This window comes from Balaenoptera acutorostrata, chromosome 20 (genome assembly GCF_949987535.1).
Source record: "Balaenoptera acutorostrata chromosome 20, mBalAcu1.1, whole genome shotgun sequence".
Lineage (NCBI taxonomy): Eukaryota > Metazoa > Chordata > Mammalia > Artiodactyla > Balaenopteridae > Balaenoptera > Balaenoptera acutorostrata.
In genome coordinates this window covers 22,865,595-23,109,387 of record NC_080083.1, presented here as the reverse complement: position 1 = coordinate 23,109,387, position 243,793 = coordinate 22,865,595, and the positions used below count along the sequence as shown (strand labels likewise).

General features: G+C 49.7%; 7 protein-coding genes, 1 long non-coding RNA gene, 1 other non-coding gene and 1 pseudogene across 30 annotated transcripts; 7 read left to right on the top strand and 3 right to left on the bottom strand.

Moving 5' to 3' along the window:
• Positions 1-1,107: 1,107 nt before the first annotated feature.
• On the bottom strand, positions 1,108-10,717 carry CA4 (carbonic anhydrase 4). Of its 2 annotated transcripts, none has more exons than XM_057535895.1 (8): positions 10,196-10,717; positions 4,831-4,884; positions 3,692-3,847; positions 2,627-2,772; positions 2,409-2,507; positions 2,092-2,155; positions 1,797-1,963; positions 1,108-1,424 (listed from the first exon to the last, which is right to left on the bottom strand). In XM_057535895.1, exons 1-8 carry the CDS (start codon positions 10,284-10,286, stop codon positions 1,230-1,232), a joined length of 972 nt encoding a protein of 323 aa, XP_057391878.1. In that variant the 5' UTR covers positions 10,287-10,717; the 3' UTR covers positions 1,108-1,229. The 2 variants fall into 2 exon arrangements, with proteins under 2 accessions (XP_057391878.1, XP_057391879.1); XM_057535896.1 differs by lacking the exon at positions 10,196-10,717 and adding an exon at positions 9,871-10,030.
• On the top strand, positions 9,187-52,507 carry ZNHIT3 (zinc finger HIT-type containing 3). 4 transcript variants are annotated; one of them, XM_057535899.1, is made up of 7 exons: positions 9,300-9,587; positions 41,604-41,711; positions 43,528-43,756; positions 43,856-43,887; positions 49,067-49,153; positions 50,100-50,183; positions 52,004-52,507. In XM_057535899.1, the coding sequence occupies exons 3-7, from the start codon at positions 43,671-43,673 to the stop codon at positions 52,183-52,185; spliced, it is 471 nt and encodes a 156-aa protein (XP_057391882.1). In that variant the 5' UTR covers positions 9,300-9,587; positions 41,604-41,711; positions 43,528-43,670; the 3' UTR covers positions 52,186-52,507. The 4 variants fall into 4 exon arrangements, with proteins under 4 accessions (XP_057391883.1, XP_057391882.1, XP_057391880.1 ...); XM_057535897.1 differs by having other exon boundaries at positions 41,604-41,839; XM_057535898.1 differs by lacking the exon at positions 9,300-9,587 and adding an exon at positions 9,978-10,060 and having other exon boundaries at positions 41,604-41,839.
• On the top strand, positions 21,266-21,934 carry LOC103016381 (60S ribosomal protein L31-like; annotated as a pseudogene).
• Positions 52,508-52,603: 96 nt separating the features above from the next.
• On the bottom strand, positions 52,604-88,375 carry MYO19 (myosin XIX). Of its 6 annotated transcripts, none has more exons than XM_057535883.1 (26): positions 88,200-88,374; positions 87,371-87,527; positions 85,992-86,145; positions 82,467-82,674; positions 81,985-82,216; positions 79,546-79,659; positions 71,801-71,933; positions 71,087-71,156; positions 70,433-70,550; positions 69,688-69,784; positions 69,473-69,549; positions 67,714-67,804; positions 67,079-67,250; positions 64,995-65,068; positions 64,173-64,294; positions 63,863-63,976; positions 63,440-63,616; positions 62,951-63,103; positions 61,862-61,969; positions 60,896-60,966; positions 59,167-59,270; positions 56,584-56,732; positions 56,332-56,461; positions 55,637-55,722; positions 54,100-54,402; positions 52,604-53,142 (listed from the first exon to the last, which is right to left on the bottom strand). In XM_057535883.1, the coding sequence occupies exons 5-26, from the start codon at positions 82,177-82,179 to the stop codon at positions 53,014-53,016; spliced, it is 2,787 nt and encodes a 928-aa protein (XP_057391866.1). In that variant the 5' UTR covers positions 82,180-82,216; positions 82,467-82,674; positions 85,992-86,145; positions 87,371-87,527; positions 88,200-88,374; the 3' UTR covers positions 52,604-53,013. The 6 variants fall into 6 exon arrangements, with proteins under 6 accessions (XP_057391866.1, XP_057391864.1, XP_028024315.2 ...); XM_057535881.1 differs by having other exon boundaries at positions 81,985-82,133; positions 82,467-82,605; positions 88,200-88,371; XM_028168514.2 differs by having other exon boundaries at positions 70,433-70,535; positions 81,985-82,133; positions 82,467-82,605; positions 88,200-88,370.
• LOC114238867 (small nucleolar RNA SNORA11) lies at positions 54,587-54,716 on the top strand. The gene has a single exon (XR_003624126.1). It is a non-coding gene; the product is annotated as a small nucleolar RNA SNORA11 (small nucleolar RNA).
• A 5-nt stretch (positions 88,376-88,380) lies between the features above and the next one.
• On the top strand, positions 88,381-91,587 carry PIGW (phosphatidylinositol glycan anchor biosynthesis class W). 2 transcript variants are annotated; one of them, XM_007190261.2, is made up of 2 exons: positions 88,381-88,520; positions 89,989-91,587. In XM_007190261.2, exon 2 carries the CDS (start codon positions 90,001-90,003, stop codon positions 91,510-91,512), a length of 1,512 nt encoding a protein of 503 aa, XP_007190323.1. In that variant the 5' UTR covers positions 88,381-88,520; positions 89,989-90,000; the 3' UTR covers positions 91,513-91,587. The 2 variants fall into 2 exon arrangements, with proteins under 2 accessions (XP_007190323.1, XP_007190322.1); XM_007190260.2 differs by lacking the exon at positions 88,381-88,520 and adding an exon at positions 88,797-88,996.
• Positions 91,588-91,680: 93 nt separating this feature from the next.
• Positions 91,681-96,421, bottom strand: LOC103013400 (uncharacterized). Its single transcript, XR_003624105.2, has 3 exons — positions 96,143-96,421; positions 95,706-95,904; positions 91,681-92,128 (listed from the first exon to the last, which is right to left on the bottom strand). It is a non-coding gene; the product is annotated as an uncharacterized LOC103013400 (long non-coding RNA).
• A 91-nt stretch (positions 96,422-96,512) lies between these two features.
• GGNBP2 (gametogenetin binding protein 2) lies at positions 96,513-128,199 on the top strand. 9 transcript variants are annotated; one of them, XM_057535887.1, is made up of 15 exons: positions 96,513-96,640; positions 97,214-97,400; positions 104,744-104,824; positions 106,385-106,638; positions 108,669-108,767; positions 113,093-113,218; positions 113,308-113,421; positions 120,135-120,344; positions 121,376-121,550; positions 122,707-122,901; positions 124,864-125,011; positions 125,378-125,503; positions 125,586-125,734; positions 126,269-126,517; positions 127,552-128,199. In XM_057535887.1, exons 2-15 carry the CDS (start codon positions 97,308-97,310, stop codon positions 127,753-127,755), a joined length of 2,223 nt encoding a protein of 740 aa, XP_057391870.1. In that variant the 5' UTR covers positions 96,513-96,640; positions 97,214-97,307; the 3' UTR covers positions 127,756-128,199. The 9 variants fall into 9 exon arrangements, with proteins under 9 accessions (XP_057391870.1, XP_057391871.1, XP_057391874.1 ...); XM_057535888.1 differs by having other exon boundaries at positions 96,520-96,676; positions 120,135-120,338; XM_057535891.1 differs by having other exon boundaries at positions 96,520-96,676; positions 122,707-122,841.
• Positions 128,200-130,329: 2,130 nt separating this feature from the next.
• DHRS11 (dehydrogenase/reductase 11) lies at positions 130,330-138,655 on the top strand. Of its 2 annotated transcripts, none has more exons than XM_007190247.3 (7): positions 130,330-130,663; positions 133,446-133,655; positions 136,015-136,109; positions 136,747-136,876; positions 137,514-137,606; positions 137,805-137,870; positions 137,995-138,653. In XM_007190247.3, the coding sequence occupies exons 1-7, from the start codon at positions 130,532-130,534 to the stop codon at positions 138,034-138,036; spliced, it is 768 nt and encodes a 255-aa protein (XP_007190309.3). In that variant the 5' UTR covers positions 130,330-130,531; the 3' UTR covers positions 138,037-138,653. The 2 variants fall into 2 exon arrangements, with proteins under 2 accessions (XP_007190309.3, XP_057392921.1); XM_057536938.1 differs by having other exon boundaries at positions 130,530-130,663; positions 133,502-133,655; positions 135,898-136,109; positions 137,460-137,606; positions 137,995-138,655.
• Positions 138,656-139,479: 824 nt separating this feature from the next.
• On the top strand, positions 139,480-158,329 carry MRM1 (mitochondrial rRNA methyltransferase 1). 3 transcript variants are annotated; one of them, XM_057536847.1, is made up of 6 exons: positions 139,480-140,254; positions 140,456-140,549; positions 142,394-142,526; positions 142,629-142,748; positions 142,953-143,140; positions 157,912-158,329. In XM_057536847.1, exons 1-5 carry the CDS (start codon positions 139,692-139,694, stop codon positions 143,096-143,098), a joined length of 1,056 nt encoding a protein of 351 aa, XP_057392830.1. In that variant the 5' UTR covers positions 139,480-139,691; the 3' UTR covers positions 143,099-143,140; positions 157,912-158,329. The 3 variants fall into 3 exon arrangements, with proteins under 3 accessions (XP_057392830.1, XP_057392829.1, XP_007190307.2); XM_057536846.1 differs by lacking the exon at positions 157,912-158,329 and adding an exon at positions 143,383-143,662; XM_007190245.2 differs by lacking the exon at positions 157,912-158,329 and having other exon boundaries at positions 142,953-143,662.
• The last annotated feature ends 85,464 nt before the right edge of the window (positions 158,330-243,793 follow it).

Here is a 243,793-nt window from a genome sequence, read left to right as displayed (position 1 = left end):
AAATCCATCTCACGCTCCTCCAAAACTCCAGCCCTGCCCTGGATGACGAGGTACCAGAGCCTGAGGCCCCTCAACCCCTGGCCCCCGGGGCCCAGCCTGGCCTGGGACCCAACTGTGGGGCCCTTATTTCTTTCCCCCTGTTTCCTGGACCCTCCTCTCTGCACCTGCTGCCTCCTAGTCTCACTCCCTTCTTGGGCCCCAGAACGGAAAAAGCCATTAGAGACACAATCTTGGGGGGGTGGGAGGGGTGCCTTCATTGACAGCTCCTAAGTTCAAGGGCCAAAGACCCTTGGATTCACCTGTGACCCAGTAGCTCCTGGATGAGGCATCAGGCTCCTAACTGCTCCCCTACTCCTCACCCCTGCAGCCCCTGCACCACAGCCCCCACTCCCCTCTCCCCCTTCCCCCTCCCCACCCTCCTCTCTCGCCCACTGTCTCTCTCCCCCTCCCTCCCTCCCTCTCCTCCACGAATGAACACTTGCTGGCCTCCAGGTGGCCTCCCCCACTGCCTCCTGCAAGTCTTCTGATGGATGTCCCTTCCCGCTGATTGACCACAGCCGTCTGATACGGTGTACAATGTGTCTCTTTATTTATAGTGTCTCCTGCTAGACTGTGAACTCCAGGAGGACAGGCATTTTGTCTGTCTCATTCCCTGCCATAACCCCAGTGCCTAGAACAAAGATGCTCAAGAAACACTGGGGCAAATAAATGAACCCCACCACCCACCCCGCCTAGGCTGTGCCCACACAGGACCTGCACTCTCCACCCCTAGTACAGGGCGGAAGGTGCTGGCTGGCTCTCAGCTGGCTCTGCCGTGGCCTCACTATGTGGCCTCCACCCAGCCTCCTTTCCTTTCTGGGCCTCAGCTTCCCCCATTATATAATGAAAGGCTGGATTGGAACTTCTCCAGCTGTGGCTGTGTTGGAGCTCTGAGGTCCCTTCGGCATCTCTCCAAATGGGGTGTCAACGGGGAATTCACAAAGGTGGGAGGGGTGCCTGCTCAGAAGAAATCTCCAGGCCCTAAGGCCCCTACCCTGGCACGCTGGGGTGGGTTGAGGGGAACAGGGCAGCAGTAGTCGTGGGAACTAAAAACAGACGTGAGAGAGGTTTCTCCAAAAACATGTCCATATTTTAATCATCACCGAAGTCCAACCCGGGAAGCCTGAGGAAGAGAGGCTCAAGCCCTCTTAAGGGCTGAGACCAGAGGTCAAGCGTGCAAACATGAGTCGTCATCGGAGGAAGCCTGCTGTCAGGCAGGCGAGCGCGAGGGTCAGCAGGGTGGGCAGCGGCAAGGGCAGCAGCCGTCCCGGGGCCTGGGACCTGAAAACCTGGCGCTCCCCCCGGGGCTGCAGGGGCCTGACATTGTCTGTCATTTGCAGCTTCTTCTCGTTGTCATAATACAGCTTCTGAGAGAATGCCAGGATCTGTGGAAGGCACAGGGCTCAGCAGGGAGGGATGAAGCTGGTGGAGCTGCACTCCTCACTGTGTGACCTCAGGCCAGTCGCCTGGCCTCTCTGAGCCCTCTCTGGTTCTTGTGCAGAGGAAAAGCATCAGGGATGTAAAGTGCTTTGCATCCATGGGGGCTCAGCTCCCATGAGTTTCCTAAGCAGAGGGGACTCACAGCTCTGGGCTTTGAGGGCCTGTGATTGCTATTACTGTCATCACCGTTACCAGAGAACAGTGGTTCTCAAGCTTGAGCTTGCATTAGCCTCACCTGGGGGCTTGGTGAGCCCCAGACTGCCTGGGGCCTCCCGCAAAGGGACAGTTTCCAGGAGCTGAGCCAGGGCCCCGTGTACCTGGTCCTCGTGGAGCTGAATGGGCTCCTGGAACACGGTCCAGACCACCTTCTCATCGCAGCCTGGTGTGGTGAGCGAGCCCAGGTAGCGGAAGTAGTGCCTCAGTTTCTCCTTCTTGGGGAGCAGGTCGAAGAGGCTGATGTCTTCTTTCAGCGTGGTGTTCATATCTGGGGAGACTCGCACGCCTCACTCTGAGAGTACAGGCTCCTCCACCATCCAGACCGTCTTTTGTAGGAAGATGTCTTCTCCCCTCCCCCAGCCCCCACCCCCGCCTCCCCTCACCATCCTGACTCACTGGGACTGGGGATGTCAGACAGCGCCTGCACCAGGGGCTGGAAGTTAACATTCTCGGATCCGGCCTGGAACAGGAGGGAAAGGGGCTTGAGAGAGGCTTGTGGGGAGCCGGTGGTGACCCAGTCTGGGGTGGAGCGGGCACGCAGCTTCTGGGACTGAGGCCCTCAAAGGCCCTGGGCTCCCCACATGGGGATGTACAAGTCACTGAGAAACAGAGGGGAAGTCGGGGCTTCTCCAGCCCCCTCCTGCCTTGCTGGGATCCCAGGTCTCTGGATCCTAAGAAGCAGCCCCTCGAACCCTGAGGGATGGCAGCCCCACCTTCACCATGAAGGCCAGCACTGCGATCTCATCTTTGGGGTCCTGGTTCTTGTTCGTGTTCCTCGATGTCCCCTTTTCTTTCTCATGTACCATGTGTATCTGGTAAGGGGTGAGAGGGATGGAGAGAGAACCCGTCAGGGTGCTGGACCCTCCTTCTTGCCCAAGGCAAGTATACCCAGAGCCCAGCCAAGGCATCCACCTGGGAAGAGGTCCCTCACCTCCATGGCAAAGCGATCCCCGTCGAAGCTATGCTCCGAGCCCCAATCCATCACCTTGGACCAGTGTAGGTGCAGCTGCTTGGCCCGGTACCGGGCGGTCAGTCCTCCTCCAGCAATCGAGGCCTCGTCCCCCAGCAACACCATCACTGGAGGGCACAGGAGGGGGCAGAGTCCTCGCACCCACCTCCCCCAGCCTCTCCCAGCCCCTCATCCCAGCTCCACCCAAGCAGGACCTTCTCTCCTACCTCTCACCCTTCACGGGCTACGGTCCTGGGCCTGAAGGGACAGGAACAGTGGTACAGCCTGGACCTTCCCCTGGCCCCCTCATTGGCCTCCCTGTCTGCCTCTCCCTCTGTACACCCCTCACTGCCCAAACGTGCAACTCAGCCCGGTCCTGCCCCTGCTTCAACCCCCTCCACGCGCGGTGCCCCAATGTTCCCAGGGCCACGTCCAGACTCCTCAGCCCTGGGCGACCTGCCCCAGGCCCGGCTGGACTGACCCTGGGCTGGCTCTGGCCGCTCCGGGCTTCGCTCTGTCCTCCATGCACGTGGGGCCACATGCAGCCCTTTGAACACCCCAAGCTGTTTCACGCCTCTGTGCCTTTGCACATGCTATTCCCTCTTCCTAGAACCTGTCCCCTCCCCCACTACAGATTGCTCTGATACAGGATTGAAAATACTGATACAATGTTCCCTCCTTTCCAAAGTCCACCCTGTACAATGTGTCTCTTTATTTATAGTGTCTCCTGCTAGACTGTGAACTCCAGGAGGACAGGCATTTTGTCTGTCTCATTCCCCGCCATAGCCCCAGTGCCTAGAACATAGATGCTCAAGAAACACTGGGGCAAATAAATGAACCCCACCACCCACCCCGCCTAGGCTGTGTCCACACAGGACCCGCACTCTACCCCCCCCCCCAGGGCTTTTCAGCCTCTCCTCAGCAGAAGTGGACCCCCCGGTGTGCCCTCCCAGGAGGAGCCCGACCCTCCAGTCCTTGGGAAACTTGGGTCCCAGGATCCCGCGCCCCTGCTGTCCGGGGCCTGCATCCAGCCCATCTGAGACCTACCTGAGTGGCCATTGTTTTGCACAGCCCACTTTTGCTTCTTGTCGTAGCCGGAGAAGGAGAAGGGTCCCAGGTTTGGGTTCAGTGGTGTCTTGGCAGTGACGATGTTGATGGGAGACTGGCGGTCATTCTGGCAGCTATCGCCCCACTGGTCCGGCCCTGAGCAGGGAGGGAGGGTGGGCCGGGAGTCAGGGGCGCCTGGCACCGAGGTGTGGCGTCCTCCACCTGACTCGGGTCAGGTCCAGCTCAAGGCAGCAAGGTCTTTGGATGGCTGGCAGGCTGTGCTGGGGGGATGCCCGGCACAGAACTCCGCCCTCACCCTTCTCCCTCCTCAGACACACACTCACACTCACACAAGACCAGCAAGGCGTGGTGTTGGACAGGGTGGGACTAGGGTGTGAGCTCTGGGGTAGGGGACCACCTCAGATGCTGGGCTGGGAAAGGAAAGCTCCGTGATAACCTGCTTCCTAGGGGTTCCGAAGTTCAAAGGAGGTGGATGGGAGAGTGCGTGGAAGCGGTGGCGTCCCCTGGAAGGGCCGCTTGTGAAAGGACCCCGTGACTTGACACTAAGCCTTATCTGAGCACTGGGAGGCAGGGAAAGAGCCCCAGGGGAGCCCAGCCCCCTGCACCCGGGACCTCCCACACCAGTGAGCGGGGCGGGGGTTGGGGAGCACTGCCCAGTCACCAAAACAGCAACGGTGGGAGGAAAGCAGATTGCAGGAGACCGGGCAGCGCTTGAAAAAGTACAAAGAACCGCCACCCAGGCCCACATGCAGGGGTGTCACTGGAACAGAATCAACTCTCCATTCTGTTATGAGAGGAGCAAACTGAATTTCTCCCTTTGATGCTGCTCCTGATTTATTTCAGAGGACCAGAGGGCTGACTCTCTTGGTGTCAGAGATGATGACAGGAGGTCCCAGTAAAAACTCAGGTCACTCTACGTTCCCTGTGCCCTGAGCACCGGGAGAGAGAGAGAGAGAGAGAGAGAGAGAGAGAGAGAGAGAGAGAGTGTGTGTGTGTGTGTGTGTGTGTGTGTTAGGAGCTGATATCTGACTGGGGCCACCATCACCTCATCCTTCCCACCTTCCCTGGGTCTCCATTTCAACCTGGAGGGTCCCTACCACAAGACTCGCTGCACTTACCCAAGCAGGTGTAGTTGGAGGGCTTGACTTGATTCTGGTAGCACCAGTGTGACCCTGGAACAGAGAGAGGAAGGATGTGAGGCCTGTGCAGAAGCATGTCAGTGTATCTGTGTACACACATGTCTGTCTCTATGAGTGCCGGTGAACTGTGTGCACACAAGCAACTCTGTGTGTGTGTTTGTGTGTGTGTGTGTGTGTGTGTGTGTGTGTGTGTGTGTGTACACAGTGGGTCAGAGGCTGGGAATATCCCTGGAGTCAGAACCTGGCCTGGGATGGGATAGAGCATTCCTGGGGTGCCATCCTGGGGGGCAGAGGGCCCAGGGGAAGGAGCCTTAAGAAGAAAATGTAGGGATGGAGAAGGAGGCGCTCGAAACCGCCAGGCTCCAGGTGTCCCTGACCCACAGCCAATCCACTGGTCCTCTTGCCCAGGGCACTGTCCTCAGACAATGCAGACCAGACAGCCAGCAGCCCTCGAGGGGCCCTCCAAGGCGGGTCAGCTCTCCCCAGGGGCTAGCCTGGACACTACCTGTTGCTCATCGGCCTCCCCCTCCCTCCTTGCATCCCCGCCCTCAAACCTGGAAGGGAGGCTGGTGAGAGGGGAAGAGGAGGCCCCCCAGGACAATACCACCACGTTCAGCTTGGCTGCTTTCCCAGAGTTGATGGGATGATGAGGGAGATTAGGCTAGTCCCTCCCTGGAACACACCCTCTTGTGCTATTAAGACCCATTCTTGCCTAAACTCTCACAGTCCTGCAGGGAGGAAGGCAGCTAGGTCTTTTCCCCTGTCCCTCCAACCTGCAGTCCTGGTGTTTGGGACCAGACAGACTTGCCTTCCAATCCCCCACTCTGCCTCCAGACAGGAGAACCAACATCTCTGAAAAGAAGGCTGCATCACGAACGTAGCTCACTAATGCAAGATGTTGACAACAGGGCAAACTGTGCACATGGGAACCCTCTCCTCTGTGCTCTCTGCTTGATGTTTCTGTAAACCTGAAACTGCTCTAAAATTAGTCTATTGATTTTTTTTTTTTTTTAATAAATTTATTTATTTATTTATTTATTTTTAGCTGTGTTGGGTCTTCGTTTCTGTGCGAGGGCTTTCTCCAGTTGCGGCAAGCGGGGGCCACTCTTCATCGCGGTGCGCGGGCCTCTCACTATCGCGGCCTCTCTTGTTGGGAGCACAGGCTCCAGACGCGCAGGCTCAGTAGTTGTGGCTCACGGGCCTAGTCGCTCCGTGGCATGTGGGATCTTCCCAGACCAGGGCTCGAACCCGTGTCCCCTGCATTGGCAGGCAGATTCTCAACCACTGCGCCACCAGGGAAGCCCCAGTCTATTGATTTTTAAAAGAAAGTCTGTGCCAGCAGGGTGGACAAAGCATTTGATAAGAGCTGGAATTCTAGCTGGGCCACTTCGGAGCTGTGGGTTTAGGGACAAGTCACTTAATCTCTCTGAGCCTTAGTTTTGCTGTCTGTAAAATGGAACAAATACCATCCACCTCATAGGACTGTGGGGAGGATTAAATGAGAGATGGTAGAGAGTGTTCCAGGCAATTGGAATTTAGTCAAGTCCCTGACGGGTCCTTCCCTTCTCCTTGGCTCCCTCCCTCCCTCCCCTCCTCAACCTCCTGTCAGGGCACAGATGGCCAAAGTCAAGGAGGGGTGGAGAGGAGAGAAATGAAGTGAGCTGGAAAGAACTCAGGGATGAGGAAATTCCTAAGAAAAGCAGAGCTGGGGCTTCCCTGGTGGCGCAGTGGTTGAGAATCTGCCTGCTAATGCAGGAGACACGGGTTCGAGCCCTGGTCTGGGAGGATCCCACATGCCACGGAGCAGCTGGGCCCGTGAGCCACAGCTGCTGAGCCTGCGCGTCTGGAGCCTGTGCCCCGCAACGGGAGGGGCCGCGATAGTGAGAGGCCCGCGCACCGCGATGAAGAGCGGTCCCCGCACCGCGATGAAGAGTGGCCCCCACTTGCCGCAACTAGAGAAAGCCCTCGCACGAACCGAAGACCCAGCACAGCCAAAAATAAATAAATAAATAAATAAATAAATAAATAAATAAAAATTAAAAAAAAAAAAAAGTATAAAAAAAAAAAAAAAAAAAGAAAAGCAGAGCTTCCTGCTCAGCCTGAGCTAAGGCCTCTGAGCACATCCATCCCCACCCAAGCCCACCTCCTCTGGGGTCCCTGCAATGGGCATGGGGTGGAGAGGGGGGGCAGGTTCTCAGTAGGGAGTGGGAGGAAGGCCAGGAGACTGAGCATCTATAGGAAATTGGCCACCCCCATACTCTGGGCCCTTCAGAGCCACCTGGGGTTTCCCAGTCTCCCAGGTCTGGATCAAATGCTGTGCCTACTTTGCTGGCACAGCCTCTTTCAGAGATGGACAGTACCTGCAGTGTCTTCCCCTGGCCAGTCCACCCCCTGCCCGGGACAGGGCTCTGCTGACCCTGGGACTTGCTGCATCTAGGGAAGCCTGACGAGAGTCAGCTCTGCAAAGGGCAGTGGCCACTTCCCATCCCGGCCCGTCTCTGCATGTTGGCAGAGCTCTGATGCCGGAGCCCATCACCCGGCCTCCAGTCCTGGCTATGACTCTTGCTTATTCTCTGCAGGAGAGTTCATTAACTTTTCTGAGCCCACTTTCTTACTTGCTTCCTCAGGCAGAAGGAGCTGCCACTGATCTCCCAGAGTCAGTGTCTAAGGACACACTGGATGGGAGGTCATTTGCATCCGTGAAAGGCTTCCTGTTACGATTCTCCTGGGTCTCCACCTCTCAGAGGTCCTGAAGGCAGAAGGTGCCTCTGAGGTCGAGCTGGCCCCTCCTGGTGACTGATACCCGGGGGGAAGCTGTTTCAGGGGAAGCCTGGCTTGAGCCGGAATCCTCAGGAGCCAGCTCTGATGGGTGGAACCCCTGTCAGCCTCCCTGGAGCCCATCTGGTCCAGGCTGAGCTTTTCTTAGGAATTTGCTCTTCCCTGCTTCTGGCTACAGCTCCTAGGGTTGTCATGGTGACCTCTGATCCACTGTCTTAATCACAGAGACTTTTGACCTGCTTGGTTGAATGCTCTTGAAACTACCCTCTTTAGGAAGCAGAAGCCAGGAAAACATGATGTTGATGAGGCCAAGGCTGGGGGTCAGGTCTATATCCAAAGGCTGAAGGTAGGGGCTGCTTTTTAGGCAAGTGGTAGCAGGGTCACAAACCAGCTCAGGTTCCTGTACTGGTTCATGAGGGAGCGGCGCTTACAGATAATTACCAGCCAGTTCTCTCAGGCCACTTCCTAGAGGGCCTGGGAAGGAAAGGAGCTACCCACAGGTCTTGGCTCCAAGCTCAGGATGCTGCCTAGTCCGTCTGCCCTGACCAGAGATGGAGTGAGAGAACTAACAACCATCGCCAGTCACCCAGCCGCTGTCCCCCACCCTTGACGTGCCCACCACCCCAGCCCCCTGCTTTAGAGCTGATTGAAGAAGTTCTCTCGGGTGGACCTTGCTCACCCCACCCTCCCACTTCAGGGGGAGGGAGGAATCCTGAAAACCAGCTCAGCGAAACCCGAAGACGTCCTGGGCAAAGTCTCAGCAGCTCCTGGCTAGGTCTGGGACTCTGAAGGGGCCTATGACCCTCTCCCCTCCTCTCTCCCTGGCAGCAGATGGTCTGAGGACGTCGATGTACAGCCTGGTCACTCTCCAGCCTCAGGTTCCCTAGGAGATGAAATGGGGGAGGAAGGCAGGACCCTCGGCAGCTCCCAGTCAGAAAGCCCCAGTGCTTAAGGGGAGCACAGCTTGTGAGAGGGGGCGGCTGAGAGAGATTCCTGGCTGGCAGGGCCCAGGCCATGTGGCTATGGAGTGCCTGCTATGCGCCACACAGGCAGGGCACTAAGCACCTACGCCCACTATCTTATTTGACTCCTTAGAACAATACCTGAGTCAGATTACTCTCTGTTTTGTAAGCGAGGAAACTGACTTACCCAAGGAGGAAACTGACTTACCAAGGAGGGAAGTGACCCAAAGCTACACAGCTACAAAGCAGCCACATTAATTGCAAAACATTTCTCTTCTACAAGCCCAGCAGCTTAAGTAGGTTTCAAACCTCCAACCCTACATATAAAAATGTTCCCATCCCGCCTTTTCTGTTTCCTCCTCTCCTAGGAAGAGGCCGGGAGCTGCTGCAAGATGCCCCTCATACCCCACCATGGGCCAGCTAAGGGTCTCCTTCTCCGCTGCTGAGGGCACCCTCAGCCCGCACCCGTGACTCCAAGAGAGGAGCATCTAGCTTTACAGAGGAGATTCGGCCAGGTGGACCCCAAGGATCATCCGAGGGGTAGCTGAGATGGGGACTGGCAGATGGGTACCTCCTTCCGAGGAGATGGCTCCCCGTGGGGTCGCAGAGAAGGTGCCAGATTGGATCCCTGTGCCCAGACGCTGGAGGCGCCTTCAACTCCTTATCAAATATTAACACCCCTCTCCTGCCACCTTCCACCTAGGCGAATAATTAAGAGCTCGGCCTCACCATTAATCTTTAAAGGAAAATCACCCCGGCCGGAAAGACCGGCTTGGCTCGGGTCTCCGGATGTCCCCCTCCAGGCTCCCTACACAGTTCTGGAGGTGAAGGATGCTGGCAGCGTCCGGGGACAAGGCACCCAGGGTGGGAAGCGGGGATGACCGGGCCCCACCGCACCCAATTTGTTGTCCTTGCCCCGGGCCGGGGGCAGCCACCAAGCACTGAGCCCCCGCGGGACGGACAGCGACCCACGCAGACGGAGGAACACCAGAAAGGGTGAGAAACGGAGGCGTGCGCCGCGGCGGCTCAGAGACGCATTCTTGCCCCGGACCCGCACGGCGCCCGGCCGAGGGCCGCGGGCCCCGCACACCGCAGTCGCGCACACGCTCTGCACCCGCTGCCCCGCGCCCGCCGCGCCCGGCCGCCCGCGCCTCTCCGCTCCCGCCGCCCGCGCCGCCCCATCGCCCCGGGCGCAGCCTCGGCGGGGTGCGCGGGGCCCGAGCGCCGAGGGGCCACGGAAGGGCCACCGAGGGGTCCCGGGGCCGAAGCCCTCGTTCACCTGCGCGGGCCCAGGGCCAGGCGGCGGCGAGGACCAGGAGCGCCGGTAGCAGCCGCATCCTGCGCAGGAGTGGCGACGCCGCCGAGCCGGGGACCGCGCGCTGAGGAGGCCGCCGGGCGGGCCGCGGTCCCCCCGACCCAGGTTTTATAGCGGAGCCGCGACGGGAGGGAGCCCCGACAGCAGGACGCGGGTAGCGGCTCCTCCCCCTGGCGGGTCCTCCCCTCACCTGTCCCTGATCTGAGAGCCTCCACCCCCCACTTGCGCTCCGCACCCACCCCCACCGCCTGGTCACCTTCCGACCGGTGCGCGAGGGCCCCTCACCCACCCGTGTCCTTCAGCGCAGAGGCGGCGTCCTCCTGACTCGCTCCTCCCCCATCCCACACCTGGTCTCTGGTTTGGGACCAGCGTAGCGACATCGCAAGGTACTCGATCCACACAAGGGTGGGGACCCCGGATTCCTGCCTTGGATCGTTTTGGCGCGGACCGGTGCGCAGCCATCTCGCCTCGGAAGCAGCCTGCGGGGGCCTTGGAATGGGCTAGGGCTGGAGGCTCGCGGAATGGAGATAGCGTCGGAGGGATGACGGAGTTGAGGGATGTGCGACGGTGTTTCTTGAATCCGGTGTCCCCAGAAAGAGGGCTTGCTTTTCTCTCTCAGGCAGTGACAGCTGATTCTCTGGGTCTTATCTCTTTTTCTGTTCCCTCCCAAGCTGCTCCAAACTTAATTTCTAAGCAACCCAGGTACTCCCGCGGTGGTCCAATGGCTAAGACTCTGTGCTCCCAATTCAGGGGGCCCGGGTTCGACCCCTGGTCAGGGAACTAGATCTCACATGCCGTAACTAAAGATCCCGTATGCCGCAACTAAGACGCGGCGCAGTCAAATAAATATTTGAATTTTATTTAAAAAAAAAAGAAAAAAGCAACCCAAAGACTGTTCTTCTAACACAGAGTGAGGACACCTATGAATTTCTGTGCGAGTGTGTATGTGATGGCCAGCGCTGGGGATGCTGAGGGGGCGGAACTGAGTAATGGATTGCAAAGAGGCTCAGTGAGAGAGGAACTAACGGGGTCAGAGGAGAGGGGCTGGTCCTGTTGAGCCCACCCCCCTCCCACCCCCAGACTCCAGAGATAAGATGGAAAGAGAAGAGACTGGGGTCTGAATGGACCTCTCCTTTTCTCATCTGCCAGAATCTTCAGAGGAGTTCAGGGAAAGGAAACTTTCCTGGGAGGAGGCCCTAGCATTTAGGGAAATGGGGCGGGGGGCCTCCACGAGAGGAAGCTGCCTCTTGTCTCAGGAGGGACGCCCCCTCTCCTGGACTTGGCTCCCCTCTATAGACACCTCCATGGCTCTAGGCACTGTGTGTCCCACATGGGGTGGGGACTTCCGTGGCAGTTTGAGAAGCTCACTCAGACTTGAGTGGGGAAGATGGACTTGGGTGGGCCTGGGCCCCCTCCTTCAACAGGAAGCCCCAGTTTTCTGGTCTAGTCACTTCCCCATCCTCTGCCAACCTCTCAGCGCCCACAGGGCTTTGAACTTAGGCAAGAGACCTCTGAGGAGGGATTGCCTCCTCCAGAACTCTCTGGGCAAAGGGGCTTCCTCCAAGGTTAGAGTCCTAGCTGACTGCCCCCCCCCCACCTTCTGGCCCAGGGTCACACAGCCTCAAGGAGCAGCTTTGATCCTCCAGACAGGAGGGGGGCGGTATCCACATCAGGCTTAAGGTCCTATCGTCTGCGCTGCGTTAGAATTTCATCACCAGCCTGGGACTTGGACAGTCAGGGGAGGGATTCCACACCCCGGGATCTTTTCTGGGGGAGTGGATTTGTGTTCACAAGGCTGTAAAAATATATCTTTTAGGACTGGGGAATGGAGTGGGGAGGAAGCCCACTCCTGGGAATGAAGTCTACTTCAGGGGTCCCTGTAACCCCAAGCCAGCCCCCCTTACAGGCAGGAGAGAGACTTAGAAACCTTTGGTGGGGTTAAGGGGCTATTGACTGGTGACCTTAGAGTCACTTCAAAGTCCCTTTGGGAAGAGGAAGAGGAAGAGGAAGCTGATTTCTAAGTAATCCTCTCCCTTCCCATCAGCGCACCCCCTACTATGTTTTGGGCCAATGAGCTGGGGGAGGAGAACCATGCCCCTGTGTGGTGTTCCTGCCGAGGCATGGGGAGGGGGAGGAGGTTAAGAATGGGCACTTCCTCAAGGATGGGTCTTAATCACGGGTACCACTGAGACCGCACATTTGCGATGCGGGAGGTCAAGGGGGGTGGCTCCTGCTCTATCCATCATCTCTGACTCCAAGGTTACACAAGGCAGGTTACTCTGTGTTACCAAGGTCACCCAGCCTTATCTCCCAGCCTGGACCCCTGTCCTGCCTGCCGTAAACTTGTCACCTGTCACCATCTAGGTCACCCTGGGCCTAGTTTCCCTGGAGGGGACATGACCCCTCGTTACAACAGGGATCATTAGACCAGGGATGGGCCCTGCCATGTCTTGATGACTTATAGGGCCCATATAGCTGCCAGCCCAGGCCCAGCTGTCCCAGCCCTGCTACAGCCTCCTTCCTCTTACTCCACACAGGGTCCCCGAGCATCCTGCGTTCAAGTCCCTGCTCTTCCTTTGACTCAGGGATGACCTTGGGCAACTTTCTTACTCCTCTCTGATTGCAACTTCCCCATCTATAAAGTGGGGATGATAAACCTGCCCTGCTGACCTCTGCCAATAAACAGTTATTGGGCCAGAGCCTGCCCAGCCCAGACTTTCACAAACAGTCCCCTGGCGCCTTGGGTGTAGCCACTGGCCCATTGCGGATGCAGAAATGAATCACAATTCTCATCCTCTGGGGATTTTCACGCCATGGCCCTGTCTGGAACAGGAGGGAGGCACTGGGGGAGCTACAGGTCTTTGAGGTCAGACAACCCTGGATCACTTCTGGCTCTACCCACTTGCTTTGTGACATCAGCCAAGCCTTGGTTTTCTTCATCTGTGAAATAAAAATCATACCCCTAACTTCCTCATATGTTTCTTTCTTTTCTTTTTGACATGGACCATTTTTAAAGTCTTCATTGAATTTATTACAATATTGCTTCTGTTTTATATTTTGGTTTTTTGGCTGCGAGGCACATGGGATCTTAGTTCCCCAACCAAGGATCGAACCCGCACCCCCTGCATTGGAAGGCAAAGTCTTAACCACTGGACCACCAGGGAAGTCCCCCTTATAGGTTTCTGATTCTCATAATTCATTGTGAGAACTCAAGTGACTAAAGCCTGAGGAGGGCTGACCAGGGGCCTGGGTACATTAGCACACTTCACCATGACCTCTATCTAAGTGGACGTCCTTTCACCTGGATTGAACATGACCCTAGGCAGGCATGGATGTGACATTGAGTGGAAGCGGACACTGAGCTAGGCCCAGGGAGGGGTGAGGAAGGCTGAGGGACAAGGAGAGAAGCCCCAACTGCAGGGACCCAAAAAAGGTGAGATTCGGATTCAGCCTCTCCTGGGACTCTGATGGGCATGGGGTGGAGACACAGGGGAGCAAGACGCTGCACTCCTGGTGTTCATAGGTCAGAGGAAGGCCTAGGACATATCCCTTAACAGGAGACTACCAGGTCTGTGATCGGGGGGTGAGGTGGGCAGATGGAGTGGAAGGCAGAAGCTTAGAATAGGTTTTGGAGCAACACTGCCCTGGATTCACATCCCCACCTCACACTCACCCTTCCCTCCTTCAAGCTCAGTGTCCTGATGGGGAAAATGGGGATGAAGACAGCGCCTCCCTCACATGTATGGTTAGGATTCAACTAGATAATGCTGGGTAAAGGGCCTGGTGGAGGTCCAGGCACTTAGCAAGCGCTCAATAAACCTCAGCTGTTAAGCATAACTGTTACGGGTAGGAATAGCAGATGCCCATGAGGTTACAGGAGCCCAGAGGACTGGCACCTGGCCCAGCCAGTGGGTGGGGAGCCGGGGCAGGGTAGGGGGGAGGCTTCCTGGAGAAAATGAGACTCAAGCTGAGTATTGGAAGACACACAGATGTTAACACGAAAAGGGAAGGGAAATCCAGGCAAAGGAAACACACTGAGAGAAGGCATAGAGGTGGAGTGAGAGAGAGTGCTCAGGGATGAGGCTGGAGAGGTATTTGGCCCCAGAGAGACCAGACTTGTTTGTTGGGATTAGAAAGTTGGACTGATCTTTCCTTTTTTTTTTAAACAAATTTATTTATTTTTGGCTGCATTGGGTCTTCGTTGCTGCGCGCGGGCTTTCTCTAGTTGTGGTGAGCGGAGGCTACTCTTCGCTGCGGTGCACAGGCTTATTTCAGTGGCTTCTCTTGTTGCGGAGCATGGGCTCTCGGCACGCGGGCTTCAGTAGTTGTGGTGCACAGGCTTACTAGTTGTGGCTCGCGGGCTAAGAGTGCAGGCTTAGTAGTTGTGGCGCACGGGCTTAGTTGCTCTGCAGCATGTGGGATCTTCCCGGACCAGGGCTCGAACATGTCCCCTGCATTGGCAGGTGGATTCTTAACCACTGCGCCACCAGGGAAGTCCCCTGATCTTTCCTTTGATAAGGGGTAGATATCAAGATCCTGATTTTATAGGCCAGGAAATATTCTCAGAGTCACTCGGCCGTAGAAAGAGACAGGGATCCTCAGCTACTTCTTTGAGTTACAGAAGAGGGAGCTGAGGCTCAGAGAGCGTAGTGACTCACCCATGTTGCCCAGCAAGGACAGAGCAGAGCTGGGATTGGAACCCTAGTCTCCTGCCCCACCCCCATTCTCTTTCCATGCCATCTCATCCCCCCAACACACACACCTCCCTCCCATTGGAGCCCCCAGCCTCCATCTCCCCTTGCTTCCTGCACCTGCAGAGTCCCCTTCAATTAACAGGGAAACGTTTGCAGAGACTCCAGCTTTCGTGTCACTGGATATTGAGATTAAACCTACATGCAAAGGGAGCACATGCAGGGGCTTCCCTGGTGGCGCAGTGGTTAGGAATCCACCTGCCAATGCAGGGGACACGGGTTAGATCCCTGGTCCTGGAAGATCCCACATGCCGCGGAGCAACTAAGCCCGTGTGCCACAACTACTGAGCCTGTGGTCTAGAGCCCTTTCTCTGCAGCAAGAGTAGCCACCGCAATGAGAAGCCCGCGCACTGCAACGAAGAGTAGCCCCTGCTCGCCACAACTAGAGAAAGCCCATGCACAGCAACGAAGACCCAACGCAGCCAAAAATAAATAAATAAAATAAATAAATTTAAAAAAAAAAAAAGGGAGCACATGCAAAGTGGGCTCTGCCATTCTGGAACCTGGATCTCTGCCATGATCTAGCAGAAACAAGAAAGCGCCTCTCCAGCCAGCATCTGTGGAAGATGCAGTCCCTCTTCCCTGGTCTTCACACCCACCCTATTTCTCTGGTCTGTAGAGAGAACCCCGGGGGAGCAGGAAGGGGGGAACAGAGAGGAGCTATCACGGGGGCAGGATTGGGGCCTCTTTAGTAGAGAGGTTTGTGGAAACTTCTGCCCCTGAAAATTTTGAAATAATAGTAGCAGCAAGAAGCATGGAATAATCCAGCAATGGAGATGCCATATGTCTGTTCCTGCCCCGTAGAGAGTTCAGGAAAACTCCCCCACGGCTGTCCCTCCCCTCTCAGCCACAGGAGCCGGATCATACCAGCAGGAGGCCGGGGTCAGGGTTTCTTTGGATTTTCCAATGTAGTATTCATATATATTCTGGTTTGTGGTGGAAGGAGCTCTAAAGAGGGGGATGAGGGTGGGACCAGGTGGGGAGAAAAGGCAAGAGCCACATAGGCTGCCTTGGGGGGCGGGGGCGAAAGGGATCATTCCCTCCTCAGTTAAATGGTATGACAACACGGAGAGAACAGGCTCTTTTAGGGGTGTGTGTGTGTGTCTGTTAACTTCTTTTTCTCTGGTCATCCAGATAATACCTACTCATTGTAGAATATTTGGAAAGAAGCAGGGGAAAAAATTGCAGATAACCTTATCTCCCAGAGGTAACCATTTTACAGTTTAACATATTTTTTAAAATTTATTTATTTTATTTATTTATTTTTGGCTGTGTTGGGTCTTCGTTGCTGTGCACGGGCTTTCTCTAGTTTCGACGAGCAGGGGCTACTCTTCATTGCGGTGCACGGGCTTCTCATTGCGGTGGCTTATCTTGTTGCGGAGCATGGGCTCTAGGCGCGCGGGCTTCAGTAGTTGTGGCACAAGGGCTCAGTTGTTGTGGCTCCCAGGCTCTAGAGCGCAGGCTCAGTAGTTGTGGCGCACGGGCTTAGTTGTTCTGGGGCATGTGGGATCTTCCCCGACCAGGGCTCGAACCTGTGTCCCCTGCATTGGCAGGCGGATTCTTAACCACTGTGCCACCAGGGAAGCCCATTTTAATGTTTTGCTTTTTGTTTTTTTTTTTAATTAATAGACTTTTACTTTTTTTTTAAAGTATTTGTTTATTTATTTATTTATGGCTGTGTTGGGTCTTCGTTTCTGTGCTAGGGCTTTCTCTAGTTGCAGCAAGCGGGGGCCACTCTTCATCGCGGTGCGCGGGCCTCTCACTATCGCGGCCTCTCTTGTTGCGGAGCACAGGCTCCAGACACGCAGGCTCAGTAATTGTGGCTCGTGGGCCCAGCTGCTCCGCGGCATGTGGGATCTTCCCAGACCAGGGCTCGAACACGTGTCCCCTGCATTGGCAGGCAGACTCTCAACCGCTGCGCCACCAGGGAAGCCCAAATGTATTTTTAAGAAAAAAATATTTTAAAGAGAATAGTCATCCACCCCCACCTTAATCCATCTGTTTCATTTTTCCAACTTCCCTTTCAAATTTAATCTATATGCAAAACAATGCTGACATAGTCCTGCTTTCTAACCTTCACCTTCCAGTGTCAACATGAGTCCATGTTACCTCACAGCCTCTGCAACTGTCATTTTGTGGTTCCACAATGTACACGGCTTGTGTCATCAGCTTACTTTCCATTGTAAATAACACTGAAGAGAATATCTCCCCGCTGGAGAGTCAGGGCCACAGACTGGGGAAAGAAACCAGGGGTCCCAGATCCTTTCCCCAGCTCCTCATTGAGAAAAACTACCTTCAGTTTATGAAAATAGTTTGGAGGTGGGGTAAGTGTCCAAGGGACCCCCAGAGGCCAGTTAAAGAATCTGAGTCAGGAGTTCTAACTGATCTCTGAAGTACCTGTAAGATAGGGAATATGGGGGGCAGGGTTCAGGGGGTAAGGAGCGTGTTTCTGTGTAGATTTGCAGGGTAGAGACGGTGTGAGAAAAAGTGTGTGCCTGCGGGCGCCTCCTCTTACGGGTGTGTCTGCACAGCAGCGCCCTCTGCTGTCCCTGCTCCCCCAACAGTTCTGTACCGTTTACGGTTTGAAAGTCCTTCCCCCTAACTTTAGTCTGTCTTTCCCCATATTTCTTTTTCAGTTGTGCGGAGCACAATAAAATAGCATTCAAAGAGTTGAAAAACAATTCTTTAGGTCCACCCTATACCCATTGCCCAGACCTTTAGCCCTGATAAAAAAACCATATTCACCTGAGTAAATTTTAAAGATCTTATTGGCTTTATTCAATGATTCATGAATTGGGCAGCATCCAACCTAGCAGATGGAAAGGAGCTGTACAAAATGAAAGACTTGTATAGGCAGAGGGAGTGGGAACAAGGAAGTTATACTAGACAAAAAAAGCAGATTGGCTGTGGAAAGGTCACTTTCCTTTAGAGAACAGTAGGGATCGTTCAGAATGACGCAGATTACTTAACTAGTGCTGGTTAGGCAATTCCTGACTGATTTAAGATTCCATTTTGGGGAGAGATGAATCTAAGTTAAGTCTCAGTTGGGTGATGTGGGGCAAAGCATAAGTGATTCCATTTGTCTTGTTTTTAACAGCCCTCTTCAGGAGACTTCCAGGACACTACTATCATGTGCAACCTCATTTAATGTGAACTACTCTTAGGTGTCATAGGGAAACGGAGACAAGAAATTGAGAATGTGTCAGCAAGTCCCCTAAAGACCCCACCCTAGCCACTTCCTTCAGGAAGTGACTCCCTGGCCCTGGCTCACCCATGCCCTGGGAACAGACGAGGGTGTCAGAGCTACAGGTAGAAGCTGAGATTTAGCAAGGCTGCATAGATAGCTCACCTCCCCACCTCTGATAACGGCTCCACATGGATACCTGTGGGATGGTTAGATCAATCTGCCCTGACTCTTCTCTTATTGTGGCAACAGAGGATGGGGGTGGCCGTGGTTCTGCTATAGTAAGTAACCCCAAAGTTAACCTTGAAGGGTACAGTTTATTTAATGACTCCCTTGTGGGATGGGTAGGGGCAGGGCCGCCTTCAAGGGCATGGGACTTGTATAGTTGCACAGGGGCTGCACTTGGTGTAATGTTCTGCTGTCGCCGTCTTGAAATTCTTAATTTTTGAACAAGAGGCTCTGCATTTTCATTCTGTAGCAGATCAGAGTTGGGGGCGGTAACGTGCAAGTCTCCTCACTGGATCTCCACACTCCCAGAGCTGGCCGGGAAGCAGCTGCGCAATGGCGCCTCGGAGAACCTGTGGACCAGCGGCCGCTTGTGGAGTCCTCGGCTGGCTTCGGTTCTGCTTTCTCGCAGGAAACGTTCCACACTCGCTTGCCCGAAACCCACGGCGCCGCGCTGCTGCGGCCCCTGCCCTCGAAGCCGGCAGTTCTACGTGCCGGTTCGCGCCTAGGTCTCCGGAGCGCTGCCGGCTCGGTGCAGAGCTGCGTGACTCTGAGGCGCGCGCCACTCCCAGCCCGAGCGCCGGCAACCCGGGTCAGCCTCCGCTGGGAGGTAGTGCCGGGCGCTTTCCGCAGGCTCGGCTCTCCTGGAACGTGCTGGACAGCACCAGCAGGCCCTGCGCTGCAGACTTCTGCCTCCACTATCTGGTTTCACACCGTGCCCGGGGCTGACGATCAGAAGGTGCAAGAAGGCTCCGAGCTGCGTGCGGTCCTGGAAGACCGTGCAGGGGCACAGCGGAAACGCAGGTGCGGCGGGACCCTCCCAGGGCTCGGTGGAGTGCACGAGCCCGGCGTGCTGGCTCTTCATTGTACCTTCTGAGCCCTCATTTCTGAACTAGCCCCAGCTTCTTCGGGCTTCCCAGAATTACTACCATTGCGATCTACACCCTCAGGGCAAAAACTCTGGACCGGGAGTTACGGTACTCTACATTGGGAACAGCTGGCACCTTCCTCCTTGCCCAGTCTTTGGGAGGCACGGAATGGGGACGCCCACACGAGCCGGGGGTCACCCAGAGTCGAAGGAGGGCATATTCACTGTGTGAAAGGTACATACGAGGAATTCTAGGGATTTTTCTCTCCTGCCTTGCAGGCAGCAGAGTCTGCACAGCTTGGATGCTTGTAAGGGGGTTGAGTCCGTGAAAACTGAGGGAGCATTCCCAGTCTCACCAAACAATTCACAAGACAGGTTTGGAGTGGGCAGGGACTATGTCCATAATGTGTGAGCTCCTACCAGCCCCAGGACAGAGTATGAGATTCGAGTTTTGCCCACCTCTCCCGCGGTCCCTGGGTCTGGTCCCGTCATGGACATTCTCTCAGGCAAGCTCGGAGCTCCTGCGTGCCTCCAGTTCAAACCGGTGATGGTCTGAATTGTTGAGGCAGACGATGACCCATGCGGGTTATTGGACCAGTGTGAACATGCCCTGGAGTTCGGAGCGGATCCTGAGCAGGGGACGCGTCGTCTCCTAGGGGGCGGAGGCCTTGGGGAACTTCAGCACCATGGGATGGACAGCACCCTGGAGGTGCAGGCCTAAGCCCAGCAGGGGCTGTGAGCGCCCAACTTCCCCACGGCGAGCTTTAGGGTGGGAAGCCAGGCGGAGGGACGGTCCGGACGGGGCCGAGCTCCCGGACCCGGGCCTCAAGCCCCAGAGGCTGTGTGGGGCTTGGGGCCAGTGCTCAGAGGATAGGGCCCGAGTTTGAGGTCCCTGATGAGGGGGAAGGAGGCGGGGAGGGAGCCAGAGCCGAGCTAGCCTGGGAAAGCTGGTGTTCCAGAACCGCGGAGCCGACGGCTGAAGGCGAGTCCTGGTCAACCCCCCTTGAGCCTCCATCCGGTTCGCTTGGAATTCCAGTGTAGACGCTGACTCTGGTGTTCTTTGCGACAGATCTCTGGCATTCGCAGGCCCAGGTATGCAGCCTCCACTACCCGCCCCCGATTAAAAAGAAAGATAAGGGCATCCCTTGAAGGGAAATGGAGGTGTGGGAGGGCTACTCCAGGGGAGGGAGGCAGAGCACTCGGCAGAGCTGACCTGGTGACCGCGAGGAAAGTTACAGACTTCGAGGAACTGTATAAATGACCCTTCATAGGGTTCAGATTACACGCCTCACGGGAGCAGAGCCGCCTCCCTGAAGCCGAACCGACCCCAGCGCCTCCGTGGCCCGGTCGTAGGGCGTCCCTGTCGGACTGCAGCCCCCGGACTGAGCGGACAAAGGCGGAGGGGGCGGCGCTTGGGATGGGCGGCAACTTGTGGCTCTGGGAGGGCGAGCGCGCAGGTGGCGCGGCAAACCTGACAGGTGCCCCCCTCCCCACCCCGGGGCCAGGATGAAGCCCAGGGCTCCCACTAAACATGACTCCACCTAGACACAACGCCCATCCCCTGAACTTGCATTTAAGGCACCTGTCACACCCCACTAACTCATCTCTGGCCACATCCACTCCGCAGGCAGTCCCAGGGTTCCACCTCCTCGCTATTTCGGCCTCCTCGAATTTCTGATTCCACCCACCCGGAACACCCTTCCTAGTCAGGCTTGAAGATCCCCTCTCTCCTGAAATGTCCTAGTTCCAACACCTCCAACCGGGCAGCATGTGCCGGGTCCTCTCCTCTGCCCAGGCTCCCTGCTCTTGTGGCAGATGTCACTCTGCGGGTCTCTCCTCTCTACCCTGGTCAGTCTCTCTCAACCCCAAGGCCCTGAGTTTTCTCAGGTCAGGAACCGGCTTGGCTTCTCCTACAGCAGCACTTCAGAGTAGGAGCTCCACAAATGTTTGTCAGTGAAGGAGGCTTGTCTTGCTTTACTCAGCGTGGGTAGCATGGACTGAGGAAAGGTGGGCTCCTGAGGGCCAGTGGCTCAGGATCGCCCCGGGGAGAGTCTCGGTGAAATGACTGCCCCCCGATCCAGCCGCTGGTCCCAATCTGGGTTTATCCAGTTGTAGGACGTATTGGCAGTGTTATGAAAATGACATGACGGGGGAGAACCTTAGGGTCTCGGGCGTTCTGAATTTATTTTACAGATAGGGCTACAGGCCCAGAGACAGGGCTGTAATTTGTCCCAGGTCACATAGCAAGGAAAGGGAGGGCCAATGTCAGAGGTTTTTTAACGATGAACAGATGGGGGAAATCAATTTCCAGCCCCAGAAAACTGAACTGGGGAAAACCTGGCTGCAGTGTGTGTTATTGCTCAAAAAGCTTCAGCTTTCCAACCCTGGCCTGGCAGGATGGCTCCTGCAAAGAAGGGTGGTGAGAAGAAGGGCTGGTCCGCCATCAACTAGGTGGTGGCCAGAGAATACGCTATCAACATTCACAAGCACATCCATGGAGCAGGTTTCAAGAAGCGTGCCCCTCAGGCACTCAAAGAAATCCGGAAATTTGCCATGAAGGAGATGGGGACTCCAGATGTACGCATTGACACTAGGCTCAACAAAGCTGTCTGGGCCAAAGGAATAAGGAAGGTCCCATACTATCTCTGTGTGTGGTTGTCCAGAAAACATAATGAAGATGAAGATTCACCAAACAAGCTCTATACGTTGGTTACTTATGTACCTGTTACCACTTTCAAAAATCTACAGGCAGTTAATGTGGGTGAGAACTTACTGCTGATTGTCCAATCAAGTTATAGACACCCCCCCCCCAAAAAAAAGCTTCAGATGTCCCTGGCCAGGGTGAGACCACTGACATCATCCAGAAACACACAGGCGCTGATCCCGGGTTTGCTGGGCCAGGATAAACGAGGGACTGTAGAGACCGTTTTTGTCCCACTCATTCATTTTATAAGACCCGGAGAGAATAGATCACCGGCCCCAAGCCACACCGCGAGGTAGGGAGAGGGCCTGGGATAGTGTTCTTCTCGGACCTGAACTGTTCATGGACAATTTCCTTCCACGCGAAGGAACCTCGCCCTCCCAGACACGCATGAGGCAACCACCTAGCAAGGTCCTCCAACTTAGCAAGGTCTCTGCCTCGGCCCAGGGACCTGCCACCGATCGAGTGCACGACGCTCTACTTCTAGTCTTGAGTAAAAAGCAGGAGCAATCGATTGGTTTCCCTGCCCGGCGTCGCCGAGCACTGATTGGCTCTGGTTTGGAATGGGGAGCAAGGCGGGGGAGGAGCGGTGGGAGGGGCTTGGCGCCGAGCCTGAAGGTTCTGGAGCAGTAGGAGAGCAGTCCTGTGCAACAGGTACTCGGAGCCCAGAAGCGCTGTCCCGTCTCCAGGTGCTCAGTAAGTGCAGGAGGCCGGGCAGGGGCCGGGGGTCCCGTTCCTCTTCACCGCCATGGGGTCTAAGTCCCGTCCAGTCCGCCTTTTAAATCGCCCTCAATCTGGCGCCTCCTTGCCGCGCTCAGAGGCCCTTCCGAGGCTCGCAGGCTCTATTGGCTCCGTCGCTAAAATTCACCCATCTTATAACCGCTCCTTCAGTCTCGATTTTAAAGTAGTTGTTTTCGAAAGAAGTCATTTGCAAGCGGCCCTCCCGTGCTGAAAGCAGGGCTGTGGGTCTAGGTTCGCGAACCCCTCTCTACACCCCTGGCCTCTGGGGTTCTGCCTTCAAGCACATTCCCGTTCTTTCTTGGTTGCCCGTAATACACAGAACGGTGGCCTTGGAACATTTACTCACCTGGTCACCATTTCCTCAGCTGGAAAGGGAGACAAGTTAGAGTAATAAGATTTGGAATAACAGCGACAACAAAAATCACAACAGCAAAAAAATGTTACTAAATGCAATGCCATTTGAGAGAACAAGCTGTCAACAAAAAACACTCAATTCTCAGGAGGGGGGGGTGGGGAGGGGGAAGGAAGGTGACTCTGGAAAATTCCTAGATGTACTGATACAAATAATCCAAACCTAGATCCAAGAAGTGCAGGCCCAGCCGGTTTAGGGACAGCCGTTTTCCGAGCTTCCCCTGGGGATTCCTGGGCTTTGCTGCCTGCCCTTTACAGTGGAGTCACGATCACACACAAGCTCCCTGAGGCAGTGCTCTGATGGATGTGACCCCCGCCCAGCTGTGTCCTACCATCTGGATAGTGTAATCACTGAGGCTGCCCCAGGGAAGCTGGAAGCAGGCCAGAAGCATCAGTTTCCTCTGAAGGCCCCTCGTATTCATGGAGGTGTGGTCCAGGGCCAGCCCCAGAGGCCAGAGGCAGATTATTGCCCCCAGGAGCCTGGTCTGCACTGGGGGCAGTGGCAAGGACCTCACGGAACAGAGGGCCTGGAAGAAGGGATTCTCCTTCACTCCTTCAGTCCTTTGACCTTAAAAAAAATTCTCTATACTCCAATAAAAGTTTTAAAAAATTCTCTATAACTTTAGATTTTCCAGCCCTCTAAATAGAAACTTGGAGGCAAAACTCTGTTTTAACATTTTCCAGCACCTGACTACAAACAGCTGGAGTCCTTTAACTGGACTGGCTCAGTGTGACTGCACTGGCCTTGTATTACCCCTGTCACTTTTTCACTCTTACAACCTTGCAGTGTGGGTGGAATCACCCCATTTTATACACGAGGAATGCAAGGTTCAGAGAGGTTCAGCTGAGAAGCCACTCAGCTAGCAGTGGCAGAGCCAGTATTCTGACTCAGGTCTGTCTGATGTCAAAGTCTCTCTGTTGCCCCCCCGCTCCCTTCCCAGGCCAGACAGTTAGATGCTCACTTTCCGCGTCCAGCCTCTGGTGTGTTTCTAAGTTAACCAGGAACCAGTGGCTAATAATTTCCTCCTGAAACTGAAAAGGTGGAACAATGAAAGTATCATTAGAGCAATCACTGTTGCTGCATTGATGCTGCAGCTTTGCTTAAAAGTTTGAAATGTAGGAGTTCCCTGGCAGTCCAGTGGTTAGGACCCGGCACATTCACTGCCGAGGGTGTGGGTTCAATCTTTGGTCAGGGAACTAAGATCCCACAAGCTGTGCGGCACGGTGAAAGTTTGAAATGTATTTTACTTTTTTATGAGAGCTGTATCATGCTTTTTCATAAAGGTTAAGTTCTACACTCAGAACAAATAAAAAAGTTGTTTAAAAAAAATCCCTCAAACTGCCCTCAAGCTTGGAGAAATACCTACACTTTGAAGAGGCAGATGGGAGCTGAGACTTGCTGAGGGGCTGAGGGCCCAGCAGAGTCATGCCTCCCGCCTCAAGCTCAGTCCTGGAGAGGAAAGGAGTGAACTACCTGCACCTTTTGAAATGCTTTCTTTCTCGTTTATTTTATTTTTTAAAAATTTATTTATTTGTTTTTATTTGTGGCTGCTTTGGTCTTTGTTGCTGCGCGCAGACTTTCTCTAGTTGCGGCGAGCGGGGGCTGCTCTTCGTTGTGGTGCGTGGGCTTCTCATTGCAGTGGCTTCTCTTGTTGCGGAGCACGGGCTGTAGGTGCGCGGGCTTCAGTAGTTGCGGCACGCGGGCTCAGTAGTTGTGGCTCGCGGGCTCTAGAGCACAGGCTCAGTAGTTGTGGCACACAGGCTTAGTTGCTCCACGGCGTGTGGGATCTTCCGGGACCAGGGATCGAACCCGTGTCCCCTGCATTGGCAGGCGGATTTTTAACCACTGCGCCACCAGGGAAGTCCAAAATTAGTTCATTCTTAGAAGTAGAATTACTGGGGTCCAAGTTATGAAGATTAAGCTTCTTGGTGCATACTGCCACAGAAGTAATAGGAGAGATTATGCCCAATATATATACACGCCCCAGTCAAGTTGACATATAAAATTAGGCATTGCAGGGGTGAATTACTGATACATGCTACAACATGTATGAAACTTGAAAACATTATGCTAAGTGAAAGAAGACAGTCACAAAGGACCACATATTGTATGTTTCCATTTATATGAAATGTCCAGAATAGGCAAATCTATATAGATAGAAAGTCTCTGTAGTGGTTTCCTAGGGCAAGGAGGATGGATGGATTTGGAGGTGATGACTGAGGGGTGTAGGGTTTCTTTCTGGGGCAATGGGAATGTTCTAAATTTACCATGGTGGCGTTTGCACAGCTCTGTGAGTATAATTAAAGGCATTGAATAGTACACTTTAAATGGATGAATTGTATGTTATGTGAATTATATCTCAATAAAGCTGCTAAAAATATAGCAGTCATTCATTTTAGCCAAAAGAGGGGTATGCTTGATATTTTATGGGTGGCAGCACAGTGACCTTATTTTTGTCTGTGCTTAGACAAAATTATGAAGGAGCCTTATTTTGTCTCATTTTATCATGGTCTCAGAATAACCTTGACTGAGGTTGGTATTCTGTGATTGTTTATGTCTGACAGAAAGAGAAAATGACCTGGCTCTGAGTGTCTGAGGTCTAATTGTGAACGTCAGATCAGTTCTGGATGTCAGGGGCTGCTTTTTCTTTTCCTCAGCAGACACTGGGAACCTCAGCTGGTCCCCCAGGGGCCCACAGGAATGTGAATAAACATACTTGGAAGGTCCACAGAAGCTCTGGTCCCAGCCTCCTGCTGGTGTGAGCCTGGGCTCTCGTGCCTGGGATCTGGGAGGTGGGGACACCAGGCCTGAAGAGAACATGTGTCACCTGATTTTTTGTGCTTGTTATGTTTGTTGCTATTGCAAAATATTTAAAGGCAGAAGTTTCCTCCACTGGCTCTGCCAAGGAGGCCCCCCAACATATTCCAGTGACCATGTCCAGCTCCCTCCCTGCTCTGTTTCCTCCCCCAGGACTCCCTCAGTAGCTCAGGGAGGACTTGTAGGGTGGGGGTGAAGGGGATGGGAGAGGGGCTGCAGCTTTTTCAGGCTTGGCAAGAAAGGGACTTTTCCTGTCTCTGCCTGCTCTCCGTTGCAGAGATCCGGACTGAGAGTTCAGGCTATTGATTAAACTTTATTTGTGTTGGGTTTATCTCAACAGACACCAAGGGGTATCCGGAGTCCCTGCAGACCCTTGCTGGTATCAGCTGCCCATCAGAGGACGTAGAGGACAGGATCCAGTAGGGGCTGGGTTCCCACTGAGAAGGCGGCAGCGGAATGGCATGGAAGGAGCACTAGCAGGGGGCAGAAGCCTAGGGTTTGAATTCCAGCCCTACTCCCTTCCTGCAGGAGACGGAAGGGCTTATTCCTAAGGAGAGCCACTCTTGTCTGGGCTTTCTCTCCTATTAACTCAAAGAGGTGGTTGAGCTCCATCGTTTAGGGTCCAGTGACCCCTAACCTGTTTCCTCCCCTATAAAATCAGTGATCCCAACAAATAAGCTCACCCCTCTGGCTCCACGGACCTCCTCTCCAGTCTCACCTCTCAATGTTCCAGCCTCTCACCAGATGCTCTGTACACCCTACCTCTGTGCCTTCTCTCATTCTGTTCCCTGTGCTTGGATTGCCCTTCTTTCCTTCTTTGGTTAAAGTCTGCTCATTTCGAAAGACTGAGGTCAGTCGTCACCTCCTCCAGGAAGCCTTCCCCAATCTCCTGCCTACTGGCTGCGTTAGAAGCCTGATTGATACTCTTCTGCTCAGTACCTCTGGGCCTAAGGTTCTGCTTTGGGGTGTGTGTTGTTGGCCCTTCCCTGAGCTGTCAGGACCAAGAGTGTGGGCCTCACTCCCCTGTGTTTCTTCCCCATGTCCAGTATGGGTCCAGGCAGAAATGAATTTAAATCTTACATTATCTGGGGCGGGGGAGGGATAAATTAGGAACTTGGGGTTAACATATACATGCTATTATATGTAAAACAGATAAACAGCAAGGCCCTACTGTATAGCACAGGGAAATATATTCAATGCCTTTTTTTTTGTGGCCAAGCTGCGTGGCTTGCGGGATCTTAGTTCCCCAACCAGGGATTGAACCCAGGCCCTGGCAGTGAATGTGCCGAATCCTAACCAGTGGACTACCAGGAATTCCCTCAAGATCTTTCATAACTCATAATGGAAAAGAATCTGAAAAAGAATATGTATATATTATATATATAACTGAATCACTTTGCTGTACACCTAAAACACTATAAATCAACCATACTTCAATTTTAAAAAATCTTACATTACCTGGTCTGTATATATCCTCCCCATTGTAACCTTCCTCTCACTGCTTCCCACTCCCATTACTGGGTCTTGGTGGTCCAGGAATACCCTGCCCTGTACCTGGGGCCCCAGGGACAACAGGGTGATTGAACTCTTGTATTGGGGACCACACAGACCGACTATCCCCTACTGAGTCAACCCAAGGGCTCTTTTCTAGAAATGCTGGGTCCCTGCCCAGGAGGGGCAGGTTTCTGACTTGAGGTTGTGAGTTAACACCTGGGTTTGGCCCAAGGCATAGTGCAGGAGACAGAGCCTGGCACACCTACCCTGAGGCCCAAGCCTTCGGTGACCTCTCTGTACAATGGCCTCTGAGCAGGTTGAAAAGCCAGTGCACATAAAGCGCTTGGTGCCGTGCCTGACACGTGCTCAGGGCGCCCCGGAAGTTAGCTGGATTACCTGTGGGAAGGGGTTTACTGCGGCAGCTGCCTGCCCCTCACTGGCATCACTGGCATCCGTTCCCACAGGGGCAGGGGCAGTGTTGAAGACCGGCAGGGGGAGGACAGAGGCCCCTGGGGTGGCCACAGGGCCACTGAGTGGCAGCGCCACAGCTGGTACAAGAACATATTGTAGAAGCCTGATGAAGAGTGGCAAACTGGTCAAAGGGAACCACCTGCCGGGGCCTCACTTGTGACTTAGCACGTTTACTTTCATAAGACCTTCTTTGTCCGTGAACCCAGGCTGCCAACATCCATGCCTAAGAGCGTTGAGCTCCTGTAGTGTGCCAGCCCTGGGCCAGGCACTGGAGGTGGGAGGGTGGGGGAGAGCGATGAACAGTGCATCTTTCAGGCCTTCTGGGGGCTCTCAGTCCCCTGGAAGAGACAGTCAAAGAGACAGATGGGGACGGGAGGGTGAGAAGTGCCGTGACTGAGGGCAGTGCTGGGGGTGGTGGGGACAGAGGGGGGATGCCAAGCACGGGAAACAGGAGAGTGCATCCCTGAGATCTGTGTCAAGCAGTGGAGTGGCCCAGGCCTCCGCTCCTGGACAAAGCCTGAACTTCCCCAGAGTGCAGAGCACGTGGGCTGTGCAGACTGTGATCACCTCCCACCATCCGCTCACCAGACCAGGGCTGGACTTGGCCAGAGGCCCACACAGCTAGTTTCAGTGGCTCTCTGGTGGTTTTAAGTTTATTTGAGGAATTCCCTGACAGTCCAGTGGTTAGGACTCTGCCCTTTCATTGCCAAGGGCACGGGTTCAATCCCTAGTCAGGGAACTAAGATCCCACAAGCCCCCTATGGCACAGTGAAAAAAAAAAACAACTTTGTTTGTGTCTAAGTAATACAGGCAGGTGGTTGAAAAGAAAAAGAGTACTGTGAGGCTTATAACAGTGTCCTCCTCCCACATGTTCCAGGGCAGTTCCCTACTTTGAGAGGCAGCTGCTTTCGGATTGTTCTGTGGCTTTTGGAGCATGTATGTCCATATCTTTAAATCATATGCTTCTGTTGTTACTCACTGAGTTTAAAATTTTAGACATCTGTTCACTTCCTACTTTGATGAGGATTTAGCCTTTACTTTCTTTCCCTACAGTCTCGATATTATTTTATCACAATTTCTGATTAAGTTAATTTGCAATGTCTTTATTATTATTATTATAATTATATTATTATTATTATTATTATTATTTTGGCTGTGCCATGCGGCTTGCAGGATCTTAGTTCCCTGACCAGGGATCAAACCTGGGTCCCAGCAGTGAGCGCCAAGTCCTAACCACTGGACCACCAGGGAATTCCCTTCATTATTATGATCATGTAAATGTTGTTCACAGCAGAGTCTCATAATGCAATAGAACTGAATTTCCTATGTTGTAAAATGTTTTGTTTTTTCCTGTAGTTAATAGTTAACTTATTTTTCACTTAGTTTCTTTTATAGCTCATACGTTTTATGTCATATTTAAGAACTCTTTCCCAAACGCTTTATCACCCCTTTGTTTTCTTCTAGAATTTTATAGTTTACCTTCTTACGTTTATTTTTATTTATTTATATTTTAATATTTATTTATTTATTTTTGGCTGCGCTGGGTCTTAGTTGCGGCACACGGGATCTTTGCTGCGACATGCGTGATCTTTTAGTTACAGCATGCGAGCTCATAGTTGTGGCATGCAGGCTTCTTATTTACAGCATGCGGACTTCTTAGTTTCGGCATGTGGACTCTTAGTTGCGGCATGCATGCGAGATCTATTTCCCCAACCAGGGATTGAACCCGGGACCCCTGCATTGGGAGTGCAGAGTCTTACCCACTGGACTACCAGGGAAGTCCCCCTCCTTACATTTAGGTCCATGATCCATTTTGAGTTAATTTTTCTATGTAGCATAAGATTGTAGTTGAATTTTTTTTTTTTTAGTGCATATGTCAATTTGTTGAAAAGCTTGTTCTTCCCCCCTATTGAATTGCTTTGGCACATTTGTCAAAAATCAGTTGACTGGGAATTCTCTGGTGGTCCAGTGGTTCAGACTCCATGCTTCCACTGCAGGGGGCATGGGTTCGACCCCTGGTCGAGGAATGAAGATCTGCAAGCCGCATGGTGTGGCCGATAAAAAAAAAGGAAAAAATCAGCTGACCATATGGTATAGGCCTATTTCTGGATTCTCTATTCTGTTTCTATACACCTATTATTAATTCATTCCCGACCTGACCACAAGAGCCAGCAAACATCCACTGATCATGCTGGCAATCACGGCACGTCCCTCCAGCTCCCTTTCCCCTACAGACATCCTGGAGACTCTCAGACCTCATGCTCCTGTTTGGATTGGGAGCTGCCTAGTGCTGCTGTCACGAAACTGTCACCCAAGAGCATCTCTACGCCTTCGTCTGGGGAGCCCCAGGCCCCTCTCCTATAACAGGTCCTCTTTTTCTGGATCTGGATCCCATGGCTTCCTCATCCTTTTTTTTTTTAGATCTTTTGGCCAGGACACGGTTATTTCCCAACCAGGGATCGAACCCGTGCCTCCTGCATTGGAACCGCGGAGTCTTAACCACTGGACTACCAGGGAAGTCCCGGCTTCCTCATTCTTAGTTCACTTCTTTGTGTTTGTTGTGGAGCATATTCTCTGGCAGTTTCCTGGTAGAGTCACATGGAAGGTACATTTTTGAGACCTTGAACATCTCATGATATTTTCTTTCTACCTTCACGTTTGGTTGATATTTGAATGGATAGATAATTCTATGTTGGAGGTAATTTTCCCTCCAAAGTTTGAAGTTTTCTTCTGTATTCTTCTAGTGTGCTGTAACAATTCATAGTCCCTAGCGTGTGACTACTTTTTTTGCAGAAAGTTTTCGGATCTCTTTATCTGTAAGTACTGTTAAAATTGCCAGTGCTGTGCCTTGTGTGATATTTCTCATCCATTGTGTGGGTATGTGGTCTGAGTCCCTTCACCCTGTCAACTCATGCTCTTCCGTTATGGGGATTAAAAAAATAGTTCTAAAAATTTCCTCCCTACCCTTTTCTCTTTCTAGAACTCCTACTAATATGAAGTTTAATCATCTTAGTTTCTTATCTGTTTTTTAAAAATCCATTCTGTAACTCTCTGGGAAATTTTTCTCAACCTTAGCCTCCGATTCTGCCTGTTTTGAGGGGATGAGAGTATACAGAATTGGGGATGGGGGCAGAAGAGGGGACGGGGACCACCCTGGAGATGTGTATGGGGCGTTCTTACTGCTCTGTACACTGCCCGGTGTGATGTTCCCAACCTCGCCCCCGGTAATCCAGGCTGTGGAATTCTAGTTCACGTGGATGCCCAATCATTCAATTCGGCAGGATCCCTGCCACACTGGCCTTTAGAGAAACTCTTTCTTGGTGGTCCCCTGCAGTGGCCCCTCCGCTGCCCGCACTCTGCCAGGCCTGCTGGATGTGTTTGGACTCACATTCTTCCCCAGCAAGAGCCTGGCACAGCTGTGGCTCTCCTACTGCAATGAGAAGCTTAGGCAGCACTTCTGGCTCACCACCTGAGGGCCCAGCACGTGCGGGAGGTGTCAGCACTTCCACCAGGCCCCCTACCCTTCTCCCAGAGTTTGCCCAGCAGCCCCCTTCCTTCTTTGGATGCTGTTCATGTCCTTGCAATGGCTGTGGGGCCAGCCAAGGTCGGGCATGTTGACCCTCAGGCCACAGGAGCCCTCCTCACGTCCTCCTAGGATTCTGTTGTTGAGAGTCTGGGGTGGTCGTTTGTTACTGTGGTAACCAGAGCTGTTTGGCTTTGACGGAGGGGACCGCCATTAGCATCGGCTCCTTGCCAGGTGAAGTGGAGATCACGTGACAGGAAGGAGGGTGTTGCAATAAGCTGAACATCAGAAAGTTGGGGGAATTACCTAGCAGACCAGTGGTTAGGACTCGGAGCTTACACTGCCATGGCTCCAGGTTCAAGCCCTGATCAGGGGAGCTAGATCCAAAAAAAAAAAGTTGGACTTTCTCTGGGGCTTTGGTGACTGTCCCATGCCTTCTCTGCCCCTATTTTCCCATCTGCCTAATGGGTTTGCTAATATCCACTTTGCTCTCTTGGGGTCACTATGATGCCCAGGGCAACATTAGTTATTAGTCCATTGCCATGGGGGCTACAGTATGGGGCCCATGTGTTGGGGGATGGGGTTAGACCTTCTCATTCTGTGGTTGACTGTCCACTGCCGTCCCACACAGGTATGTCCCTTCAAGGGGCTAAGCGGCACTGGCCATCTTCAGGCACTCATCCAGGGTGCACCAGCAGGCACCCTGAATAAGGAGAGGGGTCAAGCAACTTGATTCACCATGCAGCACAATTTTAAGAATCCTCGTTCTGGGATGATTCAACAATCCTGAGGCTGCCGCCTGCTCTTCCTCACGGTGTGAACTCAACCCTGCCACCGTGCATTGTCCCCTGGGGCTCTTTGAGCCACATCCAGCCAGAATGCACTATATACCGCGGAGAACCTTAAACTGGAGTTGCGTGGCAGTTGTGGGCACTGAACTTGGGTACTTTCACGCATCTGAGGAGACCAGGGCATGATATTTGCTTTTGCCAAATGAGTGCTGGCCACAGAGTCAGCTCCTCTGGAGTACCCTTTTAAAACTCTCTAGCCTAGACTTGTACTTCTCTCTCCCAGCCTGAACTGAGGCTTGGCTGACGCTAAGGAGGTACGACTGGGTCCTGGGCTGCCACGATAGCTCTGTGGGGTGCTGGGGTGAGCCAGAACATGGTAGGTCCAGTGTGGGCTTGGTCCTGGACACCAGTGGCTACTCCTTCTGGCATCTTACCAGCCCTCTTTTCTGGACTAATTTCTGCCCTGTACCCAGCTTCTTCATGCTGCCCAGTATCACTGCCATCACAATTATGCTCAAGTCACTGGGCAACCGTGTCATTTACTCCTTCGAGGGCAAGATTCTAGACTCCAAGTTGCAGAGCCCTTCACTGGGGACACCTGATCTCCCCTGCCTGCCTGGACGTTGGGTTGGGGGGAGGGGTTGTGAACATCCACGGAAGTTGAGGGTCATCCAGAATGGAGGGAGAGGCATCTTCACTACAGGGAATGTGTATGGGAGGAATTCCTGGGATTGTCTCACCCCACCCCCTTCAGGTAGCAGGGCTTGCTGGGTTTGGATGCAAGTGGGAAGAATTGAGCTCCTGGAAAGTAAACGGACCCTCCTCTGGGCCCAGTCTCCCCATATGACTCATAGGACAAGTCAGGAGGGGTCAGTGGAGATGCCCATAGTTTTACTGGTTCCAGGATGGAGCACAGGAATTGACTACTGTCCACTCTCCCTGGGCCTCCTCACGGACAAACTTGCTCTCCCTGGGCCTCCTCATGAAAGCTCGGGCCCCCGAGGCGATTCCAGTTTAAACCCGCTAGGCAGACAAGGATCCTTGTGGATTATTAGGGCAGTATGGACGAGACCTGGAGCCTGCCAGGTTGGGAAGGATCTCTGTTCTCAGTTGTCAGGGCGCGGGACGCTTCAGCACCGTGGGCTGGACAGCGCCTTCGGTGCAGGCGAGCGGCGCCCTACGGGAATGACTGTCAACTCTTTGCCAGAACTTCTCACCGAGGGGACAGGGCGGAGTTTCTGGGGCGGGCCCTGAGGGGGGAGGAGGAGGGAGGGGGCAAGGCATCCTTGACCGCGCGCGGGCCCAGGATTTGACCAAAGAAGGGAAGGCAAAGAGGGTGGCGAATTAAGGCTCTGGAAGGGCGAGCGCCACGTGGCATGAGAAACCCTAACAGGCTGGGATCCCCTCTGGGGCTGAGATGAGGTGCAGGGCTCCTGTTAAAGCGCGATTCAGTGTATACGTAACGCCCAGTCTCCTGAGCCTGGCTGCTCTAGGCCGGTCACAACCCGCCTGCAGGGACTAATTTCTGACCAGTCCACGCCCGAAGGCTCCTGGACCCAGAACTTCCTGGGCTAGGTCTGCCCGGCTGGGGCCCCTCATCCTGGACTTCACTCCCTTGGTGCAGAGGTCACGGGGCAGGTCACTGGTTTGCTCCCTGCTCAGTCTCCCCACCCCATCCCCACCCCCAGGAAAGGCACCCGATCGGCTTCTGCCCACGGCCCCAGTGCCCGCTCCGTGCCGGGCAGAAAGTAAAAGCAACTCCATAATTATTTGTCAGGGGACGAGCCTCACCTTTCTTCGGCGAGGATGGCGGGGGCTGGAAAACAAGCCCGAAGCGCAGATTCCTGCGAAACCTTGTGGCGGCGCTGTGAAGCATGTCACCTGACCCAGCCAGAGTCGCAGGGTCGCCTTAAGCCGGTGCCGGGACTGGTTATGCAAATGACGTGGGCGGGGAGAACCCGGCCCCGCGGGCACGCGTGCTGCCTGTTGCCCCAGCCGCAAGGTCTTACGTACCGCAGGGTGTACAGTCGGGCTACTGGCCCAGAGAGGGTCTGCGAACCGTTCCAAGCCACACAGCGAGGCAGGGGAGGGGCAGCACTGGGTAGGACCTGCAGCACTGGGGAAATGTCATTCCAACTCAGGTCTATGCAGGAAAACCGCCGAACAGCAGCTCCGAACTTAGCCTCTCGCTCTGGACTTGTGGACCCTCAGTCTGCGTGACCACTTCTCGCCTTTGTCAAGGCGACACATACAGCTGTGCTAGATACTCCAGACAAGCTCTCAAGGTCCTGGCAGCATTAAGTGGTTTTTTTTTTTTTGTAATTTAAATTTATTTATTTATTTATTTATTTATTTATTTATTTATTTATTTATTTATATTTTTGGCTGCATTGGGTCTTCCTTGCTGCGCGGGGCTTTCTCTAGTTGCCACAAGCGGGGGCTACTCTTCGTTGCCGTGCGCGGGCTTCTCATTGCAGTGGCTTCTCTTGGTGCAGAGCAGGGGCTCTAGGCTCGTCGGCTTCAGTAGGTGCGGCGCATGGGCTCTTAGAGCACAGGCTCAGTAGTTGTGGGTTATGGGGCTCGAACCCGTGTCCCCTACATTGGCAGGCGGATTCTTAACCACTGCGCCACCGGGGAAGTCCCAGCCTTGCGTTTTGGACACTGTTCTGGGGTTTGTTGCGGCTGTGAGGCAGTGGGACTGGTTCTCAGGCCACAGCTGTCCCCTCCAGTCCCCGTAAGTGGAGAATGTGACTGAAGGAGCGCTCACTTGCCAGCTGCCAGGAGAACCAGAGCTGTTTGGATCTAACTGGGAAGACGAAGTGCAGATATCAGCTGTCTCCAGGTGTTCTCTTGAAGAAGAGCAATCAGGTAGAGGTGGATGGTACTGCGCCATCAGAAAAGGCCTATGAGCAGCATGGCTCCAGCATGTTTGTATGATAAAGAGAGATCCAGGGGAGACCCCGATGCAGGAGAGGGCACTTTTTTAAAGCTATGTTCATTTTTAAACTTCTTACTTTGAAATACTGCTTTGAAATGTACAGAAGAAGGTGGTACAAAGAACTTCAGTAAACCCATCGCTCATTTAATTATCCTTAATATTTTGCCAACTTTTCACGATTCTCTGCTTCCTCTCTCTCTCTCTGTCTCTCTCTCACTCTCTCGCTGTCTTTGTCTCTCTAGCAGACACACACATTTGTTATTATCACTATTGTTTTCGAACCATTTGTAAATAAGTTGTATATTTCTTACCCACAAGGGGTCTTTGTGAAGGAGCCAGGTCTTTGGGCATTGCTGGGAGCTACAGCCCAGTGGGGAATCAGCCTAAGCGGGATGAAGAGACTTAGGAGGGGGTAGGTGGGGATCTAGGTAGAGTGGTAAGTTCAGTGGGGACACTGAGGGAGCCTGAATCTCATGCTGCATCCCTCAAAAGGAGGCAGGCAAGGTCCCAGCCTCTGTCAGGGGAAGTGCCCAACCAGGGGAGGAAGCCAATTCTAGTCCCTAAATCGGTGTGCAAGCTCCCATTGCGGGGCTGGAGTTGGGGAGGGGACTGAATTATCCCCCTACCACTTCCTGACCACCATCTACCATATTCAGCTATGTGCCCTCCCTTTAGTGGGACCAGAATCTTGGTGGGAGAGGGCAGGTGGGGCATTGGGAATAGGAAATGGGTCCTGTCTAAATAGAGTGGGACACCCATACAGCCTTACCTGGGGCCCAGTGGGCCCTGTTGAGACAGTTCTGCTCTGTTTTCCTCCTGTCTTGGGCACAGCTTTGTCACTTTCCTTTCACTCTCTCTTCTTCCCTCTCCCCCCCGTCTCTCCACAGTGTGCTCTCCTGTTCTGTGTCTCTTGCCCAAAGTCCCCTGGCCCCTGGTTGATCTTGCTGCTGTTTCTCACCTGCTGTGTGTCCAGGGAGGCACTGGGCAGCTAAAGGTGGTCAGAGCTGTCAGGTAAATTCCAAGTCCACGGGAGTGGGCCCCATGAATGCAGGAGGACAGGCAGTGGGACCCACTCGGCCTTCACAGTGCTGGGAGGTCTCGTCTACCTTTTACTCCTGCGCACGGGGTGGTGAGAGGACTGGGCTGGGCTGCCCTCCTAGGCACTCACTGGGAGGCTTGGGACTGCAGGTTGGAAGGAGTCACCCTGCTGGCCACCAAGCAGTCTTTGCCCCCTGCCCAGGGAGCCCCACAGGAATAGAGGTCACAGGCCAGTCCAGGGCACAGCCTCAAGTGAGATTACAAGACTCCTCGGAATGGCCGGATCCCTGAACTCAGAAAACTGGGAGCCACCTCTGGCTTTCCCCTTCCCAAAGGGACAGACAGGGAAATTAGAGGCAGGAACGGCAGGAGAGGCCGGTGGAGTGTTGAGGGGGCAGAGCCATCCTTGGGGCTGGGGACGGGGATGCAGACAGCAGTGCACTGAGGGGCTCTAGTCTCTTGCCCTTGGGGTGGCCCCCAAGTCCCAAGGGTGTCAAGCTGCAACCTCTCTTCCAGAACATTCTCTAACTAGAGCAGTAGCCACACCTGCCACCCAGATGAAACCACTCCTGCCCCAGTGCAGTGTGACACCACCCGGGAGTTCACCAGTGTCTGTGTGGGAAATGTCTGAGTCACCCGGGAAGCAGAGGGGCGTGAGGACAGCTGCGGGCTCAGGCACAGCACTCCCGGGGCGCGGGGATGGGGACGGGCTCACGGGGCTGTGGGGCTGTGGCCCCTGGGGGTGCTGCGTTGCTGCTCGCTGGGGCCACGAGAGGTTATGGACAAACTCAACCGGGGGCTTTGAAAGTAAAGAGAAACAAAGAAGAAATGGGGGAAGAGAGACAGAGAGAAGGAAAGAGAGACAGAGACTGAAGAAGGAATTTCAAAAGGCGCAGGTAAATCGGACTCCCTGACTCGCTTCTGCTCCCTGAGTGAGTGTCCTGAATGGAGACTGAGAGGGGCTGGGGCCTCAGACAGTCCCAGCTCCCGCTGCCTCTTAAAAACTTAGGGATTTCTCCAAGCTATGGGTTGTTCCAGGGTTGTTCTTACAAGTAATTTCTGACTTTTGTGCTGACTTTAGGACCTAACCTTTATGAAGGAGTCTAATATATTCAAACCTTTACAGTAATGCTGGCATCCCTGCAGGAACAGGTTGCTAATAGCTCTAATGACACTTTTGTTTTTCTCCTTTTTCTGTTTGAGGCTGAAATTATTAGCAACTAGTTCTTGGTCAGCTCAGAAACATACCCGGAGGCTGCAGGTAACTGCTTCCCTCACCAAGCGCGCTTGGCGGAGCGGGGAGTGTCTGACTGTCCGGCCTGAGGGGGCGAGGAGGGCAGAGGAGGGTGACCAGGCACCAGACAGAGCTGGGTTGGAAGGCTGGCTCTGCCGCTGCTGCATGGGTGGCTTGGGCAAGTCATGCAACGCTTTTGGGCCTCGGGTTCCTCGTGTGTGAGGTGCAGGTGACACCACCCACAGTGCAGCTTTCCCTCTGGGACGTATCTCAGGCCCTGGTGCTCCCAGACCAGAGCTAAGGCTGCATCTCTTTCTTCCTAGCCTCTGTCCATTATAGGACATGTCCACATGTTCACCCACATTGTCCCTGAGCCCAAGGCTTAAGGTGTGGCTGGATTTACTCAAATCAAATCCTGCTTGTAAAACACAGGCCCATTCAACCATGATCCCTCCTAGCCAAAGACTTCTTATCAGGGCATTTAAATTAGAATTTCTGGGACTTCCCCGGTGGCACAGTGGTTAAGAATCCACCTGACAATTCAGGGGACACGGGTTCGAGCCCTGGTCTGGGAAGATCCCACATGCCTCGGAGCAACTAAGCCCATGTGCCGCGACTACTGAGCCTGCGCTCTAGAGCCCGCGAGCCACAACTACTGAGCCCATGCACCACATCTACTGAAGCCCATGCACCTAGAGCCCGTGCTTCGCAACAAGAGAAGCCACCGCAATGAGAAGCCCGCGCACTGCAACAAAGAGTAGCCCCTGCTCGCTGCAACTAGAGAAAGCCCACGCGCAGCAACGAAGACCCAATGCAGCCAAAAATAAAAAAATAAAATAAAGCAACAATTAAAAAAAATAAATTAGAATTTCCTTGAATGTTTAGATGAATTAGGGGATAACTAGCGTTTTTAGCACAGAAGATTAGCATTCCGTTACTTAGGTTCGCTTTAAAGTTTTTCTAATTGTTGTATAACTTCCTCCACAACATTGTATGATAGCGTTTTTATGGATTCCCCATGAGCACTTTGGAAGAGAAGGGTATGACTACCCAGGCAAAGTCAGAACGAAATGTGGCTGGAAATTTTGGCCGAAGGAGGAGGAAGTAAGGATTTGTAGCAGATGCATCCCTATGTTCATTGCAGTTTAAGTCAACCAACCCGTGTTTGTTTTCCACAGGCTGTTTTGAAGAATAGTGCCTGGTTTCTACAGAGAGGGCTGATCCAAACAATTCTCCTGATCAGATGGTTGCTTGGCCACACCGTTAGTGTTTTCATTTTTTTCAATATGCATAGGCTGAGAATCTTTAAGTTCTGCTCTTTTTTGCTTAGCAATTCCTCCTTTAAGTCATTTCTCTCTTCTCACATTTTATCGGATGCAGTCAAGAGGAGCCAAGCCAGACCTTCAAACGCCTTGCTTAGAAATTTCAGCTAAACATCCAGTGTCATCACTTGCAAGATCGGCCTTCCACAGAACTCTGAAACAGGAACATAGTTCAGCCAAGTTCTTTGCCACTTTATACTAAGGATCACCTTTCCTCCAACTTCCAATGTTCTTTAGTTCCTTCTGAGACCTCATCAGAACGGCCTTTACCATCTGTATTTCTACCAACATTCTGTTCACCACCACTTAGGTATTTGCTAAGATATAGCTCTCCTCCTCTTCTGAGCCTTCACTCAAATCACCTTTGAAGGTCCCTTCATGGCAATGTAGGCTTTTTCTAGCATGCATCTCAAAACTCTTCTGGCCTCTACCCATTATGCGGTTCCAAAGCCACTTTCACATTTTTAGGTTTATTACAGCAGTACCCTACTTCTTGGTACCAATTTCTGTCTTAGTGCACTTGGGCTGCTGTAACAAGAATACTATAAAATGGGTGACTTAAACAACAAACATTTTTTTCTCACAGTTCTGGAGGCTGGGAAGTCCAAGATCACAGTGCCAGCAGATTTGGTGTCTGGTGAGAACCCGCTTCCTGCTTCACAGACTGTCATCTTCACACTGTCTTCACATGGTGGAAGGAGGGCACGAGAACTCTCTGGGGTATCTTTTATAAGGGCACTAGTACCATTCACAAGGGTTCCATCCTCATGACCTTATCACCTCCCACAGGCCCCACCTCCTAATACTATCACATTGGGGGTTAGGATTTCAATGTATGAATTTTGAGGGGACACAAACATCCAGTTCATAGCAGCCTCCTCGCAGGCACTTGGTATTGCCAGTGTTTGTAATTTCAGTTATTCTAGTAGGTGTGTGGTGTTATATTGTGATTTTAATTTCCATCTGGTATCATTTTCCTACTGCCTGAATAACTTTCTTGTGCGGATCTGCTGATGAAGAATTCTCATGGCTTTTATTTGTCTGAAAAGTTGTTATTTTGTATTTAGTTTTAAAAGATGGGGAAGGAAACGGGATCTTACTTCCTTTTCCATGCTCCCCACTGAGCAGAGTTCCTATGCATTTCTGTGTTGGGACCCAGAGGAGGCCACCGCAAAATGTGCCTCAATGGTATATTGATTATTTTGCAATAAAGTTGCTTAAGAAATGGCCAATGCAAGAGGGATGCTCTGACCCTCCTTGCTGTCTCCTTGAAAGCAGGGAAAAAAACCTCTCATGTGAAAGATGCACTCCCCGCATCTGGAGGTAGAAGGACCCCCTTATTGCCAAAGATAGGGAATTCGGGCCGAGAAGCCTATATAAACAAGCCTTGTTACTTCAATTTACTATCCCAAGCCCAAACTCTGTTCTAATTCTTCACTAGTTGGGCACCCAAAATCTGTTTCTTTGTCTTGTCAATTCCTCACAAATTTATTGTTTCTTTGTCTAGAAAGTATAAAAGCTGCCTGCTTTGGCCTATTCTTAGGTTTCATTTCTATGGGACCTCCATGGGTATGCGTTAAATTTTGTTTCTTTTTCTCTTGTCTTGTGTCAGTTTTATTATTAGTGGACTAATTACTATTAGCGCACTATTTATTATTAGCGGCAACCACAAGAACTCAAGAAGCATAGAGGGGGAAATTCTCCCTCTCTGACATCTGCCGTGTGGGAGATAGAGGTGAGTTAGGAGGTTTGTGCAAGCCCCACTCCCACTCCACATGGGACCTTTAGAGGTTTCGTGGAGAATCTGTCTGGGAAGTCCTGATTCCTTTGACCTCTGTCCTAGGGAATGTACGATGGGAGATATATGTTGATTTGCAAGTGGGAGAGGGTGGGAGAAGAGTGTGGGGTTGTGGGCAGTACGGTGTATTCATGAAACAATGGTGACCTTTAAGGTCTGTGCTCTCCCATCAGTTCTGCTGTAGATAATGAAATTATTTTTCTTTTGTTGTTTGGAAGTTCTCCTTGGAGTCTAACTGAAGGTCAGACTGTCATTGTCTAGAGCTGGGTAATGAATGTCATTTCAAGATAAAATAACATGCAGAGAATTGGAAATGGATGACTTGGAAACCACAACAGCAGAACCTCAGGCTTCCTTTATTTGATTCGCACCAGCAACCTCACCCCCTTTAACATCTGAACTACTCTCTTAGACACCAGAGAGTAAGTGGAGGGGAGGAGATGAGAACCGGGCAGTATAGGTCCTCTAAAGATACCATCCTAGACACTTCTCTTGCTGCCGCCAAGAGGGCGGAGGGATAGAGATGTTAGGGCTGCAGAAAGAAGCTGAGATTTAGCTACACAGAGAGCCCAGCCTTATCAACATCTGGCCTCAGATAAGGGCAACACGCAGCCCGCGTGCCTGCCCCATCATGGCATCAGGGAAGGTGCAGGGCAGTGGTGCACCCTAGTTAGTAACCTGAAAACTCCCGAAGTACTATTAAGCTTTCACCAGGCCAATGTGGGGTGGCCAGCTTCCAGCTGGATCTCCACCCCAGGGGTTGCCGAGAAACGCGGGGCGATGGGCACTGCGGGAACTGCCCCTGGACAGCCAGGCGCATTTGGAGCCCTCGGCTGGCCTTGCGTGGGCCTTACTTTCATGGAAGAGACACCGCTGCCCATCCGGTCGCCTGCTTCAGCACCGCACTCTCGACCCTCTCTCCCGCCGTTTGGCGATGATCGAGGCGCCAGGCAGGCCTGTATTTACTCGTCCCTGAATGGCGAGACAGTATGGCCTCCCACGCAAGGTCGGTGCGAGCGGTGCTCCAGTCCAGCTCAGGCTACGCCAGGGCCGATCTCGATCTGGAGCGCCCTCTGGCGGTGCTGAGTGCCGGGCCTGGGACTCCACGCGCGTCTCCAGACTTTGGTGTTGGCGCCGGGCTCAGCCCGCCTGGAATGTGCTGGACAGCGCCTGCCAAGCAGCGGAGCTCTGGAAACAGTTCTGCCTCGATTATTACCTCGCGTCTCTCCAGGTCTGGCCCTGCTCCTCGGCTGACGCTGAGAAGGCGTGAGGCAGCCTTAGACAGCCGCTAGGAGGGCGTGATGGGGGACCAGGGAGAGCCAGGCCACATCAGTGTGGACATCTAGTTGCTGGGCCCAGAGTCATACCCGTCTTTCTTCTCTGAACTAGCCATTGCCCAGAGGAGCTGTACCCGGCGTCCTTCACTTCTTGGTGTTCCCCAACCTCATCACCATCAGAGATGAGCCACCTTCTTTCCTGGATATTGGAGCAGGAAGGGTACGTCTTTCCAGGGAAGCTGGAGGTCACCCAGAGTAGAGGAAGAGGTATTTTTACTGAATGCAACGTGCATGAGAGGAATTCCAGGAATTTTCTTTTTGCTGGAGTCACCATCTCTGGACCCAAAGGTAGGAGAGTCAGCATGGTATGGGTGTGGGTGGGGTCAGGCTGAGCCCCTGAAAATTGTGGAGACTCTCCATGGCCTCAGCCTGCAAACACAACTCACAGGAAGAGTCTGGGTGGGCAGTGGTGAAGTACCTAGTAGGAGAATTTGTGCCGGTGCCAGACAGGGCATGGGGTTCAAATGTGGCCTGGACAAGTCACTGACCTCTGGCCTTCCCTGTTAAGCATGGACTCTCTGGAATACTTCTGGGTCAAACCAGCAGTGGTCACAACTGTTGAGGAAGACAAGGAACGCTGCAGATTATTAGGTCAGTGTGGAAATGTTGGATTTTGGCCTGAGTTCTGTTTGGAGGCTGGAGGCAGGGGCAGCTGCATGCTGGGGCAGGTAGGCAACCGGAGGGGCCGGTGCCACTTCAGCACTGAGGACTGGACAGCGCCCTCAGGACAGTCTGGCAAAGCCAAAGGAGTGATGGATAGTCACTCAAGCCCAACCCCAGCATGGCTCACCGAGGCTGACAGTGAAACCCTTTTAGAGGGGCCTGAGGTCCAGGAACCTCGGCTCCAGGGACTTGGGGCCTGGAGCCCACGCTCATGGGGTAGGGACCAGGGCTCCAGGAGAGTTGCAGACTCTTCCTAGATATCACATAAACAACCTTTTGTAGCACTTCAGATCACAAACCTTTCTACAGTCTCCTCTCTGCCTTAAATAGCTCAGGAAAGTAGGCCTGAACATCCATTCTAATAGATGTAGGGTAGACAATTGTCCAAGTCACACAGCCAGAAAGGGGTTGGAGCTAAGACTTGAATGACTGCTTTGGTTGTAGCAGATTCATCCCCACAGACTGTGACAGTGGTTCGGGGCCTTTATAATAGTGAGATCCTGAGGGCTGATGGACCAACACAAAGGGGAGGCTCTTGGGGGTGAGGGTGACTTATGGCCCTAAGAGGGCACCCCACACGTGTGGGCTGGGAACCCTGGTTAGGCTGGACAATGCTCAGGGCTTTGAGGAGGAGCAGGGCTCCCAATAAAATGTGACTTTGTCTATTCCTAAAGCCTGAGGTGGCATTCAAGGCCCATCACAGTTCACCTCTCTGGACCAGGATCCCCACCTTTGGGCCAAAGGTAACTCATCTGTTCCCTGGCTAATCAATCCCACCCAGGGATTCTCCCTCCTGCCTTCACTCTAAGCCTTAAGGTCCCAGAGACCGTGCCTGCTAATCCCTGGGTGTCCCCAGCCCAGCGTCTGGGCAGTGCGAGGCTCACAGTTGGAGCTCAATAAACATCTATCAGCGGCCAAGCCTCATCTTCCTTTCCTGTGCGAAAGATGGCTGGGAAGGGCACATGTGTGTCATGTGATTTAACGGCCAGTGTGTGGACTTCTCATTTGCTAAAAAAAGCAAATGAGGTGTGCGGGGAGAACCCAATGCCCGTGCAAGACTGAGAAAGTCCAAGCCAGAAGGTAAAGGACATTTAATCCCACGTATTCTTTTTACATACATACAGAGCAACAGAGCTGGAGAGTGACAGTGACTTGCTGCAAGTCACAGGGCCGCGTAGGGACAGGGACAGGGCTACATAACAAGTTCTTCGACGCCGTGACCTAATCAGAGAGAACCTCTGATGGGGGTACTGGTTGCGCATCGAGTGCATCGACTTTCTACTTCTCAGGCCTGAAACAATCCATTGTTTCAGCTGGATCAATCCATTGCTTTTGACTGCCAATAAGTGCTGCGCGCTGATTGGTCCTGGTTAAGGAAACGGAAGAAAAGGCGTGCACGTGGGACCTGCGGCGAGAGGTCTGAGCGCTGGGGAGGGAGCGCGTCCCGGGAGAGACCATGGCGTCGCTCAATTGCAGCACCGCTGTCTGCGTTATCTGTTTGGAGAAACCCAAATACCGCTGCCCCGCCTGCCGCGTGCCCTAGTGAGTACCGGGGGTTGTGGGGAGCGGACGGGTGGCGGGGTGGCGAGAGGGTCCGCCCGGCCTTCGGTGTTGACGCGGCCTGTGGCTTTGTTTTTACAGCTGCTCGTTGACCTGCTTCCGGGAGCACAAAGGTAAGGCCCCCTCCTCGTGCACGGCAGCCCCCACGTCCCTCCGCCGTCCCCTGTTCCCTCCCGCCTTGCAACGCCTGATCCTGTGGGAGCTCCCCCTCCCGGGCGCGGTGGGGGCGGATACCTCTACCTGCGAATGTCTCTCCACATTTTGGACAATCAAAACCCTTTCTTCTGCCCTGCTTTTCCTTCTACGTACCATTCTCTCTCTCTCTCTTTTTTTTTTTTGCATGTGCTGCGTGGTATGTGGGATCCTAGTTCCCTGACTAGGGAAGGAACCCCTGCCCACTGCATTGGAAGCGCAAAGTCTTAACCACTGAACCGCAAGGGAAGTCTCCTAACCTCTTTTTCTTCTTTAAAAATAGTCGACCACTTTTGCTGCAGAAGTCTCCCTTAGCTGTTCCTTCCTCTTAGTGTTCTGACGCAGCTCCGCATCATTTGCTGCGCTGGCTGAGGTTAACGACATTTTCTTTCTTTCTTTCTTTTTTTTTTTTTTAAAGAAAGTGAGTTTTCTTTTATTTATTTATTTATTTATGGCTGTGTTGGGTCTTCGTTTCTGTGCGAGGGCTCTCTCTAGTTGTGGCAAGCGGGGGCCACTCTTCATCGCGGTGCGCGGGCCTCTTCACTATCGCGGCCTCTCTTGTTGCGGAGCACAGGCTCCAGACGCGCAGGCTCAGCAATTGTGGCTCACGGGCCTAGTCGCTCCGTGGCATGTGGGATCTTCCCTGACCAGGGCTCGAACCCGTGTACCCTGCATTGGCAGGCAGATTCTCAACCACTGCGCCACCAGGGAAGCCCCGTTTTCTTTCTTTTAAATAATATCTTGATAGAAACGTGGAGGTAGACCAGTTTACAATAAGGAGCAAGGTCTTTGTCAAGTCTACATTTTTTAAGTCTCTTCAATCCGCGCCTCTTCTTAGTCCTTAGGGACTTTCCCACGACCTCTCTCTCAGTGACTGTTCGGTTAAAGTTCCTCATTGGTGGTTTGCCTCTAGTTTCATCCCCTCCAGTCTCTAATTTACAGCTGTGTGTTTCAAGCACCACCCTCTCCGCCTCCCCCCCCCCGCCCCCCCCGCTTTTTTTTCTTAACCCTAATGTCTCTGGAGCATTTTCAAAAGAAACCTTTCAGCTCAAGATAGGAAAGAAGTAGAAATGCTTTGCTGAAACAGGGTTGGGGAGCTGGGTGTGGAACGCTTCCCTCTGGTCCTGCAGCCCTGTGAGGCCTTACCAAGACCCCCTAGGGCAATCTGGAGCTCTTAACTATGAGACCTGGCAGCTGCCTGGGTAGTTTTTCTGAAATGCAGATTTGAGTAATTCACTCCCTTGGTGAACACTCCAAGTCTCTCTGGCCGTAGTTTTTTTGTTTTTTTTTGTTTTTTAAAGTGAAGTATAGTTGATTTACAGTGTTTCAGGTGTACAGCAAAGTGATTCAGTGATATATATATATATATATGTATATATATATATTCCTTTTTCATTTTTTTCCATTATAAGTTATTACAAGATAATGAATATAGTTCCTTATGCTATACAGTAGATCTGTATTGTTTATTTTATATATGTGTTTCTGTTAATCCCAAATTCCTAATTTATTCCTCCCCCACCCCTTCCCCTTTAGTAACCATAAATTTGTTTTCTATGTCAGTCTGTTTCTGTTTTGTAAATAAATTCACTTGTATCATTTTTTTTAGATTCCACATATAAGAGGTTTCATGATATTTGTCTTTCTCTGACCTACTTCACTCAGTACGATAATCTCTCGGTCCATCCATGTTGCTGCAAATGGCATTATTTCATTCTTTTTTTATTGGCTGAGTAGTATTCCATTGTGTATATATACCTCATATTCTTTATCCATTCATCTGTCTGTGGATATTTAGGTCGCTTCCATGTCTTGGCTATTGTAAATAGTGCTGCTATGAACATTGGGGTGTATGTATCTTTTTGAATTAAGAGTTTTCTCTGGATATATGTCCAGGAGTGGGATTACTGGATCATATGGCAACTCTATTTTTAGTGTTTTAAGGAACCTCCATACTGTTCACCATAGTGGTTGTGCCAGTTTACATTCCCACCAGCAATGGTAGGAGGGTTCCCTTTTCTCCACACCATCTCCAGCATTTATTATTTGTAGACTTTTTTTTTTTTTTTGGCTTACTGAATTATTTATTACAAGGCAAACACCACCCAGATGAAGAAAATAGAACTTTGCCATCCACTCCGGGAACCCCTCCACATGACCTGTCCCGATCCAGTGCCCTCGCTTCCTATAACTAACCACTCTCCTGGGACTTCCCTGGCGGTCCAGTAGTTAAGACTTCGCCTTCCAATGCAGGGGGTGCAGGTTCAATCCCTGGTCGGGGAGCTACGATCCCACATGCCTAGGGGCCAAAAAACCAAAACATAAAACAGAAGCAATATTGTAACATATTCAATAAAGACTTCAAAAAACGGTTCACATCAGAAAAATAAAATCTTTAAAAAAAAAAAAAGTAACCACTGTCCTGACTTTTATAGTAATCACTTCTGTGCTTTTTAAATTTTATTATGTAAATACGTGTCCTGAAAGCATATCATTTAGTTTTGCCCATTAAAAAAAAGGTGATATTTCTTTCTTTTTTTGTTGTTGTTTTTGGGCCATGCTGCTCAGCTTGCAGGATCTCAGTTCCCTGAGATCCAGGGATCGGGATTGAACCCTGGCCCCAGCAGTGAAAGTGCCGAGTCCTAACCACTGGACCACCAGGGAATTCCCCAAAAATGTGATATTTCTTCTTTTTTTTTAAAAAAATTTATTTATTTAATTTATTTATTTTTGGCTGCATTGGGTCTTCGTTGCTGCGCGTGAGCTTTCTCTAGGTGCGGAGAGTGTGGGCTACTCTTAGTTGCAGTGCGCGGGCTTCTCATTTGCGGTGGCTTCTCTTGTTGTGGAGCACGGGCTCTAGGCACGCGGGCTCAGTAGTTGTGGCACACTGGCTGTAGAGCGCAGGCTTAGTAGTTGTGGAGCACAGGCTTAGTTGCTCCGTGGCATGTGGGATCCTCCTGGACCACGGCTTGAACCCATGTCCCGTACATTGGCAGGCAGATTCTTAACCACTGCACCACCAGGGAAGCCCCTGATACTTCTTTTAAGTCTCTTTTAATCTGTAAATTCCTCCTCCATCCTTTTTTTTTTGTTCTTTTTTCTTAACAATTTCTCTGTTGAAGAATTCAAGCCATTTGACTTGTACAGTTCCCCACAGTCTGGGCTTTGCTGATTGCAAGCTCATGGTGCAGTTAGGCATACTCCTCAGTCCTCTATTTCTTACAAATTGACAGATCAGAGACTGGATCAGAGCTCAGGGTCAGTCTCTCCGGCAAAACTACAGGTGGTCTTAGGCATGACTATAGAAGGTGCATAATGTCTGGTGGTCTTTATCTTTTTTTTTTAATTGAAGTATAGTTGACTTACAATGTGTTAACTTCTGCTGTACAGCAAAGTGATTCAGTTATACACATATATATGTATATATAAAATTCTTTTTTCTTTATATTCTTTTCCATTATGGTTTATCACAGGATATTGAATATAATTCTCTGTGCTATGCAGTAGGACCTTGTTGTTTATCCGTTCTATATATAAAAGCTTACATCTGCTAACCCCAACCTCCCACTCCATCCCTCCCCCAACCCGCTCCTCCTTGGCAACCGCAAGTCTGTTCTCTGTGTCCGTGAGTCTGTTTCTGTTTTGCAGATAGGTTCATTTGTGCCATATTTTAGATTCCACATATAAGTGGTATCATATGGTATTTGTCTTTCTGACTTACTTCACTTAGTATGATAATCTCTGGTTGCATCCATGTTGCTGCAAATGGCATAATTTCATTCTTTTTAATGGCTGAGTAGTATTCCGTTGTGTATATATACCACATCTTCTTTATTCATTCATCTGTCGATGGACATTTAGGTTGTTTCCATGTCTTGGCTATTGTGAATAGTGCTGCTGTGAACATAGGGGTGCGTGTATCTTTTTGAATTATAGTTTTCTCTGGATATATGCCCAGGAGTGGGATTGCTGGATCATATGGTAATTCTATTTTTAGTTTTCTGAGGAACCTCCATAGTGTTTTCCATAGTGACTGCACCAACTTACATTCCTACCAACAGTGTAGAAGGATTCCCTTTTCTCCACACCCTCTACAGCATTTGTTATTTGTAGACTTTTTGATGATAGCCATTCTGACCAGTGAGAGGTGATACTTTGTTGTGGTTTTGACTTGCATTTCTCTAATAATTATCGATGTTGAGCATCTTCTCGTGTGCCTGTTGCCCATCTGTATGTCTTCTTTGGAGCACTGTCTGTTTAGGTCTTCTGGCAGTGGTTCTTAACCTGGGTATTGCTCTCCCTAGAGACACGTGGTCACAGTGTTTTTGTTCTCACAGTAGCGGAGGCGATGGTGGTACTTCTGGTAACTGGTGTTGACTCACAGAAACAGCCTGGGGTGTGTGAGGTTATCCCACACCATTAAAGATCTCTCCAACCTGAGTACAGTAGCGCCCTCTCTGAGAGACACTGGTCTGGGGAAGACAGACAGACCAGTGTGTGGCATTCTTTTGCTCGGCTTCCTCCTCTTGTGCCCCGGCCACGTGCCCGGCCTGCCCCGCCCATCAGCTGCCAGTTGCTCATCACCATCTCCTTGCATCTGCCTACTCTTTCAAGAGTCCGGTCCAGCCATGGACCTTTCCCTCTGCCCCCCATGCTCTTTCCACCTGGCAGCACCTTCCCCTCTCATCTCCCCGCCCTCTCAGCTGACTTGGATCAGACTCTCCTTATCTTGTCCATATCTCTGTCATCTGTGCGACTAAACCCCTCCGAGGGCGTGATGGCTTTCATCTGTGTGTTCCCAGCGGCATGTGGTACATGCAAATTTGGTTTCGGAAACTGCTGAGAACACAGTTTGATGCTGATTGAAGTCAGTGTGCTACTGAATCGTGGTGAAAGCCCTGTGCGATTCGGCCAGGCTGGGAGGTTGGAGACAGGCCCTAGGGGGTGCACGAGGCTTGCTTCCTCAGCCCTTCTGCCAGGCTCACTACGTCCCTTACCCCGTACATATTGCTTCCCCCTAGAGGCTGGCTTGTTGGTGGCGTGTGCGGCCTTGTCACTCAAGTGGAGGCGATGTGCACCTGAGATTTGTGTCTTTTTCAGAGCAGTGCAACCCTGAAACTCGTCCCGTCGAGAAAGAAATAAGATCGCATCTTACTGCAAAAACTAAAAAGCCTGTGGAAAACACAGGTGGGTTGATTGACTCCAAACAAACAAACCGAGAGAAGGGTTTCAAATAGAATATGCTGAAAGGAGAGAGGAGAGGAGACTGGGCTGGAGCCCTGAGCACTGGGGCTGGGGGCACACGTCATCATGGGTGATGTTACAGAGCAGCCTGACGGTTCAAGAGAAGAAAGGTGGGCGCAGGAGGCAGAGGAGGAGAAAGGCCATCGCCATGGTTTGGGGGTGAGTGGTGGACACTGCTGGCGGGAGCCTCCTCCAGTCACGGCTTTGGGTCCCCCTCCCTGGGCCTGGCTGGGGCTGTAGGTTCACCTGAGCTGGGCCTAAGCGGGGTGCTGCCTTTGGTCTCGCTGCCGCTGGGGCCCTCACAGCTCACAGCAGGAGTGGGCTGTCATCCTCTCCATCCATCTAGCCTTTCTTTGATGTCTCCTGGGGGCGATGCACCATGCCAGGCTCTGGAAGCAGCCCCTCCCAGCGCCACCAAAGAGGTATTGAACATTCACAGCCAGGGGATGGCCCATTTCTGCCCTTTGAGAAACTGTTGTTGGGTTCAGAAATTTCTGCCCATGCTGAAAACACAGGGGAATCATGTCAGTGGGTTTTTACAGAGCACCTCATCTTTTGGCCATGACAGGGCTGGAGCCGCCATGGTGAGGGGAGATGGGGTGGCAAGAACTGGAAAATAAGGCCCTAAAGCCCACAGACCACAGGGAAACACAGTAAGCGTGTGAACACTAGGATGCATTTGTTAGTCACCAGTTCTTCGCTTTCCTAAAAGGAGTGTTGGTTTAGTCACAAATTCCAGATAAGAGGTTACTTTTCTCTCTACCCACTTGTATATCTGTTCCTGTCACGTGTGTGCACATATATTTTTTATCCATTGGAGGAGTTATTAAAACCTGGCACCTAGGTTTCCTTTTCAGTCATAAGCAGTTGATTGTGTTATATTTCTCAGATGATGATGATGACTCTGTAGCTGATTTTCTCAGTAGTGATGAGGAAGAGGACAGAGTTTCTTTGCAGAATTTAAAGAATTTAGGTAAGTCTGTGCTGTGCTTGTTTACTTCTTTGTCAACCATTGAGATACACTGGATTGTACAGAATGATTTTTAAAAATAAATTTATTCATTTATTTATTTTTGGTTGCATTGGGTCTTCGTTGCTGCGCGCAGGCTTTCTCTAGTTGTGGCGAGCGGGCTTCTCATTGCGGTGGCTTCTCTTGTTGCTGAGCACGGGCTCTAGGCGCGCGGGCTTCAGCAGTTGTGGCTCGCGGGCTCAGTAGTTGTGGCTCCCAGGTTCTAGAGCGCAGGCTCAGTAGTTATGGCGCATGGGCTTAGTTGCGCCGCAGCATGTGGGATCTTCCCAGACAAGGGCTCAAACCCCTATCCCCTGCATTATCAGGTGGATTCTTAACCACTGTGCCACCAGGGAAGTCCAGAATGTGATTTTGTAAAGCTATTAAACGCTTTTAGTATGGCAGGCAGAGAGCCCTTCCTCCAGCCACGTGATTCTGTAGGCACACAGGGCTTCTACACCTCCCAGCCTGCCTATAAGGCCTTCCTCTGGCCTGGAATCCTACTGACTTTGTGGGTTGGCAAAAATTCTGCTGCTCTTTTTTTTTAAAATAAATTTATTTATTTATTTTTGGCTGCATTGGGTCTTCATTGCTGTGCACGGGCTTTCTCTAGTTGCGGCGAGCAGGGGCTACTCTTTGTTGCAGTGCGTGGGCTTCCCTTGTCGGGAGCATGGGCTCTAGGCGTGCGGGCTTCAGTAGTTGCAGCATGCGGGCTCAGTAGTTGTGGCTCACGGGCTCTAGAGCACAGGCTCAGTATTTGTGGTGCACGAGCTTTGTTGCTCTGTGGCCTGTGGGATCTTCCCGGACCAGGGCTCGAACCCGTGTACCCTGCATTGGCAGGCGGATTCTCTACCACTGCACCACCAGGGAAGCCCAATTCTACTCCTCTTTCAAGGCTTGGTTCAAATTTCCTTTCCTCAGCTAAACTTTTCCTGACCTTTTGTCTTACTCTCAGAATTAGGTACATTTTCAGCTTCCCATGGTGCCCTGTAATAGACCACCCCCCACGTTTTGTAGTAGTTTGTCTCTCTCACACCAATCAGGGGCCTCCGTTTATTCCCGTTCCCAGTGCTTGCTTTACAGTCCAGTCATTCATGCAGACTGGGTCATCCCAGGATTTGATTTTTCAGAGGGACGCGGTGTTAATAATGCCCAGCATTTTTGTAGGACTGCCATTTCTGTTATGTGTATAATTAACTGGCCAGTGTAATTCCTAAAAGTGGTGTTATTTTCATTTTCCCCATTTCACAGAGGTGGTGCTTTGTACCCAGTCCCATGGGAGTGATTAGTTAGACTGAGGTAGGAGCTGAGCTGGGTATAGGTGTGAATGATTTTGTAAACTGTAAAGCACCATCCACGTTAGTGTCAGTTCACTGCTATTCATCCTGCTTTATGCTGGATCAAGCGCAGACTTAAACATCATTCAGAGATTTGGTGTAACTGTCCTTGTCGCTGAGAACCTTAATGCTTATAGAGAGAAAACATGCCAACATGCTGCTATTCTTTGTATTTGTGCTGGTAAAATAATGCCATTTCAGCCAAGAAAAATTAAGTTAAAATATTTACAGAGATATAAAGAATAAGAATCTAATAGCGTTTAACTTGGAAATCATCTGATACGCTGATCTCACCTTATGTGAAGTGCTGGGTTAATTTGTGGGTTTAAAGGGTAAGGGGATGCCACATCCTTGGTATTTATTACATTTGAAACATTTGGCTTTCAGCTATCTCTGCCTATTCCCACTTGAACTCAGCTTGGCTCTCTTTCCCTGTTCATTTTTAAGGGGAGTCTGCAGCGCTGAGAAGCTTACTGCTCAGTCCACACCTTAGACAGTTGATGGTCAACCTCGATCAGGCAGACGACAAGGCAAAGCTCATGCGAGCCTGCATGCAGGAGCCTTTGTTTTTGGAGTTTGCTGACTGCTGTTTAAGGATCGTGGAACCATCCCCGAACGAGGATTCTTAAGGTGGATTATTGTGCTGCCTGCTGCTCCCAGGAGGCCAGCTCGCGTGGGGCCCTAAGCAGGGGCGGCGCTTTCCAGGACGTTGAGCGGCTGACGTCGGGTAGGTCCTGCACATCCTTACGTCCATTGCCGCAGGCTGGGGCGCAGGTGGACGGAGGTACTCCAGGTGGCAAAACCCTTTATGGAGAGAGAACTTGACATTCAGATGGTTGCTTTTAAATGTTTTATTTTCGGTACAATTAAGACATAAATGATATGGCTTTCACACCCATTTGAGTTAAAACTTGCTCAGTGTTTCAAAATAAAATTAAAGTGTGGTGGTTCTGTGGTGCATTGCATTGCTCAAATTCTTGATTTATAATCTAGTTGCTTGAAATTACATTAAACAACAAATATTTAAATAGTAAGGCTTTGTTCCTTTTAAAGGAACTAAAGTCAAAATTTCTGCCAGCCAAAATTTTAGAGCTCATTTCAAGCTGACTTTGCCTGTGTGGTTGGAGGAGTGGGGTGCCTGCTGTCCAGCACCACCGAGTGGGGTCTGTGAAGGCCCTGAAGTTTCTTAATCCAGGTTTGGTAGCTACCAGCCCTCACACCCATCAGGGCTGGAGGCGTAGATCGGTGTCCCGGGCCACTGGTGCAGCTGCCGCCCCGGCCTGGCCTGCAGACTGGAGCCCTGGCTCCCCGACGTGTGCTCCGAGTCGCTGTGGGAGTTGTTTGGCAGCTGTGTGTTGATTAGATGTCTTTGGCAAGGCAGCTGGCAGGAAAAGGCCTTGGAGAAACAAAGGCACCAGGGAGGGCCCGGCCAGGTGAGGATGGAACGTGAGGAGAGATCACACGTGGCCCAGCCTGTGTCTTTCCAGCAGGATCTGATTAAAGCCAGTAACAGTGTCGGGCGAAGGTTCAGGGCAGATGTCAGCATAGCGCAGTGGAGACTTTCTGCAGTGAAACTTTATCGAACCCTGGGAAAAGAGATGCAGCTTAACCCCAGCTCCCAGGAGTGCCAGGGCCAAAGGTACCTCACGGGGTGAACGCTAGAAATGCAGGGAGGCGGGGACATGTAAGTAAGTACCCAAGTGAGAGTCACAGCAGTAGCAGGATTGAGTTAGTCAATGTTGTTTTCTCCTTATTCTAAAACAGTGGCAAAGTCCAAAACGGTATTAAAATATAAAATTTCACATCCATTCAATGCAAGACAGATGAGGAAACACTAGGAGGGAGCTTCCCCCCTACTAGGAGTATGGCCTGTCACATTCTTATGCCTGCTTAAAGCTGGAAGATCAAAGAACTGCACTTCTGTTTACACTCTGGCTGGCCTGTGTGTTGTCATGGAGATTTTATCTAGATTATGTCCTATAGGAATTCCTCTGGCAGGAAATTCAGTGTTTCCTTCCTTCTGCCTTGTCAGTGTCACCTAATCCTTGTAAAAGGTCGATATTAGCCCTTTTCTGTGCTGGCTGGCTCTTTCCCTGGCTGCTCATAATATAAATTCTTGCAGCACTGACTCACGTGCTTGTCATTTCCTCGGCTGGAATAGGGTAAACCAAAGACTACAACTTGGGGAGAACATGGTGCCGAATCCAGCGCCATTGGAGGGAAGAAAGCTGCTGTCATCACGACCACAATTTTTTGGAAGTTGGGCTAATTTAAAGGCGATTCAGAGGAGACGCTAGAACACTTAGAAGCAGCTTTTAAAAAGTGAAAGGGCTCTGGAAAACTCGTAACGATGCAAACAATCCAACCTGCAGCCGCTTGGGACGTGCAGGCGTCTGGTTTCCTCAGCAGGGTCACGAGGCTCTGCTCGCAGCCCCAGTCCTGCTCCTGCTGTGACCCCTGGGCTCTGCCCCCTGCCCTCCACGGTGGGGCGTGAGGGATCTGGAGGCATCCTGGCAGGACGGCCAGCCCGTCACACGGCTCACCTGAGGCAGCGCTCGGATGGACGTGACTCCAGCTTGTTCTTGTGCTGTCTGGACAGTGTAGCTGCTGAGGCTGCCCACGGGGAGTGGGAGGCAGGCGAAGACCACCAGCCTCCTCCGGAAGCCGCGAGCACCCACAGCGGCGTTGGCAAGGACCAGTCCCAGGGGCCAGAAGCGGGTTACTGCCCCCAGGAGCCTGGTCTGTGCCTGGGGCAGTGGAAAGGAGCTCGGGGAACAGGTGACTTGAGACGAGTGTTGTTCTTCCACACCATCCAGTTCTTTAGAAGCGAGGAAGGCCATTCTGATCTTAAAAAGAGAACACCACTTTATAGCTTTCTCTTAATGCAGAACAGAAACCAAGTGTCTGTCTAATAATTCAGCTTAACAAGGTGAACCGAAGGGCACCGGGTTTGATGTGGCACAACTTTATACCCAAGGCAGCTGTGCTGAGGCCTTACATGCGCTGCTTTAAAAACAATAACAGCCTGTGGGGGTGTGCTCAGAGCAGGGGGTCTGAAGAAGTGGCTCGTCTGTTTACAACACACCCGACAGGAATCAGGGTTCATTGTGACAAGGGGCACAAAACTTGTGGCCTTCCTGTGAACATATACCCAACACGTGTCCCCCGTTCACCTCCACGTGGCCGCTGGGCAGGACCAGTGGGACGGGGCTCAGTACTGGAAGGAAAGCTACAGTATTTAGTGGGGTTGTTTGCCACCTGGAGCCTGTCCGGTCCACGTGTGGCTGGGCCATGAGTGGTGTTACAGGCATAAAGGCTTTGAACCCCTCTCTTCAAGGAAAAAAGAAAAATAGATTCCGTCTATATGCCATTCTGGAAAAGGCAAAACAATGGAGACAATAAAAAGATCAGTGGTTGCCAGGAGTTTGGGGGGGGAGGGGAGATGAATACATAGAATACAGAAGTTTTTATGAGCGGTGAAAATACTTTGTATGACATTATAATGATTTTACGTCGTCATACTTTTGTCCAAACCTATAGAACATGCAACACTACTCACTTCATAAAGCGAACCCTAAGATGAACTAGGGACTTTGGTGATTATGTGTCAGTGCAGTTCAGCCTTAGTTAAAAAAAAAAGTCTTAAAAAGAATTAACACTCAGGGTAGACGTTATTGGCAAAACCTTTGTTTCACTTTTATATATGTATACACATTATATATGTGTGTGTTTGTTGGACTGTGATGTAAAATGTGATTTTTAGAATAAAAAAGTTTGCAGGTTACTGTAGTTATACTGGCAAATAAAAGCAAATTAATCTAAAAAGAAAATAATAGCCTTATTGAGATCTAATTGAAATACCATAAGATTCATGCTTTTAAAGTGTACAGTTCCATGGTTTTTAGCATATTCCCAAAGTTGTTTGTGCCACTCCACCGTGTCATAGCCGTCCTGCAGTGTAGGCGGTGTCGTGTCCACTTCATTCATGAGGACACGAGGCCGCCCGCTTTGCAGTGGCGGGGCCAGCACTCCAGCCTGGGTCCATCATGGCCCACCCTGACTTCTCGGGTCAGTACTCACTCTCCACTCCTGCCACGCACGTTTGATGACCGTGGCAGCTGCGTGCAGCCTCTGGATGTGCTTCCGAGTCAACCAGGAACGAACAGCTGAGGGGTTTGTCCAGAAACAGGAAATAAGAGTAAATGTTCGTCAGAGCTCTCGGTAACCAGGCTGCAGCACCACCAGAGCAGCTGTCAGATATTTGGGTTTCTCGTATTTTTGTTTTTCAAAATGAGGCTGCTGTGTCATGGTTCATACATTGCTTCCTTAATCAGATCTTCTCAGTTTTTACCTTCTCCTTAATTAAACTCAGCACGCCCGGGAGTGCAGGTAATGATAAGAGTTGTCATAAAGGGAAAAAAAGGTGGCATAAACAGCTGTCTAGGACTGGGAAAGGGGAATTAAAGGCAACTTTGGAGCCTCTACCACCTACAAAGCACCCTTAGTTGTGGTGTGGCCTGGTCTGCACTGAACTGGAGATGCTCTGGGTGAACTGGACAGGGAATTCGAATCCCAGCGCACCACAGGGACATGCAGTTAACCTCTTGAGGCTGGGACACAGTCAGCTTTGGTCTGTGGGGACTCTAGCAGCAGCATTTCGAAAGAAACAGGTATCCTGTGGGCTGGATCGTGCGCAGCTGCAGACAGTGGCCGCATCTAGGCCCACCTGCTGGCCAGGAGCAAGGATTGCCAGCCCAGGGCCCCACCTCTCCTACCTGCCTGGAGGAGCACGGCGGCCCGCCGCTGCCTCTCCTGCTTGCGGCCCCGGTGTCGCCTCCAGCCACCCTGAATGCAGCGGGCACACTGCTCCAGCACCTGGGCACGCCCGCGTTCCAGAAGCTCCAGCTGGGAGAAGGGGCATGCACTGAGGTCCTCAGCCTCTCCTCCCCCTGCCCTCAGGAGGGCCCAGACCCTGTCCTGCTAAGGACAGCACATGGCTGGCCACTCCTCATCCCAAACCAGCTTACCGTGGAGTCCGTCATGAACACCTTGGTCCTGCCACAGTGCACTGGGGCCGGCGTGGCCTCAGCTGGTGCCCGAGCCAGGGCTGGCAGAGTGTGGAGGATGTCCTGGAGGAGGGCTTGCAGCGTGGCCTGCTCGGAGTGTGGAGACCATTCTGGGGGACGGAGACAGAGGTCCCATCAGTGCTTCATCGTCTGCACTCTTCTGTGGCCTTAAGAAACTGGTCTGGTCTCCCTAACGTTCCACAGGATTCTTTCCTGCTGTTCTTGCCTCTAACCATTTCTACCTCCTTCCTTTTGGGAGGAGGCCAGGGGTGGCCTCCCAGTGTTCCTCAGGTCCCTGACTGTTCTGAGGAATCTCGAAATCCCACTTGAGGCTGTGCCCTGGACTGGCCTGCAGCCTCCATTCCCGTGGGTCCCTTTGGGCAGAGTGGCAGAGGGCACCGGGTGCCTTGACTCCCACATGGACTCCCAGGGTGCTTAGCCGGCATCTGTTTCTACGGCCCCAAACATGCTGAGGGCCAAACAGAGCAGCCGGGCCACCCCCTCTGCCCCTGAGCCCTCCCGCCACTGATGGGAAAAGGGGGAACAAACCCCAGTCCATGGAGGCCCACCGGTCCCCCTGCCTGCCCTCCCACACCTGGCAGGGCCGGCTCCTGTAGAAGGAGGATTTACCTGAGGGCTCTGACCACCTTTAGCTGCCCAGTGCCTCTCTGGAGGCTGCCAAAGGAAACGCCGCAGACGAGAAACAGCAGCAAGATCAGCCAGAGGCCAGGGGGCTTTGGGCAAGAGACAGAACAGGAGAGCACACCATGGAGAGAGGGGGAGAGAGGGTGGGGAGAAAGGATGAAAGGAAAGTGACAAAATCGTGCCCAAGAGAGGGCAATACACAGCAGTACTGTGCCTGGGCTCTGCCGGGCCCCTGGGTGTGGGGTGGTGGTGGGTGTGTGTGTGTGTGTGTTTTTCCTGTCCTCGGCCTCTTCTCCGTGTGTGTGTGTGTGTTTCCTGTCCTCGGCCTCTTCTGTGTGTGGGTGTGTGTGTCCTGTCCTTGGCCTCTTCTCCCTCCGTGTGGGTGTGTGTGTGTGGGTGTGTGTGTGTGTGTCCTGTCCTCGGCCTCTTCTCCCTCCGTGTGTGTGTGTCCTGTCCTTGGCCTCTTCTCCCTCCGTGTGGGTGTGTGGGTGTGTGTGTGCGTGTCCTGTCCTCGGCCTCTTCTCCCTCCGTGTGTGTGTGTGTGTGTGTGTGTGTGTGTCCTGTCCTTGGCCTCTTCTCCCTCCGTGTGTGTGTCTGTGTGTTGTGTGTGTGTCCGTCCTGTCCTTGGCCTCTTCTCCCTGTGTGTGTGTGTGTCCTGTCCTTGGCCTCTTCTCCCTCCCTGTGTGTGTGTGTGTGTGTGTGTGTGTGTGTGTCCTGTCCTTGGCCTCTTCTCCCTCCCTGTGTGTGTGTGTGTCCTGTCCTTGGCCTCTTATCCCTCCCTGTGTTTGTGTGTCCTGACCTTGGCCTCTTCTCCCTCCGTGTGGGTGTGTGTGTGGGTGTGTCCTGTCCTTGGCCTCTTCTCCCTCCGTGTGGGTGTGTGTGTGTGTGTGTCCTGTCCTTGGCCTCTTCTCCCTCCCTGTGTGTGTGTGTGTGTCCTGTCCTTGGCCTCTTCTCCCTCCCTGTGTGTATGTGTGTGTGTGTGTGTGTGTCCTGTCCTTGGCCTCTTCTCCCTCCGTGTGTGTGTGTGTGTGTGTGTGTGTGTGTGTGTGTGTGTGTGTCCGTCCTGTCCTTGGCCTCTTCTCCCTCCACCTGTGCCCAGGCCTTCTCACCGACTCCCACAGCCTCAGTGACGCCACATGCAACAACCCCAGCAGACCAGGCCTTTCCGCTGAGGTGGGAGCTGGCCAGTACCTTGCGGATGTCTCCACTGGCTGGGCAGGGCTCGGCAGCCTCCCCAGACCTCTCTTCCCCACCGGCCGGGCGTGGCTAATTCTCTCCTCTCCTCTCCTTGTACATCGAATCACATGCTTGCCAAGTCTGGCCAATTTCTTCCCAACATTTCCCGGCTGTGCCCACATCTCTAGCTTCCTCCCCTCTGGCCAACCACGGGGCCCCCCACGGTGGCCTCCAGAAAGCATGAGGCTGACGCCACTCGCTTCCTGCCCCGAAGTGCCTCCCATCTGCCTGGAGGAGAAGGTCCAGCTTCTGCGAGTGGGCCTGCCTGTCCCCCAGCCTCACCGCCTACTGTTCTCTGTCCTTACGAGCCAACAACACTGAACAGCCGGGAGCTCCTCGCACACACAGTGCTGTCCCCTGCCTGTGGAATGCCCCTCACCTGGCTAATCCCATCTAGCCTCAGACACCACCTCCTTCAGGAAGCCTTCCCGATTCATACCCCTCCTAGCACCATCCACAGCATCCTGTTCCTAACTCTGTGTCGCCACATTCCCCGTTGTTTAATTGTCTTCTTTTAGTCTGTTTCCCCGCACTGAGCCAAGAGCCACGAGGGCAGGGCTGTGTTTTATTCATCTCTGAAGCCCCAGCCCCTCACCCTGAGATGGCCCAGGTAGGTGCTCGGGAAACTGGGTGAACAAGTGACTGGCAAATGGGCGCCCTCACCTGAGCGCCCTTCATCTAGAGGTGGGCCATGGGGGCTGGGGGCTACGCCAGGACAGAGCCTTCTCAGTAACTCATACCGCTCCAGGAAGTTCCGGTGAGAGACCCTGGAAGCCAAAGCAGGCGGAAGGAGAGATGAAGTGACTTTGGCCGTGAGCCAGGAGTCACTGTTTAATCTGCTCAGCCACCAGCGAGGTGCTGCCCTGACTGTGCCCACTAAGCGGATGACGTTACTAGGGCCCCTTGGCGGGAAGCCAGTGGAGACCACTTTATGCTGGGCCTCCTGCTCCTGCAGCCTTGGTCCTACCCAGACAGAGCCTTGCTCTTTTAGGAGGGGATTTGCAGCCTGCCTCCTCCCAAAGGGGCTCGCCAGCCTCTCCCCAGACACCTGGGTCGTTCCTGCCGTGCACAGGGGCTCAGCACGTCTCCCCTCTGACGCCACGGCCTCCTCCACTGCCTCCCGGGGTCTCGGCTCCCCGTCACGGCAGCGCTTCTCTACACAGCGGTACTTCCTCCTCCTGAGTCTGGCTTCTGCCCCCAAAACTGCACCAGCGTGGCCACCAACTCCAGGGGTCAGTGCTCTGACCAGCCTCTAGGCAGCAGGTGCCCAGCTGACCCCTCTCCCTTGTAGAGCTCGCTCGCTCTCAGCCTCCAGGACACCCACGGTCCTGGCTTCCTCCTTCACCCCGACCCCCTCCAAGTTGTTGCTGGTTTCTCATCATCCACCCTCTCTAAACGTGAGCGTTCCTCAGGGAATGGCCTCAGACCTCCCTCTCCCCCTGTGATCTCCTTCTTGCTCATGGTGTTACGAGTCACTGAGGACAGACCCTCACGTGCCCCTCCATTTCAAACCGGACTCTCCCCTCCCCTCTCCCCCAGACCATCCTGTGTCCCGATTCATCCACTTGCCTCAGATGGAAGCCTGGAAGTCGCTTCTGCAGCCTGGAAGTCGACAGCTCCCCTGCCCCGTACCCCACGGTCTACCCATTCACGGTCCCACTTCTACGGCAAGCCACACTCCACTTTTACCCACTTCTCTCCATGTGTCACTGGGCCACCATCCCACCCGTCATACCTGTAACGGCCGCCCGCTCATCCCCTCCCTCCTCTCCTGACCCCGGGGCAGCCTCCGCACAGCAGCCACGGAACAGGAGCGAGCGCGCAGCACACCCTGCTTACAACGCCCAGCGGCTCCCACGGCTCTCAGGAAGACCGCGGCCTTCACGTGGCCTGGAGCCTCCCCCCTTGCCCCTGTCTGCTGTGTGTGCTCCGGTCACCTTAGCATCTCTCAGGTCCTAACCTGGGAGCTTTGGGGTTGCTGTTCCCTGGGTCTCGAATACTCTCCCCTCCTCCACGTCTTCCCAGGCTGGCCCCTTGGCTTTGCTTCCCTAGGCCTGAGCTGCTCAGAGGGCCCCTCCCTGAGCAGCCCTGACCCCTTCCCCGTTAGTCCACCTAACGGCACTTTTTGTTCCTTTCCACAGCAATGTACACCCCAGGAGGGCAAGACTCACCTTTCTTATTCACTGATACACACCAGACACGGTGCCTCCACAAAACGGGCCACAGAAAGTGAGCGCAGCCCTAGAGCTCCAGGCCGACTTCTGTGGACCTGCCTCTTTCTCTTCATCTCCACATCCTGCTCTGGGCTGGTCAGGCTCTCGTCTGACCTGCGCCCTGAGCTCCACCCTGGCATTGGCCCTGCCCCCTGCACTGGACGGACCGGCCCACTCACCGGATGGGGAAGCCGGCGGCACTGATGTGGATGGTCTCCACGAGGCCACAGGCCTCCAGCTGGCTCAGGACCTGCAGGGGTGGGGAGACAGGGCTGCAGCATGGGGCCAGCAGGCCCCAAATGCCACCCTTCCCGTGGCCCTGCTGGTGTGGATCTGCAGGCTCTCCTGATGGGCAGACAGTCTTTGGGGCAGTGAGAAATCAAGGGGCCTTGAGAAAATCTCCCTGTTAGAAAGGGTCCTGGGGGCCCCAGGTCCCCTTACCTGAAGCCTGGCTTCTGGTACAACTGAGGCCAATGCTAGTCCTGGCTGTCTCACCGCTCCCGTCTTTGCCTCACAATGCAGCCCAATCCAATTCCTCTTTTTTATTTATTTTATATTCTGCAGTCGATAGAGTGAGTCACAGCTAAGAAGCAGGGGAGGTTATACTGTGAAGATGCTTCCGGGACCCAACCAAGGTCTTTACCACAGAGCAGTGGTCCTATGAATCCTAAGGTCATATCTGCCAGTCGACTGTGGGACACTCTCCAGCACTGTCCAGCTCTCATACCTCTTCCACATCCCTCCAAAGGGCAAAGGGCAGCTGCTGGCCACAGAGTGCTTTTGTGCAAATTTTAGAAACTATCCTTCCATCAGAAACAGTGCACTGTGTCTGGTCTGTAAGGTGACACAGACTTTCAGCTAATCACAAAAGACACCCATTCCTCTGGGCAGCCTCAGTCTCTTGTCAGGGCACATGGCTTGGTGAACAGAGAGCAAGATGCACTGTAGCCCCTACTTGCCTCCTGTGGTTGGGCCACCGTGCATTACACAGACCACACAACTGTACATGACCGTCCTGCCAGAGCTGGGGAGATAAGCCCTCCCTAATGTCACTCCATTTGGAGCAGACATCCTGCCCTTTACCCCTCCAGGGTCTTGGCCGAATGGGACCCTCCACAAAGCAGCTCTGGCCCAGTGTGAATTACCTCCTCCTGGTGGAACATCTGCGCCCGGCCCTGGCTGTTGGGCTTGATGCAGCGAATGTAGTGGGGTGTGGTGCTATGCAGGACCTGCAGAAGCTGCTCCAGGGAGGCCTGCAGAGGGGAGAGGCCGTGGGTCAGGCTGCTGGGGGGGCACCAGCTGGGCCCTGGCTAGTGACACGTCCAAGCAGCCCTCCCAGCCCCGAGACCTGGATCCTCACACACCCTGAATGACTCCTGGCGGCTCTCACTGGGTGTGCCCAAAGCACACGCCACTCCTCACCTCCGCCTCCAGGGACCCTTCTTGACCTGTGACCCTCCCCACCTGGTTGGTCTCCCTGCATCTGGTCTCAGCCGCGCCCCCCCCCACCCAGAGCAACCTTTCCAGAAAAGAAGCATCTCAGAACCCCCTGCCATTTGTTCAGGCGACAGTTGTTCGGGCGACTAAGCCCGTCCTATGTGCTGGAAGCCTTGCCAGGGCTACGACATGGCCGTCTGCCGTCGTCTCACAGCTCAGGGCCTAACGGGCCTTGCAGACGTGGGATGGGCTCTCTCAGTGGTGTCTGAGGCTGGGCAGGAAAGGGCTAACCAAACCTGGGCTCCCCTGGTTGCCTCCTCTGGGAGGTGATGAGAAGGCTGCGGTTGGAAGGAGGACAAGGAATAAACTAAGAGAAGTGGCATGAAGGGCGGGAGTGAGGGTGGAGCTGAGGGGCGGTGGAGCAGAACGTGCAAGGGCTGAGAGACGGCAGGAGGGGACAAGTCTGCACTGGCCGAGGACAGAGTTTGAGCAGGAAGCTAGGGAACTGGGAGTGGGCCAGTCACAGAGGTTCAGGTAACTACTGCTCTTCCATGATCACCCTATCAGTAGTGGGCGAAAGGCCGCACTGCCACCCATGAGCCCCTAGGCTTCCTGTCACGTCAACTACACACACAGTCCCTCTGTCAGTTTCCGGTCTCTGTCTTCCGTGGACCAGGACCACGGCTCCCTGACTCCTCAGTGCTCCCAGCACACAGCACTGATCCCGGGAGGTGCTTGGTAAGCACTGGAGATTGATGAGTGAACCAAGCACATCCCATCAGCACCACCAGACCCACCTTGAACTTGGACACCACGGTCAACACAGGGGCCCTGCTCTGGCCAGAGGGCTCCTCCTGGGACTTCTCTTCAGGGTCAGCAGGAAACAGCACCTTGAGCAGGGGGTCCTGGGATTGCTGCAGGAGCCTGGTCAGCTCAGGGGGGATGGGGTCCTATGGGGAAAGGACAAGGACAACGGTGAGAGCAGGCGTGGTGCTGCCCACGGGCTGCCAGCCCTGCTCACCCAGGCCCCAGAAGAAGGGCAGTGCCTGAGCCCAGGAGACTCAGAGCTGGTCTACTGGGTGCCTAGAAACCAAGAAATGCAGTCATTTCTGGGCAGGTCGTGCCTGAGGAGCACAGACCTCAGACAGGTGGGCCCAAGAGGCGACCCTGGATTCGGGAGGATGTTCAGGAGGGAAGGGTGCACGATAGAAGCTTCCACACACACGCAGCAATGACTCGGCATCTCATTTCACGCAGGGGCCCACAGGCCACGGCCCAGCCCTCACCTTGTTCTTCTCCACCAGGCCTGCGGTGTGGTACCGCACAGACCCCGCATAATGCACCACGATGAAGCTGGGCTCCCGGCTGAGCTTGTTGTGGCCCAGGCAGGGGCTGCCTGCCAGGGAACTCTCAATGCGTGTCTGGAGCTGGGCTGCACTGCTTGGCCGATTAAGGCGGCATTCCTGTGTGGGCCGGGATGGGACAGGCGGTCAGCCACAAAGTGAGAGGGGCTCACAACCCTCAGAGTCCCCACCCCGTGGACCCATGGGAGCATCATAGTGACCCTGAAAAGGAGGGGTTATAGGGCTAGCACACCCATTATGCACATGGAGAGAAAGAGGGACACAGAGGGCACAGGATGGTCTTCAAGGTCCCAGAGAAGCCCAAAGCCCCACTCGGGTGTTCTGCACACGAGCTGACCCCCCCACCTCGTTTATGAGGGAGCAGATGCTGATGGGGCTCCCCTCGATGAGATCCAAACAGGTCTGGTTGTCCTGGTAGCTGACAGTCGACCACTCCAGGCCCTCAGCTGTGTACTCCTCCTGGGGGCAGAGGCGGGAGTGGGGTGGCAGAAGGCAACTGCGGTCTGCGGTCCAGGTGGCCATCCCACGCTGGCCTCAGCACCACAGCCCGTTCCAGAGCAGTGTCAAAGAAGGAACCGAAGACGTCTGGTCAGATCCAGGGATGGGGCTGGGGGCCAGGGAGAAAGAGAGGACGCAGGACCACCCTACCCCTCACCTGCTGGGCCCTGAGGTAGTGAGCCACGAAGTGCTGCTGCAGCTTCTCGTTGGCGTAGTTGATGCACAACTGTTCCAGACTGTTGGTGGGGAAGGACTCAAACCCGTACACATCCAGCAGGCCTGGCAGGAAGGGGAGATCCCGTGGGGCCAGTGCAGGAGGCGGCGGGGCCCGCGGGACGACAGGAGCCCAGGGTAAAGCCTCATGCTTGGCAGCCCGGAGCTGAGGCGGAGCGAGCACGATACCCAGCGGTGAGCAGAGCACCTCCCACCCCAGCGTGGTTCCCAGGGCAGCCTCCTGTCCCCTCAGAGCTCAGAGCAGGAAGAGGCCGAACGAGGTGTCAGGGGACCAGGTCCCGGGGAACGCTGTGTGTCCAACCCGGTTTGGACGGCCTGAGTCTCACGCGCTCAGTTGGTGCCTAGAATTCCACCATTCTGTGAGCAAACTTCACCGACGCTTCTGAGCTTCACTTCCTCCCCTAGCAGGTTCCCATGATGTTACCATGTCCCCCATGTCCCTTCTAATCTAGCTCCTTCACCACCCCCACTACTCTCCTGAGACCGGAGCTGGGTCTCCGGGGAGAGAAGGGGCCCCTCGTGGCCCGGCCGCCAGCTGAGCCTGCCTGGAGAGCTAGGGACGGTCAGATGCGGGCACCGGAGAGCAGAGACCTCGCCCACACACTGGCGGAGGGTGAGGAGACGGCTGCAGAGGAGGGAAAGGAGCTGCCCAGAGTCCCGCAGTAGACCCAGGGCTCTGCTCTCTGTGCGGGGCACTCCTGTCCTTTTTCTGAAGGAGGGTTCCTGGAGGGTGAGCCCCTGCTACCTATGAACGTGGTCCAGGAGTCGGGGTCCGCACAGATGCTGCTGTTGATCACCGATACCAGCCAGTCAAACAGCCTGTTGGGGCGGGGTGGGGGGAGTGGGCTCTGGTGAGAGGCGTCAGGCTGAGCCTGAGGGGTGGCAGGACTGTCCCTGCAGCCTGGGTGCCACACCTTGGAGGGCCTGTCTTCTGAGCCTGGCAGGTCAAGGGCTAAACACTCTCCTCTCGTGTCCTGCCCATCCTGTCTTGACCCACTACACACGCAGGCTGTGGTCATGCGTGTTTCCGGGCATACGAAGACCTGGCCTATCCGCGAGCAAGACTGAGCACGGGACCAACTGCAGGCATATCCCTTTTTATTGTGCTTTGCTTTATTGCGTGTTTTACAAATTGAAGGTCTGTGGCAACCCTGCATCGAGCACGTCTATCAGCGCCATTTTCCCAACAGCGTTATTTTAAAATTAAGTTATGCACATTGTTCTTTTGGACATAAAGCTATTGCACACGTAATAGTCTACAGTATGGTGTAAATATAACATTGCTATGCACCACGAAACCAAGAAATTCGTGTGACTCACTTTGTTGTGGTGGTCTGGAACTGAACCTGTGCTACCACTGAGGTCTGGTATAGCCTCTGGGGCTAGACGGGGAGTGGGTCGGCCTCAGTCCCCTGGCTGGACACCCAGCTGCATCTTGATGAGAAGGGGCTGACAGGCAGCTCTGGGTGGGACGGTGAAGAACTGACTTCACTGGACTCCCCTGCAAACCTCGGCCTGCGGAGGCCAGAGCTCAAGGCCCCACCACATCCCCCACTCCGTCCTGCACGAGGGCCCGAGTCACCCGAGGCGGACAGTGGCATCCTGCGCTCTGGAGCCACCGCCCCTGAGATGACGGGGTGGTTGCCGCTCAACGTGGTGACACACAGGACACTGCGTAAGGGTTTCTTCCCCACCGTTTGTTTAAGTGATTGCTCTGCAACGTTTTCTCAATTCAGTAAATGATTCCTGTTTTTGCAACAAGGGCTTCAAATACCCATTTGCGGTACTAAAACTGAGTGGCCTAGTGATACAATGACCTGTTTGCTGTGTGTAAACTGATCCATGATTAGAGACTCACTGTGTCTGTGATCATCACACTTTACCTGCTCATTTTGCAGTGATTTGACACAAAAGCTTCAAAAATCTTTGGCCTCAAATTCTGACCTGAAATTCGCTTCTAGGGAGTGAGAACAGAGTACCTTGCTGAACTGGGTTCAGTCTGGGCCCAGCTGCCCTGGGCCATTTTCACTCAGAGGATCTTATTCCCTTAGCAGAGCTTCTCAGTCTCTTAGCTCTTGAGAAGTTCGTGAAAGCAGGGGGACCCTCTCCACAGGTACCCAAGTTCCTATAAGCACATGCACACACACATACACACATATGTGTTCTGTCCCATAATTTCAGAGGATCCTGGGCCCCCAGACACTCTCAATGGCACCCCAAAGGGTCTCAGAACCCAGAGTAACAAATCACTCCTTAACCACATGGCCAAAGGGTAGAGATGCCCACAGAACCAAGAGGAAAAGGCCAGGACCCCCGCCTTCCCCCTGTTCTGGGCTCCACTTGCTGCATAGTGTTGCTCAAGACTGTGGGCAAAGCTTCTGGCTCTACCACCATCTATCAAATTCCCCAGGTGACTACCAAGAGTACAAGGGCACACAGAGACAGAAGAGCCTATTCACCCATGGGTCTGCACCTGGACCTGGGAGGGACCCACATCACCTCTGGGGCCGGCCTTGCCAGCAGGCAGGCAGGCAGGCCTTCCTCACCTATCACCAAGGTCAAGGCAAGCTCCTGTACTTTAATAACATGCTGAATCTAGGCCAGGTGGCAACTTCTCCACGCAGAGTAGTCCGGAATCAAGCCAAGGGCCTTGCTTGGGGAAAGCCCAGGAGCCACTCCCTCCTGCCCCCCAGGGTCTGGGGAGCAGGGCAGGGAACCCGTCTGCTTTATCTGGCAGCCCTCACCCTGGGCCCAGCCGTACTGCCTGAGGGGTCTGTTCCAACTCCAGATGGGGGGGCCTGGGAGGAGGGCAGGGCCCAGAGCACTCACCGTGCATAGACCAGTTTGGCCAGACAGTCTCTGCGGGTGTCACACTCGGCCCGGGAGCAGGGCTTCCGGAACACCTGCTGCCACCTGCCTGCCCTGATGGTCCGAATCCGCAGTGTCTCCAGCAGAGCGTCTTCTGGGAGCCGCAGCAGTGAGGCCGATGTCCTGACAGAGCCTGGGAGGCACAAACACCCTCCATCCAAACATCCCTCTGCACAAGGCCCCGTGAAGTCATCACAGTGGAAACACGACCCACCCAATGGGGCAGAGTGAACCCAGGTGCAGGTGGGTGAGGAGGCTTGGCCAAGGCAGAGGCAGGACTTGAACCCAGGGCTTCTGTGTGCCAGTCCACACGGCCATGAGTGGGATAAACCACTTTATAAACCCTCCAGCTCTCGTTTTCTCATCTGTAAGATGTGGGTGATGCTATCTGCTGCAGCAGAGATGGGGTGAGGAGTAACTTCTCCAGGGCAGGGCCCTATAGCTTATGGCTTCAAGGGCACTGATTCCAAATTTCACCTTCTGGCCTCCCTCCCACCCAATCCCACCAAATGCTGCCTCTTTTCCGGCAGGGCCTGCCTTGCTCCCTGGGTGTGTGACCAGAGCCTGAGGTGCAGGCCCCCCATCCTTGCACTCACACTCAGCATCGTCCATCAGTGGGCAGGGCTGGGCTTCGTTCTCGGAGTCAGCAAACCGGGTGTTGCCGAGGTGCAGCAGTCCAGCTAGGGCCTGAGGGGGCAGGAGAGGACACGAAGTGGGCCCCTTCTCAAGGGCTAGAGCCCAGCCTGGGAAGGGTCTCTCTCCTGCTGAATATGAAGATTATGATAACAGAATAATAACAGCTCTCAATTACTGCCCACTTACTCCATGACTCGGCCAGGCACAATTCTACACAAGTTACATGCATCATTTCATGTAATCTTTTCAACAACCAATGAGGCACGTGCTATGGTGGTGCCCATGACAGAGATGAGATGGGGAGAGGTTAAATCACAAGCCCGAGGCCACATGCTTGGTAAAGGAGAAAGGCAGGATGAGAACACAGGCAATCGGACTTCAGATCCCTCCCGGGGCAGCCGCTGGGGCCGCCATGTCACCCCCAGTCTGTCCCCCTGCCCCCCGACTCCAAGAGCATACTGTGTGGGAAGGCCGCTCCTGTTCCTCGTGGACTGGCCCTACCTCTGTGTGGCTGGTGGGGGCCTGGCTCTGGCTCCTTCTGGCTCTTTCTCAGCACTGCTGGGCTTCTGACAGCCCAGCCTAGGGCAGGATCTGTGATCTTGGTCTCTGTCCAGTGGGTGCTCCCTTGCCTTCGCACTCAATGACCCGCATGGATGAGCCCCCAGGGGCTGTAGAAAGGGGACCCCTGGGTCCAGCAACTTGGAAACCTTTGGGCCTGGTATCGGTAGAGCAGGGCCTCTCCCACCATCCCTGTCTGGTCCCAGAGAGGGTGTGTCCACATGCTACTGGCTTTCAGGCCACAACCCACCTCAGGAGAAGACTACTGTGCTGATGGGCAGTGTGGCTGGGACAGAAGGTCATGCCACCCTCAAGCCAGCACTCCTGTCCAGACTCCTAGTGTCGTCCACTTGTCCTGGGCTTGTCCTATGTGCTGTCCCTCTGGCCAAGCTCTTGCCTGGCGGTGCCCATACGGGCTGTGATCTCCCCCTACAGCCTGAGCAGCCCCCTTCTGGAGGTGGAGGTCTCTTCCCACTGCATGGCCATCTCCCTGCAGCGGCATCCCTGCCTCTGCTGCCAGCCAATCCTACAGATCCCCTCCCGCCGCTCTGCAGGAGTGAGGAGAAAGATGGGAGAAGGGAGACCACCAGTGGGGATGAGCGGGGCCCAGTTCCTCTGGGTGAGCACTGTGTCCCAGGAGGAAGAGGAAGAGGGTGGGAAAGCGGAATTACTACGTCCGGTACAAACCCTATCTGCACCACCACTTAGTGCTGTCTGGCCGTGGGCAGGTCTCTAGTTTTCTCAAGCATAAAATGGGAATAATCTCCATACCCATGGTCTGTTGAAAAAGACCAAGTGAGCTAAGAGGTGTGAACATGATTTAAAAACTAACACACTAGACAAACACGTGGCAGCATCGTTTCTCTATTCTGTTTAATGGAGCCATAACTGACCCAGGCACTTTGCCCTCCGTGGGTCACTGTGCTGGCCTATTCAATAGCACTATGTGCCCTGCCACTGTCCTCTCTTCCCCCATCCACCCTGACCCCCAGTCTCCAGGCTCAGCCTCACAGAGAGGCGGTCGACTCCTTGGAGATTGTGCAGTGGGGCCTAACGTCCTAGACCCTCAAGAAGAGAGTCTCACACGTTGAGAGAAGGGCCCTATAAAAGGGGCTGCCCATCACCGCTGCCACATGTCAGTGGTGTGGCTTTTCCTCTGACCTGAAAGATGTTGTTCTGGGTGGGGGCATCGATGCCCAAAAGAAGCATGGCCTCCCTGGTCACCTCGAAACAATCCTCTGAAAAGGAATCCAAGTCACAGCCCAGTGTCAGGACCAGAGGTCAGCAGGGGCAGCGAGGGGTGAGGGAGGCGGGCCCTGTCGGGATGGGTGGGTGCTGCCGGGCCGGCCCAGGGTGCTGGGTAAGACTCCCCCTACCTTCCAAGGTCCTCTCTGGGTTGGGCAGCCAGGAGAAGGCGGCTCCCTCAGGGAGGTGCCACTGGAGCCTCTCGTCCGCACTGGCTCCTTTGCAGATCTGTGGGGATGGGGACGGGGGCTGAGCTGGGGGTGCTGGGGAAGCCTAGGCCTGCGTAAGCCCGGGGTTGGGAAGAGAGCAGTGAGAAACGGCAGCAACGTCACAAGGCTGAGGTTCCCGTAGAGCCCAGGGCAGGCAGGGGGGCAAAAGCAGCAGCAAGCAGTTCTGGGCGTCTCCACCCGATGCAAAAAAACTCACTGAGGGGGTCTGCAGTATGACGAAGAAAGCAAAACCCCACCTGGGGAGCCCCCAGTCCCAATCTGAGAGCAGGGAGACGTACTACCCATGCCTTGGGGGTCCCCCAGTCTGACAGAGGAGGCACAGTCTAGGGAAGTCCTTGTTCCCAGTTGCCGTTTGAGGACAAGCCTCTGTCTGAGAGTGAGAGTTTCCATTGCGGAGACAGTCCCAGCCTCAAGGACCTTCTGATCTGACAGAGAAGGCAAGCACGTTCCCATGCCAAAACCATCCCGGGAGCCAAGATCCAGTGTGTGGCAGAAGTGTTACATAAAGTTTGCAGGAATAAGTGGTGGCATCGCTGAAACCAGGTGAATAGGCAGGCATGAAGCAAGGCAGGGAGGGGAAGGTTTAGGGGCACAGACCCATCTCCGCCCTGCATCTGGGCAGCTGTGGGCCCCACCTGGTACAGACCTGATAGAAGATGTGGAAGTTCCTCTCACTGGAGGCCTGGCAGGCCACTCGAGTTTTCTCTAGCAAGTAGGTCTGAACTGCAGCTCCAGTCATCTGCTGGGCCCTGGGCACAAGCAGGCTGGAGCCCATTAGTTGCCTGTTCATTCCATAGACACTTATTGGGCACTTACTGTGTGCCAGACTGCAACCTCCCCCAACTCTTCCACTTAGGCAATGGGGGTTGTGAGGACTAGGGACCACTCAGCAGGTCCTTGGTTGGGGGTCTGGGACATTGCCCTCCAACCAGCTCAGGGGCAGGACCAAGGTCTCTGTACATTATTTGGCCCCATCCCGAGGCAGGAACAGAGCCCCAGCTTCAAGCTCAGAGGTGTGGCCAAGAGGTGGCAGTTTAGCTAGAAGTCTCTGAGCAAGGGTAGAAGCTGGAACACATGGGCTGCACAAGCACACTGCCCCAGGGTCCCTCAGGCTGGAGTAGTTAAGATTTCTCCAGGTTCAAAGATCACCCTCAGGTTCACTTATCACACAGAAAAACATACCAGGAGGAGCTGAGTTCTGCCCACACGGGTGGCCCAGGCTGGGCACTGCCCCAGCCACTTTCACACTCCCCCCGCCCCCAGCAGCCAGACTGGCACAGAGACTGGCAGCAGAGGTTACCTGTTCAGCTGAAGCTGGATGAACTTCCCAAAGCGGCTACTGTTGTTATTCCTCAGCGTGCACGCGTTCCCTACAGATCACACCTTATGTTTACAGAGTCCCCACGGGCTAAGGTGGCCTCAGGTCTGCTGGGGCCAGGTCTCTATCCTCAAGTCACCTAAAGGCCCCTTTGTTGGTTTCCATGTCACAAGGGACAGGACTAGGGACTGGGCACTCGGGCTTTAGCAAATGCGATTCAGCTGAGTTAGAACTTCCTGGTAATGAAGTGGAAAGAGACAATCTAGGCAGTCAGGGACTGGTTTCTTTGAAGGAGAAGAAGGATCAAAAACAAGCTGTTACTGTTGAGGCAGACGGTAAGGCACAACATCTAGAGTGCCAACATGGACACGAATTGTTGTGCATCCTTAGACAAGTCCCCTTCCCTGAACCATCAGGAAGCTGTTCGGAAGGATGGGGTTTGGACTGGGCAAGCCAGAAGGTCCTCTCCAGCACCACTGCTACACCTGCTTAGGCTAGAGGGAGGGGACGACAGAGTGACGTCACCTCTACTGGAAGGAGGCTGAGGGTACCTGGGAGGAAGTTGGGGATCCATGGCAGTGAATGATAAACTACCCTCCACCCCTCTCCTAAAGAGAACACTGCTCCTTTCCCTGGAAGGTGGCAAATCCCAGAGGAAATGGGACTGAGGTACTGTGCCGAGGACACCAAGCTCACCAAAAGCTTCCATGACAGGGTTGGAGTTCAAGATTCGCTGTTCGATCCTCTCTGCAATCTTGTGGTTTTCCCAGGATGTGGGTGAGGCGGCCACCACAGCGTAGAACTTCATCAGGCAGCGGGACGTCCATGTCTGTGGCAGAAACAGCCCTGTGGGAGCTGTGTCCATGTTCCCTCCTGCTTCTGAGCCTCCCTGCTACAGCCATCTTTTCCACCATGTATGTTGCTGACCAAAGGGTGAATGCTGAGTTCAGCTGTATCCTTGGGCAAGGCACTTCCCCGTCTGTGAAATGGGGACACTTACTTCTGCTTCTCCTAGCTCCTGAGGATGCATTTAAGAAATAAGGGGGGCTGGGGTAGAGGAGGACAGCCCACCCTGACCTGAGCAGGCTACTGACCTAAGGAGACTTTCCATGCATTTTCTTACCAACCCTACAGATGCAGATGCAATTACATACTACCTGTTTTCAAAATGATGAAACTCAGGCATAGAAAAAATTTAAATTTTATTGAAGAGTACATATCTAGTAAATGATAGGGCTCTGATTTATACCCAGGCAATCTAGTTACAAAATTCTCACCGTTTTATTTTTAATCACCTGAGATGAGGTCTATTTTCATTTTAATTTCCATTTGTTCATTGCTAGGACATAGAAACAATAGATTTTAATATACTGACTGTATCCTGTCACCTTGATAAACTCCCTACACCTCACTTCAAGTTTTTAGCTTTGTTTTTGTTTGGTTTTGGGTCTTTTTGGTAGCTTTTTTGGTAAATTCTTTTAGGTCTCCCTCTGAGGTGGGAGGTGCTCCCTCTCTGCTATTTTCTGAAAGAATTTGTATAGAACTGGTAACATTAATTCCTTAAATACTTGGTAGAATCCATAAAGTGAAGGCACCTGGGCCTGGAGCTTTCTATGAGGAAAGATTTTTTTTTTTTTGAAGACTCAGGGCCCCCTGCATATCCACACTGTGTCACTTCTCACTCCTCATGTCTCTCCTGTTCCCTTTGTGTTTTTGTCTTATTCCCTTAGTTCTTTTTTTCTTTAATTAATTAATTAATTAATTAATTAATTTTTGGCTGCGTTGGCTCTTCGCTGCTGCACGTGGGCTTTCTCTAGTTGCGGCAAGCGGGGGCTACTCTTCGTTGCGGTGCGCGGGCTCCCATTGTGGTGGCTTCTCTTGTTGCGGAGCAGGGGCTCTAGGCTCGCGGGCTCTAGAGCGCACGCTCAGTAGTTGTGGTGCACGGGCTTAGTTGCTCTGCAGCATGTGGAATCTTCCCAGACCAGGGCTCGAATCCATGTCCCCTGCATTGGCAGGCGGGTTCTTAACCACTGCGCCACCAGGGAAGCCCTGAGGAAAGATTTTTTTTTTTTTAATTTATTTATGGCTGTGTTGGGTCTTCGTTTCTGTGCAAGGGCTTTCTCTAGTTGTGGCAAGTGGGGGCCACTCCTCATCGTGGTGCGCGGGCCTCTCACCGTTGCGGGCCTCTCTTGTTGCGGAGCACAGGCTCCAGACACGCAGGCTCAGTAGTTGTGGCTCACGGGCCCAGCTGCTCTGCGGCATGTGGGATCTTCCCAGACCAGGGCTCGAACCTGTGTCCCCTGCATTGGCAGGCAGATTCTCAACCACTGCGCCACCAGGGAAGCCCTGAGGAAAGATTTTTAACGATGACTTAAATTTGTCTCATAGATTTAGATATTCAGGTTATATGTTTCTTCTTATGTGAGCTTCAGCAGTTTGTGTATTTCAAAATATTTCTCCATTTTATTAAATTGTAGAATTTATTGTAATAAAGTTAATAAAAATCTCTTATCTGTAGGATCTTTAGTTATGTCTATTCTTTCATTTCTGACATTTATAATTTGTCTTTCTAAGTTTGACTAGATTTTATTAATCTTTTCAAAGAAATAACCATTGATCTCACTTGCTTTATTATTTTTGTTTCTATTTTACTGGGTTTTTTTAAACTTTATTTCCTTCTTCTGCTTACTTTGGGTTTACTTTATTCTTTTTCCCTTAGTTTAAGGTAGAGGCTCAGGTCAATTATTTGAGTTTATTCTTTTTGAATATACGCATTCAACGTTACAACAAATTTCCTACTAAGAACTGCTTTTTTTTTTAAGCACAAATTTTGATATGTTTTGCTTTAATTTTCATTCAGTTCAAAGTGTTTTCTAATATCCCTTGTGATTACTTCTTTGAACCAAAGGATATTTAGAAAGGTATTAATTTCCAAACGCTTTGAGATTTTCTAGATATCTTTGTTATTTACTTCTAGTTCAATTCTACCCAGGGCAGAGAACAGTCTGTATTTTAATCTTTTCAAATTGAGATTTGTTTTGTGGTTCAGAAGATAGCCCATATCAGTTCCATGTGTACTTGAAAAGAATGCACAAATATCAAACTATTAATTTTGACTTTATTTCTTTCAATTGTTTTTGCTTTGTGTGTTAATATAATTACTTCAGCTTTCCTTTGATTAGTGTTGGAATGGTATATCTTTTCCTATTCTTTTACTTTGAACCTATCTATACCTTTATAGTGGGTTTCTTTTTTTTTTTTTAAAGGAATTCCTTTATTTTTATTTATTTATTTTTGGCTGTGTTGGGTCTTCGTTTCTGTGCGAGGGCTTTCCCTAGTTGCGGCAAGCGGGGGCCACTCTTCATCGCGGTGTGCGGGCCTCTCACTGTCGCGGCCTCTCTTGTTGCGGAGCGCAAGCTCCAGACGCACAGGCTCAGTAGTTGTGGCTCACAGCCACTAGTTGCTCCGCGGCACGTGGGATCTTCCCAGACCAGGGCTCAAACCTGCGTCCCCTGCATTGGCAGGCAGATTCTCAACCACTGCGCCACCAAGGAAGCCCGTGGGTTTCTTTAAGACATCATATAATTTGAGTCTTGCCTTTTTAAAGAAAGCCACTCTGACATTCTCTGTCTTTAATTGAAGAGTTTAGTCCACTTACATTTAATTTAATAATCGCTATGGTTGGGTTTAAATCTACCATCTTATTTCTTTTTGAGTTGTTCCATGTGATCTTTGTTACTTTTTTCTCCTTTTATCGCTTCTGGTTGAATTGAGTACTTTTATGATTCCATTGTACCTCCACAATAAATTGTTACTATCCTCATCTTAGAATGAATGATTTTTTTTAAATCAATCATTATTTCTTTTTTTTTAAAAATTATTTATTTATTTATTTGGTTGCACCGGGTCTTATTTATTTATTTATTTTTATATTTATTTTTGGCTGTGTTGGGTCTTCGTTTCTGTGCGAGGGCTTTCTCCAGTTGCGGCAAGCGGGGGCCACTCTTCATCGCGGTGCGCGGGCCTCTTCACTATCGCGGCCTCTCTTGTTGCGGAGCACAAGCTCCAGACGCGCAGGCTCAGTAACTGTGGCTCATGGGCCTAGTTGCTCCGCGGCATGTGGGATCTTCCCAGACCAGGGCTCGAACCCGCGTCCCCTGCATTAGCAGGCAGACTCTCAACCACTGCGCCACCAGGGAAGCCCAGAATGAATGATTTTTTAAAAAATTTATTTATTCATTCATTCATTCATATTTTGGGCTGCATTGGGTCTTCATTGCTGCGCGCGGGCTTTCTCTAGTTGCGGCGAGCAGGGGCTACTCTTTGTTGCCGTGAGTGGGCTTCTCATTGCGGTGGCTTCTTGTTGCGGAGCTTGGGCTCTAGGTGCGCAGGCTTCAGTAGTTGTGGCTCATGGGCTCAGCAGTTGTGGCTCGTGGGCTCTAGAGCACAGGCTCAGTAGTTGTGGTGCACGGGCTTAGTTGCTCCGCAGCATGTGGGATTTTCTGGGTCCAGGGCTCAAACCCGTGTCCCCTGCATTGGCAGGCAGATTCTTAACCACTGCGCCACCAGGGAAGTCCCTATCATTCTTTTTTTTTTTTTTTTTTTCACTGTATTATCGTTTTTTTTTTTTGTTTTAAACATCTTTATTGAAGTATAATTGCGTCCCTATCATTCTTATCTTTGTTCCTCTTTATGCATATTTTCCTGCTTCCTTGAAGATTTTTTCCTTATGTTTGGTTTCAGCACTTTGACTATAATGTGCCTAGGTGTGTCTTCTTTGCATGCATCCTACTTAGTGTTTCCTGAGCTTCTAGGATCTGTACTTGTTATCTTTTGCTAATTTTCTAAGATATTACTTCTGACCCACATTCTCTCTCTTCTCCTGGGACATCAATTACAAGTATGGTAAACCATTTGATATTGTACCAAAGCTCCTGAATGTGCTTTTCTTTTTGTTTTTCAATTTTCTCTTTTTTGTTTTGTTTTGGCCACAACATGTGGCACGTGGGATCTTAGTTCCCCAGCCAGGGATCAAACCCGTGCCCTCTGCAGTGGAAGCACGGGCCCTAACCACTGGACCACCAGGGAATTCCCCAAGTTTCTCTTTATTTTTTGATTTCTATTGACTCACTCTCAAGTTCACTGATGTATTCTTCTGCATGTCTAGTCTGCTGATAAGAGTTGTTCATTGGGCTTCCCTGGTGGCGCAGTGGTTGAGAATCTGCCTGCTAATGCAGGGGACACGGGTTCGAGCCCTGGTCTGGGAAGATCCCACATGCCGCGGAGCAACTAGGCCCGTGAGCCACAACTACTGAGCCTGCGCATCTGGAGCCTGTGCTCCGTAACAAAAGAGGCCACGATAGTGAGAGGCCTGCGCACCGCGATGAAGAGTGGCCCCCGCTTGCCGCAACTAGAGAAAGCCCTTGCACAGAAACGAAGACCCAACACAGCCAAAAATAAAAACAAATAAAAAAATAATTAATTAAAAAAAAAAAAGAGTTGTTCATGCTTTTATCATTTCCTCTTAACTATAGTTTCCACCTCTCTCATGAAGAGATTGGAAGAATCTTTTCTGGAGATACTGACAAGCTCGTGAGACAAGTTATGAACATTCAGGGTTCCACCAGTTTAGAAAGCTATCCATAGTGAGGCCTCCTGTCCATAAACATAAGAGATTCTAATCAGTTGCTTAATGCCTTATTCTGAAGTATGAACAGAAATTCAAGGATCATTAACTATTTGGTAAACTTCTTTTACATGAATGACAAATATCACAACAAAGGACGAAAAGGAACTAGAAGGAAATAGAAATGAATTTTGGAAATAGAAATGAAAGGAACAGAAGACAAGTAAAAATCATGAAATATCCTCAAAGATAAGAGAAGAAATAAGACCAGGATGCTGGGGGGAGAATAATATTCAGAGAACAAGAAAGAACTCTTAGAATTAAAATTTTTAATAAAAATTCAAAACTCAAAAGGATTGAAGGGTAGAGAATATCTCCAAGAAGACAGGACAAAATACTAAGAGATAGAAGAATAGATGAGAAAAACAGGATATTAGACAATTTATCAAACTTCCTACTAATACGAATTCCAGAAAGGGAAAACAAGGGGAGTAAATTATTAAATTATTATCAACAGATATAGTATTTTTCCAAACTAAGGGACATGAGTTTCAAGGTTAAAAAGACCCACACAAAGTACCCAGAAAAGCAAGTGAGAAAAGACATGCCACTGTGAATTTCAATACCTATGGATAAAAAAGACGACCCTAAAAACTTTTGGAAAGAAAACACAAATCACCATTTATGGATTGGGACTTTCAACAGCCACACTCAAAAGAACATATAAGAAAATAACTTATAAATTCAGAAAGAAAATGATTTCCAATTTGAAATTATAATATCCAGCCAACATGTCAAATTAAGGCAGAATAAACATTTGCAGATGTGCAACAACTCAAAAATATGCCCTCCAAGTAACCTTTGTCGGGAAGCTACTAAAGAATATGCTCCATAAAAACAAGGCAGTAAAGGATGAAGAGGAAGCCACTGGGCTCCAACAAGAGATTTATCATAGAACAGAGGACAATCTGGATCCCCAGAGTGAGGCAGACAGCTCCCAGGTAATAGCTGTGTGGCAGCAGCCCTTGGCAGCCACCAGTCCGGATGGGAGTAGGAGACATGAGAACTCTAGGAAGGGCATCGCCAAGAAAAAAAAGCACCTGAGGGAATTCCCTGGCGGTCCAGTGGTAAGCGGTGTGGTTAAAAAAAAAATTTTAAAAAGCACCTGTTGGGTAGGTGTTTTCCAGTTTTGGTGACAAGTTTGATAATGAATTAATAATAGGTATATAGAAACTAAACAAGTAAAAAAGTGGGGGCAATTATTAAGTAGAGGGAAAGTAAAAATTATACAAGAAAAGAAATATAATCATAGTATGTTACAGGGCTCTGCTGGGAACAATACACACATACTTGTAATGTAAATACTATATATTAACTTACCCAGAAATCGTGATATAATTACGTATGTATTTGGGGGCAGGGAAACAGGGCTAAATCCTCATCAAAGTAGTAAATGAACAGATAAGGTCAAAACTGAAAAATCAATAACTAATAATATAAGCATATTGTTTAGAAATATGGATGGAGACACCCAAACAAACTGCTAAAAGATGTGAAAGCACAGGGTTGCTGTTTTTTTATGTAAGCCTTGTAGTATTGCTTGATTTTTGAGCTATGTCACTATGTTTCTACTTATCAAAAATAAATTAAAATTGAAAAAGATACCAGGCCCAGCCCATGACCACAGTGGCTGTTCAATAAAGGGTTACTGAGCTCTGGTTGCATGGGTCTAGGGCCAGGTCCAGCCTCAGCTGCCCAGAGCAATTCTGGAGGACAATGGGCTCATCCAGGAGCTGGGCATCAGCCACTTCACCGGCGACCTTGATATAGCTCTCAAAGATCCCCTCTTCACCCAAGTCCTAGCCCTCATCCCTACAGTTTGCTGTCTCCATCTGTTTCCTTGTCTGTCTTTCCCAGTGAGCTAAGAGCCCCCTGAAAGCCAGATGTTGCATTTTTCCTCTCTGTTCCTCCCCCTGCCACTCCTTACTGGCTAGCCCAGAGCCTAGAACCTGGCAGGTGCTCAGTGCTCAGCAATGCTTTCACATATGAGTGTAGGCAGAGGGGGTTTATGGTCCAAAGAATCCCTTGTGAAGGTAATGTTGAGGAAAGGGTGGGGTGGCTGGTGAGGCTTGACAAGAAGGTGGCGAGGCCTGGGCCAGTACCCTCCTCTGACCGGCCGTGCAACTCCTCACTCATCCTTGTACAACATTCTGTCTCACCTATTAAGATTTTGCCACCTAGGGACCACATGACCACATCAGGAGATTCTGTCCTTCCCCACAGCTGGCCCAATGCACTGCCCTTGCCATCAAGGGCAACCCAGAGATGCAGGTGGACTACTTCCTTATTGGAACGCTAACTACTTTTGGAGGAGTGCTGCCACAAGCCCAGCATGCCACCAAGTGCCTTATGTGCCCTAGTTCATTTAACTCTCACAGAAGTCCCATGAGTTACGTGTTGGTCTTTCCCTCCCTGCCATCTTACACGTGAAAGAAATGAGGTTTGCAAAAGCTAAATATCTTTCTGATGTGCTCTTAAGCACTATGCTGGAACCCCCAACAGCTGACTTTTGTTTCCAATGGTGTCAGAGCTGAGAGAGTCCTTCAGTGAGAAAATGAAGGCTCAGAGAAAAAAGAATCTCACCCAGGGTGACAGCAGAGCTGCTGGAAGAGCCTGGACTAGAGCCCTGCCTCTTGACTTCCTGCCCAGCTCCTGCCCACTGCTGCACACCGAATCCAAGAGGAGCGACCTCCTCTGCCTCTCTGCCCGTCCAGCCAGTCACGAAGTTGACAGGGTGGGAAAGAGGCCCTCTTACCTTTCCAGCACCACTCTCTCCACTGACGACAACAGACTGGTTGACTGGCTCGATCAGGCTCTTGACACTCCTGTAGGTCTGTTCACCCACAGTGAAGATGTGGGGCTTCAGTTTCTGAAACATCAAGGGGTGAAAGGTCATGTGAGCAAACACCTGTCTTCAAGGAGTGGTTGATCCAATGACGGCTGAGATGGGGAGCCTGCCCACTGCAGTGGCAGAGGCTTTGTCTAGAAAAATTTCCTGGAAGTAACAATGTTAGGCCCAACTGTGGGCTTTACTCATTCATCTTCTCTCAGTTTGGAAGCAGTGCTGGCCTTGACCAGTCTATGACATTAACACTTTATCCTCCCATCTCATCTTACCTCAACAGTCTTATTCTGCTATTTATTATTTTATGTTATTGTACTTTGCAATTTGCAAGAACTTTCTTACAAGGTATTGCCTAAGAAGTCTGTACATTAGTTGGATAGCTAACCATATTTTATAGATGAGAAATCTGAGGTTCAGACAGGTTAAATAACCTTCTCAAGTCCACACAGCAAATAAGTGCATCCATGTGATTTGAATTCCAAAGTCACTGTTCTCCTTTTCATCAACGAGTATTAATTGCCCTCAATGTGCTGGGCACTGAGGAAACAGAGGGGGCCAGGACATGGCTTTGCCTTTGAGGAAGCAGAGAGTCGGTAAGATACGGGCTCTCTGGCCAGGCCTCCCCTGGCTTCCACTCGGACACTAACCACGCGTGAGCCAGGCCACCTGCACAATGCACAGCCCGCACAGCACCACCTGGCCAGGAATGATTGCTTACCTACAGCTTCTTGAAGGGATAGGGCATCACTCTGGATGGTGTCAGAACCATCCCTCTCTCCCCCTGCCCTCACCCCATCCACCTCCCACCTGGACCGTTACAAAGCCTCCAACTGTTCTCTGTCTCCTGTCTCACCTTCCTGAACCCAACTCCCCCAACTTCCAAGGTAATTATCCCCACAGTCGGCTCTGTTCACAGCCCCACCCCCATGCCTGATGAAGAACCTCTGTGGACACGCTGCCTGCTGTGGTGCATCAGACCCTTCAACAGTCCCGGCTTATCTCACCTCCTGCCTCTGTCTGCAATACCTCCCTCTGGCCCGCAAGTCTGCTCTTGCTTCTGCCTGCACTTTAACATCAACTGGTCTATTCCCTGCCTGCACCAGCTCCATCCTCACCCCCACAAGAAGTTACTTGGCGGACTTCCCTGGTGGCGCAGTGGTTAAGAATCCGCCTGCCAAGGCAAGGGACACGGGTTCGAGCCCTGGCCCGGGAAGAACCCACATGCCGCGGAGCAACTAAGCCCGTGCACCACAACTACTGAGCCTGTGCTCTAGAGCTCGCGAGCCACAGCTACTGAGCCCCCGCGCCTAGAGCCTGTGCTCCGCAACAAGAGAAGCCACCGCAATGAGAAGCTCGCGCACCGCAGCGAAGAGTAGCCCCCACTCGCTGCAACTAGAGAAAGCCTGCGCACAGCAACGAAGACCCAACACAGCCAAAAATAAATAAATAAAATAAAATAAATAAATTTATAAAAAAAAGAAGTTACTTGGCATTCCAATCAGTGGAGATGAACATGTGCTGAATTTTCTAGGGCAATCCTTATCACATGTAATTTTACCCTTTTCCCAAAAAAGTGGTTTGTTAAATATACAAATGTACCCTTGTAAATTCTTTCCTACTAATAAATTCACAAAGAAAATAAAAATCACCTGTCCTATGTCCCAGTTTTTTAAATTTTTTTTTTTTAATTTTTATTTATTTATTTATTTATTTATGGCTGTGTTGGGTCTTCGTTTCTGTGCGAGGGCTTTCTCTAGTTGTGGCAAGCGGGGGCCACTCTTCATCGCGGTGCGCGGGCCTCTCACTATCGCGGCCTCTCTTGTTGCGGAGCACAGGCTCCACATGCGCAAGCTCAGTAATTGTGGCTCACGGGCCCAGCTGCTCTGCGGCATGTGGGATCTTCCCAGACCAGGGCTTGAACCCGTGTCCCCTGCATTGGCAGGCAGATTCTCAACCACTGCGCCACCAGGGAAGCCCTGTCCCAGTTTTAAGTTCCAAAATCAGTTGAACAAATATTTATCTCCAACTTTACAGCTACTGGTGTATGTCCAAACTTCTGTGAGCTACTGGTATATGTCCAAACTTCTGTGAGCTATTGGTATGTGTCCAAACTTCTGTGAGCTACTGGTATATGTCCAAACTTCTGTGAGCTACTGGTATATGTCCAAACTTCTGTGAGCTACTGGTATATGTCCAAACTTCTGTGAGCTACTGGTGGGCAGGGCCATGGCGCCAGTAGACTCTGAATGACTACATGGCTGGTGACTACATGGATAAGGACAGGGAAGCCACAAGGTAGCCGAGGGGAGGAGGGGGGGCCCTGAGGCCACAGGCAGCAGTCAGTCTTACCTGGGGCTGAGGAGCAGCGTGGTACTCTTGCATCAGCTCTGGTGAATAGAGCTGAGGGATGGGCTTGAAGGGGTTCAGAGCCACCAGGGTGCAGCCAGCGTTGGTGTAGAACGTGTCTGCTGTGTACCGGGCCTGCAGACACCTCAGGACTGAGGCAGAGGTGCCTTTAGCAAACTCTGGCTCAAATGGAGACATAACTGCACGTACAAACACCCGCCTTACAGCGCTCCCTCTGCAATTAGCCAAGAGGCATTAGATCCCAGCAGCTCCCTGAAGAGTAGGTACAAGATCTAATTAAGCTGAGCCCCACACCTGGAGCAAAGGCTGCACTGGGGAGCCCGGGGGCAGCTGCCAGGCGGAGGTCTGGCTCCAGGTCAGGAGTCCTGCCTGCCTCGGTCTGGCCAGGGGCAGCAGTGCTGAACACCCTCATCACACCTCCACCCACTGGAGACAGCACACTCGAGGAGAGGGGGCGCCCATACCTGTCTCCAGCGTCACAGGATTCACCTTGGTGAGGTCATCCAGCTGGTGCAGCGGGGCCTCCCCCCCCAGGAACTCCTGCAGGTCTTCTCTGAGGGATTCCCCGCCATGGGCATCAGAGCCTGAACTGTGGCCATTAACCTGGGAGGGAGTAACAGGGCCAGGAGAGCTGGGACTCAGACCAGCTGGCAGCTACATGAGGGTGGGGGCCTGTATAGTAGAAAGAGAACAGGCCTCTAGTATCATAGCCTGGTTGTTCAAACTTCAGCTCTGCCACTTACTAGGCCTGTGAGACTCGGTAAGTTACTTAACCTCTCTGAGCCACAGCTTCTTTATTTGTAAATTAGGAAAAATAAAATCAACTCACAGGGCTATTTGGAAGAAAAATAAGAAGACATATACAAAACACTTAGTCAAGTGCCTGGCACATAACATGTACTCAGTAAATCAATAAATGCTATCCCCTCTCCTCTGCCATGAGTTCCAGCTTCTGGCCGGGCCAGCTACCAGCCTTACTGGGCTGGCAGGGGTGGGGCCCAAGGTGGGGGGTTGCTACAGGAGAACCGCAAAGGAAAAGAACCATGGTTTGGACCTTTTTTGAAAGAGACCATTCAGCTTGAGATGAAAAATCAGCTGTGAGGTAGCCCCACGCCTTCATCACCCGCCTCTTGGGGCTTAAATTTAGCCTGGTTAATTAATTAGCTCCTGCTGCCCTGGTCTACTTGAGAAGAAGCCTGGCTCATAAGTCAGATGAGGTCAAGAATGAGCACCAAGGGGAAGTGGCCCTTTCTCCCTCTCCCTTGCCCATCCTCGATGCCAACACTTTCCACATGTTTCCTCTCCCCATTTTCCTCCTATGATCCCACTGCTCCTCTTTTCTCCCTGGCGGCTGCAGGAAAGATGGTGTGGGTAATAGAAGAAGAGAGTAACTTGGCTGAAATCTGCTTTTGGAGGAAGGGGTCCGTGATATAACATGTGTGGGTTTCTAATGAGACTACTTAACCTTAGAGTTCAAACCCTCAAGCCAAGGAGGCAAGTGTCATTTGAGAGGCCCAGTAATAAGTTTCTTTCCAAAGATGTTGCCTGTTCTCTGAACTTGGACCCATGATGATGCATGTACAAAGCAGGCTCTTGGCCTCCAGGATAACTGCCAAGGTCAGAGCATGACTGGGTCCATGCGAATCCTTCTGCTCTAGGGAAAAAAAGAAAATCACTCACAAACCCATCCATAATTTTTTTTTTTTTTTGCTTTTTTTTTTTGGCTGCGCTGGGCCTTTGTTGCTGCGCGCAGCCTTTCTCTAGTTGTGGTGAGTGGGGGCTACTCTTCGTTGCGGTGCACGGACTTCTCACTGCGGTGGCTTCTCTTGTTGCGGAGCACGGGCTCTAGGCGCGTGGGCTTCAGTAGTTGCAGCACGCAGGCTCAGTAGTTGTGGCGCACGGGCTTAGTTGCTCCACGGCATGTGGGATCTTCCTGGACCAGGGATCGAACCCATGCCCCTGCATTGGCAGGCGGATTCTTAACCACTGTGCCACCAGGGAAGTCCCCCATCCATTATTTATGAACAGCTCTTATCCTACCAGAGAGGCAGCTGAGTATCATGGTCCTTGACTTGGACTTGAAAGCTAGATTGCCTGGGTTTGAATACTGATTCTACCACTTCCTAGTTGTATAATCTTGTGTTAAGTTTCTTAATCTCTTTGTGCCTCAATTTTCCTCATCTGTAAAATGGGAATGGTGGTAGTATCTACCTCATAGATGCTAACAAGCACATAAAGTATTTAGAAAAGGCATCTGGTCTCTTCCACCAAAAATTAGCTATTATAATATAGTTTTGTTAAAAGCAGTTCTTCTAATTAGGCAATGATATATTAAAGGCCTTAAAACTACGTATGTCCCTTAAGCCTGCAATTCTTCTTCTAGAACATGATCCTATGTAAAGGTCATAAAAATGTTCAGTATATATAGAAACACTTACAATTGCAAAACAATTGAAAATAACCCAAATGTCCAAACAGTAGCTTAAATTATAGTACATCCTTATAATGGAATAAAGCAGATTACAAAGAGAATGATACCTTTAAATACTTTAAAAATACATATTTAGGGAAAAAAATCTAGGATATTCTCTGAAACGTCGGTTATCTCTGGGCAGTACAATTATGGGTAACTTTAATGTTCTTTTTGCTTATCTATATTTCCCACATTGCTTATAATGAACTTGACCTTGAATAAGTCACTTAACTGCTCTAAGCCTTATCTCCAAAATGGGGATATAATAGCACTATATATATAATATGGTATCTTTCTCAAGGACTAAACAAAACTATATGTGTAAAATGCTTAGTATAGTGCCTACTATATAGCAAGGGCTCAACACAGAGCAGCTGCTAGTACAGTTATGATAAATGTTACTGCTTTTTAAACAAGAAATAAGTCAAAAATGGACAATAAAAAAAGCCCAGAGTAGATGACTGTCCTGCCTGCTTCTCTCCAGCCTTCAAGCCTGTTTCATGAGCCAAAAGGCTGGGAGAAGGTCAAGCAGCAGAGTCTACCATGACTCCCTTGAGGCTGGCTGACCTCACTCTCGGTTATCCTGCCTTACCTGCCTAGGACTCCACTAGACCGTGATCTCCTGAAGGGCAGGAATGATCTGCCTCAGGCCAGTGGCAACACTCAGTAAATAAAAATTCAGCAAATATCTACTGGCATTGTCTTTGGACCAAGAGGTGCATGTGAAGGATGATACGGGTATAAGATAGGGCTCCACAGTGAAGGGCAGGACTGGGGCCATAGGAGCCTTTCAGAGGCAGAGGCCTGGAGTAAGGGCAGGTTTCAAGTCCCTACAGCAACCCACCGTGGACCCCATGATCCATTCATCAGAATTCTTGTATATTTCCACATAGGTCATCTTCTCTCACATTTTCGCACAGGCTGACCTCTTGGCCTGGACTGCTTATTTTCCTTCTCCACCTGGCTAATTCCTACTTTTTTTTTTTGCCACACTGCGTGTCACGCAGGACCTTAGTTCCCCAACCAGGGATTGAACCCGTGCCCCCTGCAGTGGGAGGGCGGAGTCTTAACCACTGGACTGCCAGGGAAGTCCCAATTCCTACTTATTCTTTAAGGCTCAGCTTCAAGGAACACCTCCTCTTGGAGGCCACAGCCTTCCACTTGCCTTAATAACTCAGGCTGTGAGGGACATCTCTCAGGACTCCCTCACTGGTTCAGGCTTGTAAGGTCACCAAAATGCCCTAAGGATTCCCTCACCCAGCCCATCTTACCCATCCCAGGGAAAAGAGCTAAAAACCACAACAGGGGAGATTCAAATTAGGTATCAGGAAGAGCTTCTTGGAAACAGGTGAAAGGCACTGGAATGACTATCTGAAGACAGAAAAGAAGAAAGACCTTTAAGGGGTCTTTCCCATCCTTCCAGGTCAGAGCAGTGGAAGCTTCATTCAGGTAAATGAAAGATGCGGAGGTGCCTCAGGTGCTTGAGGGCCAGGGTTATCGAAGGGTGAGGGTTTACCTGCTGGAGCATCCTGCTTCAATGTGGTCAGCCAGGGTTCTGGGTCGCAGGCACAAGGAGTGCTATCCACCTGGTCATGGGGGCACAGGCTGGGGCATGAGTCCTGCAAAGGGCTCAGTTCTTGAGGAATCTCTGAGACGAATCACCCTAGAGCCTGTGGCATGAGAGAGAAGACAAGGGGCACACACAGGTGAGGGCTTCTCCAGGGTGACTCACTCCTGCTCCTCCCACCAAGCAGGAGGAACCAAAATGAGAACCAGGGTGAGCCTGGGCAGAGAGGGAGAGTCTGTCCCGCCCCCTGCCAATGAGGGAACAAGGGGAAACTTACAGGAGCCTCCAGAGGCGCCCTGGGCTCCTTCAGGGCCAGTTTTACTACGGGGTTTGAGGGGGGGCTGCAAATCTTCTGGGTCAGCGTGCCATGCAGGATGAGGACACCGGAAGACAGAGATGCCTCGTGCCCTATCCTCTCCAGCACACAGAAATGTCCTATCTTAGTACAGCCAGGAGTCAGCGGGGCAGGGAGGCTGGAGTCAACTTTTGATGTTCCAGGAAAGCTGCTGTGTGGGACGGAAGCCACAGCTCAGTCCTTCACTAGTAAGCCGTCACACCTTCCCCACCCACCTTCATTCCTCATCTTGTCTACCTCACAAGGAGTGGCTGTGAAGGGCAACCAGGTGAAAGCACCCTACAAAGTACAAATCTGAATATTCATTCAGTGGAGAAATATTGTTAGTACTAAGGATGGATGATCCATTTGGGAGCACTAATCAGGTGGAACAGTTCAGTGTCAACTTTAAGAAGGTGAAGATTTCAGAGGAGGGGAACCCGTTCGAGAGAGGGGTGTTGTGAAGCTGGGCTTAGGCCAATCTCTGAAAAACTGTAAGTGACTCACAGACTTGGAATTTCCCAGGCTTCACATCTCCCCAGCAAGGAAGGATGAGGATGAGAATGAGGGGTGTCAGCAATGAATTGACCTTGGTGGAGACTTTCTTGAGGCCCTGAATACATCTAGCCTTTGAAAGAACTCAGGGATAGGGGCTCCCATGGAAACTGGAAAAACGACAATTCAGGCAGAGGAGGGCATCAGGACTGTGGTGGACACATTCACCCTGGACACTGACGGTACCCCATCCAGGGCACAGCCATGCAGAGGGCTCCAGAGACTCAAGGCCAACAAAGTTCCCTCAACTAGAAGCTCATCTTAAGAGAGAGGATCAGAGGGGAACACAACAGGTTGTAGGGTTAGAATCCAAAGCCCACAACCCCTCAAAAGCAGTTCACAAGACCCCTCTAAGCCTTATTCCGTTCCCTCATTTGCAAAAAGGACTACTAATACCCAGACCTCACAATGCTGAGTTAAGGATCAAATGGGATAGTACCTCTGAGACCGCTTTGCAAATGTTGGTTATTACAATGCAGGGTCCACTTCTTGCCAGAATCAAGTCAGATTAGAGCGGTTTTCTCCAGCTCTCCCAGCTCTTGCTCCCTGTCGGCTTCGCGATTACCAGCCAAGAGTTTCTGGTAAGGGTGTGACCACTGTGGGCAGGAGGGAGACGGTAATGAATAGATGAAAACCCCTAGTCAGGGCAGGCGGCAACCTGAACATCAGCTCTCCCCCTCCCTCCTCCCCTCCAGCCTCTGGTTCTTCCTCGGCTCAGACGACAGTGGGAGGGCAGACGAGAAAAGCAGGGTAAGGGTCCTGGGAGCCCCGCCCCCAGGTTCCCGGCGGGAACGGGCACTCCTTGTCCCCGCGAGGTGCCCGCCGGGCCCAGGGCTGGGATGCCGCTCCGGAAGCACCTGGCACGGGGACAGTATGTCCTTCCTGGGAAGGTGGACGTGACCCCGGCCAAGGGCGCGGCTGCCCCGACGCCTCCCCGGGCCAGCCGCCCCCTCCCAGGTCCCTAGGCAAGGAGAGGAGAGAGGAGAGGAGCAGGAGCGGGACCTTTCCCCCACCCCGGGCCGCCCCCTGCCGGCTCGGTGGTGAGTGACTATGAAAGGTCCTTGTTCTGGAAAAAGGCAAAGAGCTGGGCTACCTCCTCCTGGGATACGAGAGGGTCAAAAAGAAAAGAGCAAAGGGAGGGGAAACGGCGCTTTGGAAAGGGGAGGGAGAGACGCCCCCTTCTCCCCCAGCGCCGCGGGGGCCCACCGGACTCCCCGGTCCCTTCGGGCACGCAAAGGGCTTCGGGCCCGTCTTGGGGTGGCACTCACCGGTCCCACGGCCTGAGCCGCCGAGCGTGCGGCCCCCGCCGGCCAGACTGGAAAGGCAGACGGGCGGGCCGGGTGAGGCGGCGGGAAAAGCCCGGGGAGGAAGGGCGGAGGCGGGGGCAGGAGACAGCCGGAGAGGAGGGAAAGCTGGGAACGCCGGGTCGCAGCCGCGGGCTACAGTTGGGGCCAAGTGGCCGGGAACCGGCACGCTCCTCCCTCGGGGCGGGGCGCGCACTCGCGGCGCGGGGCGCACGTGGCCCGTCCGGGTCGCCGGCATCCGGAGTTGGGGGCTCGCTCCGGGACAAAATATTCTGAGAGCCTGGGGTAAGATGCGGGGGAGAAGGGAGGGAGGGCTTCAGGGCCTCCGGGCCCTCACGGGGCTGTGGGTCTCTCCGTAGGGAGACCAGGCGCCCTGGCCACCCCCACCCCCCACTGACGAGGCCTCGCCGTGGGGTCTGAGGGCCAGTGGTGAGGTGCGGGAAGCGCCTTTCCCGCCCGACCTCCTCTGACCGACCTGCCCGAGGCCAAGGCCCGAGAGCACCTGGGCTAGGCAAGCCCTTGACAGGGAAGGACGCGCATGGGGAGCCTGCGGGGCGTGGGAAACGAGCACTCCCGTGGGCGGGGACGCGCGCGGGGGGCCGGCCCAGAAGCGCAGGCCGTCCGGCGTCGGCCGGAAGCGCTGTTCGGGAGGCGGAAGCGGCTGGCTCGCGCGTGTCCTGCCCTTGCGGGGGTACCCCGCCCCCCAGCTCTCTTACGGGACCCTCTACCTCTGGGCGCAGAGACCACCAGGAACACGTGAGGTAACGGCCGGCGCGGCCAGGGAGCATGTCTGTCGGGAAAAGGGCTCTTTTATTTTTAAAGGCCAGCAGGTTCGGATCGATTTGTTCTCGGGAGGTAATGCTGCTGGGCCCAGATAGGCCATCACGTATGCATGCATTCTTTTATTCAATATGGTTCTTGTTTGGCCAACAAATGTGTTCTTCCCAGGTGCCACTTTTCAGACATGGATATGTGGCAGAGAGGTGTTTTATATCCCTTTAAAACAATTAACACTAGTGTGTACTTTACGGACCCCTACTCCTCCTCCACGATTAGCATCCATTCTACCTACCTACACCTTAACCTGTAAATGAGGTAAGGAGCAGCCTGGGGCTCAGGAGATCACTGGAGGATTCGTATTTTGTACTAGAAGCAGGAGGTTCAGAGAGGCTCAGGACAGAAACCAAGGCCCCCAACTCCAAAGTGTACTTAAATACCTTCTCTTTCCCTGTCCCTCTTCTCCTCCCGTCTCAGATTTGACTCTAAATCATTAGTGAGGTGTATTCAATTTTCATTATATTATCTTCATGACCTTTACATGCTTTGTAGTAGGAATTTCTATCCTACTGTGAGTCCACTCTCAGGTTTTGTATCTCACATTCACTTTCTTTGTGAGTCTGCCTTATACTGAGAATAGCTAAAGCTTTTTAACCAGTTATTTCATACTATCAGTATGACATCCTTATCCTCATATATTAGTGTTAGGCTTCTTCCAGCAATCCTTGTAAAGGGAATCGCAAGTCCTGGGTTCTGCTCCGAAACTCAGGAATAAGAGTAAAATCAAGTCAGGTGCATCTTTATGTAAATTACCAAGTCACGTACATATATATGCCAGTTCCACAGGAACGTTGCTTTCCACAAATGCATCTTAGTTCTCCTGCCAGGGATCGAATCCGTGCCCCCTGCAGTGGAAGCAGAGTCTTAACTACTGGACCGCCAGATTAGCCCCATCCCTTTGCTCTTGTTTTCACAGGAAGAAGAAAAAATGTCTCAGAAGCAGATGAAGGAAGCTTTTGTCAGTAACCACAATGGAACGAGCGTGCTGGAAATCACCGAGGGCTTGTGCTTGCCTGCACTCTGTATCCTGTGTAGAGGGCTCCTGATCATTCTCTCACAGCACTTATGTTCTTCTTCACATACCTGGAGAACTCGATTCTTCATTGACTTTGCTTTCCTAATAGTTCCCCTGGTGACCACTTTGACCATTTTCGCTTCATTTGTCCTCCTTGAGTATCTCGTCGTAATTATCTTTGGGGCAGTGCTGCTCTATGAAACATACTGCAGGAGAACTTGCTATGCCAGAATGCCTGTCGGGAAAATCCTTGAAAAATTCTTGAAAATCAGTCTAGAATCAGAATACATTCCAGCCATCTCCTGTTTCCGTGTAATTAACAGTGCATTTACTGCTGTTGCCATTTTGGCTGTGGACTTCCCTCTTTTTCCCAGAAGATTTGCCAAAACCGAGCTCTATGGGACAGGAGCAATGGATTTTGGAGTAGGAGCCTTTATTTTTGGGACTGCAATGGTTTGTCCAGAGGTTAGGAGAAAATATACAAAAGGGTCCAGACTTTGTTATCTTACAAAGTCATTGTACTCTGTTTGGCCGTTAGTCTTCCTAGGAATGGGACGATTAGTCATTATAAAATCCATAGGCTATCAGGAACATTTAACTGAGTATGGAGTTCACTGGAATTTTTTCTTTACCTTAATAGTTGTGAAATTGATAACATCACCGCTTTTGATTATTTTTCCCCTAAATAAATCCTGGATTGTGGCTATCAGCATTACTGTATTCTACCAGCTAGCCCTTGATTTTACCCCACTGAAAAGGTTAGTTTTGTATGGCAGTGATGGCAGTGGCACAAGGGTTGGTTTATTAAATGCCAACCGAGAAGGAATAATCTCTACCTTGGGGTATGTGGCAATACACATGGCTGGTGTTCAAACAGGATCATATGTACTTAAAAAAAGATCACATATCAAAGACTGGATAAAAGTAGCATGTTATATTCTATTGACAGCTATTGGCTTCTTCATCTCTCTTTACATAGTTCAGGTAAATGTAGAAGTAGCATCTCGAAGAATGGCCAATTTAGCCTTTTGTATTTGGATAGTTGCTTCTTGCCTGATCCTTCTTAGTAGTTTATTACTGGGTGATATAATTTTGAATTTTGCCAAATTTCTAATTAAAGGGGCAACAGTACCATGTTCTTGGAAACTTATCCAGTCACCTGCTGCAAATAGAAAGCATTCAGAATCTCTAGTCTCTGAAGCTGAAAGAAAGGAACCCACTCTTTGTTTAATCACAGCAATGAACAGAAACCAGTTAATTTTTTTCTTGCTGTCAAATGTAACAACTGGCCTAGTCAACCTGTTGGTAGATACATTACACAGCAGTACCTTGTGGGCCTTATTTGTACTCAATCTCTACATGTTTACCAACTGCTTAGTTATATATGTGCTGCACTTGCAAGATAAGACGGTAAAATTTTGGTGATCAGTACAGGTAGTATATATTTTGAGCAATATTATTTTAATGAGAAAGAATAAATATAAAATGGGCTTTTGGCAACTCAGTGTTGTGTATTTTATTATAAAATTTTCATTCCTACTCTAACAGTAGTGATGCTTAATATTTTAAATGTATCTCAACACCATGTAAAACAAACCAATACAGAAGAAACAAAGCCTTTTGACTTGTTAGAATATTTATAAATTTCAGTATTTTACAGAAATTGTTGTGTTTACAGTTGTGATACTGGAAGATTGGAGGGTGAGGAGGAGGATTTTTACTTTCCATTTTTTTTTTTTTATAAATTTATTTATTTATTTTATTTTTGGCTGTGTTGGGTCTTCATTGCTGCACGCGGGCTTTCTCTAGTTGCGGTGAGCGGGGGCTACTCTTCGTTGTGGTGTGCAGGCTTCTCATTGTGATGGCTTCCCTCGTTGCGGAGCACGGGCTCTAGGTGCACAGGCTTCAGTAGTTGTGGCTCACGGGCTCAGTAGTTGTGGCACGCAGGTTCTAGAGCGCAGGCTCAGTAGTTGTGGCGCACGGGCTTAGTTGCTCCACGGCATGTGGGATCTTCCCGGACCAGGGCTTGAACCCGTGTCCCCTGCATTGGCAGGCGGATTCTTAACCACTGCGCCACCAGGGAAGCCCCTACTTTCCATCTTATATCACCTATTATTCTGTATTTTTTATTGTATGTATTTTATAACATTTACATTAAAATATCTCAGTTGTGGAACTGTCAACACTACTGCTCAATTTTAGTCTTTTTAAGAAACCTCAGTATAAGAAAGCAAATGTTTAAAATCAAATACTTATAAAGTCAGAAAACAGTTAAATGCTCCATAAATAGACTGAATTATTTGTTGTGGTTTATATACTTAATAATTATGGACAATAGTTTTGCCTTGAGACAAAACTGTTGTCTCAAGGCAAAGCTATTCATTTTTTTAGCCTACTCTCTCTCTGCTAGGGATGATAAGCAAAAATTTCCTGATATCTTGGAGCCTGCAATCTAATGGGGGAAACACATGAAACAACTGTTATAAACTGTGGTAAGTCATGAAGTATAGGTTGCCAAGAGTGTCAAATCAAGAATTGACTTTACAGTAGAGTCAAGAAAGTTCTCCCCGCAGATGGTATTTTTTGAGCTAGAGCTGATGGTTGGGATGAGGAGTTAGTGTTTGTGTGTCTGCAGAGTAGAGGGGCATATGCTGGTAAGAGAGGGGGTAAACAGCAAATATGACTATTATACTAATTAGTTTACTCCTATTTGTTATATTGATGATGGCTAATTTGGTATTTATGTGGCATTTTATCCTTGCTAACTACAATCAGTTATATTTGGAGGTAATCTATTATTGAAAGAAGTTTCCCCCTAAGAAAATCAGTCTATTGAATAGTTATATAGCTATAAAAACAAAAGTCAAATTTTATTTTCAATTGAAAAGGAAGACTTGAGGGACTTCCCTGGAGGTCCGGTGGTTAAGCCTTCGACTTTCAATGCAGTGGGTGTGGGTTCAATCCCTGGTCGGGGAGTTAGGATCCCACATGCCTCAGGGCCAAAAGAACAAAAATGTAAAACAGAAGCAATAGTGTAACAAATTCAATAAAGACTGAAAAAAAAAAAAAGACTTCAAATTTAACCAATAAGATTATAGTATGTAAATTAAGCATGACTAGGAAAGGTGATTGGTTTTCCTGCTGTCACAGTGCTAATACCCTACAACTTACCTGTTCAAAGCATTCATAGGAGGCTGAGAGGCTCTAACCATATTGTCCTCTCATTAAAAAAATAGTAATTTAAAGTATTTGATGACTTAATGAGCATGTGTCTAATTGGTCTGCTGCTTCTTGTCCTAGGTCTTAAATATCTCTCAGTAAGTTTGTCTCCCAGTTATAGACATTGAATCATAACTAAGAACGAGATGTACTGTGTGTTTATTCCACCTCCAATTAGGAAAGTCAGGTAAGAGAAAGCTAATGAAATTGCATAAATAAAAAGAGAAATTAATTTAAAAAAAGAGACCATTCTGACTTTAGTTTATAGAAGAGAAAGAGATCATTCAATAAAGGTTTATTGAGTTCCAGTGTGCCAGATATAGGTCCCGGGGGAAACAACGGAAAATAAGACCCAGCCCTCAAGGAGCTTACATTTTAACTTGTGGATCTTATTCTTCCTTTAAAATTTTTTTAGTGGGGAAAATGTACCTCTGTTTTTGACAGATAGAACACAACTTCCCACTGTCAGGTCATGAAAAAGAAAACCCAATTCACAGATACTCAGATCTGGACAACTGTGGCAATTTAAATAACATCCTGCTGTTGATTTTGCTACCACATAAAACAATGTGGTTATTATAGTGAAAACAATCGTATGTATTCTAATGAATTTTCAACTATCAATTTTGAGGACAGAGACGGGAGGGGGAAAGAGAAGAAAGGAAGAATATAATCTAGTCTAGGACCTTATCCTATGACCTTCAGAAAGTGACTCATTCCCATGCCTTTAATTTTACACAGTTAGAAACTGGGGATGTCTACCACATATATATTAATAGCTTTGTGTTCAGAAGGTGACAATTTTATTTTTATTGAGCACCTTGTCCAATAGGTTGTATAAATTATACAAAAACATACTTTGCTCCCTAGGAATTTGTGTATAGTCTATGAAGATAGGAGTATAAGGAACAAATCAATATTCTGCATTTCTTTTAAACCCAGGTAGCTTGGAGACTAGTCATATCTCATTTATGTCTGAGTTCTGCGCTTGCCTTCTCACACATTGTGGACCTCCCAGAGAAGAAAAAGAATGGTATTTTGCTGATAATTTACCACATCTCCATCACACCAACTGTTCTTTATGAGGTACCAGCAAAATGTCTTCTGCTGTTGACTGCCCGCTCTTTCTTGGCCTTTAAAATTCTTTAGCCTTGCCCTTCACATTGCCAATATTGAAATTTAAAAAAGGCAACAACTGGCTTTTCTATGCAGTCATTTATTTTGTCAATTAAAGGTAGGCTCTCTGAGGCAGATACTTAGTCATGAAATATTTGCTGCAGCACTAAATATTATATTTGCTTAGTTGAAGATAGATCAATAGCGAAAAAGAGTGCCTGCTCTAAAATGAAGATGCATAGTTAAAATGTCTAAAAATTGTTTTACAGGGAAATAATTTCCTAGTCATTTTCCCCTGAAATGGTTTTATCACATTTGTAGCGCCCAGGCTACCTCCTTGAGAAAGAGCAATTTATCAAGCAAAATTAGCTTTTTAGCCTTACAGTAAGTACTTACTAAATACCTATAGTATGTGAAACATTGTCCAAAGATACTAAGCAGTGTGCTCAGTGGATCTAAAAGACAAATCCAAATCAGGGAAAGTAATCTCAGATGGAAGGAGACTGTTGTGGTCTCCTCGTTTTGTTACTTTTTATATCTGGGTTTTAATGCCTTTTCTAACTTAGATTTAAACTCCCAGGGTGAATACTCTTTCTTTGCTAGTACCCAATGTGTACTCAGTAATGAAAGTTATTAAAGTTAGCACCTATATATTGAACTTGTCATTTTCAATGTCCTTTACCAACCGGGTCATCCAAAGGAAGTTTAAAAGGTATAAAGTAGGCACATTAACTGACATAGTCTTTATAGGAGCACCTACAGATCTTAAAAGCCACAGTATTCTTTTTTTCCTTAGGAGCGTTTTACATAGAACACAAGATTCTCTAAAAATGTGCAGATTTTGGCTATGTAGTCTAACTTGTCAGAATCTACATGCACATCCTATATGCCTATTGAAATTAAGCTAAGGACCATACACTGTTCTGCTCTCCTAACATGGCCAAAGACATAAATACTTACTGGATAATCACACCTTTGGGACTGAACAATGGTTCTTCCAGTTTATTATGTCACCTAACCTAACAGTGACCAATGTCATAAGTCAACGTGGCTATGGGGTTGCACGCACTATGGGGTTTTTTGTTGCGAATCTCTACGGTTTCATGTGGTGTCCAAAATACTTTTTAAAGATCAGTATCACAGCTCTAGCCTATTCTACCAGGATTAGTTAGTTGTAAGAGCAGCAAATGTATTGATCCTTAAAATCATGAAGACTTTCATAGGCACAATACTTTCCAACAACTATATTGGCCTCCAAAGCCTTCAGGGTAGGAACCGAGTACCTGATGGCACGCAGTGTCTTGACAGCAGCTCTGCTTCTCATGAGAGGGTCAGAGGGAAGGGCCTTTGGCCAGCACCAGCACTTTGCCCAAGGGAATCGGTGTCCTTTCTGAGCCTCTTATTAATATTAACCCAGTCCAAGAAGTTTCTCTGCCCAGGACGCATACACAAGCCACTCTCCACATAGTCTTCTATTTGTCTCTAGTGTAACAACGACAACAAAAAGCTGTCAGCACTTAAATATTTTCTGTCCCCTCGGCGGGATCGCGACTTGAGTCTGGGAAGCAGTAATGCGGAAGGCTCCTGGTAGATCAGGGGGTCAGGGAAAACGGCGTCAAGGACCCAGTTTGTCCCTTAGCCCCCAGATGCACGTCTCCCCTCCCTCACTCCCACCTTTTGCTCTCACTGATTTGGAAAGCCTCAGCTCCTCCCCACTTACCCAAGTCCTCACTTGGCCCCGACCCTCGGATCGGCCCTGAGTCACCTCGGCTCCGCTCCCTTCGCCCTTCGACCCTCGGGACAGCGGTTTCCAGCCCCGCGCAGCGGAAGACTGAGTTTAGGCCTACTCATCCCTCCTAGCAGCCCTATTTCGTATTTGTCTGAGTAGCTAGGCTCAGTGGAGGGTGCCGGTCACGCGTTGGAGACAGCCGAGGGAGCACCCCAGGGGAGCACCCCACCTCCCCACCCCCTCCGCTAGGTCTTCGAAAAAGGCGACACAGGACCGTGGGTCTGGAGTCTCGCGAGAGGAGGCGCCCCCCCCCGCCCGGCGCTCTCGGCCCCTCCCTGCCCCACCCTCCCCACGTCCCCCGCCTTCCCTCCCCAACTCCCCGTGGCGCCGGCGGCTGACTGAACCTGGAGAGGAAACGGCATTCGGAGCCGCGCTCCCGCCCAGGCCGGCCCTGACGCGGGCCTTGTCAGGCGGTAACGGGGAGCCGAGGTGGGGGTCAGGGAGGCGACCACGAAAACGGTGCAGGTCAGAACCGAGAGGCCTCCTCCGAGAAGGGCTAGGAAAGGGTCTGAGCCTCCCACCTCAGACTCCGCAGAGCTAAGGCGGGGTCGACCCCTCCCAGGGGCGGGGTCGCGCTGGGCAACTGCAGCCCAGGGGACTCACTGGGCGGGGCGCGCCCTTAAAGGGGGAGAAGGGGTCAGCTGGGGGCTGAGGGCACCCGGGCAGCGGGCTGCGGGCAGTGGAGCGGAGGCCGGGATGGGGTTCTAGAGCCGGGACTCCGCTGACGGGCTAGGGAAGCCCTGGGGCCGGCGGGTCCCCTTCGCCTCTCCTTTGGACCCTGACTGGAGGCCGGCGGGGTGGGGGTGGGGGGTGGGGAGGGAGAGCGGCGCGAGGGGGCGGGTCCCGGCGCTGCTCGGCGCTGATTGGCTGAGCGTGTGTGGAATCGGGTGATGGGAAACGCAGCTCAGATCTCCCGTCCCCTCCTGCTCCTCTCCCTCCCCCCCGTGGCGAATGTGCTGCGCGGCGGCGGGTGCTTACGCTCGCGGGGTTTGGCTGTTGCAGGCAGGAGCTGGGAGGAGGCTGCAGCGGCAGGAGCGGCGGCGGCGGCAGCAGCTGGGAGGAGGTGGTGACGGTGGCAACGGCAGCGTCGGGGACGATGGCGCGACTGGTGGCAGTGTGCAGGGACGGGGAGGAGGAGTTCCCCTTCGAGAGGAGGCAGATTCCCCTCTACATAGACGACACCCTCACGGTGAGCGGGCCGGGCCGGGCCAGGCTCGCCGCTCCCCTGGCAGCTGTTTCCCCTCCTCCCCCTCCCCCAGGCCGAGCGCTGCGCACTGGAGAAAGAGTGTGTTGCAACTCCTAGGCGAGGCCTCTCCGGCAGGCCCCGCAAACTCGCCTTTGCAGTGGGTCGCTCGCTAACCTTTGCGGGGCCCCAGGCTAGCGCTCCGTACGCACTTTGAGCCCCTCTCCCCAGCTCTTCCTTCTTTTTTCAACCCTCCAGCTTCACCCTTTCCCTTTAGCAGGCGGTGCTTTTGCCAAAGCACGCGCCTCGGAGACGGGTTGAAGGATCTTGGGCGTCAAGGGCCTATCCCTTACAGAAACCACCTACCCTCGGGGAGGCTTAATTATCTGGAAATGTCGCAGCTGCACTGCTACCTGTCTGTTTTCTGTCTTAATACTACAGCTCTTCATAAGCATAATTACTGAGGGCAGAGTGACATGCTCTTGCACAGTAAAGATTCCACTAAAATGATCTGATTTCGATATAGTCTCAGTATGCCCGTACGTTAAAAGTCTTCGAAATGATTGTATTGCTAGGCCATGACTCTTCAAAATGGGCTTTCTTGTCATTAGTTATTCTTTACAGGTAGCCTTTTCTAAGGAAGCAAAGTGATTGAATGTGTAAGAGCATTATAAAAAGCTGATTGCTCATCTTGAATGTCAAAACCCAGTTCTGAGTAGTTTTCCTTTTTAGCGTGGTACAGCATTACAGACCCTCTGCCCTGTGTTGCTGTAGTATTTCCTTTAAAAGGAAATGGTAGAAATTTGAATTGACTCTGAACAGGAAATGAGTGCAGTTGCTTGCCACAATTTCTTAAGAAATGAAATGAACCTTTTCTGAATATCTTGAAATCTGCGTTTTGATGATGCTGAAGCTTTGGATTATACATTTGCCTGCTTTGATAAGGTGTTAAGTGTCTTCATCGTAACACTTTTGGCTTTTTTCCTTTTCAAAGGCAGTTGATCTGTTTTGTTCCTGAATTTCTTTTTTGCAAATATCTACTGAACTTTTTTCAAATTTTGTATAAAATGCAAGTCATTGTAGAGATGCCAGTCTATGCCTTTCTGTTTGCCAGTCTCAGTTAAGACTTGATTGAGCTGCAGCACCTTTAAAAGGATTAGAAGAGCTATTGAATGACTTAATTTGTTAGAACTTTTTAAGTGAAAGCATCTATAATTATCCAAGTGCATTTTTTTTTCGTGGAAAAAGGTAGAATGATTTGGGCTGATACAAGGTAAATAGAATTTGTGTTGATGAAGTAGAAAGTGTACTTGTATGCCTTGGTCATGATTTCTGCACTTTTTGCATTAAAAGTATAATGGACTTGTATTTTAATTAGTTTTTTAAAAAACTAACACTGATCAAATTAAATGATGCATTTCTCAGTTTGAAAACTAATATGAGTTCATGTGTTGATATTTTCTTTCTTCTCTCTCCCTCCAACACAGACACTTTTCTAGAGCACGTAGTTTGGTATCAACCTTTTATGTTTATTGTCCCAGAAAGCCTTTGAAGTTAAAAAAAAAAGAGTTCTGTGTGTTTGGACATAAGATTACTATTGAGTGTATACTATCAAAACAGGAAATCAAACATAAGTTTGAGTATTTACAAAAATTTAAAAGACACTGATTCTCCTTATGCTCACATAATCACCTTTAATGTGAATGTAGCATTGATACATCCATCATCTAGTGCTTTAAAATAGTCAACTTTGGGGGTTTTATACTGTATTCTCTGTACAATGATGAATTTCCAAAATTTTCCATAGAAAAAGGTAACCTGCCCTGTGATTTTTTTATTGTACTTATTTCTCTAGAGAAGTTGGGATTGGACTACCTGGTGGTTGAGTTTTGTTTTTATTGTATTGTGGACTTGTGACCCAGGCAAATAAAATTTAGGCTTACTCAACTATCTTAAAATACCATTTTATTTAGGAAAAGGTGCAGTTTTTCTTTACTGTGGAAGGGTTTTTATCACTAGGGAATGAGTGGGACTATTTATTGCGTTGTTATGGAACTTATGCATGGTCATTGAATGCTGGTTAGTGAAAAATCTTGTCAAGAATGCATCATATTTAGGGAAACAAGTTTCAGAACCATTCTACCAAACACTACTTAAAGGAATAATGTAGAGCAAACACCTGTTGGGGAAGAGGGAGGGGAGAAGCCTGCAGCAGAGGGTTATGCACGGGTCCATTGTTAGTTTGATGGCATTGTCATCCTGAAGTTAACTTTTGGTTTGGTCTTTGTTCCTAGGGTCCGTAGGTAATACACTGAGGAAACATTGTGTGATCATTATTTCAAGTAGTCTTAGAATTTTGTTAGCTTCTAGATGTTAAGTCTAGTTGTAATGTTTACAATCAGTTACAAATATTTATCGTTTTAGTAGCAGAAGCTGAAACCTCTAGCCTTAGGTAAACTGGGCGATTTTAAGTTGGATTTGTAAAATGAAATTAACAAGCTTGTATGTGAGGAAGTAGCCTCCTCTTTTATGTGGTATGTTGTAGCCACATTTAAAAGACTCATATGGCAGTTTAGTGGGTTTGAATACTTGAGTACAGTGCTGGTGTAGGTGTATTTCAGGAAATCTCAAATAAGTAAACTGGTGGAATATTCAGGAAAGTGTTATGCTATGTAGCCAAAATGCTTTTCAGTGTTATTAGAATTATAGAATAGCAGATGGACAGAATACAGATTTTATTTTAAAGACATCTTTGAAGAATTAAGATTTTTAAAGTATTTTTAAAGGAATTAATAGTCAAAATATATACTCCTTATAAAATAATCTTGAAAAATAATTGCAAAACAAATAAAACAAATTATCCTTAACACTACTTCCCAGAGATAGCTAAGAATATAGCAGCATTTGGTGTAGTTCCCATCATAGACACACACAGATGCAGAGTTGAGATGTATCGTTTTCTGTAACACTTTATAACTTGCTTTTTTCTCACTAAATGTAATATTGAGAACATTTTCTGTTGTCATTCTTAAACAGCTTTAGTGGCCATGTAATACTTTGTTGTGTGACATTCCATAATGTAATCATTCTCCCTTTGTTGGACATAGAGGTGGTTCTAGTTTTTACTATGAATAATACTCTAAGAATATAAATAATGCATAAATCTTTGCATTAACAATTTTTTTCAGGGTTTTGGAGGAAAATTACTGTATCAAAGGATAAAAACCTTTCATAAAATTCTTGATGCATACTGTCAGATTGCTACAATATTTCTGGAACACAGTTTACCCTTCTAATTCAAACCAATCTAAAAGGGACTAGAAACTCTGATAAGGGTTTTTGATTGAGACTTTAAAAAGATTTAAAAATGTAGCATATCCTCTTGGGGATTAGGTATTTAGCATCAGTTAGAAGTTTAGTATTTATTGTTTGCTTTCAACTCTTGATTAAATATTTAACTAATTTACCAAAGGTGATAGATGTTGCAGGTGGCTGTGAGGATAAGGAAGTAAAAAAGTAAAACTAAAGGGACAATGATTTTTAATAAATACAAGCTTAGTATTGTTGGGTTAGAGCTTGTGAGAATGTGCTAAGAACAGATTATTTGTGGTCAGGTGAAACCAGGACAGATACTTAAGAGTGAAAGTGGGTAATGGATTCAATAAACTTTATAAAGCAGTAATTGCAGGACAATGACTTGTTCTATCTTTGGCTAGCTAGGGATAGGCAACTTCATCATGAAGCCAAACACTAGTGATTCCTCTGTGAGACCACACCTGAAATACTTTACATGACTGTTCCTTTAGGTAACCTGGAACCTGAAGACTAAGTCAAGGAAGTGGTTTTAAAGAATGGGGAAAAATAGTGCTGCTATCCTCTATCTTCTTCTTTTTCTTTTTTCCCTTTTTCTTATTGTGGTGTCATCATTGAAGAGCATATAGTGATTGGCCAGTAAACAGCAAGGTAAAAAGCCATTGTCCTAAGTGAAAGGCAAGGACAGTAATTACTTAGTGTGAGTGCAGAGTTTCTAACCCGGTGGTATTGAGTATGTACAAGAGAAAATTTAGTATTATCCAAGCCAGGGAAACCCAGGAAAGATGCAGTAATAGACCTGATCTTGACATTTGTCTGTACTAGTTAGGTGAAAATGAAATGGTTGGAAATGAGGGTTTTTTTGGTTTTTTTTAAGTTTTAACCCTGTTTAGAGACTTTTTAAAAAGGATTCCTAAAGTAAGTATTATCCATTAAATTTTATATACTTATATATTTTAAAAGTCAGCTGGTAGGTCTCAATATGTTAGGTGTATTCTTTGACCTCTGCTTTAATTTTTTTTTCTATAAATTTATTTATTTATTTATTTTTGGCTGTGTTGGGTCTTCGTTGCTGTGCGCAGGCTTTCTCTAGTTGCGGTGAGCGGGGGCTACTCTTTGTTGTGGTGTGCGGGCTTCTCATTGAGGTGGCTTCTCTTTGTTGCGGAGCACGGGCTCTAGGTGCGCAGGCTTCAGTAGTTGTGGCAAGTGGGCTCAGTAGTTGTGGCTCGCGGGCTCTAGAGCTCAGGCTCAGTAGTTGTGGTGCACTGGCTTAGTTGCTCCGTGGCATGTGGGATCTTCCTGGACCAGGGCTCGAACCTGTGTCCCTTGCATTGGCAGGCAGATTCTTTTTTTTTTTTTTTTTAAATTTTTATTTATTATTTATTTATTATGTTTATTTTTGGCTGTGTTGGGTCTTCGTTTCTGTGTGAGGGCTTTCTCCATTTGCGGCGAGTGGGGGCCACTCTTCATCGCGGTGCGCGGGCCTGTCACTATCGCGGCCTCTCTTGTTGCGGAGCAGAGGCTCCAGACGCTCAGGCTCAGTAGTTGTGGCTCACGGGCCCAGTTGCTCCGCGGCATGTGGGATCTTCCCAGACCAGGGCTCGAACCCATGTCCCCTGCATTGGCAGGCAGATTCTCAACCACTGCGCCACCAGGGAAGCCCGGCAGGCAGATTCTTAACCACTGCGCCAACAGGGAAGCCCCTGCTTTAATTATTAAAACAATAAAATATAGTTGATCAGAATAAAAATAATTCACTTACACAGAGTCAATTTAGGACTTCACCTATGAACTGGACTGGGGAGACCTTGATTTGGTAAATTGAGTAGCTTTGATCTTAAAGTAGTATAGGTAATTGTCTCAGTTTTTTTTTATGGTGGCAATTAATATGTGGTGAAATGGTGTATATTTATATCAAGCAAGTGGAAATCCAAATCAAGGTATTAGTTGCTTAAATGGTAGATGTGGAGTGCCTTGCAGTGTTCTGTTGAGCTGTGTGGCTTTAAAAGTTTATCCTATACCTTTTTTATGACTTGACAGTTAATTTCTTTGTGTTTTAAACCATGTGGTGATTCCAGAAAACATAATGTGAGTTAATTGCACTATTCTTTTTTCAGTCTTCATGGGCCAGGATTTCTAATACCAGGATTATTAAGATGACTAGATTACCAGTTTTACTTTGTACTGTTGGCAAAGTTAATATATGACAGTGTTTAGATCAATGGCTAGTATGCATAAAGCTACATTAAATGTCTTTATTATTACCACCACCACTCTTTGGAGATAAGACAACTCTGAGAGGGAAAACTGGAGAGAAGTTGATTAACCTGAAAACTGGATAATTGATCCTAAAATTGTGAGATAAGGACATGTAGTCTGTATGTATGGAAGAAGAAACTTCCAGAATAGTAAAAGCTATTGAAATGGAAGCATGTCTCTGAACATGGTATAATGAATATAGAATTGTAAACAAGGAACAGTAGCTCTTTCCCCGGTAATAAGTGGTATATGTGTATTATAATACACTTGGGAAAGATAGGAACATGTAAAGAAAAAAGTCATCTGTCTTTTCACTGCCTAGAGATAGCCACATCTAATATATTATGTATTTTCTTTTTCTGTAAGAAAATATACACGTAAAAATTTGAATCATATTGTACATGCAGTTTTTGAGTCTGTGAAATACACTGAAGTCCTCTGGATTCTTGAATCGGTGTTTGCATCATTGACCATCCTTAGTATCCACTTGTCTTTCTAGTTCACATATCCAGTAGTCCCTTCTTAATAAATCAAGAAAAGGTCTTATATCTGTTGCTTACATTTGCCTTAGTTGTTTAGTCCTCAGTTTACTGCTAGAACAAGCATGTTTTTAGGCTCTAATTTCTAACGTGGAGGGGAAAGAATGGTCACTTGATTAAAGAAGCAGGTCTTTGTGGTGCTGGTTGGTGAAGGGAGGAATCTTTTTAAGATCACATTCGGGTGGGTGGGGTTTTTTAGTTTTTTGTTTTTGCCTCAAATGGGCTCTTTATCCTGACTTCACTCTTTGGGTGTGTAGGAGTTTGTGGCCCTTGTCATCTGGAAATAGAAGTTTGTTCTAGCACAGTATGTTTGATACGTTTAACAATGTTTTAGTTAAGATACAAATGTGTTACTTTATTTCATTGTTTTGAAGGCATACTTTTTTTTCACATTTAACATCTCTGAAATTGGTATGCTGCTTTCGTTTGGTGACATCTTCCAGTTATAATGGCTCTTTCCTAGTGGTACATAACTAAGGTACTTCAGTGGTGTCACAAATCAGTGAAATGTGCTGATTACTAATTCCCATTATCTGACATCCTGAGACATCCATAAGCTTTATGTATCCCTCTTCCTCTGGTAGTGAATTTTGATAACTGAATAAATATCTCAGTGTATTTTTTTCTGTTCATGATTAGAGCAAACATTTACTATGTGCTGGGTATTATTCTGAGTGTGTGTGTGTGTGTGTGTGTGTGTGTGTGTGTGTGTGTATAGTGAAGTCATTATATATATAGTCATTTACATGGTAAGATTTATTATATTCTGTAGTTGAATAACTGAAAATATCAGGATATTTAATGTAAGATATCAGGTTATTTCACTTATTAAGTGCTATTATTAGCCACTGCAACAAACACTTTAAAATATAATTTAATCCTCACAACCCATTTGATGAGATATGAAAAATTATTATTTAATCTCATTTTACAAATGAGGAAGCTGAAAATCAGGTTAAATAACTTACCCAGAATTATGACATAAATTGTAAGTGATAGAGCTGGGATTTGAATTCAAGTCTGCCTGACTTCAGTGCCCTTGCTTCTAATGACTATACCATTTCTAGCTTTAGGAACTGTAAGTTGGATTTTTTTTTTTTTTTTTAACTTTTTGATGGAGGTGGGAGGAAGCAAATCGGGCTTTAGGGGTCTCTTTCTATCCTAGGAGACTATAAAATAGTCTGTATCATGTACTCAAAGAGGATAAAATAATTGATTTTTATTCTTTTGCATATTAAGATGGTGATGGAATTTCCTGACAATGTGTTAAATCTCGATGGGCATCAAAATAATGGTGCACAACTAAAGCAGTTCATTCAGGTAATAGTTTTAAAAATTAATGTTTTAAATGGTGTGTGTGTGTGCGTGTGCGCATGTGTGTGTATGTATGTATGTGTGTTTTAAAGAGTCATTTAAAATTTTACCTGTAAGTATTAATTTTGTTTTACCTAGGACTCTTTAGGTCTTAAGATTGCAGTGAGGTTACTTTCTTTTACTATTGCTCCAGGTATATTTACATACCTGTGATGTGAAAGATTTGGTGGTGGTGTGTTATCATTTTACATGTCTGTAAGGCTTTAATTTCACCAGTTTAAATTTAGTTTAAATTTAATTTTCCTGTTTTTAGAAGGTAGGGCAGACAACTTTTCATTGAGAACTTCGTTTTTTTCTGTAGTAATTGTTTTGTTCAGTAAAAATAATCTTGTATAGTGAATTTTCTGATTTTTATTTAATTGTTTTTTAATTTAATTTTTTACTGAAGTATAGTTGATTTACAGTGTTGTGCTAATTTCTGCTGTACAGCACAGTGACTCAGTTATACACAATATATGTTCTTTATATTCTTTTGCATTATGGTTTATCCCAGGAGATTGGATATAGTTCCCTGTGCTATACAGTAGGACCTTGTTGTTTATCCATTCTAAATGTAGTAGTTTGCATCTACTAACCCAAAACTCCCAGTCTTTTTTAATTCTTAAACACTGTGTTACTTTGTAAATACACTATGTATGATCAAGATAAAGGAAGATAAATGGTTACTTTATTTCAAAATTCTATTTCAACTTTTGGAGAAAACTTTGAATTAAAGGTTAATAGTAAATGTGAGAATATCCTTTCTGGGAGTTATCTTTCTCATCTGTTTTTTTTTGGTAAACTGGAGGTATTACTTGTAGTGTGACTATAACTCCATCTAAGTAGAAGTTATTTATGAGTTTTGCCCATTTCTCTACAGCTATGGTTCTCAGTCATTTCTCTTCCTTGTCATAACCAACAGATAACATTCATATGCACCAGCATTTTAGTTACTCACTGCAGGCTCCTACATAGGTAAGATAGGCCTTGTTCTCTCCCACTAATCCATGACACACCTGCCCATACCTCCAGGTTGAGAATTGCTGCTCTACATGATCACTATCCTAACTTGACTTGTGTAGCTAAACATAGTGTGTTGCTAAAGGTTGAGAAAAAGACATGGTAAAGCTGCTTTGTGTCTTTATTCTTTTCTCTCTTCTTTCTTTCCTTTCTAAAATGTTTTATTTTAAGTGAGAGTACTAAGCTTAATGCACATTTGACAGGCACTAAATTTCCACATGCAGGGCTTCTTTTTGCTATGCTGGGTCACATACTGCATAGCCCTGGCATCCTAAGTGGAGTTTTTTATACCCTAGATTCTAGAACAGGGGGATTTGTGGAGCAAACTCAGTACAGCACGGACAAGGCTGACTGCCTTGCCTTACTGACTCAGTTGCAGATAGAGATGGCAAGCCCTGCCCAGGCTGTACTCACTGCACAAGGGTAGGAACCAGAAAGAGTGGTGAAAGAGTCATTTCATGTCTTTCTTACGAACTCTTCTTTATTTTTCTTTCCCTCTTCTCTCAGCGACATAGTATGCTTAAGCAGCAAGATCTAAGTATTGCCATGGTGGTGACATCACGTGAAGTCTTGAGCGCACTTTCTCAGCTTGTCCCATGTGTTGGTTGTCGTCGAAGTGTGGAGCGCCTCTTTTCCCAGCTTGTAGAGTCTGGAAATCCTGCCCTTGAACCCCTGACAGTGGGGTCCAAGGGAGTCCTATCTGTAACCCGAAGCTGCATGACTGATGCAAAGAAGCTTTATACATTATTTTATGTACATGGGTAAGTATAATCAATTAGGAAACAATGAGTTTGTTAAATATTTAAACTTGGTGACAGTGGTAGCTTTTTTTCTAAATTTGGTTGGGGCAAAGCTTGAGTCCAGATTCAACACTTTTATTGAGTAACTTCTATGTGCCAGTGACTGTAAAGTTTCTTTTCTCATGTGGGGAGAGGCAGGCAGTAAACAAATACGTAATTTGTCAAGGATGTTAAGTTACAAAGACAAACCAGTAAGGGAGATAGACAATGAGTGGGTAGAATTCTTATGGAGAGTGGTCAGGGAAGGCCTCTCTGATAAAATGACATTGAATATAGACTTGAATGAAGTGAGTGAGTGAACCATGTAGATATCTGGGGGAAGGCAAAGAAGGAGCAGCAAGTGTAAAGGTTCAGAGGTTGGAGTTTTCCTGGAATGTTTGAAGAACAACAAGGGAGCCATTGCGGCTGGAGCCAGATGAATGAAGGGAATGGTAATAAAAGATGAGGTCACAGGAGTACTAAAAGGCCTAATTATGGAGTGCCATCTTGAGGTCTTTTTTTTTTTTAACTCTGAGATGGGAAGATTTGGGAAGGTTTTGAGCAGAGGAATACATGGTCTCCCTTGAAGTTTTGCTTACTGTCACCTCTGTGTTGAGAATAAGTAGAAGGGTCATGGAACGGTGGAGAAACAGGCTTGTTTAATAGTCCATGCAAGAAATAATAGTGACCAGTATAGTGGCCACGGAGATAATGAGAAATGGTTGGATCCTGGTTATATTTTGAGGAATGAGCCAACAGGATTTTTGGGTAGATTGGATGTGGAGGAGGGCATCAAGGATGATTCCCAGATTTGGGGTCTGAAGAGCAGGACAGGTGGTTTCCATTGACTGAGGTGGGTAGGACTGGAGGAGGGAGGAGCAGTTTTGCAGAACTCACTTTTGGATGTGTTCATTTGGGATAGCAGCTGGGCGTCCAGGTAGAGTTCAGAGAGTTGTGGCCTAGAGATACAAATTTGTGTCATCAACATATATACAGTATTTATATGTATATTTAAACCCATGAGATGAGATGTGATCACCAAAGGGTAAGTGTAAATAGGAAAAGAGAAGAGGTCTGAAGGCCAAACCTACTTAGAGGTGGTGGTAAAGACTTTGGATTTTTACTCTGCCTGAGAAAAGAAGCCTTGGAGGGTTTTTGAATAGAGAAATAACATAATGTGATTTTTGTTTTGAAAAGATGACTAGCTGCTAAGTGAAACTTAGTGTGTAAAGGCAAACTGTAGAAGCAAAGAGACCACTTGGGAAGCCAGCTGTTGCAGTGGACTAAGCTAGAGAGGCGAGTTGGACAAGGGTGGTAATGGTGGAGGTGATGAGAAGTGATTTGATTCTGAATATATTTAAAAGTTAGAGTTGACAAGCTTTGCTGATTGGATGGATGCAGGGTTTGGATAGTTAGCCTTATGTATTTCTATATTTGCATAAAATTTCTGTTGAAGGCTCCTCATCAAGGATAGTGTATGTTTATTTTATTTTATCTTTTATTGTTTCCTTTTTTTTTTTTTTTGGCCGCACTACGTGGCTTGTGGGATTTTATAATAGTTCCTCGACCAGGGATTGAACCCGGGCTCTCAGCAGTGAGAGCACGGAGTCCTAACCACTGGACCGCCAGGGAATTCCCAAGGATAGTGTATGTTTAGATATCTAATGTTTGGACAATGGAGTATGGCTGAGAGTCAGGTAGTAATCAGTCATAAAATATTTGAGTGCCAGGCACACTGCTAGATACAATGCAGATGCAGGGATGAATGAGACAGATGTAGTCTAGGGGCAAGAGTATGTTGAATAGGGCAGGTCTTCAACGTTTCGATAGGCTGGGAATGGAAAGGGAATATAAATGTACCGACTCTTGGGTTAGAGTTTGATGAGAAATTTTCAAAGTAAGTGATGTGTCTAATACTTTAAATATACTTCTCACTAAAAGGCATAGAGATTTTGAAAATTCTAAAGAAAAGTTAATATTAATCAAACCTTTAATGGTTTATTTTTAATTAGGTCCAAACTAAATGACATGATAGATGCTATTCCAAAAAGTAAAAAGAACAAGAGATGTCAGTTGCACTCCTTAGATACGCACAAACCAAAACCTTTGGGGTAAGTAGAATTGATTATCAGGATACTTTGTCAGTGTTAAGATTATAAATGTTGATCGCATTTGGTAAAAAGAAAAGAAACCCTGCTAGTTTTATTTCATTAATTGTTTACACTGTAACGTAAAAACCATATAATTGGTCAAAATAAATATGTCTCCTGGTTCTGTAGGCCTTTTTGCATTGGGACTATATAGGTTTGATTTTTTTTTTTTAAGTTTTTTTTTTTCCTTGTATTAAATATGTTTCAGAGAAAGGAGGTTGAGATCTTTGTGGAAATTTATGTAGCCAATATTAAATTTTTCAAAGTAGTGGTATCGTTTTTTTAATCTATGTAATAGTCATAATGTATAAATTATTTTTCTTGTCTTTCTTGTCTCTAGGTCTCCCTAGTAATTTATCAAGGATTTAAAAAAAAATCTTGAATCAGTTATAGCAATGTGAATTTATGTAACTAACTTGCAGTTTTCTTCTTGGTTAGGAGCTACAGTGTCCATGGCTGCTTCTGCCCCCCATCTCCTAGCACAGTGTCACAGTTGCCCCTTCAAAATTGCTTGGGGTTGGGGGTGGTAAGGAGAAGCAGTGGAATTTGAAGGGAGTTTCTAAGAAGTAACTTTTGTTTGGGGGGAGAATGGGATGATGTAAAACTATACTTCTGAATTAATTTTAAAAATTAGTTTTTTTGGATATATCATTAGTAGTGTTGACACCATTGTTAAATTGATATTTTCCTCTCTGGTAAAAAGACCTAGATGACCAGGTGGTGGTGTGTTAATAGTTAATAATCTTTTTTTTTTTCTATACTCAGGAACAAAAAAGTTTTTAAACTTTTATTATGAAAACTGTCAAACACATAGAAAAGTAGAGAGACTATACAAGGACCCTCTTACCCCCAAATACCTTCACCCAGACTCCATAGTTATCAAGATTTGCCACATTTATTTCATTTGTTCACCTTTTCCTTTGCTGAAGTATTTTAAAGCAAGTTCCAGGCATCATGTTATTTTACTACTACATATTTCCACATTCATCTCTAAATACAGTGACATTTTCCTTCATGACAGTGCCATTGTAACACCTAACAAAACTTTTAACTATAATAATCGAATACCCAGTTCATATTCAGATTTCCCCAGCTCTCTCTAAAAGTGTCTTCTTACACTGATTTGTTAGAATCAAGATCTAAACAAGAACCACACATTATATGATTTCTAAATGTGAGAGCTCTGAACCCAGTAAAGCTCTACACAACCTAAAGTGCTTATCTAAGGATAATTATTTCATATACCTGATTTACCAATATCTTTAAAGAATTCCTGACTTTCTGAATGCAGAATCCATTCTAATTTTCTCATTAGACAGTAACCTTTTCTGAATAACCTGTTGACTAAAGCCACAGCGTAGTATGATATAATACAAAGGCTGCCTTCTATGTTTTTGTTATGAATATTCTTCATTGAGGAGCTGAAAAGCAACAGCTACCCCAACATCTTAAACATCTATCCTCATTGCCACCTTCCTTCAAAGACCAGTCCTTCCACTTTTGCTCCGGATTCCAGCTCTTCTCTTTTTCTCCCTGACTTTGCTTCGTCAATTATCTACTTTTATTAAATTGACATACAGCTATGTTTTCCTATATTTCAGCTTAAAAACAAAAAACAAACCTCCACAGACTTCACATCCTGCTTCAGCTCTAGCGCCACCACATGGGAAGACAAATGTTTTGGAAGGCTGTTTGCTGAGTTATGCAGTCAGTGTGAACGGAGTTAGTTAAGCAACACCTCCTAAGGTAGCTTCAGTTATTCCCACATGCCGTGTGGATAGCCAGCCGGAGAGTATAGTCTGCTTAGCCAAGACTTCTCCTCCGCTTTGGGTGGTCACTGCCATTCTGTGCTACTATGACTTTTCTTTTTATATTTTCCTTGTGTTGTTCCCCCCTTTCTCTCTTTAGATTTTCTTCAGGGGAAAGTGTAATACAGTTAATTAGCTTTTAGCCTAATCAGTAGTAACAATCTAGTTCAGTCTTCCTGAGAGTATTCTCACATTCATGCAAGTAAACCCAAGTTATTGTCTGTCTGGGAGTAAGTGTGAGGTCTGAAAGAAAGGTCTAGGCCAGAGCTGTAGGCCTGTAGCTGATGAATGATATACGGTTGACTCTTTTTTTTTTTAATTAATTAATTTATTTGGCTGCGTCAGGTCTTGGTTGCGGCGCGTGGGATCTTCTTTGGGGCATGTGGGATCTTTTGTTGGGGCATGCGGGATCTTCGTTGCAGCATGCAGGCTTCAGAGCGCCTGGGCTCAGCAGTTGTGGTGCGCAGGCTTAGTTGTCTTGTGGCATGTGGGAATCTTAGTTCTCCAACCAGGGATCGAACCCACATCCCCTGCATTGGAAAGCAGATTCTTTAACCACTGGACCACCAGGGAAGTCCCTACAGTTGACTCTTGAACAGTGCAGGGGTTAGGAGCACCGACCCTCCACGCAATGGAAAATTTGAGTGTAACTTCTAGTTGGCCCTTTGTATACATGGTTCCTTCGTATCCTCAGATTCCACGAACTGCAAATTGTGTAGTACTGTGGTATTTACTACTGAAAAAAATCCGTGCATAAGTGGACCTGCGCAATTCAGCCTCATGTTGTTCAACTGAATAAGATCACCTAGAGGAAGAGTAGAGTAGTAGAAAGGAATGCTGAGGAATTCAGTTTAATGGTAGAAAGAATAAGCCTAAAGAAACTCGAGAAAGAATTGCCAGAGAGGTAGGAGGAAGCCAAGGGAAAAGAGTATGGGGCGGGGAGGTGGGGGGCGGTGGTTGGTAAGCTGTGTTGAAGGTTGCTGAGTTATCAAGGACCCAAAAGTGTCTGTTGGTTATAGCAACACTGAGATAATTGTTGATCTTGATGAGCAGATCTGTGGTTGAATGGAAACAATCTAGATCAGCATGGGTAGAAAAGTGCATGCAATGCAGGGTTGTAATGGGTTGAACTGTGAGTGGAAGGTGTGGGAGTAGAACAAGGAAGTGAAAAGACTTCCTTTTTTAGAGAGCTTGATCTTGAAAGGAAGGAGTGATATAAAGACATTTGGTCTGTAGAGATTATGGATAAAATCTTGATTTGAGCTGTAGAATTTTTTTTCAAGCTTTTTCTAGAATAATGCTTTCACATTCTGATGGTATAATAATCATTCCCCGGCTCTGATTTCATGGACCTTTTCCTCAATAATGAGAACTTGAGTTTGAGAGTTACTCAGTTTTAGATTATGGATCACTCAGGCATAGAAAATTGCAAATTTGGGAGATGAGGATAGAAGGATATAACATGCAAGGCAGAGCAGGAGTTGAGGTTTTTGTTTCAAAAATAAGGGACGTTGATCCTTGGCCCGAGCCCTTGTGAGATGGGAGTAGGGAGCTGAATTGTACGTATGACCTTATAGGGTGGGCAGGGGGTTGAGAAATACTTATTTAGCTATATAGAGTAGGTTAAGTAAAGATTCAGAAGTTTTTCCATCTCAAGCATCCCAGGTAATGAATTTCTAGGACTGTAGTGAGACCCTGCAGAAGAACAGGCAGGAGCCAGTTGTTCAGAATCATGAAAAATCAAGAAGACTATCATTGAACGGAATATAGAAACATATTTCTCTTGGAATGCACATCTGCAACAAAGCAAAATGCATGACCAGCACCACATTGCAACCTGTGGGGGAGGGAGAGTCTGGGAAGTTTTTAGTAAGTTTTTAAAAAATTATTTGTATAGGACTTACTACTAATTTAGGCTGTGTAAAGTGTTCATCTTAGTATGCTATCTTTATTTTAGTAAATATAAAAATTTATTTACCATAATTAGATTAATCTGTGACTTTCCCAGTTACTTGTAAATGTGAAGATAGATAAGAATTTTGTTGCCATGGGCTAGCTATAAAATCACATTAAGTAGATCAGCACTTGTTAGTATTTTCAGTTTGTGGAAGATTGATCCATGTTTATAGGTGGAAATATTTTATCATTTTTTTCAGCCCTTTTGACTTTAAAACATTCCAAGTAGATTTGCTCATAAAATGCTTAGTATGTTAACCAGTTACTATCTTGATAAGTGTAAATGTTGTTAAATTATATCAGGTAAACTTAATAGTTGAGCAGAAGTTTTTGTATAAAGATATGAGCACCTGTCTAAGTAACATTTTAATATGGTTAAATATGTAATTATATACAAATTTGCAGACTTATCCTACTAATATCTTAATGTATTAAAGAGTTGATGATTTTAATTTAGACTATAGAAATTACTCCTTCAGATTATCTCAGTGTCACTAAGCTTTGTACTGTGCTGTACTACAGTGAAGGGAGCAGTAGCAGTGTCAGTTCAGAGAAGTTAAGTACAGATAAGAGAAGTAGTGAAGACCACAGGAAGGACAGCAAGTGTAGGATCATTTTCCATTATGGACCTTTCCAGGGAACAGCCAGGTAAAATCAAGCAATCCTTTACTCACCTTTTTTAAATGTTTTACCCTTGTATATTCCTTCTTCTCACTAAGATTTGTTTCTTTCTGCAGAGGTTGTTGGATGGACGTATGGGAACTAATGTCCCAAGAATGCAGGGATGAAGTAGTTTTAATTGACTCTAGTTGTCTTTTAGAAACACTAGAAACGTATCTGCGAAAACACAGGTAAGTCCAAAGATCATCATGGTGTAGTTGGAAGGTGCCTTAGCTGTCAGTCATCCAGAGTGACCTGTCACTGACCTTCTTCACATAATAGTACTCCAGCCTTCCCGTTAATACCTGACATGAGGCGGAGTTTAATGTTAGGGTAGGCAGTTCCTTTATAGGATGACTCTCAGTGTTGGCCGTCTTGTGTTAGGCCAGCATTTCCATTTTTTGTAATTTCTACCTGTTAGTTCCAGGCCAGCCGTTCAAGAAATGCAAAATAACTGTAAGTCAAGTAAAGTGTACTTAATCACTGTGGAAATTCTAGTACTCCTTGTTTTTATGATAGAAGCATTTCATGTCATTTTTCAAAATTAAAGTTAAAATAGCAGCTTTTACTTAGTAATATTTTGAATTATTTTTTCTTTAATTGTCAAGACCTAAAAATAGAGTTGGAATTCATGTGCTTCCTGTACTATAAAAGTAACTTCAGATTTTTCTTTTTAGAATACTACTTTACAAAGGAATTTTCTAAGTGTCATTAACATTTGGAAATTCGTAGGGAGGGAGAGTGCAGTAGGAAAGGAAACTGGTAAGGGAGCCATCTAGAGATGGCGTTCTTGGGGGGGAGTTGTACTGTTTTCATATAAATTTGTCACATGTTGGGTTTGTGGTTGTGTGTTCTTTGACTTTGGGAGAGATATACACAATTACTTTGGGGACACTTCTAGAAAGCATATGTAAATAATAAAAACTGGCATTATCAAGATTGGTGTTTATATGGCAATGAGCTAATGACTTTACCTGCATACTAAGTTTATTAAGTGTTTTTTTTTTTAGAATTACAAACTTTCTTGTTTTTTGCCTTAGTTGATTATACCCAAGAGAGTAGAGAATATCTTTCTTGTTTTTTGCCTTAGTTGATTATACCCAAGAGAGTAGAGAATATGTCAATTATTTGGAGTTTGGGAGGGGGATTTTTAACCGTAAAACATAAATGTATAGGTCCGTTATAGATTCTTTTCTCTTTCAATATGAATTGATCCTTGTATTCAATATGAATTGGTCCCCAAAAGATAGCTTTTTTTGGGTGATAAATTACTAGTTACTATAGCTAATGTTTAGGAATTTCCTATATTGTTTTTAGATATTTCCTGTGTTTAGGGGGCAGTAATTTATAAGAAAGGTGGAGTCCTTTTTTTTTTTTTTTTTTTAATTTATTTATGGCTGTGTTGGGTCTTCGTTTCTGCGCGAGGGCTTTCTCCAGTTGCGGCAAGCGGGGGCCACTCTTCATCGCGGTGCGCGGGCCTCTCACTATCGCGGCCTCTCTTGTTGCGGAGCACAGGCTCCAGACGTGCAGGCTCAGTAATTGTGGCTCACGGGCCTAGTTGCTCCGCGGCATATGGGATCTTCCCAGACCAGGGCTCAAACCCGTGTCCCCTGCATTGGCAGGCAGATTCTCAACCACTGCGCCACCAGGGAAGCCCCTGGAGTCCATTTTATAAATATGTTAAGGATGAGGGGAGAAGTACAATTAAGAGAGCAATTAAGGGAGGTTGCATTGAATCTGGGTTCTACTGATTATAACTTTGTACAAGTTACTTTTCTGTGCATCAGTGTTTTTCTTCTTTAAGACAAAAATAATGATAGAAATGGTCTTAATAGGATTTATTATAAGATTAAATTTGTCGTGAGGATTGATGATACATAATAAGACTTAACTTAGAACAATATCTGGCACACAGTAAGCACATCCCTGAACCTTTGCATGCCAGATTTGCAAGTCCTTGTTAATCTTGTGTATCTGGTTCTTGTTTTAGGTACAGGTTGAGTTTTTGAGGTACAGTCAGTTGAAAATGATTTCTAAACGTCTGAATAATGGACCCTCTTGGCACTTCTACTTTATTTAGGGGACTTTTCTGAGCACTGAATAATAAAGATTTTATAACACTATTTAGCCAGTTAAATATTATGGTAGTACATTATTAGAAATGAGGTGTTAGGAAACTGAAACCTCTGAATTAAGAAAAATTTTTAAATTTGTGTGGAAGGTTACTTTTGAAAACAGAAAAATCACTTTCATTCTTGAGGCTTACATATAAATTTTTAAATTGCTGTTTACTTATGCTTATGTTACTTATGATTACGTACAAACATATTAGACTGAGGATTTAAAGCAGTAAGATATGGGGAAAATATTTCAAGTTTCATTTTGGTACTGTATGACATTTAACCATTTATTTACTCAAAAATCTAAACTTACCATTATAGCCTGAAAACGTGGAAGTATTTTTATTTCTGTGTCCGTGACCATTTCTCCCACCAAGGGGAAGATTTTTTTTAATTGTGATAAAAAAACATAACTTACACTTGCCCTCTTAACAGTTTTTAAGTGTTCAGTACAGTATTGTTAACTATTTGCTCATTATTGTACAGTGGATCTCTAGAATTTTTTCATGTAGCATGACTGAAGCTATACCACATCCATTGAACAATAACTCCTCCTTTACCCCTCCCCTCACCCACTGCAAGCCACCATTCTCTTTTTTGTTACTTTCAGTTCAGTTACTTTATATAACTCACGTGAGTGGAATCATGCAGTATTTTATCTTTTTGTGTCTGACTTATTTAACTTAGCATAATGTCCATGAGGTTCATCCATGTTGTAACTGATGACAGAATTTTCTTCTTTTTTGAGGATGAATAATGTCCCATTGTATGTATACACCACATTCACCTGTCAGTGGACATTTAGGTTGTTCCCACATCTTGGCTATTGTGAACAATGCTGCAGTGAACCATGAGTGTGTGCAAAAAGCTCTTCGAGATCCTGTTTTTAATTCTTTTGTATATATTCCCAGAACTGGGATTGCTGGATTATATGATAGTTCTGTGTTTAATTTTTTGAAGAAATGCTATGCTATTGGATTGGCCAAAAAGTTCATTCTGGTTTTTCTGTACGATGTCATGGAAAAACCCAAACGAACTTTTTGGCCAACCCAATATAATATTTGCCATGCTGGCAGCACCATTTTACAATCCCATCAACAGTGTGCAAGGGTTCCAGTTTCTCCAGATCCTTGCCAACACTTGTTATTTTCTAATTTTTTGATAGTGGCCACACAGTGGGTTTGAGGTGATATTGTGTGGTTTTGATTTGCATTTCCCTGATGATTAGTGATGTTGAGCATTTTGTCATATGCTTATTAGTTATTTGTATATCTTCTTTGGGGAAATGTCTGTTCATGTCCTTTGTCCATTTTTTAATCAGGTTTTTTTGTTTGTTTTGTTGTTGAGTTGTAAGAGTTCTTTTTTTTTTTTTTAATGCTCCCTCTATTTTTTTTTTAAATTTATTTTATTTAATTTATTTTATTTTTGGCTGTGTTAGGTCTTTGTTGCTGCGCGCGGGCTTTCTCTAGTTGTGGCGAGTGGGGGCTACTCTTCCTCGTGGTGTGCGGGCTTCTCATCGCGGTGGCTTCTCTTGTTGCAGAGCACGGGCTCTAGATGCGCGGGCTTCAGTAGTTGTGGCATGTGGGCTCAGTAGTTGTGGCTCACGGCTCTAGAGCACAGGCTCAGTAGTTGTGGCGCACGGGCTTAGTTGCTCCGCGGCATGTGGGATCTTCCCGGACCAGAGCTCGAACCCGTGTCCCCTGCATTGGCAGGCGGGTTCTTAACCACTGCGCCACCAGGGAAGCCCAAGAGTTCTTTATTTATTCTGGATGTTAACCCCTTATTCCAGTATATGGTTTGTAAATATTTTCTCCATTCCATAGGTTGTCCTTCACTCTGTTCATTGTTTCCTTTGCTACACAGAAGTTTTTACGTTTGATATAGTCTCATTTATCTTATTTTTTCTTTTGTTCCCTGTGCTTTTGATGCCATATCCAAGAAATCATCATCTATTCCATTATTATGTTTTCTTCTAGGAGTTTTATAGTTTCAGGTCTCAATGTTTAGGTCTTTAACCCATTTTGAGTTAATTTTTGTATATTTCTGTGTCTATTTTTTAAACATTAGTGAAACATAATGATTTAACTTTACTTGTCAACATTATTGCCTCTGTTTACAAAATGGGATTAGAGCTTCTGTTTTAACATATATTCATTTCATTTCACGTCCATCCTTAAAGAAGCCTTCTGCAATTCCCATAACTAGAATTCAACTTTCGTGTGTGCGTGCACACATACACACACACGCACGCACACACACAGTGGACTACTACTCAGCCATAGAAAAGAATGAAATAATGCCATTTGCAGCAACATGGATGGACCTAGAGATTATCATACTAAGTGAAGTAAATCAGAAAGACAAATACCATATGATATCACTTGTATGTGGAATCTAAAATATGATACAATGAAACATTTACAAAACAGAAACAGGCTCACAGACGTAGAAAACAAATCTGTGGTTACCGAAGTGTGAAGGGAATAGAGGAGGGATAAATTAGGAGTTTGGGATTAGCAGATACAAACTACTATATAGAAAATAGATAAACACAAGGTCCTACTGTCTAGCACAGGGAACAATATTCAATATTCTGTAATAAACCATAATGGAAAAGAATATGAAAAGGAACATATATATATTTATATATCTGAATCACTTTGCTGTATACCAGAAGCTAACACAACATTGTAAGTCAACTATACTTCAATTAAAAAAAAAAAATGTAGTCCATTATATATCTGGTGTGTATAGGGGGGCGGGGTAGAGTAGGGGAACCATGAAGGGAGAGGTGAATCTTGGGAAATAAGGCTGGATATAGTAGATTGGGTAAGAGAAGTCACTGAAGGCCTTAATGGGTTTGAACTTTATTCATAGACAGTGGGGAGGTTTTTAAGCTGAGAGTGAGGTAATGAGATTTGTTTAAAAAAATTATTTTGGTATGAGAGATGCATTAGAGCTAGTAAGAGTGGAAGCAGGGAAACCTGTTAAGAAGCATTTTTAAAAATTGTCTAGGCAATTGAAAAGAATTGACCTTCAAGAGAATTTTAGAAAGAATTGATACCAATTGGCTCCACCCCTAAAAGCAGGACCTAAGGAGGAGTTAGAATTAACTGAGGTTTCATTCTGGGTGACTGTGTGAATGGTGATTTCTTTCTTTTTTATTTCATTTTATTTTATTTTATTTATTTATTTTTTAACATCTTTATTGGAGTATAATTGCTTTACAATGGTGTGTTAGTTTCTGCTTTATAACAAAGTGAATCAGCTATACGTATACATACATCCCCATATTGAATGGTGATTTCTTTTTTCTTTTTTTTTTTTTTTATTCTTGTAGGTCTAGCTTTTTTTTTTTTTCCACACACACACACTCACTGTCTTTTATTTTTACAAGAGATAAATAGACTGACACCAAGCATTGTACATGGATGACCACAACAAAAGCAACAATGATTGCAATTACCAAACATGAAACTGAATGGTGATTTCTTAACACAGATGGAAGGGAACATAGGAAGGGAACTGTGTTGCCCTTGGTTTTGGACAACAAATTTAATGTGTTGCCTTTTGGACATCTGTGTTGCCGCCCATTTTTTCTGTATGGGTCTGACCCTCAGGCAAGGACAGAGACTTGAGCAGAGCTGTAGAGTCAAGAGTCAGACGTGTTGACTGAAGCTATGGGAATAGATGAGCTCATCTGGGTAGATGAATCTAAATCAAAGAGAGCAAAATTTCCTCATTCCACCACAGCTGATCTTCTCAGAGTTATGAATATTGTGAGCCTGGCTTTTTCGCCAGACCGAATTCTTCCTTATTTCAGGAATTCAAAAATAAAGAAACGAGGCTTTATTCTTTTTTCTTTTCTGATTGAATAGTGAATTATATGTATATGATATGTTACTGTTGATTTTATTTGCATTTCTTTGATTACTATTGATGCTGTTTATAGTGGAATATTTTGCCCACCACCTTAAGTTACTTCTCTGTAAATTGCTCGGTCGTAGTCATAATTCTATTATTTGTGAGTTATTTTCAATTGTTTATAAAGTTGTGTTTAAAAAAAATGGTTTCTAAAAGAAAACTTTTCTACATCCTTCTACATTTACATGCTCTTCTGTACTTTTACCACATTATGTACAGTTAAGTTTAAACCACATTTCTACATATATGTTGTCTATATTATGACTGAGTGTTGAGAAACATGCATTTTCTTTTGGAGGAAAGAATTTGACATTTTGGAAATTACCAGTAAAGTAAAAATTACATGTACCACTTTCCCATTCTTCTTGCCCTTCCCACCCCACATGCTTAGCTAGTGATGTATTAAAATGTAAAAATTTGAATCAAGGTTTACTGGCTGAAGATACCAACTATCTTCAGAGGCTGAAAGGAGAGGGATCCTAGAGTCATTGGTTGGTAGCCTCTGTTGTTTTATTTTCTGACCTGCACAAATAGCTCTTGAAGTGAAGATATGCTAGTCCTTGGCAACTAATATTTTCTGGCCATGTATTTTATGCACTAACAGGTATTTATCTGCCTCATTCTTTTAGGCCCATGTGTTTCTCTAGTTTAAAAAGCATTTGCAAATGGAGATCTGGCTATACCCATGTAATCCCTAAATGTGTATTTACCTTATATGTGTATGTTTTCAATGTGTGTATGGAGGCTTTTTTTTAATGCTCTATATGGGAGGGGAGTGTCATTGTCTAGTACACTGTTAACATACCTCATGAAATAATTACACAGCCAGTTCTTAATTTTGAGGTTCTTCTTTTCAACAGGTTTTGCACTGATTGCAAAAATAAAGTCCTCCGAGCATACAATATCCTTATTGGTGAACTTGATTGCAGCAAAGAGAAGGGCTATTGTGCTGCACTTTATGAAGGCTTGCGGTGCTGTCCACATGAGCGACACATACATGTTTGCTGTGAGACAGACTTCATTGCACATCTTTTGGGTCGTGCTGAGCCAGAGTTCGCAGGAGGGTATGAGTATGTAATTTGCTAGAATGGGCTATCTAGCGCTTTGCTTCATTTTATCCTTCTGCCTCAGTACATATGATATATGTATAAATTAAAGTGTGCCTGTAAAGATTTTGCTTTCTTTAAAATATGCATTTAGTTGACTGAGTATAAAAAGGGAGAAAATGTCGATCAGTTGTCCGCTCCTTGTTGCTTGAAGTAGGCAGGCTTTTTTTGGCTTTCATTATTATAGCTTATCATTTTCATTTGAAAATGATTAGAAGGGATTTTTTTCCCCCTCCATCCATGCGTTTCCATGTTTATATTTTGTTTATAATGATGGTTTTTGCATAGGAGGTGAGATCTTTGCAGCAGGGGGTTAAGAAATACTTTATTGAATGTAATTCATGAACTGTGTATATTATTATTAAATTATATAGGAAGCTAAAATTTTATCTCTGGCTTTGTTGTAAAAAGAAAACCAAAAAAGTTGTTCACAATAAATTGAACCTACCTCCCCTTGTGTTTTGTGTATCAGCTCTCATTTGAGTGCCTACTTTCTGCTAGGCATTCAGAATACAAACACTTCTTTTATCACTGAAGTTCATGAACACTTCTACTGAAGACTGACCTAGAGGGCTTTTGCCCATGATTGAATCACTTTGGTATTGTCTTTCTCCTCAAAAAAAAGAACAAAAACCAAACAGGCATTTGCTGTAATTGGAAGGTGAACTGTCATGCCTACTTGAGCTGGACACTTAACATATGATGACTTCTCTGTGCTCCAAAAAACATCTCTTTAGGGCCAGTTCCTGAATTACCTGATGTTTAGCAATATTAAGGCTGAGTTCTACCTGCATGTGTATTTCTCATTGGTTTTATACATGTGTGCTCGTGTATTTATATATACATTGAGTTTGAATATATAACTGTCTTGTTATTAGTTTGTTACTAGGCATGCAGACTGTGTTTAAAACCTGAACTTGCACAGGTGTTATCCATCTTTTACTGTTTCAGCTTAAGGGTTTTAGGAAATATGTATGATTTATTCTCCTTTATAGGAGAAGAGAAAGGCATGCTAAGACAATAGATATAGCTCAAGAAGAAGTTCTGACCTGCTTGGGAATTCATCTTTATGAAAGACTGCATCGAATCTGGCAAAAACTACGGGCAGAAGAGCAGACGTGGCAGATGCTTTTCTATCTTGGTGTTGATGCATTACGCAAGAGTTTTGAGGTAAGAACAGTGGACTGCTTCAGTGTCCAGATTGCTTAGTTAAGTTATTGGACTGAATCTTAATGTTAATCACCACTCTTACCTTGCCTTAGCTGTGATCTACTGGTCATGGCTTTTGGGGGTTAGGAGAGGAGTTTGCTGGGGAACTGAAATTTAGAAGTTGTTTATGGATTTTTTCTTTGTTTTTTAATCCCGTTACTCTGCCAGCCTTGATTTTTAGACATTCTGAGAGTAGAAAACTGAAATTGATGATTATTTAATGAGAAGCTGCTATGAAACATAACTGTTGACAAGTTAAAAGCAACCCAAAAATAAGCATCAAAATTAGAAACATTTAATGAGTCCCAGTTTGCCTGCTTCTTTCCAATCGTTTGGAGTAAATGGTGTCTGAATGCCGTGATATAAGAGCTACTTTTTAGAAGCACACTGAAGGAAGGCTCTTTACAATGCTGGTATTGGGTTTCATGCTTGTGATTTGGTAACATTATTTTCAGTTGTACTCTGTAGAACATAAATTTTTGGCTAGTGAATATTTTGTTATATTCTAGGGCATGGTTGTAACTCTTCAACTGGTCACCAGTCCTTTTTGAAAATGGTACGAAAGCTATAAACCCTTTTTTCAAAAGCCCATCCATGAACTTTAAACACTGTTCTGGGGAGTCTGAGGAGATTTGTGCTAGTTTTTGCTGAACAGATGTCTTACTCCTTTTCTCTTTGAATGTTTGTGTCTTCAGAAACTAGATCATTTAATCAGGCTAGTCTTCTCATTGTATGAAGAAATAGAAGAATATTTACTTTGCTGTGTTAAAATTCTGAAATTTGAAACTAGAATATTTCTGGTTTGAAATTGGAGTATGTGTAAGTCTACCTTTCCCATAGGAATTAGTTGTATATTCATTTCCTGAGTAGATTTTAAGACTGTCATCATTTAAGGTATTAAAATTTAAAATTCTTTGTGGGGACTGCCTGACAAAACACAGCAAAGTAAATATTCATCCACTTCTTCATACAATGAGAAGACTGACCTGACAAAATTGCAGCATGAAATACCAGTTTCTGTGTGTGTGATATCATTTAAAATTAACAAGTGAGAATTTCCATGGAAAATAAAGGGAAGTTTGGGCCAGTATTCAGTCTCAGCTTTGTTTTATAATAGATGACTGTGGAAAAAGTGCAGGGTATCAGTCGATTGGAACAACTTTGTGAAGAATTTTCAGAGGAGGAACGAGTAAGAGAACTCAAGCAAGAAAAGAAGCGCCAAAAACGGAAGAATAGACGAAAAAATAAATGTGTATGTGATATTCCTACTCCCTTACAAACAGCAGATGAAAAGGAAGTAAGCCAAGAGAAGGTAGTATTTCTTGATATTGACTCATAAATATATAGCTTTTTTCTAGATTTCAGCACTTTTACTGTGCTTTCCCAGAATGTGGCTCCTTTGGCTTCTTTATTGGCTTTTTTTCTTACTCTAATCTGTATAAGCCAAAATCTTTAATGTCGTGTGTTTGTTTTCTAGAGACAATGTTGGCTAGTTAACTTATTACGTGACCTTAGTATTCTGCAAGATCATGGTCCAAATGTGAAAAGTTAACTCCATGCATGACCTAGAGCAGTTCTCAACTTTCAGTCTCAGAACGCCTTTGCATTTTTCTGTTTTGTTTTGTTTTTGCTTTTTGGCCGTGCCGCGCAGCATGCGGGATCCTAATTCCCCGACCAGGGATCGAACCCATGCCCCCTGCATTGGAAGTGTGGAGTCCCAACCACCAGACCACCAGGGAATTCCCTCCTTTGCATTCTTAAAAATTAGGGAGCCCAGTGAGCTTTTGTTTTTGTGGATTATACTTATCAGCATTTACTGTATTAGAAATTAAAATGGGCAAATTTGAAGTTATTTATTATTCTTTTAAAAATAATAAGCCCACTATATGTTAAAGTGAATAACATTTTTTGAAAAATAACTAGAAAAAATTGAGAAGGGTGGCATTAATTTATATTTTTGCAAATCTCTTTAATATTTGGCTTAAAAGGAATCAGGTAAATTCTCAGTCTGTTTGCATATGTTGCTTGGTTATAGCATGTGAAGAAAGTCTGACTTCACCCAGATGTATATAGTAGGAAAAGGGAGGAGTATTTTAATATAAACCTTTTCAGATAGTTGTGGATATTCTTCTGTGGCATTATAACTTGACAGGTGGTAGTTTCTTAAAGATTAGTTGCAATGTGGAACCTGACACCTTATCAGTGACCTTTTCATACTTTTAAATTAAAACCCATCGGTCTATCTTGGCACTTTGAATAGATTTTATTTATGCATGATTCTGTAACATCATGCATTGGTCATTTGAAAGATAATGGTTCACTGAGTTATGCAGATCTTTCCAGATTTTGACATTCATTATATAATATCATATAATCATGTTAAAACCACTACTCATCAGAAAGGTCTTTTAAGTATCGGGAAGCTTCAAGCTCCTTGTGCTTGTGTATGCAAGTTTTCAAAATTCTGATTGTAGTTTGAAAGTTTGAATTTTATCAATGACTGTCCATTTTTTTCCTTGAAGAGATGGGCTGACTTCATTTTTGAGAAAATGTCTTTTAAATATCCAAGTCTGAATAACCATAATTTGTCTCTTATTCTTTCTTTCAAGTGAAATTGATGTTCCAGGAAAAAGCAGCTAGTTTAGCTTGCAACTTAAACAGTTGCACAAGTACTTTTACTTGAGACAACCATTATACATTGGTATGCATCAAAAGTGCTTTAAGCATTCTTCCCATTTATCACAGAGTAATAAAAAGACCTCTATGCCATGAGTTCGTATTTAATAAAATTAGTATTTTTACTGCTTCATCAAAGACATTCATAAGTGAAATATCGTTTTATGTATTTATTTCCTGATGAGAGTACTTGACAAGTGAAGAATACAGTGACTGTTAGTACACGCTTTGGTTGCCTCTGCCTTGGTTTGTGCTAAAGAAACTTTTCCCACCATTGCTTTTATATTATCAATGTAAGTGTCAAGACAATGAAAAAGGCAAATCACATCTCAGTGTTATGATGAAAATGGTTTTGACCTAGGGAACCCCTGGGGTCAGCAGACTGCGCTTTGAGAATAGCTATCCTAGACTTCCCTGATACCATTAAGTCTTAACTTACTTTTGTTGGTTCTTGGTCTTGAAATGAATTAGTAATTTTTCATGAGAATAATTTTTTTCAATTTTTAACCTTGTAACTCCTATCTTAGGTTTAGGAAATTAAAATATAGCCATTATGGAGGTAAAGCTTTTTACAATCTCTTAATATTGATCCTGAAAGGAAACAGACTTCATAGAAAACAGCTGCAAAGCCTGTGGCAGCACTGAAGATGGTAATAGTTGTGTAGAAGTAATTGTTACCAATGAAAATACATCATGTACCTGTCCTAGCAGTGGCAATCTTTTGGGGTCTCCTAAAATAAAGAAAGGTAAGTAAATAGTTTTAAAAAATTAACTCTTAAGTTTATTCTTTTTTTTTTTTTTTTTTTAAATATAAGAGCTTTTAGAGATCCTGTAACCTAGAATTTAGGAACTGCTTTACAGCCCTAACTAAGAATATCATAAAATTTAGTCAGACACTTGGTATTTCCTTTTTCTTTATGGTGTTTGATTTGTTAAATAATAACAAAATCAAAAATTGTAAAGCTCCAATCATATTTTCATTATTTAATGCACTTTTTACTTTCAGTAAGCCATCAATTTTGAAATTTTTCTGTGGTCCCCAGTTGGTTCATTCTTTGTCGTAATGTATTTATTGGCATGTTAATTGTAACTCTCACTTGATTTATTCTCAGGCTTATCGCCACACTGTAATGGTAGTGATTGTGGATATTCATCTAGCATGGAAGGGAGTGAAACTGGTTCTCGGGAGGGTTCGGACGTTGCTTGCACTGAAGGCATTTGTAATCATGACGAACACGGTAGGTTCAGATTAAGCTTCCCAATTATTTCTGCTACATGGCTGATTTAAACACCCAAATAAGAGACTATTGATTTCTGCAGGTGATGACTCCTGTGTTCATCACTGTGAAGACAAAGAGGATGATGGTGACAGTTGTGTTGAATGTTGGGCAAATTCTGAAGAGAACACCACCAAAGGAAAAAATAAAAAGAAGAAAAAGAAAAGCAAGATGTTGAAATGTGATGAACATGTAAGTGTCATATAACTTGGAATCCTTAAACCTTTGTTCTTTTCCTTGGAGTGGCAAATGTGCAGCTTAGCTGCTAGGATTTTTTTTTTTTTTTTTTTTTTTTTTTAAGAATGAGTACCTATGCAGTTCCATTGGTTGCTCATCTTGTGAATTTATATGCATGTGTGTGCCTGATGTGGTCATTTGTCCAACAGTCGATGTGAGTCATAAATCCAATTCATTCTTTTCATAATAGCTTTTAATCTTTTAGCTCTGTAATCTTGAGCAGTTTGCTTGATCTGTTTTCCCATCTGTGAAATGTAGATAATAGTCCCTGGCAGATTAGGTTCTGTGAAGATGAAATGAAATTATATTGGTGGGTTAGCATAGTGTTTGGTGTGCAGTAAATGCCTAGTAACTGCCAGCTGTTGCTGTTATTCAGTATTCCTGCTAAAATCTTAACACACTGTCAGGGCATTTTTTTTTCTTTAAAAAATAGTAATTGCTATTATTCCCTGCCTTTTTACCTGAGAAACCCTTTTGCTGTGGTTTCAGATCCAAAAGCTTGGAAGCTGTATTACAGATCCAGGTAATCGAGAAGCCTCAGGAAATACCGTGCACACAGTGTTTCACCGTGACAAGACCAAAGATACACATCCTGAAAGCTGTTGCAGCTCTGAAAAGGGTGGGCAGCCACTGCCTTGGTTTGAGCATAGGAAAAATGTACCACAGTTTGCAGAACCTACAGAAGCGTCATTTGGTCCTGATTCCGGAAAAGGTGCCAAGAGCTTAGTTGAACTCCTTGTAAGTAAGCCATGATTATCTTTTTGTGGATAACTGATTGTTCACGGGGTAGATGTGGGAGGGAACGTATTTGAGGGTTTAACGTTGGGAATGGGAGGAGGCTTATAAGCAGTTAAGGGCAGTATTTCATTATTTTTTGGTCACTTCATTCCTGCTCTTACACTTAACTACTCTGGAGTACATGTCCTCGTCTTCCTTTGTCTCAAAGGTAGAAAAGATTAGTTGGGAGACGGGGATAGAGTTAGCATTATGTCCAGGAGTCTGACTCCTTGACAAGGGTTATTATAAGCAAACTGCCTTTCTGAGTGGCAATTTACGGTAGCCACCCTTCCAGACCAGGAAAGAATATAGAATCTGAACTAGAGCCCACTTTCTAGGTTACTTCCTTTAGGTGTCATGTAGGATAAAAGCATATAACTGAACTTGGAAAATCTTTTATTACTGACTCCAATTCTTGATACTTTAGATGAATTATAGCTGATTCCAAGCAACCCAGTGCATAGTTTGTGTGGGACTTGGAGGAGGGACAAAGAAGGAGAAGGGTGGGATCTTTTCTGTAGTCATTATGGGATCCCAAGGGAACCAAATCCCTTAGAATATTAGCTTTTTTCTTTTTTATATGGTTGTAAAGTTTAACGGGTGATGCTGTGTATTTCGTAAGTTTAAAAAAGGTTATATTTTACTTAATGTGTAGAGATAAAAGTTTCAACATAGAACCAGCCAGAGATAAGTCAGGTTATTTAAAATTTGGTAGCTATTTGTAACCATCCCTAATCACTTTTGAAGGCTGAAGTGTGTTGGGAGTCTGCTTGTAGGCTTCTAGGACAAATTACAGATCCAGAGTTTTAAACCAAGTTGAGTTGCCTTTTATTCTTACTTAGTACTTTCTAAGACAGAATGACATTATGCCTATCCTGTAAACATTCCAATTAAACTAAAGGTTAGACTGCTTTAATTTTTCTCTGTCCTCCATCACCGTAGCATTTTGCATTCTTAATTTAAGTCATAGTCTTAACTACTGCTTTAATTTGCAGGATGAGTCTGAATGTACTTCAGATGAGGAAATCTTTATCTCACAAGATGAAATACAGTCATTTATGGCTAATAACCAGTCTTTCTACAGCAATAGAGAACAATACCGACAGCACCTGAAGGAGAAATTTAATAAATACTGCCGCTTAAATGATCACAAGAGCCCCATTTGTAGTGGCTGGTTGACAACGGCTGGAGCAAATTAAATAAATAAAATAGCTCTGTCTTTCAATGAAACACTGAAGATGACTACTGCGCCTTCTCTTTCAAAACAAACTCTTAATTTAGTGACTTATGGCAAAATTTTATCTTAAATCAATGTGATTCTTTCTTGTTTTGGGAGACGGTGGAGGTAACCTCCTTAGTTTGTTCTTTCTTCAGGCTTGTGTCTTTACTTGTGTGGCTGCGCAGGCCTGCCGTATGATTTAAGCCATCCCTTTTCATTAAATGTTTCTCTTCCTGTGAGACTTACTAAAAAGCAACTTAGTGGCAAAAAGTAATGTTGTACTTATACTTCTGTACAGAAATGACAATGAGCTGAATATATGGTTTTACAAAGTAGACATCCACTTGCGAAATGTTTGGATGTAATGTTAAAGCGCAATGTGCAAAATTTAAAATAAAGAATATTTATTAATACGCATAGTAAAATTTGGTGTACATGTTTCTGCTTAATGTGTGGCAGTATTTTAATTTGCCACCTGTGGTCTTGGTACTTGGCCAGTGTTGATGTTAGACAGGATGAAGAGCAAATGAGGAGAGAGAGACAGATTGCTGAAGACAAAATTCTTCCCTTCATCAGAGTTGACAACCGAGAAAAGCAGTTTCCAGTCTTCTGTTTTGAAAGAATAAGTTTGCTGCGATACCGTTAAATACTGGCTAGCATCTTACTTCCTCATGAGACTTTTAATTGCTGTTATTAATAAAGTTCCCTGATACATAACACAAAGCACCTTAAATTCAGAGGTTCATATTGAACTAGAAGAATGAGAACAAAACTTGGCAGAATTTCAGCCAAACGTTTCCTGCTAAGTAATTACTCAGCACGTAGAGAACTGGGAGCAGCAGGCTGCACTGAGAGCTAACCGCCCTGCAGCCTGTGTGAGTGCCTGTTCCGTACCTGGTTTCCAACAATAAGGTCACCATGGCATTACAGTTTACTGCTTTCACAAGCTGTCTGTGAGGACTGAAGACGGAGCGATTCCCCTAGGAGTAGCATTTGGCTGCCATTTAAAAGGTTGAGTCAGTAATTCAGTAAACTCATGTGCTTAGAGCTTTGTGTCTACAGGTTGATAATACTTGGTGGGCAGCAGACAAATAGTGGGACGGTCATTACCTCTGTGCGGTGGGGATGGAGTGAATTTTATAGGCTTTCTACCACTTCATCAGACTTCTAATCAGATTTCAAATGGGCAACAGCAGAAGCTTAGTGAGATTTAACTTTTGTAGTTGGTGGCATTTTTCTGATCCACCCCTGAGTTGTCTTTTCAAATCAAAGTGTTGTATAGGGATTGGGGCAGAGATAAAGTGAGTCATTCCTTTCTGACTCTTGTTTGCTTTCATCCTGGAATCCATAAAAAATGACTAAGGGTCTCCCACAGCCCTTGGCTCTGAGCCCAAACCCCTCTCCACCACCTGTCACAGTCAGGTTCTCTCCAGATCCCTAAATTAAGCAAGGGCTGGTTTTGTTTTGTTTTAATCTTTGCCCCTGGGGCCAAACACAGGAGTGCTTGTTGAGTGAATAAACCAGCCACATTGACTGCTTATTCCATTGCTTGCAGTAGCAGGATTCCAGTAGTTATGCAGAGGTAAGTTTTCTCTTTGGAAGGATGGCTATATAAAGAATGCAGAAGTGAGGCAGTTTTCATGCTTTGATGGAATATCCTTAGTGGTCAGAAAAGTGAGTTCTACTTTGGACAGAACCAACAACCTAAGAAGAGACAAAGGAGAATGGAGTGAAGGCAGTTTAGGAGCACATCCCCTGGCCTAATCCTGGACTGCTTGCCATCCAAGCCAGGCTTCACATTTGTCTCAGTATAGTCTATAAAATGAAAGTGTTAATAGGTACTATCTCATATGGCTCTTGGGGATATTAATATATTTAAAGTGCTTATAAAAGTGCCTGTCACACAGTAAGCGCTCAATAAATGTTAGCTATTGCTTTACTCTCTTACATACACCGTGATACATTTGCTCCAATGGGAGTGGGAGGGCTTAGGAAAGTTGTAGACTGTAGGCCATTAGGGATACAATCCCCCCAATACACGTGTACTTCGGGGTCTTTGCATTTTTAACCATCAGTTCTCCTTGGTTAGTAAGGCCAAGGGATCAGGTAGGGTTGAAAGCCCCTCCCAAGGTCACCCAGCGTTGACAGCTGAGACACTCAGCCCTTTCTGAGCTGAATCCTTCCCATCAGCCACCGGCTGGTTTAAGAAGGCGTTGGTGTCACCTTAAGTGCCCTTAATTTCTCTTCCTGGCCTTAGGGGTCAGGAACAGGGAAGGCAGACCGAGCAGGAGTCAGGAGTACGTGCGTTCTCGGGCCTGGTGCAAGCCCCCGCCAAACTTCGTTTTCCTCCCCGAAGGGTAGGAGCTCACCAGGAAAACTGGACCGCGAACTCCCAGCACCATCCGGCCCTGTCCCGCGAGGAGCGGTTTCCTCCCGGCGCAGACTGGGCGGGGCCGGAGGGGGGCGGGGCCGTGCCCGCGCTGCAGGCCCAGGGGGCGGGGTGGCCAGGCCGCTGCTGGTCCTCCGGCGGGATGTGGCCATTTGCGGAGCAGCGGAGGGTGGAGCCGGGGGCGGAGGCAGGCCAGAGTGGAAGCAGGTCCAGGCGCAGCTCTGACTGGGGCAGGTCGGCGGCGGTTGCCGCGGTGGTGACAAGAGAGTGGCCGGACCCCTACGACCCGGGGCGGAACTCTGCGATCCAAGTGCTCGGCTCCCCAAGCGAGGTGGGCGGGCGGCTCGGGACCCTGGCCAGGGCCGGCATGGAGCGGTGGCGTGACCGGCTGGCACTGGTGACGGGAGCCTCGGGGGGCGTCGGCGCGGCCGTGGCCCGAGCCCTGGTCCAGCAGGGACTGAAGGTGGTGGGTTGTGCCCGCACCGTGGGCAACATCGAGGTAAGGCCCTGCTGGGGAACGGGTCGCTCTGGGTGGCGTCGTTTTCTGCCGGGCTAGGGTCCAGGTGGGGGAGGGGGAGTGGTCGGAGCCAAGCTGTCACGCTGCCCTCACTTGCCCGCCACCCCAGGGTCACTTGCAGCAGGCTCAGGGGCAAGAGAGACGGATGCCTAGGCGGAGGGGAGGCTGCTTTTGGACCCCTCAGGGCAGGACTCCACCTTCGCTTTTCAAAGTCCAGTCTTTTAAGGAGCCTTTTCTCCTGACAGCCTCTACTCCAGTATACCAAATCTCTGACTCACTGGCATCTTTCTCCTTCTCCCCGACCTGCGTGCCCGGGTTGGCTGAGGAAGGGAGAAGCCAGAGATCAGGGGCTAAGCCAGAGAGAAGGAAGGAAAGCTTTCCCAACTCAGTGGCTAAGTGGGCTACTGGATTGCTTCCTCTGGTCCCCAGACCTAGCCCACAAAAGCCAAGCAAAGTGAGCAGGAGCTAGAGGTTTTGATCGTGATCATTTTCACCCAGGACTGCGAGTGGGATTGGGGTGGGAGTGGAACTTTTCTGAAGAGGCTCAGCTCCATCTTCCCCCGAAATGTGAGGGTTAGCTCCTACCCGATGGACATAAGGGATGAATGGGATATATAGGTAGACCTTTCTTCAATCTCACTGTCCCAGGTGGGACTGACTAGGTGAAATAGGGCATTGAACATGTGAGCCCTGGGGGACAAAGCATTGTGGAACTGAACCTCCTGGTTTTTCTCTTAACGCGGGTTGGGAGCCCCAAGAGTTGTAAGCAATAAATGCTCAGAGAAAACCGAAATGAAGTTGGCTATGTTGGAGCAGGGAGGAAGGATACAAGAAACTTCCGTCATAGGATCACTTTGGATTTGCCCCTGGCAAGACCCCTCTCAGGGACTGGGCTAGTGCTTAGCTTTATCTCCACCCTTGCTCAAAGTCCCTGGGTGGGGAGAGGGTGAGGAGGCCTTGGGTGGGGGCAGAGTGGGAAGGTGTACCGGAAGGAGGACGGTCCCCCCCCACCCTTGCTGCTGACCAAAGGTGCACTTTATAGCCTCCTAGATAGTCCCAAGGTCACCTGGCTATACTGTTGCCCCACTCTGCCCCTCCCTTTCTCCTATCCTGAGGTGCTCAGGGCCCAGCCCGCACTTTGGAGCCTAGAGGATCAGACCAGGGATTAGACCACTTGATTCCCTACTTCTAAAGCCACTCTTGCCTTCTCTTCTTACCACCTCCCGACCCCCAACCAGCCAGGAAAGGGGTCCCTGAGCCCAAAGGAGATCCCCAGGCTGATCACTCAGCCCCAGGGTATCTCCTGTAATGAGGGAAGAATGGCTCTGCTGTGACGGGACTGACATGGTTTCAGGTCATTTTTGAGGATAGATGAAGACAGGTAGGGCAGAGAAGGCAGTGACAGGGAGTCCCTCCATTCTGGCTTTCCTGCAGGGCTTTGAGTCTGGAGGAGGAAGGGAGAAGTTGCATGCCAGGGGAGGGGAGAATTCCAGGCTTCTTTGTCCACAGTCTGCTTTTATGGATTGGTTGATTCACTCATTCATCGATACTAAAACAGAATTTGAGTTCTGGCCTCCTACAACAAGAAGCCCTATTTCCTGAGGTGGTCGTGAGTAGGTGAAATCAGGTGAAAGGGGACTTCTGGGTCCCTGAGGACTGTACCTCTTAAACTCTTGGAAAGTTAAAGCAGAAAAGAATTTCCTAGGTCACCTGACCCAGCCCTTTATTCTCAGCTTGGTCTGGGGAAAGGAAGGTGTTCCAGGGCAGCTGGCCAAGCCGGCCTTCCTCTAGGGCGCCCTGCACCCGCCAACCCTCTCCCTCCCACACATGTACATAGTCACCTTCACGAGGCTCAGGTGCCCGGTCACTCACTGGCCTCCAAGGCTACCACATAGCTTGTTTTCTTCCTGATTCTGAATGGCAGCTTCCCTCATAGCCATCTCTCAATGGCCCGTCTTTCTCAGATCTTTCTCTCTCAGGGATCCTTAGTGTCTTGAGGACCCTGGCAATGCACAGGGGTACCCAATATCACCTGCCACCTGGCTTGGCTCATAGTGTCCAGAGAAACTTTGGGGTGGAGGGTGGTGCACCGTGGGTCAGAGAGAAAGAATCTGTCCTGACTTCCTGACCCTTTCTATAGGCGGAGTGAGGGGAGACTGGCAGTTGGGCTCAACTGAAACGTATGTGTGAGGACTCTGAGCCGACTGGCTGCCGTTTATGGAGGGAGGGCTATAGTTTAGATATAAGCCCTTCTGGGAGGGACTGGATGGAGTGATGGGAGAGAAGAGAATCGAGGCCCTGGTGTAACCAGCTCAGTGACTTGGCTCTGGCAGAAGAAGCAGGGGGTTGGGGGAGGCTTGCATCTCCCCTACCAGCGGAGGTGTGTTCCTATTGGGAGAGAGTCAGAAAAGAGATATCACTCCATTCCCAGGATCCCTGAGCCCCTTCTCTGACTCGCTCACCGCCCCAGCCCTTCTCCCCTTTTAGACCTGAAGACTCGAGTTTATCCCTCAGGTTCCTCCGTTCATGATCTCAGCCTCCCCCTCCCTCCCTCAGGGAGTGCTCTCACCCCGCCCCCCCACCCCGGGACTTTGACCAAAGAGGACACGCTTTGGGGATGGGCAGTCCTAACATCTCTGTGGCTGCAAGGTGGCCGCCAGAGGCGAGAGTTCTGTGAGCAGTGACACCGGTGGGAGGTTATCTCTGGGTGGGGAGGCGTGGAGTGAGCAGCTCACCCCAGTTAGACCCCTGTTGGGTTTCATAGGAGCTGGCTGCCGAATGTAAGAGTGCAGGCTACCCCGGGACTTTGATCCCCTACAGATGTGACCTGTCAAATGAGGAGGACATCCTCTCCATGTTCTCGGCGGTCCGCTCTCAGCACAGCGGTGTGGACATCTGTATCAACAACGCTGGCTTGGCCCGGCCTGACACCCTGCTCTCAGGCAGCACCAGCGGCTGGAAGGACATGTTCAATGTAAGGGCTGCAGGCCTGCGGCTGGGGGTGACAGGGATGGGGGAGAGGCTGGGAGAAGAGCGGGGAGCCAGGAGCCAGAGAGCTGCTGGGGATAGACGTCTACTGAGAGGGGCCTTCAGTTTCCTACCTGGGGCACTCTCCCCTGCTTCTCCTCCCCCGAAGGAGAGAGAGTGGATGAATGGCCATATCTTTTTCATTCTTCTTTCCTTTGAGCCCCTGGGGGCAGTTCTTAAAGTCTAGGCTGATTTCCTTCTCTTGGAAGAGATATGGATAGGGGAGAGAACTGCTGTCGGTTGAACGTCCCCAAGTGTCAGCACTGTGCTGAGTGCTTGGGACCATGGTCTTATGGGAAGAAAAGGGACCAAGAGACAGGAGATGAAGAAGATGATGATCTCGCTCAGCCCCGCCAGTAACTATGTGGCTTCACGCTCTCTGAGCTTCAGTCTTGTCACATTTAATTGGGATGAAACACACCTAGACCATCAATATCTGGGGTCACAAACTCCAGTGTCCGCTGGGGCTGGGTAGGTACGTAAAGGAGGGAGGCGGCTCATATGGGAAAGCACATGGATGTCGGGGGGTCGCTGCGCTGCAGTCTGGGCAGTGCGGCCAGATCCTATGACTTCTCTGAGAGCAGAGGGGACCTAGATTTTCATGTGGAACCTCACCCCTCCCATTCACCGAAACCTCAGCTCCAGGAGGGCAAGGAGTTTTGTCTATTTTACTCTCTGTTATAGCCTCAGCCTGCAAACACTCCACAGATATTTTTTGAATATATGAAACCTTCCAATACATATTGGAAGTGAATTTTTAAATGTTTCAAAACCATGTGTGGACCAAACACAGGCTTCAGGACATGGGTTTTCAACTTCTAGACTGTACTGTGAGGCAATATTGGGGTATGAAAATATTCTGAGAAGTTGAAAGCATTGTGTAAATGGGATGCTTCTTTCCCCTCACAATCCTTTTCACATGTGCTCACAATAGATTTAGCACCTAACAAGTGCTTGGGCCCAGAAATATGCAATGAAAGTGGAAACAATAAACGGGAAATGAAGCACTGCCTTCGCCCTCAGGGAGCCTTCTGGAAGATCCGAGTTGTGGTCCTCACCTGCAGTAAGGGAGTCTTTAAACCTGGACCTCAGCTTACCCATCTGTAAAGTGAGGCACATATATTAAATCCCTAAGACCCCTTTCAGCTTGAACACTATGTAATTCTCTTAGGATCGTCTTATGAGGCATCTCCCAATAGAACCACATCATTGAACACACAGGGAACCCCTGACCCCTATACCTAGGAGAATCCACTCCCCTGGCCCAAGGGGATCTGTTTCTCTTACTCCATCCATCCGTCCTCAGGAGCTGAGTTCTCTGCCCCAGAAACCCAGCTTGTTAAGAGGACCAGAAGCAGGGCTGGAAACCTCTTATGTCCTGCCGTGAATGCTGGGGCAGGTTTACACCGAGAGTATTTGTCCTGATGCCTGGCTCTGACACCCGATAAAGAGAAACATCTAATCTCCCGGCTTTCCCCAGAGGAGAGAGCGAAGACCTGCTGAAAGCTTTATCGCTGCTTGTCCTCGTGGGTGAGGCTAAAGGGGTGGGGCTGGGCAGGAGCTTTAGAGCAGCGACACTTCTTCAGGCCTCTGTTCCAGGAAGGGCGGGGATCTGGGGTCACCTCTGCCAGAGGAGCAGGAGTGGGAGGGGGCCAAGGAAGGCAGGAAGCCCCCATGCCCTTGGGACGTCCCTTGCTATCCTGTGACAAGTTACCCCACCCTCTGAAGAGTCTCTGTGCCTTGTCTTCCAGATGGAACAGAGGTTAAAGGAAGGCGTGGAATGAAGGAGGATCAGGCCTTCTCCTCTCCACTGTAGTCTCAAGGGAGGGACAGGAAAGGCACAGAGAGTAGTGGGTAAGGTGGGGAGAGGCTAAGATCTGTCCTGAGGAGAGAGACTTTTAAAGTCATTTTAGGAAGGATTTTAGGCTGTTTAGGAGAGAGGCGAGCCAGTGACTCTGTCCCAGAGAAGAGTAGGGTATTTGGAGAAGAAAGGAGATGATTCCCTAAGGTAGAGGTCCTGCTGTTTGCACAGGAGACGGCCAAGACAGGGAGGGTTCCTGGGTCATGGGTGCATGTGGGGGGCATCGTCCAGGGAGAGGTGCTGCCTCTGCTGTCAGCTGGGGCTGGTGGCTTGAGGGGGAGGGGAACCTAAAGCCAGGTGCCCTGTCGCCTTCATTGGTCTCTGGTAGGACCCGGACTCTGTTTTGGATGCCCCCCCGCGCCCCCGCCCCAGGGTGCTCTGTGGCTCCGTCACCTGCTCAGATGGGCCCAAGCTGGAGACACCCCATTGCCCCTCTGGCCTGCAGGTGAACGTGCTGGGCCTCAGCATCTGCACACGGGAAGCCTACCAGTCCATGAGGGAGCGGAAGGTGGATGACGGGCACATCATTAACATCAACAGGTGAGGCCGGTGGCCGAGGGCTAGAGCTCAGATCACCACGCACCCTCCAAGCTGGGTGATCTGCTGCGGCTCATTTGACCTCTTTGGACCTCCGTTTCCTGGGTGGTAAAACAGGGATTTAACACCCAGTTAATACCCAAATGGCACGACTGTGGTGAGGGGAAGAATAGTATGTGTCAAATGCCAGCCCCTAGTTGGCTGGAAGGGGTAGCTCAGCCCCTTTGCAGCTGAAGCCTGGGGGCTCTCCTGGGACTGAGGTTCTCCAGTCCTCAGGCCGCGGCATGAACCTCACCTCGTGGCACAAAGACTGCACAGTCTCTGTCACTGGGGAGTCCCCGGAGACGTGGCCTCTGTCCCACAGATCTCCCAATAGAACCACATCAGTGAACACACAGATGAAATGGAGAGGGTTTTGACAACCTGCGTGGACTGGAGGGTGAATGCTGTGGTCGACGTAGGGAGGACTTCTAGGCAGAGTGGGGCTCACAGGAGCTGCTTGAATTACAGAAGCTGGGCCAGTGGCCGTGAGGATGGCCTCTGGAGGCCCCGTTTAGACGGCGTCCAGGGGGTGGGCTTGGCTGGTACAGCAGGGGGCACTGCTTCACTCTCTCCTTTCCCCTTCCCTCCCTCCACCCAGCATGTCTGGCCACCAAGTGCCACCCCAGTCCGTGGCCCATTTCTACAGTGCTACCAAGTACGCTGTCACTGCGCTGACAGAGGGGCTGAGGCAAGAGCTTCGGGAGGCCCAGACCCACATCCGAGCCACGGTGAGGGGTGGCCTGGCCCTGGTTGGGGGGGGGGAGGCACCCGCCCGCTCACCCCACACACTCGCGGCCCGGGGCCCATGTCCTGGCTGTGCTGCTTAGAGCTCCCGGGTCTGTACTGGGCCCACATCTACTGGGCTCTGCTGCTACTTGCGTGGCCCTGCTCACTACTTGAGTTCCCGCATTTCTCGGACTTTGAGGTGGGAGGCGGGTGACCTGAAGGGAACATGGTGGGGTGAGACTGAGGGAAAGCAAGGGATTGTGGGAAACCACGGCTGGAAAGTGGGACTCTGGGCTCTTCCCTTGAAGGCTGTATGACCTTGGGTGACTCGCTCAACCTCCCCAAGCCTCAGTCTTCTCATCTGTAAAATGGAGATGATAATACCTCTCAGGTTATGAGGTTTTAAGGGACACCACTTTGTAAAACTGACCTGGCTTATAGTAATGGCTCTGTAGCTGGTAGGAATCATTCTGATAATCCCCAGTGGCAGCTTTGGAGGGAGGAGGTGGCTGCTGGACATCGGGCAGCCATCACTGTGAAGCTGGGGCCCTTTGGCTTCCATCCCTTCTCTGCAACCTCCCCAAGGCCTGGCCTCTGACTGGGGCTCAGCTCCTGAGCAGGCTGTCTCTGTTGGCCCAGTGCATCTCTCCAGGAGTGGTGGAGACACAATTCGCCTTCAAACTCCATGACAAGGACCCCGAGAAGGCAGCTGCCACCTATGAACACATGAAGGTGGGGCCCAGGGAAGCCATTCACTTCCTAAATGAAGGCAGAGGGAACCCTGGCCTTTAGACCTCACCCTTCTAGCCAGCCTGTCGCCCCTCCTGCAGGGTGGGGGTGGGAATGGGGATGCTGGAGAGGACCTCAGTGGTGGGAGGGAACTTGGATCCATCCTGCCCTCATCTCACCCCTTTCCCCTGGTGCTCTCAGTGTCTTAAACCTGAGGATGTGGCCAAGGCTGTCATCTATGTCCTCAGCACCCCGCCACACGTCCAGGTGAGTCTGGCCTTGGATGTCCATCCCCTGGAGGAGCCCAACCGTCCCCAGAGGAGACGAGCAGGGAGGCTTTAAGGGGGTGGGGAGAGCGTCCTGGCTTCCTCAAGCCTTGTGCCTTCCGCAGGTCGGAGATATCCAGATGAGGCCCACGGAGCAGGTGACCTAGTTTCCTGTGGGGAGCTCCTCCTTCCCTCCCTGCCCCTCAAGGCTTGGCACCTGCCTCTGGATTTGGGGTGTTGATTTCTGGACCCTTGGATTCCACTTCCTTTCCCCACCCCCACCAGGGGCTGGAAAACTTGTTTGAGGTTTCATATAATCTTGTCAAATTGTTTCCACTGAATTTGAAAAATGGGCAGGGGAGAGGAGGTGGTGTCCCTGATTGTTTTACCTGCTGATTCATTCTTGGTCTCCGTTTTGGGCTCTTTGGCCTTTGTTTGCTGTCCTTGGTCTCTTCCCTTTGACCTGGGAAAGGGACTGTGGCCAAAAGTGGGGCTTTCCCCTATCTTCTTGCACCCCACCCCTGTCCCTTCAGGATGAGGAGGCAGAGGGAAGCCCTCACCTTCCATCTGAATGGCTTTCGGGGCTCTGGGCTTCTTCCTTTCCCTGCATCCCACCCCCCACCCCATCTATTCCCCGTCCCAGTTCTCCAGCCCCACTGTGGCTTCTCAGCCCCCGGTGGGGTCCTCACTCCACTCTATGGCAGCAGAGTACCAGGGCCTGCCTCCCATGTGGGTTTCACTGTGATCATTAAAAAAGAAAAACTGCGACAACCTACCTTGGCTTCAGAAGTGTCTTTCAGGTCTTCCTCCTTCCTGTGATCAGGAATGGCTGTGTCTCAGGGTTTCTTCCAGGAGAGTGGGAAGGTGGGTGGATTGGGGGCATCACTTCTGGAGTGTGGATTACCTTTGGGCTGGTCTTGAAAATGGGTAGGAGTTTGCCTGCCAGAAAAGAAGACAACACGGCTTGCAAGGCTGGGAGGCCCAGAAGAGCATGCAGCGTTGTGGGAACAGCACAGAACTTAGTGCAGGAGTGAGGTGGGGCTGAAAAGGTAGCTCCTTGCCTGGATCCCCCTGGGGTCCGAGTGCTGAGCAAGGAGTCTGGCCATTACCTGTGGGCCAAGGGCATCGGTTGGTTTGTCAGCAGGTGCAGGTCAGGCACAGAGCTGTCACTTAGAGAATCAGCGCCATGGCACAGGAAGTTATTGGTGGGGTCCTGCTGACTGGTGCCGACGGTTTGACAGGCAATGGAGGTGTAGAGGAGGGGCTGGATGTAGGAGAATCTTCTGAGGAAAGTCACCAGCGCCCGGTGGAGGACGGGATGTGGGGAGGGAGTCACCACGACTAACCAGGTTGAACAGGAAAGCCAACACATCCCCTTAAAGTGTCCTTTGCTGGTACCAGGGTGAGTGAGGTCCTCCAGTCTCCTGGGACCTTGAAGGGTGCAGAACGCAGCCCACGGTAGGGTCAGCTCAGCGGCGAGCACCCCTCGGGCCAGTGACTGGGCGGCGGAGGTCGTCGCTCAGCCGGCCCTGCAGGGGGCGCTGTGGGAACGACCTGGCCGCCGGGCATGCGCCGTGTGGCTCCGGGCCGGGGGCGGGGCCGTCCGAACGCGGAAGCGGAGTGGCTCACGTGGGGGCCGGGAGGGCCCTAACTAGGTTCCACGGCCGGGTTCTGGCCAGTACCCGACTGGGAATCCTGGCCTTTCCTGTATCTGAGGGGGTGGGCCGGGGGCAGCCTTCGGGTCCCCTTCACCCGCTTTGGGGGCCTGGAGCGGGCCCCGGCGGGGTTGACCACTCTTGAGGACGCAGCTGGGGCATCGACCATGGCACTGCTCTCGGCCGTCGGCGGCGCGACCTGGCATTGCTGCGGTCGCCTCCTCACGCGTCCTTTCTCCCAAGCGGCGGGGCGTGGGGAGCGGCCCGGCGGGGAGGAGCTAAGCCGCCTGCTCCTGGATGACCTGGCGCCGACTCCGCGGCCGGCCGTGGGGCTGGAGCTTCTGTTTGGCCTGTCCCCGTGTCTCCTGGCTCTGCGGGCCGCCCGCCGCCGCGTGGCCCGGCTCCTGCTCCAGGCCGGTAGGTCCGGGCTGCAGGGGGAGCGGGCCGAGCTGCTGCGCGCGGCTGAGGCGCGGGACATCCCGGTTCTGCGGCCCAGACGGCGGAAGCTGGACGTCCTGTGCCGCTACCAGGTCCACCAGGGCGTCTGCATGGAAGTGAGCCCGCTGCGGCCCCGGCCCTGGGCTGAGGCCGGGCAGGCTCGGCCAGGAGACGACCCCCAACAGCTGTGGCTCGTCCTCGAGGGGCTACAGGATCCCCGGAATCTTGGCGCCGTGCTGCGCTCCGCTCATTTTCTCGGAGTGGATAAAGTCATCACCAGCCGGAGAAATAGGCATGGTCTCCCCTTATTCCCCGTGTCCCCCAATTTGGAGGCGCAGCCGAGTTCCTAAGCACCTTGACCCTTGGGTGGTCCCTCAGCCAGGCCTCCCCAACGCCAAAATTCTCACCCCTAACTCTTGGGGGCTGGGGGGAGGGCACGGCACCGGGCTTGAGATTACCCAGCCTCATACGGTGGCATGGGGAAATCTTGCAGCTGCCCGCTCAGTCCTGTAGTCAGCAAGGCCAGCGCCGGGGCTATGGAGGTGATGGACGTGTTCTCCACTGATGACCTGGCCGGTTTTTTACAGGTAATGGCGCGGAGAAGGAGGTGGGGGGCGGGGTGTCAGTAAAGGAGAAGAAATGAGCCAAGTTCAGTCTCTCCAAGGGCCCCCAGCTAGCAGCTGATGGACGAAAGGGAGAGAAGGGGGCGTGTTGGTATCGCTTCCTACGTCCTTCTAAATCCCTCTAGGAAGAGAAAGATCCGGAGTTTTAAAAACCACACATGGTGGGACTTCCCTGGCAGTTCAGTGGTTAAGACTCCGCGCTTCAAATGCAGGGGGCGCGGGTTCCATCCGCGGTCGGGGACTAAGATCCCACATGCCCCGCGGCGCGGCCAAAAAAAAAAAAAGGAAAGCGCACACGCACGGAGCAGAATCTGATGTTAGGGACTTTTACTGCACTCCCTTCCGTGGCGTACATCTTTGCTCCTCCTGCGGGTTTACACAGTGCCTCACTGCCCAGTAAGTAGGTATTCAGTAAATGCTCAGCTGTGAGGAGCAGGTGGCTCCTGGTTCCTCCAGTAGGGGCGCGGCTTGAAAGGCAACCTGAACAGGGACTAGTCTATGCCTTTCCCCTCGTCCCTCCCACAAACGAAGAAACAAAGCAACAAAAGAAACCCTCAAAACCACCACCACCACCACCAAAAAAACCACTTTGATGTCTAAGAAGGAAGGGGCAAACCTAAGTATTAATAAAACCCCTCTTCTGGTCCATACACATTTTTCTTCAGCTGTGCTTCCCTTGCTGGACACAAGAGGGCAGTACTGCCCTGTATTTAGCAGCTTCCCTGACCATCCTCTCCCAGGGCTCCCAAGTCACAGTCCTTGGATCTCTTTTCTGTATATATTCATTTCTTGTTGGTCGCATCCAATCTGATGGCTTTAAACGCCATCTATATTCGAATGCCTCCCAGACTTGTATCCCTCCTGGATCTTGCTCCTGAACCTCAGATTTACATATGTAGTTGCCTGCTCAACAGCTCTTTTTTTCTGTCTGATGGGCATTTCAAACAAGATTTCCAAATGTTGTTCCTGTTCCTTTTTCAGACTTAACCAGCTCAATTGATGGCAACTCCTCCATCCCTTCAGTTGTTTAGGCCCCAAAACCTTGGCACCCTCCTTGATTCTTCCTACTCTTACTCCCCATGTCCCACCTGTTGGCATATCCTTTTGTTTTTACCTTGATGTTATTTCCACATTCTCACCATTTCTCACCATTTCTCACCATCTCCACTGTTACCACTCTGGTCCAAGCCACCATCATCTCTGGCCTGTATCAGTGCAGAAACCTAACTGGTCTGCTTGTTTCTGCTCGTGGCTCTCAACATAGGCAGAGTGATTTCTGTAGAGACATAAGTCAGACCATGTTACTAGTCCTCTGCTCAAAAACCTTTCAAAGCCTTTGCATCTCTCAGAGTAAAAACCAAAGGCCTTCCAGTGGCCTCTGAGGTCCTACCTCACGTGGCCCTTTGTTTCCTCTCCTGTCTCAGTGGCTCCCTTTCCACTGGCCACCTTGTTCTGCTGCTCCTCATGCATGCCAGGTAAGCACCCGCCTCTGGGCCTTTGCACTTACTGATCTCTGCCTAGAATATTCCTCCCCCAGATGTCTACGTGGTGCTCCCTCACCTTCAGGTCTGCATTCAAATGTCACTTCAGTGAGGCCTTCCCTGACCAACCCTTCTACGAGGCTAGGATTTGGGCCTGTTTTGTTCATTGCCTTATGCAAGTGCCTAGAACAGAGCCTGCCCGTTCTAGGTGCTTAATAACTATTGACTGAATCTGGTGGCTCAACGAGGGAATGAATATATGGGCAAGGCCGGGGCTCTGATGAAGGTTTGGTGAGCTAGAGCATGATTTCTTCTTCCCTGTTTCAGGCCAAAGCCCGGCAGGGCTGGCTCGTGGCTGGCACGGTGGGCTGCCCGGGGCCTGAGATCTCCCTGTCTTCCGAGATCCCCATCACTAGTTGCTTGGAGTTCCTCTGGGACCGGCCTACTCTTCTAGTGCTGGGTAGGTAGATGCCCCTGCTTTTCTGTGCTCAGACATGCATTTTCTGAGTGCCTGTGTGAACAGCTGGGGCCTCCCTAACCCTCTGGCCCCCGTACCCTGCAGGGAACGAGGGCTCTGGTCTGTCCCCGGAGGTGCAGGCCTCCTGCCAGCTTCTCCTTAGCATCCGGCCCGGCCGGCAGCTGCCTCCTGGACTCGAATCCTTAAATGTCTCCGTGGCTGCAGGTGAGTCCCCACTCCCCTTACTTCTCTCCCTTTAATCACACATGTACAGCTGGTTCATCCTAAACAAGTTTCTCAGTCTTTCTGTGTCTCTGTTGCTTTATGTGCCAAATGAGGAAAATACCTACATCCTCTTGAGGATTAAGTGAGGGAGTGGCTGGCACATGGTCCTCTTCTCCATCCTTGTCCTTCCATCTGTCTGTGCAGGAATTCTTCTTCACTCCATTTGCAGCCAGAGGAAGGGTTTCCTGGTGGACGGGAAGAGAGAGCAACCTCTTCAAGACCCCCAAGATCCCTCGGCCTTGTCTGAAGTGCCCAGAGTGGCTCAGCACCCAGGGCTGTCCTCGGGATGAGAAAAGGAGAGGCAAGACGGGGGCTGACTTGGACTGTCCGAGGTGTGTGTGTGCTGGGGGGGGGCACACACATCCACACGCTCAAATGTGCAGGGGTCTCTTGCCTTCTTGCCTGAGTGTGTGCACCCAGGCCCGTGTTTATAAACTGCTCTCCCAGGGCTGGGAGCTTTGTGGTGGAGACCAGAGGAAGTTCAGTTTCCCGTTTTGGCTTTGGACTTGCAATTGGAGATGGCAGCTTGTTAATTTCCAGGCTGTGCTGGGACAGAGGGTCTCTTTCTTTCCAGGCCCTGCCTGGAAGTCAAGGGGAAGTTCAGACATCAGAAGGGACTCAAGCGGCCCAGTCCAGGGGTCCTCTTCCGCTTGGACCAGCGTGAGAATGTAGAGGGAAGCCCGGGGCTCTCTTGTGGGCCAGACAGGTGCAAATCCAGGCTCAAACCCTGCCCTACTGGGGCCTTGTGCACATGGCTTCATCTTTTTGTGTCTCGGGGCCCTTGTCTCCACCTCTCTCGCAGGGCTGTTGTGAGAATCCAATAAAACATCACCTGGTATCCAGCAGGACCTCAACCAGTGGGCCATTATATCTGATTTCTCCATTAGGTGGCAGCCTCGCTCTTTGGTCCATAGTCTTCAGGAAGCTTTCACAGCCACCTGGGGAGATTCCTGGCTGTGGCCCACCCCCACCCCCCCACCCCAGAGGGGCAGGGGAACGATTAGCAAATACCTCCCACCCTACTGGCTCACCAATAACCCCCATGGGTGAGTCATCAGTCAGTCTGCCTCTGTGGACCGACCCGCTGAACCAGAGCCTTGGCCTTTGATTCTGGGAGGTGGTGAGGACCTCGCAGCATTGCTGTTTATTGTACAACCCAGACAACTTTGGTACTCCTCCCCCAGGGTCCCACAAGTGGAGCAGAGGCCACTAGGATAAGTAACTTAGAGCAGTGTTGGCTGCACATTGGAACCACCTGGCAAGCTTTAAAAAACAAGTGACACTGGGGACCCACCCCTCCCAGCCTGATGTAATTGGTCAGTGTGCAACATGAACATCTGAATTTTTAAAGCTTCCCACATGGGTTTCATGTGCAGCCCAGACTGGGAACCACTAGTTTTCTCAGCCTCGGCAATACTGACATCCTGGGCTGGATAACTGTTGTGAAGGCCTGTCCTGTGCATTGTAGGACGTTTAGCAGTATCTCTGGCCCCTGCCCACAAGATGCTGGTAGCACCCTTCTCCCCCTAGTTGTGACAACCAGAAATGTCTCCAGACACTGCCACGTGTCCCCTGGGGGACAGAGTCGCTCCTAGTTGAGAACCAGTGCTCTGGAGCATGGATCTGGAGGACAGCAGCCCTAGCTGCAGATCCCGATGCTGTGTGACCTTGGCCATTTCCTTACCCACCTGCGCCTCAGCCCCCTTCTCGGTCAGAGGGGGATAATCCTACCTTCTTGGGTGGCCGGGAGGATATAGAGGGTGATAGGAACTCAGTGCCTTACACATCATAGGTGCTTGGTAAGTAGTACTGCCCTTTTCTCTGTGGAATGGATTTATCTTGGAATTCTAATGGTGATGCCAGTTTAGAAAGACATTTGAATTTGTTTTAAAAATGCCTAAGATGGCTTTAAATTCAAAGTTATTCCTCTCAAGAAGGAGGAAGAAATCCCTTCATAAACGCCATAGATCTCCATTGCCCGGGTCCCCCCTTGAGCTCTGTCCCTGACTGCCACACAGGCTGTGACCTCTGCTGGCACGTGTCCATCTTGGGTGTACTGCACCACCTCCCATATCCCTGCTGCACTCTTGACCAAGAGCCTAGTGTGGTTTTTAACTGTGGCTGTGCCTTAGTGTTCTGGGATCAGGGAGTGGGTGGGTGGGGGCATCACTTTAGTAGTCCAGGTGCCCAGAGGCACAAGGCTGATTGGATTGGCATCTCTGGGGAAAGAGCCAGGCACCAGCATTTCTTAGGAGTTCCCCAGCTGATGCCAGCGTGCAACCAGTACGAGAATCACTGGCTCTCAAGCCACCTGCAGGTGTCCAGCTGCTTCCAAATCATTCACACCTATGCTTTTGAGTGCATGCCTGAAAGTTTGGGCCAAGCAACCTTTTACCTGTCCCCAAAGTTCTTCAGAAGATGCTGGATCCAGCCCTGACTCTGTGGCTTCCTATCTGGGTGGTGTCTTGGTCTCCTCATCTGTAAAATGGGGATAGTGCCATCGCTGCCAGCTCCAGCTACCCCCTCCCCAATAGGGAGGTTGTAAAAATAAAAAGTATTCTGTAAACTACAGGGCTGTGCACCCCAGGACTGGCACATGATAATACAAACCTGGATGTGAGGGTTCAGTTTATGTGTCAACCTGACTGGGCCATGGGGTGACCGGATAGTTGGTCAAACATTATTCTCGGTGGTTCTCTGACGGTGTGTTTGGATGAGATTAGCATTTAAATTGGTAGACTGAGTAAAGCAGATTGCCCTCCCCAGTGTGATGGGCCTTATCCAATCAGTTGAAGATCCGAATAGAACAAAAAGGCTGACCCTTCTGCAAGTAAGAGAATTCTCCCTGCTTTTTGGAACTGAAACATGGCCTCTTCCTGGGTCTCGAGCCTGGCTGGCCTTCAGATGGGGACTACATCGTCAGCTCTCCTGGGTGTCTAGCCCCCACCCTGCAGACTTGGGGCTTATCAGCCTCTGTAATCACATGACCCAATTCCTTATAACATACATAGTGTGTATCTGGATGTGGATGTGTATATATGTATATCCTATTGGTTCTGTTTCTGTGGAGAACCCAGACTAATAGACCTGATGAAAACAAACTGAGGTGCCCTGGTGCTCCCCTGCATGTGCAGGTACAGAATTCAGTTCTGCTCTCTAGAGCTAAACCCAGCATGGAACCTAGAAGTTGGGCTTTGGTGTCTTTGGGGTCCAGAGCCCCCTCCTTCCCACAGACTCCTCCGTGGTGTCTGGAACCCTATCTAACCTGCCTTGGGCCTGCTGTTCATCAGCTTTCTGATTCCCAGTGGTCTGGGCCACCTAGAGGGCCACTCCCCTGGGCAAACAGCCAGGCCCAGGCGGCTCCTCCCTGCTTCGCCCCCTGGGCAGCAGGCTGGCTGTCCTCCAGCAAGACAAGTTCACTTGGACCAAAGGGAACTGAGCCCGTAATTACCTGCCAGGTACACACAGGTGTGTAGTTATGTCATGCAGACCAGGCACTCCCAAAACGAAGAAAATGCACCTGAGGTCCTAAGGCCGAGGATGAGGCCTGATTCTCTTTGCACGTGGCCTCGGGTGCTGGCTTCATAGAGGCTGCTCAGCTCAGCAAGTGCGGTTAGAAGCCCAGGAGCTGGGGTGGCTGTGGCCGTGGGTATGAAGGGCGGCAGGGTCGGGATGCAGCCAGAGGAGAGCACAGCGGTGGCTGAGAACATGACCTTGGCTGTTCAGCAGTGTTTGCTTTGAGTTCCAAGTCTGACACTTGCTAGTGGTGTAAATGTGGACATGTCCTTTAACTTTTCCAAGCCTTGGTTTTCCTCATCTGTAAATGGGGACAATAGTGTCCACTTTGGAGGATCGTGGTATGGATCATTACGAGATTGTGCACGTAAAGCCCTCAGCCCCATGCCCTCAGACTTCAAGGTGTTCTCACAGCGCCTGGGGGCCAACCTAGAGGTCAGGGCACTGGGCTCTGCCCTCCTACCAACCTGGCCTCAATTTCCCCATAGGCTCTAGGGCCCCTTTCAGCTGCAATACACAATGGTCTACTGCCAAGAACAGAGGGAGTTGGGGGAGGGGCGGGGGTTGAAATGACATTTGCAGGACCCTCCTTTGTCAGGGTCCCCCAGCCAAGAGGGGACAGGTCTCAGAAGGTTGGTGTTCCCAGAGCAGCTCAATTGTGGCCAGCGCCCCTGCCCCCTCCAGGGCTGGCATCTTTTTCTTTTTCTGGCAGGAGGTTAAATTGCCAATACCCTCCCCCAGGCTGGGGTCCTAAACTCGACCCCCCTCCCCACTCCAGCAGGGCCAGGCGCCAGGGAGCCCCACAGTTTGTAATCAACCTTGAGGTCTCTGGCTTCCACAGGTGCAGTTAGCATGCCCATCTGCTAATCCCTGATTAATGATGTTTACAAACATGGGACTCCACTCTCAGAGCTGCTCAGCCCTTCCCCAGGCAGTGAGCAGAGCTGGAGGTCCTTCCTTGGAGCCCCCTGGCCCAACTCTTATTGCACACAGATGGAAAGGAGACCCAGCGAGAGCACCCAGGGAGACCGGAGGCTGGGAGGCCTGGGATCCTGCTCTTCTTTCTTCCCAGTTCTGGAACTTCAGGACACACGGTGTTACCGTTACTCACCAGGCCGGCTCTAGCCCCGGGGCCACACACACATACCTCCCTTCGTGGAGGTGTGGGCCCATCCCCAGTGCCCCAAGGATTGGGCTCCCCGGCCTCTCCCCAGACACCCCTCCCACCTTCCTGCTGAGGACTGTGTGGGTCTGGTCAGAGGCCCAGCAGCGAAAGCGTTAGGAGCCCACTTCTCAGGGAACTATGTTCAGTGTCCTGGGATAGTCCGTAATGGAAAAGAATATGGGGAAGAATTTGCTGTGCAGCAGAAATTAACACAACATCATAAATCAACTCTACATCAATTTTAAAAAAAGACAAAAAAAAAAACCACACACTTCTGAATCAGACAGTCCTGGGTCCAAATATTGGGTCTGCCTCAGGCCAATCACTTAACCTGATTGAACCGCAGTTTCTTCATCTGTGAAATGGAGATAGGAACAGTACCTATCATAGAGGTCATTGTGAGCATTAACGATTGGATGTATAAAAAGGACTTAGCGCAGTGCCGGCGACACAGTAGGTGCTCAATAAATGTGAGCTTTTTTATGGCAGTGAAAGTAATGACAATAATAAGAATAATGATGATGATGATCAAAGGAGGCATCAGAAGCTACAGAGATGCCCAAGGAGTCCCCCTCTCTGGGGAGAAGGGCAGGTCCCAGCTCATTACTGGTGGGGGCTGGGTGGAGGTGTCAGATTGGAATCACTCCTGGGTCTATTCGCAGCTTCTCTGTTTCATTAACACCTCCCTGGTGGTCTTCAGCTCATCCTGCTGGGGGAGGTGCCTCCTAGAGCAGCTCCCTGCTCCCCACTCCTGGGTCTGTGTTCAGACCCACATACAGAGAGTTTTATGTGGGAGAGAGGTGTCCACTGGCTGGGAGGCTGTCACTCTCCCCTCCCCCCAAGGTCCTGGGGGCCTGGTCAGGGGGTGTAGCACCTGAGGCTGTCCCTTCCTCTCCCCTCCCCCATCAACCTCATCCCCACTGCATCCCAGCCTGGCCGCTTCTTCCTTCCTTTCGAATCTCCCCTGACTCGGTGTGAACAGGGTTTGATCTTGGGTTCTCATCCTGACCCACCTCTTCCTAGCTTGATGACCTAAGGCAAGTCGCCGTCCTCTAGGACATTTATTCAGTTCTGTAAAATGGGGACACGATACTCACAGCCTGGTAAATTGTTAAACTCTCTACAATGGCAGCCGTTGTTGTTATTTTACAGGGAACAACAACTGCTCTCAGAATTATCATTTTAAACTGCAGGACTTTGTTTAGCCAACCGGGGTAGGGGAGCAGGGCCAGAGCCCTGAGGACCACTAGGTTCAAAGAAGCAGGAAAGGGCGTGAACTTTGCCCCAGTTAATTGTCCCAGTTTCCTCCCCAGACTGGGAAAGGGAGTGGGGCCGTTCATTGAATTGGGACCAGGAGATTTATACCTCGGGCTCTGGGAAGGCTGCTTCTAAACAAGGTTCCCCTCCACTACACTCCAAGAAGGATTCTTATGGAAATGCCTGTCCTTCGCCCCCTGCGTGCCCTCTCTGTCACAATATTCCATTTCAGAGGACACCCTTCCCCAGCTGCGGTGGGCCGGGAGGAGGGGCTGGGCCCGGGCTTCCCGCCCCACCGCCCCCAAACCCAGCAGTCTGGCTGAACTTGGCCCCTTCTGCGTTCTCCTGCCACCTCTGCGCCCCTACCCCCGTCCCCCTCAGACACCCTGCTTTTTGCTGAGGTTTGTGGGTGTCAGAAGGGAGACTCTAAAAAGTGGTACCTTTTGTGGTTTATCTGTCACCTCAAAAAAACGTCAGTGGGCTGAACAGTTTCCTTCAGAAAGAAGAAAACGAGACACAAGTCAGCAAACGAGGGAGACAGTAAGACAGTGGGCTTGGTCCCCTCTTGCAAGCAGCCTTACAGGCCTCCTCTGTCCCTTGGTCCCCACAGGCCTCTGCAGACACTACGCCCCTCCCACTGCCTAGGTACACCCACTCCCCTCCTTTAGACTATGGGGCAGGAGTTAGTTAGCTTTACTCCTTTCATATTCCCCGGTCCCAGCACAGGACCAGGCACATGCTGGGGGTTTAAAAACCATGAACGAACAAGCACATGGGTCCTGAGATGGGAGACTAATTGCCTCCCCCTCCTCTTCTCTATGGTGGGGTGGGGGGCAAATCTCTCAGCATGTTTCCAGCTGGCCCTGACCTTTCACCTTTCAGAGGAGGCAAGATGCAAATGATCCCCCAGCCACAGCTGCTCTTGATTCTCTGAAACAAAGAAGCTAATCGAGGGCTGAGGGGATGCTCTGTAGAGCCCCTCAGCCCTCAGCCCTGCTGAGACCCATCTGCATCCAGGCCTTGCACAGATGCCCCTCCCATAGATGGGGGTACTAGCTGCAGGTCAGGCACTGCCAGGGGCTGGATCTTGTTTAAGTCAGAGCCCTGAGACCAATACACGTACACGACAGTCTCGCCATGGTGAGTATGGGACCCGCAAGCCGTGCGCTGGCAGCAGGGTGATGATGATGATCGTGATAATGATGATGATGACGGTGGCGATGGGACGAGTGTTTATTATGTATGTGCCATGTGCTAGCAGGTTTACATGCCTCGTCTCCTTTAATCGTTATGATGCTTTCGGGTGGGCACTGTTACTACCTTTGGTTTAGAGACAGGAAGTAGACCCTGAGGGGTTGAGTAACTGGCCCAAGGTCATGATGCGGCAGTCCGAAGGGTTTGGGAGGGAGGGAAGGAGGGAAGGGTGGGGAGCTGGGGTTGGCAGGAGAGGACCTGCAGCCCAAGCGTCCGCTAGGAGGCTGCTGCTCAGGAGGCCAAGCCACATCTGCGCACAGCCACCCTCCCTCCCCCCAACACCAAGCCCCTCCCCCACGCAGCACCCCACCCTGTCTCCCCACTCCACCGCTCCCCAGCCATCGCGACAAGCTCTAAGTGGGTCATCCCAGTGTGGGAGCACCTCCACCAGCTCCCGGCTCAGTTGTGGGTGTTCTGCTCAGGCTGGGAGGCCAGAGTGACAGCTCAGGGCTACTGTGGGTGGCATTTGGCCTAGAGACACCCAGACTTGGGTTTAAATCCTGGCTCTGCTCCCACATCTAAAGGCTCAGGCCTTAGCCGAGTTTCTGAACCTCTCAGCTTAGTTTCCTCCCTGTAAAATGGTGCCCAAACTGGCTTTCTCCCAGGGTTGTGCTGGGGCTTGAGAGAAAATGCCCTGGGCACAAGGTAGGCCTTCAGAACTCTTCCTTGCCCCCCTCTTCTGTCTCTCTTGGGGGCCTCCCTCTGTGTCAGCCTCTTTACCCTTCTTAGCTCAGGGTCTGGTTCTTCCTCTCCTTCTCAGCTCTGCCTGTTTTCTGATGATCTCCATCCTGTCTGCCTGTCACTGGGGGTCCCTGTTGCTGCTCCCTGTCTGGGGCTGTGTCTCCACATCCTGTATGTTCCTCTCTTTTCCTCTCCTCTGGCTCTACCCTGTAGGGCAGATCGATGGCAGCCGCTAGTTATCGATTGGGGTGGGCATCCAAGTGTGGCTGCCGGAGGCCAACATTGACGGACAGGATCGGTGCCCAGGCTGATGGAGTGGCAGTTGGAGAACCCGGGGCTGCAAGGCAAGAAGGGCTCCCACCTCTCCTGCCAGGACCTGGGAGTGGGAGTCCTTAAAGCTGCAGACCCTGCCGCTAGGATGGGAGTAGAGGGCGGGGCAGAGGGCCTCTGAGGACAGACAGCCAAGGCTTAGCTCATGCTGTCATTTAACAAGTATTTATTGAGCATCTACTATATGCCAGCTGGGGATACAGCAGTGAGTGAGTCAGCAAAAAATCAATAAGTAAAATTATATAGTGTGTTATGCAAGAAATAGAGCAGGGAAAGGGGGATGGAAGTACAGTTTGGGGGAAGGCTCCGTTTTGAATACTGTAGTTAGGGATAGGCCCCCTTGAAAAGGTGACCTTTACGCAAAGACCTGAAGAAAGAGAAGGGGTGAGCCCTCTGAGAGCATTCTGGGCAGTGGAAACAACAAGTACGAGCAGAGACCCTCTGGTGGGGGCAGGCTTGGTGTGCTCTAGGCTCCCAAGGAGGTTGGTGGTGGAGTGAGGAATAAGGAGAGCAGGAGGAAATGGGTGGGAGGGAGAATGGTGGGGGGAGGGGTAGGCACGTGCATGGCTGGCGGTGGACAGTCAGTCCAGGGCTGTCAGCTGCCCCAGCTCCAATCTGAGAGGCCCGAGCAGCTCCCACACGAGGGTAGCTTCTAGAATATGATTCTGATGCTCCAGCCATGCCCGGAGGTTTTGTTTGTTTGGTTTGAGGGTTTTTTTTTGTTCTTTTTTGTTTATGTTTCGGTTTTTTGTTTTGGTTTTTAACTGAAGTATAATTGGTTTACAACATTGCGTTAGTTTCAGGGGTACAGCGCAGTGGTTCAGTGATACATGTATATGTGTGTGTATATATATATTCTTTTCCCTTATAAGTTATTACAAAATATTGAGTATAGTTCTCTGTGCTATACAGTAGGTCCTTGTTATCTAGTTTATATATAGTAGTGTGTATATGTTAATCCAGTCCTCCTAATTTATCCCTCCAACAGTGACCACGTTCGAGGTCCTTCACTGGCTTTGTCAATGAGATAATGCTCACAGCAACCCTCTTAGTAAGGATCTCTCAGTCCTTGTTGAGTTGAGGAGACTGAGGCTCAGAGACATTTGGCAACTTGCCCCGGGTCATGCAGCTAGGAAACGGCGGAGCTGGGACTCAAACCCAGTTTTATCTAATTACAAAATCTTTGCTTTTTCCTTCTTTTTTGCTAACCATCTTAACCATTTTTAAGTGTACAGTTCAGTAGTTAAGTATATTCACATTGTTGTGCAACAGATCTGCGGATCTTTCCATCTCACAGAATTGAAACTCTACACCCATTAAACAACAACTCCCCATTCCTCTCCCCACCACCATTCTATTTTCTGTTTCTGTGAATTTGACAACTTCAGTTACTCATATATGTGGAATCATAGAGTATTTTTTTTTATGACTGGCTTATTTCATTTGGCATAATGTCTTCAAGTTTCATCCATGTAGCATGTGATAGGATTTCCTTCCTTTTTAAAGACTGAATAATATTCCATAGTATGTATATACCACCTTTTGTTTATCCATTCATCGGTTGATGGACACTTGGTTTGCTTCCATCTCTTGGCTGTTGTTGAATAGTTCTGCCATGAACACGAAGAGTGTGCAAATCTCTTTGAGGTTCTGTTTTTTTTTTTTTTAAACATCTTTATTGAATGAGGTTCTGTTTTTAATTCTTATGGATACACTCCTAGAAGTGTGATTGCTCGATTATTTGGTAGTTCTGTTTTTAATTTTTAAAGAAACCATCATACTGTTTTCCAAAGTGGCCGCACCATTTTACAATCCCCCCGACAATGCATGAGGGTTCCGGTTTCTCCAGATCCTCACCAACACTTGTTATTTTCTGTTTGTTTGTTTGTTTTTGATAGTAGCTGTTCTGATGGGTGTGAGGTGATATCCCACTGTGGGTTTGATTTGTGTTTCCCTAATGATTAGTGATGTTGAGCATCTTTTTTTTTTGGCCGCACCAGGCGGCATGTGAGATCTTAGTTCCCTGACCAGGGATCGAACCCGCACCCCCTGCATTGGAAGCACAGAGTCTTAACCACTGGACCGCCAGGGAAGTCCCTGAGCGTCTTTTCATATGCTTGTTGGCCATTTGTAAATCATCTTTGGGGAAATGTTTATTCAAGTCCTTTGCCCGATTTTTAACTGTGTTATTTTTTTGTTGATGTTGTTGTTGAGTTGTAGTTCTTCATATATTTTGAATATTAATCCCTCATCAGATAGTGATTTGCAAATATTTTCTCCCATTCTGTAGGTTGCTTTTCACTCTATTGATTGTGTCCTCTGATGCACAGAAGTTTTACATTAAAAAAATTTTTTTTAATGTTATTTTTATACAATTTTTAAAGGTTACTTTCCTTTTAGAGTATTACAAAATAGTGGCTATATTCCCTGTGTTGTACAATACATCCTTGAGCCTATTTTACACCCTGTAGTTTGTACCTCCCTCTCCCCCATTCCTAGACTGCCCTCTCCCCCCACTGGTAACCACTAGTTTGTTCTCTATATCTGAGTCTGCTTCTTTTATGCAATATTCACTAGTTTGTTATAGAAGGTTTAAATTTTGATGTAGTCTCATTCATCTATTTTTTCTTTTATTGCCTGTGCTTTTGGTGTCATATCCAAGAATCCATTGCCACTCCTCTCTGCAGTCAACAGTTCTGCTGACACCTTTGGGTGGGTGGGTGGGAGGGAATGGGGGAGGACAGTTTGCAACAGTTGAGGGAATGAGGAAGTGTTTAGCCAGGAGAGCGGAAGCATGTGGGTGGTAGTAGTAGGAGCAGTGGCCATGGTATTCAAATTACAGAAGTGCTTTCATGGAGCAGAGCAGTGACCCAGAGGGCAGGATTGGGCCCAGTAGGAGGCTCAGGGAGTCAGATAGCAGCTCAGTCTAACAGGATTCCAGAGGTTGAATGGGGTACTTTGGAGGTAGTGAGCTCCCTGTCACTGGAGGAGTGCAAGCATTCAGATGACCACTCAGGCGGGATGTGGCACAGGGGCTTCAGGCACATGATATTAAGGCTGGGTTGATGGCCTCTGATCCCTTCTATGATTCAGTAAGGAAGGAGGGAACTTCAGCCTGTGGGGTGGGGTAGACAGGATTCCACCTGACAAGTGTCCTCTTTTCTGTGTCCGGGGAAGTCTTGTAATTTGGGCTTGAGCTGTGGAGGAGATTCCCTGAGTTCCCGTCACCCTGGAGCCTGAACCCAAGCTCTGACCTGGATGGCCCAGGGATCCTGGAGCCCTGGGCTGGAAGAGGAGAAGAGAGGTGACGATGTGGCACTTCATCGCCTGCGAGGCGCTGCTTGCGAGCAGAATGAATGGAGGGAACACAGACTTCAGGGCCTGGCAGACCTTGGTCAGGTGCTGCCTTGGGCACTTGCCGCCTGGGTGGCTGTGGGCAATTTCTTTAACTTCTCTGATCCTCACTTTCCTCAGCTGAGCAAGGGGCCATGGCCTCTCTCGCAGGGTTTTCTGCAGAATGGCAATAACAAGTGCCTGGAGGCTGGCTGGTGCTCAATCATTGCCTTTCACCACCTCCAAAGCCAATGACCTTGAGTGGGCTGTACAACCACCACCCTCCGGTGCCGCTTCCCACTGTTCTTGGCCTTGGCCAGCCCCTCTGACCCGGGTGGACCTCGGTCCCTCGTTCCTTCTGAGGCTGGGAATCCAGACTGCTGGATCCAGATCCAGAACCCAGCCTGGCTATTGCAGACCCCCAAGCCGGCCCAGGGGCCCTCTCGGCCTGGTTGGGTGGGGCTGGATGGCAGCCTCATCTCCTCTCTGTTGGTCCTCTGTCAGTGCCTGTCCTGATGGCTACTGGCCCTGGAGCCTCCTCAGTGCTGGTTGCCCAGTCCCTCCCAGCCCTGCAAGCTGTGTCTGGGCCCATCTCCTTGTATGTTGCACCCAGAGATCCCCCACGTAACCCCCAGCCCAGCACCCCCCATTGGGGCAAAAAATCAAATCTCATTAAAGGCCATTGATTTTCCTCCAAATTTGCTGCCGGTACGCTTTGAGGATTCTTAAGAGGGTGAGAGGACTGGAGAGCTGCCTGCCAGAGCCCCCAGCCCGCTCTCGCCCTTCAGCGCAGCAAGGTTCTGGATATGCCACTGATTTCTGGGCAGTGAGTATTTCTCTGTCTGGCTGCCCCCATCTTCCTACAAGGCTGGGGCAGAGGGGTATGTGTTTCTGTTTGTGTATGTCTGTCTTTGTGTGTCAGTGTGTGATTTTGGGTGTCTGTGTGTGTCCCTGGGTGTCGGTGGTATGTCTCTGTGTCCATTTGTCTCTGTATCTGTGTGTATATCTAAATGTGTGTGTGTGTGTGTTTGCATGACTGCAGCAGCGGATATGACGCTTGGCTGGCAGTTGAAGTCTTGATGCTCTGCTGCCCATGAACCAGCCAGCCTGGGGAAGGGACTTGACTTGGGGTAAACCCAGGATATGGATCTAGATCCTCCAAGGGGCCAAGGGCTGGGAGGGCTCTGGAGCGGGCATAGGCTTCTCTGCCCTCTCCTACCTACCCCTGCTGCCCCTTTGTCATCTTGGAAATGGGACACCTTGCTGGCTTTGTTGGGGTGTTAGATTTGCGGTTTGGGGGGCTGGTAGAAAAGATTCACAGCCTGATGTTAGGGGGCGGTGCATGAATTCCTCCCTCCCCTCCCTTCCCCCTGAACTAAGAGCCCCAGGTAAATGTTTAGAGTTGAATGGACATATATTCACCTGGTGAGTCTGGAGAGAGTGGATTAGGAGAGAAGGTTGGGCAGGGAGGGCGCCAGGGAAAGGGTGGGCACAGAGGGCATTCCTGTCTGCTGGGGCCGTGTTCGTAGCGCAACATCCAACATCAAGGATGGCCTCAATGGGGATAAAGGTCACACAGGGCCCCTTTGGCCTTCATGGGGTGAAGTGGCTTATGGCCTGACTATAGGCTGGGCCATTGGCCTCTAGCCCACCTGCCAGGGGCAGAGGTCAGCTGTGGTGCTGGACTGGCCTTCTAAGCCCTGGGACATAGCTGAGGTGCCCCAGTGAGCAGCCTCGATGGGGCCTCCTACACATTTGGGGGTGGAATGGGCCCTGGGTGTGTGCCCTCAATGAAGCCTCGCCCGCCACCCTCTGCCCCAGCCCTGCACGGGCATGTCATGTGAATTCGCGTACATGCATGTGTGTTCTCACCACGGCCTCTGCCGGGAGAGCTGGGAGCGGCTCTCCGGGTTCCGGGGACAGGCCAGATTTATGGTGCTGGGAGAAATATTTAGGCCCAAGACAGTTTGGTTGTGTTAATTATGGAAATCTAAAGATAATCTATATTTAATGCTGAATTTTGTCAAATTTGCTAAAGAATTAGGGGAGCATGTGCAAACAGTGACACTTCAATGAAGAACAAGGTGCAATTAAACTCTGAAATTTACAGTGGAATAATTGGAGAGCATGACAAATATAGTTATCAGCAGCAACTAATTAGGGGTGTGCTCGAGGTTTCTGGGCTTGATTAATCTCACCTAGATGCTAATATGTTATGCTGGGCAGCTGATACCCTTTGTCGCCTACTTTCCACCCTCTCTCCAGAGCACTTGGCGGGGCGGGAATGTGGTCTCCATCCCTGGTACAGCCTGGCCTGAAGGGAACCATGGGGGCACTGGAGCTCCTCTGCTGAGACCTCTCTCCTCAGCTAAGGATGACCTGAATGCTTTGAGCCTCCCCTGCTCAGGCATCCTGGGGTCTCACTGGTTGGTAAGTTCTTCTTGGTGTCTCACTTGAGGCTTGCTGAGATCGAGGGAGAGAGGTATTGGAGGCTGGATATTAGGGTCTGACTGAGCCTCAGTGGGTCAGATTTGTTCCCTCACTGTTGACATAGTCTGCCTCTCACCTCTGCCTCCTACTCCATGCCTTGTGGGAAGGGGTGCTGAACCCCCTTCCCCCCAGATAGATTCCATGTGCACCCTCCTTCTTCCCTCCCAGGTCTCTACTAATCTTCCTTGCTGCTGACTGTGGCCAAGGCTTAGATCCATTGATTAAAATTTAGGCCCGAGCTGGCGCTCTTACCCGGCTGGAGTGTGGCCAGCGCCCTGGGCATTGCTGCCAGGCTCAGCTATGAACTAGAATTGTCTGCTTCCTCTCTGCCTCTCACCCTGCCTCTGGGTCTGTTTCCTGCCCAGATGCCTCTCTGAGACCTGCTGTCCTTGTCCCCCTTCAGGGGCCCACCCTTTGCTCAGAAGCTCTCCTGTCTGCCAGGTCCCCTACTCGGGGTCCCCCAGGGCTGGTGGGGCATGGACCCCATCCTGGGCGGCCCCTCTGCTCTTTCCTGCCTTTACTCAATGTCATCTGGCACAGGACAGGGGCTCCGATCGGTAGCCTCAGATGAGGTTGGCGCATCTAAACTGGGAAGTTGGGTGAACTGTGACAGTCTTTGTGAATGTCTTCGATACACCAGAACTCAGCATGAGTGTGTGTGGGCGTGTGTCCATGGGAGGCTGGGATCCCGACGTGGCTGGTGGAGAGACTGATGGAAGGTGGGGCAGGAGGGGGACAGGGGTCTTGAGAATGCCTCCCCGTGGTAGCTGGGCCAGAGTGGTCCTCCTTCCGGGAGGAGGGGGCCTTGCTTCCTTGAGGCCTTGGTTTCTCTTCCTGCTTGTGGTCTGAGGAACTTTGAGGTCAGACCCACCTGGGCTTGTGTCCCGGCCCTGGGGGTCCTGGGCTGTTCCTAACTAGGACAGGTCTTGGTTTCCTTCTTTGGAACAGAGATAATGACTTCAGGGCACTTGCCCCACGGTCACGAGGACCTGGGGTAAAAGGTGAGGAGCTGAGCAGACCCTCAGTAAAGGGCGCCCCCTCCCTGCCCCCCTTCCGACAACCCCCTTCATCTTTCAGGGGACTTACATACCTCTTCAGTCAATGCTGGGGCCCCGACTGAAGGAGGCCGGAGTGGGAAGCAGATCCTGGAGCTTCACCCTCCCCAGCATCTGCCTCCAGGCAGGGAACCCACGCAGCTTGAGGCCTGTGTGCAGTGGTTAAAAAAGGGCTTGTGGGCTTCCCTGGTGGCACAGTGGTTAAGAATCTGCCTGCCAATGCAGGGGACACGGGTTCAAGCCCTGGTCCGGGAAGATCCCACATGCCACGGAGCAACTAAGCCCGTGAGCCACAGCTACTGAGCCTGTGCTCTAAGAGAGCCCACGAGCCACAACTACTGAGCCCACGTGCCGCTTCACTGAAGCCCCAGCGCTCTAGAGCCCATGCTCCGCAGCAAGAGAAGCCACCAGAATGAGAAGCCCGTGCACCGCAAAGAAGACCCAACACAGCCAAAAATAATAAATTAATTAAAATAAATAAATTTTAAAAAAAAATGGCTTGTAAGTTCTCCAGTCAGGCCATGAGGTATTAACTTTTGTTCATGGAAGGAGGTGGCTTCCATAGCCTTCTCGCCTCCACTTCGTCTCCAAATGATAAGCCTAAAATGCAAATCAGATCTTTCCTGTCCTGGCTCAGAAACCTTCAATGGCTCCTCGTTGCCTCCAGGATAAAGTGCAGACTTCCTAGCCTCAAGGTCAAAGCTATCCACAATCTGCCCCAGTCAGGTTCCTACGTCCTCTTGGGCTCCTTGAAGTCCCTTTGCTCTACCCCTTCCCCCTACCCAAATCCTCTTCCCCAAACCCCCCTGGCACCTGACAGTCTGAAGGCTTTTACTGCGGGCAGTTTCCACTACCTGAAATGTCTTCCTTCCTGCCCTGTGTCCACCTTCCGGGAGACCCAGCTCAAGTCTCACTGCCCCGGCCTCCCCAAATCCTGCCCAGATGCTCCCTTTGAACCTGTCTGTCCCTTCCCCACCCCCGTCTGAATTCCTTCTGGTTGCAGAGTTGTCCCTTGTAGCTGTGTCACACTCCTCCACCAGGGGGCAATAGACGCTGTGGGCACAAGCCAAATGGACCCCCGCCCCCAGCCCTGGCTGCACCCCTCCTTGGACCTACCTCTCCTGTGCTGTCTCCTGGACTTCAGGGCTGGAGGATTTGGGGGCAGGGCGTGTTTTGTGCCCTTCTCTGCAGAGCTAACACCTTTTGAGATTTGGATGAAAATGACAGAACTAGCTTCTTAATTTGTACACTGGGGCAAGTTTACCAGGCACCACTGACATCCTGGGTCCCCAGGGCAGGCCTTTGTTGGCCCATTTTACAGATGGGGAAACATGTCTTGGTCATTGCTTAATCTTTCAGAGTCTGACAAGTCACAGATGCAGAACGCATTGGATAAACCGAGGCTCAGAGCAAATTTGCTGAGGGTAATGTAACCTGTGAGGGGGGGAACTGGGACTCAAACCCAGGTGTCTTTGATTTTTAGGTTAGCAACTTTTCCTCCACACCAGTTTTTCCGATCATTCAAGACTCTGGTCCAATCCCTCGCTGTCAATGTCACAGCCCCTGTCTCTGAGGCAACTGCAAATGGTGCCTCAGGCTTCTGACTCCAGCCCCCAAATCCTCAAGTGCTGTGTGTCTTTGGACAAGTCACTAGCCTCTCTGATCCACAGCGATCTGTGAAATGGTCAGGCGATGCTTAGTCACTTCTTTGCAGGGTTATTATGGGATGCAAAGAGATGATGGACGCAGAGGCCCCCTCCCCTAGGATGGACCCCCCACGAACCTGCGCTGGGACATTCTCCCAGGGACTCTTGGTTTGTCACTGGAGCTGGGAGGGGGAACAGCAGACACCTGCATGTCTCGTTCAGCCCTTCTCTGGGGGGAGAAGAGAAGTCTGGGGGGATCCTTCCTCAGGAACCTCCAGCCCTTGCAGCTGCTGGAAGTGATAGGGCTCCGTTGCCATGGCAACTCGGGCCAGCCGCCGTTGACCTCACTTAGGATGATTACCTTTCAGCAAATAAAATAATTGTGTTAATAAAGAGGCTGTTCGCCCCCTCGTCCCCCACCCTGCTTTGGCCCATTCCCCATTCCCAGCCTGGGGGAAAGAGAGGCCTCCCGGACCCAGTTACCCCCGGCCTGTGGGATGCCTTATTTGTAGATAAGTTGTTGGCCCAGACCCTGACTGGGTTTTAATTTTTGCCTGTTTTAAGCATCTCTCACCCTCCCTAGCTTACCCTCAGCCTCCTTGCCCCGATGTCTCTGTTGCAGAATTGAGATGACATTGCTCTTGCTGTTTTCCTTCGACGTAGCTTTGAACACCAGCCGGGCCTCCCAACTATCAGCATAATAAATTCTACTTATGGAGGGCCTGCTGGGTGTTACACGCTTTACAAGTACCTCCAAATATGTCCTCTTTATTCCCTATCACAACTGTGCAAGTCAGGAGCTTCAGTACCACTTCACAGGGGAGAAGACTGAGGCCCTGGGAGAGGAAATGTTTGTTTGGACAGGGCTGAAAATCTGGGTTGGTCTTGCCTCTGGACCGGAGAATGGGCTGTCCTCACAGGTGTGGCCGTTTGGCCTGGGGACATTCAGTTCAGCTGCTGGTCGATACACACCATTGGCTTGGCACCGGGCTGCAGAGATGGACACATCCACAGAAAACAGAGATGCAAGATGCATGTGACACATGCTCTGAGACCAAGAAAATGGCGGGGACCCAGCTCGAGGTGCTGTGAGTCCCCGTGGGAGATGAGGAAGACGAGACTGGCCAGTATTGAGCCTCTGGTAAGTGGCTGACGCTGCCGAATGCCTCAGGTTTGTCATCTCACATGATGCCCATTACAACCCCATTTCACAGGTGAGAAGAGTAAGGCTCAGAAAGTTTAAGTGAATTTTTCAAGGTCACACAGCTGGTATGGAGCAAGGCTTCAAACCCAGATTTGCCTGACCTCCCTCCCACGCTCAGTGCTCATTTGACTTTATCAGCTAGAGAGAGAGAGACAGAGACAGAGAGACAGAGAGACAGAGAGACAAAGAGAGAGAGAGAGATGGAACACAGTTTCCATACACTGTTCATTATTTGAGGCTCTTGTTCAAAATAAAGAGTGGTTACCAATATGGTGGCTAGTACTTTTCACCAATGAACACAAAATAATGCAACGTGATTAGGCTATTGGAAAGCTCATTTAAAGCCTTACGGTAATTATTAAATCACGGCTTTGTGGGCAGTGCTGTTCTGTGATGGGGCAAAGCTTTCAAGTTGCTAGGGGGACCATCCTCACTAGGTTCTGGGGTCTCTCTGTGACTGGAGGAATAGTGTCACAGGACAGAATGTCAGCAGGCTGGATTTGAGGCCCTTGGGAAATGAGTCCCAGGGTAGAGACCCTTCCTGGTCTTCACCCCTGCCCCCATGAGAGGTCCTGCTCCAGACAAAGTGAACAGACAGGGCAGGGCCAGGCCGGGGCCGGGGCGCCCGCCGGGCACACTAGGTGGCGCTCTGACATCGGCCAATCCTCGGAGCTCCTGGCTGCGCTGTGGCCTGAGGGCCTGGCAGGAGTGACTTTGAGGGGGAAACAGGTCACACTGGACCTGACGCCGGGGTTAGGGCTAGGCGAGGGGCACTGGAGAAGTCAGAAGCCAGGCTCGGGGTCAGGAGCATTGTCCCTCCCACTCGTGACTCCTGGTCATCCACGGGGCCCCAAGCGGTGGGGACTGGAACAGTGGCAGTGGGAGGGACAGAGAGACCAGAGGTGCTGTGTGGGGATGGAGGTCAGGGGGTGAGGCCGGAGGAGCCCAGCCGTGTAGGGGTGACCCTGAGCTGGGTGTCCTGTCATTGGCCACTAAAGCCCAGGATTCTAAACCCAGGGCCCACCTGGAGGTGGGGTTGGCCCACCTTACCTGCCGTTGGAGCCCAGGGCAGGTAAGAGGCTGGGGAGGAAGCGGTATGTTTAAGGCCTCTAGCCTCTATGAAAGGAAACCTTGAGAGGACTTCCCTGGTGGCGCAGTGGTTGAGAATCTGCCTGCCAATGCAGGGGACACGGGTTCAATCCCTGGTCCGGGAAGATCCCACATGCTGCAGAGAAGCTAAGCCCGTGCGCCACAACTACTGAGCCCGTGCGCTGCAACTACTGAAGACTGTGCGCCTAGAGCCCGTGCTCTGCAGCAAGAGAAGCCACTGCGATGAGAAGCCCGCGCACTGCAATGAAGAGTAGCCCCCTCTCTCTGCAACTAGAGAAAGCCCATGAGCAGCAGCGAAGACCCAACACAGCCATAAATAAATAAATAATTTTATATTTAAAAAAAAAAGGAAGCCTTGAGAGATGTTGGCGAGGGAACAGGTTTGCTCCCAGGGCAAGATGCAGGCACAAGACCACAGGCCTTGAATTCAAAGGTCTCTGTTTAGCTGTGTCCTAGCCATGGGACTAGGGGCCGGCCACTGAGACCTCTGCTTCATTCTTTGTGAAATGGGCATGATTCTCAGAGTTCTTAGGAAGCTTAAACGAGATTGTGCACACAGAGGCGCTCAGTGTGCCCAGGTGAGGTGTCCTTCTTGGCTGTCGGTTTGCAGGAGTGGCATCTTGCATCCTTTCCTTGTCTGAAGGCCCAGTAAATTCTCAGTGATGTTGGTTGATTAACGCCTGGGGTTGGAGGCTGCTGGAGGCGGCAGTGTTCCAAAGGGGCCTTCAAACCTTACCCCACGGGGGACCATCCCTGAGAGACCCCTGCCCGCAGATTTTAGCGTCTTGCCTGTTTAGGAATGCACACCTTAGAGCTGGGCCTGACTGCTGCACATCCCTGTCCTGTGTCTCTCCCCTTGCAGGCCCCTCACTGCGTGTCTGGGGCTCTGTGGGATCTAGAGAGAAACGGGATCCCCAGCACCCCCTTGGGGTAGAAGGAAGTAAAGGGGCCTCCTTTCTGGTAGTCTGGTTGCCTCCTTTCCTCAGCTCTGGCACAGGTGGGGAAACTGAGGCAAGGGGGGAGCCATTGGATCAAAGCACAAATCCCTGAAAGCTGGTAGGTGTGGAGAGGGAGGTGGCGGATTAACTTCCCAGCCGCCTTGGGGGGCCTGTGGATTCTGTGACCCTGAACTCCTGGGGGAGATGTGTCACAGTCTGGCTGGAGCCGTGCAAGGAGCCAGGAGAGAGAGGGCAGGAATGTTCCTGGAGGAGAAGCCAAGGGCAAGGGCAGTGGGGGCAGACTTATTCAGTCAATAAACATGCTGCAAATGTTCAGTGGCCCTTAGTGGGCCACGCACTGTCACAGGTGCTGGGGATTCAGGGGACCCACCCCGGGGAGGGTCCATGGAGTCAGGCGGCTTGGGGCTTGGCTCCTAGTGGCTTCCCCAAAACGCGTAACATCTCTAAGTGCCTGTTTCATCATCTGTGAAATGGGGAGATGGGGATAATAATAACATCTCCCCCATGGGACTGTGTGAACGTCAGATGCCTGGAAAGTGCTGAGCACCAGGCCGGGCACTGAATGAATGCGAACGACTGTGGGATTGTCAGTATTATCATGGTCACTAGCTCTGGAGAGTGTGACCTGGATTCAATTGCTTACCTTCCCTGAGCCTTCCTCATCTAAGAAATGGGTTCAAAACATCTGCCCTGCCCACCTCCCAGGACCCTGTTGTGAGGTTTAAACCAATTAAGATAATGCATGGGGAAGGGTCAGTTTATTTATTTATTTATTTATTTATTTATTTATTTATTTATTTATTTATTTATTTATTTATGGCTGCATTGGGTCTTCGTTGCTGCGCGCGGGCTTTCTCTAGTTTTAGCAAGCAGGGGCTACTCTTCATTGTGGTGCGCGGGCTTCTCATTGCGGTGGCTTCTCTTGCTGAGGAGCACGGGCTCTAGGCGCATGGGCTTCAGTAATTGTGGCGCATGGGCTCAGTAGTTGTGGCTCGTGGGCTCTAGAGCGCAGGCTCAGTAGTTGTGGCGCACGGCCTTAGTTCCTCCGCGGTGTGTGGGACCTTCCTGGACCAGGGCTCAAACCTGTCTCCCCTGCATTGGCAGGCGGATTCTTAACCACTGTGCCACCAGGGAAGCCCGTAAGGGTCAGTTTAAACTGTGTGTGTGTGTGTGTGTGTGTGTGTGTGTGTGTGTGTGTGTGTGTATGTGGGTGGGGATATCAGAGACCTTAGCATTTGTGCTCTATGTATCCTTCAGGCCACCGGAGCTCAGGTGAGCCATCAGATGGCTGCGTGGTACCTGGCAGTTCGTGTCAGGACGTCTGTTCCTGGAGCCTTGGGGCTGGGACTGAGGTGCGGGTGGAGACGTGGAGATGAGGGCCAGGCTGAGAATTGCAGCATTTTCCCAAAGGCCTAGGGAAGTCAAGAGAGAAATCTCAGAGACTGAGTTAGGATGAACCCCTCTCCCCGCCCCGGCTCTGGGCTGGGGCCTGGCGGGCCTGTCTGCCGAGGTCAGCGGGTCCTCTCCCCACTCTGTGACCATCCTCTTCTGAGTGAACCGCCCCCTCCGCCCACTAACTTCTCCCTCCAGGCCTAATCCTTGCTGCCAAACTATAGAATGACCCAGGGGTACATATCAATAGTACAGTGGGGCTCTATCCCAGAGGTTTTTGATGTTTGCACCTCCCAGCTCCTTGTGCCGATGAGAAGGTGCCTGGTCACTTCCATCAGTGCTGTAAGTGCTCGGGGCTCCCGAACCCCCGCCCACCCGGCCTGCCCAACAGCTGTCTGAGCGGTGGAGTTGGTCAGGGTTCAGCTTGGATGGGGCCGAAGAAGCAAAGAACCGGAACAGGAGTCTCCCATCTGAGAGAATTAGGATTGGGGGCAGCTCCCTCTCCCCCAGGAAATGAGCTGTAAGAGGCGGTGTGGTAGAGTAGGAAGAACATGGGTCTTGGGGTCAGCCAGCCCGGGTTCCAATCCTTTACCTGCTGGGCAAGGTGGGATGGCAGTAGGATCTACTCCGTAGGGTGGAGATGCAACCTTCAGGGGGTAACCTGTGCGACGTGCCTTAGACTGTGAATCCAGGCTTCGCTGATGGGGTCACTTAACTGGGATTTGGGCAATTTTGTGGCTTCCCATCCCCCTGCCCCAATTACTTTCCTTAGTTCATTGATTGATTGATTAGGTGAAAGGCATCATGGGGAATGAGCAAGATGCCATTCAGTTGGGGGATCGGGTGTGAGCAGCAGAATATCCCAGAGTGTATTTCCTTTCTGAGACGGCAGAGAAGAAAAAGAGCTTTTCTGGTTGGGAGATTACCTGGCCTTGTGAAGGAGGGAGTGCTATGAAACTCCAGCTGGTGGAGAAGGAAGGGGTGCCTGGCAGAGGGAATTAGCGTGGGCAGAGGCCTAGAGGTTGAAAATCTGGGGACACATCCACCCGACTGCAAATAGGCTGCTTTCCTAGGGCAGAGGGCTAGTGAGATGAAGCTGAAAGGGCGTTGTCCCCAGTTCCCGGATTATTAAAACAGAAGTGGAATGCTTTGGGAAGAGAGTAGGAGGCTGAATTATTCGGATACTTACTAAACTGTTCTGTCAAATCCCTGCATTTGAGGAAGCTGCTCCGTCAAGGTGACCCACCTCTTTTTTTTCCCCTTTCCCTCCAGAATGGAGGCTTAAAACACAACAGTGAAGGAACATGTCTCCCAAAGAACACCCGTTTCCCTTCTTTGTCCTCCTCTCCTTCAGCTTCACATTGTGTCTTTAACCCCATTCCCACTCCTTGAAGAAAGAAGGTGGTGCAGGAGGAAGATGGGGGGGGAGGAACAGGTGGTCCCCAAGCTGTCCTTGGGGATAATAAGGAGGGACAACCTAGCACTGGAGGTGGCTGGGGCCACATTTCTTCCTTGGGCCCCCAGGGCAGATACACATCAGGGAGAAACCGGTTCTCTACCAGAAATACTCAGGTCGAGTGATTTACCTTAAACCAGGCTCACTATCCTCTTCGTTCTTCAAACGGATACCCAAGGAAGGAGATGGTGTTTGGGCAGCAGAGATGGAAGAAGGAGGGGGAGGAGGAGGAGGAGGAGGAGGCGGCGGCCAGCTGGCAGAGCTGCTTTTTTATTTCTTGTTCTGGAGCGGGCTGGCAGAGCCTGTCCCTAACCAACAGCAGGCAGGAGGCAGAACGCGGGCTACCGGAGGACGCACTGGGCCCTTTTCCCTCCCTGCTTCCGGCTCTAGCTCCCTCCCTCTCTCTGCCTCTCTCTCCCCTTCGTCTCCCAGGTGGCTCCTTAGGCTCCTTGGTGCTTCCTGAGAGCTGCACGGGGTGGAGATGATTTTTTTGTTCCTTCTCATTTTAGACGGAGCTTGGGATATCTCACGCCCAGCCACTGAGTGTGGCTTTGGTCCTCTTTGGGGGCCCAGGGGGTGGGTGGGGAGCCCACACGTCTCTCTCCCTCCTTTATTCCAGAACCCAGCCCATCCGTCATGGGCCTCCAGTCCCCCACAGGGAATCTGCAAAGCTCCAGAGCCCCTCCTCCCAAACCATGTCCTGTCTTTTTTTTCTGTGTTTTTTCTTAAATGGACTTACTCCAAAAAAGGATCTAAAGAAAGTTAATTTTATTTATTTTTTAAAAATTTATTTATTTATTTATTTTTGTCTGTGTTGGGTCTTCGTTTCTGTGCGAGGGCTTTCTCTAGTTGCGGCAAGCGGGGGCCACTCTTCATCGCGGTGCGCGGGCCTCTCACTATCGCGGCCTCTCTTGTTGCGGAGCACGGGCTCCAGACGCGCTGGCTCAGTAGTTGTGGCGCACGGACCTAGTTGCTCCGCGGCATGTGGGATCTTCCCAGACCAGGGCTCGAACCCGTGTCCCCTGCATTGGCAGGCAGATTCTCAACCACTGCGCCACCAGGGAAGGACAATTTTTTTTTTTTTTGGCCACGCTGTGAGGCTTGTGGGATCTTAGTTCCCCAGCCAGGGACCAGGGATTGAACCTGGGCCCTAGGCAGTGAGAATGCAGAGTCCTAACTACTGGACCACCAGGGAATTCCAAGAACTTTAATTGCTAAACGTTCACATTCTGGTCAGTTCTTTCTGGATTTTTACTGCCTTCGGGGGTGTTTTTTGTTACCTGAAAGGTCTGGAGGTTTGGGACCTGATTTAACCCTCCCACGACACCGCGAGCAGGGGCGCTGATCACCTTTTACAAATGGAACAACCCAGGCTCATGAACAGCATTAACCGATGAGGTCGGATTTGAACAGAGTTCTCCCCTGCGCTGGTGCAGGGCTCACTCCCCGGGGGCTGCATGACCTCTGGATTTCCTGCTTTCACCTAACATCCACTCATGCAGACATTTTCAGGGTGGCAGAGCCCCACTGTCTTGTCATTTTAATGACCACATGGTGTCCCATCATGTTGATGGATCGCCACCTGGTTTGGTCACTCCCTCGTTTGTTGGGTATGTGAAGGATGTCAAATTTCTTACTGTAATAAATGCAGCTGCCGCGAGTATTTTGCTCAAATTACTTGCACTGCCGTCTTCATCCTCAGTACGTTCCATGACTAGGTTCAGGTGGGGCACCCGGGCTCTGCCTCCGGGCTGGGGTCACACTGATTGTCAGTCCTTGGTGTTTTGACTCAGAGCATGATCGATGCAGAGAAGGATCCAAGCACCTCTTGTGGTGGATTTAGATTCACCTCCACCCAGAAGAGGTTACACCACCCCTTTGGGAGCCGGTATACTGGTGCAGTGTACGTGCCGTGTGTGCACACGTGGCACGGTTTGGATCACTTCACCACTACATAGCCACCACCACATCAAAAACCAAGAGCTGAAGTGACCCGGAGAATACATCTGCCTCAAACACTGGCCGGGGAATTGAATGTTAGCCAAACAGCCAAGGTCATCAATAACCGGATTAACACGGAACTGCTAATGCATTTCCCCAAACCGGTAGTGAGATTTAGAGCCTGAGCATGGGTAAGTGGTAGAACCATAAAGTTCATGCTTTAGCTGTAACACGTCTGCACGTTTGGGGTAGAGCATACACTTTATGAACAAAGTAGGTAGTATGAGAAAGTGGAATCAGCTGCAGGAAGAGACCCTTATTTCAGTTCCAGCGGAAGGGAGGTCGATGGTTCAGGTGGTGAATGGGTTTGGGAACTTAGATGGCCCTCCCAGGGTGTGAGGCTCTTATGAGCTGGCAAAGGAGGGAAGCAGAGGGCATTGGTCACTGCTGAGGGATGAGGAAGGGGCAGATCATCCCAATTCAGTGGGAGGTGAAGGCACAGAGCAGGAAGGGACGTGCCTGGGGTCAGGATTGGACTCCTGTGGAGTTCCAAGCCTCCGAGCCAAGCTGCCTCCTGGTTTTGCAAAGCATGGATATTAATAAGGGTGATTAGTAATCATGACGTGTGAATAATAAGGGATGGTTAATTGTCCTGGTTATGATGAACAGCAGTCACTGGGAGAGGGTGGGGGAGTTGGGACCCCCGAACACACACACACATACACACACGTGATTTGTTCTTGGTTGCTGCTTATGAGACCACAGAGCCAGCAAGCTTAGGAGGTATCAATATTTTAAAAAATTGAAGCTAATAAGGCAGATTTCAAAATTCACTTAACACATGTTCTCAGCAGAAAATTTGGAAAATACAGAAATATTAAGGAAGGAAACAAAAGCACTATAAATATTTCGGTGTACATCCTCCCAGTCTTCTATGTGTGCACAAATATAGCCATAAGCTACATGGAAAACAAGACATAAATAGGATTATACTCTGCACAATATTTGATAACTTGATTTTTTTTTTAACTTACAAATACTTCTCGTGAAATTTCCATGCTGTCAAATAGTCTTTGAGAGTATGCTTTTTTTCATGAGGGAAAAATATTTTGGGCAAGGGGGAGCCCATTAGACAAGAAGCCCATCCTTTCCAGCCTCCTCCAGTTGGAGAGGCTGGGGTTCTTCAGAGCTACAGGAGGGTGGTACAGGGGTGGGGCAGGGTCACTCAGTGGGCCCAATGGATGGGGAAGTGGGGCAAGGTGGGGCAGGGCTGCTTCAGAACCTGAGCTTGATGGAGGAAAGTATCTTCTGAAAACCTATTTTTCTTTCATACTGAGTTGAGGATAGACAACAGCCAGAATCCTCCATCGGGTATTGATGCCAGTGTTATTATGTGGTCCTGGAGACATTTGCCCCTCAGAGCCTCAGCTTCCCCATCTGTATGTAGAGGAAACAGCCCCTGCCTCCCACCCGCCTCCTGGAGGGCTATCACCAAGACCTGAGACACAAGCCCACTCGGGAAGTGGAAGAATATTGACTCCGGGGCTCCCATCAAATGGAAAGAGACAGAGCAAACCTCTGGGTATAGAGAGGGGACCACCTGTGTGACCTGAGGGAAGTCCGTCCTCTCCTCGGGACTGACTTTCCTCGCGTGTAAATTGCCGAGCTGCACCTGGCAGTCTCTAGCATCCTTAGAGCCTTCAGTTCTGCACTCCGACTTCCTCTGATAGGCTACACTGGGTCCTGCTGTGGACCTTCTGGACGCCTGGCTGGTGCCAGGGTACAGGAGGGTCAATGATGCTGCTGCCTCGGGGGCCCTGTTCTTGGGAAGAGCTTGCAGCTGGAGCCATAGGCCCTCTGTCTCATGGTTGGACTTCTGTGAAGAGAACATCTTCTGGTTTGATAGAGATGAGGGATTGAGTGTGATTTCACCCTTCCTAAAAATGGGAAAGAAATCACACGATAGCGAGTGTTGACCTGAGCTCAAGGGCTTTCCCACGAACCCCAAGAAGCCTCAGCTCCATAGAACTCTGAGGCCAGCTGCCTCTGCCTCTGCCGTGCTCGGCACACCCAGTGTTCACGGGCTGAGTGTGTGTGTGGGGGGCTACAGGACCACTGGCACTTCCATACTTGTGGCTTTGTCAGTATTCTTCCGAAATTTTCATTCACTCATTTATTCATCCACTTGATAAATGAGAATTATCCACATCTGTTTCCTGAATAACACTCCTGCTACCAACACGCTTTGTGACCATGGACAAGGGGCTTCACCTCTCTGTCCTCAATCTCCTTATCTGTAAAATGGGGCTATTATAATGGTCCCTATCTCATTAGCGTTGATGGGAGGAATAAGGTGAAATTGTAAGTGTAAATTGTGCTTAGAACAATGCTGGAACATAGTGCTCAGTAACTCTTAGCTATCCTCATCATCGTCGTCGTCACCATCACTATACGACTCCTGTTATGTGTCAGGTACCGGGTAAAGGGATGACTGAAATCACTGAGACCCAGGACCTGCTCTCAGGCAGCACAAAATCAGCTGCAGGAAGCCCTTAGGTCTGGACAGGGTGCTCTGGGAGCACAGAGAAGGGAGAGCCTCCTGGGTAAGATTTTGGCGAGCTCCCCCCAACCCCACCTCCTGCCTGCTTCCAGCTGTGGCTCCCACAACACGTAGCCCGTCCCCGCCAAGACCCAGACTAGAGCGCAGCTTCCTCCCGCCTTAAAAAGCCAGGCCAGCCCCTCCCCCAACCCTCAGCCCCCAGCCCACTTCGGCAGGCAGCACGCAGGCTGTTGGGAGAGGTGACAAAAAATTAAAATTAAAGCTAAATTAAAAAGAAGATTTCCATTTCCTCTCCCCATCACACTTTCCACCTTAATTTTATCGCATCTTCCTTCTCGTTTTATTGACTTTCAGAAGCATTGCCACAAGATTTAGTGGGGAGCAGGAGGGGAGGTAATAAATGTGGTACTGCTCTGGCCTCCAATTAATGCCGCCAGGGGGTGGGGGCCGCTGGGGGAGAAGGGGGACGCCTCAGGGTGTGAAGCCCCGGAGGAGAGAAGCGTAGAATCCACAGAGGTGAGGGAGGTTACCCCAAGGTGGAGGCGATGGTTGCTTCTGGCTTTTGTCCCCTCCCTGGGCCCGTTTCCTGGTGACCCAGAGAAGAAGAATTACGCTGAACTGGGCTAATCAGGCCAGAAAACAGAAATCAGAATTTAGTCTCCTTGGTCTGGCTTTACAAACAACTCCAGAACTCTCCCCTCCCCCAAACTCCACCCATATTTCCTGGGACGAAGATTCCCCACCCACCAAACAGATCTTTATTTAATTTTATTTTATTTCATGCTCTGTTGGTGCAAGGCAGTTTCCCCTCCTCTCCCCACCCTCCCTCCTTCCTTCCTCTATTTATTTTTTTCTCCCCCCCCCAATCTCTAATATCATTTTCACCCACCCACAGCGACGCTGCGTGTTTGTAATTTTCTTCTGACCCTAATGGCTCCGGTTTCCCCTCAGTATTTAAGCGGAACAAGACAGAGGTAAGTGGCAAATAAACAGCGGTTCCTATTTACGCTGCCAATTTCGGCTGATGGTGGAGAGGCTGCCTTGAAATTAACTCTGCCGCTGTCTGCTGCGGAGGAACGTCTGTCAGGCGCGGAGAACAGCAGGCTCCCTGCCGCCCGTGACAGCCCCTCCCGGTTATCCGCTGGGGTTGTGCTGGGTGGGTGGATGGCCGTGAAGAGGTGGTCCCCAAGGTGTTGTTGTTGTTGGGTTTTTTTAAACAGGCCCCTCCCCTTCTTGGCTTTGGCCTTTCACCTCTAGGCCAGTAGTAGGTCCTCCCACTGTGGTCCCTGGGACCAGCAGCCTCAGCGTCGCCACGGAACTTGGTACAGATTCAGATTCTCCAACCATCCCAGAACTACTGAATCAGAAACTCTGCAGGTAGGCTTCAGCAATCTGTGTTTTTAAAAAACAACTTTATTGAGGTATAATTCACATACCATAAAATCCACCCTTTTAAAGCATGCTATTCAATGATTTTTTTAGTAAATTTATGGAGTCGTGCAACCATCACCACAACCCAGTTATAGAACATTTCTACCACCCCAATAAGATCCCTGATGTCTGTTTACAGTTAATTCCCCCCCACCCCCACCCCACCCCCAAGCCCTAGGCAACTACTAATCTACTTTCTGGCTGTATAGATTTACTTATTCTGGACGATCTTTTGAGTCTATCTTCTTTTACTTAGCATAATGTTTTGTTTTGTTAACAGCTTTTTCGAGATATAATTCACATACCATACAGTTTACCCATTTAAAGTGTACAGTACAATGGCTTTCAATATATTCACCGTGTTGTGCAACCATCACCACAATCAAATTTAGAACATTTTCATTACCCCAGAAAGAAACCCTGCACCCCTTAGCTGTCACTTCCAAATTCCGTTATCCGCCCAACCCTGGGCAACTACTAATCTACTTTCTGCCTCTAGTAGATTTGCCTATTCTGGACATTTCATATAATGGACTCATATAACATGTGATCCTTTGTGATTGGCTTCTTTCACTTAGTATAATGTTTTCAAGGTTCATCCATGTTGTAGCAGTGTAAAAGCAGTTCAGTCCTTTTATTGCTGAATAGTATTCCATTGTATGGATATGCCACATTTGTTTATCCATTCACCACTTGATGGACATTTGTGTTGTTGCCACTTTTTGGCTATCATAATAATGCTATGAAAATTCTGTTCAAAAAATTTTGTGTGTATGAACATAAGAAATCCTTATTTGAATCTGATCGTGCTAAACTTGAGGACCACTGGTCTGGGCTTCATCCCCCATCTCTCTTCTAGATTGTTCCTTCCCTCTCCATCTTCCCACATCAAGCCCCGTGTGTCCAGTCTCTACCTTCTTTCATTCCTTGAACAAACATTAACGCAGCACATACTGTGTGTGCCACGTCCAGGTTATGGTTGACTCGAGGGCAAACAAGAGGTCAGAGTACTCGTGCTTTTCACCGTCCTTCCCATCTAAGCTACTTGCGGGAGCGTGACCGTGGACCCTTCCTTAACCTCTCACTTTCTCGGCTGGTAAAGTGGGTGTATTGCTGGCCCTCTGGGATCCCCAGAGCATCACTGGATGGTGCGGCCCGGTGAATAGGGCTCCCTACCCTCTACCCCACCCCTTTTCTACTGATGAAGGGCACCCAGTAGGTGACTCGGTCGACTTTAGATCCCTCTCGTTTCTACATCTTGCCCTGTCACTGGCTCCTCACCAGGGCTGCCTTCCCTTCCTGGAACCCACTGCCCCCTCTTCCCCACTGCTTCCGCAGCCCGCCTCCAATACCGCCCAGTCCGGGGCCAAGCCCGGGGCCGGGGGAGGGGGGGGGGTGTTGGGGGTGGTGGTGGTGGGATGAATTGGGAGATTGGGATTGACGTGTATACACTAATATGTATAAAAGCGATAACTAATAAGAACCTGCTGTATAAAAAATAAATAAAATAAAATTCAAAAAAAAAAAGACTAAATGAGAAAAAAAATAAAAAATGCAAGGTCTTTTGGAATCAACGGGTCCAATGAGGCCAGGCCCAGGGCGCACCCGCCGCGTCCGCATCCCATCCTGCGGCGGGGCCTGTGTACCCCCAACTGCCAGGTGTTGCAGGAGCCCCTGCTCGATGCCCAGACTCCCTCGCCGAATGTGAGAGTGTCCCATTCTCTCCGCTGTGTGAAAGCAGCCAGCGTCCCGCCCGCCCGGGACGACGTTCCTTGCGGCGCCCCCTAGGCACCCTCTCGGCCTCCACCGGCGCGCTCCACTGCCCGGGTGCCTCGGCTCTCGCCCCTCGCCCTTCGGTCTCCTTTGCTCCCCCTCCCCTTCCCCTGTCGCCCCCCTCTCGGGGGGGTCGCCTTCTTCCTGCTCCCCCCTCCTACTCCGAGCCACGAAGGGTGCGCTCGGGTCCTGCCCACCCGCGCTGCCCACCCCACATTAAAGCTGCTTATTAGCGTGTTTGTTTTTATTGGACGCACTGTAACCATAATGGGCGCCGGGCGCGCTCTCTAATTACAGCTATGAATATTCATAGAGCGGGGGCGGCTCTCGGCGGGGGGACGCCCTGGGGAGATGCGCCCGGGGGACTGGGCGCCGGGGGAGGCGGGGAGGGGCGCTGGTCCCGGGCGACCCGGGGTGCCGCGCTGGTCCTGAGGACCGCCGAACCAGGAGGATGGGTGAGATTGGGGCCCCCAGCCGGAATCAAGAGGTCCTCGGAGCCCACAAATCAAAACACCAGCTACAAACTTCCCTCTCGTGCTGTTTCTTCTTTTCTTTTCCTTTCCTTTTCTTTCACCTTGGCTACTTGGCGAAGTATTGATCTCTGGTGGGGGATTTGGGATCTAGAGACGGCCCCACCGCACAGTGCGGACTCCGCAGGGCTTCCTACTTCCCAGGACTCCACCTAGGTCTTCCCGGCCGCCTCGGTTCTCTCCTTCCCTCCCACCCTCTGTTATTCTGTTATCCGGTCTCTTTTTCTTTGTTTTCCCACCCACCGTTCTCTGCCAAGGAAAGTTCCTGTTACACAAACTCCTGGCGGGGACAATCGAGTTGGGCGCCATAAAGGGAAGCGTGTGCCTTGTGAATTAAGAGATTTAGTCACTTGTGGAATGACTTTATTTTATAGCTACTTCCTCCCCGACTGAGTGATGTTGCATGCATTGGTTGTATTTATAACTTAATAGCTTTTCTCAATTTTATTATACTTTTTATGATACTTGTGGCTTTATGGGACTTCATAATTTTTCTCAGATTCATTAAATCCAGCTGAGGGTGGAGCTAATGACAGGAGCAGGTACCAGATTCCAAGATGGCAGGTGAGCAGGTAGGGTACCACCCTCCCCATCCCCTGCTCCCCTCAGGCAGTCAGCAGTTTGCTGACTGGTGGTCGTGGTGATGGGTCTGTGGGGTCATCTTGGCTTAGTTTGCTCCTCTGAGACCTGAGATTTCCAAGAGAATCTGCCAGAGAGACAAAGCCCCATCCAGAGTTGTCCCACCTTTGGTCATGTACTGCGTCCGATGTGGGCTTATCCTGGGCCTTCTCTCATTCTTTCCAACACTAATTCCTAGAACCAGAGACACTTCCAGCCCAGATGTCCAACCTCTTCATTGAACAGATGGGGAAACTGAGACTCAGAGAGAAGCCATTACAGAACTAGGGACAGGCAGAGCCACATCTCCTTACTCCCAATCGGGGCCTCTTTCTACTGCTCTCTGCTGATTCCTAGCAACAGCTTTGGACACTCTTTAGCTTTGCCCCCAATTTCCCTCCTGCCCCCAGATTTTATGTCCTGTTAAGAACCTCAGAGGGAGACAATAATCATAATAGTTAACATTTACAGAGCACATGCATTATGTCCTTTAATCTTCACAACAGCCCTGCTAGAGCAGCTGTTAGTATTTATCTCCATTTTACAGATGAGGCAGCAGAGGCGCAATGAGATTAAAACATTTGCTCAGGTTTGCACAATATGTGGCTGTGCTGGGGTGGAGAGACTCAAGGCTTTTATAGTTTGCAGTGACCTCATCCATGCAGTCAAAGCTAAGTGGATTATTTGCAAATTTTCCTGATGCCTTCTGTCTCCAGGAATCCTTTCTGTTGGGAGGTGGTGGGTAGGAAGAACAAATAGTCTGGAGGATGAACCAATCAGAGTAGGGGCTCTCAATTCCAGAACCATGATCTTGGTTGAGGGAAGGGATGGGAAGGCAGAAGAAGAGGTGGGTCAGCTGTGGGTGGAGAGGTTGGCGGGTACCAGTGCCTTCCCCCAAGTGTCTGTGTCACCCTGGCCACCTCTGACATCCAGGAGGGTAGCAGCTACTCTTTGTTAGATGGATGCCTTTGAGTGCTAGTCCCCTGCCCTGCTCAGACTCTCCCTATTGGCCTCTTCTATTTCTGAGGTTCCAATACGTTTAAAAAGGAAGAAATGCCAGAAAGGATCGCAGAAGTGTCATCTGATTTACATTCCACAAGTTAACACTTTTAACTCACAAAAGACAATGCGTATAATTGTGCCTCTCACAAAATCATTTCAAGACTGAGAAAACTGTGAATGTAAGATAAGCTCCACACAGCAGGCTTTTTGTCCCCAGTTTTGTTCCCTGCTGTAGCTGCAGCCTCTAGAGCGGTGCTTGGCACACGGTAGGAGCCTGAGAGCCTTTGCTGCTCCTCTGAGGAGTGAATGGTGCATTCCCGGCGGTGCAGGCAGATGAGACTCCAGTTTAAAGCTGTAAGAGAAACACCTTTCAACACTGCTGGAGTGGCCCTGTGGCTGTCAACATAACCCCATTTGGAGATCATAACAAAAGTGAAAATTGCAGCCTTTGGTGGCTGCAGGGCCAGAGTGCTGTGGTCATCCTGCTCTCCTCCCTCCCACCTCTTGCCCCATGTCACCTTGGTGCTGCCACACTGCTTTCCTTCCCAGCCCTTCTTAGGATCTGCCTCCACAGGGAGTCTTCCTGGGCTGACCTTGCCAACCCATAACCTCCGGACCCTGTTGCTTAAAGGCCCCGTCCCATTCAGAGGCTCCTGGACCCTTGAAGCTGTGGACCCTGGTTGGAAAGGAACCCTGTAGTTCTTGCAATGGGGTCTTCTGACCCCCAAGTGTGCCTCCCATTGCCACCAATAGCGACTCTGTCTTGTCTGTGTTTTAATTTTTTTCCAAGAATATGGTGATGAAAATTTAAATTCCTTTAAAAGTGTGCTTGGATTTATTGTAGCTTTGGGTCATTGGGCACTTTTCTCAATTTACAGATGTTTAGAAGTAGAACCACTAGTGTGCTTGCGAGTGCCTGGGTTGGTGGAGTGTCAAGTAACTTTGGGATGCTAAAAAAGATCCTTGGAATCTGGAGAGTTGGACACTTCTGCTTCAGAGGATGCTATCTTGTTCAGTTTACAACCCGTCAGGTTTACCACTCACGTGGCATGGTGGTGGTGTGACAGGTGTCTGCTCAGAAAGTGTGTTCAATTTCTCAAATAAAACTGGCAGGAATAAGCTCCCTGAAGGCAGTGGTGGGAAGGGTGTGGAGTCAGGGAGCCTGGGTTCAAATCCATGCTCTGCTTGTTGACTAGCAAGTCATCTTGAGCCAAATCACAGCCTCTCCAAGCCTCAGTTTCCTCACCTGTAAAATAGGTGGAATAAAAACCCAGTTCCCTCAAGGGGTGGCAATGACCAGGAAAAACCTTATAAAGTGCCAAATCCGTTGTCATGGCAGTCACCACCACCCTTCAGGCCCTTAACGTGCATGCAGTGGGCACTCCTCAAGCGCCAGATGAAATAGGAGACACAGAATGACCAGCCACACAGAAAAGAAAATGTTCCTCTGGCTCCCACCTTGAAGTTCCCCTGGCTTGAGTGAAGGCTGTGCCCCAGGCTCACCCTGCTGGGGGCCTCCATTACAGACCTCGGGTACAGGGCCCTCAAGATGCATTTGTAACTTTTATTGTTATATCTTTTAATTTTATTTTGCTCTCCCCGCTGTCTTGAGCAGGGGAGATAGGGAGCTGGTATTTATGGCTGCTCCCGCGACCTACCTCTTGGAATGTATGTATCAGTTAATTTAATCTCCCCTGGTTTTATTTAAACTGTTTTTCCTGATTCACTCTCTTCACTCTCCATCCACAACCCCCACCTCCCCTCTCATCCCAGCCTCTTTTTTGTGTCTGTTTCTGGGCTCTGTCGCTTTCCTCCTTCCTTTCCCGTCGTCTTCTTACGCCTCCTCCTCCCCTCCCCCGTTCCCCTCCCCCAATCCTTCTGCCTTGCCTCTGGCCTGGGACTTTCCGTTCCCAGGTTCCAGGAGGGTGAAGAAACCTCTTACACTGGGGTTGCTACAGTATTTTCCTGGCCCCTTTCTCTCTCTCTCTTTCTCTCTCTCTCTCTCTCTCTGTGCCCCGTTGCCTGATTGACATTTACAAATTACCCAGCTGAAAGTGTTCAATCCCTGACCCGCCTGTTTCTGTTCAGCAATGAGTGAGATTTGCAAGCATTTTGTCATATAATTACTGCAAATCCCTTGAAAATTTCCACAACAAGGCCAGATGAATGGTAATTTGGGGGCCTCCATCCCCCAGTCGCCTCGCCGGTTGACGTGTCATCTGAGGCCAGAAACGCAAACCAGCCCCCAAGTCCTGTGTATTTATTTATTTATTTATTATGGAGGGGGTGGTCATTTTATTTCCCCCAGAGATTTCTGGGAAAAACTTGAACCGCGCAGACATACACACTTCTCCACCTTCCTCTTTGTGGTGCGCGTGCTGTAAACTGTTTGGATTGGGAGATTTATTTGCTTTACACGGGTGTATTTGTGCTGATTTTATTGTATTGACTAGGCGCATTTTTCCTGCGTTCCACTACAGTTTTATTGTGTGCCAGTCTCGGGCATACATCACCTGCATTGTTTTCTGCAAAAATTACGCCCCGTTTCACTGTGTGTTGATAGGACTTCCTACATTAGTACCTAAGTGGGGAGATTTGCTGCTGCCCTAGCTGCCCTGCTGCCTGGGGCCACCCCATCTGGGCAGCACCCGGCACTTTGGCCTGAAGACACAGGCACCTGGGTTTCTGTGCCTTGAGGACCCTGGACCTGGGGAGGGGGATGGACGATGGAGGGGGTGGTTAGGGTTGGCCAGGGGGGAAAGGTCAGCAGTCATGGGGTTGAGGATGGAAGAGGCCACAGCTGGGCAGTAGGATGAAGAGGGAATGAGGTCCCCAAAGAGGGGGACCCTGTTCATCTGTCTGCTTCCTGCCAGCATTTGCTGGATTCATCCCTAGGGAGCATTCATGGGCCATTCATGGTTTCCCCTGGGGACTAATGAGCATGACGGAGACCCTGAGTCCCACACTTACCGTAGGCAGAAGGTTTGGCTGACATCTTACGGCATAGTTGCTCTCCCCACTTTACAATCGGGCGAATGGTGTCACGGAGACACACGGTCACTTGCCTTGGGTCACAAATTGAGCAAGTGGTGGGTGGGGATTGGAGCTGATGACTGCCTGACACCAGAGCCTTCTACTTACCCCTTGGGAAAGCCCAGGAGGAAGGAGGCATGTACCAAGGATGGTGATTTAAGGCAGGGGAGTTAAAGCTGGGAAGACTCTTAGAAACCATCTAAACTGCCTCCCCAAAGATGGGGACACTGAGGCCTGGGAGGGGTCAGCCACTTGCCCAAAGCCAATGAGTCTGTTGACAGTCAAGCGGAGGAGCTTTATTTTCCTTCTCCTGGGACTGTTTAAGGAGTTGGGGTCTGATTTGGGTGTCTGCCTGGTCTGCCTGGTCCCTCCGTGGTGTGAGTGAGTTTCTGTGTGTGTGTGAGTGTGTGTGTGAGTCTGTGTGTATGTGCGTGTCAGGCAGAGGGCAGGAGGAGTGTGCCGTGGCCTGATCTGGCGGGTGAGATGGATTGCCTGTGTTAGGCCTGGGCTCTCGCTGTCCCCCAGCGTGGCGGTGGACTTGGCCTATGGCCTCACTTCCCAGCATTTCCTGAAGCCGTCTCAGTGTTTTACTGGGGGCTCTAGGATAGATTTGGGTCTGCCCCATTCCCAGAACTTCCACCGTCACCTCCTCATTTACACCCGTGCGCTGTGTCCGGGTGGTTGGCGTGCACACAGGAAATGCAAAGAATTGATTTCAACGTCTCAGCCCCTCCCCCACTCCATACCTCTTTAAAGAAAAACCCCAGAGATTATATAATTAAATTAAAAACTGTGTCCTCTAATAAACTGTCTTTCCTCATGGTAAAGTCCTATTTTTGAGGTAGAGGCTGTAATATCATATCTAGAAATGTTTTCCTTTGGGTATTAGCCATCTTTTTCACTTAATTGTTTCTACCATCATATCATGAGCTCGGAAGAGCAGCCCGGCCTCCAGGAGGGTCCTCCGGAAGGAAGCAGCTGAACCGCAGAGGTCGGGGCAGGCTTGAGGCTGGGGCAGTCTGCCCAGGCCCAGCCGGCTCCCGGGGACAGCCCTGGGAGAAGCTCTGCGCACGGGGACCGCTGCACGTGGGACCGCGGAAGCCGCTCCTCCTCAACCCGCAGGCGCCGGCATGTGCCTCGCCCTGCTGCACGCGCATGCGCATGTGAGCCAGCCCCACATGCGCAGAAACGCTCACACCCACAAACATCACGAATGTGTGGGCAGACAAACCGCCACGTGCAGACGCCAACTCAACTGTGTGAACGAATGCATGCAGGCTTTTGCACGCGGTGGGCACTGCTGGCACTCGTGGGTGTGCAAACTGTGTATATAAAACTCTTTACATCAAACTGAGGTCAGCCTGTGGTTTCAGAGTCAAGAGACCAGGTTCCAGCCTTCTCCTCCCAGCTGTGACGCTGTGTAACTTAAGGCAACTCCTTCCCCTCTCTGGGCCCTGCTCTCTCTCAGTAGAAGATCTACCGGCCTCCGCTCTCTGTAAGTCCTCCTCTCCTCGTGGTTGTTTGCTTATCTCTCACTCAGGGTTTTTTTCTCAGAAGGAGGCAGGAGGGGTCTCTCCCCATCACTGACCTCCAGCCCCTGCTCTGTCTCATGCACTCAAGGTACCCACACTTCCTCTGACCACTCTTGGTCCCAGAGGCCTTTCCTCCCCACATCAAGAGCTCCATGGTGTCCAGAGGAGAGCCCAGTGTGGGCCACAAGCACGGGAAAGTAGGCAGTGGGTGGACTGACCATGGCTTTCCCCTCACTAGCTGACTGTCAAGGGCATGACCAGATAAGCCTGAAATTTGGGTCTGGCTGGGAAGCTTTAAGGGGTCTCCTGGGTGCCCTCACCCCAATCCTGAACCTTTCTTCCCTGCGCATCTCCACGCAGTGTCATGGCAAGGACGGTTCATCCCAGCCAACTCGGAGCAGCAACGGTGCGGGACCAGCAAAGGCTGAGGGGATGGGGCGGCAGATGGGGAGGAGCAGGAAGGAGGAAGAGAGAGGCTGCAGAGGAGGCGACGCTGGTAGAGAATATGGGAGATTCTCTACCCCAGAGACACCTGTGCCTCCCTAGGGCGAGGCTCTTGACTCAGTTTCCCCTGACAAAGCCAGAAATGGAAGTAAAAAAGTTTGCAGTCAGGTATATGTGTTCTAGATGGATTTACATAGCATCTCCTTATCTCCCCCTAAATTAATACCCTCAGTGGTTAGTGGGGAGGAAGAGGGGAGAGCAGGGTGGTAGCCAGGGGCAACCCTCCTCTCCCTCCCTCATCCTGAGTTAATGCGGCTGAAGAGCTCTCCATGGCCAGCGCATCACCCACATAATTATCCCTGGAGGTAATGGGCTTGGAGAGGCGGGGGTGGGGGGGTGGAGCTCAGGATGAGGGGTTTGTTGAAGCTGGGGGAGCAGAGGGATCTCCCCCTCCATGGGAGGTGGACGGGGACAGGATGTGGGTGCTGGGCAGGTGTGGGTCCCAGCTGCCAACTCCCCATCCCCCACCCCATGTCTGCATTTCCCAGAAGAATTGGATTTGAGGGCTGGGTTTGTCTTATATTGTCTAGTTGGAAACCTGGTGTGTGTGTGTGTGTGTGTGTGTGTGTGTGTGTGTGTGTGTGACAGAGAGAGAGAGAGAGAGGGGGAGAGATTCAAGGCTTTCTAGTTTGGGGAGCGGTAGGAGAAATAGAGGAGTGGGCCAAAACTAGGTACAAGAGTATTGTGTTAGGTTCTCCTTCTTTTCACACTGAAGTTCTTTCCTTGGAGGAAGGTGTGTGGAGGAGGGGTGGAAGGGTGTAAGACCCCTACCCCCTTGCTGGATTTAGGAGGAAAACTGTAATCTAGGCTTACAGCTTACCACCCTCACCCCCATAACACATGTCTTTCTTTTTTTTTTTTTTAATTGAAGTTGATATACAATATTGTGTTAGTTTCAGGAGTACAGCATAGTGATTCAGTTTTTTTGTAGATTATATTCCATTTTAGGTTATTACAAGATATTGGGTGTAATTCCATGTGCGCGACACATTTCTATTTAGAGCTTAGAGGGAGTGTGTGTGTGTGTGTGTGTCTCTGTGTCTCCGTGTGTGTGTGTGTGTGTGTGTGTGTCAGACAGACAGACAGACACAGAGAGAGACAGCGAGGTGGTGAGGGGTTAAGCTGAACCAGGCTTCCCTGGGAGGTGGGGAGGGTGTGACCTTTGGGGATGGAGCTAACTTCTGGGCAAAGGGCCCCAGATTGCAAGGCGAGCTTGGGGAGCAGGTCCAATGGCTGGTCTGTATCAGCGTCTGGATGCTTCTCTGCCTCCCGCCAACCCATCCCAGCTCCAGCACAAATTTGCATTTAAATAGAGATTTTTTTTTTTTTAATGAGAAGGACCCAAGGGAGCCCCCAGACTATTAAGTTTTCTTCTGGGGGCTGTGTGTATCCTTCTTCATTTGCCCCTCCACCCGAGCCTCCCACCCCTCCTCCCCCAACTGTCATATTATTCTGCGGCCATATATTCTGAGGGCCAGATGAGGCTCTGGCTCTGACAATCTGAGGGCACTTGTGGGGACAATGGGGCCTGCGCTCCAGGGAAGATAGAGGACGCTTAGTGCTCGACCCTGATACCTCCTTCCTCTTTGTCTGCCGAGGTCCGAGCACCCCACCCTCGACTCTTTAATCTCTCTGCTGGCCCTGGGGAGTGGAGGGACCTGTATTGGGAGTCCCGGCTGCTGGCCCCGGGCTGCAGGCAGTAGTGGCAGAATTCATGTTATCATCATATTTGGCAAAACATATTCATTAGGTGGCAGGAGACCCAGTGTGAGTCCTGGCTCTGCCATTCCCATGCTGTGTAACCTTGGGCAAGTTGCTCAACCTCTCTGAGCCTCATTTCCTCATCTGTGGAATGGGGATACTAATAGCTCCTCCTTATGGGTGAGTGTGAGGTTGAATGAGGTAACTTGTTTAGCACAGTGCCTGCCACAGGTTAGGCCCTCAGTGATCAAACTGAGAAGACTGGGTAGAGAGAGATTTCAAGGAAAGTGTCTTGATGCTGTAGTGGAAAGAGCAGGATTTAAGTCGAGAGACCAGTGTTGCTTGTCCTGCTTCCTGGGGAAGCTGTGAGGCTTTCCCATCTATAAATTGGAGATTCTGAGTTAAAACTCAAAGGGCTCTTGTGAGCATCAAATGATACAGCCGGGACTCAGGGTCCCTGGCACCCAGTGGGTACTCAGTAAAGGTCGGCTCTCCTCCACTTTCCCTTCCACAGCGGGGGCAAGCCGGAAAGGTGTTTCAGGGACTTGGAGAATGTTTGGGAGGACTGGTGGGGGGAGGGTATTGGGGTGTTGGGGGGTGTCGAGGGGGGGATCAAAGATCTGAAGCTCTGGGGGGGCTGTGGGTGGCCCCAGAGCACCCATCTGGGGAAGCTCGGAGGTTGAAAGCCCCAGATAAAGGAGGCCAGCTCTGCCCTGCCCTGCCTTCTCCCAGACAGCCCCTGTTGGGGGCTGACACGGCTTTGTGTGTGTTGGGGGGTCATGGTTATGAGGGTGTCAGCGCGCCCATGGCCGACGGCTGAGGAGCTTGGGAGGGAAATTGAAGGAGAAAAGGTCAGCTCCGGGGGGCTCCCCCTACCTCTCCCCAGCGCTCATCACTAGTTCTGGGAGAAGGAAATGAGACATGACAGGTCCCTGGCCACCTGGGATGGGCTGAGAAGGGAGACAGGGTGGGCGGGGGATGGGTGTGTGTGTGTGTGTGTGTGTGTGTGTGTGTGTGTGTGACCTGTTAATCCTGATTCACTCCTCGCCCCCAACCCTGAATGCTGGTGGGCCCAGATCAGTCCTGGCATCTCAACTAGCAGAGTGACAGTGACAAGTTCTTTGATTAGAAAAGCCTCCATGGTTTGATCCCCACCTTCTTCCTCTTCTTTCTTTTTTCCTTCCCTTCTCTCCCTCTTTCTCTTTCTCTTCCTTTTTCTCCTCTGTCTTAATTTCTATTTCCCTTCCTCTTTTTCCTTTCTTTTTTCATTTTTAAGGAAATAATGTCTCCTAGACACAGTTGAAGAGCCCCTCGCTCAGGACCTGGCTAGCCCATGAGGTGCCTCTGTAAGAATTAGGAAAAGGTGACCCCTCCGGAGGGCCCAGCCCTGTGGGTACAGGGCAAGGCTGGTGGAAGGCGCTTTCTATGAACAATCAAAGGCCTCCTTCCTCCTGGTGGACACGGCCTCATACCAGGTGTGTCTTGTCAAGTAGAATGAAGGCTGGACTTTAGCCGTCGCCGGCCCTTTGGGCAGTGAACAACCTTTACTCCCATATGGGGCAGTCCTCCACCCCTAGCCCCACCCCTCCCTCCCACCTAGGGGCTCCATCTATCCTGGCGCCGTTGCTCATACTTCACATCCATGTTTTGTATTTTTAAAGATTTCTTTCCTTTTCTGGGCTCCTTCAATTCCTTTCTCTTCCTCCTTCTCTTCCCAGAATTCATCTTTTCCCAGAACAAGTCTTACATGCAAGTGTTTTTGCACTTCTGCTCGTGTCTTTATGTAGCAAGTATAGTGTGTGTACATTGTTCTCTCTTCACAGGATGTGTGTCTTTGTGTCTTTCTTTTAGGGCTTGGCACATAGTAGGTGTTGAAAATTGTGTGACTGGGTTGTGTGTCCACGTGTGTCAGCTCTCTGGAACCACCCCAACCGTCCGTCTCCTCACCCGAGCTTAGAAGGGAGAGGGAATTAGAAGGGGAACCCCACAAGATGGAGGCTCTGTACCCTCCAATCCGCTCTCAGTCTGACACCCAGTCTTCCACAGAGCACCCAAGAAGGGCAAACTGAGGGCCACCTTGCCTTGCCTGCAGTGGCCTTTGGGGTGGGCCCCCCTCTACCCCACTTTCTAGGCTTCCCAAACCCTCCAAGACCAGAGCTGCTGGGGCAGAGGCAGAGGAGGGAGTAGATAGGAGGGAGCCTGAGGAAGCTGGGCAGGGGCTGGCGGCCCCTGGGACCCCTTTCCATGAGGACAGAGGCGGCACCAGCTGCTCCACAGAAGAAATATTCCCCAAAGTCAGAGCGATCGTCTCGTATTTTAAGTGGCCCTTATTTATCACCGTCCTCCTGGGCTCCCTTTCGTGGCAAATGATGATAAAAGACAGCAAGGAGGGGGGGCACGGGGGCTGCTCCCGGCTGGCCCTGCAGCTGTCGGGGGTGGCAGCACCAGGGGAGGTGCAGACAGCAACACATGGGCACAGCGACACGCACACACAGACACACCAACACGCATGCACAATGGTGTGCACACAGATGCAGACGCAGACGCACAGTGCCAGACATGCCAACAACCTCACACACACACACACACACACACACACACACACGGATTCAGCTACAACAATGACATGCCCACAAATGCTGACCACACACATATATGCGGAGTGACACCCACAGTTGTGAGCATACACATAGTCTGATCTATGCCCAGGGACACACATATACCAACACACGGACAGTGATGGACACAGACACATGCCAGCACATACTCACGTGACACACACACGTATGCTCCGCCAAACAAGCCTGCGTCACATGCCCGTCCGGGGTACTTACTGGCTTCTCCTGCCCATTGTGCCCATGTACCCTTGACCTTCAGTGTGTCTCTACGTGTGTCTGCCTTAGACGGCCCCTACGTGTGTGCTCCCAGATTAAGTGGCTTTCTCTGTGTGGCAGCCAGCACACGGGTGTGTACTCCTCTCCCGACACACATATCCACATGTGGATGTGCAAATGCACTCACAGTCCAACTGAAAAAAATGAACATCAACCCTTACCTCATACCACACACAGAGGTTAACTCAAAATGGATCACTGACCTAAAATGTAATATGTGGAAACAATAAAATTTCTGGGAAAAAAACGTAAGAGAAGACCTTCACGACCTTGGGGCAGGCAGAGATTTCTCAGGAAGAACACTCATAACCTGGAGTTGCGTGGTTTGTAGCACAGGCTTTGAAATAAGAAAACCTCTCTTTGGTTCCTGTTTTATTACATAACTGGCTGCATTTACTTTGGTAAGTTACTTGCTTTCTCTGACTTACATGTCTTCGTACACTGAAGGTACCCTACTACCTGCCTCTCTGGGTACCTGTAAAGTCCAGAGAACTCACACATGTGAAATACCCTTTAAAAGTTGTGATGCATCATACAAAGATCAGCTAAACAGAAAAAAAATCAGTTTTGTGCGTTGTAATTATTCGCACACATATACCTGGGCACACCTTCTAAGCAGCAGTCCATAACCCCTACACCTCCCTGTCTTCTCAATCAGGGGAGCCAGGGCTGGGGGCCGTGTTGATCGTCCCCCTGCCCAGGGAAGCCTCCTCTCGCCACACTCATCCCCCACCCTTTTCCACATTAGCTACCCGGTTGCCAATCAACCTCCCTCCCCAGCCTCAGCCCATTAGTACAGCTCCCTGGGGGAATCTATTTTTTAAAGGTTATTAGCAGATTATTGGTTCTTTATCAACCTCAGGCCCCAATCTCCAATCTCCCAATGAAGCCACTGTTGCCTAATCAGATGCACTTGATAATCTTGGCATGAAGGTGGTAGAGGGCCTGTTGGGGGTAGGGGCAGCTGGAAGGAGGGAAGGGTTAATAGCACTGCCCCACCGCCACCCCTTCGGTCCTCAAATAGCTGAACTTCTGTATGTTGTAGTTTTCAACTGCAAATCATCTTTAATAGCAGACATCACGGGATGGCTCATTACATTAAGCTATTTTTCATGCTATCTCCTGTAATATCCTTTAATCCAATGCGTTTCAAATCACCTCGGGCTAAAATAAGAGACATAGCGATGTAATAGCCTAGTGTATTAGTGGGTTAATTGCCCTGTTGTACTCTTTCTAGTAGCTATCTCTGGAATGACTTCTATATTAATTGTAAATTGCTTAATACATTTAACTCCTTGCCACCGCCCCAGCCCCTAACGAAGGAGGCCACTACCCAGTTGCTTGATGGGATTGTGTGTGTGTGTGTGTGCGTGTGTGTGTTTTGTGGGCACTCTTTTCCAACTGTGGTTCCCCGCTGTCCTCTCAGCCGGAGCTGGCAGAGCAGGCTTGGGACATACTGCTCAGCCTAATGAGGGAATGAGACAGCATTTATTGAACACCTGCTATATGCCAGGCCCTGGCCTTGGCCCTTTCACCAAATGCTGTCTCCTTGAAGCCTTATAAGACCCTGAGTAGTGGCAGTAGTCTCTCCAGAGGTCATGTGACTTGTTCAAGGTCACAGAGCAAAACCACAATAAAGCTGGATTTGCATCCAGACCTGAACACTCCTAGAGCCATAGTGCCTGAGAACAGGGCAGGACCCCGGGGTTTTGAATACTAGCTCAGCTGTGGTCAGCAGGATCGGGGGTGGGGAGGACACACTCCTGGTCTGGAGGGGAGAGACACAGTCTGATGGGGGAGACAGAAACCTCTACTCTGGGGAGCCGCCACTCTGATGGGGGGACAGATCCGCTGCCAAGGGGAAGCTCTCAGGCAAATAGGGGATGCAGCCCCTGTTCTGGGGAGCACCCAATCAAATGGGGCTGTCTTGGCGGTGGGGGGTGTCTCCGGTCTGATGAAGAAAGCACAGTTTCTGTCCTGGAGGAACCCTCAGTCACATGGGGGAGACACCAATCTCACTGATCCACACAGAGGAAGCAGAAATAGGGTGCAAGTGAATGAAATTCGAGACACAGCGAACGGACACCGAAAGCAGTGTGCTCGGAGCAAAAGGGCAGCACTTCGACCCCTGCCGTGCCCAGCGCCTCACTTCCGGATCGGGGCGGGGCCTAAGCGCGGGCCGGGTGAAGGGCGGGGTCAGCACCTCCTCTCCCTTCCTCTGTGTTCATTTCCCCCTGGACTGAGCCCTCCAGTGACTGGCAGGTGGGGGCATCTCAGGCAGGGCAGGGCCGGACACCTCCTCCTCGCCACCGTCCTGGTTCTCAGCGCCGATAGCTCCTTTTCCAAACAGGGCCCCCGTGACCTGCGTGACCAGGACTTGGGGTCTCTCCTGTCTCCCCCTCTCTTGTCTTCTTCGCACGGATGGACAAATGGAGATCCCCGGGGTAGAGGAAAGGAAGATCCGGGAGGGGAAGATCAAGGAGGGGAAAGAAGGGAGCGGGGCTAATGAAGCCACGTCACAACAGAGTCACCGAGATGGGTTAAATGTTTACCGCCGCCGGTGAGCACTTGGCCACCTTCTGCCTGCCCTGCCAGTGACACCCACAAGGCGGTGTCCGCATCAGAAACTAGTCCGTCTGTGGACTCCCGGCACAGAGCGGAGCAGAGGGACCCAAATGTAAAGTTGTAGCTACACAATGAACGCCTCGCCGGTTTTCCTTATTCCCTCCGTCTGCCATAGAAAAGTGAACTTGAGGTTCTTGGTGAGTTTGGGCCGGGACCCTGTGGCTGCCTGGTCCCGGAGATAAGTCCTTGGGATAAAAACTGAGAGAGAGAGACAGAGACAGCGGGAAAGAGGAAGGCAGAGGGGGCGCAGCAGACGAGGCCGGGAGCCGTCCCTTCCTGGTCTCCTTGGCTGTGCGGGGCTCTGAGCCCGGGTCCTAGGCGGCGGCGGCGGCTTTGTTGGCGGCCGTCTCGGGGAGCAACCTTGAGCGCGGGCGCGGAGACAGTGATTTAGGGGCTGGCATTGAAGCGTGAAGGTAAATGGCCACATTTCACCGTCAGAAGGTGAGCGGGAGGCGCCCGCCCCTTCCCTTCCCCCAAGGCCCCGGGGGTGGGTGTGGGGAGCTGTCGCCGGCACCTCCTTAGATCCCGGCCGAACCCCCGAGTCCCTGCGGCGGCGCCGGAGGAGGGATGCCAGACGCCCAGCACCTCCTTTCCCGACCCGTTGCTACTTGGGGAAGCTAAGTGCTCTGGGACCACGGAGGAGGACTCCCCTGTCTCTGGTCCCAAAGCTGCTTCAGGAGAGAAGTTGAGAGGCCAAGGCCCAAAGCCCGAGGACCTGCGGGACGGTCTGCTTGCCAGGAGGGGGTGTGGGAGGCACCATCTCCTTAACTCCCTACAGGGATCCTGAGGCAGGATCTGCTTTATGCCCACAGTGCAGATGTGGAAACTGAGGCTCAGGAGGTTAAGTGACCTGCTGAAGACCCCCCGGCTGGGGAGGGATGAGGAGGCAGGGCCGCAGGTCTGTGGGACCCCCTCCCCACCCTGTGTTCAGCCCCCTATGGCCCCAATACATTGCTTCCAGGAGCTCTGGGGTCTGGGTAGGGGTGGGGAGCTTGTGGGGTGCATGAAATGTTGGCATCCAGCAACCTCCTGCTGCTTTGAAGATAATACATGAAAATAATAATGAAAATAATACATGCTCTTCATATTCAAAAAATACAGAAATGTGGGTGTGATTAGATAACCCTTCATCTTGACCACTCTACCCCTTCCTCTGGGCAAATCTTCCTTCCCGGAGACCCCTGCATCGCTCCCACAGTACGGAGCCCCTTGAACCCTCCCGGTTCTGAGTCAAGCACATGTAAGTGGAATGTTGAGATGAGTAATTTGATTCATTTTGTGATTTTGCTGAGAAAAAGAGGGAAAAAGAAAGAGGGCCAGGCTGGGGCATTTGTGCCTTGCTTGAGTGGGGGCATAACATTGCAGACTGCCCCCAGCCCATCACTGCCCAGGCTTGAGCCACAGAGAGAGGCAGAGTGGGGAGGAGGTGGGGGAAGAGTAAGCCCAGGGCACAAGGTCCAGGCCAGGGAGGCGTCCAGAGGGTGGGAAGCAAACAGCTCCCTGGCTCCACTTGGGGCAGCTTTGGTCATTTTTATTCATCATAGCTGCTTTTTACTGGATATCTACTAAGTGTTCAGTATACTTTTAATCATGCCAGCAACCCCGTGAAGTATGTACTGTTACCCCCATTTTATAGATAAGAACACTGAGGCTAGGCCCCTGATCTAAAACTCCATGGCTGAGAGGTAGTGGAGCTGGGATTGGACCTGAGTCCCGTTGACCCTAGAGAGATTCTTCTCCCTGCTGTCCACTGCCTGTCTACTTCACTGGGGAGGGGATTGCAGAGGCCTAGGGGGGCCCACCCAGAGCTCAATGGGAAAGGAGGCTGGCATTTACCTCCCTAGTGTGTTTTTCCTAGCTCCAGTTCTCCTAAGGAGTCTGGGTCAGACCCCAGGTCAGGGCAGAGGGTAGTCAGGTGCGGTAAGTGGAGGTCTGAGTCCTCAGCTGACAGTTTCCCTCAAACCTGGGCAGACAGGAGGCAAAGGCAGACGGAAGAGGGTCACTCTGTGTGTACGTGTGGGGCTGTGGGTCCTGAGGTTCCAGAGGAAGGTACCCCAGATGGGGCCTGGGGTGGGAGAGAGATCACCTTTCATGGTCTGAATTACTCCTGGAGGGGCCAAAGAAACCAAGTAGAGAAATTCCATGGGGCCAGGGGGCAGGTGTAGACATTCCAGGGAGTCCGTCCTCCCTAGGACGGGGCCTGGGTGGGAGCAAAACCAGCCACGAGACCCAGGTGCACACAGGTTCAGGTGGTGGGGAGGAGAGGCCCATTGTCAGAAAGCCTTAGTTCCTCAGACCCTAGTTAACTACGACAACTTCTAATAGCTGTTATTTATTAAACACTGACTAGGTGCCCCAAACTGTGCTAAGCCTTCTCTCAATCCTGACGGCCGCCGTATTCTGTAGGAACTCTATTAACCCCATCTGACAGGTGAGTAAACAGAGGCACAGTCTCCCCTGGGCTGACACTCTCTCCCAGGCCTGCTTCCTACCCCTATAGGGGTGGGGCAGGGGGGCCCGGCATATGGAGAGGGGGCTCCAAACCCTTGTAATCTCAGCACAGGGCCTGGCTCCTGGAAGCCCTCAATAAAAGCAGCTCTTATTATTACTCTTGGCTTTCGGTGGGTGGGGGGCGTTGGGTGGGGCCACCTTGCCTTTCAGCCCATTAACTCCATGCTCGGCTCTGAGAGCCAGGGTCCTGTCTTCTTACCTGGGATTTCAGGGTACACCTCTCTCTCCCAACTTCTGAGTCTGCCCTTGTACCTCCATGTGGCGCTTGATCTAGGGAAGATGCATGTGGGAGCATGTGTGTGTGTGAATGTGATGAAAGGGAGTGGGTGGCTTCAGAGATGTCTCTTGTCCTGTGAAGAAGGCCAGGTGGAGAGCCGGGAAGGGTGTCCCAGCAAGGTCCTTCCCAGAACAGGGTCTGATCCTACGTCTGGAATTTCCCCAGCCTCCGCCAGAGTGGGGAGCTTCAGGATCCCCACTGCTGAGTCAGTCGCCTGGATGGAGGTGGGCTGCGTCAGGCTAACCTCTTTTTTTTAAAAAATAAATTTATTCATTTATTTACTTATTTATTGGCTGCGTTGGGTCTTCGTTGCTGCACACGGGCTTTCTCTAGTTGTGGCGAGCAGGGGCTACTCTTTGGTGCGGTGTGCGGGCTTCTCATTGCAGTGGCTTCTCTTGTTGCCGAGCATGGGCTCTAGAGCGCAGGCTCAGTAGTTGTGGTGCACGGGCTTAGTTGCTCCGCGGCATGTGGGGTCTTCCCAGACCAGGGATGGAACCCGTGTCCCCTGCATTGGCAGGTGGATTCTTAAGCGCTGCGCCACCAGGGAAGTCCCCAGGCTAACCTCTTTTCCTGTCATCTACCTTCATAGTGGTGACCAGACCAGGGGTCTGTCCTCTTTCTGGGTCCTTGGCCCTCTACTGCCCACACCCTGGTCCTGGGCAGGGATCCCAGATTCCAGCTTGTCCAACCCCACCTTTTGACAGATAAGGAAAGGGAAGCGCAGAGAAAGGGAGTGACCTGCACAAGGTCACAGAGCTGAGTTTGTGGCAGGCCTGCAGTCTCTGGATGATGCTGGGGAAGGGAGCCAGAGGAGACTCTCCTAGGGCCCCCAGTTTGGAGGGGCCCCGAGAAGTCAGGGCTGCCCCCTCCCTCCTCTTTCCTGGGGTGTTGTCAGCTTGAGCACTGGCCACCCGCCCCCATCCCCATCCATGCACCAGGTGGAATTGTCTTAATGCAGCAAATTGTTCATACACATGTAAGCAAATATCTCCTCAAATTATCTCTTATCACCAAACAGGCTGCGATGCTCACTGGTTGGAGGGCCGAGGGTGTCTTTCAATCCGCTGATGACGGGGAGGGGGCAGGGGAGGGGGCCTGGCTGACACCAAAAATAAACCAGCTGAGCGGGGATGGTTGTCGCAAGGGGCAGAGCGAAGTTGTCAGGCGGCGAGAGCGTGTGAGGCGGCAGGACGATAATGTGGCATGACACTTCTGAAATGAGCGGCCCGTTGCCATGGTGAGCAGCCAGGAGGGACCGGCTCTCCCGAGGCTGAAATAAAACACGCTTTAAATGATGTTTGATTAGAATTTAGATCATGTAACCGAATACCTCAGTCCTCCTCTTCCCTGTGCTTTTCTGCTTTTCTTCTTTTCTTCTCAATTCTCCCTTTCTCCCCTCCATCCCCTCCCCTCCCTACCAGGGGGAGACAGATGTATGCACACACTTGCACACACATGCCCTTCTTCTCTCTCTCCTCTCCCCAGTTGTTCTATGCCTTGGTTGGACCTTGTTTCAGAAAATCCAGCTCAGAGAAGATGCCGGGGACTCCTTGGTGGGGTCACAGCGCTGGCCTCGGGGTCCTGGCTTGAGTCTGTGCTGTTCTGCTCTAATAACAGTAGCACTAAAACAATTCACAGGGTCTAAGCCTCTTGTCTGTGCCCCTCACAAAACTCTCCAAATGAAAGCTCATATTTATTCTCACCACAGCCCTTCGCCTATTTGCCATCATACCCATTTTACAGATGAGGAAGCTAAGGCTCAAAGAGGCCAAATGTCTTATCCAAGATCACGCAGCTGGCGAGATGTGAATCCAGCACTGCCGTGGGCTGCCCTTGGGGCTCTTGGGAGGAGCCTCTTTAGAAGGAAGGGAGCAGAGCCAGTTCTCCATCCTCTGGACTCTCAGACCTTGACTTGTCTTACTTGTTTTGAAGTCCTACTTTGCTCTTGGTCTGCCTGTGTGAACCACCCCAAGGATGGGCAGAGAGGCCCCGACTTGCTTCCAGAGGGCTTTGGGACACACTTGGTGATCTTCTGGCTACGTGCTCCGGCTCTTTTGTTTGGTAATGGACATGTTATGTTTGCGGTGGTTTTTCCAGGGCATGCTGCCCAGGTGGGGAAGACAGCCAGTCCTGGGAACAGAGGGCACTGCTGCTGATTATCTAGAGTGGGTCACGGAGGGTAGGTTGGCATGTATGGACAGGGCAGGCAGGGGTGCTCCCGGAACCTCCATTGCTCTTGGTGCCCTGGATTTTCTTGGAGGCCCTGGGGAAGTTGTCATCATCCTTCTTCTGTGTCAGAGGGACATGGCTTGACCCAGTGTCCGTCTTCCCCAGCAGACCAATGTCTCCGGATTATCTCTGTCATCATCAGCCAGTCCATCCATGCATTCACTTAGCCATCACGTACTCGTTCAGCATCAGCTGTGTGCCAGGATGCTTACTGCAGAGGCAGCCCTGGCCTCCACCTTCACAGGTGTGGGGCTTTGTGGGCCAAGGGCAGGTGACCTGGAGTCAGACACCAAACACACACACACACACACACACACACACACACACACACAGTCTCCTTCGGTGCAGAGTGTGAAGTGATCTGATGGAGGAGGAAGCCAAGTGCTCTGGGAACATCAAGGATGGGAGCCTCCCTGTGTAGGGTGGGGGCCAAGGAAGGCTTCTCAGAGGAGGTGATACATGAAGAAAGACAAGGACTTCTCCGGGTGCTCAGACAGAAAGGACAGCCCGGGAGGAAAGCCCTCGATGTGCAAAGGCCCACCGTCCCCAGCAGATTGGAAGCTCCCTGGGTAGGTGGCGGGGGTCTGGGTCTCTTGCATCAGACTCTAAGCTTTGGAAAGGCAGAGACTGAGCCCCTGGGCACCTCCCCCAAGATGGGGTTACCCTAAGGGTGTGGGAGTGTCTTCTATGTCTTTTACCTTTTCTCCAAATCAAAAGGAATTCATTTCTTTGAATATCCTGTTAGCTCTGAAAGTAGGGGCCCCTCCTTATATGTATAAGTGTCTGGCCTCCCTGGTGTCTGGCACAGGACCTGTTATACAAAAATGAGTCAACATTTATTCAGTACTTACTGTGTACCTGGCATTGTGCTAAATGCTTTACACGTGATTCACTCCTTGACCAGCAACAATTCCCTGGCGTTTCAAGGGCAGGAAAGAGCAAGCAGGGGGTTCAGCGAGGAGAGGAGCCATGAATCAGTGTCTGGGGTCCCCAGAGAGAAGAATGGAGGGTGAGAGGAGCACACAGGTCTGGACTATTTAGCCAGTCAAGGTTGGGAAAGGCCAGAGGAAGTGGGGCCACTGAAATTGACTGGGGTGGGGCAGGGGCTGGCAGGGGCAGCAAGAAATGCAGGCTGGGGGGCAGCTATCACCTAGAAGCAGGTGTCTCTCTTCCCTCCCCCTTCCCTTGCCCATCCAGTCACTACCAGCATTTGAATCCAGCCCTTCACTTCTAGCCCCACAGCCCCTGCCCTTGGCCACCAGTATCCCTCGCTTGGACCTCTGCAGCCTTTCTCACTGGCTCCTCACCCCAGGCTCTCCTTCCCCCACCTTCCTCCACTGGCTACCTGTTAGCTGCCTATAACTTAAATTTGATTGCTTCATTCCTGTGATTCCTGTGTGCCAAAACCATCATGGCTCCCCACGACCCAGGGGCTACAGCCCAGACCCCCCAGCCTGCTCTCAAGCCCCACCATGATGTGATCCCAGCCTGCCTTTCTGGCCTTGCCTCTCTCAACTTCTCTTGTTCCAGATTGGTCAGTTCTTGGTGCCCTTTCTTATCTGCACCTGTGAAGACTCAGAGTGCCCTCTGCAAATGCCCCTCACTCATCCCCAAGTCAAGGCTGGCTCATCTCTTTCTTTGTAGGCTCAGCTCAAGTCTTTCCCACTCTTGGACCCCTTCCCTGACCACCCCTTCCAGAAGGCATGTATCTTAGTCAGCTTGAGTTGCCATGACAAAATACCATAGACTGGGCGGCTTAAACAACAGAAATGTATTTTGCACAGTTCTGGGAAGTCCAAGGTCAAGGCACTGGCTCATTTGGTTCCCTGGTGGGGGAACCTGGGTTTCCTGGCCTGCAGATGGCTGGCTTCTCTCTGGTGTCCTCACGTGGTAGACAAAGAGGGAGAGAGCTCTGGTCTCTCTTTATTTTCTTGCAAGGGCACTAGTCCCATCATGGGGGCCCCTCCCTCATGATTTCATTAAACCTAATTACCTCCCAAAGGCCTCAGCTCCAAATACCATCACACTGGGGGGTTAGAACTTCAACGTATGAATTTGGGGGGGGAACAACGTTCAGCCTATAATAGCATGTCTGTTATATGCAGGTCAGATTTTCATGTTGTCTAACTGTTTCAGGTTATTTCCTCAATTTGACTGTAAGCTCCCTGAGGAGCAAATTTTGGATGGCAATAATTGTGTGTTGATACACTTGGTAATAATACCTACCTATAACAGGATCCAAAAAAAGTTTATACCCAAGGATCTCCATCCCCAGTCTTTACCCTTCCTCTGCCCCCAAGTTTCTGTATTTGGCCCTTTTGGGCCTCAGTAGGCATAGTGGGTTGGAAAGAAAGTTGAAAGAAGCCCAGAAATCTTAGAATAATTTCCTTCAGAAAAGGCAGAGCATCCCTCCTGGCTGAAAAGTATAGAAGAGGATAAAAGGCAGAGGGGAGAGCAAGGAGAGCCAGGCACCTGCAGGGGCTGGGTTTGGTGAGGGCTGTGGAGCCTGAGGCACCATGGCCGAGCTATGGGAAGGAGTGGGAGATGGGAAAAGAAGACTCAAGTAAGCGTCACTTTGTCTTATGAATGTACATGTCCTTTGAGATGCTTGGTAGGAACTGAAGCTGCATTTCCATGTGTTTTGCTGATGGACTGATGTTTTCTCTGGATGTAGCACCAATGGAGGCTGGCCACAGGTGCCCTAGTTAGGTGATAATGCTGTCATTTGGGCACTGCCTGCCCTGGGGTTAGGAGCTACCTTTACCTGTACTGTTTCTAGTTCTCAAAGTAACACAGCAAGGTCGGTGCTAGGAATGCCATTTTACTGATGGGAAAACTAAGCTTCAGAGAATTGAGGAGCATTGAGGGGAGGGAGAGAGGAGGAGAAGGGGTGAATCTGGTCCTGACTCAGACCTGTAACCCTTGACCTCTAACCTCAGAGCTGTATCTTAGGATGGAACCACCATGCCCGTTAAGCTCCATGTTGGGGGAGATGTAGGAGGCTCATTAGGCTGGAAAATGATTCTATCAGTTCCACTCTATCTACGGGGTCAAAGGTGACCCAGGTCCAGGCCTCTGTAGCCTTCAGAGCCCAGATAACAGTGTGATTCGCTAACCTGGGAAAGCGGTCCTATGAAGCCTGAAATGGGAGAGAATGGAAGGGACGGGGGTCCTGGGGGATATGCAGAGAAAGGGCTTGGGGCAGCTGGAGTACTGACCAGGAGACCTTGTGGCCAAGGACAATCTCGACTGCACAGCTCACTGTCTCCCTGGGCTTCACCTGTTAGCACGTGGGGCCTCTTTGGTAAGGGGACAACCTTACAACTCAGAATAACTTTATTTGGGGGTAAAAGGTAGGGCTTGGTTCACCACAATATAGTAGGAACACCCAGGGCTTGGAGGTCAGGAAATCTAGGTTCGAGGCCCCCAGATGTGGTGCTAGGGGGTGCCTTAATTTTGCTGTGTGCCTGAGCTTCTCCACTGATAAGCTGTGGATGCAAGAGCCGTGTTGCTCGTGTCACATGTGCCACAGAAGTGACGGTGATTGGAGAGGTCGAGTCCACTGTTCACATGTGAGCTGGGTGAGGGTGGGGTCACAGTAACCCTTTAGTGAGATGAAGCCTGTGAGGGCCAGCCCATCACAGGTTCACCCTTGGCGCTGACAGCCCCATGAGGGGGGGCGTCCATGTGAGATCTCTGCAGGGACAGGAAGGGGCCCAGGCGTGGCTGGAATCTGTGGAAGGACAGAGCCGGAAGAGGGGTCCTGGCAGACAGGGCCTGCCACCTGTGCTTTTCAGGACCCCGTGGCAGAAAGAATTCTCCCCTTCTTTTTTTTCTTTTTCACATCTTTATTGGAGTATAAATGCTTTACAATGTTGCGTTAGTTTCTGCTGTACAACAAAGTGAATCAGCTACATGTATACATACATACCCATATCCCCTCCCTCTTGAGCCTCCCTCCCACCCTCCCTATCCCAACCCTCTAGGTCGTCAAAAAACATCAAGTTGATCTTCTTGTGCTGTGCAGCTGCTTCCCACTAGCTATCTATTTTACATTTGGTAGTGTATATATGTCAATGCTACTTTCTCACTTCATCCCAGCTTCCTCTTCCCCCGTTGTGCCCTCAAGTCCGTTCTCTATGTCTGCATCTTTATTCCTGCCCTGCCACTAGGTTCATCAGTACTACTTTTTAAAATTCCATATATATGCGTTAGCATATAATATTGTTTTTCTCTTTCTGACTTACTTCACTCTCTATGACAGAATGGAGCAGGGCCCTATGGTCCTTGCCCCCCATGTCCTCAGCCTGCCTTTTGTCTGTGGAAAAACTTTAGCCAAAGAATAAGTTTAATCAGAGAAGTGAGAAAATGCAGAAACAGAGGGAAACGTCAAAGGAAACCAAATAATAGTAGTTTAGTCATTAAGCATAGACAGGGACCTTTAGTTCCCCTCAAGGGCTATAGATAATATTCTGAGCCATATCCTGTGAACTGTCTTATAGATACTGAAACATCCACCAGGTGGAAGAAGTTAACTACGTGATGACCAGACTGTAGCCGTGACATAAGCTGCCACAATTCCGAGAATTGGCCTCAAAGAAATGGGAACAAACCGCACCTGGAACTGAAGATTAACTGTACCTAAAACAATCAAGATGACACTGGTAAGACCACTGATGACCAAGTTCAAGATGACTGTCAGAGCTGACTGTGCTGTTTCTACATGTAGCCCCCTCCCTCTGTCTATAAAAGCTCTTGCCCCCTGATTGTCAGGGCGGGGAGTTGGCCTTTGGACAGGCATCTGCCCTCGTCCCCGGTTGCCAGCATCCAAAATAAAGCAAACTTTCCTTTCCACCAACCTGGCCTCTTTATTGGCTTTTGAGCGGCCAGCAGCCGGACCCCACTTTCGGTTACACTTCTGTCAACCAACCTGGAGCCTAGCAATGAACACTTCTGCCTCAGAACAACCCTATGTAGAGGGTACTGTTTTTTTTGTTTTTTTTTTGTTTTTTGTTTTTTTTAAATTTTATTTATTTATTTATTTATTTATTTATTTTTGGCTGTGCTGGGTCTTCGGTTCGTGCGAGGGCTTTCTCTAGTTGCGGCAAGTGGGGGCCACTCTTCATCGCGGTGCGCGGGCCTTTCACTATCGCGGCCCCTCCCGTTGCGGGGCACAGGCTCCAGACGCGCAGGCTCAGCAGCTGTGGCTCACGGGCCCAGCTGCTCCGTGGCATGTGGGATCTTCCCAGACCAGGGCTCGAACCCGTGTCTCCTGCATTAGCAGGCAGATTCTCAACCACTGCGCCACCAGGGAAGCCCGGTACTGTTTTATTTAATTTATTTATTTATATTTGGCTGCGCCGGGTCTTAGGTGCGGCCCGTGGGATCTAGTTCCCTGAGCAGGGATCGATCCCAGGGCCCCTGCATTGGGAACGCGGGGTCTTAACCACTGGACCACCAAGGAAGTCCCTAGCGTACTGTTTTAATCCCCACTTTGCGGATGCAGAAACCAGAGCAGTTAAGTGACCTTCCCACCGTCACAGAGCTTATAAACGGTGGAGTAATGACTCAGTCTCGGATGGTCCAGGGCTTGTACTGTGCTATCCTGTCAGGAACTAAACCTGAATCCTTTATGCTTCAGAGCACGACTCCTCAGCAAAAGGGACCTCATTTGCCCCACATGCCAAGGTCCCGTCCCCCTTCCCCAAACAGAAGACCTAGATTTGAGTCCCCCCTGGCAGCTGCTCCCTGCTTATGTGTTCTTGGGCAAGTTAGCTCATCTGTAGAATGGGTGGACACACATTTGTTGAGGATCTCTTATGTGCCACATTATTTTTTTTTTTGGCCACACCACATGGCTTGTAGGATCTTAGTTCCCCGACTAGGGATCAAACCCGGACCCCGGCAGTGAAAGCTCCGAGTCCTAACCACTGGACAGCCAGGGAATTCCCTCATGTGCCACATTTAATTTAAACCGCACTGCAACCTGAGATTGACATTATTTCCTCCAATTAACAGCTGGGGAAGTTGAGGCACAGAGAGGTGAAGCAAATTCCCCAAGGAGCTGATATGGAGCTTAGTCTGTCTTATTCTGGAGCTTGTGCTCTTTCCACTTCCCCTCATTTCTCAAGTTGTAATCCATAAAGCCTCAATTCCTGGAGGGGTTAATAAGTGTTAATGTGAAAAAAAAATTCCGTGATCAACTCTGTTTAGGGGAGGCTCTTTTCAAAAAGTTAAAGAGGTTATTTGCTGCAGGACTTTTCAGAGCCTTTATTATGCTGGTGTGCCTTGGGGAGTTCCAAGAGAAGAGCAGAGTTAGTATTAACTTCTTTGCTGTGAAAAAGTTACTTGGGGAGAATCTTGTGGGAGAAGCATTCCTTGGAACTCACTTTGGGAAAAACAGTACCTCACCCCGCTGCTTCCTTGATAACAATAGTGGTGACAGTAGCAATAACAGTAACACGGTGAAAGAGATCATCATGATCATGTTAGTTTTGCGTCAGTTGCAATGATATTTTTCTGTGCATGATTTTTTTTATTTTGGCTGAGCCTTGCGGCACGTGGATCTTAGTTCCCTGACCAGGGATCGAACCCGGGCCCCCTGCAGTACAGGCGTGGAGTCTGAACCACTGGACCATCAGGGAAGTCCCTGTGCATGATTTTTTGGAGCTTTTTTCTTCATTCCCCTACCCCCAACCCACTGCTGATTTAAGCACCCTGATCCCTTCCTTGAGCTCAGGGCACTTCCAGCCCACAGGGGCTTGCTGTTCTTGTGCCTGGTGCCCCTCTCTCCTTACCTCCAAGCCTTTGCCTGGTGGTGCCCCTCAGGTTGCCCTCCCCTTCCTCCCGCTCCTCGCCTTGCTCCTGAGGAAAATGAAGGAAGCTTGGAAAGGGGAAGCTATGTGTCCGGGGCATGTGGTGAGATGGGCACCCCGCATCTCCTGCCCCTCTTCCACAGCCCACCTGCACAGGACACCCCTCTTCTGAGAAGCCTCCCTGATGGACTCGTCCCAGGGCCCACCACGAGCTATTCTGGTTCTCTCTCAGTCCTATCATACTTGGTCTATATTATGCACTGCAAAACGAAGTCAGGGCTGTCTTTGGTGTACCATATTTATTTTAAAAAACCAGGTTTGTTTAAAGTATAATTTATAAGCCATAACATTTACCCATTATAATATTCATTTTAAAATTGTTTATTATAATTTTTTTTTTTTTACATAGAGAAAAGAGCACAAATCAGTACAGGGAGTGATGAATGTTTACAAAGTAAAACCCCTGTGTAATCAGCACCCATCTCCGAAGCAGAACATCTCCCGACCCGCAGAACCTCCCTGCTGCATCCTCCCCGTCACCCCAAGGTTAACACTCCTGACTTCCAATCCCACAGAGAGTTGTTTAAAAAATAAACTAACCAATCTGTCCCTTTACTTTTTCCTTTTTCTTCTTCCCTCCTCCCTCCCTCCCTCCCTCCCTTCCTTTCCTCCTTCCCTCCCTCCCTCTCCCCTTCCTTTATCCCCTCACTCCCTCCTTCCTTTCTTACTGGTTCCACTTCCATATCGTTTATTTGAGGTTTATAGTAAAAGGTGCAACAAGAGAGAAGGTAAATGTCTTAACACAGTGCCTTGGGGAGCAGTGTGAGGTGAGGGTCAAGTTGCTGAAAGACCTGACTCCAGACTGGCCACTGCCAGCTGTGAGGCCTGGGGCTTGTGACAGAACCTCTCTGTGCCTCCGTTTCCTTATCTGTGGAGTAATAATTCGACCGACTCCAAAGGGTGTTGGGAAGATTAAATAAGGTATTTTCACCTTATGCCTGCAAAGTGTTTAAGTGCACCTGTGCCAGGAAGCCTGGGTAAAGGTCTGCCACATAACTACGTTTCTTCAAGACGGGACTTGTGGACAGGAGATGAGAATCACTGCCATTTGTTGAGTACCTACTGTGTGTTAGGGTTTTGCCTCTCATCCGCGTGGCTGTCCTGCTAGGAGAGATTATTATCTCCATTTTATAGACGAGGAAAGGAGGCCTGGAGGGGTAAATCCTGAAGACGTAAGTTGGTAAGTGTTGCAGCTGGAGCTGGAACCCAAGGAGAGTGTGGCTTGAATGTCCACGTTCCCAACCAGGGGGCCAGCCTTGTACTAATGTCTCCCAGCTGTGAGCTGAGCACCGTCCTCTGCGGGAGGATGTCCTTTGCTATAGTCCTGTCCTCCCAGGGACTCAGCGCTGCCCCCCTTGATGAGCTGGGGAAATCCTCCTGGGGCAGGGGTGGGATGAGTTGCCCCAACTCATCTGGGGAGGGGATGAGTTGCCCAGGGCAGAGCATGGCGGGGACCACCTGGTGGTAGAGGGTTCAGACTGCCCTGGGTGTGCGCAGTGCCTGGGCTTCCTGGAAGCACGACCTTCAGCCCAGGGAAGCTCTGGGGCCCTGGGCAGGGGTGGCCAATGGGGTGGCTATAGCCCACCCCACTGGGGCGTTGGAGAAGAACAGCCTGCACCCTGCAGAATCTCCTTGTAGGGCCCTGTCCTGCCCGTCAGGACTCATGGGGTGGGGTCGGAGGGTACAGAGCAGGGCCAGGCAGGTCAGGCATGGGGGTGTTGGTGACTCCTTCAGCTGGGGCAGGACTGGGGTGGTGCGATTTGTCCCCCACCCCTGCTGAGTGCTCAGTAAACAGCAGGTCATAGATTGGGCAGATCCCTGCTATGTCCCCTCCAACAGAGGGAGGGCTCAGCAAGCAGAGGCTGTGTCCTCTCCATCAGACTAGCTCCCCAGGCCAGTTCTGGGGCCCTGAGGCCTCCTTCCTGCCCATCTCCTAGAACCAATGCCTCGTGGTGTGGCCTCGGAGTGCAGGGCAATAAGGGCACCCCCCCCCCGCCCCCCGCTGGTGCCTCAGCCAGCCCCTCACATCTCCGTGAGCCTGGAGGGAGCGCTGACATCACCTGCCCTCTTGCTGGCCTCAACTGTCCCTACCCTGACCTCTGGGCTCCTTGGGGCCAGCCCGGACATCTGTATCCATCTTGCCCCAAACTCTGGAGATTCTGACAAATTTCCTTTCATTGCTTGCAGCCATGTTATTTAAAGTAATTAACCTTAATTTATAAATTTTTATATCAAACTGCCTTTTAACTTTTAGAACTGGCAAGAGCAGTCTTATCCCTGGGCTCCTAATAGTTCTCCATTTAATCAAAATTCATCCATCAGGTTCCAGTGTTAAATCATCTTTTAATTGGGAGTTACATTCTGGTTAATAGTTTTATAATTCGCCTCCTCTAATAGTTTTTACCACAGGGATCTCTACTCCATTTTTCCTCACTCTATTATTGAGGGCGTGCGGTTCTGCGGGGACGGCTTCTCTGGGCCCCGCCTCTCTGGCCTCTGCTGGTCGTCGCCTCTTTTGTTCTTGGTGGTCTCATTAATTCCCGAGGAGAGTTCTCTCTTGTGCTCATTCATTACTAGGGCAGAACTACTCTGCTCGTTTCCACAACCTTCGGAGCTGTGTCCAGTACCTGCTTCTCTCCAAGAAGAAGCCAGAGCAACAGAAAGGGAGAGAGAGAGAGAGAGAGATGGAGATGGAGAGATGGAGGAAAACACAGAGAGTGTGGAGAGGAAGGAAGGTTCTGGAGGCCCGCAGGTCAGGCCCACAGCGGACGGGCAGTGGACTGGGCGAGAGAAGCAGAGGAGTTTGGAGATGGATGCAGCCCCAGAACTGGCTCTTTCCTGACTCCTGCCCACCACCACCCAGCCATGCCCCTTCCACTCCGGAGTTAAAGACGCAGGAAGGAAAGTGGCCCCGCCTGAGACCCAGAGTGGCCAGGCCTGGAGGATTCCTGGAGGTGGGCAGGGAAGTCCAGGCCACGTCGCATTCACTCAGGGCGGCTCCATCAAAATTGTCCCAGAGGAGCCATCGGGCCTCCTGATGGGCAGGAGGGGGAGGGCGTAGAGACTGCAGGATCAGGAAGGGGAGAGAGAGGCCAGAGAGAGACAGGGCGGCGGCGGAGAGTCAAGAACAAGAAAAGAAAGGAGAGGGGAGAGCAAGAGGGGAGAAAAAGGGCAAGAAAGGAAGGCAGACGGACAGCGGAGGGGTAGAGAGGACGGGTCCCTCCTGTTGGGAGCGCTGGTCGGTGAGCAGACAAGCCTGTGTGGGCGCACACACACACACACGTGTGCACACACATGCTCACACGAACCCACACGCTTGCACAGCCCTGAAACCAGACCAAGAGGCACCTCGTGCAGGGCTGATGCTGGGCTGGGGGCCAGGCTCAGAGCCTGTGGGTGGGGATCTCTGAGAAGGCATCCAGGGGAAGTGGGCTGGCAAGGGTGAGGGAGGGGCTGGGGAGGGACAGAAGCTGGGGACCCAGGGCGCGGGCTGAGACTGCAGATGTGGGCTTGCATGGGGAAGGAGGACTTGGGGGCTGGCTCAACCCTGAAGTCATGTCCTGCTGAGCCTCCCTCCTCAACCCCCTCCAGTTGGTGACTTTTCATCTCAATGGGTCTCAGCCCTGACTGCATGTTAGAGTCACCTGGGGAGTGTTTAAAATCCCAAGGCCCTGGCCCCCACCTCACACACTGTGGTGGTTTTAAAATATATCTACAAATTCTCTGGTGGTTCTCCTTCCAAAGATGGAGTCAAATTCCCTTCCCCTAGAACGGGGGTTCCTTCTAACTTACAAACAAAAAAAGCAGAGTGACAATGTGTGATTTATGATGTTAGGGCATAAAAGGCACTGCGGCTTCCTTTTTGCACTCCTGTGTATCACATGGCCAGCTGCCATGTCACAAGGACACTTAAGCAGCCCTACAGAGAGGCCCATGAGACGAGAAACTGAGGCCTCCTACCAATAGCCATGGGAAGGAGTTGTCTCAGCAGTGGAGCCTCCAGCCCCAGTCAAGCCTTCTGATGACACAGCCCTGAGAGCCACCTGAACTACAGCCTCATAAGAGATCCTGAGTCAGGACCACCTGGCTAAGTTGCTCCTAGATTCCTGACCCTCAGAAACCTTGTGAGAAAAGAAATGTTGTCTTAAGGTGCTACATGTTGGGGGGTAATTTGTTATGCAGCAATAGATAACTAATACACATTCATTCCATCAGCATCCCTGGGGGTGGGGCTGGACACAGGCATGTTTCAAAGCTCCCCAGGTGACACCAGTGTGCATCCAGGGTCGAGGACCACTGCCCTAAGGCCTTTGTGTGCTTGTGAGAGTATGTGTGCCTGTGACCTGGGTATGTGCACATGCCATGTGCATGTATACGGTGCGGGTGGGGGCACCATGACACATGCATTTGCCAGGATGTGTAAGTACAAGCATCCCCTCGTGTGCATCCCTCTCGGAGTGGGTCAGTACATTTGGCCCAGGTACCTGTGTCAGGGCCTGGCTCAGGAAGGTCTGGAGCATGGAAAGAGCCTTGGAGGTTTTGTGGCCAGACCCACATGGGTCATCCACCACTTCCTTTCTGTGAGCCCTCTCTGAGCCTCGGTTTCCTCATTTGTGAAATGGGGACACGCAGATCACCATTCTGCCCAATCCTTCGAGGAGGTACTATTTGAGCTGGCTGCATACCTCCTGGCCTGGTTTTGGCAATAGTTTGGTAGCACCGGGTCTTTTGCTGTAATGGCTCTTGGTACATGTAATGAGATCTGACGTGTAGCGGTGTAGACATGAAAACAATCAAGTGTGTGGCCCCCTCTGCAGGACCTGACCTGAAGGAGGGTCTGCCCTGGGGGACATCCCTGGGGGTGGGGAGGGGGACAATATTAGTCATGGCTGGGTTAGGGTTTGGGGTTTGAGGCCAATAAATAATCTTGCTCTCTAAATGCCAAGCGGTTCAGATGGGCAGGATGAGAACCAAGTTAGGCTGGTGGTTCCAGCTGAGTCTACACCCCTCTCGTCTGCAAGTCCTTGGCTGAGCCTCTTATCCTTGCTTGGCCTCGGTTTCCTCATCTATGAAGTGGAACAGCAAACCATCTCCCACCTGTGCATGTGACATACTGCGTCTCCCCACCAGAGCCCCTGGCTGGGAGGTTGGGAGAGGGGGGACTCTGGGTGGGGGAAGCTCCCCTGGGCCTCTAATCACCTGCAGACAGAACTGATTCCCAACCCTGGCTCTCCCTTACTGTTTGACCTTAGGGAAGCCACCGCCCCTCTCTGGGCCTTGGCCATCATCGGTAGGTAACAATGCCTGCCTCGTGCAGGTATGGAGAAAATGGACAAAGATGCTGCGTGGGGTGTCCCCGGCATCCAATAAAGGGCAAACTTGCCTGTCACAAGCTCCAGCCAAACTTTTTCAGGTGTAATGAGAAAACAACCGGATGTTTTCCATGGAAAGTGGCTTCTCACTTCCATGAGGAGGAGGGAGAAGTGGGGGAGGGGGGAGAGGAAAGCAGCGTTTGTTGTGAGCCCACCAGGTGCCCCAGGGGCTTGGTGCTCAGGCTGCCAGCCCGTTGTGGCATCTTAACCTGTCGACGTTAAGAACAACTTATCCCGCTTTACAGACGAGGAGCTGAGGCTCAGGAAGTTCAAGGAACGTCCTTGCTCAGTGTCGTATGGCTAAGGAGTGCAGAACCAGGCTGGTGCCCAGGTCCAGCGGCTGCAAAACCTGGGCTTCTCTGTGGGCACCTGAGGGCTGGGAGATGTCCAGGCTGTGGGCCCCACCTGCTCCCAGTGGGGGCCGTTGACTTCATTCCTTGTTTCCTCCAGAGGCTGTCGCCAGGTTAGGGGTGGCTGGGTGGAAATGATGTTGGAAAGGTCAGTGAGAGGTGCTCAGGACCGCCCCGAAGCTTGAAGGATTTAGGTTAGACTTGTGGGAAGAGTGCAGATCCTGAATGCCCAGGGTGGCAGATGCAGGGAGCCTGTGGGGACCTCCTCCCTGGGGTGCCCAGGCTCCCCTCACATGCAGTCAGCCTGAGCTTGGGAAGGGGGGCAAAGAGGAAGGGGCAGAGGGATTGTCAGGTTGACCTCTGCAAGGACGCACCAGCCTGTGTTTGGGTGGACGGGCCACAGCTGAGTCTGCTGGTGCAAGTAGTTGGTCAAGTTCACAGCCTTCAGATATAAGAGCTTATATTCCAGCCCTCAGCGCTTGTGAGCAGAGTGACCTTGGACAAACCACCTAACTCCCTGTGCCTCAGTTTCCTTATCTGTAAAATGGGGAGAAGACAACCTGTGTCACCTGTGAGCATTAAATGAGATAAACTCTGCACAGCGTGTAGCCAGCTGCTGGGCACATAGAAATCACGTGGTACGTGGTAATGACTGTTATCCATTGACTGAGAAGGCCGGGGGGTGGGGGGGGGGGGGAAGCAGCACACTCCCTGAGTCTGCAGTCCTGCCTGGGTAGTGCTGAGTGGTCTGAATCCTACTTCTCCCTTTCTGTAAGATCTTGAAAAAAGTCCACCAAATCTCTCTGGGCCTCAGTTTCTTTAATTGCCAGCTGGGAACCAAGTTCCTGACCTTCTCTGGGGACGGAGGGACATCAGTGGCTAGAAGTGTGTTGTAGATGTTCTGGGTGTGAGCAGACAGAGCCCATCCCTCGTCTGATTCACGTGGGCCCCTTACAATAATTTTTGTCCTCACTCCCCCATAACAAATTGAAAAAATATTTACTGAAACCCTCTCTGTGCCAGGCACTCTGCCTATGCCAAAGTTACCAGGAGCACTTGCTGGATGCCAGCTCCATGTTCTAAATGCCACACAGCCATCTGTAACCTGCGGGCATGGGAGACAATCACTCCCACTGTGCAGATGGGGGTGATGCAGTTTGAGCTCTTAGGGAAACTGCTGAGGGTCACAGAGGAAGACAGTCACCCAGCCGTGATTCGAACCCACCTTTTTCTGCCTCCAAAGGCCCATCTCCCACTCCCTCCATCCTATCACTTCCTGTGGAACCCACAGGGTACTCCTGGGAGCTCAGGATTCTTGTGGTTTCTATAAATGAGCCGTGGAGATTCCCAGAGGCTAAATACCTGTCCAATGCCCTTCCACGGGCAGGTGGCCAAATTTACCCCCAAACTCAGGTTCCTCTGACCCTGGAGCCCTGTTCCCTCTTGCCCCAGTGACTCCTCCCCACTGTGGGACACAGATTCCTTTTAGTCCTAGTCTCTGTTTTCCTGTTTTCTTTGTGACTCTGGGTCCCCGAAACAAGCCTCTGATCTCCAGCGACTCTGCTCGTTGGGGAACTTTGTAACTTACAGGGTCACCTGGGAAAGAGCTCTGTGCGTTGACACCCGAGGATTGTTCAAGAAGGCGTCACAGTCCCCACAGCACATTAGCCAACCCTGGCCCTTAGTGTTGATAGGAAAACTCTCACTGAGCCCATTTCACAGATGAAACAGCTGATGCTGAGAGAGCCTGAGTGGGACCCAGCCATCAAGGCGTTGGAGCCGCTGAGACTCTGGTCTCTGGCAGAATGAGAGGTGAGTGCAGGGGCAGAGAAAGAGGGAGAGGGAGGGGGCAGAGGAAGCAAAGCTCCAAGCAGAGCTGGCCCCTTGGGTTGAGGAGCCCATGCGTGTTTGTGGGGGTCTGAAGAGGGGACGGAGGGATTAGTGCCTCTAGTGCCCTCAGCAGCTGGAGCCGGGCTGGCGTTCACGCCGCAGTGCGGGCGGGCGGGTGGATGTCTAGCTCTGGGCCTGGGTTGGCCGCTGATCAGCCTCCTGGCCCACTTTGCTACCTTCCCAGGAGGATTGCCACTGAGCCCAGGGGTGATGGGCCAGCTGAGGGGGCAAAGAGGAGGGGACCTGGCAGCAGAAAGGGGAGCAGGGCGGAGAGGTTATTCCTTGCAATCTCAGGGCTTTTAGCACTGCCAGTTGGGGTGGGGGAGGTGTTAGAACCCCTCCGGCCTTACAGAATGAAGTGTTTATTTTCCCCAGTGGCCGAAGTCAGTGATGGAGGGAAGGAGTAGAGGAGAAGAGGCAGAAGGATTGGAAACTCACCGAGAAACAGAGACCGGGAGACAGAAGCAGGGAGAGAAGGAGAAAGACCAGGGAGAGCCAACAGCAGCCTGACCCGAAGCTGTAGATCCCAATCGAAAAAGGGAGGCAAAGCTTGCATCCTTGGAGCAGTGGCCAGGCCCCAGGGTCTCCGTTTCCATGGGGAAGAATTTGGACTCAGCTGCACAGGGAGAAACCCAGCTTTCCCTTTTGGTGATGGAGGGGGGTCAGGCAGGGCTTCTCCAGGCCAGGGTCCCCCCACTTCTCCCACCCAGATCCAGCCTCTCTCTCCCCACCCAGGCTCTCCCACCCTCTGGCTCCCGACCTGGGAGAAGCTGCTGGTTCCTAAGACACGATTCCCAAGGCCGTGCGCTGCCAGGCTACAGCCTTAGAAGGAATCACCTTTCTGTCTCACAGATGGGGAACGGAGGCCCTGGCAGGAGCTCTGCTCAGATTTGCGTAGATGAAGCTGGACCGCAGCTTAGAGTAATGATGCAGCCCCGAGCCCACTGATGCCGAGTTCTGGCTGGGTTTTCGTTTTTCGATTATCCTGGGAAAAGGGGGCACAGATCCAGGCCCCCTTTTCATCCCCAACACCACACAAGTGACTTTCTGGTGGGGAAGTGAGTGAGGCTGAGGCACAGGTGTGTAGGGGAAGGGCAGGAAGCCTTTATCAGGGGTCTCCTGGGAGTGGGCGTTTTATATCCCTGCCCTTTTGACCATCACCATCTGTGGGGCAGAAATTATTACTCTCATTTTACACGTGAGGAAAGCTGGACTCAGAAAGGTTAATTAAATTGCCCAAGGTCATTCAGCCGGTGATGACGGAAATCAGGATTTGAATCCAGGTCTGGTCCCAAAGTCTGGCTTTTTCCATGCTGCTGTGTGCGTGGGATCAGGACTGGGAATGGAGGGAGAACCTACCCTCACACTGGGCCTGGAGAGAGGGACACGGGCCAGGCATTGGCAGGGGGAGGGGGCTGGGTGCGACGGTGCAGGGCATGTCCTCAGACCTGGAAAACCTCGGCTAGAACCCTGGATTTGCCACTCTTCACCCAGGCGAGGTTGGGCAAGTCCCTTCTCTTCTCTGAGCCATACGTGGATGGAGTGGCTGTGAGGTGCCTTCTCCCGGGTGTTTGGTGAGTGAGTGAATGACAAGGCAAGTGAAGGCGTGAGGAGGAAGGCCACTTATTCTAACTTGGGTCTAAGGCTGGAGCGCCATCTTTGACTGGGGACAACGTCCCTGCAGGCACCCAGCCCCCGAATCTCCGCCCCTCTCAGTCCACCTAAATGAGGTCCCCCAGCCTTCCCCCTGCACTACCCAGAGGCAGGACATCCAGCTGATACGTGGTGAATGGCGGGGCACATCCTGGTGGCCCGGATTCTGGTGGCTCCCTGTCTCGCTGCAGCATCCCCTCCCCTGTGAAGTCACCCTGAGGTCTCTCTTTCTGGGCTAGGTTAGTTGCTCTTAATTAAACCAGTTGTTGGACTGAATGCCCTCCCTATTAACATGTCTCCTAGACCTGTTAATCCCCCACCAGTGGAGGAAGAGGATGGGAGGTGTGGGGGAGGGGAGGGCAGAGGGTCCTAAAAACCAAGCCAAGGGCTTCCCTGGTGGCACAGTGGTTGAGAATCCGCCTGCCAATGCAGGGGACACGGGTTCGAGCCCTGGTCTGGGAAGATCCCACACGCCGCAGAGCAACTAAGCCCGTGCGCCACAACTACTGAGCCTGCCCGCTACAGCCCGCGAGGCACAACTACTGAGCCCGTGTGCCACAACTACTGAAGCCTGCGCACCTAGAGCCTGTGCTCCACAACAAGAGAAGCCTGCGCACCACAACAAAGAGTAGCCCCCGCTCGCCACAACTAGAGAAAAGTCCGCGCGCAGCAATGAAGACCCAATGTAGCCAAAAATAAATAAATAAATAAATTAGAAAACAAAAAGAAAAACAAGCCAAGCTGCCTTCTGGAGAAAAGAAGGCACCTGAGAAACTCAAGCCCACCCCTTTTTCCCTCTTGGGAGGCTTGGAAACTTCCATTCCAGCCTCAGAATTCCTGGAAGCTGTCTGCATCTGCATCCCAAGAGGTTCAGCTGAGGACTTTTGCCCGCCATGACCCTTGGGACCTCTTTCCCACTCAGCTTCCTTTGAGCCTCTGGGGCCAGGCTAGTGAGAGTGGAGGTGACTGCATGGGTTCGAGGTGGGGGTCCAGGGCTTACCTGTGAGGCCAGAAGGGAAGGCTGCATGGGAGCGAGGCTTCCAGTTGCAGAGCCAGGGTTATCCCAGCCTTACCCATGCATGCCTGTCCCAGTTCTGTTCCCTCTACAGATCCCTGGGGCCAGGTGGGGCTCCCCAAACACCTCATGTCTCTGCTCAGGCCTTCCTGGGGGTGGGTGGACCTGGAGGCATATGTTGGGCCCATGCACAGATGCTCAGACTTCTGGTCGACCTCCCCCTCGTGCCTTCTTCCTTTCTCCTTCCCTCCCAGCTGGCCCTGCCCCGCTCTGCCCCAGTGTCAGGGGCCAGCTGGGGCAGGGAGGGAGCCAGGGTGGGGCCAGGAGAAGGTGCATAAATCATTATTGGCGAAGACCTCAGCCCTGAGCCGCCGGGTGGAGGCCGCTGCTCACCGTCAGGCCAGGGCATAAATCATAATTCCCCTACAATAGATCCTTTTGCAGCCGCCATCAGGAAAACTGTGTTGGTTTTATCGATTTTTTGACATGGGGGCCTAGGCAGCGGGCGGCTCCTGAATCATTATGAAATGAAACTGATTAGGAATTCATGGAATACTAAATAAACTTTACGAGCCCGTTGTAAGTTTTTTGATGCATGGGGAGCGGAAAATGAAAACTAATGATATAAAAATTACACAGCGTGCTGAGTATTATTATACCGCTATTGATTTGTTTCAAACTGTACATCAAAATCGAAGAGGGCTGGGGCGGCTCCTGTAGCAACGCTGGGGATGTTTGGGCTTACCAGGGCTGGAAGGCTTTTTTTTTTTTCCTTCTGTTTTTATTTATTTATTTTTCTACCTCTTTCCTCCAGCCTCCCTGCTCTGTAATCTGACTCCTTTCTCCCCACCCCTGCTCCTCGAGGGGAGGCCCCAGGGGGCCACCTGGCCACCCACCCACAGAGCAGCCTCCTCTTCAGCTTGGAACCTGGACCCTGGCTCAACTTGAATTCCTGGCCTCCACTGGTCTTTCTCTCTGGAACTGCATTTTCAGTCTGTGAGTTTCTCTTTTCCCTTCTGCCTTTCCCCTGATTTCTCTGGGAAAGGACAGTGTGCTTCAGCGAAAAGAGTTGAAGATCTGTTTCCTGTTAGCACCTTGCTGTGTGATCTTGGGTATGTCACTGTGCCTCTCTGGGTATCAAAATGATTGGACTCATTAGATCAGGGTTTCTCTAAGTATAGTCTGTTGACAGCCCATATGTCATCTTGAGAGCTTGTCAAAAATACTAATTCCCCAGGTCCTTCCTTAGATGAACTGGCTCTAAGAGTTCAGGAGAGGGATCAGGGAACCTGCATTTTACCCTTGTGACTCCCAGGCATGTTCGATGGCAACCACTGTGCCCCCTGATCCAAAGTGATGTGTCTGAGCCACTTATCCCATTTGGTTGTTAGAAGGGGCCTTAAAGCTGTGATGCTAACCTCTGTATTAGTCAGCTTTCGCTAGGTTGGGATGCAGCAACAAACAGTCCCCAAATCTCAGTGGCTTACAGCAGCAATAGGTAATTTTTTGCTCGTGGTACATGTCTGCTGTGGGTTGTTTGTGGCTCAGCTCTGTATATCTTCATTCTGGGTATCAGACTGAAAAAGCAGCCCTAATCAAAGACATGTTATTTCAGTGGCAGAGGGAAAAGAGCAAGAAAGATGGTGGAAACATTTGACACTCCTAAAGTTTTTGCTAGGATGCAGCGTATGTCATTTCTGCTCCCATTCCATTCACCAAAAAGAGTCATATCATCAAGTCTAGTGTTAATGGAGTGGAAAGTACACTTACTTCTCCCACAGGAGGATGGGCATCAGGGGGAGGCCCTGTAGCGATGGGTTGGGAGAGAAGGCAGCAGATACTGTGATGCCCTGAACCATACCCTCCTAGGCTTGATCTTTGGTCCAGGCTGCCCCAGGATTTGGGGTCCAGGATCTTGGCCCTGTGCACTTAGGAATGGTGCTGCTTTACACAGGTGTGCCCCTTTTACACAATCATGCATCTCCATGACAGTTGTCCACTGACTTTTTCCTCTGCCTGCTCTGAGATACTCGCCTTCCTCTAGGGGGTCCTCATCGGGCAGGGCTTCGGCCCTTTGTCCTTAATGTCTTTGTTTCCTTCATTTCTGCCTTCCTGCCAGGGAGACCTGTAAACACCCACTCTGGATCCTTAGTGGAACTGCTGTAACAATTAGAATCCTTTTATAAATTGTCCTTTATCCTCTAAATTCAGAGGGTAAATTTAAATTCTGGGTCTTGGATTTTCTTAAGGTGGACACACTCAGTACTTTTTTTTTTAGCAAGTGTCTCACTTTTTCACAAGAGGTAACTCATGAAAGATACCTCTCTTGCTAGTATTATTCTTATTATGTTCAACATTATATTAGCCTGAGTCTCAGAAATGTTGACCTCTTCCCCTGGACACATAGTGTGTCATTCCCAGAACCACATGACTGCCCAGCTCTGGGCATGACAGAGTACATCCTCAGGAAGCCCATTGATACGTGATGTCCAGGGATCACCTGGGGGGACCCACTGCATTAACTTGGGTCTGGGAGATGTCAGGCATGTCCATGGCATAAGGTTGGCCCTTGGGGACCTCAGTACTTCTCTGAGGACACAGAAACGCACACACACACACACACACACACACTCTCTCTCTCTCTCTCTCTCTCTCTCTATATATATATATATATATACACACACACACACTCTGCATATAGATGTTTTCAGAACTAGACGAATGTATCACACATTGCTCCAGAAAGCACACAGGAGTAAGAGTCTTAAGGTTTGAGTTTGAACCACAATTCTGTCCCTAACTGGATCTTTGGCTTTGAATAAGTAACTTAAAAAAAACCTCTGGGATTCAGTTTCCTCCACTGCCAAAGATGGATTTGACTCCGTCGGCCGAGACTCCTTCCAGAGGATGAGAGTGGGCAGAGGTTCACACGCAGGCACAATTCCCACAGGATGTTGTTGCCTACATCTGTCCCAATTCTTTTCAGTTTGGGGAAAGAGGCTGATAGAAACCTAAACTCAAATTGGCTTAAGCAAAAAAGGAGGTTATTGACTATTAAAGAGGCCAAGGGAGTCTTCAGGCACTGTGTGACCTGGAACTTCAGACATGATCACATATCTCTCTTCTTCTCTCAGTTCTTTTTGTCTTCTACACGTCTTTCTCAGGCAATGCTTTCTACTTATGGTGACAGAATGGCTGCCAGTAGCACTAAGCCCACATCCTAATGGCTCAACAAAGGGAGCATCTTCTTTCCAATAGTAACAGTAAAATTCTCGAGGCTGAATTTCATTGGCCCAGCTCAGGTCACATGCCCACTCATGAACCAGTCACTGTAGCCGGGGGCAGAGGGAGGATTTAGGCCTATAGGCATCCCTGGCTCTGCCCCTGCAGAACCTTATGGATTCATAGTGGGAGAGGGATGCAAGCTCCCGAGAAACTTTGAGGTACAGTTTCAAAAGAGATCAGTTCTGGATAGAGAAAAGCCACAGATGTCCACTGAAGGCCCTGAGGTCAGGGGCAGGAGCAGTGGGGAGGGTGAGGGCAGAATAGGTGAGGTTCTTCTGGCCCTAAGTCATGTCTAGAACTTTGGAGACAGCTGGGATAAAGCCCAAGGTGGGGGATGAGGGGTCCTTCACATGTCAGGGGAGCTTGAAGACAGCAGGGTAGCACCAAGGCTGCCCCGGCGAAGGGGAAAGAGCGTCCCGTCTTCACCACCAGCATCCTCCTCTCTACGTAAGCCTGGTTGGTACGTCACGAGCAGTGCTGGGCTCTAAAATTACATACCTGGGTTCACGTGCAGCTTTACCTCTTTTCAGCTGCGTGACTGGGAGCCAATCCCCTACTCTGAGAAGTGAGTTTCTGAGGATGGAGTGAGAAAATGTAAGTGCTGGCCCCAACCTGGCTCCCAGAAGCTGCTCAGGTAAGACTCATTTGCTCTCTGGCCCTAGAAGCTGGCCTTGCACGCAGAAATCCTCCCAGGATCTGAATTGATATGTCTGCTGTGTCCTCCCCTCTGGTCTTTGACGGAGGGCAGGACACTGCACATACGTGATTGTTCCCAGGTACCAGCTGTACCTGGCGTGCAGTCTACATCCACGAATGGCTGTGGGATGAATAACAGGGGTAGCTGATCGGTGACCCTCCACATGTGGGACCTGAAGGCAGCTGGGCCCCTCAGCCTCTGCTCTGCCCCCGCACTCACTCTGTAGCAGGCATCACATGTATATCCAATTCCCAAAGTGTAGGCGAGCAGAGTGGATTTTCCTGAAGTTTTCATGGGAAGACAGATAACATCACACACCATATTCCAAACTCCATCACACATCACACCACCTACTGGGCTTCTCTTTTCTCTCCTTCCAGACATCGCTCCTTCCCTCCTCTCCAATCTCAGTTTCTTAAAAAAACAAAACAAAACAAAAAAAAACAAATGCCCAAATTCAAACTCTCATTTTGCATCCACACAGCAAAATAAAAGCCTGATAGGACACAGATCACCTGGCCCCATTCGACCTGCTTCCTCCCCTTCTTTGCACTGTGGCCAACCACCAGGCCTCTGGGCCCCTGCATCTCACCAGCCCCTCAAGCTGCGCCCATGTTGATTCCCTGAGGCTCAGAGAGGGCCCTGACTTGCCCCGTGGCACCCAGCCCCTGTGCGGGGCTCCCCCAGCTGCAGCTGCGTTGTTGTTGGTGCTGGGGTCTGGGCTTGGCTCCCTCCCTGTGCCCATTAGCCCCTGTGGGTGACAGATGTGGGGTGGGGCAGGATGGCTCCTGGCTGGCTGGCTCCCCGCTTGGAATTTGGGGCGCTACCCACACTGAATTTAGATGTGGCTCTGAGCAGGCTGTTCATTCATTCCGGACCATATCGACTGCAGAATTGAGTGCTACAAGTAAGAAGGAGTTTAGCTATTATTCCCCTACTGATGCAATTTAATGTTTGGTTTATTCCTGGCCCGCTCCCCCCTCCTCTCCTCATCAGTGTGACATTTGCATAGTGTTTCCCTGCAGTTTTGTCAAACACACGGTTTTTCTGGCAACTCCCTGCTTTGGCTTCTTTGGGGGAGTTTGGAACTCGCTGAGACATCTTCCTTCCCTTCCCTGAACTTTTTCCTTCCCCCTGCTGGGGGAGGGGCACACAAATAACCAGATTTCCCTGGTTCTTGCCCCTTTGTGAGCCCGTAAGATTTCCTGTTGCCTGGTGGCCTTCAAGGGTTTCTGAGTGTCCTAGGTGGGTAGGGGTCTCAGCTCACTCATGAACAAGTCTGCACTGCCCCCCCTTCCTGGGTAACGTCTGCCCTTCTCCAGGCACCTCTGCCAATGCCTCGAAATCCTCAGGGCGCTCGAGCTGCCCAGCGGTGAGGAGGCATGTTCTCTCCCCTCTGTCTCGTGCTGCTGCCTTCTGTTAGCGAAGCTCCCACAGCAGGGCTGCCAGGGCCTCAGGGTTTACAGAATACCTGGTTGTCTCAATCTGATGTCACCCAGAAGCAGGCTCCGAGACAAGGAGCCAATGGAAGTGGTTCACCTGGGAGGTGAAAGAGATCTCCGGCAATTGCGGGATGAGGGACGCGGAAGGACACCCTCGTGGGTGGTTGAGGTTAATCCCTCCCCAGTTCTTCAGGTTACTTAACAAGCCTGCGCCCCTGCGGTGAGAGCCCCAGGGAGGAGAGAAGATCAGGCTGGGAGCCCTCCTCCCCACGAGAAGGCTGCCGAGCCAGAAAGGGCTCAGACAGAACGGGGAGCTCTTTGGCAGAAATCTGCACATTCCTGGGCTCCCACTCCTGCACTTGGACCCATCTCTCCAGCTGGCCCTAGAGCGGAGCCAGAACCGGCGGGATGAGCTGCAGGAAGGCAGCTAGAAGCCCAAGAGGAGACTGATGTGCAGGCAAATGCATCAGCAACGCAATGATGAAAAGTGATCAGGCAGAGGTTGAATGATCACCTGCCCAGGGATGCCGTCAGCAGAAGGTGAGGAGCTAGCACGTATTAAACACCTACTGTGTACAAGCCCTAGATATATGGGACTAGAACTCAAGCTCCTTCAAGACTGGGCCCATGTTTTATTTCTCTTTGTATTCTCAGTGCCTACCATTGTGTTGGGCTCCTGGTCATAAAACCTAGAATAACAGGAAAAATAGCAACCATTTACAGTCACTGAGTAGGCACTAAGTGCCTTATATTTATTGTAGTGAATCCTGTGACAATCATTCATGGTAGGTACTATTATCCCCACTTTACAGGTGAGGAAACTGAGGCTCAGTGGCATTTAAATGATTTGCCCAGGGTCACACATCTAAGTGGCAAAGCCAGGATTTGAACTCAGGTCCATCTGCCTTCCAAGTCCTTGACTTCCCCCTTCCTTTGTGGCATGTCCTCGCACAGGGGAGTGGGGGCAGTTAGACTACAGATGTCCTTGGAAGGCCCCCCAACTTGTGAGGTTCTGTCTTGTTAGCCGCCATCCCCCTCTACCCCCTGCCAACCACAAAGAAAGGAAAAGTCCTTTGCTCCTCCTCAGGTGGCTCGTGGCGGATTACTTAGTGCTTGACATGGCGTGTCTCTGTGTCACTGTTCCCGGGTGGAATTAAATCAGGACAGGAAAATATTAATTTGGAGTTGGGGATGGAGGCTGCTCCTTTCCAATTACTCTCCACCCTGTCAGGCTTATCCTGGCGCAAACAAGGAAGGAGGCTGGATTAATTGCTTTGGACTCTGCCCCACTCCAGTCCCAATTACTGGGCCGGCTTGGCTCCCAGCATTATGAAGTGCACTGCTGTGCAGGAAATTGTGTGAAATTTTAACGGATTTTTCAGACGCAATAATGGAGCACGGGATTCGGGGCCAGTATTTGGCAGGTGGCTGAGCCCTCTGTGCCTTGGCTGAGGTTAAGCTATTTGGGGTTTCTTTGTGTATTAAAGGATCATCTGGTTAACCCCAAAGCCCAGGGCCAGCAGAACGGTTCAGGCCCTGACCCTGCAGAGGAAGGGCGGGCTCCTGGAGGACAAGGAAGCCCACTGCCTTCATAACGATAATAATGATGACACCATTTTCTGAGCCTCCACACATGCCAGGTGCTTACTCACAACATCTGCAAGCCTCATCCTTTGAAGTTCTTATTTTCCCCCCACCTTATAAAGGAGGAAAAGGGGGCACAAAGAGATTCAGTAATTTGCACAATGTTAGCTAGTTCCTTAGTGGCAAAGCCAAGATTTGAACTCAGGTCTGTCTCCAAAGCTATTCTATTTTGGAGCACCACTCTGCTTCTTCCCTTCTTCTTAAGGATGCGTTGTAAGTGTGTCTGTCCTACCACACTTGACCTTCTAGCGTATGGGGTCCTTTTTCTTTCCTTCTCTGCATCTTCAGCCACTGTCAGGGCACCTGGCACACAACAGGTACCCATGAGAGGTGTGTTGAACTGCACTGAACTTGACCTGGTACCTGGCCTCCAGGATTTATTAACGGGATGAAGGGGGTGAGCTGCTGCGACCCAGACACATCTCTGGGTCAATGAGAAAGAGCCCCATTTGGGCCCATCTGGAACCCATGGGAAGGGGTGGGGGGGTAAGTGTGTCCCCAGCCATAATGTGTAACTGGCGTTGCCTAGGTGCTTCCCATGTAGAGTTTCTGTTCATCCTTACCAAGACCTAATGAGATAGGTGGCATCACCCACATCTGAGAGCTGTGGGAATGAGACTCAGAGAGGTGAGTGGAGTGGTCCGGGGTCACACAGCTAGTAAAGGAGGGCCTGATGTGTCCCAAGACTTTGGTTTGCCTTAGTCCATCGGGGCTGGAAAGGCCCGGGGTGTGGATTTCCAGCTCCAAGGGTTTTACGTCTCTTTAACATCGTGGCGCCACCCGTGGTCTAAATAGTAAACAGAATTCTGCCCACAAGTTTAATGTGTCAAGCTAGTAAAAGTGGAAATGCTCTGGTGAAAGAGGAACGTGGGGACCCTGTGTGGCTGCAGAGGATTTGGGGGATGAGGACAGAGTTGGCAAGAGGGGTAACCGACTTGGAGAAGGCGACGGTGGTGTGGAGCTTGGGGAAGTGAGTGCCACGTAGCTTACAAAGCTCAGACTCCAATGGGGCCACTGCACAGAAGGAGAATCAGACTTGAGTGGTGGGGTCCACAGAGGAGGACCCTGGAGACGGTGAGGGTGGCAGAGGAATGAGGGTGAGGCATGCCGTGCTCATCAGTAGCTGTCCCGTTCTCACCTGCCCCTTTCAGCTAAAGGAGAATTAATTATGTGCAGGGGATGCCCCTTAATGGCCATCATTTCGTTTAATTTAAGAAACAGGCCCCTCCTCAGCCCCGCTCCCCACTCCCATCCCACCCCGCAGCCAGCAGCACCACCACTGGCAGCTGCACTGATTAATGGCCTCCTCCTGTTTACATGAGAGCAGAGGTTCTCAAACTGGAGTGAGCCCCAGAATCTCCTGGAGGGCTCATCAAAACAGTTTGCTAGGCCCCATCCCTGGGTGGTGTCCAATAATTTGCATTTCCAACAAGTTCCCAAATGACGCTGATGTTACTGGTCTGGGGAACACCCTTTGGAAATTGCTGGAGTGGAGACAGGGTTTCATGTAAGCACCATCCAGCACTTGAGAACTCGGACCCTCACCCCAGCAGCGGTCCGCTAATCTAATGGGGGAGGGGCACAGCCATCTCTGTCATTTTACTACCCCCAAGTGCACCCATCCCTCCGATGATGTGTAAGACAAGTGCATTTTCTCAGCTTCGCAGTAGCCCCTGCCCTGGGCGTTTCTGCTCAGGAATGGAGGGAGGGAAATGTCAAGGGCCTGATTCCTTGACCACGCCACCTGGATGCAGCCCTTCCTAAGCTGGATTCTGGGGACACCCACTTGTTTCATCCTCAGCCCCAAGCCCAGAGGGGCCCAAGGGAAGCTGGGCCCTATTTTGCAGGCCCTCTGCTCCTGCCCACCAGGTGAGAGAGGTCAGGCAGCGAGCATCTCCAGAGGCCTGGCAGTGGCAGGAGGAGGCCTACGGTTACAAGCCCAATTGTGGGCCACGGGCTGCCACCCCCCCCCCCCCCACCGCCACTGCCTCCCATTGATCCGGCTCTGCAGGCTTCACCAGGACTACCATCCAGAGAGCCTGTTTGCACCTGCATCGAGGCGAGCTCAGGAAACCTAATTAGCTAGTTTGGTGTTTTATAATTAGGTCCTTTAAAAGAATTCATAGGTGGCGATAATAAGTCCATTTAGAAATCTATTAAGCTTTGGGGGAAGTTGAAGGGAAACCTTGTAACCATGCGCACACCTGCTTTCTCTGTCCGTGTCTCTTCCCTCCACCTCTCCTCAGTTCTGCTCCTTCCTTTTCTCCTCCTGCCCTCTTTCCCCGTCTGCATTCTCAGTTACTCCGATTCCTGCACATGCTAGATGCTAAGACCTTTTGATTGCCGCTCGACGTCAGGCAGCGGTGCACGCTGATTGACTTAATCGTCCCTACAGCCCTCGGAGTGGGGGCTGATCATCATACCCGCTTTACAGATGAGAAGACTGGAGCGCAAAGAGGTCGAACATCCCCTCTGAAGCTACACGCCCTTAAGTAGCTGAGCCAGCAGGTCTGGCTCTTAATTCCTCCCCAAGCCCCACTTTGTCAGCCTGCATCACCCTCTCCCCTCCAGAGCCCCAGATCTCCGTGTTCTAGTGCTCCCACCAAGCTGGCTGAGCTGGAATTTTACAAATCACATGCCTGCTTTCTCAGAGAATTGGTGCCAGGGCTTCAGAGCTAACTTCAGAGGGGTCTGTAGTGGACAGCGGCTTCAAATACACTTTGCTTTTGTAGCGACTCTTTCCATTTGGATTTCTGCCCATTTGGAGGCTGAATGCCTCCCTCCCTCTCTCCTTTTTTCCTTCTTTCCTCCTTCCCTCTCTACTTCCCTCCCTCCCTTCTCTGTACCAGGGCAGAGGAGCCAGAGGTGAAGTCAGCCAGTTTCTAGCTGAGAGCCCAAGGGCGTCCCCTAATGCCTCCATATCTGCATGAGACACCCTGGCTCTCTCTTATCACCCTGTATGTTTCCTTCATAGCACTTATCACAACATGACATTTTCTTGAAGATTTGTTCACTTACTCATTTTCTTGTTTATTGCCTATCTCTCCCCATTAGAATACAAGTGCCCTGTGTGTGGGTGAGTGGCAAAGATGTGCCTATATATGTCTGCTTTCCCGGGGCCTGCACAGAGCCGGAATGAGCAAATGTTAACGACTAAATGCGTTGAACCTGATCTTCAGTTTCCTTTCTTTTTTTTTTGGCTGTGCCGTGCAGCTTGTGGATCTTAGTTCCCCGACCAGGGATCAAACCCGTACCCTCGGCAGTGAAAGCACGGAGTCCGAACCACTGGACCACCAGGGAATTCCCGTGATCTTCAGGTTCCTGATCTCTAAAACGAGAGTACAAGTGTCTCCTCTACAGAGTGCTAAAGTGCCTGGTACACAGCAGGAGATCCACGAACGTCAGTGCCCTCACTCCACCCTCCATCCCCTTCAGGTAAGCACTGCAGTGCCCAGGGAAGTTCTGCTACTTAAAAAAACCCTTTGATAACTCCTCTTTTTTATAGTGCAGAGAGTTTTTCTGTAAAGCAAATGAGCCCTCCTAGATTTACCTACTTTGGAAATTGGGTGTTTTTGTTTGTATTGGGCTTTCTTAAAGTGGGCTGACTGAGTGTGTGGAACTGTAGAAATGTATATATTAGTGCCTTGTTACAAGAGTTCATGATTATGCAGCTTCTGAGAAGGTAGATTCAAATTATGCCTTCTTGAAGCATAACCATGACTGCAGAGATATAAAAGCCAGAGGCAGGGCTGCTGCTCTTAGCATGGCTGGCAGAGAGCTTGCCCCGGTGACCGAGCTGGGTTTGCATTGAGGACCCTCCACTCGCTAGTTGCGTGACCAGTGGGCAAGTTATTGAATCTCTCCAAGACTGAGTTTTCTCTTCTACAAAGTGGGGGTGGGTGGGTAATATTTATATCTATCTTATAGCATAACAACCCTGTTAACTGAGACCATGCGCTCAATCATTCATTCAATGAAAGGTTTTAGAACATCTGTGTACCATGCAATGTTCTGAGCTCTAGGGACTTAGCAGTGAGTGAGACAGTCCATGCCCCATGGGGCTTACAGTCTAGTGGGAGATAATGCACGTGAAGCACTAAGAACAGTGCTCAGCGAGCGCTGGCCCAGAGGGCGATTGTGCACAGAGTGGCTCTACAGTGACACGGCTTATGGACAAAGGTTTGCACCTCCGTAGCTTCTTCTCTGGAAGAAGATGTACACGTGGCTGGACACAACTCCATGACATCAATCTCCGGCAGGAGTTGGACCTGCTCCGCTCTTTCATGATGCTGGGATGCTTTGTGTGTGTGTTTTGGGAATCCATGGGCGTGGGGGAGCGTGTGGCATTCAGTGGATGGGTCTCAATCTCATCTTTCCTTGCCCCTCTTCATGCACAACTTATTGCCTCTCTCATATGCACACTTCACCTTCACGCTCTGCTTTGGTTCACCCCGTTCCCTGCTCCTGGACTGCTTTCTTCCTGTCCTTGCAAACTCCACCCACCCTCCAAGGTCTTCCTTCATAAAGCTGTTCCTGCACCTTCAGCTGGGAGTAATATCTCCCTTGACTCTCCATCCTTCTCCTCTCTCAAAACCTGTGTCCCTCTCCTCCCCAGGGAGGAAACTGTTTCAGTTCCTCCGCTGGATCGTGAGCTCCTTTAGGACTAGACCCTATGCCGTTCACCTCTGTGTCCTCTGTACCACATTGCTTTACCTGAAATATTCTCAACAAACATTTCTTAGGCAATTAAACAAATATGTGGCTCAGCAGATTTATTTGGAATCATTAGATGTCACTTTTTCTGGGGGTGGGAGATCTGAGGCGGGGGCCTTGTGTGGAGCAATAATGGCCTTTTGGGCATGGGCTGCTCTGTTTGTGTGCAGAAGCTCCCGCGTGTATGCTGCAAGCCCCTCTCTATGTACTTTCACATGTATCCACGGGCCCGGGCAGTTGTCTTGGGTGTGTACGCGGTGGTGGGGTATGCTGGCAGCCCAGTGCCCAGTGATGGATGAGGGGGGTGGAGGTGACTTTCCCAGGGGAAGATTAGCGCCTGGCAGCTATGATTTGTCTCGTGCCCTCCTGTCCTTTTGCTGGGCCCCACTGCAGAGTCATTCATTACAAAGGCTGCTGTCACAGGCCTGGGGGCAGGGGCTGAGCAATGTGTGTGTGTGTGTGTGTGTGTGTGTGTGTGTGTGTGTGTGTGTGTGTGTGGCAGGCTGGACCCCTTCCCCAGAGAGACTCTCATGCCAGAGACCAGAGCCCTCTGGAGTTGTGAAGAAGAGGACCAAGTTGTAATTCACCTTCTGAGACATAACCGTGCAACCAGGGGTAACAGTATGTGATGGGGGGGGGGGAATTCATTCATTCATTCAGCAAACAATTTCACTAAGTGCCCACCAGACCTGTTCTATCCTTTCATGGAACTCACCATTGCTGAAGGTGAGTAAACATGTAATCAGACAGTGCAAGGAGGGTAACAGGCTGCTGAGCCAGGTGCCCTCTAGCCTGGGGGACCTGAGGGCAAGTGAGAAGCCACAAGAGTTGGTGGAAAGAGCAATGAACTTGGAGGCCGAAAATTTAGGCTTGAGTCTTGGCTTTATTACTTTCTAGTGTTATGGCCTTGGACAAGGCACTTCAAATCTGCTTAAGCCTTAGTGCCCACATCTATAAAATGGGGCCAATGATATGTCCTCCATCCATAAGGCTGTTTTAAAAGTGAAAAAGCTGTCAAAGTGCTTTTAAAATTGGAAGGTGCTATACAGGTGTGTGGGATCATTGCTTCCTCCACCCAGCTGCAGAGGTGGAAGCAGGGTAGCCCGATGATACTCCAAGAAAAAAAAACACAACCTCCCCTTGTATTTATACAGCCTTCTACAGTTTGCAACACAGTTTTATACTCTTTATATTTCTTGATCCTTACAACAACCTTGCAAGCCAGGTCAAGGCAGACATTATTAACTTCTGTTTTGCAGGGTAGGAAGAAGCTCAAAGAGGATAAATGGCTTGCCCAAGGTCACTCAGTAGGTGGATGAGCTAGGACTGGAATCTGTTTTTTTCTGATATTCAAGCCTTTGTGCTCTTTTCCTGTTTCTACACACCAGAGTTCCTCCCCTTTGATAAGCCTCTCCCTTCATCTCTTCTCTAGTCTGGGTGACATTACCCCCACCCCCTGAGACCACCCCCCATCTCATGAATGGACACAGCACCTTCCCCATTCCCCACACCTTTATTGTGCCAACTCATGATCACTATTGGACATAATGATGTCTGGGATGGGGGCGCTGAGCAGAGAGGGATCTGTAGGTTTGAGATTGTTAGATGGAGAGAAGAGGGCAAGCTGAGATTTTCCAAGAGTACTTACCCAGATCTGGCATATCCACTGCTGAATTAGTATGGTAAGGGGAGAAAGAAAAAAACAAGGAGGGAGGAAGGAAGGAAGGAGAAGAAAAGGCAAAAAAGAAAGAGAGAATGGAAGTTGGGGTGGAGAGCTTGAAAAGGAAATACAGGGAGGGGGGAAATATAAGAAAGTGGGAAAGAGACAGGAAGGAATCTGGGAGAGGTGAGGACGAAAGGTGAGAAAGGGGGAAGGAGGGAGGCCTAAGCAGCTGGGGAGGGTGTTGGGGGAGGGCCAGCTATGCTCTGGCAAAGGGGTGGGAGATTGAAGACTGAATCACAGCAGGCTGTGGAGGAGAGGAATAAGTCATAAACGCTGCAGGAGCAAAGGTCAAATATAGACTGATGGCTCCATTGTTTCCCAGCCTGTGAGGAGGGCCCTGTTGGGGGTTGCTGAGATGCTTAACCCTTCCCTGCCCAGCTTTTTGATGGTGAGATGCAGAGTGAGAAAAACACCTGTGTGTCAGGGATGAGGATTGGAGAGTTGGAATTAGGGTTGGGCAGGGGCCCCACAGGGTTGGGACTGACTGGGTCTTGGGAGAAGGGACTCAAGGGTCCTCTCCACTTCAACTCATAGGAGGGGAGTAAATAAAAACATAACCACCTCTCTTTTTCCACTGGTGGGAGTCCTCTTTTGCATCCCTGTGGGGAGAGATTTCCTAGGGCAGAAGGAAGTTCCTGGGAAATGGTTCTCGAGTAACACCTATCCACAATGACAATAATAAATAGTAGTATAAATAGTATAGTAGTATAAATAAATATAGCCATTAAGGGTATAAAATAAATATTTACTAGATAATAAAAACAAAATTAATATCAATATTTATCATGAACACATTAATATATATTATTATATATGTGGTGTTTGTGGTTTGCAAATAACTATAACAAATACAGATCATCTAAATCTAACAATCCTGTGTGATCAGCATTATCACTGTTTACCACTGAAGAAACTGATTCTCAGACTTGTCTAAATGTGCAGGTTAGCCTATTTTCGAATCCTAATCCACAGATCTTTCTGTCACCCCATAACTTTCCTTGGGCAGTATCATACCCACTATAGAGGACAAAACTAGGGACTTGGGGGATATATTTGGCTATAAAATGACTTGCCAGTTGAGAAAGCCAAATGTAGTTGGTTAGAGAAGGGGAGAGAGGGTAATGTCTGTCAGTGGGACAGGACTTCAGCACCACGGACAGTCCCCAGACACCTGTGCTCTTGTACCTCTTGCCAGCCAGACCTGCATTACCTGCCTTCTCTCAAGGAGGGGTCCATCATCAGACCCCTCGGGCCCTCCCCAGGGGAGAGCTGGGGGCCAGATCGACCCCTCAAGCGCTGTAACCACCTCCCACCCACCCCCCGCCCCTCGCACCAATGATGTATAGACTGACAAAGGACTTAATGCTGTGAATACATAAAGCGCGAGGCCTGGGCGGTGGAGGGTGACAGCTGCCCTTTAATGCTTGGCTTTTTAAAGATCATGGTAGAGTTCAGAAAGTATAGTCATGAGGTTTAATGATTTAATGGGGACGACTGGGGAGCAAAAATAGTTACTGCCCCCTGGGGAAAAGTGACTCCTCATACATATTACTTTAGCTTAATGGCCTATAACGCCCTCCCCCCGCGCCCACGGGAGGAGTCACGCTACATAGCCACTGTAATACCGAATGGCCTGATTAAATGCATATTAAACAATACTAAATTGGGGGAAAAAAAAGGCAGAGGCCGTGTTAAATGTATTTATTCAGTACGGTGGGGGGAAGATGTGGCTTCTCCTCTGGGGTTGGGTGGAGGAGGTCTTCCTCCCTCCTGCTCCCCCAAAAGATGTGGTGCCCCAGTGGGATCTGGAGGGACGTGGGCACTCCAGTTATCTGGGAGGAACTTAAGGAGGGAGACAACTCAAAAGGGTGGGAGTGGGGAGATGTTAGCCATTAAGCGTCTGGAATGCCAGGAGAAAGAAGGATGAGCCAGACCCAGTGTCCTGAGATCTCATGTGGTTCCCAGTTTGGAGACTTGCCCACAGAAACGTGGTTTGATTCTAATCAGTCATTTCTGAGAGGCTGCTTTTCTGTAGGTTCTGAGGCTACTCTGGGACTCTTGGGTCCACTGTGATGGTCTTTTTACCTGTTAAACCCCACGACCCTCCAACCATGGCCCTGGTCACCAGTTTCTAAGATCTCTGACTAGGCTAGAGTGAGAGTGCAGACTTAGTTCTTCAATTCACCTGGGTTCTTTTTTTTTTTTTTTTTTTTTGGCCACACCACGTGGCATGCGGGATCTTTAGTTCCCCAACTAGAGATCGAAACTGTGCCCCCTGCAGTGGAAACGTGGAGTCTTAACAACTGGACCACCAGGGAAGTTCCAATGCACCTGGGGTCTATAGACCTTGAACGCACATTAAAATCACCAAGGGAGGTTTTTAAAATGCCAGTGTCTTGGGGTTCTATCTCAAGAGATTCTGATTCAGTTGGCCCGAGGTGTGACCCAAGTGCTGGTGTTCTTTAAAAAGCTACCTGGTGATTCCAACGTGCATCCAAAGTTGAGAATCACTTTAGAAGCATGCTAGAGCTGGGAGATAAGCACCTGGTTAAGTTCTTCATTTCGCAGATGAGGAGTTGAGTCTCAGAGTGGCCATGGCTTCTCCAAGGTCCATAGGGGTAGATCAGGCTCTTGACTCCCCACCCAATGCTTTTCGCATTACACTCCTCCCTTTTTCGTGGTACCATGAACAGGGCCAGTACCAGAAGCAGGGACTAAGAAGAGTTAGCGTCTTGTCTCTGTAACTCTCTGCTCCAGACAGGCCAAGACCAAACATGGACCAGGAAGACTTAAGGCAGCATCTCCTCCCCTGGACTTGGGGAAGAGGGATTCTTTGTATGGTTACTCAGCCATGTCTGAGATGCTCACACATGTGGGTTTTCTGACCCCAAGAACCTTCTAGACTACCTCCCTGGACCTGGGTCCCCTAGGCCCTGGCTGGCATTAAGAGCACGGGCTCTGGAACCAAGCTGCTTGGATGTAAATCCTGGACCTGCCACTTACTACTGTTGTAACTTTGGGCAAGTTAACCCCTATGTGCTTCAGTTTTCTCATCTACAAAATGAGGGTAACAGTACTGACCTCATATGGTTGGTGTAAAGATTAAATGAGTTAATATATGTAAAAGTGCTTAGCAGTGTCTGACATATACTGATTGCTATGTAAGTGATAGCTATTGTGGATTTAACATTTTAAAAGTGCACTGCAATGCATTAATTTGTTTGTGTATGTATAGCTGTTCTTCAAGTTCCTTAAGGATGGATTCTAGGGTCTGTACCTCAGGGATTTTGTTTCCTTAGGTCCTGAATGGCCTCAGGTCCTAGTCGGGATCCAGGTAAGTTCATATATTGCCTTGCTCAAAGAGGAGGAGCAAAAAGCCTTCTGCAACTTGGATGAGGATGGGGTCAGGAGGACAGGAACTTAGTTATGTAGAAACGCTGTCAGGCATGAGGCCGGGGTGAAGGCTCTGCCTGTCCTCTTGGGATGTTTGGAACACTTGAGAGTACTTAGGTAGTGATGGGTGCTGGACTCAAAAAAACCCACTGGTAAGTGAATATTAAATAGAAAAATGTCCTGCTTCTGCCTTCCTGGTGGGAATAGTAGGGTCGTATGAGTGGACATTTATCTTTTTACTTGCCTACTGCCTAACTTTTTTGAGGAGCAATCTTATTTCCAACCAGGCTGGTTTGCTTAGCCGCTGACTGGGATGTAGCGGTCTGGGCCCAGAAACCATTCAAGGCATGAGCTGCGGTCCACAGTGCTCTTCCCCTGCCCCCACCAAGCACCTGCCCTTGTGTCTTGGGGAGAATGAGGCAGGAGTACAGACTTCAGGAAAGGGACCATCTTCTCAGACTAGCATCTGCACTTTCAGCTGCCTGACATATAGGATTCTCTGAGAGTGGCCTTCCCAATGTCATCACTAATGATGACCCTTTCCAAGCCTTCTGTCCTGGACAATGGCCCACTGCCCCTCATTCACATTGCTCCCTCAGATACCTCCAGGCTTGGTTCATCCCACTCCCTTCATCTGAATTGGCTTTCTCCGTTATTTTATGTCCAAATTCTGCTCACCCTTCAAAGCCCAGGTTAAATGTCATCACCGCTAGCAAGCATCCTCTAGTGGAATGGGCTCTTTCTATCTTGAGCACTCTACAGCCTTTACATTTCCTTCTCTCATTGCCCGTATTACAAACTACATTGTACCACAGTTACCTGGGCTCCTCCGGGCTCAGTCAACCACTGGACTCTAAGCTTCTAGGGTACAGTGCCTTGCCTAGCCAATTTGTGTGTGACCCACTCTCTAAAATATAAAACAGAATTTGGACTTCCCTGGTGGCGCAGTGGTTAAGAATCCGCCTGCCAACGCAGGGGACACGGGTTCGAGCCCTGGTCCAGGAAGATCCCACATGCCGCGGAGCAACTAAGCCCATGCGCCACAACTACTGAGCCCGTGCACCACAACTACTGAGCCTGCACGCCTACAGCCCATGCTCTGCAACAAGAGAAGCCACCGCAATGAGAAGCCTGCGCACCACAACAAAGAGTAGCCCCCGCTCGCCACAACTAGAGAAAGCCCGCGTGCAGCAACGAAGACCCAATGCAGCCAAAAATAGATACAAATAAACAAGTACATAAATTTAAATAAATAAATAAATAAAACAGGATTTGTCACAGAATTGGCATGTATTGTTGTACAAATGGATGGAAAGTTGAGTGTTCTTACTCAACCTTTCTTATCAAACCTCACATAAGTAAGCATGCATGAGTTAGCCTTCCCTAGACCTGGTCAGAAAGCCTTGGAAGGGGTGAAAAACCTCCCACTTAGGGAGTAAGTGGCAGAAAGCCCTCAGCTCTAACCCTAAACCCTTCCCTTGGGGGAGGAGAGGGGGAAGGAAAACTGTGATTGATTCCTCCTTCCTATTCCACAAGACACTCCTCCACACACTCACACACTGTCACACACACAGACCTCACTACCTGCCCCCCTACCTTCCTTCTCCCTCACCTGCATTTAAAATAAATGCCTATTAAAAAAAATCCTCCTCTTTCTGTCACTACATGGGCCAGACCCTCCCACCCCCAGGTCCCCGACGCTCTTAGATTTTCCTGCTGCCACGTTCCACCCTGAGCCATATCTTCTAGTATTTTGCTTTCAAATTGTGTCTCCTGCCATTTGTGCCACATTTAAAATGCTAACAGTACAGAATGTCATTTACAGAACCGGGGCGTTTGCTCCGGAAAATTAATTTGACTTATTCCTTCTGCCTGTTCCTATCTCCAGGCCAATATTATGCTACTCATTCTACAAGAGTAATACTTAATGAATAGGACTATTAATAATGTCAAGGTCCGCGGGGGCCTGGCGGCTAACGGATAGGCGTAGACGGAAGGAACCCATCACCTGACTCCTGGTTTAATGTCCCATGAAAATATCAGGCACTGCAGTGTAATTATGGAGCAGGGAGAGGCGAGTGGATGACGACCCAGAGTTTCTTAAATATTTTTCAAATTAGTTGATGCTTTTCTTTTTGGGGAAGAGAATGCTTATCCCCCACCCCCCTCTATTTTTAGTTCTGGTCTAGAAGAGGAGGTGGATCTGTTTTTACTGCACACACACACACACAAAATGTATAATACAGAGACGCTAATAGCTGCTCTCACTGCAGCATGTTGAGACACTATGTTGGAAATGAGGAGGAGGAGGGCTTAGGTTTTCATTTAGCAAAAAAAAAGGAAAGGTGGAATCATAAAATCTGATTTACAAAGAGTACCCCTGTGGCCCTCCTTTTCTCCATTCATCTCCCCCTCTCCCAGTGCATACAGAATCACAGAGCTAACAGGGGCTTCTAGAGAGAATGTGAGTCCCCTGGTTACCTCCAGACCCAGCCCCCCTATTGCCCACAGTCCTGAATATTCAAGAAGATGGAAGAATGTACCTTGGTGTACAATTTCTTCTTTGCTTGAAGACTGATTTCTCTCAAGCCCTGAGATTTTGGTCCTGAGTTTGCCCACGTGGCTGCTTTTACAGGAATGGCCAGCAGGCTTGGGCAGGAGCATGGGGGAGGTGAGGGACAGAGGGAGGCCAGGACTGGGGGTGAGGGAGTTGGAGCAGGACCCCCGGGTGTCAGTCTCATCTCATAGGTGGAAAGGGGATAAGAGTATCTGCCATGCAAGACGGTGGAGAGGGTGTGAAAGGCCTGGGGCCATGGCTGGCACATGGAGGGGACTGATGTTAGTCTCTTTTGTCCAGTTCACAGATGGTGTGGTCAGACTCAACTACAGCAGGAATCAAGCACTCTCCTTGGTGCAGGGTTGAACAAAGGATGCTCACCTCTTGCCCTAGGGAAGCCTGATGTGTGTGAGCTTCCAGTGTAGTGGGGAACCTCTGTTCTCGAGGAGCCCTCAGACTCCTATGAAGAAGTCATAATCCCTACTCTGGAGGCCCCTAGTCTTATGAGAGAGACTCAGCCTCTGATCTGAGAGGCTTCTGGTTTGTTGGTGGAAGCCCTGTCCTTGGGGCTCCAAGTCTTAAGGAGGAATCACAGTGCCTACAGTGGGGGCCCCAGTCTTATGAGATGGTTCCAGCCCCCAGTCTGGGAGACATTCTAATCCAGTGGGAGAAAGCCTCTGATCAGGGGTGGAGGGCTTCTGATCTGGTTGGCGAAACTGAGCCCCTACCTACCCTTGAGGAAACTCTAGTCTGATAGAGGAGACACACAGCCTCTGTTGTAGGGGTGAGGGGGGAGGATCCCAGTCTGCTGGTAGAGACAATTCTTGCTTCAGGGGAGCTCTAAATCTGGTGAGAGATATATAACCCTGGCATAGTAAAATCCCAATCTGATGGGGAGACAAAGTATGTCTCAGAGAGATTGCAGTCTGATGAGAGTCATAGCCTAAAGAAGGCCTCTCTGATGAGAGGTAAGAGAGCTCCTAGACTTCTAAGGAAGATAGACCCCCTTGGCCTCAGGGAGTGCCAGCATGATGGGGGGGCGCTTTTCTGCAGTGACATGCCCCAGTCTTATTGAAGAGACATAGTGCCCACGCCCAGGCAGCTTCGACCCTGACAGGGACAGCAGGGGGAATAAAGGCAGGCAAAATGCAGAAGCCCCAAGAAAGGGAGGCACACACCGTTCAGTTTAGCTGGGAAGAAATCAGCCCAAGCCCACCAAAGTGGCAGATACTCAGGGAGGTTGAGCGTGCCAACCTGGACCTGTAAGGTCAAACGGGAATCCTGCGGGAAAACTCCGTGCCTGGAAGAAAAAAAAAAAAAAAAAAAAAAAAATCTCCCTTTTCAGCACCACGGCCAGCGACCACATAGCCTTGCGTACCGCAGCCCCGTCGGGCCCTTCTTCACGCCTCTCCATCTACAGGGACCCCGCGCTTAAGGGGATGTGTGTCAGGCAGTGGGGCGCCTCCCTCGCGCGTCTCTCCGCGAGTATCTGTCTCCCCCATGCGACCGCAGCTCCTCACAGAGGCGTCGGGAATGCGCATCTGCGTCTCTCTCCTGCACCGCTGCTGGGCCAGAGCCTGACCCTGCAAAGAGGGGAAACACTTCCCCGACCTGCTCTCCCACTCCAGGGTTAGGAAGAGGGTCAAGGGTTCCTCTTGGGGCCAGCGAGATGGGGAGTGTGACAGGTCTCTCTGAAGGCCTCGGGGTGTGTCTGCGTGTGTGTGTTTGGGGGTGTTGCTGTAAAGGGGTCATCTTGCTATCCACGTCTTCTTGGGACAGTGTAGGGCTGACTATGAGAGGAACAGCCTTTTTCTGAGCTCTGACTGCTCTGCTCACAGGGTGGGGGTCAGGCCTGGGTCTGCATCTGATCTCAAATGCTCCCTGCCGCCACTCTGGAGCTGTCTGCAAGAGAGTCCTGTGCAGGAACACCTGGCTTCTGCAAGGAACCCCGAGGGGCTCATCCTGGGCCAGTTTAAGGTCAGAAGATAAGGGACACTATGGGTTCCTCTGTGCCAGCCCTTCCTCTTCCTTCTCCATCACCTGGTTTGGGGCCCTTACCACCTCCCGCAAAAGAATTGTTCACGGCCCCTGCTCCTTTCTGCACCTGAACCTTAACATACCCAGGTGGTCCAACCAGACCCCCATCATTTCTCTCCTCATACCCTAACCTCTTAGAAGAAAGATGAATGGGTTGAAGGACCTGGACATAGAGAGATACCCCATCTCCACCACCACCTCCATCCTCACAAAAAGGCAAATATCGAATCAGCAAAAAGAAAAAAAGGATGGCCAAATAAAAAGTAATAAAGTCATCCAATTAATAATTATTCTGATGGACTCATCACAATTCACAGCCAGGCCAAGAAAAGGGTGGAAAAAGGGGATCAGAGAGGACAAACGTGGGGGGCACCTTCTTGTCCCTCACCCTCAGGTAAGAGTAAAGAACCTCCTGCCAAGTTCTCGTTTTCTCACTTGCTCCTTTTTTTTTTTTTATGGGGCATCCTGAGTGTAAAAAATATGACTTGCCTTTATGGTGCTCCAACAGGAATGAAGCTATAAAATTATGAACAGTTTTTATGACGGCTATTCGGGGGATGCTTTTATATTGATGGTATACAGCCTGAATCTGTCTTTTTTGCATCTCACCCCCCCTTCCCTGGGTGGGGAGGGGAAGTCTGTGTAACTATTTTTCATGCATTTAATATATTAATTATCCAGTAAATGCTCCCCAGGCTGTGCTCGGGACATTGGAGAGTGACAGGTTCTCAGCGAGCCTCCAAAGGCAGCGCATCAGCCTGCAGTGTATTATGTCGGTGAGGTCAGGGTGGGGTTAATGTAACTTTTTATTTGCTGATTTTTCATAGGCGGGAGCAAAGCTGGGATGGAGAAGGGAGGGAGGGAGTAGGGGAGGGAGGAGAAGGTGGCGCGAGAGCAGAGATAATGGTGAGGCAGATCTCTCCACCCCCAATTCCCCTCTGTCAATGCCAGGAGGTTTGATTAGGTAGGAAAGGAGCAGTGGCCTCTCCCGGCTGGCTCTGTCACCCAACAACACATAACACTTCTGAGCTCTTCCTGGCTGCATCTTGCACACTTGAATGCAGGCATGGTTTCGCCATTTGATTCCTTCTTACTCTCTGAAACCGAAACCCAGGATCTCAGGCCTGGGAAAAACCTGTCAGGTTACATGGGACCGTCTGGCCACCTTCCCTTTGCAACTCTCAGATGGGCGCTTGTACATACACACTTGCACCCTGCCATGTGGACTTGTGCAACACACGGCTGGCTTTGTCACTCGGTTCCACATTTTCCCTCCTGCTCTCATGCATCCAATTCTCACCTCGACCTCTTGCCCATTCACAAAGCACAACTTCTGGGGATTAAATAAGAGGATCTAGGAATGGGTCCCACTGGCTACGGTTTCTCATCTCTATCATGACGCCAACTGCCCTCATGTCCAGAGCTGAGGCCTTGTCCCCCCCGCAAGAAAGAAAAACTGTCAGACAACCAGACAGCCCGTCACTGCGGGGCGTGCAGATGCTCCCTGGGCCTGTGTGTGCTCCAGGTCTTGGGAGGGTGACGGTTGCTGCTTAGACCGAACTGGGACCTCTCTGTCCCTGGCCTCCTGCCCCTGCCCCGCCATCTGCCGGCCCCAAGAGGGCAGCACAGCTGGGTCTTCTCTGCTTTTTACTAGTCTGTGATCCTGAACACCTGCCTCCTGGCTCCCCAACCTTCTGGAGCCTTTATTTTTGTTTTTGTGTGTATATTTTTACTGTAAAGATGTTTACTCATTCAGAAAAGTATAGACTTTTTTTTTTTTAAGATTTATTTATTTATTTATTTTATTGATTAATTGATTGATTGATTGATTGCTATGTTGGGTCTTCGTTTCTGTGCTAGGGCTTTCTCCAGTTGTGGCAAGCGGGGGCCACTCTTCATCACGGTGCGCGGGCCTCTCACTGTCACGGCCTCTCTTGTTGCGGAGCACAGGCTCCAGACGCGCATGCTCAGTAATTGTGGCTCACGGGCCCAGCCGCTCTGCGGCATGTGGGATCTTCCCAGACCAGGGCTCGAACCCGTGTCCCCTGCATTAGCAGGCAGATTCTCAACCACTGCGCCACCAGGGAAGCCCCAGAAAAGTATAGACTTTTAAAAAAAAATTGTTGAAGAGACTTTTGTGTGTCAAGGCAGGACAAGGGCTGCTCCTGTTGAACTGGGAACCCAGACGCTGGGGCTCAGGGTCTCAGTTCTGCCTGGATGGGCTGTGTGATGCCCCTTTTCCTCCACCAGAGAAGGCAAAGCGAGGGTGAGTATTTCTGAGGCCCTGCAGACGTACCCATCCTTGCCCAGGGGTGGCACTGAAGCATACGTGTGTGTGTGTGTGTGTGTGTGTGCCGTATCTCCCTCAGAGGGGACAAGTTCAGAGTCTGAATCTTAGAAACAGAGAGGCCAGGGTTCAGGTTCTTGCTCTGCTGCTTCCTGCTCTCTGACCTTGGGAGAGTTTCTTCACTGCTTTCAGACTCATTTCCCCATCTGTAAGATGGGGTTTATTATACTGGGAATGAAACCTTATAGGAATGTTGTAAAGAGCAAAGAAGCTAATAGATGTAAGGTGCTAGCTCAGTGCCTGGCACAGACACTATTGTTATTGTTGTCATTATTATTATTTAGATACCACCCGCTCCCACCCACCCGTGTTTTCTACAACCCAACCTCTATGAAGTTACTACCCATCCACAACTTTGCAGATTCTGCATTTTAAGTGGCTATTTCCTGTTAGGCACTTGGTCTGAGTTGTGACACACTGTGAATAGATGAGTGGTGATATCTAGTTATGATCCAAACATCCAAGCAGGCTTAGTATACACACTTCCCTTCCTCATCCCTGTGAAGCCAGCATAGAGAGTAGCATTAAGAAGCCAGCATTACTGGGCATCTATTGAGGGCTGGGGAGGGGGGTCATATGCATTACCTCCTTTATTTTTCTCAATGGCTTTATGAGGTATATGATATTATTAAGCCATCTCACTGGTGGCTTAATAATAATAATCCTCTCCCTGAGGATCAGGGAGACTCAGTCAATGACATGCCAGCCTGAGGTCACCCAGGTGGTATAAGACCCAGGATTGGGATTCAAGGCCACCCTACTCCGAAGCTTGTGTTCTTCCCGTTCCCTCAGGCTGCCTCTTGCTCTGTTTTTGAAACGACATATCAAGCTAAAGCAGTGATAGCAATCTTGCAAATAAATATATAACTGCCTACTATCTGTCAGGCACTGGTGAGAAGCTCACAGAATGAGATGTTGTTGCTGCCCTGGAGGAGTCTGGAGGCCACTTGGGGGAGATAAGACATTTAGCAAGAGCAGTGGTGTGGTACCTCTACTATTACTGTGCTGCTAACAATACTGTCAGCAGCAACAACCGGAATAGTTAATGCTTACTCGGTGTCAGGCACTTTTCCAAGAACCTTAGCCCATGTAAACTCATTTTATCCTCATAACCTCATAAGATTGGTACTGTTATTACCCACTGGTCTGTAGATGAGGAAACTGAGATGCTGAGAAATTAAGGTGCAGACAAATTGCACAACCAGCATGTGGAAGATTCTGGAAGATTCCAAAACTGACTCCGGAGGTGGCGCTGTTAAGCTTGTAACCTGCTCTGTGCCAGGTACCTACCTTTTCATGGCTCCCTCCCCAGTTTGGGATCCTCACTCTTATTTAGGTATATATAAATTTGTTGGCCCTTTTAACATTTCTGTCTTTGTGCAAGTATTCAAAGGAAGTATTTTAAGTGCCATGTGTCTGATCATAATGGTTCTAAGGATGGTAGTTAACAGTGAAGGGTCTACTACGTGCCAGGCTCTGTGTTAAGTGCCTTATCTACATTGCCCCATTTCATTTCCTCCACGCCTTCATGAGGTGGGTTCTGTATTATCCCTATTTTATAGATGAGGAAACTGAGGTATGGAGGAGGTTAATCAACTTGCCCAAAGTCATACAATAAGTGGTGGAGCCAGGATTTCAGCCCAGGCAGTCCATCCCCAGAGCGTGAGCTATTGACCCAAAGCTCTTAATGAGAGAAGCTTATGGAATCAAAGGGAGAAACCCCCTGTTGCCTCCCTGTACCCCAATCACACTCTACCTCCCCATCTCCCTCCCCTTCAAAGGGCTACGAGGTAGAGTTTTCATAAATATTTCATATAAAAATATATACAAATGGATTTTTCCCATGAACGTGATCATCCTGTTGTATTGTTCTGTAGTTTGCTTTTCTTTTTTCTCATTTGATCTTGGTATATGTAGATCTATTTAATTCTTTTAACTTCTACCTAATATTCCATGGAATGGGTTCACCATAATTCTCCCACTGACGGACAGGTGGGCTGTTTCCAATTTTTTGATATTAAATGCAATGAGCAATGCTTCCCTGAACATTCTAATACAGGCCTTTTGTGCACATGTGCTCAATACCTAGAAGTAGAATTGTGTAATGGGACAGAGTGTGCCTTTAACATTTTTATAGCTGTTGCCAAACTGTCCTCCAAAAAGGCTGTATGCTTCCCCCCAAAGTATATGAGAGGACCCTCATCACCTTGTATCCTTGCCGTCAATACTATGATATATCTTTTTCCCATTTTTGCTAAGTTGATGTATGAAAAAAACTCTTTGTTGTTTTAATTTCACTGATTACTACTGAGATTGGGGACCTTTATATTTATTCGCTATTTCTTCTATCTTCTTTGCCCTTTTTACATCTCATCTAGGTGTATGCTTTGCCCACTTTTTGATTACCTTGAGGGCTTAAGGTGTTTATAATATTAATTTTCTGAGCATAAAAGTAATACATTCTAAATGAAGAACATTAGAAAACACAGACAATAACAGAGAAAGAAAGTATATTCCACACATAGTCCCTTCACCCTGAGATAACACTTGGCAGCATATCTGTGCATTTTTGCACTTTTTTTCTGTGCAAATATATGTGCTTCCTACCTCCACTCTTAGAACACCATGGTATATACAATCTTGTACCTCTTTTCCCACGTGGTGCTATAAAGGACACATTTTCCTGTGCTATTAAATATCTTTCTTCTTTTTTAAAAAATTTAATTTAATTTATTTATTTATTTTTGTCTGCCTTGGGTCTTCATTGCTGCGCGCGGGCTTTCTCTAGTTGCGGTTGGCCGGGGCTACTCTTCCTTGTGGTGCGCAGGCTTCTCATTGCGGTGGCTTCTCTTGTTGCGGAGCACAGGTTCTAGAGTGCAGGCTCAGTAGTTGTGGAGCACAGGCTTAGCTGTTCTGCGGCATGTGGGATCTTCCTGATCAGGGCTCAAACCCGTGTCCCCTGCGTTGGCAGGTGGATTCTTAACCACTGCGCCACCAGGGAAGTTCCCTATTAAATATCTTGAACACAATTTTTAATGTTTGCTCAATATTGATCAAATTGATATATCAACATTTATCTAACCATTATTCTAATTGCTGGATGTATAGGTTGCTTCCAGTTTTTTCACTGTTATAAATTACACTATAGTGAATATCTTTGTACATAAATCTCTGTCTACATCTCTGATTATTTCCTTAGGATAGATTCCTTGACATGGAATTACAGGGTCAAAGTGTATAAATTTTTAAAGATTTTTTTATCCATATTGCCAAATTGTTTTCCTGAAGTGTTATATCGATTTATATCCCCACTAACCATGTAGGAGACATACATTTAAGTGCACACTTTATAATTAAAAAAAAAAGACTTTTCACTTGGGAGGTAAATATATCTCATTACTGTCTTAATCGTCATTGTTTCTTGCAGTGAGGTTAAACATATTTTCTACACCTCTAAGCCATTTGTTTTCTATGAATTGTTCGTCCATATTCTTTGCCCACTTTCTATTGGAGTAGTTATCCCCATTTTTTGGGCAAAGAAACTGAGGCTCAGAGTAGTTAAGTAACCCATCCACAAGTACACAGCTGGCAACAGGCAGAGCCAGAATCCAAACCTCTCTTATTTCCAATCCTGAGCTCTTGCACTGTGTTGCTTCTTTGTGCTCTAGAGTAAGAATCAGCAAATTACTGCTCAGCCTGCTGACTGTTTTTGTAAATATAATTATTGGAGCCCAGCCACTCCCACTTATTGACTATCATCTCTGGCTGCTTTTGCACTACAATGGCAGAGTAGTTGCGACAGAGACCATATGGCCCACAAACTGTAAAGTATTCACTGTCTGGTTTTACTGCAATGTTTTACAGAAAATGTTGCATGACCCCTATCCAGAGCAGCATAGTATGTTTAAGTCTGAATTTCCTAGTAGCCACATTTTAAAGGTAAAAGAAACAGGCAAAATTAATTTAGGGTATATTTTATTTAACTCAATATAACCAAAATATTATCATTTCAACATGTAACCAACATAAAAATTATTAATGAGATATTTTACATCTTTTGGTACTATCTTTGGAATCTGTTGTGTATTTTGCACTGAGAGCACATCTCAATTCAGACAAGCCTAATTTCAAGTGTTTAGTAGCTACGTATGGTTAGTGGCTAACCCTAGGGGACAACACATCCTGAGAGCCCCAATTATTTTCATCTGCGAAATATAGACAATGCTAATACCACGCACTTCACAAAGTTGTTGGAAGAAGCAATATGTGAAGCAATGTGTGCATGTAGTTTGTAAGATACTACATACGTGCAATGGACTGCAAGGATCCAGGGGTGACTTGCCTTACGCATTGAAAGATGGGTAGGAATTTAACAGGCAGAGGGGAGTTTTTGCCAAGTGTAGGTAGCTTAGAGGATCAAACACACACACGCGCACACACACACACACTCATACCACATTTTTGTTTCTTCCCTTCACTGGCTCAGTGTCTCCTGAATAGTATTTACTCTCCGAGGGGGGCAGAAGTCATGCTAAAAAAAAAAAAAAAAAAAAAAAGTCATGCTAACTCAGTCCAGAAGAGACTGTTCCATTAATTCTTATTAACTCCTTAAATGCCCCATCGTTTCCTGTGGGCTGTGCCCATGGCCACGAGAGCTGTCTGTCTCTGAATCACCCTGCTTGGCTGCCAAGCAGACTTAAAATTTGGCTTTTAAATTTACTCCTTTATTCATTCATCAAACCCTTACTGCACACCTATTGTCCGCTAGCCTCTGAGGTGGGAGTTCTTATTTCGCAAAAGATTTTCTCAAAAGATACATTTGCAACAATGTTATCAAAATTAAAATGGAAAAGCAATGAAGAGGTAAAAGTGTCTAGGCATAGAGCTGATGTAACGTGAAATTAGGCTCTGAGCTTCTTGGCAACCAGGGCAAAAAGGGAAATCTATTGGATTACATCATTTTCACTACCTAGGAGAAAAAAAAATGCTACTCTTTTTCAACAGAAACAAACTGTTCCCTGGTACTACATTCAAATAGGCAGTCATCACCTGAGGTGTTGCTCAGGGACTCGGATAGCGTACGGACAAAGGGCTTCTATTGCAGATTTACAGCCTGTGCAGCCCTGATCTTCTTGTGGCTGTTTCTGGTATCTGCCCTCAATAAAAGCTGAGGGCACAGTGTGAAAGCTCAGACGCAGTGAAGGCAATCCTGTAGGAGGCTAGCCCAATGTGGTCCAGCTCTGTGTCTTTCTAGGGACTTAGCTGGAAGCAAGGAAAGGGTTTAGAATGCCCTCTGGAGCGTGTGCCCCAGCTGTCCATCCAAATCCAGTCCCTCCTCTTCTTTCCCACTGCCACCACTTTAGGGTGGGTCCTCATCATTTCCTGCCTCTTCCCTCATCTTCCCTAGTCTACCTCCTGACTCTCCTCCACCCAGCAGCCTGTGATCTTTCTGATACACAGACCCCATCATCACCCCCACGCTCCACGGCCTGAAAATCCATCAATGACCCAAGTGGTGGGATTTGAGGTGAATTTGTTTGCTCTCAGCTTGGAATTTTTAGTCATTGTTTGAATTTTAAAAACAAGTATGGATAATGCTTGCAAAAACAATAGGCTGATTTTCTTTAGGAAAAAGAAAAATCTGGATTAAGATGCCCAGATGTGCTAAGATTCTTACAGTATTAATTCTGGGTGTTGGGACTATGGTTGATTGTTCTCTTTTTTTTTTCTCTATACTTAAGTATATTTTTAAGTAAAAATAAACAATCATTAAATGCTCCTTTGTTGCTTTCCTGTCACCTGGCACCCACGTACTTCTCCACTGAGCTCTCATGGCTTCCTCTGCATAATGACCACATTTATTAGGCACCTACTCTGTGCCAAGCACTGTCCTAGGCACTTTAAAAAATATAAATATTGCTGCATTTAAACCACATGTTGAGTCCATTTTATGGATGAGGAAAGTGAAGGTAGAGAGGCTACAGAACTTGCATGAAGTCACAGGGCTGGAATGACAGAGCCATGATTACAAAGAACCCAGGCAGTGTGAAGCCAGAGCGTGGATTTGCCTTTATACCACAGTTTCTACTTAGCACGTTGGGTCTTTTTTTTTTTTTTTAACCCCAGCATAGTGCTTGGCATGTTCTTGGTGTGCAATAAATGTTTATTGTTGAATAAAGGTACTTCACAAATATCACTTCTGTGGTGGGACATTTTTGAAACACTTATTGCTTTTTTTTCGCCCCTCATAACTTCCCCTCCCTCCACCCCTCAGTACCATTGCCTCAAGGGAGGTAGGGGCAGGTGAAAAGTGGAAATCATGAAGGCTTTCGGGCTTAGGTGCTCAAAACCTCAGGCCCTTGGGGGAAAGGACACTGTTTCCAGGTTGAGAATTTAGGCTTTGCTGGACCTCAGAGGATGGGGCCCCAAGATCCCAGAGGGCGTGCCTGAGAGGTGGGTCTTGGCAGCCGGCATCTGTGACTTCATGGGGAATCCCATTCCCAGGATAACAGCGGCAGAATCACTAATACGCTTTCCATCGTGGCCCCAAACCGTACAGAACTGAAGGTGTAAGTTGGGCAAGAAAGAAGGTCCTCTGAGAGGGTGAACAGATAACATGGTGGATCGTATGGTACCCCCTTGGCCTCAGTACTCTATAAGCCCCTGTAACTTGCAAGTAAGTCTAGGGAAAGGGAAAGAGCTGGAGAAAATCCAGAAATGCCTGAGACTGAATTTTTTTTCCCCACTGCCAGTGGAATGAAGACTCCAAATGGAAATTAAATTGCATTGAAGAAAAATAAAAGTTTTATCTTCCACTTTGAGTCTTTGGACTGAGGCTTTTATTCATCCTCCTAAGCTGGGCATTTTCTCTGGGCTGGAGAAATACATTCCAAGGCTGCACTATCCCCTGAGCATGCAGAAGGAAGCCTAGAATTTCGAATCACCCGCTGAGGGCGGGGAGATCCTCAGGCTTTGGAGCCCAGAGGAGTAGACAACATCCTAAGACTAAAGGAGATTGATAAGTGTTCTTTCCACCTGGAAGGTGTCCCCACTGTGTGTGCAGGTGCTGGAGGGTCCGCTTGTAGGCAAACCCAGGGTTTCCCCTCAAGATGGGTCTTTTGGTACCCATCATGCTCACAGACAGGAACTTGATTTAGATCCACAATTCCACACCATCGACCATGACAAGAATGATCTTGGCCTGAAAAACTTTCAGAGCAGATATGACTGGTTGCTGTGTCCACATCATTAGTGCCCTGGTGGGCTCTCTCCTGAGCAGCTCTGCTCCCTGGGGGACCTTCAAGATGAGTGAGCCATGAAATGGCCCCTCCAGGGATCAAAAAGAAGGGGGTCTACTGAATGAGGTTACTTACCAGTGACCCTTTACATTGAGTCTATGCCTGTCAAGGACAGTGAATCTGGCTTTGCCATGGTCGATGCTTTCAGGTCTTGGGCTGTGGGGAAGGAGGGACAACACTAATGGACCACCAGGGCAGTGGACCAGAGCTAGAAGATCTGGACCACATTTCAGCTCTGCTCCTGCCACCTTGGGCTGGGCAACCCCCTTCCCCTTTTTGAGCTTTAACGTCCCCATCTGTTGGAAATGCCTACCGCCCACGGCTGTGGGGAGGGCACTTGGGAAGCTCTGTGGCTTCCCCTAAGGAACCCTCATCCTATTTCACTAGCAGCAGCCTCATCTGGTCTTAGCTGCAACCCCATGTCACCCGTGGAAATCCCGTTATCGCATGAAAATGGTGTGATTCAATGCAATTAGGATAAGGAGGGACTTGGGGGCAGCCGCTAGTGGTTACACTGCAGCTAGAAAGCAAGTGGCCTCTTTACTACCAGGAAGCCCTGCGTGTCTCCCAGCCTAATCGGTTCCAGGCTGGTGCTGGTCTTCTGGTTGAACCAATACTTTCTGTAAAGCCAGAAATCCCATATTTCAGGCAAACACTTTCATTATGCTCTTCCTCTGGGGTGTGGGGAGGTGGGTGTTCTGGGACTGTTCAGAACAAATTAGCTCTGAGCCTGGAATTCTTTTTGTTTTAGTTGGAATTTTCACAGCAAGAAAGCCACCGGGTGACAATTTTTCCTGTACATGATCTCATTCAAGCCTCAGGACGCTCTGGTAAGGCAAACTAGGTAGGTATTATTTTACTTTTAAATATCTCTCTATTCTGTCCACATCTCTTCATCACCTCTGCCACCTTCTTAGTCCAAGCCACGGTCGATTCTTTTCATTAAGCTTTTTCGAGGTGCAACATTTAGTAAAGTGTGCAAACCCGAAATACACAGTTTGATGAGTTTTTACACCATCGTAACCACCATCCAGATGGAGATATAGAACGTTCCCAGCTTTACAGCTGGTCATGGTCATTACCCTCCCAAAGATAGCAATTATTCTGACCGCTGTCCTTATAGATTCCTTTTACCTGTTTTTGAACTTCATATAAATAGAAACATGCTGTATATCTTCTCTTCTGTTGTGGGATTCATCCATGTGGTGTGTCTTAGTAAACTTCTTTTTCATTGCTGTATAATGTTCCACTGTGTGGATATACCATGGTTTATTTGCCCATTCTGCAGTTCTTGGACATTTGGGTTGTTTCCAGCTTTTTGCTATTACAAATAAAGCTCATGTCTTTTGGTGGGCCTTATTCTGGGTCATAGTGTATACTTATATTTAACTTTAATAGATATTACCAAATATTTTTTTCAAAGTGATTTTGCTAATTTACACTCTCACCAGCAGTGGATGAGAGTTCCAGTTGCTTCATATCCACACTAACCCTTGGCTGTGTCTGTCTTTTTTTTCTTTTTTTAACATCTTATTGGAGTATAATTGCTTTACAATGGTGTGTTAGCTTCTGCTGTATAACAAAGTGAATCAGCTATATGCATACGTATATCCCCATATTCCCTCCCTCTTGCATCTCCCTCCCACCCTCCCTATCCCACCCCTCTAGGTAGTCACAAAGCACCAAGCTGATCCCCCTGTGCTATACAGCTGCTTCCCACTAGCTATCTATTTTACATTTGGTAGTGTATATATGTCCATGCCACTCTCTCACTTCGTCCCAGCTTACCCGTCCCCCTCCCCGTGTCCTCAAGTCCATTCTCTACGTCTGCGTCTTTATTCCTGTCCTGCCCCTAGGTTCTTCAGAACCTTTTTTTTTTTTAGGTTCCATATATATGTGTTAGCACATGGCATTTGTTTTTCTCTTTCTGACTTACTTCACTCTGTATGACAGACTCTAGGTCCACCCACCTCACTACAAATAACTCAATTTCGTTTCTTTTTATGGCTGAGTAATATTCCATTGTATATATGTGCCACATCTTCTTTATCCATTCGTCTGTCGATGGAGACTTAGGTTGTTTCCATGTCCTGGCTATTGTAAATAGAGCTGCAATGTACATGACTCTTTTTGAATTATGGTTTTCTCAGGGTATATGCCCAGTAGTGGGATTGCTGGGTCGTATGGTAGTTCTATTTTTAGTTCTTTAAGGAACCTCCACACTGTTCTCCAAATTGGCTGTATCAATTTACACTCCCACCAACAGTGCAAGAGGGTTCCTTTTTCTCCACACCCTCTCCAGCATTTATTGTTTGTAGATTTTTTGATGATGGCCATTCTGACTGGTGTGAGTTGATACCTCATTGTAGTTTTGATTTGCATTTCTCTAATGATTAGTGATGTTGAGCATCCTTTCATGTGTTTGTTGGCAATCTGTATATCTTCTTTGCAGAAATGTCTATTTAGGTCTTCTGCCCATTTTTGGATTGGGTTGTTTTGGTTTTTTTTTTTTTTTGATATTGAGCTGCATGAGCTGCTTGTAAATTTTGGAGATTAATCCTTTGTCACTTGCTTCATTTGCAAATATTTTCTCCCATTCTGAGGGTTGTCTTTTTGTCTTGTTTATGGTTTCCTTTGCTGTGCAAAAGCTTTTAAGTTTCATTAGGTCCCATTTGTTTATTTTTG

What these genes read in the sequence shown, in the direction of transcription:
- MRM1 (XM_057536847.1), top strand. Translation starts at nt 139,692, where the DNA reads ATGGCACTGCTCTCGGCCGTCGGCGGCGCGACCTGGCATTGCTGCGGT. An exon ending in ATCACCAGCCGGAGAAATAG is followed by an intron (nt 140,255 to 140,455) that starts GCATGGTCTCCC and finishes GAAATCTTGCAG; the next exon opens with CTGCCCGCTCAGTCCTGTAG. An exon ending in ACCTGGCCGGTTTTTTACAG is followed by an intron (nt 140,550 to 142,393) that starts GTAATGGCGCGG and finishes TCCCTGTTTCAG; the next exon opens with GCCAAAGCCCGGCAGGGCTG.
- DHRS11 (XM_007190247.3), top strand. Translation starts at nt 130,532, where the DNA reads ATGGAGCGGTGGCGTGACCGGCTGGCACTGGTGACGGGAGCCTCGGGG. An exon ending in CACATCATTAACATCAACAG is followed by an intron (nt 136,110 to 136,746) that starts GTGAGGCCGGTG and finishes CCCTCCACCCAG; the next exon opens with CATGTCTGGCCACCAAGTGC. An exon ending in AGACCCACATCCGAGCCACG is followed by an intron (nt 136,877 to 137,513) that starts GTGAGGGGTGGC and finishes CTGTTGGCCCAG; the next exon opens with TGCATCTCTCCAGGAGTGGT.
- PIGW (XM_007190261.2), top strand. Translation starts at nt 90,001, where the DNA reads ATGTCTCAGAAGCAGATGAAGGAAGCTTTTGTCAGTAACCACAATGGA.
- CA4 (XM_057535895.1), bottom strand. Translation starts at nt 10,286, where the DNA reads ATGTCGCTACGCTGGTCCCAAACCAGAGACCAGGTGTGGGATGGGGGA. An exon ending in GCAAAACAATGGCCACTCAG is followed by an intron (nt 2,773 to 3,691) that starts GTAGGTCTCAGA and finishes TGTGCCCTCCAG; the next exon opens with TGATGGTGTTGCTGGGGGAC. An exon ending in TTCAGCTCCACGAGGACCAG is followed by an intron (nt 1,425 to 1,796) that starts GTACACGGGGCC and finishes TGCCTTCCACAG; the next exon opens with ATCCTGGCATTCTCTCAGAA.
- MYO19 (XM_057535881.1), bottom strand. An exon ending in CCCTGTCATGGAAGCTTTTG is followed by an intron (nt 71,157 to 71,800) that starts GTGAGCTTGGTG and finishes TGTGATCTGTAG; the next exon opens with GGAACGCGTGCACGCTGAGG. An exon ending in ACTGATGGACGATGCTGAGT is followed by an intron (nt 67,251 to 67,713) that starts GTGAGTGCAAGG and finishes TGTGCCTCCCAG; the next exon opens with GCTCTGTCAGGACATCGGCC.
- ZNHIT3 (XM_057535899.1), top strand. Translation starts at nt 43,671, where the DNA reads ATGGCGTCGCTCAATTGCAGCACCGCTGTCTGCGTTATCTGTTTGGAG. An exon ending in CCCGCCTGCCGCGTGCCCTA is followed by an intron (nt 43,757 to 43,855) that starts GTGAGTACCGGG and finishes TTGTTTTTACAG; the next exon opens with CTGCTCGTTGACCTGCTTCC. An exon ending in GCAGAATTTAAAGAATTTAG is followed by an intron (nt 50,184 to 52,003) that starts GTAAGTCTGTGC and finishes TTCATTTTTAAG; the next exon opens with GGGAGTCTGCAGCGCTGAGA.
- GGNBP2 (XM_057535887.1), top strand. Translation starts at nt 97,308, where the DNA reads ATGGCGCGACTGGTGGCAGTGTGCAGGGACGGGGAGGAGGAGTTCCCC. An exon ending in GTCTCCTAAAATAAAGAAAG is followed by an intron (nt 125,012 to 125,377) that starts GTAAGTAAATAG and finishes ATTTATTCTCAG; the next exon opens with GCTTATCGCCACACTGTAAT. An exon ending in TTGTAATCATGACGAACACG is followed by an intron (nt 125,504 to 125,585) that starts GTAGGTTCAGAT and finishes TGATTTCTGCAG; the next exon opens with GTGATGACTCCTGTGTTCAT.